This window comes from Onychostoma macrolepis, chromosome 06 (assembly GCF_012432095.1).
Source record: "Onychostoma macrolepis isolate SWU-2019 chromosome 06, ASM1243209v1, whole genome shotgun sequence".
Classification (NCBI taxonomy): domain Eukaryota; kingdom Metazoa; phylum Chordata; class Actinopteri; order Cypriniformes; family Cyprinidae; genus Onychostoma; species Onychostoma macrolepis.
The window spans coordinates 27,943,568-28,176,251 of NC_081160.1; the positions used below are offsets into that span (position 1 = coordinate 27,943,568).

At 36.4% G+C, this 232,684-nt stretch overlaps 10 protein-coding genes and 2 long non-coding RNA genes across 30 annotated transcripts; 6 read left to right on the top strand and 6 right to left on the bottom strand.

Moving 5' to 3' along the window:
• The first annotated feature begins 5,520 nt into the window (after window positions 1-5,520).
• LOC131542382 (monocarboxylate transporter 1-like) lies at window positions 5,521-44,811 on the top strand. Of its 14 annotated transcripts, none has more exons than XM_058779034.1 (32): window positions 36,503-36,648; window positions 37,169-37,295; window positions 37,408-37,489; window positions 37,586-37,629; window positions 37,796-37,960; window positions 38,050-38,117; window positions 38,207-38,280; window positions 38,403-38,461; window positions 38,567-38,633; window positions 38,724-38,797; window positions 38,974-39,082; window positions 39,166-39,260; window positions 39,366-39,550; window positions 39,683-39,750; window positions 39,839-39,900; window positions 39,982-40,098; window positions 40,190-40,294; window positions 40,412-40,515; window positions 41,973-42,090; window positions 42,176-42,231; window positions 42,325-42,406; window positions 42,495-42,557; window positions 42,656-42,718; window positions 42,870-42,986; window positions 43,091-43,201; window positions 43,299-43,391; window positions 43,674-43,799; window positions 43,886-44,023; window positions 44,137-44,196; window positions 44,274-44,375; window positions 44,499-44,582; window positions 44,671-44,811. In XM_058779034.1, exons 2-32 carry the CDS (start codon window positions 37,170-37,172, stop codon window positions 44,809-44,811), a joined length of 2,958 nt encoding a protein of 985 aa, XP_058635017.1. In that variant the 5' UTR covers window positions 36,503-36,648; window position 37,169. The 14 variants fall into 14 exon arrangements, with proteins under 14 accessions (XP_058635027.1, XP_058635026.1, XP_058635022.1 ...); XM_058779032.1 differs by lacking the exon at window positions 36,503-36,648 and adding an exon at window positions 36,812-36,855; XM_058779033.1 differs by lacking the exon at window positions 36,503-36,648 and adding an exon at window positions 36,832-36,931.
• Window positions 44,812-45,224: 413 nt separating this feature from the next.
• Window positions 45,225-47,382, bottom strand: si:ch211-105j21.9 (sialomucin core protein 24-like). Of its 2 annotated transcripts, none has more exons than XM_058779046.1 (4): window positions 47,237-47,382; window positions 46,034-46,550; window positions 45,778-45,942; window positions 45,225-45,477 (listed from the first exon to the last, which is right to left on the bottom strand). In XM_058779046.1, the coding sequence occupies exons 2-4, from the start codon at window positions 46,527-46,529 to the stop codon at window positions 45,239-45,241; spliced, it is 900 nt and encodes a 299-aa protein (XP_058635029.1). In that variant the 5' UTR covers window positions 46,530-46,550; window positions 47,237-47,382; the 3' UTR covers window positions 45,225-45,238. The 2 variants fall into 2 exon arrangements, with proteins under 2 accessions (XP_058635029.1, XP_058635030.1); XM_058779047.1 differs by having other exon boundaries at window positions 45,778-45,939; window positions 47,237-47,381.
• A 159-nt stretch (window positions 47,383-47,541) lies between these two features.
• Window positions 47,542-56,324, bottom strand: slc5a8l (solute carrier family 5 member 8, like). The gene is made up of 15 exons (XM_058780261.1): window positions 55,466-56,324; window positions 54,002-54,067; window positions 53,740-53,791; window positions 53,222-53,289; window positions 52,825-52,979; window positions 52,142-52,282; window positions 51,910-52,039; window positions 51,740-51,828; window positions 50,561-50,673; window positions 50,387-50,454; window positions 50,164-50,250; window positions 49,441-49,631; window positions 48,801-48,910; window positions 48,627-48,715; window positions 47,542-48,450 (listed from the first exon to the last, which is right to left on the bottom strand). Exons 1-15 carry the CDS (start codon window positions 55,817-55,819, stop codon window positions 48,331-48,333), a joined length of 1,833 nt encoding a protein of 610 aa, XP_058636244.1. The 5' UTR covers window positions 55,820-56,324; the 3' UTR covers window positions 47,542-48,330.
• A 4,603-nt stretch (window positions 56,325-60,927) lies between these two features.
• Window positions 60,928-62,749, top strand: tshba (thyroid stimulating hormone subunit beta a). Its single transcript, XM_058780263.1, has 3 exons — window positions 60,928-61,165; window positions 61,934-62,114; window positions 62,426-62,749. The coding sequence occupies exons 1-3, from the start codon at window positions 61,077-61,079 to the stop codon at window positions 62,717-62,719; spliced, it is 564 nt and encodes a 187-aa protein (XP_058636246.1). The 5' UTR covers window positions 60,928-61,076; the 3' UTR covers window positions 62,720-62,749.
• Window positions 62,750-64,269: 1,520 nt separating this feature from the next.
• LOC131542907 (uncharacterized) lies at window positions 64,270-66,175 on the bottom strand. Its single transcript, XR_009271824.1, has 4 exons — window positions 66,091-66,175; window positions 65,501-65,618; window positions 65,248-65,338; window positions 64,270-64,842 (listed from the first exon to the last, which is right to left on the bottom strand). It is a non-coding gene; the product is annotated as an uncharacterized LOC131542907 (long non-coding RNA).
• Window positions 66,176-69,974: 3,799 nt separating this feature from the next.
• Window positions 69,975-76,712, top strand: slc25a55a (solute carrier family 25 member 55a). The gene is made up of 10 exons (XM_058779339.1): window positions 69,975-70,089; window positions 71,306-71,418; window positions 71,688-71,813; window positions 72,164-72,219; window positions 74,368-74,458; window positions 74,549-74,667; window positions 74,854-75,046; window positions 75,147-75,301; window positions 75,404-75,479; window positions 75,602-76,712. The coding sequence occupies exons 2-10, from the start codon at window positions 71,402-71,404 to the stop codon at window positions 75,759-75,761; spliced, it is 993 nt and encodes a 330-aa protein (XP_058635322.1). The 5' UTR covers window positions 69,975-70,089; window positions 71,306-71,401; the 3' UTR covers window positions 75,762-76,712.
• On the bottom strand, window positions 76,644-99,287 carry tspan2a (tetraspanin 2a). The gene is made up of 8 exons (XM_058779340.1): window positions 99,044-99,287; window positions 93,468-93,570; window positions 83,894-83,991; window positions 83,399-83,473; window positions 83,216-83,299; window positions 83,059-83,124; window positions 78,821-78,904; window positions 76,644-78,208 (listed from the first exon to the last, which is right to left on the bottom strand). The coding sequence occupies exons 1-8, from the start codon at window positions 99,110-99,112 to the stop codon at window positions 78,143-78,145; spliced, it is 645 nt and encodes a 214-aa protein (XP_058635323.1). The 5' UTR covers window positions 99,113-99,287; the 3' UTR covers window positions 76,644-78,142.
• A 4,193-nt stretch (window positions 99,288-103,480) lies between these two features.
• On the bottom strand, window positions 103,481-131,040 carry ngfb (nerve growth factor b (beta polypeptide)). Of its 4 annotated transcripts, XM_058779344.1 has the most exons (5): window positions 130,905-131,040; window positions 129,489-129,521; window positions 123,604-123,839; window positions 105,974-106,086; window positions 103,481-104,848 (listed from the first exon to the last, which is right to left on the bottom strand). In XM_058779344.1, the coding sequence occupies exons 4-5, from the start codon at window positions 106,047-106,049 to the stop codon at window positions 104,235-104,237; spliced, it is 690 nt and encodes a 229-aa protein (XP_058635327.1). In that variant the 5' UTR covers window positions 106,050-106,086; window positions 123,604-123,839; window positions 129,489-129,521; window positions 130,905-131,040; the 3' UTR covers window positions 103,481-104,234. The 4 variants fall into 4 exon arrangements, with proteins under 4 accessions (XP_058635327.1, XP_058635328.1, XP_058635329.1 ...); XM_058779345.1 differs by lacking the exon at window positions 123,604-123,839; XM_058779346.1 differs by lacking the exons at window positions 123,604-123,839; window positions 130,905-131,040 and adding an exon at window positions 130,707-130,726.
• A 25,469-nt stretch (window positions 131,041-156,509) lies between these two features.
• On the bottom strand, window positions 156,510-159,678 carry LOC131543007 (uncharacterized). The gene is made up of 3 exons (XR_009271840.1): window positions 159,583-159,678; window positions 157,660-157,812; window positions 156,510-156,616 (listed from the first exon to the last, which is right to left on the bottom strand). It is a non-coding gene; the product is annotated as an uncharacterized LOC131543007 (long non-coding RNA).
• A 295-nt stretch (window positions 159,679-159,973) lies between these two features.
• On the top strand, window positions 159,974-167,097 carry kcna3a (potassium voltage-gated channel, shaker-related subfamily, member 3a). The gene is made up of 2 exons (XM_058780166.1): window positions 159,974-163,592; window positions 166,974-167,097. Exon 1 carries the CDS (start codon window positions 161,069-161,071, stop codon window positions 162,614-162,616), a length of 1,548 nt encoding a protein of 515 aa, XP_058636149.1. The 5' UTR covers window positions 159,974-161,068; the 3' UTR covers window positions 162,617-163,592; window positions 166,974-167,097.
• A 20,336-nt stretch (window positions 167,098-187,433) lies between these two features.
• On the top strand, window positions 187,434-193,490 carry LOC131543054 (potassium voltage-gated channel subfamily A member 2). The gene is made up of 2 exons (XM_058780268.1): window positions 187,434-187,569; window positions 188,794-193,490. The coding sequence occupies exon 2, from the start codon at window positions 188,928-188,930 to the stop codon at window positions 190,407-190,409; it is 1,482 nt and encodes a 493-aa protein (XP_058636251.1). The 5' UTR covers window positions 187,434-187,569; window positions 188,794-188,927; the 3' UTR covers window positions 190,410-193,490.
• Window positions 193,491-205,305: 11,815 nt separating this feature from the next.
• LOC131542361 (potassium voltage-gated channel subfamily A member 10) lies at window positions 205,306-214,274 on the top strand. Of its 2 annotated transcripts, XM_058778989.1 has the most exons (3): window positions 205,306-205,444; window positions 205,596-205,705; window positions 210,073-214,274. In XM_058778989.1, exon 3 carries the CDS (start codon window positions 210,251-210,253, stop codon window positions 211,955-211,957), a length of 1,707 nt encoding a protein of 568 aa, XP_058634972.1. In that variant the 5' UTR covers window positions 205,306-205,444; window positions 205,596-205,705; window positions 210,073-210,250; the 3' UTR covers window positions 211,958-214,274. The 2 variants fall into 2 exon arrangements, with proteins under 2 accessions (XP_058634972.1, XP_058634971.1); XM_058778988.1 differs by lacking the exon at window positions 205,306-205,444 and having other exon boundaries at window positions 205,573-205,705.
• The last annotated feature ends 18,410 nt before the right edge of the window (window positions 214,275-232,684 follow it).

Genomic DNA, 232,684 nt, shown 5'->3' on the forward strand with positions numbered 1-232,684 from the left:
TAGTCCTATTACATCAAAATCCACAGACATATTTGTTATAAATCTTTTGGACTGTTTTAACTTGTAAATGGTGCTTGATTTGTGCATATTTGTCACCTGATTGGAGAAACCAATATTATAAAAAGTAATTAACCATTATTTTGGGTCGGAAACAATGGTTTGAAGTTAATATCTTAATAATGAATTTGTTTATTACAGACACATCTTGTCATCATGTGGATAAACCTGTGGATTATTGTGATGTTTTAATCAGCTGTTTGCTCTCATTCTGACGGCACCCATTCACTGCAGAACATCCATTAGTGAAAAAGTGATTCTAATTTACATCTTGCATGTCCTTAGAGTGAGTAAAGTTTCAGCATTTTTTCATTTTGGGGTGAGGTGTCCCTTCAAAGAGATTTTTTATTTAACCTGACTTTAACTTGCAAGATTCACATCAAACTTTTGCTCTGCCATGACAGAAGTTGATCTGAAAGAAAAAACTTTTTCAGCATGACAGAAGCTGAAGAAACGTACCATTACAAAATCTATGAAAGCTACATAAAAATAAAGGTGCTTAAAAGGTTCTTCACAGCGATGCCATAGAAGAACCATTTTTGGTTCCACAAAGAACAATTCAGTCAAAGGTTCTTTAAAGAACCATCTCTTTCTTACCTTATTATAATCTGAAGAACCTACTTTCGCCACAAAGAACCTTTTGTGAAACAGAAAGGTTCTTCAGATGTTAAAGGTTCTTTATGGAACCATTTAGATAAAAAGGTTCTTCTATGGCATTGTGAAGCACCGTTATGTTTAAGAGTATATATATATATATATATATATATATAAACACTGAGCATTATTTTTTAACTCAATATGTCACGTGTTTGGCCACAGCTCTGACAGGAGGTTAAATTTGTTGGATTTTTTGACAGGTTTTTGATTGACAGGATTTAAAACGAGTTAATAAAGTCTTTACTTGAATGACGGGCCTCGGGTTTTGATTGAACGGTTTCAGAATCCATTGCTCATGTTCTGATTTAAATACAGAAATGGGCTCCGGTAACCCCTCCTTCTCTATGTTACTATCTAATTAGGAAAGTCTGTGGGAGAGAGGAGGGGAAATCGGATATCTACTGCTTTGTACCTGTGGTATAATTAAGGATCACGCTGGCAGCAGTAGAACTGACTGGAGAGAGATAGCCTTTCTACATTTCTCTCTTTCAGTTTATCTTTTGGTCTCACAGTCTATCTCTCAGGGGCACTGGTGCAAGTAATGCTAGCTCTCTCTCCCTCTCTGGTAATGTAAAACCATTGAGGGTGAGAGGTCAGCTCTTTTCATTAGTACAGGGAGGAAATGTTGGTGCAGCTCGATCGTCCTGTAGGAAAATTCCGTCATGCTTCGCCTCTTCTCATTCTGAAGTCCACTCCCATGGTGCTCTCCACTGTGGTTAAAACCCACTGCCTGGCAGACACCTGCTAATTGATAGTTAATGAAACCCGTGTAAAGCGATCGTGTGAATTGACTCATGGATCGCATTGTAATTCATTGAAGAACAGCAAGGCATGATATTATGTTTGAGGACACTGTTTGCCTTTTCATCTTTATAATGGGAAGCCAAGAATTATAAACCCCTTCCAGCGTGGCAAATCACAAGCTCTGTTAATAAGTTTGAACAACATGTTCTCTATCTCTAAATAATTACAGGGTAGAGTTTAAATAAGTAAACATGAATCACTTAAAGCATTACAGTGTCACTGAGACAATAAAGACAAAATCCTTTTCTTTGAACAAAGTGAATGATGCATGGTTGTTTGGTGAATCGCCAAATAATTTATATATTTAAAAAATAATTAGGCTCATTTTATGACCACCAAAGATTGTTTGCATTTCGACTTTATTTTCAAGATGATTAAGTACATTTCCCTCCAATATTCTCATTACTGTAATGCATCTGGACATTTTACTTTTGATTGTTTTATAGTTTCATATTTTTCAGTCGTGACTGTCATTAAATTCTCATTACTGTTATAGACTACCAGTACCTCTGTTTCATTAAAAGAAGAATGTAATACAAATATTTTTGTTTAATTTGAATCATCAAGGCTGTACAATAAATATTACCTTGATGTTTAATATATATATATACCTGTACACACACACACACACACACACACACACACATAGTATACATTTTTATACTGCCTTTTTCTGTAACACTTTACTCATAGCCTTTATGTATAATGCATTATAAATGTTATTAAATGGTATAATGCATTATAATTATTCATAATGTGCATTGTATACTTTATATCATGTTGTAAATAATTATAACCAAATTTAAAATGCATATGCGTTATAATGTATTGCTGTGGTTACAATTATTCATGAGAATGTACAATTACAAGGTATAATTAATGCATTACAACTACTTTTATAATGCATTATAAATGAAGGCTTTAAGTAAAGTGTTACCCTTTTTTGCACAATATAATTCTTTCTTTCTTTTTTTCCCAGACATGCTGGGCTTGTTAGATTCAGTGTTATTAACACATGCTCATTGGATTATTAGACACACTACATATTACATTAACATCGAATTTACATCCAAACACAGCAAGAAAATATTACTCAATATGTAAAATAGGACCTCATTCATACTGTCACACTTATTATATGAGTGTGGGCTATGAGCCACTAATGCCATTTAAAGATCAGTATAATTGCTAAACCACTGCCTGCCAAATCAGCATATGCTGCCTGCCAAAGCTCTACATCTAAAAAAGTTATGACAATTAATTTCTAATACTGCTCTATAAACTCTTTTGACCACTGTAGCTAAAATTGTACACTTAAAAGTTATTTTTTTCAATCCCACCTCTGCTTCTTCACCCACTTTGCTCTCGTTCTTCTTCCTTCCCCAAGTGTTAATTGGCCAAGGGAGTGTGACAGTGATAGATTTTTGCTAGTGCAATTACTCAGACAAATTGCCCTTTAGAGAAGATGTAGATCGCCTCACATGGCTTCTGAGGTTTGAGCTCTAACACCCTGGTCATTAGTAAAAGAGAAGGTAGAGGCAATTTCACGTGCCATTTAGACCTGTGATGATTATAGCGTGACAGGCAGGTTTGGTGTGCATAGAGTGGATATCACTGACACATTCCGATCCTTCCTGTATATTTTAAGGACCTATTGTGGAAAACATTTTTTTTTTTTTAATAAAGAAAATGAAACCTGTTTAAAGTTTCTTAAGGTTTGTTTGCATTTTTTTTTTGTCAAATTATTCTATTATTCTTGTATATAATGTAAAAAAGTGTTTGTTTGCGTGTGTGTGTACTGTGTGTGTGTGTATATATATATATATATATATATATATTTATTTATTTTCATCAGCCATTACTTCAGTCTTCAGTGTCATATGATCCTTCAGAAATCATTGTAAAATGCTGATTTATTATCAATGTTGGAATCAGTTGTAATGCTTAATGTGTTTTGGAAACTGTGATACATATTTCAGGATTCTTTGATGAATAAAAAAGAAAAGAGCAGGATTTATTTAAAACAGAATTTTGTTAAATTCCTTAACGCATGTAAAAAATACTTTACAAAATAGAGATGATAGATCGATGATAGATAAATGATAGAAAAACTTGATAATTGCATGCATATATAACATTTATTTTATTTTCATTTGATTTCAGATTGAAAAATGAGCCAGACATGTTTCTGACCTAATCACAGGTTAACGGAGATATATTGATAAATGGCTTTAAAGCATTCAGTCAAAACAGGACCGTAAAATCTGATTGTGAAGAATAAAATGCAATGTCACTGCATACAGATGCTAAAACACTCAAGGGATGCTTTCACATTCACTCTGACTGTCAAAGCCTTGAATGGAGGCGATTATAAATGAGGCTGTGCACCTCTCAGCATTATGCACACCTCTGGTCTCCAGCATGCTTCTCAGTCCATTGCTCATTTGCCCTTGGCACACTGTATAACTGGAACCTGTTCAGTGTAAAGCGACTGGAGCCGGAACAGTCAAATTGCACCGAAAGACAGTAGGGCATTGCGTCAGAGTGACGAGGAGCAAATATCTCCTTGAATATGTCCTCGTCGTGCAAAGAGGATGAAAAGGCCTGTTTTTATTGTGTCCGTTAATCCCCTCTCCTAAATGTATTATCTCCAGGATTGAATGCACTGATGACTTATTGACTCTTTTTGGCATCCTAAAAGCACCAGGCCCCATCTGCCAAGAACTGTTTGGCATCGAATCAGCCTTAATCCCCTTTCGCTTGCAGAAATCTTAAACCCCTCCTCCATCCTTTTCTTTCTCTTTCTTTCCATCTATGGTTTTTTGAAAGCCTTTTTGTATATTGTTAAACCAAAATCACACAGCTTTCGCACCAAAGTCAAATAATAACTTTGGAAAAGACTGTTAATATTCTTGGAAGTTTTTAAAACGGATTTAGAGAGAAGATAAAACTCTCTCAAACAACCCATGCAACCTTTCAATCTCATATGCAGAAACACTCGGGCTGTTTCTATAACAATCACAAGGTATAATCCATCTGTTGTTGTCCTCTCCCTGGCTCCCCATGCGATCATCTCAGCTTGAGTTTTTCCTTTTCTTTTTAAAGCCTCAACAAAGTAACGAACAACCCCGAATTATCCCTCGTAACACATCACATCTGCAGATTAGCAACCACACACTCAGCAATCAGCCGCATGCTGTGTTTACCCACAGTTCTGTGCAGACACTCAGAGAAGCGCCACGGTTGTCATTACCAAAAAAGTAGCAAGGCACGCAGGTCTTACTGACCTCTCATCCTAAGGATCGAAGATCTGTCACAGATCTCAGCGACAAGGATCAAACTACAAATCCTTGACTTCTTAGATGCCTTTGGAGGCATTTGCTGTCAGAGATCGCACAGGATTAAATGTTCGTAGACACTGGAGAGAGAATAATGGACTACTACTGTCTGTCAAATACTATTTTATAGTTCAGTGAAACTACCAATCTAATGCGACTTTTCTTTCTTAAGTAGATATAGTTACAGATATAGTACATTTCTCCTGCCTATGTAAATTAAATTAACAGAAATCATATTAGCCTACCTCATTTGTCTAATCACTGAGAAACAATATTACTACAATGTATAATATTTTATACCAGGTTGCATAGTTTTTACTGTGTTAAATAAAATAACATACATAGGCTACCATGTAAATATAGGCCTATACATATTATTTATCACAATAAAAACTATGTAACTTTGTATAAAATACGATTTTCTAATCTAAATTTTTTGGTTTACAAGTGGTGGATTTGGTACTCTTTCTGAAGATGCACGAAACGCCTATAGATGGCGACAAGTGACTGTGTTTATGAGTGAGTCAAAATTGTTTGATTCATTCTGAACTGAATGCTGCTGCACAGCTGATACTCTGTCAGACAAAATAGATTTTTTTTATTGGAAATATATAAATATGTACATATAATAAAAATGTAATTTAATATAAAAATTGTGCTTGTGGTTATAAAAACATAAAAAGTGTGAGAGGTTACATCTAAATTAGTGTTGTTAAAATATGTAATGTTTAATATCACTAATAAATGTAGACGAATTATTTGTCAGTAATTCTTAGATAAAGTATCTGGGATTTAGTTAGTCAGACTAGTTCTTAAAACACAGCCTTGACATAATGGTTGTTTATGCAGCTGGGTCAATTCCTATGATAACAACTTTCATTATTGCTTGACAGAATCAACCAGCATATTAACTACTTTTAAATCTTCTTGCTTTAGCTAGTTAACCATTAGGCCACGCCAGCCTCTTATACGGGCTTTGCCCCCCACGGACATCCCTGTGCCCCCCTCCGGACCGAGGGGGACTGCCGGACTTTAGTTTAGCATGTATAATAGTCTAACTCATAGTGCAAAATAGTCTGATTGCTTTTAGATGGAAAAACTGCCCATAACTCCTGGTCTAGGATCTGTTTTCTTTGTAATAATAGCATAACGAGATAGATTTGGCAAACAATCCAGTGTATCTTCTGCTTTGGAAAGCGTCAGCAAAGTAGCCAATCACAGACCTGTTTGTTGATTTCTACAACGCAACGGCCAATCAGAGGTGTTTAGGTTGTAATCCACGCACTCACCGCTTTTTGTCCAGCGCCGAGTTCTATCATGCTCGTAACTTCATTAAAAAAATAAAAATAAAATAAATTTAAAGGAAGCGCACTTTGCATGCTGTATACGATAATATATTCAGAATTTAAATAAAATTTGTTTTTCATGCTTGACAAGCGACCACGTACGACACAGAGTTAGCTAACTACTACACTATATAGATCAAGATAATAATTTCAGAAGCACAAATGTGTTTTGTGATTCTGCAACCGAGCCTGGTCCAAATGCAGGATTTAGGTAAGGAAACGGTTATTAATTATTTGTATTGGCTGCCATGCCAAATCATGCCCCTGCTTGCTTCTCTGTTTAATTTAAGTGTATTATTGTAAAGTGTTACCCGAATAATGCATTTTGTGCGTTTACTTGAAACCACATTCGCCGTGCCTGCATACGGGGCACCTGCCTGTTGTGTTCTGACATTTGTTGTTGACCAGGAATTTCTAGACAAAGCACCATAACATCAAGTTACCACCACCAGAACGGCTGTCCATGCTTCGCTTTAACTGCACGCTATTACTGGAAAAGATTACATAATTGTAGCAGAGCTTATAGTTGAGACGATCAATTGCTTTCGAAAAAGGTCTTTCTGCTCTCGTACATTAGATGAAATAGTCCTCTTTCAAAACCACTCACTGTGGCTGTAATTCAGTAATAGGTCTGCAGTTATTGTAGTTACTTTGCTGCTGTTTGTCTGTTATCTCTTATGGCTCACATACACAATATAACTCTCCTATTGTCTGTAATTCTTGAGTCAGAAAAAGAAAGAAAGAAAAAAAGCTGTCTGGAAAATTGTGCGGATGATCCCATACCAGATTCCTTTGATTTTTCAGAGAGAAATATGACCAAAACAAAAAATGATGCAGGCCTTGTAGTCACAAAACAATTTGGCTTCCATATCAAAAAGGTATAATTTATCCCTCCCCCCAAAAAAGCCTCTCGCCATGTCTAAATAGTCCATATCTGGCTAAACTTCTTTGTCATTGAATTTTTTGGCCGCAATGCTATCGCGCCACAATCAGTCTCCACGTAACTCGACCTTGCTCCTACTTTATCTACATTATGCTCGTAGCAGACAGAGGCTTTCTCGTGGTGTGACAGGCGCAATATCCACTGCAGTAAAACCCTATTTTCCCAGCTTTGTTCTCAAATGCATAGGAATGGGTTAGCTGGGCCCTGGAGGCAAACTGAAGTGCTCTGATTGCGATCTAATGAAGCCATCAATTAATGTGACAAAGTTTCTGGACACCCTTCAGCCAAAGGCAAGAGCAAGCCTTTATTCCACCTTTACTTGAGTTACGCTTAAATCACAGGAAGGAATTACAGCAATGATGGTGATAACCACAGTGACTCAGGTGTTTCGTGGCTTATTGTTAACTCTGAGGAGTAAATCAGTGTTTTCGGTGGATGAATCAAATGTGAAATGTAGCTAGATCATTAACTGATGCATCTTACTGGAGTTTAGGAAGTGCTTGGTTGTCTTTAGAAGGTATGCAGTTGTGCAACAAAAGACATATTGTTTACTTGTAACTATCTCTTACAAAAATTCAGTTATTTTTTAAATATGTTAATATGATTATGTGCTGAAAACTTTCAGCTTTTAGTTTCAGAGGAATTTAAACAGCTTCTCTTTTAAGAAAACAAGCTAAATGTAATGCTAAATGCAAGCTATATTATAAAAAAGGTTAAAAAAGGAAGCTAAAATGCTAAATGTAAGCTATATATAAAAAGGTAAAAAAAAAAAAAAGGATTTAGTATTAAAATAATAAATCCATGTCATGACTCCTTTAAGAAAAATTTACATGTATATATTATCCTATTTATACATTTATGATTTATATTAAATATATGCATGTATAAATATACAGAGTACACACACATATTATATAAACAAACTTTTATTTTGTAATGCGATGAATCAATTTGACAGCACTAATGTAAATATAAATAAATAAACATGATACAACAAATATGATAATAGTTCAGTACCATGGTTTAAATCAAAGTACCTTGTATGAGCACAGTGCTTTTTGTTAGGCTTGTTTAACCCGCATGTGGATATATTAAAGACTGTGCTTTTCAAATGAGTTTCCCCCGTGACCTTTCTAGCCACAGGTACAGATTGAGTCTCAGTCCCTTGTCTCCCCGCTCATCCAGTACTGACCTCAGAACAGCTTTGAACATCTTTGCTAGACCGTACTCCACCGGAGAGCCTCAGAGGACCCTGACATTTAAATAAAAGATGCTGTAATCTGGGAGAAATGTCGTGCCTTACACGGGTGGCCAAAATCTGATAACATGGAATAGCTGTTAAAGCAGAATGAGGAAAGGTGGCTTCACTTAAAGACTAACCTCTCTCTTCATGTTCAGGTTTCAAGTAGGCACTGCTCTAATCAGAGATGGATGCATTGCCATACCCTGCAATTTACATGTTGTTTACCAGGTAAGCTTTCTTTCCCAGCCCTCTGAATGCATTCGTTCGCAGCAGGCCCATCAGCGCTGGCCCTCTTTCTAATTGTTAAGCCCTGTTATGAAAGCATATGCCATGGCACAGATGTGTTGAACAGAAGCAGAAATCATGTCAGGTAAAGCTCTCTCTTGGCTCGGAGCACCTCACCCAGTTTGAAAATGATACCATTCTCATGTCAGCTCATTCTTGAATGAGTATTTTATGAATATTTCACTCATTTTGCTTCTTCTCACCAGTATTCTGCCTGGATACAGATTTTTAGTATTGGTTAAGTAGAACTACTGGATTACTTTTCTGTAGTGTTACTAGTATTGCCTATATGTATGCTTTGCCAACCTGACGATTTGCAAAATGTATATTTGGCACATTGCAAGTGGCTGTGAGGAAAAATGACTAAAATCATTCTGATTTATGATGGAAATGTGCAGAATCCATCAATGTTGCACTTACTTTTAAACAAAAGAGTTTTGCTATATCAACCTCATGCTGTAAAAAAAACAGCTGTTAGAAACTTAATGAGAAAATTTAATGAGGATTATGCTCACAACAAGAGAAATAATCTACCAATGGAACAAGACAATGGCACCAAAAATGATAAAAAGCACTGTAATTAACTACTTTCATGGTGTTTTTGGGGGCTTGACAGCCAGTTTGGAGCTATTATATTCCAGGTCTTCTGAAGTCCTTCAATAACTTTATATGTTGGTAAAAGACTTTTAGTTATTATTCAAAATATACGTCTCTGCTGCAAGTCTTAACTCCTTTACAGTACATAGGACTTTTACTTAAATGTGTTGCATTATGAAAATTCATGCCAGATTTGACATCAATAATGCCAAATGACATTTAATTGAAATATACTAATGTGGACTTTTATGGTGCTTTTTTGTCATTTTTGGAGTTTTACAGCACCAACATCTTGCCTAACATCATCTTTTGTGGCCTGCAGACGAAAGAAAGTCTTCTTTTTGGAACGACATGAGGGTGAGTAAATTATATTTGCAATGACTGATATATTCTGTGAAAACCAGTCTTAAGCAGTTTTGCTTAAGTTTTCAGGATGTTTCATTATTTTTACACAAACACAAGGCAAAATATTCATTAGGAATATGATTTGTTTGCAGTGCAGATGACACTGAGGAAAAAGAACAGCTGTTCTTTTGTTGATACATCAAAATCTTGGTCATAGATCAGGCTCTTCACCCCCAGAGCTTTAGGATCAACATGCCCTGGTGTAAGTAAAGCCCCTGCTTACCATTCAACACCTGTCTCTTTATACCTGATGCAGGCCTAGTCAACAAATAATCAAAGTAAAGACCCTATGACATTAATGGTGCAGACCTCGATTATTCCACATTCTCAGTTCCATATCCATTATGCACAATATCATGTGTCTGCATTATGTGGTGACGGGTCATACAGTCCTGGAAGAGGAGTAGAAAAGACTATATGGAATAGAGTTGCAATGTACAATTCAACAGAAAAGGTGTTTTGAGATTTGAGTGGTGTAATCTTTCAATGCATCATTTGTGTGATGGTGGTTCTTAACTGGCTTTGCTTCAGGATTCAGATTTTACATTAGACGTAAAGTGGCAAACAAAACTGTTTAATGTACAAAAGGAAGCATATGTTTTGATATAAATGAAATATGCTCTGTTTAGGGCTGGACGATATTGGGAAACAAACTGACATTTTTCTGCAATATGTGACACTGGACCACAAAACCAGTAATAAGGATCCATTCAAAGGGTTCAAAAAATAAATAAGCTTTCCATTGATGTATGGTTTGTTAGGATCGGACAATATTTGGCTGGGATACAACTATTGGAAAATCTGGAATCTGAGGGTGAAAAAAAAATCAAAATATTGAGAAAATCGCCTTTAAAGATGTCTAAATGAGGTTCTTAGCAATGCATATTACTAATCAAAAATTAGGTTTTTATATATTTATGGTAGGAAATTTACAAAATATCTTCATAGAGCATGATCTTTTCTTAATATCCTAATGATTTTTGGCATAAAAGAAAAATCGAAAAATTTGACCCATTCAATGTATTTTTGGCTATTGCTACAAATATATCCGTGCTACTTAAGACTGGTTGTGTGATCCAGGGTCACACGTACTGTATACTGAGATTTGAAAAAATACAGGAATTCTCAACAGATAAATTTAATAGCTATATTTAGAAAGAGTGAATCATTCCTAGAGTTAGTGGGGTGACTTGAACTACACATGTGTAAATGCCAGGCTTGAATCCAGTAAAGTATATAGTTATTTAAATTGCAGCCTGCTTGATTTGATAATCGCACTAAGCCATATCACGGTAATGGTTTTATTTCAATTAGTGTTGTCACGGAACCAAAATTTCAGTATTCGGTACCGATACCAGTGAAAATCCATGGTTCTCGGTACCAATTTCAGTACCACATGCTAATTAAAAAAACACACTATTTTTTTATAATAAAGTCAAACAAAAATAAAATGTACAAAAATCAATGCCATTCTTTATACTTATTTAAATTGTGTTTCAAGTTTTTCCGCAAGTAATAAAAGTATGAAAAACAGTAAACAAGTTTCACCCAAATTTGATTTGTCTTTTAATTAATTAAATTTAAACACATTTTATTTTTTTGGTAAATAAAGGGGATTTACTATTAAAATTAAAATGTGGAAGAAATATTGTGTGATTTCTTTAAAAAAAAAAAAAAAAAAAAAAATGGTTTTACTCAAATGAAACGGTAAAATGCTCGTGAAGTGACTCTCAGAGCAATTCTGTAGATGTTGTTTATGTATTTATGTCTTCATTGAGACGGCAGATGCTGAAATCACCGCGAGCGTGATTCATATTTAAATCGACTTTTGCGGCTTAATATTTACAGATAGGCTACTAGTCCGTGTCGCGATTTGATTTAAGTGTAATGACCTACTTTTGATTAATTCATCCAAACTTTGACAAATTCTGTGACATTCCGTGCTAAACTGTGAATTCGCTTTTATAACTGGATTCCGAGATTCCGTCCGCGTTTTCTACATCGCGGAAATCATAGGGCCGTACGCGTCAAGAACCGGGTTGACCGGGTACTCGGTACCACCGGTACTTAAAAAAACCTGGTACCGTGACGTTTTCATTTTTTTAGTACCGACTTGGTACCGAAGTACCGGGTCTTTTGACAACACTAATTTCAATATATCATGCAGCTGTGATTCTGGTTAATATTTTTTACACTAAATTTGTGCTGATATAAGCTGAAGTTTGATTGAATGTCTGGCCTTTGACGTCAAAAACACAAAAAAAAATGTAAATCTTATTTATTTTGCTTATTATATTTATTAAAGATTTTGTTTGTAATTTGAACAGTTTTTTACTGCTATGATCAGAACTGAACTGAGATCCATTTCTGGTTCTCAACCCAACAGTTGAGAACCAGTTCTCTTACACAGCATCTCTTCTTCCTAAAAACGGCACAATATATTAGATCATTGCTTTCTTCCCAGGGGTTTAAACCACCTCCCTCCCTACGGGGAGATATATGGCAGCATTAGTAAAATGGAAAATGAAGTGAAGGAGCATGGAAGTGAGAACTTGCTCACTCTTCCCCTCCACCAGTCTTCAGCAGAATTCTGCCCCTACGACCCCACTCAAAGTGGCATTACTATTAGAGCTCTCGGGGCATTTGACCTTCCTGGAAAAAACCCTGTCACAAATCCGCCCCAGGGACTTAGTCCTGATGGCTCTTTACAACTAGGAAGGATCTGTTGTTATTGTTGTTGCAGCTCGAGCTTTCTTTTTTTTTTTTTCTGCACCTTACAAATCCTGAGGCTAGAAATCCGCCCCATGTATCATGCACATTGAATTTTACATGGCTTTCAGGTTGACCAGCCAGCTAGAGCAGTGTCTAATGTAATCTGAAATGTGTAGGGTAAATTACCCAGCCAGCCCCTAACCACTAATAAAATAAATAAATAAACGTACAAAGAAAGGAAGTAGATTAAATAAATCACCCAACAGGAGTTTTTCCGGTGTCATAAAAATGCACTCTTGTGACAAAACACCTCGATAGGGGACCTGAATATGAAGACGGGCCCCCAGGCGGCAAAATAACAAATTATTGGTCTCCGTCAAGAAAGCAGATGTTGGAAATGCAAATGATTATTGCTCTGCCCTCTTCATTTTGTTTGGTTGTGAATGCAGCCCTTTGTCCCCAGGGTGAACTGCTTTATTCTTTTATGAGAAGGTGAAAAGAGACACAGGTAAAGTGGGAATGGTGGAGATTAGGAGTCTTGAGAAGATTAATTCATTTCTTTAGGCGTTATCTGTTCAAATAATATCTAGGCTTATGATTTATTATATGGTATATACTGTCATAAGATACCAGACTCAAATAAATCATCTGTGGTTTTGAAATAAGCAAATGCAAAATATCTGCACTTAAAAATGTTGTCCATAAATATATGAGAAAGTATATGGAAGTTTTAAAGTGTGTGTCAGGTCTAAATGGATGGATTTGAATAATTTAACCTTCTAATGTATTAATTATTTATTATATTATGCAAATGTATTGCATTTATTTGCATGTAGCCTACCTTAACAAATGTTTGCTTGATAACCACACTTACTGCTCCGGGTGTGTGTTCACGGTGTGTGTGTGTTCACGGTGTGTGTGTGTTCACTGCTGTGTGTGTGCACGTTGGATGGGTTAAATGCAGAGCACAAATTCCGAGTATGGGTCACCATACTTGGCCGTATGTCACTTCACTTTTTACTAAGGCCACCACTGTAAGGGATTTTGCAATAATAATCGGCTGACTGTATTTTAGCGTCAAGGATAATTGGCAAATATTTACTTACCCTCAAACCTGTGTGAAGCTCTTTCTTCTGTTGAGCACAAAAGAAGATATTTTGAAGAATGTTAGTAATCAAACAAATCTTATATGTGAATAAAAGCCTATATTAAATCTGTTCATCATATAAAGAGATCGAGTCTCTTCAGGAAATTTGGACTAAATCACTCAATTCACATGGATTAGTTTTAAGACCTTTTATTAACTTGTTGAAGCATCAAAATGGTAGACTGTCACAATAGACTGTCAATGGAGGGACAGAAATCTCTGATTTTATCTTCATTTGTGTTCTGAAGATGAATGAAAGTCTTGTGGATTTTGAACGATATGAGGGTGAGTAAATGATAACAGAATTTTTATTTTTGAGTGAGCTGTCCCGTTAATAATAATGCAGAATACTGCAATCAGAATCAAGTATTCGAGAGAGTCGTCTAATAAGTTATAACCAACAATTAAACATACCTTCTGTAATGAGACTAGTGTTTAGGAATCACTTGTCATCATGTCATCTATTTTCAGGTTACTGTTGTTACTCACTTTATTAACTACTATATTTTAGGAAAACTCTTGCTTCTGTGGTTATTTTCTGTATGAGTTAGTGCCTCAGGGTCACGTTACATGTTTTGACAGTGGTTCCCAGCAGTTTTGACACCAGATTCATCACATACTCAACAAACGCAGACTGACTGCTGCACAATAAGCTCATATTAGCATAAACGTTGTGGCATATCACACGGTGTGTTTGCATGTGTGTGACAGAGGGAAGCAAACGGCGGGGCGAATGGCAGCGTGCCGTTCATTTGCATCAGAGATACTTCTGTGTCTTTGCCGAGGGTTGACAATCACTGCAATGTTAACACTGAGGCTACACCTGCGTCCCGCTTTGATGACCCGAGACATTCCTATTTATGTTAATGTAAAAGTAAACCCACTTTGCATGGAAACATCGCTGAGTCAATTTTCCAGGCCTCACCATGTGGAAAATAGAAGGAATACAAAATATGAGACACGTGAGCCTCAGATATTGCTTCGTGCACATATTCTGAGATAATGTGTGTAGGATGTGATTTAAGGGTTTTAGCTGTAAATCAGATCATATAACAGTTGCCTCTTTACCGGTCATATGTATCAGGTCAAAATGGATGGATTCAGAAATGAGACTCCTAATGTTAAAAGCTTCAGTAGGGACCCTTGAGACAGACATGGCAATCAATCAGTGATCATATGGGAGGCTTTTGATTTGAGTACCTGCAAAATCCTGCACTTATGTGGTACTTAAAAATCCACAGACGCAAGTCACGTGACGTGCTCATGAACCTAGAGTTCACTTGAGTAGAGTTCCGTACGTTTGGCCCCTTTTTGCAAATTTTTTTTTTGTTTTATTTTAAGTTTTATTCATTAATAATATCTGCGTCTGGTCGGACTGCCTGAAGGTTCCGAAAAGGATGACCCTATGGACTTTTTGAAAAGATCGCTCCCGTCTCTGGCGGGCAAAGAGATTGAAGTGGAGCGAGCACATTGCACGTACACAAGGCTGTCCTCAGATCGCACTAAACCACGGGTTTTCATCTTTAAACTGTTGCGGTACACGGACAGGGAGCTCATTTTGCGAGCCACCAGACTTCATGCCCCGGTGAATACACCCTTTGAGGTCCGACGGTAAAGTGCCCTTGCGGTCCGGTGCCCCTAGTCTGCGATTTCTGCCGAGGGTAGGGGTGTTCGATATGACGATTTTTGATCTAAAAAGCCCATCAAACAGCGCCTGATTACTGAACTAAGTTATGTTTTGTGCTAATACTGTCAAAACACACCAGGTTTATGTATAGACTCAGTTGGTTATGTCTAAAATGAAGGTAAACAGCTGAGAGAAACGCATGCGTGCCTGTATATTAGATGCGTGCATGTCTTAAAGGGACAGTACTAAACATGCTACCGACTGTAATTAAAGGGATAGTTCACCCTAAAATTGTAATTCTGTCATTATTTACTCAGTCACATGTTGTCCCAAACCTGTATTAATTTCTTTCTTGTGCTGAACACAAAAGAAGATATTTTGAAGAATGTGGCTAACCAAACAGTTGCTGGTTCACAATGACTTTAACAGTAGGAAAAAAAAAATACTATGGAAGTCACTGTAGACCAGCAAGTGTTTGGTTTTCCACATTTTTCAAAATATCATTTATTTTCAGCAGAAGAAACTCGTTCAGGTTTAAAAGGTATAAAAATCAAACACTAGCCTATTTTAATTTGGGGGTGAATTATTCCTTTAATGTTAATAAAACACCAAACACAAAGAGAAAAATCACTCACTACTCTTGACTGAAAAACCTTAATACAGTTGCTTTAATAGGAATCAATCTATATAGTGTTTTATTTTTATATTTGTTCATTCAATTTCTTGAATGCTCCTGCTAAATACATCTATTGTAGACTACCTGAAAATAAAACACTGTTTATTTTATTTGTATATTATGTGTATTTGTAATGTGTCTTTGCTCTCATTTTTTAATAACAAAGATAAAATAATGACAACGATTTTTATCTTCACCCACTTTGGCCTAAATATCCGCCATACTTTTTTATATTTTGTTACCTTGAAAGGCTTTGTCTTTATAATATGGAAATTAGTCTGCTGTACTGCTCAAACAGCAAAATAGAAAATTCAACATGACAAAGAATTGTGATAATATTGTGAATCGTGATATTTAAAAAAAAAAAAATCGTGATATTTTTGCCATATTGTCCACCCTTAGCTGAGGGGGACCAAACCCATACAACATCCCCCCCCCCCCAACAGACACATCCATTTTTTTTTTCTCTGAAACTTACAGAACATTTTCACACCTTAAAAGTCACACATGACTCAAATGCCAGGGCAGTCTCACAAGGGAGATGTTGCTGTAGAAACTTTTATACAGTACTTACTGCACCACCAAAATGTTTCTCTTGTGACATTTTCACCCCAGTTGTATCAAAGCCTCAGCATATATATATATATATATATATATATATATATATATGTATATATATATATAATGTATATATGTATATATATAATGTATATATGTGTGTGTGTGATGGCAAAGCTGAATTTCCAGCATCATTACTCCAGTCTTCAGTGTCACATGATCCTTCAGAAAGCAAAATAATATGATTAATATTATTACATAATAATAAGATTTGCTCAAGAAATATTTTATTATTATTATCAATGTTGAAAACAGTTGTGCTGCTTAATATTTTTGTGCAAACTGGGATATTGTTTTTCAGCATTCTTTGATTAAATAGGAAGTTCAAAAGAATTATAAATGCCTTTACTGTTACTTAATCAATTTAATGCATCCTTGCTGAATACAAGTATCCATTTCTTTGAAGAAAAAATACCGAGCCCTAGATTTTGGACTGTGGTATATACAGTATATAGTGTATGTAGACTGTTGTTGATTTTATTTAGTAACTTGTCTTGTGATGTCAGGTTGCGTAATCAGTTAAAGTAATGAGCTAGATGATTGTTACCCTTTTGAGATCTGTGTGTGGTCAATTGTGGTATTTTCTGATTAATGTTTGTGATGTCATTAGACATGCCCATGACATGTACATCATAAAATAAGAACATATTGAATAATTTTTATTTAAATTAAGAAAACAATTTATCCTATGTAATCTAAATAGGTAATTGTTATAATGATGGCAGTCATGGCATTCTGACATTTTAAAATCACTCAAGACATTTACTTTAATTAATTCAACTTAAAAGCCATGCAAATTATCAACTTATTTTTGGGGGTTCTACGAACACCTAATTTTTTACAGAGTGATGTTTTGTTTAAAAGTTGCTAGAGAGACGTTGCCTAATGAGGGTGTGTTGCAAATGCTCTTTCCTTGTGATTAATGTCAATAGGCTGCTAAATATCGCATAATAGATTTCTCACTTTGTGCTTGTTTTGGGTCAAAGAAGCTCAGGATCATATCAAAACTGTGTCTGTCACCCTATTTAAACCTGATCCTTTAGACCTTGGCCTGAACTTAAATGCCAGTCATGCATAAATTCATTCAGGAATTACAAATTTCCAATATTTAGGAATTAGTCAGGGTTTCTGGGCCATGGTACAGAATCGGTCCCAATAGAGAGGAGCAGTGCAGTGGTTAAATGAGTTCTCCGGAGTATTTTTTAAATGCCCTGACCCTGGGGTGAATACTTATCCCCGAACAGAGGCACGATTTGAGACTGGCAGTGGAGAGCGGGTGGAAAAGATGGACTGGTAATTGCCATGCCAAGGCAGGGGTATATTAGAATGCCTGAATACATGAATAAGTATGTTGCAGATGCCGTGGAAACTCGAGGTTAGGAATAGAGTTGGGGGGCAGATGCAGTCTGAATAGCTTCTTTCCTCAACTGCAGCATCTATTAACTATATTTTTGCATTTTATGAAGAAAATGTGACCTGTGCTTACCCATGCAAAATTTAAAGCCACAGTAGAGGGTTGTGGGTGGTTGCCAGGGCATTGCTAAGGTATTCTGAGGTGGATGTCTAGATCCCTTTTGCTATGGGATTTTTCTGTTTTAATTTCTGCCAGTAAAATTGTAAGTCTGACCCTTTATAAAAGCAATAATATGCTTCTTTTTAATTAGCTGGACAATTGGTATAATGCATGTGTGAGTAAGGGACCGTTTACATACCATTCCATTGCGCTACTTTTCAATGTTTTTCTGCGCTATTGTTTACAGTCTCAAGTTTGCATGACAACTTTTTTAATTTCTAAAACCATTCCTGAGTGCTGCATCTCACATTTTGAGACATAAAGATGCATTCTGTACGAACGTCCCCTTAAACTGTGGGTCTTTAAATGTCTTAAATTCAGTTTGATTAAATTTAAGGTTATGAAAATATCTTAAATGGTATAACAAAAGTTTTAACTATAATTTAGAGACGAATTGTTGAATAAATGTCGTTATTTTTATTTTCTTTGCGTACACAAAGTATTCTCGTCGCTTCATAAAATTCAGATTGAACCACTGATGGCAGATGGACTATTTTGGCGATGTGTTTTATACTTTTCTGTGCCTTGCCAGTGTAATTTACTTGGCAGTCAATGGGACAGTCACAAACCTCCCGGTTTTCATCCAAAATATCTTAAATTGTGTTCCGAGGACGAACGAAGCTTTTACGGGTTTGGAACGACATGGGGGTAAGTGATTAATGACAAAATTTTCATTTTGGGGTGGAGTATCCCTTTAAGCCTTGTCTGTGAAACCGGGAGATGAGATCTTACTTTTATTTGGTACATTTTGCTCTCCAGATGTCCTGGTATGTTTCAAATTCAAGGAAGATTCAGGCTGATTCCTTCCATAGCACTGCAGCTATTCAGATTGTCCATTGTTTTTGTAGGAAGTTTTATGGTTACACGGTTTTCTCAGCACTCGTTGGCTTTGTTAAAAATTAATATAGTCTGCTTGTTTACACCCGTTTGGATGTCTACGTGGAAAAACAACATCAGTTAAATTGTGGCGCAATGCATTAATCTTTAAATATGACCTGCAAGGATTGTAATTTAGTCTTGCTCTTTCAAGTAAGCCCACAGGGCGTGATACAAAGTTTCATGCGGTTTAATAGACAAACACTGCCAATCACAGGTTTTAATCCATAGTCTCTCTAAGGCATATTTTATTGAGTACAAACAGTGAAATCTGTTGTCATGTGCCTATATTTGAGGTAAGGATTTGATTACTTTCTTTTAGGTAACCTTAAAGGTTATTTGTTGAAATCAACAGCAGACATCTACAGTTATGCAAATTAACCTTATAAAGTCATAGAGTACCATCTTAGCCATTTCCACCAGGTGGCGCTGTAATGTCATTCTAAGTAGTTTAGAACAACTAAAAAGCCACAAGAGGCTGTGGTGATGCCTAGTAGCGTTGATGTGTTCCTAGATCAACATGTTTCATTGGTACTGGAACAGCATTCTTGTCAAAACAACATAAAATGGAATAGACTGATAAAATGTTGTCAGGTTCTGACTTCTGCTCTAACCTTTAACCCTAAACCTAAGTTTACAAACTAATTGGTTGATAAGAATGTGGATCTAGCAACACATCCTACTTAGAAAAATCCCAGTCACTATTCTGGTATATTTTTTTTGGATGGAATATGGACTACTGTTTGAAAGTTTGGGGTTAGTTTTTTTATATATTTTAATACTTTCATTCACCAAGCTCACATTAAATTGACCAAAAGTGACAATTAAGATATTTGTAATGTTACAAATTTTAAATAAATGCTGTTCTTTTGAACTTTGTTCATCAAAGAGTTGCATATATATATATATATATATATATATATATATACACACACACACACACACACACTGATAATAATAAGACATTTTTCTGGAGTAGTGGCTGCTGAAAATTCGGCTTTGTATCACAGCAATAAATTACATTTTAAAATATATTCAAATAGAAAGCAGTTATTTAAAATTGTTATAATATTTCACAGTATTACTGATTTTACTGTATTTTTTTTAATCATATAAATGCAGCCTTGATGAGTATAAGACACTTCAAACACATAACTTACTGTCCTCAAACTTTTGAATGGTAGTGTATATAGATAATTTGATATACTGTTGTGAATATGCAATAATATATTACACATTTCGGTGTTTGATTTTAAGCACTTTTTCATTTTGTTCAGATTTTAGGAATGCAACTTGATGCCCAGTGGGAAGTCTGAAGCATAACCAGTTGAAAAGAATTAAGTATATTGACAAAGCTGGATTATAAAAATTCAAAGTTCATCTACAGGGCCAACACCAGAGGCCTCACGGTGGTGACGCATCACTTGTCTCACAGATTGTACCCACTCAGCAGGCCGGCCATCTGGCTTGTCTTTACAACAAGGACAGAAATACAAATCATACCTAGCCACAGATATCGCAGAGGTTACACATTAGCAAAAAAGAAAAAAAACGAAAGTTCTGACGTAAACTCACTAGAGCGCTGCAGCTCCTAGCCATATGGGGACTTAAATGGATCCTAGAATTGTTCAGTCTATCTGCTGAGCGCAGGTTTTGAGCTACACAGAGGCAGGCCTCATCCAGCGTAACGCAGGGGAATGTACTCGGTGCCATGTTGACACAATGAGGGCACTATATGGAAGTTTAGGAGCATCAGTTTTGTGTCTTTTCAAAGGGCCATGGGCCTTTTGTGTGTTAAGGAATATTGAACATCAGACGATGCAGCTGCCAGTGACTGTGTTTTGTCAATATAAATCATAAGTGTTGTCATGTGTGGATTCATTGAAGCAGTATTAATTGCTCAGTGTAATTTGTTTGCTTTTAGTTATTTTCCAATTGATTTAAATCATCTCTGAATTTCTTTGATGGTTGGCATGTCTACTACTTTATTTATTTTTTTACAGTGATTAAAAAGATTAAATGGAGCATAAATAGAGACTTCCACAGCCTATTTTACTATTTTACTGTTTTCCATCAGGAATTTATTGGATTGTATAAAGTGTCTGTTCCATACTAGAATGGAGCCAGAATGTAAGTTTGCAGTGAATTGTGAAGGACTTTGAAGTTCACCCTTGAGAGAATCTTGTGGTATCCCAATGCATACACTTACTTTACACATTCAAGTATTACTGGATGTTTTTGCCATCACATTTTTAGTAAAGCTGCCATGAAATTGCTGCATTAACTGTTGGCAAGATTTCAGAAAGGCTGCATTACTTAAATGCCTAAATTGCCGTTTGGCTGTTTTTAATGTTTACTGATAGCCTGAACGGCCTAAGTTATGTCAACCATAAAGGAAAGTTGTTCCAGAGGCAAAACAAGTAGTTATTTTGTTTAAATATTAGGCTAAGAGATATTTTTTGGTTAACATGCACTGATGGATTATGCCAGGTTTGATTTTGTGTAGATATTTTAACTGGAAGCAGTGGTTTGAAGTTAAAAACATCTTAATGGTGGATTTGTTTATTACGAACAAGCAGCTTTTTGCTTCAAAAGGCATTGTTTGATGAACTGGAGTCATTTGAATTACTTGTTGATTGTAGTAATGTTTTTATCAGCTGTTTGGACTTTCATTCTAACAGCACCCATTCACTGCAGTAGATCCTTTGAGCAAGTGATGGAATGCTAAATTTCTCCAAATCTATTCCATTTTCATTTTTGGATGAACTATTCCTATAAGAAATTTTAAAACTCGCTTCTTCAGCTATAGAAAAAAAACTCTGCAAAATAATGTTTTTTTATAGTTACACTTACGGTTTTACATGATATAACCAGATTGTAGCTGGACGTTTGTATGAAAGCACAAGAGCACTTTCTAAGGCATAAGATGAAGTGTGCAATGAGTAAATAGAGGTAATGCCACAGATCCACTGTGAGAGCCATTAGCAGTGACATTACTGCCTGCTAGAGCGAAGCAGGATGGGCACGCAGGTCCAAAGCACTGCTGCACTTTATAAGTAAGAGTATTGCAAAAATACATTTCAGAAGATCTGCCTGCCCATTAATGTAACTGCCCTACTCCAAATAATACAATGTTATCTAAAACCATCCAAACTGTTAACCCCATCCAAAATGCAAAAAAGAAAGATGGCATCATGCATCAGAATTCCCTAATGTAACATCTATTTCCTCAGCTCATTGGTGTTTAATTATTGCATGTAGCTTGTGTGTGAATATACAGATTGCATCAGCATGTATGCAATCTGTTTGTGGATGAATGTGCAATTATCCCAGTGCATTGCATTTAGTTGTACAATAAGCAATCTTAGCTCTGCAATCAAACATTTATGTGCATGTGCATTCAGTTCTGTGCGGTTCATTTCCTTCTGCTTTATTTCTCATTCTGTGTAAATACAAAGCTGGGCTGCATGGAGACTTGAGCAGACAGACATTAGCCGTGTGGCATATGTCCTGAACCGCTGTGATCTATGTCCACGTGGCCAGAATTGACCCCCAGTGGATTAAGAGATCCAAATTGGCTGTTTGATATATGGCAGTCCTTGTTAACAGTGTTCCCTCCTGTCAATTCTCTCCATTGCTTTCAAGGTCAGCCGCCCTTTTCTGCCGGACAAATCAGAGAGCTTACTATTGTCGGTGATCGCGCTTACACACGCGTGTAAGTGCGATCACCGACAATAGTAAGCTCTATTGACTTTAAAACAAAATAAAAAATTTTTTCAAATATTTGATTATATGTGTTCTAACAAGACTTTCTCTACTTTATCCTACCGGAAATGTATATAGGAAATGTTTTGAAATTGATTCCTGTTCTGCCCTAATCATGGCCTTACATTAAAAGTAAGAAGGAAATTCAAACCAAATAGTTTTAGTTTCAGATTCTCCTATACCATTACACTCTTATATACATATAAATATTTATATTTAGCCTGTGTGTTGCACTGACCAGTTTTTTTTTTTTTTTTTTTTTGTATCTACTGTATTCTAAGTGCTCTTTTACCTTTTTTTTTTTTTTTTTGCTTTTAAATCTTAGCTTATGTCTGTGATCCTATTTTCATTTCTTCTTTAGAGCTTGCAAAAAAAATACATTTCATTGCCTGCAATTACTGATGCATGCTTAAATGACTCTGAAACGGATCAATACCAGACCCCACATCTCAGATCAAGACTTGATGATTTACAAACTAAAGGAAATTATTGCAGCCTTCACTTCAAATAGTGGCATGCTGAACAAGTTTTCGCCTTGTTATACTACAACTTAAAAAAAAAAAAAAATTCAAATCAGTTAAACAACATTTAGAAATAATCTGAAATGCACACTCTCACATCGCTTTTGTAGTGGAAACACTAATCTGTCCTAATGCAACACAGAAGAGCCGCCTACTCACATGTCATTCAACCACTGAACAAAAAACATTTACTGGTTACTACTTTGAAAGAAAATCCAAAATACAAGCATGCACCAAATGTGTTTCTTAGACCTTAAATTAACATGGAGTAGCACACATTTCAAGTTTAATACTGGCACTCAACTAAAATAACAAAAAGCTTTCTGCTGGAATTTTCATGTTTGCCACAAAATTACAATATGTAAATATAGTATAAATCAGTATTATACATTGTCTTATATGCAGTGGCATATTGATAGTAAGTGATATAGGTAGTCACACAATCAGAATGACAAGTAGTAACAGGAGATGCATGTCTTGTAAATACCAGTTGTAAATGCCAATCTGTTTCTGACACCATTTGATTGGTTCTCTCTAGATGTTTATAGCAGGTGTTCAGGTGTAAACAATGTGAAAGATATCAGGAGTTGTAAAGACGTAGCAGATTGGGAACTGTAAGCCAAGACCTAGACCAAGATGCCAAGGCCAAAAGACTCCAACTCCAACTCAAAATCCTTAATGCTTCTTAAATTGCCACTATTTTAGTCTAATGTGTTTCTCAAGTGTGGTGACAATTAACCTCGGTGTGCACCAAAGCTAATTAGAAGCTGTGAAAGTCATAGTCTCCCCTACTTTATCTTAGCCTTTAGCTATGAAATGTCACACTTGACGGTCACAGCAGCAGAAATCTGTGACATGTAGAAAATAGATTGAAAGAGACAATCAGACTGGTGGTCTTTTGAACCTCCTTTTTTCTATAAGCTCCATATATGACCCCATTAGGAGTGTCACACAGCACTTCCTTTCACATTAAACCTCTATGTGTTGAACAATAGAGACCTCAACGGGAGAGCACTGCTTCATCCATTCTTTCCTGCTTTTTTTGTGGCATGTTTATTGTGACAGCTGTTTTTCCCCACACAACATGCATGTTTCACCATGAATGTATGGCCATCAGATCTTGTGTTGTTTGGGTGTAGGGCTGCAAACACCTCAAAAAAAGGCCACAATTGCTCCTCCTGCAGTTGGCCTGGGTGCAAAGCTTCCTGAGAGGAAGAAAAAAATCTATTGATGTCAGTTTTGTGGAGGTTTTACTACGCAAAGCAGAGAGAGTAAATATTTTGGCTTGGTGTCACGTCCAGGACACAGTCGCTCTGAAATGAAAGAGTGACTAGGCCTTTGAAAGTCACAGAAGGGAATTGGGAAGAACGTGTTTTACGGTTGACTCTGCTGATGCGTGGAGCTGAGCATTTTCTAGTTTCATAAAAAAAAAAAAAAAGAACAAAAAAAGTGCAGTTTATTCTCGCTTGGGAAATATTGCTTAAAACATTGTCACCTTGGTTCTTTGATCCAATGAAGGCACTGCAACTTAATGTTGATTAATTAGTTCTGTATGGTTACAATTTAGATGTTTCAGTTGGAATTGGTGAGCATGAAGACACTGTGGGGTTCCAAACATTCCAAACTGAGCTTAGAATTCCTCTTAAATTGCAATTAATTATTGAATTTAATTAGAATTAGAATTTAAGGAAGTGGATTTGATAGATAGATAGACAGACAGACAAGTGGCTACAGGATTGAACTTGTATTGTATTGAAGTATATACAAAAAGAATATGTATCAGATCAGTGTAACTCCTGTAACCGATTTATTTGATTTGGTTGGTTGTTGCGTCTAACATGTCTTTATAGTATATATAGTATATAAGTGATAGAAATTGCATCTAATTCTGACATTAGCCCTTGCACTGCAGTTATTTCTCTTGAACCACATGGCAAAACAAGAAAAACCTCTTGTTCTGAGCATTTTATGCAATCTTGCTCAGGGATGTCAAAGAGATTACCGATTGTAAACAATTGCTGTGCTCAGAGGAAAGGATTTGACCCTTAGGAAACCATGTGTGTGTGTGTGTGTGTGTGCGCGCGTGTGTGTGCGTGATGGCTTTTGTACGTGTCACATCTCATGCGTAGCTGCAAACGCTCATCCTTATTGTCAGTCATAGTTTTTTGTTCCTTGACCTGATTGAAATACAAGCAACGTGAATCAGAGCTAATTATAAATTAGCATACACGCTGCAGGAAGTATAACAACGTCAGTGCCTTTTACTATATAATGGGTGTTTGTTGACATTGGATGAATTTACACAATCTAAAAGCAATGTACATGCTATCTCAAAGACCCCATATTGAAACCTGTATCCTTCAAAGGAGACCTCAACAGTGTCCTGAATGGGTGGCTTAGACAAAGAACAAGGAGGAGGAGAGCAGGGACACAAGTGGGCATGGTGGCAGACATCAAGGAGCCAATAGAAACCTATCTTGAATTCTCTGTAGATATTGGGGGCCAATAAGAGCTGCCCTGAACTCAGTTAAACACAGTTTGACAAGGCTGACCATATCACAGGCCTGCAGAAGTTTCAGTAGTTCTTTTTTTATTTTATTTTTACAGGCAGACCTATGTGTTTTTCCTCGGGATTATTCACATAACTAGAGACTTGCCTTGACCCAGACCGGTCCCTTAAAATGCTGCTCGCCATCACTGTGGAATAGAAGAGTACTTTGGACTATTTTATGCAGAGAATTTATAGTGTGCCAGAAAGGTAGGAGCGCTTCTGTGTGGAATGTGTGATTCTAAGCTTGAATGCGCTAAAACGTCTAGCTTGACGCTGTGTCAAGGACCCGTTTTACCTGTAAAGTGATTCATTTCATTCTCACTTCTTTTTAAACCATACAGCACTTGAGTTGAAAGGAATGATATGCTCTGCCAACATGATCAAACTGTCAGATGGTCCAAATTCAAAGTGAACAGCCCAGTGATGCAATAATGGCTAAATCAGAATATGAAGAGTTTGCAAAAACAAATAACTTTCAAAACAAAATTGTCAAAAATTGTGTTTTTTTTATATTATGTTATCATGTTTTTATTGTTTTATTGTGTTAGTTAGCAGTTTTTTTAAGTGATTTTTTTAACATAGTCAAGATTAATTGGAATGCACAATGAAAAAACATGATAAAAATGGAGTTACCTGTTTTTGCAAATGAACTCTTCATATATCTTTAATACAAAATTGTTTCCATGACATGATAAGAGAGCTTGTATGAATTCAGTTAATTCTGTTGCATTTGAAACTGTTTGACAATACGTTAAAAATACTATGCGCCATTCTGGAATGTTCGATTCTGATTAAATGCAGTTAAATATTTTTGTATAATTGTATCAGGTAACCAATCACTCCACGGATTCATTGTTGTCAGCTTGGGGGTTAGAAAGAAATTAATACTTTTGTTTAGCAAAGAATACATTAGATTGAGCAAAGGTGAGACATTTATAATGTTACAAAAGATTTATAATTCAAATAAAGGCTGTTCTTTTGAACTTTCTTTTCATTTTAAAATCCTGGGGGAAAAAAATCAACAAAAATGTTAAGCAGCACAACAATTTCTGATAATTGTAAAAAAAATGTTTCTTGAGCATCAAATCAGCATATTAGACTGGAATAATGATGCTAAAAATTCAGCTTTGCATCACAGGAATAAATTAGTTTTTTTAACTAGAAAACAATTATTTTACATTGTAATATTTCACAATATTACGTTTTTTACTGTATTTTTGATCAAATAAATGCAGCCTTGGTGAGCATACAGTAAGAGTAAACATTTTACATAACCAAAACTTTTTAACAGTAGTATATTAAAATGATTTCATGTCCGTTTATTCATTTGTTTGGTTGTTGCTGTGTAATATGGATAAGCGAGAACATACAGGCAGCCAGTCATTATCACTAAATAAACCTCTTCGGGGTGATGCAAGACCCTCTTTGTGTTGGTGTCCTGATCGCCTTGTCTGAATTAGTTTTGTGATAATGACTGCACATTGTTTTTTTAATGAGAAAGTTGTTCTTAAAAAACGATTTAGCAGCTAATGGCAAGGCGCCCTGATGCCTCAAGATCATGCTGTCTGGGCTGGCAAAACAAATCCAAGAGCACATGTAGAGAGGCTTAAATGCCAGTGGGGGGAATAACCTGATATTGGTATAAGGTGCCTCTCTCTGACATAAACCTCTGATCCTCCTGAAATAATGTAAGTCACATTTCCATTTTGGAGGGCATGTCACTTTAAAAGCCTCCTGCTGTGGCTTTACAAATACTCGATGCGCTCAGTTCGGCTGTGAGGCTTTAATATGTAAAGGCACATGACTCTTTATGTACCATCTACGTTTCCTTTGAACACTTTTCTGCCACATGTATTCACAATGATTTTTTGCAGCTGTTGGATATGATTCATGTTTATTGATGTGTGATGCTTTGAAGTTTAAGGTTTACCTTTAGAGGACTAGTTGTGCAGAAAATCTTGTATTTCCTGGCCATGAATCGAGGCATTAGAGATGCTAGCATCACTATTACTATTGCTCATACTTAGTGATAGGGATTTGAACAAACCCTTGGTATTAAATTTCAGCGCGTAACTCATCCCACACCACTTGTGCTTCAGACATGAATGTTGCCTCAAATGATGCGGTCGAGGAGATTTTCTGACTTTAGACATTTCTCACCTGTTAATGGACAAGAATATCCTATAGAATTACACTGAATGAGTGACATGGGCTATATCTAGAGACCAGAGTATTGTAAAGAGTGAGCAAACAAATAGCAACACTCTGAAAACAACTAAGAACACTATAGCTTCATAGCTACATTTTCACCAGCAAACACTATTAATAAATATGAAAGTTGAACTGAAAGATCATTAAAGTTGTGTTTTTTAAAAAACACTGTTCAAAAGTTTGGGGCCAGTAAGACATTTCTATTATTATTATTATTCAGCAAGGATGAGTTAAATTGATCAAAAATGACAGTAAAGCATTTACAAAAGATTTCTGTTTCATATAAACGGTATTCTTTTAAACAAATTTCACAGTTTCCACAAAAATATTAAGCAACTAAACTGTTTTCAACACTGATAATAATAAGAAATGTTTTCCAAGCACCAAATCAGCATATTAGAATGATTTCTGAATGACCAGCCTGGAGTAATGATGCTGAAAATTAAGCTTTTCCAGCAAGAATAAATTACATTTAAAAAAAAAAAAAAATGTAAATAGAAAACAGTCATTTTTACAAATCTTTCCGACCCCAAACTTTTGAACGCTAATGTATGTTTCCTGTATGTTTTCTATTTTGAAGTTCTTTACAGTTTATATTAGGTGACATCATTCAAATATGCAGTCAACAATGTTTTTATAAGGAGCCTTGGAGGTGTTTAGATTTTGATGTCAAAACATTTGACCTTTTTCTATTTTTTTCCACTCCATTTTCCCTGTTTCTTTACAGAGAGAGCTTTGTAAGCACCTGGAGCCATGGCACCTGCTGTTGGAGGTCCTGTGGGATACACCCCTCCTGAAGGTGGCTGGGGTTGGGCCATAGTGTTTGGTGCCTTCATTTCTATTGGTTTCTCCTACGCCTTCCCAAAGTCCATAACTGTGTTCTTCAAGGAAATTGAAGTGATCTTCCATGCCACCAGCAGTCAAGTGTCCTGGATCTCTTCCATCATGCTTGCTGTCATGTATGGAGGAGGTAAGCAGTGTGTTCCTGCATGCTCCTCTTTCTCCTCCCCTTAAACCTCTCAAGCTCTCTATACATGTATTATAAAAAGTTCTTTCTGAATTCATAATGGCTTAATCTCATACTAGATGTTTGCATTGATTCATATTCTGTCATATTCAAATTCTGTCCTCGGGTAACTTTTAAATCAAGCTGTTTTGTCATCCATTCAAGCCAGTGGTGAGATCATGGCGCAGGTAATGAAGATCCCGACGCAGTTTATCAATAGATGTGGTGCGAGTGAAAGGCCCTTATTCATTTGAATTGTAGAAACGAGAAGCATGCTAGACAAGGCTTAGACATCACCCACCGGCTGCTTTGCTGAGAGATTGAGCTCTGAATGGGCAACTCTATCTCCCTCTGGAGTCTTTCTTCTCTGTCAGCTCTTTATTCTGCAAGTGTCAGATGTTTTCCTTGGAGAGAGATGAGGAGATGAGACGCCTAACTCAGGAGTCACACAGACTTGTGATGACTAGCGTCAATAGCAAACTTGTCTCAGGAAGTGGAGCACCACCAAATGATGTCAGCACACTCAGACTAAATTGCACATTCGCCTTCTCACGCTACTGAGCAAATCAAATGCGAGATAAAAAATATAAACCATTACGGATATAAAAAATCAAGGTTCTGACAGTATGGTGTTACTTTTTGGTTACAATGCAAAAGCCAATTAGTGTTCAGTATGGTTTGCTTGTGTGCTTATACATATCCTTTAAAACAGGCAAAAAATAAACCACCCTGCAATTTGAGTTAAAGATTTAGTTTAAAAAAAAAAATATATATATATATATATATATATATATATAACTCTTACTCTTAAACCTTTTTTTTTTCATTATCCTCATGTCATTATCCTTATCCCAAACCTGTGCGACTTTCTGTCATCCATGGAACACAAAAAATACATTTTGTAGAACGTTAATTATTTTCCAAGAATACAGTGACTTGTGTTTGTAAAGCTCCAAAAAAGACAAAAAAGTTTCAGAATATGGATGAACTCTTTGACTTTTATTCGGTTTTCCACATGCTCTAAGGGAGAAATGGTAAAAATAATGCTTAAATGGTTAGTTCACCCAAAAATAAAAATTGTCATCAATTACTCACCCTCATGTCGATACAAACCCGTAAGATATTTTTGATGAAATCTGAGAACTTTTTGACCCTGCATAGGGTCAGACAGCAACTGACAAGATCAAGGCCCAGAAAGGACATGGTTAAAATAGTCCGTGTGACATCAGTGGTTCAAATGTAATTTTATGAAGCTACGAGAATAAAGAAATTGTTGAATAAAGTCATTATTGTTGTTATTCTATTTTCATAGATTTGTGTTCCGAAGATGAACGAAGGTCTTACAGGTTTGGAACGACATGAGGGTGTATAATAAATTACAGGATTTTCATTTTTGAATGAAACTTTATTGTCTTTTGTGATGTACAATTAATGAAGTACATCAGTATTGTAGACAATGACCCAAAAAATCAACTGATAAAATCAAAAAATTAACATTGTGGGACCAAATGGGTGGGTAATCTGGGTATATCGTGTGGCATTTATTTTTGTCCTAAATATTGATTTATTCAAAAATATATTTGAAAATGCAATTCATATGTACAATGACTTGACTACACATATTTACTGATGAGTACTTTTCATTGTCGATAATAGGAGTAAAAGGAGTTTTATTTTTGTTAGTTCAGGTTTTCTTTTTTACTTCTGTCAAACTTGAGTTTTTACCCTTACATTTGTCATGAAAAAGAACAAGACGCTCGATCAGGATGTTTCTGAAAGATAGACCTTTCAGTTTATGCCGTTGGGGTTGACATTATGGCCATGAGAACGCATGGCATGTGAGAGGCACATGACTTTACATTTGACCTCATACTCCTACATGCCCCTTCTGGCCCAGCAGAGCTAATTCCCTACTGTAATGCAGGGGGCAATACATAGCACATGACCCAGATGATCACAGAACCAACCACGCGTGGAAAAAATCCAGCAATTTGTTCTGACGACAATGATAAACAGAATCACATTATGTAGTGCTACTGGTTTGTACTAACATATTTGCAGGCAAGACATAATTGTGTGAATATTTTATGCTTACTTATGCACATCAGATGTCTGTGTGGCAATATATTCCATATTCATAATAATTCACAGTATGCTCACAAGTAAATCAGAATGCCATTGTTTTAGCATGTAGTTTGATGCTGGCCTTGACAGACATGTGTTGTGGTTCCCCTTTTGCTCTCATTTCCCTGAATACAGCCACTGTCTCAACCACAGTTTGCAGAGAAGTCTGAATGCCCTCTAAGCTAAATACTGTCAGAAGGTGTTCGTTTCTTTTCCAGGGATGTGTTGTTTTGGCATTCTAGGCCAAGACATCTTCCTACATAGACCTCTAGTGCATTTAAGCTTGTTGTCGGTGACCCAGGGAACTCAGAGTAGTTTGCCTGGAGCAAGAGAGGTCCAGATATGAGGATATTTACATGAATTTGGACTGATCTGATATGTCAGGAGTGAGTTTTTGTTTAATGTCACCCAAGGGCTTAGTCTAATTCTTGATTATTCTTGTGCCACATTTACAGTCACATTAATTCTATTTACTTTAGGTTTAATACAAAACTGCACAAAATGTAGTGATGTTTCTAAATTACCCTGGAATTTAAATAGTTAAGGCTTACTATTAGGCTTTCTGCATCACTATGTTGTCACATAATGACTGTTTTCATACAAGTTAACTGAGTACTCCACTCATCTGCCATTGGTTGCGTAAACAGATAGCCTTAGCCCTAGCCTGACACCATTGGTTGCGACAGTGTTTGCCATATTTATCTGGTATTCAAGCTGATTTGTAAGGAGCGTTTATTTACATGTATCTATGGCTGATGATTTAATGTTTGAAAATGAAGAAATTAAGACCAAAATAAGCTATAAATATTAGTATTGTAATTTTACAGTTGTAATGTAAAGTAAATTATCATGTTATTATATTCTTTTTCTTAAATACTCAAATTTTTATTTTTACAGTGACATATTACAAAAGTAAAACTTGTTTTTATTTAGTAATGTTTATATGGACTCTAATAGCAACACTCTTATCAGCCAATCAGATTTGAGGACCATAAAGAACTGTTATATAATATTATTTTTATTTTTTTTTTTATTTTTTTTACTGATATAATCAAAACATTTTGGCAAAATTTTGTAGCCCTACAAATAGCGAATCCGGATTTTATTTTATTTTTTATTATTTTTTAAATCAGAAAAATCACAGATTTTTTCCCTTAAATGTAACTACTATGCCATTTTATATAGAGCCTGAAAGCTCAACTCTGGTGAAAGTACTGGTATTAGTAGTTGTTGTGACGTAAACTAGGGCTTGTATGTGATGCTAATGAATTTCTGCATTTATAAATGTGTTAATATGTTCTTTCGTACATGTTCGCAAAGACTCGCTCTCCCGCTGTACGAGGTGGATTAGAGAGGCAAACAAGGCAGCCTATTGTACTGGGAGGCTGAAGACGTGCTGGCGCTCGCCATCACTCCCCTGTTTTTCACATGATTAGCAGGCTTCCTTCCTACATTCATGATAGGATTTGGACTCAATACACGGAAGCCTTAAAAACACGCATCTAACTGGAAATACCTTTGGGATCCTTGTGTTTACTACTGTAGGGTGGTATCACAACACATTAGTTTGGTTTGTTAGGCCTAAAGTTTGCCATAGGGCGAAACGTATCTAAATTATGATTTAGTAGAGCACTTTAAGATTGGTCTTTCAGCTTCTGCATTTCACAGGTAACATCTTTTGCTCAGTTAGCTGGATGATGGTGGGAAACAGCAAAATCTGCAGTTTGATGATTACTGCAGTAATATGCCATGTCAAATTCTATTGTTCTTCCCCACAGAGCTGCAATGCCCTCTAGTGGTCTGAACAGAGACTATCACCTTACGTCATGAAAAATCTAAATTTACCCTGCTTATTGTTTTAGTATACATCTCTAGTGTTATTGTGAACAGTTCATGTGTGCATGTTATTTAAGATAGATGTTTGTCTTCGTAATCTTTTATCATAATGTAATAACATACTGCCCCTCTGAAACAGTGATCCTGTGATAGGCCAGACCATCTTTTTTCAACACCACTGTTTTCAATCTCATCAATTCCCAATGGATAAAATCAAGTCCTGTATTAAACTTCCTGATAACTTGGAATTGGGTGTTGCTTGAACCATTGTTCTCTTTTACTATTACCTTGATTTTTCTTCACACGCCACATATCTTGTACTTAATCTCAAGCATGCTTTTCAACAACACTGTTATCTTCTTTAGATAAAGTCATAATTTATTATATATTTATATATATATATATATATATATATATATATATATATATATATATATATATGTGTGTGTGTGTGTGTGTGTATACATAATTCATTTTGTGGTTTATGATTATATCACACTTCTTTATGAGTAACATAATATTTTTATGATGGATTTTCATATTTTAAGATTTAAAATCTGGATTTGATCAAAAATTCAGTAATATCAAAGTAACGGTTTTACTTTATTAAGATGCATAATGAAGAATAGGTTAGGGCATTGTGCATTTCTTTCTTTTTTTCTTTATATATAGATTTTTCTGTTTTAAAAGCATTTTAAATGCTATTTCTGAAGTTACAACCTGATACTTAAATAGGTTAATCATTTTATATATATTAACCTATATATATAAAACCTATTTAAGTATCAGGTTGTAACTTCAGAAATAGCATTTAAAATGCTTTTAAAACTGAAAAAATTTGGCTTCAGATTACAGAAATAAATACATTTTCCTCCGCTTTGTGCAAATTCTGACAGATTTTTTTTATTTTTTATGTCTCTCATTCCCAGGTCCTGTCAGCAGTATCCTGGTCAATAAGTATGGAAGTCGACCTATTATGATTTTAGGAGGCTGCCTCTCAGGAGCAGGGCTCATCGCTGCCTCTTTTTGCAATACCGTCGAAGGCTTGTACTTCTGTGTCGGTGTAGTGGGAGGTATAATTAAAAACAAATAAGAATTTTTAAACATACACCATTGCTCTTATCCCGTGCAATTTACAGTAATAGCACTCCTAGAGATGTTACACTCTTTTGACATGTTTTAATATCACCCAGGGGACCTGTTTTCATTTCGAACTGTGTGTTATGATGTTTTCCAGGTCTGGGACTGGCATTCAATCTCAACCCAGCTCTCACAATGATTGGCCAATATTTCTACAAGAAGCGCCCAATAGCTAATGGTATCGCTATGGCTGGTAGCCCAGTCTTTTTGTCTACTCTGGCTCCCCTGAACACCTGGTTCTTTGACCATTTCGGCTGGAGAGGGAGCTTCTTGATCCTAGGTGGACTTCTGCTGAATTGTTGTGTAGCTGGATCACTGATGAGGCCCATTGGGCCAAAACCCCAACCCGCTGTTAAAGCTGCTAACAGTAATAGCGAAGCCAGAGAGCAAAAGAGTGTGATGCAGATCATCAATGGTTTTATCGATCTGACACTCTTCAAGCATCGTGGCTTCTTGCTTTACCTTCTGGGTAACGTGGTCATGTTCTTCGGCCTCTTCTCTCCTCTTGTGTTCCTCAGTAATTACGCCAAGAGTAAGGAAATTCCCAAGGAGAAGGCAGCTTTTCTGCTCTCTATCCTGGCCTTTGTGGATATGGTTGCACGACCTTCAATGGGAATAATCGCCGGCACGAAATGGGTGAGACCAAGGGTGCAACATTTCTTCGCCGCATCCATTCTCCTTAACGGTGTGTGCCACCTGCTTGCCCCTCTGTCCACAGACTACACAGGGTTTGTGATTTACGCCATCTTCTTTGGGTTTGCCTTTGGCTGGCTGAGCTCTGTGCTGTTTGAGACCCTCATGGATCTTGTGGGATCTCAACGTTTCTCCAGTGCTGTGGGACTGGTGACGATTGTAGAATGTGGGCCAGTGTTACTGGGGCCTCCTTTATTAGGTGAGTAGTTTTAGCATACTAAATAACAAAAGGTATTTATCTGAAACAAGTAAAGGTAAAATGTAGTTAAAAAGTTTTGTTTTTGTTTTTTTGATCAAAAATGACCAGTCACATGATTTAAAATAAATTTTCCTTCATGCATTCAGATAAATTTTAATCTAAAAAAAACAAAAAACCTCCCTGAAAACACATTAACCATGCAGTCCCAGAAGAAAAGACTTCTGCATGCCTTTGCAAAATTAAGATGCATAATGAGGAATAGATTAGGGCATTGTGCATTATTATCTTGCAAAAGTTTTGTGAGTGAAAGCAAAAGCATGACCTACATTTGAATCACTTTTTGTTGAAAATGCATTGATGGATTCCACTTGGATCACTGATTTTTATTTATATATATATATATATATATATATATATATATATATATATAACAATTATTTGCACTCACAGGGAAGTTCAATGACATCTACAATGACTACAAATATACATACATGGGCTGTGGAATTGTCCTGCTGGCTGGCAGTTTGTTTCTTTTCATCGGAATGGGCATCAACTACAAGCTACTGGATAAAGAAGCAAAAGAAGAATCCAAGAGAGCCAATCTGCAGGAGGAACCTGGCAAAGAGGTTGTACAAGCACTGAAAGTACCTGATGACAATACTGCAGAGGATGCTGTGTGACAATAGCTGATCCTGGTTTTATTCTGGGTGATTCTTACATTTCTGCACTCTCTACATTGAGGATCTGATTACAGACATCCATCTTGGTCTATTCGGGTCACTGAGGCAGTGATGCAAACATTTCAGTGCCTTGCATGAGCACATGGTCGTGCAATTGATATTTTTATTTTTAGAATTTAACTTTAGTTTAAAACGTATGCATTTACTGTAGGACAAGAACTGTGGCCATTATTTTGGGGCATTTTATGTACGCTGAGAGTGGGAGAAAGATTAAATCAGTGAATATATGAAGAATTAATCTGCAAGAAACAAATGTTGCCTTCTAACAAAAAAGATACTGGAGCAATGTGAAAGCAGTAGATGTGCAAATACTGTCTCATTGAATATATGCACAAATTAAGCATAATTTGGTAAATATTTTCCAAGTTAAAACAATTAATGCATTGTTTTGTCAGTATCCATGGTCAGCGTCTGTTATTTTGTATATTCTTATGCATGTGTGTCTATGTGTGTAGTCTAGCAATTTAGTGATAAAAGATTATTTACTTGTTTCAAACTGTGTAAACACAAAAGCAATTTGTGTACATAGAGTAATGGGAAATTGTTTGTTAAATGCCAAATAAGTTACTATCAGAATAGATTTAAATGTTTGTCATTTTTATGTTGCAAAATGGTTCAAATAAAAATTATTCTCATTTTAATAAAAGTTTCACATCTCCTTTCAAGTGTTGGGGGTTAACCCTGGTGTTCTTTTGAGAATTGCAAATTGGTGTAAGTACCTCTTCTTTTGCAAAATGTTCATCTGACCTCCAACCCATTTGATATTACTGAAGCTTTAACCTAGTTGAATGCACCTTTCAGAAATGTGACAGGCATGTTAAACCATGATTTAGGAAATAACTGAATAAAAGAAGACACACAACTGGCAGGAATGTATTTTTATACCAGTCTGAAAATACCATCAGGTGAAATTTCAACGCCTTTATGTTGCATTGGGCCTCTGCGGCGCCGAATTAATGTAAGTAATGTACTTTTGAAACATGCTAAAGAGGTTAATGCGTATAGCATTCTTCATATTTAAAAAAATAATATTAATAATAATTTAAAAAGGTAAATAAAAAAATTCGGGAGTTCCAACTGATATGGGGTGAATAGCCGTCATTTAATTTGAATCAGCCGCGCAAACCGTTTCAAATCTGGTTCGCGTGAGTCAAACTGAAGTCAGGTAAAAACCGTTGGTCAGCGAAATCGTAATAAATATTAAAAAAATTCCAGAAAGTGCTAGAGTGATTTGCTTAAAGGTAATGAAATGTTTCTAAAATTAGGTTTAATTACATACACGTAGTTTATAAAAGAGGAAAAGTAACGGAAATCAAATCATTTTAACGTTACCACCTTTGCTCAACTGGCTCAACTTTCGACTTGACGTTTCTCGGCTAGCTAACGTTAGTGTCTCAAAAGGGAAAAACTCAACAATAAAACTATTCGGTATACAGTTGAGTATTTTTTTAAGTTATATATTTCGTTTTACTCCACAGCATGCAAAAACCTTTCAACTTCAAACTGCTGGTGCCCCCAAGAGCTCATTTGAATCAAGTTTCTGCAGTGAAGCCTCAGGAAACAGGCTCGTTTGAAGAAAACTCAGTTTTTTCTCCTTCAAACCAGGTTGGCAAACTTGTAAATTCTGTTTGTGCTATAATGTTGCTATTTGACCTCTGGCTGCTAAACTGCTGTGTGAACATTTAAATGTAGGATGATATGTGTATTTTGTTTGTAGAGTTATAACAAGTGTTCACATATGGAGACAAGCCTGCCATTTCCATCCAAAATGGTGCTTCCTACGAAGACATCAAGAACTGGTAACATTTATAATCTAAATGGAAAGGTGTACTGTAATGAATATGTTTTAATGAAGTAACGTTAAGTCCATTAATCCTGATACTTTGTTCTTTCAGAGGGCATGAAGAAAGCTGCAGTCATGCCAATGGAAAAGGAGGAGGTCAGGTTAAATGCTTATTTCATTTTGTATTGTAGTTTACTGCTTAAATGATTATTCTTTCTTTTTTTTATAATCTATAATGGTTTAAGGTCTACATTATGAATTCAGTGAAATGCACATTGTCAGTAAATCTAAGCAGTTTAGCTGTTTTGCTTTTGCATTACAGACATCATTAAGATCCAGCCAGCTGTACTCCAGATTGATTGATGAAGCTGAGAAAATCAAACTCTGGAAGTTCAAAATAGATTCTGAGATTTCACAAAAAGACAGGAAGCTTCAGGAAAACAGAAAAACCATTGAGACGCAGCGTAAAGCTATTCAAGAGCTTCAGGTAAATCAGATTTGCAGGTAGTAGATTTATTTTCATTATTTTTTTGTCTGCTTCACTAAAGACAGAATTATGACTTATGTCCTTTGCAGTTTGCAAATGAAAGTCTGAGCATGAAATTAGAGGATCAACTGAATGAGAATGAAGATCTTAGAAATAAGTATGTACATCATGGGTAATTTTTATATAAGTACAAATATTATATTATGTTATATTATATTATAATTTATTATGTTCTTTATTATGCAGAAGCAATGCAACCAGAAATTTGTGTAACATACTAAAGGACACATTTGAGAGATCTGCTGAGAAAATGAATCTGTGTAAGTCTGAGAGCATATTATTGTATAATATGTCGTATACTGTAGCTTAACACTAAATATGTTAATTCATTGACAGTTATTAGAGGACAATAATGTGTTTTTTTTTTATTTTGCCTGAATAGTTGAGGCTGAACGGGAAGAAACTCATGATCTGTTCTTACAGAACAATGAGAATATTCAGGTAACTACTTCATTTATTTATTGAAGATGGATGCAGAGTTGACAATAGGCCGAACCCTAAATTAGGACAATCCTTTTCATGACATTGTAATTTGTTCATTTGCAGAGGATGGTGGCAGCATTTGAAGCTCTTCGGAAGCAAGCAGAAGCTGATCAGCAGGATATGTTGAAATGTGATCATTTTTAACTAATTAAGTGAATTCATTTGAAGCATATAGTGTATTTGACACAATGGAATGAAACATTTTGTTAACATCCTACAGTAAGAGAATGCCTTACACAGTTTGAGGATCTTAAAGTGCAGTTGGAGAGTGAATGCCATGTGAAGGAGGAGGAGGTTAGTGCCTTTGCTCATGAGCCTTACAATTAACTCATTCAGCCTGAAGGGGGCAGCACTTGCTTGAATAATCTTGATTTTGAAAGACCTTGCAAACAATAACACTCACCTGTCTGTGTTCTTGTTGTGACTAAAACACATGTGTATTTTGTGTTGCTTGACTTTGAATTGTTGAGGTTGCAATGCTTCAAGAAAAACTCCAAGTAAAAGAAAACAATCTCAAAGATGTTTCACTAAAACTGAAAGAGGCACAGCAAAGCTGCAGTGTAACAGAGGAGTCAGCAAGTAAGGATGCATGAAACATTTGCGTCAGTATTTTCTTGATTAATTTTCAAAAAGTCATTTACTTTCACTCTTGTTGATTTTAGGGAAACATCAGAAATTACTTCAAAGCGTTACACAGGACCGGGAGGCACTTGAGGAGAAACTCAGGTTGACAGAGCAACTCAAATGGGAGATGGAGGTTTGTCCTTTTCCAAGGTCTTAATACAAATGTATTTACTTACTTTTAAGGATAGTACATAAATAATAAAATAATTCATGTTATGCATTGTATTGCTATTCATAGGAAAACCAGAGAGTCCTAAATTGCAAACTGGAACAAAGCAAGGAGATCCATGAGAAAGTTCTTCAGAAGAAAGACGATGAACTACAGGAACTAAACAACATCAAAGAGCAACAGTCAAACCAGCTTTCAGAGATGGAGCTGACAGTGAATTCTTTGCAGTCCTCACTAACTTCTGAGATACAGAGGTATGTTAAAGAGGTTATATCAGTACAAGACCTAGCATAATGTTTTGTAAATCTCAAACCTTTATCACAGAAAAAAATAATAAAATTAAATATTCAATCAACTTTTATTAAATGCTTTCTTTGTTTTCACAGGGCACAAGACCTTGAGACAAAGATAAGTTCCTTGGTGAATGAACTCAGTGACAAAAACACAGAGTTAGGTGTGTTAAAACTGTATGGTAACGAATAATGATATTTTTGCATGCTTAGTATCATTCTAAAATCATTGGTTACACTATCTTCATGCAGACGTTATCAAGGGGCAGAAAGAGGACCATAGCAAGCAAATACAGATACTCAGAGATGAGCTGGTTTGTATTTTCTTCTGCTTTGAGCATTCGCATTCTTTGAATTCCAATTATGAAACCAAGCTCATAGTGTTTCTGTAACAGGATAAGAAGTCAAACTCCCTCTCGTCTATAAAGGAGGAATTAAAGACAAGGGAGGTTCAGGTGTTCCAGCTTATTGCCTCACTTGAAGAGAAACAAAGTGAAGCAAATAATTTGAAGGTGAGGAAAAGGTCATTAAGCATTCATTGACATAGCAACATAGTAATTTAAGTGCTACATGTGCTTCATATCTAACAATCACTCCTCTCAGGATGAAATGGAGAGTGTCAGCACAGAAAATAAAAACATGAAGGAAGCCCTGACAAAAGCTAGACTTGACAATGAAGATCTGCAAGAAGTTGTAGTTTTGAAAGAGGTCAATAAGTTTATATTTTCGTTATATTACAAACCATGTGTATTTATTTGAGTTTTATGATGAAACATGGTCGAATAACTTAAATAATCACACTGAATCTGTACATTTTTCATCCAGGCTAAATTAAAAGAGGTGGAGGAACAATTGTCAGGTGCTTTGGAGAGCAGTTCTAAATCATCAGAAGAGGTAGAAAGATTGGAGAGGGACATAAAGCTGCAGAAGTAAGAGCATCCATGACCTGTTTGGTTTTATATCATTAATCTTTATATCTCGGACTGAGCCACTCATGTTAAAAAGTATAAATGTAAATTTGTTTAGCTATTTGCTCCTCTAATTTATTGTTAAGTTATTATATGTGCAAACAAGAATGTACACAAAATTTTGCTAAAACTTTAGATTGGGACCAATTCTCATTATTGACTAGTTACTTATTAGCATGAATATTACTAACTTTATAGTGGTTTATTAGTACCTATAAAGCACTAGCGTAGCCAGAAATGTTTAAGTGGGTGGGCCTACATAAAACTGAGTAGGCCAGGTGTGTAGCATATGAAAACTGCACGTTAAAATGCCAACAAAAAATACAGCACCAAGGTTCTTTACACAGTACTTCTAAAACATGCATTAACATTAGTAATTTGTCTTGTTAATGTTCATTTCAAAATTTACTAATAGGACATTATTATTCAAATTAAAAGTTAACATTGTTAACATTTGCCTAAGCTGGTTAACAAAGGTGAATAAACACAGTAACAAATGTATTGCTAATGTTAGTTAATGCATTAACTAACGTTAACTAAAGGAAGTTTATTAAAAAGCATTACCTCAGAGTGAAACAACGGGGCTTCGCTGATGATTTCATAATCAAACGTCTCTGTCAGTTCACGCATATCGAGGACCGCAGAAATGTGCGCAGCTGCAAATTATGCAGTTCGTTGTGGCGACCAGGATCTGTGTTTCTTTCCACAAAGGAGGCATCTGTTTAGCAGATCAAACACTGTACCTATGCTAAATGTTGGTTCAGAAGTTTCCGATCGATAAATCCAGCACCCTCAGGTGGTCTGTCGGGTTTCATTTGTAGATGGTCCAGATCTATTGCTAAGACTTTTACTTTTTAAAGAATTGATCTTATTTATGTTTGCTTCACTAGGCTATTTTCAAATTTAACTTCACAAACGTGCGCATTTTACTATTATATCCTTACGTCGTAAACATAGGTCGTAAACATAACATTGTGGGTGGGACTAACAAATGAACGAATCATCAGCGTATGATGATATGCACCTGTAGGAAGAGGGAAAACTAAGAAACGACCTGTAATTGACCATGAAAACAAGCGTTTAATATTTTGAATAAATAAAGTTACAGTGAAATAAGACGTTTATTAGTATCATTTAATAAATTACATCCATTTGTAAAATTACAAACTTCTCATTGGGTGGGCCACAGATGAAAGTGGATGGGCCCGGGCCCACCCGTAGCTACGCGACTGCTATAAAGTATATATTAATGCCTTATTCTGAATGACCATATTGTGACCTAAATTTCATATTAGCAAATAAGCTATAAAAACATTGTAATGTTCATTTAAATCTCATAAAATGAAGTATTTTGGCCATTTTGCTATTGTACCATTCAATATTTTAGGGAAATCTCTCCTCTTTTTTTTTTCTTAAAGGGAGAAGTATGCGGAGCTGATATTGAAGTTTAATGACCTGCAGATACAGAAGGACACCATTCAACAACAGGTTGATAGTGGTGCTTTAGAGAACAAAGTCCTTCAGTCTCACCTCATGGTTTGTAAATTAAATCAAGTCTCTGCATGTTGTAAATATGACAAAGATCCTCAAATGCTGTATGCTGTTGTTTATTTCTTTACAGGAAAGCAATGCAAATGCAGAAAGAGAGAAGACAGAGAGAGAGAAACAACAGCTTCAGTAAGATTAGAAGAGACTTTTGTCTTGTAACATTTCAAATTTGGTTTTATTTATTGTTCTTTTTAGTCTTACATATACAATTTCATATTCCAGGGAGCAGGTGGATATTTTATCTGCAAAAATTGCTGGGCAGGATGACGAGAGTAAGAATGTTCAGCAGCAGTTGAAGGAGAGTGTGCGTTCTCTTTTTTTATTATTTTATTGTTTTAGTTGAGTGTCATCTCATGTATCTAACCATAATTCATGTTAAATCACCCCAAAAGGGCAAAACCGCAAAGCGGGAACTTCTGTTAAAAGACAAACAAATCAAAGCACTGGAGTCAAAGGTAAAAAACCATATTGTGACATACATTACACAATTGTTCTCTGTACTCATTAAACACATTTTTAAATTGGTTTTTTGTTGTTGTTGTTTTTTTTTCAGCTAACAAACACTAAAACAAAACTAGAGACCAAAACAAAAGCTCACGAGGAATGTCTAAAAGAGGTAGATCATTTACTATTATTTTTCTGAATAATCAAACAATGTTGAAAGTCAACATGAAACAGGAAATGTCAGCCAAAATTGTTTCACTGCTTTCTCATAAATTTGAAGTAAAACAGTGGTCATGTTACAGTGTTTGACACATTTCTTGCAGATTATTAAATTGAAGGAAGATTCAGATAGTATAAAGAAACGTCACAAGGAGGAGCTTCAGAAAATAAGCTCTGACCTCGAAGAAAAATCAACATCAGAGGTTCAAGTCAACCTTGAGGTGAATTTTTTTCTTTTTCTTTTTTTTTTTTTCATCAAATGCTATAACTGAAGAATTAATTCAACTTGATACAAATAAATGATTTTTGTATTTTTTTTTTGTAGGTGCAGAAACTGAAGCAAACAGCCATGGAGGCACTGAAGAGTAAAGATGACACAGAAATCAAATGCCAGCAGAAGATATCAGACATGGTTGCTTTGATGGAGAGGCACAAGGTCATTATTATTCTTAATAAGTGGCCTCTGAAATTATACAATATTTTCAGTTTTTGAGCACTTTTTCTTCACTTAAATGTTGTTCTTTTCTTGGTAGCATGAGTATGACAAAATGGTAGAAGAAAAAGATACAGAGCTGAGTGAAAAACGGATGAGAGAGGCTGAAGTCAGCGCAAGCAAAGCATCTCTGGTAATTATTTGACCTTTTTATGGCTTAACTTGACATCTTGCAATCCAAAGTTTGAAATGAATATCATACTTAAAATAACAGTCATTAGATGCCTGAATTATAGTCCTAGGTCCAAAATATGGATTTATAAATTCATTGGAATCCTTGATGCTGAGTTACCATTGTGTCCTTGAGACAGTTAATCCAAGGTTGCTGTAGCAGCACTATTGTCATTTTAGTAGATATTGTACATTTTTTTGGATATACAAGTCTCTGCTAAAAACAAATAACCAATAAATTTAGGAACTGGAGCTGTCTCATCTGCAAGTGGAAAATGAAGAGCTTAGACAACAACTTGAAAAGCTCAAAGGAGAGAAGATGGCCTTGAGGACACCAGTCTCATCTCTTGAAAAAGACACACTTCAACAGGTGTTGTATATTGTAATTTGAGATACCGTAAGTATACATGGCAATTTAAAATGGACAGTGCAATAAATATGAAAATATTGTTTTAGGCAAATGAAATCAAGCCAAAGAAAGGAAGAAACAAGATCTCTAAAACTCAAAAAGCTAACATCACAAAGAAGGCTATGTATGAACTTTTAAATGAGAATGAAAATGAAGCATCAGGAAATGCATCTTACACTCCTGCTGTAGGTTTTTTCCCATTATCTTTGTCCATTTTGTGCATTCTTATTCTTCACATCTATCAGCATTTGTTTTGTGTGTGTTTTGTTTGTTTGTTTGTTTTTGTTATTGATGCAAGGGAACGGTGAATGAAGACCTTCATACCCCATTATGGAGCAAAACGACACCTCAAATAAAGGTATGGGGGCAACCTGAACTCTTTGATTCACCATTCATCTTGAACATTTATATGAGCCAGTTTGTTTTCCATTTCAGTCATTCAGAATTCGCACACCACCTGAGATTACAGGGTCTTGGAAGGAAAACATTCTGAAGCTGGATCCAAAATCAGACAACTCAGACAGCAATGACATACTGGTAAATTTTATCAATTTACATACCATTGGTATTGTGCTATATACAAACAGTTTTTCAGTTATCTGCATTTTTATTTGCAGTCAGTTTTATTTGGTTTGTGTTACTCTTTCTTAATTCCCTTAGAGTTTCTCTCCAAGACCTGTGAAATCAAAGAAACCTATGAAACCAAAAGAGGCAGACACAGGGAGTTTGGACATGTTCAAGAAGGTAAAAAATAACATTTGACCAGTTTTGTCCCAATTTTATGCCTTTTATGTTCTTGTTTTGACTGTCATCATGTGCAAATGATGTACAGGTGCAGAGTTCTTTTCCATGCAAGTCTCCAGGAACAGTGCTGAAACTGGCTGCAATAAAGAGAATGCGAGATGCTGGATGGACCATTGTTAGCAATTCAGATAAGAAGAAAAAAAAAGTAACAGACAAAATCTTTGCTTAAAAGTATCAAAGCATCAAACAATGTGTGATTATCTGTTTACACATAAGAGTACACATACTCTTAAGACAGTAGCTTTTGATTGCTTGCAGTTTCTACTGATGTTTGAATTTATTATCATTATTTATTATATTATTTATTCTAAGCTCTTAGTACACAGTTTCTCTATATAGTATGTTCAGTTAAAATACATTACCTTAATGTTTATCAAAAAATGCTGGTTCCTGGTATTGTTGGTTGCAGTTGTTTTACACATATTTTTATTTACATTTGTGTTTATCTGTTATGTTTACTAATTTTTTTACTTCAAAAGTTCAGTTTCAAAGTTTAAAAAATGTAACTGTTTAAAAACATAGAAGCTTTTCCCATAGAAGCTTCAAGTAAAAGTAAGATTGTTTTTCCTAATAAAAAGAGGTTTGTTGCTGAGATCTTAAGGCTCTTGGTCATGTGCATGAAATGTCTGAAAGGTGGAGGTCTCATGGTCGAATGGTCTGTCTTGATCCTCTCTCAGAAACTCCAAGCGGAACTGAGTGGGTCTGGAAGGAAATCCAGATGCGTCTGTCTGGAATTCTTCATTCTGCACTGTCATGGTGGGGTTGTAAATCTGAGGGCCATCATAGAGTCCTCCTGAAATGACCAGCGTGTCATCTGGCAGTGCAAACGGCTCACCTATGAAAGTGAATTACAGACAATATTACCAGTCAAAGTGAATATTTAATCTTTATGATTACTGTAAACTAAATGCTAGATTAAATGTGCTTGCCCATCGCCCATGACTTGACGGCATGATGTTGGAATTGGCCTGACAACTTTATCAGACTTTAACCTATTTCTAAAGTGTTATGAGTGGTTGCTAGGTCTTTTAAAAATAATATTTAAAAAATCATGGTTACCTTAGCTAACACCACCAATAAGATCATTGATCATATTACAAGGTCATATTAGTTTTAACAGATAGGTTTTCCAGACCTGTATCTTCATTCTGGAGACGGCGGTGAGTGTATTGGACACTTCTCTCTTTGCTCCTGCCGAACTTGTATGCAAAATGTCCCAGAATTACCAGAACTATTACACCAAGCAGAATGCTGAATAAAATGGTCAGAGATTTCTCTGAATGATTCAGGCCACCATCTGCTTTAAAAAAAGAGGTAAGAGTAGTTAGGCAGGGTAAACATATTTCATTATTTGGTTTACATTATTAATGCAAGGTTATGTTCAGACCTACCTTGAGATTCATTGAAGGAAGATGAGCTGTTTTGAGTTACAGCAGTAGAAGTAATCGCTGTGGATTTGGTCACTGCTGTAGTGGTTGATGTAGCACTTCCATTGCTGCTACGAGTGCTGTTGTCTGAAGAAGTGACAACTGTTGAACTGATGTTGAATGTTGAGGATGTGGCTGATTGGGTTGTCTGAGCATTATCTGTTGTGTTTGGCTGCCCTGCTGATCCTGTTACATTACTTTGGTTGGGTCCCAAAGTAGTGGTCAGGGTTGCCTGGTTTGTCAAGTTGTTTCGAGTTGTATTATTGTATGCTGAAAAGCTTGATGAATTTGAGACATTATTTTCTGTGTGGTTTCCTGTTGCATTCAGAGGTGGAGCTATTGTAGTTGTCGAGCTTGATGGTGACACATTGATCCTTTGTGCATCGGTTATATTATTCAAGACAAACAAATACAATATTAGCTGGCCACATACCAAAAGCTGAAGAGTTAACACACCCATAACTGTTCCAACTGCTTGCTCCTTAAAAAAAAAAAAAACATACTCAAAAGTCACAACAGGTCAAGAAATAAGACGTACACTTTCATGCAGCGCATGACCTCATTCAGCGAGTTTTATCTGTATGTGGTGTTGACATGTGGTTTCCTGTTAGGCGCTTGCAAAGTTTCCATTTATCTAGTACTTTTATTTCTGGTAAATAGGTAGCATCATGACTTCCTTTGTGTTTTATTATTTAAACAATGTTCTTCTTTACCAAAATACTTTTTTTTTTTTTGTACTAGACATTTGAATTATTAATACATAGATTAAAACATGAAATGCATACGTAATGTTTAAAAGAACACATACAGAAAGTTAGAAGAACATGAGGCATTATGTCTAAAAATGGCGCTGACATAAAACTGAAGACAACAAAGAGCCACATGGTTTTGCATAGGCTAAACAAACAGCCATGGGTGACCCATTTTATAAATGTCACCCATCACAGATTTACCCTAATAAAGTGGCTTCCTATAATTTAATTGTTTTGCAGACAATTCTGTTTTATTTACATCCATTATAGTTACAAGTTATAGTTAAAAGAAACCAATTCTGCTCTTATTTCTTTCTCTCATCTTGCTTTCATTCTCCTACACCCTCTCATATGTGTAATTGCTGTAGTTTTTATAAAAACAGAATTAATATCGGACAACAAGAGCAGAACTTACCTATTAGCTGAAAGAAATGGTGGTAGTGAAAGCAGGAAGTGGCTGGCAGCAGTTATTACACTCCCCCACCTGCTGCAGGCTCTGCTCTTTTTCCACTCCCTGAAGAAAACAGCTTGGCTCCACGTCAAACAAACAGGTAGAGTGGGCTGGCCCTGAATGACTGACTTCCTTTACCGGCATCGAGGAGGCAGGTGTTCAGCCATTGTGTAACCCAAATGTTTTTAACCCTTCACTCTGATGCACTTGTTTGATTTGAGTGGTTACTTCCTGAATGTTACTTTATTTCTCAGTGAGTTTGACACGTATTCATTTGTCAAATTTTATTTCAAAACAATTCATATTTATTACAAAACCTTTGGTAACACTTTATTTTGATAATCCACTTTAGACATTCTATTAACAGTAAGTAACTTTGCAACTACATTTACATTGTCATTTTGCAGACGCTTTTATCCAAAGCGACTTACAATTGGGGAATACATAAAGCGATTCATCTTGAAGAGGCAATCCGACAAACAAAGTGCTTGTAACACCAAGTCTCAGGCATTGTTTAAATAAGTACAAGCTAGCAAGGGAAGGAATAAATAAGGAGAACTACATGTCAACTAGCAGTCATTAGAGTATTAGTAGACTGTCTGTTTAATATCTTCTAACACTTTATTTTGATGGGTCTACAACATACTGACTATGAGAAACTTTGCAAGTATGTCAACTACTAACCCTAAACCTACCCTACTGAGTACACATGTAGTTGCAAATTAATGAGAATTAGTTGACGTAGTTAAAAAGTTACTTATAGTTAGTAGAATGTCTAAAGTGGGCTATCGAAATAGTGTAACCAAACCTTTTACAGTATTCAAAACTTGATCATTAAAATCACAGAATTTTGATATAGTTTGAGAAAAGCCCATATACAATATAATGTAGCCTATTGACATAAAAATAAAAATACGTTTAACATTAATTTCTTGCTTTTCTTATGGAAAGGTTTGAAAAGATTGAATGTATTATCATCACTTAACAATTTCAACATACAAAAAATACAGTCATAATTTACTATTTACAACATATCCAAAAACTGTTTGTTTTTCACATCAAAACTTAGTGATCTTCTCCTTGTAGTTTTTCTCTTTCAGTGCAATTTCATTGTCGCAGAAAACTGGACTCTCCAGCCCTTGGATATTTTTTGGATCTTTCTCAATTAAGTCTAATACCTAAAAAGAAAAGAATTAAATGCAAAGTCAGCTTACTGCATATTGTTGTTGTTATTTTATTTTTTTAACTGAAAAATGTTATTTCAGACCTAAAAAAAAACAATGTATAAAATTCAGTTTCTATGAGGGTTATTTTTTGGTATAGTGACTGTCACACTGGTAATGAAAGCTCTTACTTCTGAGCCTGAGTTTCTGCATCCAAAGCAGTTGAGATCTGATTTTCCAATAAAGAGCTCAGGTCGAGCTTTCTCCTGCTTACAGCCACCTAAAGTAAAAATAAATAAGAGTTTAGGTTCAATCTCTGACTCTCTTTGCCACACCAACAAGAAGATGAGAAAGCGTCACCTTACCTGTGATTGCACTAACTATTAGTCCCGTGACCATGGTCACTATTATGCCCACAGGGCAGAAGTACAGGTAGGACAATGAATACCAGTTGTCTGCCAAAGCTGGTCTTGGCCTGAAGAATGCCATGAGACAAGTTGCAGTTAGCTTTGATTTCCGTGTGTTGCATTAAATTGATTAAACAAAATGACAATAGAGACATTTATAATGTTACAAAAGATTTCTATTTAAAACAAAGTATTATTTTTATTTTATATATATTATATATATTAATTTTCTATTTAGCAAAGAATTCTGAAAATGTATCACATTTCCACAAAAACTATTAAGGATTACATAAATTGTTTTTCAGCATTGATAAGAAATATTTATCGAGTAGCAAATCAGCATATTAGAATGATTAAATAAGGACGTTAAAGACTGGATTAATAGCTGCTGAAAATTCAGCTTTGACATCACAGAAATAAATTACATTTTAAAATATATGAAAACAGAAAATAATTATTTTAAATTGTAAAAATATTTTTAAAATGAACTGCATCAGAGTGTTTCAATAAAATGAATGCAGGCTTGATGAGCATAAGAGACCCCGACCCCAACCTTTTGAATTGTTTTGTAAATATATACAAATATGGGATTGCTTACTGTGGAATTGTGGTTTGTAGGACTGTGCTGAATGGTGTCATAGTGGTGGTTTCATTCATGTCTGGTGCAATGCATCCTTCCACACTCAAGGAAAGCCGAAGGGTCTTCTCAGGTAAAGGAGGATACAACTGAGCTCCAATTCCCACCCATAACGTTATAGTCAGGCCGGAAATCAAGCCAACTAAACCTCCCTGAAGGAACACACAGTTAATCCGTATGAATCTGTGGTACATAAAATATAAACTCAAAGACGGGGCTTAGTTTACGCCAGGACTAGGCCTTAGTTAAATTAAGATATTTAAGCAGCTTTTATAAAAATGCCTTAGAAGAAAATGTTACATGTGTGCATCTTGAGACACAACAATGTCAGAGCAAGATATTTTCAGTTGAGACAGCTCAAACTGGCATTTTAGTCTGGGATTAGCCTTAAACCATGTCTGTGAAATCGGAGGAAAGACTAATTTTGGTTTAGTGTTAAAAGTGCATTAAGTACTTTTCTTAATATGACAGTGGTCTTGAACCCCTATTAGTGTAGATGTAGAATGATGTAAAAAGCAAACATTTTTTAGTTACTGAAGCTACTGTAGAAATACCCTGTTCACAAACAATTTCTGTGGAAAACATTACTTGGTGCACTTTTAAAACACTGGTTATTTGTTGAAAAAGATGCACAAAATGACACTTGAAATGTAGTAATGAATACATTGACATGTATGTTCTTACCGTGGAGTTCACACAGCGGAAGAACATGCCCAGCATATAAAGGCCCAAGAGAGGTCCACTGATCATACCAAATATAGACAATGCTGCCTGTTGAGGAAAGGTTTCATAGCGTGTCATTACAGTCTGTTATCAGCAGAGGGTGCCTTTGATACAGTGAAAAACTCGGGGACAGTACTACAGTATTGCATTTAAAATGTTGGCTTTGTGTATAGAATGGATTTACCTGCAGTATATTGCCCATCAAAGATGCCACACCAGCCATACCGATGCATACGCCTCCATAGAATACACCTAGAGATAAGCAGCACAGCATTAACACATCAGTCCATCATCCCCCTCCTCTACCATGTCCTGCTTCAGTTGTCAGTGTATATACAGCTGTTGCACTGAAACTCACTCATGCCCATGTTGATCCAGGACAGCTGTCTCTCTGTCAGCCAGGGCCATGCTGGCTTCATGAAGTCCTCCACTGTGACAGCCACCAGAGCGTTGATACTCGACGACACCGTACTGTTGAAACCAGACACATAAGCCATAACTAATGCTGACCTGACATCAACAAAATTCACACATTAGTGTTAGATTGTGACCTAAAATGTAGAGGTTCCCACACTTTGAGTCAGCTAAATTCTCTTTCTCTAATTTAGTGGGTGGGGTTATGGTATGGGCAGGCGTATGTTATGGACAACGAACACAGGTGCATTTTATTGATGGCATTTTGAATGCACAGAGATACCGTGACGAGATCCTGAGGCCTATTGTTGTGCCATTCATCCACGACCATCACCTCATGTTGCAGCATGATAATGCACAGCCCCATGTTGCAAGGATCTGTACACAATTCCTGGAAGCTGAAAACATCCCAGTTCTTGCATGGCCAGCATACTCACCGGCCATGTCACCCATTGAGCATGTTTGAGATGCTCTGGATCAGCGTATACGACAGCGTGTTCCAGTTCCTGCCAATATCCAGCAACTTCGCACAGCCATTGAAGAGGAGTGGACCAACATTCCACAGGTGACAATCAACAACCTGATCAACTCTATGTAAAGGAGATGTGTTGCACTGCGTGAGGCAAATGGTGGTCACACCAGATATTGACTGGTTTTCGGACCCTCCCAATACAGTAAAACTGCACATTTTAAAGTGGTCTTTTATTGTGGCCAGCCTAAGGCACACCTGTGCAATAATCATGCTGTCTAATCAGCATCTTGATATGCCACACCTGTGAGGTGGATGGAGTATCTCGGCAAAGGAGAAGTGCTCACTAACACAGATTTAGACAGATTTGTGAACAATATTTGAGAGAAATAGGCCTTTTGTGTACATAGAAAAAGTCTTAGATCTTTGAGTTCAGCTCATGAAAAATGGGGGCAAAAACAAAAGTGTTGCGTTTATAATTTTGTTCAGTGTATATGAAATGTATATCTACACTGTATATGTATTTGGCTTGGCACTACTATAACAATTGCCCTTGGTCAGAAAAACAAAATCATTCTAATGGTCCTGGTTAGAAAACCTTTCCTAAAATGATGAGGGTGGAATTACTGTATCTGACAGACATTTCTTGTTCACCTTAATGTTCCACTGTAAGCTGCAGCCACGAACAATCCAGGCAGTCCTTGGAATTCTGCTAGTATGTCCATCACCAGATAAGGAAGGAGCTGGCGAACATTAGATTTGGTCAGATTAAGTGTAAGCATTGTGAGTACAGATTAAAACGCAACTATTGGGACTTGTATTACCTGGTCTGAAGCTCCTACATCTTTGTTGGTGAAAGGATCACAGTCTTTATAGATGGAGTACATGCAGAGACCCGAGAGCATGGCCAAACTCACTGTCACCCATAATCCCACCATATTCAAATACAGAGATCTGTGTGTGCAGATGTTGACAGGACACTAGTGTTTGCACCATATTAGCTGTAGGAACACGAGTAAAGTCTCATAATATCAGGTCTTGAGTGAATATACTCACAGCTTTGCATGAGTCATTGTCTTGCAGGAGATGTAGCGCTGGACCTGTGATTGGTTGATCGAGTACATGGATGCCCACATCAGACTGCCGCCAACAACGATTGTCCAAAAACTATGACGTCTCAAAGGATCAGGATCAAAACTAAAGAAACATTTGAGAGGTTTGTTAGAATATCTTTCTGTTTGTCCATCTGAAGTAGTCTGTATTTAACTATACATTACTGTTCAGTTTGTGGTCTGTACAAATTTTTCATGTTTTTTGTTCTAGTATATGCTCACCAAAAGCTGTGTTTATTTGATCAAAAATGCAATAAAAACAGTAATATTTTGAAATATTATTAAAATTTTCAGCATCATTACTCCAGTCTTCAGTGTCACATGATCCTTCAGAAATCATTCTAATATGCTGATTTGCTGCTCAAGAAACATTTTTTTTATTATTATCAGTTTAGAAAACAATTGTGCAGCTTAATATTTTTGTAAAAACTGATACATTTCATTTTTTCGGATTCTTCAATGAGCAGAACGTTGAAAAGAACAGTGTTTGTTTGAAATAAAAATCTTTTGTTACATCATAAATGTCTTTACTGTCACTTTTGATCAATATAATGCATCCTTGCTATTTCTTAAAAAAGTGACCCCAAACTTTTGAACAGTACTGTATGTTAGTGCAGAATTCTTTACCTGAACGTTTCCAAACGTCCTCCATGGTAGCTGTCATTCCAGATCTTTTCAAATCCCCCCTGCAGCACAGCTCCACGAGCGATGACTGCCACAAACCCACTCAGCATGATGATCATCTGGAACACATCTGTCCATATCACTGCCTTCAGCCCTCCCTGTTAACAAAAGCATGTTCAGGTAAAACACACAAATGGATGAACATTTTGTCCTTTTGTGCAAATCATAGTTTAGATGAGCACCTGAAGGCTGAGAATAATATATAAAAGACAGCAATGTTTCTTGATTTCGAGCCTATACTGATTTCATTTTTCATGGAACTTTATGCAAAAGTAGAAAACAGGCAGGAGTGTATGGGACATTGTGTGAAATTGCGATTAAACTGAATTACATTACTGACCAGGGTACAGTAGACGATGCAGACAGCCCCTGTTGCCACTAGCACTCCCCACAGATTCAGACCGGTGACTGCAACACAACAGCTTATTTATAGATATTTATGTATGTATTTGCTAAAATCATCCTTTGGGACAGAAAACTGCCTTTATGCGTTTACATGTAAGCTTTATTTGATTTGATGTACAATACCGGAATTCGGAATAATAAGATGTTTTAATGTTGTTGAAAGAAGTCTCTTATACTCACCAAGGCTGCATTTATTTGATGATAAATGCCCTAATATTATGAAATATTATTATAATTTAAAAGAACTGTTTTCTATTTGAATATATTTTAAAATATAATTTATTCCTATTAATCAAAGAATCCTGAAAAATCATGGTTTCCATAAAAATGTTAAGCAGTACTGTTTTCAACATTGATAATAATAAGAAATGTTTGCATTTTTACTCTGCCTTGATGAGCATAAGAGACTTCTTTTATTCAAACATTAATAAATGCAAATGATTCTTTACTTACTCTGATTAAGTGCGAGTGCAGGTGCATAGATAACCATGCCTGTGTATAAAATCTACGAGAGAGAACAATACCCATTAGATAATTGGACAAAAATCTCTTTTGCCTTAAATTCTTCAATATATTCAACACTTATGCAACATTAAGATGTGAAAGAAGCATAGACCCAACAGACATTGTTTTTCCGAAGTGAAATATGATGACGCAGTTGAAATGCGTGTTTAGTTATGTATAAAGTCATGCAAGAAGCTAAAAGCCAACTCACGGTTTGAGCAATATACATGCTGGTTCCAATCACTCGTATCAGCTTGTTGTAACGCATCTCCAAGTACTGCAAAAACAAGTGACCAATTCAATTAATTATTAGCAAACGAAACAACAAATTTGCTTTTTATAATTTACATAATTACACAAAACTCGGTTTGTACAATCAACTATTACATACTGTTAACATCTGTTGTTTTAAAGCTTAATGATAAGAATCTTGTGTTTAAATACACATCTTATTTTAACTGTACACTGTAAAAAATTACTGTGATTTTAACGTTAAAAAAAATGTGAAAATGCTACAGTAAAAACCTGTTAAATGGTTAACGGTAAGCTCCCGTAAAATGTACAGGGAAAAAACGTAAACTGACGTTCCCAGAATTCCCTGCTTTGCATTTTAAATTTTGTTTGAATTTGATGTTTTTTCTTTGAAATAACTGTTTCTTCTTAGTTTTTTCTTATCAGTTATGTTTATTAGGGTTGTATGTTACATCTAATGTTACATCTAATGTATGTTACATATTTCAGTTTAATGAGTCTCACCATGATGGTGTTTAGTGCTTGTGTGAATGACACTTTGCACCATCTATATACAGTATGTTATTATTTAAAAGCTGCTTGTGATGGGCTTTGGTTCATCATGTTCTCATCACCACCTGCATTTGGTGGTTATCAGTGTATTTCAAAGGTACAAAACAGATTTAAGTACTTCAATGGGTTGGTATATTAACATTATATCAATTAATGAAATTACGGTATGTAACTGTAAATTTAAGTTAAAACCGTAAAACCAAACATGTTGTTACCATATTTTTTACGGTAGAATTCCGGCAACCACAGCTGCCGGTTTTTTACCGTAAACTTTACGGAATTTTTTTTTACAGTGTAAATATATACCTTTTTGTTCTAATTTAGATTTATTTTACGTTTTAAAATAAATTTCTGATTGTTGTTTTTTCCACACTGCACAAAATTATGTAATCTCTTAGTCTTGGAATCACAATTTTGTATTACTTTAATTCAAAACCATTTAACCATTTTAAAAAAGTATTTTTAAAGTTAGTGTAAAATAATTTAACCTGAAATGGCTTGAACAGCCAATTTGATTATACATAAAATTTAAGGCAGCAACTGAACTTGAATTTCCAATTACTTCAACAAGTTTTTAAGTTGAAGTAATTGGAAATATTGTACTGCGTCATGGACAGTAACCAAGAACAGCTTCTGCACTTTGGATTATACAATAAAATTCTTCACTATGAAAATGTCTAGAAGCGATAAATCTATACAAATAAGCTATCCTGACATTACCTCTTTCCTTTTTATCCTTATTTCACTCTCTCTCTCTCTGGTCCTCGTTCTATTTCCATCAATTGATTAGCAAGCACAGGCACAAATGGTGTTTTCTGTCTCTGTTCTCTGTCCTCATGCAAACCCCTTGTGCCCAGTGTCGCCCTCTTACCTCGTATGTGCTGGTGATGCTCAGCCGGTAAAACAGAGGCACGAAGAGTTCAGCGCTGATGATGGACATGATGGTATAGGAGAAGATGAAGAGCCAGAATGGTGTGCCATACATATACGCTTCTGCAGGAGTGCCAATAACTGTGATACCTGACATAAAGCTAGCTGTGAGGGACAAAGCCACAGGCACTGCGGTCATCTGACGGCCGCCCAGGAGAAACTCATCACTGCTGGCCTCCTTGCGTCCACGGATGGCTTGGAACAAGCCGATGCCCGCAGCAAAAAGAATCAAGCCGGCAAACACCACATAGTCCCATACTGAGAACGTCGAAACTGGACCTCCGCTGCCTGGCATGATTTGGAAAGTGCGTTCAGAGAGACCTTCAAAAGCTATATAGCCGGTGTCACGCCAGTCAGAAGTGATGTTCAGCTGGAAATTCCTCCGAAGCTTTTGCCAACAGGAGGATGAAACTAAGTGGCTCCTGTCAGTGCCAATAACTGATAAGAAGTCAAATCTTCTGTAATCTTGGACCAAGCACAAAAAACTTGGGTTAATGATCCCTCAAGGCCAGAAGACACATCAAGTTACATTGTAAAAGGAAGTGAATTTTTTTTTATTCCTTATCTCGCAGGAACAGTTTGATCAAAGTTGCTTAATGAAATTAGGAGGACGCTTTGTGCTGATGTTAATCACGCTTAGTCAGTCAGCTCATTTGCCCTCCATTGATAAGCTAACAAGGTAAACCACAAGAAGCTCTAGGCTTTTTTCAGGACTTCCAGAACGTGACAGAACAAACGTACCATTTCATCACTTGCCCGTAGAAGGTCATGTCAAATTCTTCAGTTCCTGGTACTCTCTTGAAGTTTACTTGAAATAAGACTTTTGGTTTTAGTTTAAAATGTTTCCCATAGGTCCTGTTGAATCAGTATCTACCGACAACTCCAGGTAAATCAGAAACTGTGCAGTTTTCCATTCAGTTACAGCTTGACAGAAACATTACAGGTGATAAGATGCAGCAATTATTAACAGCATGCGAAGGGTTCTATAGGACGTTGTCAGATATGAGTACATAAGAGATAGCTGTAAAATAGCATATAGATGCTGTTCAATGGCACATGTGTACTGTGAACATGAACCTATAGTTCAATCCAGTAAATCGACATAAGTAATGGCACTGCGACGGTTTAGGAAGTTAATCTGTGACACTGTCAAAACATCTTGTCGTTGTGATGCTGTTACAGGTTCGCCAAGCTGCAAAACAATTTTTAATGGCATTCTTTCTCCTATTTGAGCGCTGAAGATGCGAAGCACTCAGCTGGAAAGAATTGCACACAGACTGTGCATGCATTTACTTTTCCATTTTCTATACTGTGAACTTTGCACACCAGATAAGACATGAAAGATTTATATGTTGAGAGCTCGGTAAATTGACTGACCTGATGGCCTGTGGCTTTATTAAAGATCAGGTGTGTGATTTGCCAAGCTAGATGACTAAATGAAACCCATTTGTTGCCATGTTTTATAATACAGCTTAATTTGTGTACATAACCGACATAGGATATATTTCAAAACTGAGTATCTAAGGAACACTAGAAAAGTATTAAATGAATCCTGTAATTATTGTAGAAAAGTGACATTATATATGTTTACCAAAGCATTCATACAGTGGCAAGACTGATTTTTGGATCAGACCCAAAAAGCTACTGTAGGAAAGGAAAATCCCAAATGAGATCTCTCTAGTATCTTAGTTGTTTTTCTTAAGCCCGGTACACACCAAGCCGACGCCGACAAACTAGTGGCGACGAAAGCAGACTGCTCGACACCCGACGGCCAAGTAGCACGTCCGTTCTGCGCCTTTCTCGCGCACTGGTTCGCCAGCTGAACAGCCAATCAGAATAATCAAATGGCCCGACTGACCGACGAGCTCCGACGCCGATTCAACATGTCGAATCGGCCGAAAAAAAGCCGACGAGGACCAACTTCAGCCGATGGCGCAGAACACACTGAGAAAACTTAGTCGGCCGACGAACAAAAACTGCCCTGACGGCCAACCGTCGGCTTGGTGTGTACCGGGCTTTAGACTTTACTAATACAGGTGCATCTCAATAAATTAGAATGTCGTGGAAAAGTTCATTTATTTCAGTAATTCAACTCAAATTGTGGAACTCGTGTATTAAATCAATTCAGTGCACACAGACTGAAGTATTTTAAGTCTTTGGTTCTTTTAATTGTGATGATTTGGGCTCACATTTAACAAAAACCCACCAATTCACTATCTCAACAAATTATAATACTTCATAAGGCCAATAAAAAAAAACATTTTTAGTGAATTGTTGGCCTTCTGGAAAGTAAGTTCATTTACTGTATATGTACTCAATACTTGGTAGGGGCTCCTTTTGCTTTAATTACTGCCTCAATTCGGCGTGGCATGGAGGTGATCAGTTTGTGGCACTGCTGAGGTGGTATGGAAGCCCAGGTTTCTTTGACAGCGGCCTTCAGCTCATCTGCATTGTTGGGTCTGGTGTCTCTCATCTTGCTCTTGACAATACCCCATAGATTTTCTATGGGGTTCAGGACTGGCGAGTTTGCTGGCCAATCAAGCACAGTAACACTATGGTCATTGAACCAGCTTTTGGTACCTTTGGCAGTGTGGGCAGGTGCCAAGTCCTGCTGGACAATGAAATCAGCATCTCCATAAAGCTTGTCAGCAGAAGGAAGCATATAAGTGCTCTAAAATTTCCTTGTGGATGGCTGCATTGACTGTTGACTTCAGAAAACACGATGGACCAACACCAGCAGATGACATGGCAGCCCAAATCATCACAGACTGTGGAAACTTCACACTGGACTTCAAGCAACATGGATTCTGTGCCTCTCCACTCTTCCTGCAGACTTTGGGACCTTGATTTCCAAATGAAATGCAAAATTTACTTTCATCTGAAAAGAGGACTTTGGACCACTGAGCAACAGTCCAGTTCTTTTTCTCCACAGCCCAGTTAAGATGCTTCTGACGTTGTGGTGTGCGTGGTGACTCTTGATGCACTGACTCCAGCTTCAGTCCACTCCTTGTGAAGCTCTCACAAGTGTTTGAATCAGCTTTGTTTGACAGTATTCTCAAGCTTGCAGTCATCCCTGTTGCTTGTGCACCTTTTCCTACCCAAATTCTTCCTTCCAGTCAACTTTGCATTTAATATGCTTTGATACAGCACTCTGTAAACAGCCACACTTTTCAGTAATGACCCTCTGTGACTTACCCTCTTTGTGGAGGGTGTCAATGTTTGTCTTCTGCATCCTTGCCAAGTCATCAGTCTTCTCCATTATTGTGGTTTCAAAGAACAAGAGATACCCTGAATTTATACTGTAGGGATGGTCATTAATTGAAACTCAAATGTAAATATTCTAATACAAACCCGATTCCAAAAAAGTTGTGACACTATACAAATTGTGAATAAAAAAGGAATGCAATAATTTACAAATCTCATAAACTTATATTTTATTCACAATAGAATATAGATAACATATCAAATTTTGAAAGTGAGACATTTTGAAATGTCATGCCAAATATTGGCTCATTTTGGATTTCATGAGAGATACACATTCCAAAAAAGTTGGGACAGGTAGCAATAAGAGGCTGGAAAAGTTAAATGTACATATAAGGAACAGCTGGAGGACCAATTTGCAACTTATTAGGTCAATTGGCAACATGATTGGGTATAAAAAGAGCCTCTCAGAGTGCCAGTGTCTCTCAGAAGTCAAGATGGGAAGAGGATCACCAATTCCCCCAATGCTGCGGCGAAAAATAGTGGAGCAATATCAGAAAGGAGTTTCTCAGAGAAAACTTGCAAAGAGTTTGAAGTTATCATCATCTACAGTGCATAATATCATCCAAAGATTCAGAGAATCTGGAACAATCTCTTTGCGTAAGGGTCAAGGCCGGAAAATCATACTGGATGCCCGTGATCTTCGGGCCCTTAGATGGCACTGCATCACATACAGGAATGCTACTGTAATGGAAATCACAACATGGGCTCAGGAATACTTCCAGAAAACATTGTTGGTGAACACAATCCACCGTGCCATTCGCCGTTGCCGGCTAAAACTCTATAGGTCAAAAAAGAAGAAATATCTAAACATGATCCAGAAGCGCAGGCGTTTTCTCTGGGCCAAGGCTCATTTAAAATGGACTGTGGTAAAGTGGAAAACTGTTCTGTGGTCAGACGAATCAAAATTTGAAGTTCTTTTTGGAAAACTGGGACACCATGTCATCCGGACTAAAGAGGACAAGGACAACCCAAGTTGTTATCAGCGCTCAGTTCAGAAGCCTGCATCTCTGATGGTATGGGGTTGCATGAGTGCGTGTGGCATGGGCAGCTTACACATCTGGAAAGGCACCATCAATGCTGAAAGGTATATCCAAGTTCTAGAACAACATATGCTCCCATCCAGACGTCGTCTCTTTCAGGGAAGACCTTGCATTTTCCAACATGACAATGCCAGACCACATACTGCATCAATTACAACATCATGGCTGCGTAGAAGAAGGATCCGGGTACTGAAATGGCCAGCCTGCAGTCCGGATCTTTCACCCATAGAAAACATTTTGCGCATCATAAAGCGGAAGATGCGACAAAGAAGACCTAAGACAGTTGAGCAACTAGAAGCCTGTATTAGACAAGAATGGGACAACATTCCTATTCCTAAACTTGAGCAACTTGTCTCCTCAGTCCCCAGATGTTTGCAGACTGTTATAAAAAGAAGAGGGGATGCCACACAGTGGTAAACATGGCCTTGTCCCAACTTTTTTGAGATGTGTTGATGCCATGAAATTTAAAATCAACTTATTTTTCCCTTAAAATGATACATTTTCTCAGTTTAAACATTTGATATGTCATCTATGTTGTATTCTGAATAAAATATTGAAATTTGAAACTTCCACATCATTGCATTCTGTTTTTATTCACAATTTGTACAGTGTCCCAACTTTTTTGGAATCGGGTTTGTATTTTGAGATACTGATTTTTGACTTTCATGAGCTGTAACCTCTAATCATCAAAATTATAACAAAAAAACTTTTGAAATGTTTTACTTTACATGCAATGAATCTAAAATATATGAAAGTTTCACTTTTTGAAATAACTTACAAGAAAAAATGAACTTTTTCACGACATTCTAATTTACTGAGATGCACCTGTAGTTGTAGATTGTCTATTCATGAAATTAACTGAGATCTCAACAATGTCTTCAACTGTCCTCAGATACAACGCCTGCAATCAAAGGTCACAGACTATACAATTCTCATAAAGTTCCTCCAAGACCAAGAGCTACTACCAAAGCCAAATATCTGTTTATTGTTTTTTTTTTATTTTGCTCATGTTTGCATCATTCATTTTTAATTCTATTTTTATTCTTTATTTTACAAGTCATTTTAAGAGAAACACTCGAGACTTAAGTTGATATTCAAATGTAACAGACCTGCATAAAAAGTAGCTGCAGCCTCTCCACTTAACTAATTTAGATACAAGGTGAATATTAAGTGGGCCCTGAAAGGTGAGCATACAGCATGTGGGTGATTTGGTTAGAAAGCGTTAGTTTTATGCATGCTGCACAATAGATGAAGATGGAGACAGATGGAGATGAGGTTCGGTGTCTGTATAAGAACAGCAGCCTTTCAACACAACCAGGCTTAACCAGATCCTCTAGGTAAGTGGTCCTTTGATTTCTTCTATAATACTGCTGTTTGACAGTCAAAAAGTTTAGAAAGACACGTGAAATGATAGCTATGACATTGGAATGGCATGGTCACATTTTTAAGATGGTGTATAAATTTAAAAGTACCTCAAGTTTTGTTTTGTTTTGTTTTCTAGTGCTGAAATAAAAAAAAATAATAATATTAATAATAATTATAAAAAAATTGCTAAACAGACTTGTGGAAGGCTCCTTCATGGATTTAAGGTGTTCACTTTCCTTTGTAACCCACCCTTCCCAAAGTGCCCTTTAAGGGTATAAAAACACCGTTTGGAATTCACCTTTACTGTGCCCTTCAAGTGGAGTCAGAAATATTGTAATTACTCAACTCTTAACGGTTAACTTTACATTTTGTTGTGATTCCATGTAAAAGTAAGTGATAGAAAGGTGTTTTCATCCTTTTGAATTCATATGTAGTTATGTGGGTTTATTGTTCACAATGTATTTCATTCATCCATGTTATGTTTCCAATTTGAATGCGTGTCATGTCGCAATAATAATAAACACCCAACTCGAAGGTACTGGAAGGTAGCATATTTAACCACATAACAATGCACTAGCAACACCCACAACAAGTGCCAGCACCACTTACATTTCTCAAAAAAAATGTCATCTCTAGTTTAAGAGGACTTTTAAATCATGTTGCCTGGTTTACTGTTTACTTTTGTGATTTTTAGTGTTTATTTATTATATTCACTGTGGTTCTCCGTATCTCTTTAATAGACATCCTGCTATACCGCCAGATATGTCTCCTGTGTATGTGGTTGGCATGCTGGGTATTTTGATGAAGGTAGCCATGCCTATGTGTGCACCCACTGAGTACACCATTTACATCGAGAGACAGGAGTGCAATTACTGTGTGGCTGTCAACACCACCATCTGCATGGGCTTCTGTTTCTCCAGGGTAAGCGAACACGGTGAGGAAAAGTGAAGATGCATAGGGATCTGGATCCAAGGAGAGATGTTCCAGCTTGCAGCACGACAAGCAGAATTGCAAATGATAATTCTCTTATTGTTTGATTGACTTATTGACTGATTTCTGTGGAACACAAACAGAGATTTCCATTGAATGCAATTTTATTTTGGGTTCCACAGAAGAACAAAGGTTGAATGAGTTTGGAAATATATGAGCATGAGTAATGCAGTTTATAGACATAGATAACTGGGATGTTGATTTAGTGTGGCTAAATCTGCATCACAATATCCGTCCTATAGGACAGTAATGTGAAGGAGTTGGTGGGTCCTCGTTTCCTGGTTCAGAGGGGCTGCACGTATCAAGAAGTCGAGTACCGGACGGCCATCTTGCCCGGCTGCCCTTCACATGCAGATCCTCACTTCACCTATCCGGTGGCACTTAGCTGCCACTGCAGCACATGTAATACCCACAGTGATGAATGTGCCCACAAAACCAGCAACGCTGGCATGAAGTGCTCCAAACCTGTCCGTCATTTGTACCCCGACCCTGAAGAGAACAACTACATCCAGGCATATTGGGAACAGTATGAGTAATGTTCGATTAGTCCTTAAATAAAACTTAAATTAAACAAAGTGTTTGTAGCAGTTGACTGTGTACAGTTGTTGTTGTTTTGGTTTAGGTAATCGTTGAGTAAACCTTGTGTCACAAAGTTACCTAACACATTATGTATGCTGTATTTTATATCAAGCGTATGATGTCTTTAATGAGGCCAAAAGTGGTTAAAAAGAAGGTGTGTTTTAATGGGGTTTAAATACTTATGCTTTTATGGATAATATCCATTCTGTAAACTTTAGTGATGTTTTAGTGTTTGATTGGCAGTGCTTCTATAAAAAAAATACAGGGTGAAAATCCTTCCATAAAAATGAGTTTTTATCATTATTGTTAGTGTTTATGGTTTAACAGGTTGTGTCTGTGTAATTATTCATACTCTATTGTGGTTTCCAGTAAACTGTAAAGACAAAGGCTTGTCGTGCAAGCAAAACGAGAGGTGAAGTCCCAGAACCGACAAACTTTCATGGCAATTTGTATTAATTTTACATTTTGGCAAATTGGTAGCTAATTCATATGAATTTGTTTGATTCCTTTCGTACATTTTCATATGATTTGCTCAAGTCCCATAATGGTTAGCTTTACGGTGGGGTGAGGGTTGTACCGTTTCCATATGAATCACATAGTACAAATTCATATGAAATCATTCATTCGTACTCTTTTATGGTTTCCAATTGGTTGTAGGACAAAGGCTAGTCAAGCATGGATTTAAAAGATTAGTTTATTTAAAAAAAATAAAAAGATATACTTTATAACTACAAATGCCCGTCTTGCACTAGCTCAATTTCACACGTAGTCATGCTAGAAAATTTATTTGCTGCTGAAGAAAGAAAGAAATGTAGATCTTAGATGACATGGGGGTGAGTAAAATATCAGGAAATTTTCATTCCGGAAGTGAACTAATACTTTAACCAAAACGAGATGAAGGGAGTAATTTCAGTCCCAGAAATATGCTCTGATGGCAATCCATATTTATTATTTTGGCAAATTGGTGTCTAATTCACAAATTTGTATATTTTCATACACTCTTAACCCGAATTAGTTGACATTACTAGAAATTCGCAAAGAAACCCGTTGCACGAAATCATTTTAGTTTTTACACAGGGTGAAACTAAACCGGTTCAGCTGTATTAACATAGAACCTTAAGTTCATGCAGTAGACAAATCATGTTTACATTAGTAGTCTTTACTCAAAATCATTAGTTCACATCATTATTTGGAGTATAGGTTGTATAAAATAGCTATTTCAGGTTACAACTACAAAAACATATATATTAGCAAATAACATTAACAAATATTTTTAAGTAATGACACATTTATGTAATGTTATGTAATTAGACATAGATTTTGATTATTCTAATTATTCTAATTGATTATTGTATTAAACATTTAGTTTAAAATAAATTGGAAAAAAAGAAAAACAGATTTCAATGCACCAATGTTTTTTTTTTTTTTTATTGTTCAAAGAAATGGTAGCACGACAATACATAAAACTTGTCAGCCACAAGACAAGTAAAAATAAGCTTTGGAGCAGCTTGTTAACAATTGTAACTATTTTGTAGAAGAAACATGAACACAGTATTCAAGAATATATGCTATATCTCTTGTGAAAGCCTGGATGTGCATTAACAACTGGGCTTAAATTAAAACAGGCAAGTCTCTGTAACTTTAAACTTGGCTGAAGAATTGTGTGAACACGCATGAACTGAGCACTAACAGCACTAATATGCAGAGACAGAATACACTTTAATGTCTCGTACGGCAGAACACAAGTGACTTCTCATGGAAGCTTCTCGCATTTCCTAACATTGTAGGACAATTTTTCAGAGTTTGCAACCTGGGTTTTAGTTCACTGTGGCCCAACATGAGAAGTACCTGTTGGATGATCTGGAATGTGTTCTTCATAGATTTAGGGTAGTTGAGATGCAGAGCGCAAGTCCATACAGAATGCACATAGCTTTTGACAAGTCTTCAATACTGTCCATCACAAAATCTCCTTCAATGAGGCTGGATTGAGACGGAGAGAGGATGAGAGCACATCACCTTCATGCTCAGTGAGGATGATTCCAATGTCCAGGTGGTGGAATGAGTAATCGTCATCATTGTCCTAACAACGAAAGAGCACAATCATGAAATTTATCATTATATAACCATAAATAATGTTAAGCAATTTGTTACAACTGCTGGAGTTAATTAAATGAAGTACACCAAAACATTTAAATGATTGTTTAAATTTTGGTAACAGAGACTTTCCTTAAACTATCCTTAAAATTGGTATTTCAAAAATTAATTCTAAAGGGTTTGTAACAACATGAGATTGAGCAAATATTGGATGAACTAACCCTTTAAACAAACAGATCACCCAAAGAGGTTAAAGGAGCTATTGTATTAAGTTAATGGTTTATGTTTTATTCTCAGAGGTTTTATAAAATACAGGAACTATCAATTAATGGTGAAATGATTATGTTTTACGTCCTGTTAGATATTCTGAGAGAAAACAGAGGTTACTTACAAAGCATACTTTGTAGAAATCTGTAGGGTTGTCGCAAAGGGCAAAAGGGAGCCCTCTGAGCACCAGAAACAGTATCAGCTGGCTCTTTAGTCTGTTGGGGAGTAAAATGAATCGATTAATAAAATGATAGAAATGATCACAAGAAAGCAGAACCAGTCAGGCACAATTTTAATTGTATTATTCAACAAATATTGTAAATTACTTAAGCTGTGAAAAACAATGCAATGCAAGTCTATAATAGATATGGACTAACCTTGATTTTTTGTGAAAGCGGTCAACAGCTGCCCAGCATTCCCTCTTTAGACTGAAATATCTCAGTTAGATGACTGCTTGAGATTCTTGCCCACAATCCTGTAGAACTCCATGAACACCTAAAACAGAGAAACAAAGTGTTGCATTTCAAGACTAACTGTAACTTTTAGCATAAATTTTTAGCATATGCACATCACTTTAAGCTCAACAACTCAGTTGCAATTATTATAAATAATAATAGTTACGAATATATACCTAAGAGACTAGCGTTAGCGTTAACAAAAAGCTAATTCATGAACACGTGCTGATATTAAACGACTGAAGCTATGGGTAATGAAATGATAACATCACAACTTAAACTGAACATGCAGAAACACACTTGCTGAACTTATCTTAACTTTGAACCAAAAGAAACACGGATTTTAATATTAGCATTATAGCTTCTGTGAACCGACAGAGGAAAAACCGTCGATCAGTAAGTTAGGCCCATAAGACTACTGTAGTCTACAGTAACGCTGTCATCGGACCGGTCTTTTGGATGATCAATTTCCCCAGAAAGATAAAGAGAAAGAAGCTAATTTACACACTCACCGTTTCATGATGTTTTCCAAATCCATCGTGTGCATCATCAACCGGTCTCGGGTCTCTTCAAACATCGCGCGCTCACGCAGACTTGTTCGAATGGGGCTCCTCCCCCTTACAGAAACTTAACACATTAAGCTATCTCTACTTAACATAATCATTGCAATTTTTCGTCTGACTACTTCAGATAACTAATTATATTTAGTAATGGCGACGTGTTTAGCAAAAACAAGAAAGAATAATTAAAGACAGCTAAAAACGTTTATTTAAAACAAAATCCGGGTTTAGAGTGTATGGTCTTATGTCCTTTTGATGGTTAGGTTTATGGGTGTAGTTAGGAGTGGAACTTCATGCTTACTTTTCTAGTAAATTCAGTATTGTACAAATTTGTGCAAAATCATTCATTCATACTCCATTGTGGTTTCCAGGTTGGTTGTAAGGACAAAGCAAAACGAGGTGAAGTAATTTCAGACCCAGAAGCATCACACTGTCATGGCAATCAATGTTTCATTTCGGTGAATTGGTGGCTATAATTCATATGAATTTGTATGATTTCTTTTGTCCAATATTCATATAATTGCTTATGTCCCACTAATGGTCCTTCATGCTATTTTTTCCAAAATGGCATGTTTCTTTATAAATCACGGCATACAAATTCATACAAAATCTGCACCTTGTAAAAATGTTACATTTTCTAATGTGATCGGGTTGGCCAGAACTGCAAAACTAATATAAAAAAATATCCACCCTGTCTGCCATTAGTCATCAAACAGATCCCACCCAAAAACGCATTCCATTGGTTGAACTAATGTCGCTAAACTGAGCATGATTGGGAGGCTGAAAGGGCCATTTAAATACTGATTCTGAAATTGTGCCACTTGGTGAAGCATTGTTTTGTGTAAATGTTGTTCATTAAAAGAACTGCTTTATATTGTATATTGTATACAGCGTCATTAACATTTAATTGTCTGAGAAGTAGCCGTCATTGCGGTGTGTTTGTGTGTAGAAAATGAGCACTCATTGCTAGATAATGCATATTTAGAGAGGCAAACAGCTGTGGGTTATTTATATTTCGAGCTCAGAGGATGGTTAACCCAAGCTTGCATTCATTGCAGTTCTTTTGTTATTGCCTTTATAGGCCATATTGTATTTTATGGGAAATTGTAACCAGCTTTACTACGTCTTTCTTTTATGGCTGTCACGCAATAATATATTCTATTTTTTTATGTGGCAGAAAATAGAGAAGAGTTATAGAAGAGTGTTGCCTAGAGGTAGGTCAAGAACCGACACCATGGTCAGATGCTTGGGGTTCATGGCAGGACAACAAATGAAATGAAATATATTAGGTCCCGCCTCTCAGTCAGTGTCCTGTCAACCAGTACAAACATGACCTACTCCTCCCTAACTATGGAAAACTACTACACATGATATAATTAAGAGAAAACATACTGTGTGTTCCTTTTGTTCCCTGTCCAAACATGTACAAATCAATACATTTTAATTTGTCATGCATGGATTATGTAATATGGAGATTGTTCTCCATCTTTTGGTTGTTATTTCATTATTTCTGCTTGTTTGTTTTCCTTTAATCATGTTCATTCACATGCAGAGACGGCCATTCCAACATGATCCCCTTCATATTATTCAAGGATTCCTGTCGGCTTGGTCACAATCTGGCCAATCAAATGAGAATGGCGCAGAGGCTTTCTTGACAATAGTGCATGAGTCTATGTTGTGATAATCCAATGCCCTGATATAATAATGCATCAAACAATAAAGCTGGTGGAATCCGGCTGCTCAGCAGTCTTTTGCAGGCTTGGTGGGACTAGCATACCTTCCCCATGTGTTCAGGATCCAGTGGAATTTTTGTGCCGCATTCCTCTTGCTAAAACTGGCTAGACTTGAAACATGAACCAAAGTTTGAGAAGCCCAAGGCTGAATTTCAATGGGCTGTTGTTGCAAGTTCAACAGTGTTGCATTCAGATTTGAGTCTTTGAGGTACATTCCAAGCGGGTCTTTTAAGATGACCTAAATAACTTTCACACAGGTTTCAACAAGTCAGTACCTGTAAAAATGTGTCTAAGAGAAGTATTTAAGATAAAATTACCAGTGTTGGGGGTAATGCATTACAAGTAACGCGAGTTACGTTATCAGATTACTTTTTTCAAGTAACTAGTAAAGTAACACATTATTTTTTAATTTACAAGAAAATATCTGAGTTACTTTTTCAAAAAAGTAAGGCCAGTTACTTTGTTTTCCCATTTATTGACTGACAAGTCTCCTGTCCTCATATTGGGAGAAATCGGAAGTACAGAGGCGTTGTGTGCACTGTGTGAACATGATGTTACTGTAGTTGTTGACTAAATGTGAATGTGCATTAATTCATCCCGCTCGCAAAAAAACAAAACAATTTAGTATTCATCAAAATGAATTAAAACAGTGAAATCCAAAATCAGAATATGACGCAAACCTGCAATAATTAAATATGTTAAATAACACAAATGTATCTAATCCCATTTTATTAACCAATGTCTTTGCTGCTGACCTTTGATGATCTAGTTCAACCATACTAATAAGCAAAAATAACTTTAGATAAACTAACAACTGTGCTTCGTTGTTTTTTTTTGTTTTTTATTGCTGAAGAGTGTTGAGCCGCCTTCTCCTGCGTTCTACTGTACAGACGTGAATTTACTTTTCCTTCAGCCTGAGGTTTATTCATTACACTTTTTGGTGTGAAAGGGCTTTTACATTTGCTATAAATAGAACTTCTTATATTAAAAACAATCAAGCCCTGCTCATATTTAAAAAGTAACACAAAAGTGACAATGCATTACTTTCCATAAAAAGTAACTAAGTAACGTAATTAGTTACTTTTTTAGGGAGTAACGCAATATTGTAATGCATTACTTTTAAAAGTAACTTTCCCCAACACTGAAAATAACTGCATGACACAAGAATATAGGCTTGTCATCTAAATTAGAGCCGATCGATAGTTCACCTGTTATGAGTCAATGAGCTAAATAAAGATGTCACTCTGAATGATAACCACCAGCTGCAGGCCTGATAGTTTTAATAGAACACCTGTACTTTCATTGTCAGTTATTTTAAGCATATCAGACAACTGTTTACTTAATTTAGAACTTTGTTACTAGAACTGTCAGCCAGAGAAACAAAGATTGGCACGTCGATCACTGATCTTTCTGGAGTTTCACTGAGAAGAAGCTTCTAGGAATTTACTTTCATCATGCTCTAGGAAGAGGGTGTCAGACATCTCTTAATCACAGTTAGGCTGCTTAGCTACACCAAACAAGTAAACATCGTGTCTCACAACACAGGTTATAATTATTGGGTTTCAGGGGGAAAGTGTGGAAAAAGCTTGTTTTCGTGTTGGGCTTTTCCCAGTGTTTACCTTTTCTACATAAGCATTGTAATGTTAATTAGGGCGAACAAAGAATTATTGTCTGTGATTGCTGGAGAACACATCCACTATCTGTGTGTGCTCTTTTTTTAACAGAGAATTGGAAAGTTTTAAAATTACAGAAGATATGCCAAAGCAAAAGTAAATATTTAAAAAAATAAATAAATAATAGTACTTAATATTTTATGGTAGGCCTAATGTGTTTGTTATCTGGTTCTTAATATATTATGAAAAATAATATAAATCATTGCCATAAATAAATAATTGATTTTCTTTTATTATTCATACACATTGTGTTTAGAACAAACTGAGCTATTATTCTGGAAAAGTCACAGAACTAAAATACCTGTTCTTTCCATATGGCCGCTGTAATTTGACACTGTCTGTCACCCCTCGCCTTTGACTCATAGGAGGAGGTCCTTGGAACTGACTGGCAAATGATTGTCAGTCCGGAACGAATGCCCCGCCTCCTATTTTAAAGCTGAGAGGAATTTTCCATTCAAACATTCATTCAAAGTTCCTCGTCGCGGAAGTTTCTAGAAAACGGAATCTCCTTAAAATATTTGAACGATATCTGCTCATTTTCTGAGGTAAGTTTTTATTTTGAGGGGAAAAAACGTAAAGCAGATTTATTTTCTAGTACTAATATAGAAGTAAAATAGTAGAAATATAGCAGAAAGCTCTTCACCGCCAAAACGTTTAACGTTACGTTACCGTTAATATACTCATAAACATGTTATATATTCGGTGTTGGAGGTATGTTCTTTGAATTGTTTTAATTTATTTAAACCGGTTTTAGTTTGCCGTGTAACTAACCTGCAGTTTAGACCGTTAGGAGAAACCGGGTAATTCATTTCCGCTTTTTTAGACATGCTGACTGAATTTCCGTAACTGCATTCAAAGCGTTGCTTTTGAGATTTGTTTTATAAAGGTTTATTTAATTATTTATTTTTCATTGCATTATGAACTCTCGTTAATACTGTATTATCTGTATCATTATTTTTTAATGTAACAGCCACAAAAATGTTGGGAATTAGGAACGATCTTTGTGAAAATAGTTATAAAATTGCCGAAGAAATAACATGCCGAGACTTAAGCTTGTTTGCAAGCCTGGACGTGGGTAAGAGGAATGTCACTAAACATGTCAGGTCTTGAGTTATCTTGTTATATTCACTTCACAGGAATAAGCGGTTTCCAATTCGTGAATGAATCATTCTTTTGGGTCGACTCTTTATAAAGAACACGTTGAGCTGGTTCACAAAACCAGTTTGAAAGATTCGTTCACGAATTCACTTAAACATTCCTTGCAATTAGCGAGTCATCAAGTAACACCCTTATTAATAAATTGCATATTGTATCATATATATATATATATATATATATATATATATATATATATATGGCTTTACCGTAACATTTAATCCGTGGGATGCCAGAGACCACGTGATTGCGTAATTACGTCAGTACGTAAAAGAACTGCCCGCGCTTTGAAACAAACTGTTCGAAAAAGTCGACATTCGCGGAAATGACTCGTACAGTAATCTCTACTCAGCAGACCAGAGATCTAATTACACGCCACAAAGCCAAACCCCCTGACTGAACACATACGTACATTCCACATTAGCCGGAAGTGAGTCAGTCTCATTTGACCTTATGGCTCAGTGTTTTGTCCGGTGGATTAAAACCTCCTGCGATGCGTCGGAAGAGCTTAATGACAGCGAGGAGAAAGTTGTTTATTCCGGTTGTAGAGTACGTGTAGACAGGCTTATTTCAGTCAGTTAACACCGATCACTGTCTTTACTCCAGGTCTCTGCTCTCGAGGTCTGAAATCCTTTACCGATCACTGCAAGAAACTCTCATCAAACTCGGTCTTCATCTCATTCCTGAATTCCTCACTTCACAATGTCTCAGCAAATCAGGTACAGGAGATTATAAATCATATATATTTGAATTAGGTTGTTTTTGGGTGATGTATTTTATTTTTGAATGCTTCTTCTGTTGAATGTCCTTGTAAATGTGACCTTTCTGTATGTAGTTAAGTTTTCAAAAAAAGTATACTGTGTACTCACACACACTTTTAGGAATTTAAAGGTCCTTTTGATATATGTGTGTGTCTATGTGAATGTATTTCTTTATTTTATTTTATTTATAACTTGTTTAATTTTTTACTTTTCCCCCTCACCTCTAGCCTCCCTGCCAAACTGATTAATGGTGGCGTTGCTGGCATCGTTGGGGTCACTTGCGTGTTTCCCATCGATTTGGCCAAGACCAGACTCCAGAACCAGAGACCAGGCCAGCAAGTCTACAAGAACATGTAAGGGCTCTCGACTACTTTTCCTTTTCCTATTCTATTTTAATTCACACACACACACTATTATTAGAAACTGTTGCTTGTTTCATGGCTGTGGCATTCCTCACTTTGATTTGATTAGCCATGCATTGGTAGTTAATCCTAGTGGAATGTGTGATGCATGGTCAGGCATTAGTTTCCGCCTGACATGATGGTTCAGCCACTGTGGTCACTGCAAAGCCTTATAAGGATTGAGGCCAGACCGTGTCTCATGCTTGATGTAAACACATACTGAACATACCACACGTTGTTAATACAGGTTAATTTGTTGAAGCAGATTGGCTGACCCATGTTAACAACTGTTTGTCTTTTAGGATTGACTGCCTCATCAAAACAGTGCGATCTGAGGGATACTTTGGCATGTATAGAGGTAAGATTCACTCTTTTATTTATTCATAAGTGACTTAATGTATAATTATACTCTACTTAGATTAGTATAGCCTCTTATATGGCATGATGGGTACACCTGAATAGACTTGAGGAATCCAGTCCATATGACTTTGGAGAATGAACTAGAATAGCTTGGCTGGTGGTAGTTAAATTAAAACGAATACAGTGTTTGTTTTTTTTTGTTTGTTTTTTTTTGCTATTTATAGCACTGAAATAGCAATATTTAAGCACTTTCCCAACATTTCCCAATTTAAAAAAAAAAAACTGTTCAGAGTACACTTTGGTTGGTAACTTAACTTAAATGCCCATAATAACAGCCTAGAGTGTACATAACCCTTTATTTTTAACCCTCTGATGCATGGCGTGCACTTATAGTGGCATTTAAACCATTCATGTCCAAACCACCTTGGGGTGAATTTTTTTATTATTTTTTAATTTGGCCCTCAGCCATGACTATGCTTTATTCCTGACCGCACATCTTGTATAAGTAGCTGTAATATTTACAATTGTCTTATAATGTTAATGGATCTCTCAAAATACATTTTATTTTAAATTCAAGAAAATAATGCACTCAAAAAAGTAGGACATGGTTTTATGGTGTTTTAAAGTATGAAGAAACGTTACTTTCTTGAGATTTAATAATTAATGCATCAGAGGGTTAATTTTAAATGAAGCAAATCAAACATGTTGTAATGATTACGTTTGGTCGATCAGTTGTTTGGCTTCAGTTATTCAGTAGACCAGTATAAGTTTCCTTGAAGAGTGTTATCTGTAGAGTTTGGAGGAGATTGGAGTCGGTGTTTTGTGCCGGGTCTCCATTTCTGTGAGGAATGCTGTTGTCTGCATCTGTGTTTTTCATGTTACAGACATGGGTCCCCGCTGGGATAGTGAAGGCTAGCCGATAAGGCGCAGCCACGCTGGAGGCAAATCATTTATCATGGTTCTTACTCCCTCTGCTCTATTACAATTAGGCACCAGTTTTTGATTTATTTATACACAATTATTGAATTGATATTTACTTTTTTTGCTTCTTCCTCCTGTGTAGTTTTTTTTTTTTTTTTTTCTCCTCCTCCACTTTCTTCACTGTCCTTGCTCTATTCTCATTCGGTACTAACCCATCTTGCCATGTTCTGTTAACATCTAGAATGTTTTGTTGGATATTCATCATCATCACTTACACTCATTATCTGCTTTGTCTTTTTTAAGGTCTTTTTATTTGATCATGTGAACAACTGCTGTGTTTTGTCTTTAAAGACAGTGGCATCTTAAAATAACATGGTTTCAATTAGGGCTGGGCAGTATGACCGAATTCTATATATTTTTGCATAAATTCAACCCAAAATGTTTTATTTTACACTGTTATACTTTTTTCAATAACATAATGAATAATTCACAAATTAAAGTTACTTAGTCTTTTCTTTTATTATGGATTATTTTCTTTAGTATGTGAATTAACATACTAAAGAAATGCACAACAAATCCATACGTCTGTAAAACATTTCACTTCATTGAAAAACAAGAGTCAATACAGTACATTATAAATATAATGTAGACAGTACATTCTAAATAATATTTGAAGCTAGCTCACATCAGATGACTAATATTAATACTACAGTTAACACGTGCAACACATCAAAACTACACAAAGCAGTATTCAATGCAAGTGTTTGGAGAATAGGCTGTGTTTCTCTTTGTTGTTTGCAGATTAATCACTGCATGAACTGCACAGCAAAATCTACCTGCTGACACGTTTCTCTTCTCTTATATACTGTGATACTGCACAACCCTAATGTCGGTCTCTTTCTGGAATGTGCCTGCATTCATTTTTGTTTCACTACATTTTATCTGAATATTCTGTCCTATTTTTCTGTCCACTCTGTTTGTTTATGTACTAGTACATTTTTGGTTTTGTTCACATTATGTAAAATCCCCCTCCATCATCAGCTCACAGTTCTCTCATAAGCTTTGCTTATATTCTTACAGTCTTGGTAGCATTTTTATCTGTTTGAATGGTATTTGATAAGGTCATGTTGTAGATTTATCTCTGGTTTGATGGTGGTGGGGAATGTGTTTGCTGATCTGTGGTCAGTTGTGGTGTAGTTTAACCCTCTGTTTGTTTGTCTTTTAGGTGCTGGGGTTAATCTTACACTGGTCACTCCTGAGAAGGCCATAAAACTGGCTGCCAATGACTTCTTCCGGTGCCACCTTTCCAAAGATGGGTATGTTTACAACTGCTGCACTTCTTAGTGCTTGTTCAGATGCAGTTCTTTTAAAATGTACATCTATAATCATTGCCTTGTTTGTTACAGGAGAGGGCTGACTGTATTTAGAGAGATGTTGGCTGGATGTGGTGCAGGCATGTGCCAGGTTATCGTCACTACTCCAATGGAGATGCTGAAAATTCAACTACAGGATGCTGGGAGATTAGGTAGGTTTCCTTTTTGTGCTTAATGAAGCAAAGAAATCTAGCCTATTGAGCATTCTTGATTCTATTGGTCTGTTGTGTCATTTGGCCTCAATATTTGTTGGGGGTTATTTTGCAATGAGTACAGTGTAGTTGTATTTCTCACTCAGTCATTTAGCTGTAGTAACGACTTTCCGATCATCTTCACAGCCGCTCAGCAGAGAAAACCAGGCATCATTCCAGCCAACAGACTGGCGACCACAAACGCAGTGTTGAGTCGCTCCTACAACGTGGTACCCAACACCTCATCCAGGGCTGTATCTGCCACCCAGATCGCAAGAGAGTTACTGCACACTCAAGGCATTCAGGGGCTCTACAAAGGCCTTGGTGCAACTCTGTTAAGGTAATGCGTCATAAAATCTGTACTGTAACAACACTAAATGCAAACATTCACAGTAACGAGACTATAAATGCCCTGTGTTTTTTCTTTTTCTCTTATTTAGAGATGTACCTTTCTCGATTGTCTACTTTCCTCTCTTTGCACATTTGAACAAGCTGGGTAAGCCCTCGCCTGATGAGGCTGCACCATTTTATTGGTCGTTCATCTCTGGATGTGCCGCAGGCTCCACAGCTGCTATTGCTGTTAACCCATGTGATGGTAAGAGTTGTTTTGGGTCCTCTTCAGTCCTTTTTCATTGGCACAGCTTTTTTTTTAAAATGTATATGCTCACTTTTTTTTTTTTTAAATCCTATTTGGCAGTGGTTAAGACCAGGCTGCAGTCTCTAAGCAAAGGAGCCAACGAGGAAACCTACAGCGGCATAATTGACTGTTTCAGGTGATGCATCAGTCCTTTAACTTGTTTTAAATGTTACGATTTAACTGATTTGTAATTCTGGAATGTGAGTATATCATCTACAGTGTGTGACCTTTGCTTGTTTTTTTTTTTCATTCTTACAGCAAGATCATGAAGCGAGAAGGGCCGTCGGCATTCCTGAAGGGAGCGGGCTGCAGGGCTCTAGTCATCGCGCCACTGTTCGGTATTGTACAGGTCATGTACTTCCTCGGCGTGGGAGAGTTTATCATGAGCCAGTCCTCCCTAAAGCTAATCTCTGACTGAACAGACCCCAGTATCTCTGACTGTGGCAGCTACACAACCAACTGTACATTTACAAGAGAAGATAAACAGTAATCAAGATGGTAGAGTTGTTGAAAGAATGACAACTTCTACTCTGGTTAAGTTCCTGTGAGTTTTTTCCAGCCTTACCACACTTCCTCTTTGGTTTACAGGCTTATTTGATGGGCTGTGGCCAGTGTTTTGCACTTGTTGGTAAGGATATGTCTGGAAGAGAGCGCTTGACGTGCTTACGTTTTCTTGAAGCATATGTGAATGTTTCCCCTCAATGAGGGAGACTGGTGTCACTGTAATGACACTGTTTTCTGACTCCCCATCTATCTACAATTCTTTTGTCTCTTTTCCTACTCAAAATTCACTTATTTCTGTTCCTGTCACTGTTTTCAGTGTCTAAACAATTGGGTTACTTAATGCTTTTGAAGCTTTCAGACTTTGTAACTCTAAATTGTTCATCGTTTTAGGGAATGTCATTGACTTTCATTCCGTTTCGTTCCATCAGATGCACATCGTGGTCCATTTCAATTTCTGAGCTGATTTTGGTAAAGATGCAGTCTAAAATGAAGTATGCAATGACTACTGAAAACAGCCTAACATTTGATGCATATCGTATTTATGCAATATTTAAGACGTGCATTTATTTTTATTTTCCGTTACATGGACCAGCATGTGTTACTGTAGCTTCCAGGGATTTCTGATCCCATAACGTAGGTCATTATTTTCAGGTCATGTGTTTGCCTTAAATTAACATGCAAGACAAACTCTTCAAAGTTTGAGGGACCTGGCCTTGAGCAAAAGGCTGCATGTTTAAGTGCTGTGATGTTTGATGACAGTATTAACATCTTCCTACAATGACACCTCAATGCAACATGTATTAATTTCTGTTTAATGCAATGGTCTACTTCAACATTACAAAAATGAATAAAAAATCAAATGTTTTATTTGTGTGAGCGCTGTTTTAATGTTGCTCAGGCTTTCATGCCCGGTGACCATAGTTTCTTATTTCAAAGCCATTTACATGCAACACGATGCTATGAAACAGTAAAAAAAAAAAACTACTTCACGTTAAGAGCAACTACATTGCTCTTATTGTAATTGCAAACATGTTTATGATGCAGCTTTGTCTGTTATAAAGGCACATAGAACAAAACTAGTGGGTCACATTCCTGAACGGACCTGCCAAAGCAAAAGTTAGAAAAAAGAGGAAATGGTTTAAAAATTACTTCAGATGTTTTTGCAATTTTACAGTGGTATTGCAAATGACATTTGTTGATCTCCCTAAAAACTGGGGTTTGAACTTTACAGATTCAAAATCAGCCAAGTAAGGAAAGTAATCTGCATTAACCAGATTCAAAAAATAAAAACAAGATTAAACCAGTGACACTTAGAAAAAGTCAACATGAATCAAACAATTTTAAGGTTTTTATTGTCTGGAAAATGGAGGTCGAAAGTTGAGCTTCCTCTCAGCAGTAACAGTTTTTCAACTCTATTTGCTATTATTGCTGTAATTGTTATTACTATTAATCAACATTAAGATACTACTGGCAATATTTAAAAAAAATCTGGCCTATGATAGTAGCCTTAACAGTGGTGGGTTTTTTTTGGTTAACATTAACCGATAGCACATAGGTGCGAGGTCAAAAAGTTGTTTCAAAGAAAGAGCAAGTTAAGTTTTGATAAAATTATGAAGCTCATTGTTTCGTTTGGAAAACCATGCACTGATGAACCTTGAAATGTTATGAAATTAAATTGATTTTGAGTTTGTGTTGACTTTGTTGACTCAATCCACTTATCAGCTTCATTCAGTATCTTTATGATGTGGCAAAAGTCCAATAACCAAATACTAATAACCAGCAAAACACAATAAACATGACCCATTATCAATTAGCACAAAAACCTGGTCTAGTTCACACAATAAATAGCATTAAAAAAAAAAACATGAAAAGTAGTTTTTTTTTAAATCAGTGAGGCAGCAGAGAGCTTATTTACATCAGCAAGTAAATGTCCAGTTCACTGTGAAAGTCTGAACTGAAGACTCTATTAGAGGAGATCAAGTTTGAATAAAAGCAAGATGTACACTGTGAAGTTTCCCCTTGTGATGGTGATTCAGTAATAAATAATTAAAGACAAAATAAATGTAAAGGTTAATGCGGTTACAGTAGCAGTCCATGCAGTGGAGGTCATCATCAAACAACGCAAGTAACAAAAGACAGAAACAATCGCTGTTCACGAAACAGTACCACAAGACCCACACTGCCTCATGGGAGCTCCTCCACCCGCTTCCCGAGCCTGAATGTGATGGTCTGATGAGGTCAAAGATGGCGGGCTTTGAAACAGTCCAACTGAGTGAGAGTGGAACCGCGAAGATCCTAAATAACTTCTCTGCTGTTCCGAATGGCGCAGCATAGAACCATGCTGAAGATCATGCCAATTATCTGCCAAAACAGAGGGAATGTTCATATGTTAAACATGACAAATACAAGCTACAGTTTTCCCAAAAAGCATTTGAACACTTAAGCCACATGTACCGCGTGGCCTACGATAGTAGCCTAAACAGTGCAACACTGCTGGAAGGTCACTGCATTACAAAATTTCAAACCAAGTCTCATTAATATTAAAGATAACATATGCACATTTTGTATATACTTTTCTATACTATAAAGCAAATCTCAGCTGCCTAATCTTTTAATTCATTGCACACTGTAACTGTATTACCATCTAGCTCTTGCTATTAAATTTTAAAAAATATATAAAAATTGGATATTTAAGTATTCTCATACATGGACTATACTAACGTAGGACCATATACGTAGGATATAACATATCTTGTTACAAAATGCAAACTAAATTATCGCTCGGCTCTAATCAAGGCACACACACACACGCGTGTGCATGCACATGCACACACACACACAAGATACAAAGATATAATAACCGTTAACATAATTTTCTGTAAAAAAATGTACTGTGAAAATCACTATACAAATAAATTTGACTACATTTTTGAAGCACATTTCACAAAAAGAAGTTTGTTAAAATTTTGTTACCATAATTCCAGCAATGCCGATGCCAACATATCCGATTATGAAGAGTTTTTCGTTGAAGAACTCTTCTATAGCTGTGTTACAATCCTTGAAAATATTTCAAAAGAAAGTTGAGTGTGGATGTTGTGATAAAGATAAAACAACAGCATACATACACAACATGGGTTCAGTTCTACTGACTGTAAAGTGAATAGCTCTGGCTCTGAAATCTGATTGGATGAACCACTATCAAAGTTATAAAATAACAGAGATATGCATGTTTTATCACCAACAATTGTAATTGCTTAATAAAATGTACAAATCATTGTTATGCACAACTGTGTTTCCTACCAACTTATGCAGATTTGGGCAATGACTATTTATTTTATGATTGTTTAAATTACTTATTATACAAAACTATGATCAGACAGTCTTTTCTTTTCGCTTTTTTGACGTCATCGTTCATTTACCAATGTTCATTCATTAAAAGCTTACGTACTCCATTTCAATATACAACAACTTGCATTTAAATACCACACGCATTATCATAACCACCATTGCATTACAATATACCTCTTATTCAAACATAAATTACCTCGGAATTACCTCTTGTATACACTAACAGTTCAAATAAACCATCAGCAGTCTTTACTTTTAACAATGGAAAATTCAATGATTATTATATTATTATTATAACTTATTTTCACACTGAATGCTTGAGATCTACTCCACAAAATATTACATATTGATTTGACCAATTATAATTCATTAAAGGAAAACAGAACGATCCAACTCCTCATTCATGCCACTTGAAGTAAGTGATTTAAGTTTATCGATCCAAAATGCTTCTCGTTTGAATAATTCTTCATTTATATTACCTCCTCTGCGTGATCCAATAACTTCCTCTATACCTACAGTATACATTCCAATTGTTTGATGTCATGTCCCAGTTCATTCAAATGTCTGGCTACTGAAGAAGTTATGTCTTGTCGTATACTTGACTTATGTTCATTGATTCGTAATTTCAACTGACGCAATGATTTACCTATATATATTTTTTGACAAGGACATTTTAACATATAGATCACATTACGAGTTGAACAGGTAATACAAGATGTAATTTTAAAGCATTTTTGTGTTATTGGACATATAAACTCTCTACACTTTACCAAATTTCTGCACGGGAAACAACCTTGTATAAAAGCAGCATATCTGGTTGATCAGCATATCTGAAAGGTTACGCAATCTCTTAAAGGTAAACAATGGGTGATACTGAAACTTGTGGTGCAAAGATGTATCAGATGATAATATGTGCCAATCTTTATAAATGACTGATTTTTATCATATTACTGTGCTCACTGTATGTCAATGAACAATTTACTGAAATTGTTAATTGTTAATTTTTAATGGGTTTATCTATTTTCAAAACATCACGTCTATTCACTTTGTTTACTTTATGTAATGCATTATTTAACCAGCATTGTGGATATCCTTTAGAACGAAAACATTGAAATAATGATCGTTTAAATTAAAAGAAAAAAGAAAATGATGAGCGATTTGACTGCAAACCAAATAACACCTCGTTTTTAAGTTCAAGTTTTTACAAGCAGTCATTGAGTCTTTTACATTGCTACAAAAGATTTTGGTTTCAAATAAATGCTGTTCTTTTAAAATTTCCACTCATCAAATAATCCTGAAAAAATGTATTAAGGTCTCCATAAAAATATTAAGCACCACCACTGTTTTCAATATTTCTTAAGCAGCAAATCAGTATATTAGAATGATTTCTGAAAACTCATGTGACACTGAAGACTGGAGTAATGATGCTGAAAATTCAGCTTTGCATCATAAGAATAAATTACATTTTAAGATAGAAAGCACGTATTTTAAATAGTAAAACTATTTCACAATATTGCTATATTTTATATTATACACACACAGAGGGCTACAGCTAATAGTTGTGGTGCACAAAATATATTTTAATAGTTAATTTCTATGCTCTTTAGCCACTGTAAACAGTATGTAAGCATGCTGTTGTGGTTTGGTTTTCTCTAATGTGCTTTGCTGATTGGGATCAGCTGACAGTATGAACTTGACAACTGAAGCACAATGTGACATCATGTTTCTCAGGCGATCAATGTGTCTTCCCGCCTGTTATAAATAAAAAAAACTGGCGCCTTTGTGCCCCTGTGGGCTTATCGGATCAAGTGACTCATGGGACATCTTGCCACTGTCTGCTTCATTTTCCTCTCTAAGCCCCTCTTACCTCCTCACTCCACTGGTCTGTGTCCCGCACCCCTCCCTCCCTCCCTTATACACCGTACAGAACAACATGGCTGCCATCTAAGGGTCTGTGTCAGAACTACCCATCACTTGAGTCTGAAACATGTCCTGCTTGTGAGTCAAAAGAGCACTAACAAGCTCTGATGTTAAGGGACACATAATAAAGTAAAATAAAGGCAAAAAAAAGTCATATGTGATTAAGAATTGGCTGTGCTAAGTAAATAAAATGCAATGTGAATTCCTGACCAATCTTAACATGTGCGACAGTTTGTGATATGGCATCACTGCAGCACTCTATACCCCCAAAATATAAACGTGATCGACAAAATGGAGTGTCACTCATTGTGGTCATGCTGCTGGTTAGAACAAGCACTTTTTTTAATCTCTTTGTGCCTGGCTGACACACAATGGCTTGTGCTGCAAATATACACTGGGTACAATGGCTAAAATGCTCTTTCTCTGGACAAAAAAATGCATATAGATTTTTTAAATAAAATAATGCAATGCAATACAGCTACATGGCCTATAAAGACATAATCATGGATGTCGCTAACAATTATTTTGGTAATCGAGTAATCTGATCATTTTTATAATACATATATAATAGAAATGAGGCAATAATAATTGGACCAAATAAGATACCAAGATATAAGATATAAGCATATCAAAAGCAAGTAATCATGTAGTTTTATTGAATAAAACAGTTAAATACAAAACATAATGAGACATTAAAACTATATCTTATGTACATTATGTATTATATCAAATGCCTGCAGGGGGCGCCAACAGCCTCACAAATTAGGGCGCGATCTAATCTTTGTTTGATATTGACCAAACAACATATAATTCCGATGTCCACTCAATCTTTAATATTTGGTCGCTTCTTTATTATAGAAATGCGTTTCTTGAACAAGAATGTGGACATCAAAACATGCAAACTCAGAGCGAGGGTTTAAACTTTTATTTTAAAATTGCGATGAACAGTTAGCATATTGAGAAAGATGTTGGCATAGGTTTATAAATGATTTACCTCATAAATCTGATAGAACGCTGCACATTGTTCCCAGATGAACATTATAACCAAAAGTCGCAGCATTAGCAGAGATGGAGTTTGAGATGCTTTACGTATGTAAATAATACCTGTTTGTGTGGAGCAGCATTTACTGTGAGCCGCTCTGAGATGCACGTAACCTACACGCATATAAATAAAGCGCATATTAAACCACAGTATGTACTGTAACGTTATGAAGCTACGAGAATACTTTTTGTATGCACAGAAATAAAAAATAACGACTTTATTCTACAATTCGTCTCTGTAGTGGCATTTTGGAGAGTGTGGTGTGGTGCGGCTGACACAGAACAGCGTACGCAGTTGCGTCCAGCGGATATTCTCAGAAATGGTGCTACGGAGACAAATTGTTGAATAAAGTTGTTATTTTTGTTTTCTTCGCGTACAAAAAGTTGCTTTTTGTCTGCTGATGGCAGATGGACTATTTTGACGATGTCTTTCATACTTTTCTGGGCCTTGACAGTGGTATTTACTTGGCAGTCAATGGGACAGTCACAAGCCTCCGGATTTTCATGCAAAATATCTTAAATTGTGTTCCGAAGACGAACAAAGCTTTTACGGGTTTGGAACGACATGGGGGTAAGTGATTAATGACAAAATTTTCATTTTGGGGTGGAGTAACCCTTTAATATTTCATGCAGCCTTATAAAATGGTCTAATAATGCTTTTCATGGATTCTCGTCTGTGGAATACGCCACTTCCGATATTTTACTGGTTAAACGACAAAAATTGAAATCGAAGAATCGTGACAGCCATAGACATAATTATGGATGAAAAATCTTCTCAGATGACCTGCCTTTAGATCATGTGTCATAAAGTTAATTTAAGGCTCTGACTCCTTTCATCTAACTCAAGCGATTCCTTCAGATCTGTGTTCAAATACATATTTCAAAAACAGATTTGAACATACCATGACAGGACCTTCAGCAGTGCACAGTCCAGAAGAGGGAGAGGACTCAGACCCGCAGCATTCAAGCTGTGAAAGATGCCAGAAGATGATGACGATACTGCCACTATAGGCACACATCATTTACTAACAGTGTCTGTAAAACAAAAGCTCGACTTACCACATTGTGATACATGGTTACAATAGCAGTCCCATTGTCATTTTTCATAGAAGACTGGTAATAGTTTTGGACATCTTGAATGATCTAGAAACACATGTGAGAGTATCTGATCATATCACATCATTAGATGACAGATGTTCATATTTTCATTCAATAAAATGATTGATACAGTGCATGACATACCTTATCCTTATTTAGAAAACCAAAGACTCCAGCAGCAACCTCTGCGCCAAAAATTACAAGAAGGCAAGCGAAGAACTAGACAACAAAGAGATTTCACTTCAGTTTGCCAATACTAATCAAATGCAAATCAACAGTATCATATCACAGGATATCAAGAAGGTTATTACTTATTTTATCTAATTTTTTAATAATGTTAACTAATTTAAGACCAATTATAAATGAAAAGGAGTCCAGTAACTAAACTGATCCCAGTTAAAAAAAAATACAAATATAAAATAATACAATTAAAATAAATCTCTTCGTATAAACAAACCAAGGCTTAGCCTGTGCTCTTTCCATTAAAAACTAGAAGAGCTTAAGGTCAGTTTTATTCTTGAAGAAATCACAAAAGTGGTGCTTTAAAAACAGTCACTGTTATTCAGTGTGCATGTAGGCTGTAGATGGGGATGGTGGAACAGTGTTTTGTTCATTTACTGTTGCGTAGTTCTTACCCACCGATCCCAGAAGACACTGTGACTCCCTCACGGCCCCAAAGCAGCCGAAGAATCCCACCAACATCATGACGCCTCCCGCTCCGATCAGGATGTACACCGCTGAGGAGAAGCCAAGAGTACAGTGTAATGTTTAGAGTTAGTCTATTGAAAGTTTAACTTCAATTCACAAACATCCCAGCATGCAGTTCACTGTATGACCAGATGATGGCAGAAATGAATAGACCTGTGTAATGAAATCATCTGTTCATTTTCAAGAAACTTGTAAAATGTGGATATGTGGATGTAAAAAGTGGCTACAGTGATTTTCGTCCGAAGGGGAAATAAATGAAAATAATATTTTCTAGTTATGTTAAACTCTAGTTATGTTATAGCATATGCTATATTCTCTATGCACAATGGATATTTTTCAGCTTTTCGGCTGGATTCATGTTCTTTGTATTGTCCCTATCTATCTGAATAAATAAATATTTTATTTTCATGTAAAAATTATATTTTTGATTAAAAATAATTACAGCGTTATTTTAGTATTATTTATACTACAATAATAGTTTTCTATTCATATTTTGAATTAGTATTTATTTCCAGATTTCAATTGAAATTAAATTTTTAGTAAGTATTTGTTATGTACTTTTGTCATTTTTTTCTGGGCTTTTAAATATTACTAATTAGGTTTAGGCCTAATTTATTTTTATTTCAGTTTTATCAATTTACAGTTATTACAGCACTTCAACACAAAGGCTACTTTTTTAGTTTTTCATCTAATATTTATATTTTATTTCAGCCTCATTTCAATTAACAACAACAACAACAAAAAGTAAAGGACACATGAACAAACCTTTATTATTAAACTTCGATGTGCAATCTAGTTCTCTCTGTTACTTTACAGTGTTCTAGGATCACTGATGTAAAACCAGTCTATCTCAGCATTCTCACTTCATGGTGGTTTATGAATGTGGACCCAGGTGTAATTTAAGATGATTGAGAATGAAAGCAACTGATTCTAATTTTATAAAGGTTCTTTGGGCATTTCCTGACAGATGGTCAAAATCAAAATCACTCTTATGTGTTACGGTACTTTCCCACGCAATGCAAACTACACTCCCATGCAAAAAAGCACAAGGCATAAAAGCGCACTGCAGTTCTTGTGTTTTGCATCTTGTATGCAGGGAAGTTTGAGACTGTGTGAAATGTGTCTCCTCACGTATCTCCAACAAGCAGAGTGTCAACGGCCTCAGCTCAACAGAAACAAACAGTCTTTGTGTACACAACACACACAGACACCACAAGCTCAATCAGTGCCCTGAGACCATAATCGTATTTACCGGCGAGATTGTTTCCCCCAAACCAGTGAAGCAAAAATTTCATTGGCCAAGTAACTGGTTTATGTTATGTTAAAAAAATAAATAAATAAATTATCATCATTGATATTTTTAAACAATTTTGCATAAATATAATGGTAAGAATATATTATTGTTATTTATGCAGTTATTATATTTCTATATATATATATATATATATATATATATATATATATATATATATATATATATAATGCACATTATGTTTTATTACAGATCATTTAGTCAAAAGCAAACAAAATAATATAACAGCAGTGCTCTGGGACCATTTACATCAAAAACAAGTTTACATAAATATAATGATATAAATAATAATTGTATATTTAAGTACATTTTGCAATTCCTTTTGCAAAATAATAAAATGTATTGATTAAATTGTTGGTTGCAAAAATTTAATTATATCTGTGTTAAACTTAGCACAAATATAATGTATTAATAATAGTAATAATGATGATGATGAAGATAATCCTCATGACTGTCATCATCATTATAAGTATTCCATTATATTTATGCAAAGTTGTTGTATAGGCTAATAGTTAAAAATTCAAATTCGTTTTTGTTTTGGGCTTTGCTACACATTTTTCACTTGAGAATGAATGGCTGTTTAAAAAGTTCATTAACTATACAAAATAAAACATTATAGAAGTTACTTCATTGAGAATATCACTGCTGGGTGCTTTTCTTTAGAGACCCACCAAATGTGTCATATATATTTAGACCTGAAAACAACAAACCACCACCTAAAAACTCCTTAGCCATGCCCTAGAACAACACTTTAGCATTGTGTCAACGCCACTCTAATTTTCTTCAGAAAATGTAATGCTGTAGTTAAAGACATAACATTTCAGACCTATTCTGGACATTCATGATTACAGGATCTTCATGATCTTGTTGTCATTCTCCTCATCTTGCCAATTAACTCACCATAGCAACAATTCAGTCACCCCAGACGCAGGACGCAAACACGTCTGTGTGCCACAGTCACTCGAGACGCTGTCGCTAGGATGGCGCAATCTCCCTCGCGAGCAACTGCTTTCCCTAGCCGCCAACTCAGAGCCACTTTAGACAAGCTAGGGCCAAACTAATTAATGGAAAAAGATAAACTAGAGCAAAATCAGAGGGCCTAAATATACCGTACTACAATCCCTGTTGTTTAACAGGCAACAGTATGTAGCGTTTCAAACATGTTTCCACCCTTAAACACAGGTTTACATTTCAGATATGACATTTCCACCCTCCAAGGAGTCAAAAAGACCAAAAGGCTTGCCAAAAAGCACGGCACTGAAGCTTTGCTGAGGTTTTATTAAGGCTCAAGGAAGACAATCGTCACGACACACAATAATTGATCCCCGAGGGAGAAAATAATGTTGTTTTTGAGGACAGGACAAAGGAGATTTGACACGAGTCCTCTGTGAGTTCAGCAAGCTAAAAACACCAAGCCCTCAGTACTCTTGACTTCCTAATTGCCAAATGGATGGAAAACATGCTGGCATTTCATATAAACAGCCCTCCTGCCCTTCTTATAATATAAACACTGAACATCTCTAAATGGGCAGAGAGATCTCTCCTAAACATGCCGGGACTCAGGCAATTCAGTGGCTCATGACTTGAGAGCACGGAAAATGGGCAATTGTTGTTTACCAATGACGCCAGAACAAGAAAAGCAAAAAGATGAGCACATGGAAAGCTTTGACTCATCTGCAAAGATGTTTACTGGAAGATCACAGGCTGTCAGCTTTCAACTGTTATTGTAAAATAGATTGTTCCAGTCATTGCTGCTAAAATGCACAATATAGCAATAGATACAGTATGATGCAATGCTGTTATATGCAAAAAAAAACAAAAAAAAAACACAACACAACACAGAGGCAAAATATTAACCTTACAGCAGAAGGAAGAAACTTATTAGCTTAATATTATAACGTCTGCGACTTATAGGTTAAATAGAATTAGACCGACATTTTCTTGGGTCTGACTTCACTTACATTATTAACTCTTTCCCCGTCATTGACGACATATCTCGTCAATTAAGAGACAACGCTTCCCCGCCAAAGACCAGAAATCCATGTTCTAGGTACATTACGTTAAGGAAAGACCTAGCGCATGTCCTGAATGAGTTACGGCATTTCCAGGTCTTCCGGGTGCGAATACAAGATGATCGGCATAAATGGAAGGATCAGAGAAAATGTAGATCATATATGTAGATCATGTTTTGACCATTTTGAATCTGATCGGACGAAGTAGTCAGTGAGGGAGTGTATGTGTGTGTGTGTGTGTGTGTATATGTGTGTGCGTGATAGGTATATATAGATACTGTATATATACAGGTCTTTGGTTCTTTTAATTGTGATGATTTTGGCTCACATTTAACAAAAACCCACCAATTCAACAAATTAGAATACTTCATAAGACCAATAAAAAAAACATAGTGAATTGTTGGCCTTCTGGAAAGTACGTTCATTTACTGTATATGTACTCAATACTTGGTAGGGGCTCCTTTTGCTTTAATTACTGCCTCAATTCGGCGTGGCATGGAGGTGATCAGTTTGTGGCACTGCTGAGGTGGTATGGAAGCCCAGGTTTCTTTGACAGTGGCCTTCAGCTCATCTGCATTTTTTGGTCTCTTGTTTCTCATTTTCCTCTTGACAATACTCCATAGATTCTCTATGGGGTTCAGGTCTGGTGAGTTTGCTGGCCAGTCAAGCACACCAACACCATGGTCATTTAACCAACCTTTGGTGCTTTTGGCAGTGTGGGCAGGTGCCAAATCCTGCTGGAAAATGAAATCAGCATCTTTAAAAAGCTGGTCAGCAGAAGGAAGCATGAAGTGCTCCAAAACTTCTTGGTAAACGGGTGTAGTGACTTTCAAAAAACACAATGTACCAACACCAGCAGATGACATTGCACCCCAAATCATCACAGACTGTGGAAACTTAACACTGGACTTCAAGCAACTTGGGCTATGAGCTTCTCCATCCTTCCTCCAGACTCTAGGACCTTGGTTTCCAAATGAAATACAAAACTTGCTCTCATCTGAAAAGAGGGCTTTGGACCACTTGGCAACAGTCCAGTTCTTCTTCTCCTTAGCCCAGGTAAGACGCCTCTGACGTTGTCTGTGGTTCAGGAGTGGCGTAAAAAGAGGAATATGACAACTGTAGCCAAATTCCTTGACATGTCTGTGTGTGGTGGCTCTTGATGCCTTGACCCCAGCCTCAGTCCATTCCTTGTGAAGTTCACCCAAATTCTTGAATCTATTTTGCTTGACAATCCTCATAAGGCTGCGGTTCTCTCGGTTGGTTTTGCATCTTTTTCTTTTACACTTTTTCCTTCCACTCAACTTTCTGTTAACATGCTTGGATACAGCACTCAATGTCAATGATTGTCTTCTGGACAACTGTCAGATCAGCAGTCTTCCCCATGATTGTGTAGCCTAGTGAACCAAACTGAGAGACCATTTTAAAGGCTCAGGAAACCTTTGCAGGTGTTTTGAGTTGATTAGCTGATTGGCATGTCACCATATTCTAATTTGTTGAGATAGTAAATTGGTGTTTTTTTTTTTTTTTAAATGTGAGCCAAAATCATCACAATTAAAAGAACCAAAGACAAACTACTTCAGTCTGTGTGCGTTTTACAATTTGAGTTGAATTACTGAAATATATGAACTTTTCCACGACATTCTAATTTATTGAGATGCACCTATATATATATATATATATATATATATATATGAGTGTATGTGTGTGTATATACAGTATATCTATGTAGTCTATATGTGTGTGTGTGTGTGTGTGTGTGTGTATACATATGTATGTGTGTGTTATTTACAGGTGAAAGAATATGACATAACTTTTTTTTTAAACGCTGGCGGGGAAAGAGTTAAAAAGTAATAAAAGTAAAATACAAAATGTCAAAATTTACAGACATATGTGCCTAAATATTGATTATTAAATATTCAATATAGCATTAAATATTCAAATATTCACATAAAAATAGTAATGTATAAATAATGTTTTAAAAATAATATGTATAATTTAAAAAGCAGACACACACATACATATATTATTTTATCCATCTTGCTTCCTGTTTTTGTCTCTACGCATCTGTTCCATTAGCTTCACAGCACATAGTTGTTTGCCAAGTGATATATCTTCCGTTTCTGGGTAGAAACTGTTTGTTCCAAGTATAGGTGTATTGCCAAGAAATGCTTGTTATCTTGTGTATCAGTGATGAATCCACAGAGCTTCTTTCTTTCTTTATTTATAAAGCACTTTCACACAACTACCAGTTGATCCAAAGTGCTGTACAATACAGATAAAATAAAACAGATAAGAGACAACAGAACATCAAAACACAGCATAACAATACAATTGACATGGCTAGACAAAAGCTATTGACAGAAGATGTTTTTTCAGCCAGCATTTAAATGCAGGCAAAGAGGGCGCAGCTCTGATAGAAGCTGGTAATTTGTTCCATAGACTAGGACCAGCAACAGCGAAAGCTCAATCACCTCTGCAATGGAACCTAGATCTAGGAACAGAGAGGAGGCCAAGATTACTTGATCTTAGGGACCTATTTGGTTTATAATTAGAGATTGCCTCTGAGAGATATGATGGAGCTTGGTTTTGCAATAAGAAATAAGAATGGGTGAGATGTGGTCGAACCTTCGTCTGCCTGTAATCAATCTTGCAGCAGCATTTTGGACCATCTGCAAACGCATTATAGAAGACTGACTTATACCATAGTATAGTGAGTTACAGTAATCTAAACGAGATAGAACAAACAAGTGGATAATCTGTTCAAACTGTTTTACAGAAAGTAAAGATTTGATTTTTGATAAACGCCGTAAGTGAAAGAAACTTGATTTGATCACTGCACTAATTTGTTTCTCAAAACCCAGGTTGCAATCAAAAAGAACACCAAGATTTTTAGCACAGGGTGTAAAGTAGGAAGAGAGATGACCAAATTGAAGAGCATAGTCTTCATATGACTTTGAACCAAACAAAATGATTTCGGTTTTGCTCTCGTTTAACACTAAAAGATTCTGCTTTAACCATATTTGTAATTCGTTTAGACAATTTAACAGAGGTCCTAAGCATTCTTTACTTTTATGCTGCAAGGGAAAGTACAGCTGAGTATCATCCGCATAAAGATGGAAGGACACTCCATATTTCTCAAAGATAGCACCCATTGGCAGCATGAATACAGAGAATAAAACTGGAGCAAGAATTGAGCCCTGTGGCACCCCACAAGCAAGTGGGTGTGAGGACGAACTATGTTGGCCAATAGAAACACTAAAGCTTCTGTTAGATAAAAAAGATTGAAACCATTTCAATACCTTTCCCTGTAACCCAACACAGCTCTCCTGCCTGGAAATCAAGATATTGTGGTCAACCATATCGAATGCAGAGCTTAAGTCTAGAAGCACCAAAGCCACGGCATTCCCTTTATCTGTTTCTAGTAAAATATCATTTACAACTTTTAAAAGAGCAGTTTCTGTGCTGTGTTGAGACTTAAAACCTGATTGGAATTTTTCAAGAATATTATTTGACATCAAATGGGACTGCAGCTGGGTCAACACAATTTTCTCAAGAATCTTAGAAAGAAATGGCAAGTTTGATATAGGCCTAAAATTAATGAAATTTGAAGAATCAAGATTGGGCCTCTTTAATAATGGAGTTACTATAGCTGTTTTTAGGCAGTCAGGAACAACCCCAGTAATTAGACTAGTGTTAAAAACAGTTAAAAGATCATGTCCAACGGTATTGAAAATCTGTTTTAGAAATCTAGATGGAATGATATCTTGAGAAGATGAAGTCGATCTTAGACGTTCAACAATGCCTTTACAGGATTCAAAGGAAACAGGCTGAAAATCGTTCCACAGCATTGGACCACTTGATCTATCAGGTTGAACAGAGTTCCACAAGGGCAGGTTAGATCTTAATTGAACGGTTTTCTCATTAAAAAATTTTTCACACAGTAATACGGAAGCATCAGGAAAAATGTTGACAGGGGGACTGAGCACAGAATCAATAACAGAGAAAAGGGTTTTAGGTCTGTGTAAATTGTCACCAATAAACTCAGATAGATATTTGGACTTGGCGGCCTGGACAGCTCTCTGATACATATATAGGGAGTCTCTCCACATTTCATATGAGACCTGTAACTTATCCTTACACCATTTTCTCTCTGCTCTTCTGCAAGCCTTTCTGAGCAAACGAGTTGAATCATTAAGCCATGGCTGGGGTTTAGTAACAATACGTTTGGGTTTTAACGAGCAATAAGATTCAGAGTAGACAAACATTTTTGATTGAAGAAATCAAAAGTCTGTTCACATCCTGCACAGGAGAGGACAGTTCAGGCACAGGTGGATCAGTTATTGCATAAGAGGCCGCAAATCTCTCACATGACTGAGTGGAGAAATAACGATTCAAACGAGTCGCTGAAGGTGTAGCAACTACTGGATCGGGAAAATGAGAGGAAAAAAGTACCAGTTTGTGGTCAGAAAAACAAGTTTCACTGATCTCAATGTCTGATAATTTGAATCCATGTGAAAGAACCAAGTCCAACGTGTGACCATGAGCATGAGTAGGCTCTTGCACCCACTGCACAAAATCAAATGAATCAATAAGATTTTTAAATTCAGTTACCAGGGGTTTAGTGGGGCAACATAAATGGATATTAAAATCACCCAACACTAAGATGTAATCAAACCGTGGAATCAGTTCTCCTAGTAAGTTAGAGAATTCAATTAGAAACTCATTGTTAATACGCGGTGGGCGATAGATATTAACACAGAGAACTGGACGTACCAAGTCAATTTGAAGAAGTTGTACCTCAAAGCTCGAGTAGACACCAGTCGGAATGGTACGTGTAATAAACTTTCGTTTGAAAACAGCTGCAAGCAAATAACCATCCTTAAACACCATTCTACAACTAGTGACCCCTAACCTTTTGAAATAAACAAATTACTGCTTCAGTCCTCTACAAGACCAATGAGGTATATGGAGAGACCAGCTTTACAACCAACGGTAGTTTACCAACTGCCTGCTCTGGGGACTAAACCAGAGTTTAAGGAGAAATAACGTTTTTATAATTCGCCGACACCAGTTAAACAGCCTCTCCTATGAAAAATCAGCTTTAGCCATTAGCAAGAACTATCAGCATCCCTGCTCATTCATCACACCTAAAACCAATATCAGATACGCCATTACAGAGGCCATTTGGGCTCCATGACGCAGATGGGAAATTTCAGCCTGAAATTGCCATTGAAGCCCCATACTTTGTTAATAGTGTGTTGGTGTTGAGCTTGTATGAATGAAACTGCAATGTACGGGTTTCCTTATGACGGTTTCTGTGCTTTTTGATTGATAATATAGCGTACCACAGTAGAACTAATAAATGCCACACGATCATTACAGCATGTAGTGCATAATGGCAAATTTAGCATGTTCAAGCGCAAAAAAGGGAAGTATTTAATGATTATTCAGCGTCTGTCTGATATACTGCACAAAAAAATATATATTGTGAGCTCTTGGCTGGCTTTATGCAACATCCAGAAGGCAGGGTACAAAGTTTACATCTTTACAAAGTATATTGTTCTGTTTTTCAGTTGTTATTAACTGTAACTATATAAAATCATTTTTGGTATTTGAAAAAATAAAATAAAATATGAATATTACATGAAAAAGTTAAACTTACAATGAGAATTAAAAATGTTGTCTTGGCATCTAACTCGAAGTGTAAGGTTAAATAAGTTTAAGTACTAAAATGACTAAAACAGAAACTGAAATAAAAATAGAAAAAGTAGCTATAATAATAAAAACGACAAATGCACATACATAGCAAAATTACTGAAATAGTAAATAATCATGGCCAACATTACTGTGCAATTATTTTCCTTGCATGTTTTTTTTTTTCCTCTCTGTCAGTCTACTATTGTGGTATAAACCGATATAAATAAACCCATTCCTAAAAGATGAAGAAAAAGAAAGGAAACTTTGGTTGGTCATTTTATATGTTGGTCACATGGCCTTTTTTTTTTTTTTACAGTTTCTCTCATTCACAGATATCCACATGGCCCGTTTCCTCTCCTAATAACTCCTGAAAGTCTGCATTCCTGACACTATAATATGGCTTAGGTTTATACAGGTTTATGAAACCTACAAAACCTGTTATGTAAACATTTGACGTGAGCTTTAACGTTCTTTACCAACTCACCAATGAAGAAGTGCTCAGGGGCATCATTTTCAGCTAAGAGGTTGGCCGTGTCTGGGTCAAACCTCAACCATAATCCTACAGCCAACACCAGTGAGCCCGACAGCTGCAAACAAGAGTGAAACAAATCAGAAACATGTACAGAAAAATCACCACTTCACTAGATCAGTGTTAACAAGTGCAAAAAACTGTTTGTGTGACATTTGCTGGTTTACTCCATGTCATTGGTTTCACATTCTGCACAGGTCTATTTAGGTACAAACACACGAATGCTGGGTTTCACTTTGAGAACAGAATACTTTGTATTTTGCCCATCACCGTAACTTGAGGGATAACCTTGACTAAAATAGAGAATTGACTGAAATTCTGTAAGATGAACACCAGAAAGTCTTTTTGCCATCTAGTTATAAAGTGAAGCATACTAGACATTTACATTCACAAATATTTATCCTTTCGAGTGAGTCTACATGTTTGCTCAGTTAAATCAGTCTCAATCTGCAAGGTTAAATAATGTCATAATTATGATAAAAACTTGAAATTATGACAAAAACAAAATGATGAGATAAAAAGGATGTCATAATTATGACATTAAAAATCATTTTATTTTACATTTTATGTCATAATTGCTTTTATATCATAATTGTAACTTTTGATGTCAAAATTATGAGATAAAAAGTTAAAATAAAAAATTAAATAAAAAATTAAAAGTCAAAATTATATATATATAAAAAAAAATAATACAATTAAAAAAAATTAAAAATAAAATATAAAAACAGAGTCTACATTTTATGTAAATCATTTTTATTTGCGTTAACGCAAATTCACTTTAACGGCACTAATTTTATTAACACATGATTAACGCAGCACGCATTATCTGTTCGACCCGTGGCCTCGCCTGTAGTTAGAGAAATGGAGATGCACTGTGTTGCCAACTTTAGTGACTTTTTTCCACCCTCTTCAAAAAAGCGCCTAGCGACAAATCTTTAGGGTTTGCCCAAACCTTATTTAGTTTCTGAGACTCGCTGGTCCCAGCACGCGCACACACCTCTTTCTCTCTCTCTCTCTGTGCGTCTGCATTGTTCAGCGAGCGGCGGAGAGGAGCAGAGCTTTCAGTTAAACACAGATATTATGTTGCTTCTCTAATTTTACATGCAAGTAAAGCCGAAATCACAGCACAGCTATTGTCATTATGTTATGTGTATTTGATTTTATCAGGATTTTTGTGCAGATTAATATCTTGGAAAGTAGAGCTGGTTACCTAGTCTTAATGGGTCGCGTTTCAGTCACTATTTCATATTCATACCGTTGTCTGACAACAGAAACAGTAAAATATACAAATGAAAACCTGGAATTTCTTTTTTCATGTCTAATAGACATGAACAAGTTCTTTGAAAAACATCTATGACCTTTGAAATATGTCTACTCTTCATGCTCCATGTTGACTATGGTTTCAATAATAATAAACATACATTTGCATAAAGCATCCATATTTGTCCATGCCCATGTTGATTAGAGTATTAAAAACTTGAAAAGCACTAATTTAAGGTACATTTAGAACAAATAAAAATGTGCGATTAAGTTGCGATTAATCACGAGTTACCTCATGACAATCATGCGATTAATCACAATTTTTTTTTTTAAGTAATCGATTGACAGCCCTAGTAAAAATACAAAGTTATAATTATGATATAAGGTTGCAATTATGACAAAAATGTAAAATTATGAAATAAAAGACTACAGATTGTTATAATTAACCTCTCAATTTTGACATTAAAAAATTCAAATGAAAAAAGTCATGATCTTTAATGTCATAACTGACTTTTTATGACATAATTCTGCATTTTTGTTATAATTTTGTCTTTTTATGTCAATTTTGTTATGCCATATGACTTTTTATGTTAGAATTTGGAGTTTTATCTCATAATGACTTAATATATCAATTTCGACTTTTTATGTCATAATTACGATTTTACAAAGCATCCTTTTTCCTTATTCGGTGGAAATGAGATTCCATGGACCAGGTAATTATTGTAAAGGCAATTCAGAAAAGTTTTTTGAGAAAAGGTCAAGCATCAAGCATGTTATTTTAGTGTAATTTGAGCATCTAAATAGTTTTAGGGCCACTGTAGGTCTACTATGATCAACAGGCAGGCTGTGCCAGTCTGACAGGCTTGCCCTGCTGGCATCCACATCCCCCGGTGCCATCCCCTGCCCCCTCATGCCCACCCGACGCAACACCAGGACATAAAACTGCACAGGACAACGACCCACTTCTTTTTTTGCCTGCCCTCTCAAAGACAAAGGCCTTGCTGTCCAGAGCAGTGAGACCACTCTACAGATAACCAATGACTGACGCCACTGTCCTACATTACATCTTACACTAACCGTTTAAGCCAATCTAATGTGACCATTAGCGCAGTAACAAAATCACAGTGTGATTAGGAGTAGGAGGAGTTGCATGTGTTCTTTGAACGGTTCCTATAACTTTTGTGCGAATTCAAACAACCAAGACTGAAGACTGAAGAGAGATTTTAAAATAACTTCTTTCACATCAGCTTCAAATGGAAAATAAAATGCAGGAAATTATGCTTTATCTGATGCAGTGTTGTTGTAAACTAAAACTAAAAGAGAAATGAAGCTATGATAAAAACTTTTAAAAAATATAATAAAATTAATAATAAAATTAAAGAAAAGTGAAAGAAATTAAAGAAATGCTGCCTGGGCAACTAACTGAAATAAAATAAGTTGAAGTACTAAAATGACTGAAATGAAAAATTAAACAAAATAAAATTTAAATAGAAATTTAAAAAACAAGAAAAAATAAAAATAAAAATGGCAAAAGCACATGACAGAATTACTACAACTTTAAAAAACTGAAAATGTAACTAAAAAAACAAGAAAAAATATTAATAAATACTACAACAGTGCATAAATACTAAAATAACATTGATCCAATCTAATTAAAAGATCTGCTGGCTTTTGCATTAAATAAGTATACATTTAGACAACATTATAATTTTAATAATTTTATCATCAATTATTTACATGACATTTTATCCACCAATAATAATGCATATGTATCCAAATAATGCATTCCTGTAGCTCAAAGAGGGCACTAGCAACACCAAAGTCATGGGTTTGATTCTCAGGGAATGCAAGAACTGATCAAATATAAACCTTCAATGCAAAGTAAGTCAAATGTACTATTTCTTTACCATAAAACACAAAAGCACAGTGTGTCTATGCTACATTTTTTTCATGCAACAAAACAGAATGGTGATTTTTACTGCCAAGCTACAAAAAGGATAAAACGCACCAATAAAATATAAAAACAGTCGTCATTTTAAGTATTGTTCACTAATAGACTTTGAGTGTACATAACTTGAGGCATCACAACTAGTCACATGATACATGAAAACCAGTGACTTTTACTTCAGTGACGTGATGCACTAATAATGGAACGGAAGGCACAATTTTTTTTATTAGGACTCAAATTAGGACGTGATGATTGAATAATGGCTTTGAGTCTGTCTTTCACACAAAGCTATCATTTGACTTCAGTAAGTGTCAAATCATAGTGATCAATATGGGGTCAGAATAACATATGGATGAGTTTTTGTTTCTCGGTGAACTATCTCTTTAAGAAGGAGCAGCACAGCAGGGAAAACCAGGATACCTTTCATTTAGACAGTGATGGATTTATGTGTTTATAGCACTAGGATTGTACTTTTATAAAACAAATGATAAAAGTGAGTGTTCAAAGCAACCGAGACCATAAAATAATAAAAATACAACCTTAGTTCCACCTCATGGGACATGCTGTAACAGTACATGAATGATCTTTCCGCTTTTCAAGCATGTGATAAACAAAGTGATCGCCAATGTGGCATCGTCTTTGAAGAAATGATAACGCTATTATCCAGAGTTCAATGCACCCTTCAGGATTCACTGCGGTTCAGTGAATAAAGGAGTGCTGAATACAGCACAAAAGGGTGGTACTTTCAATAACTTTCCACAGTAACCCGATCCTTTCCTGACTGAAGACTAGCTTTGAAGGTTTGCTCATTCAGTGTGTGCAGCTTGAATCTTAAAAACAGTTCAACACAGCCACAGAGGAATTTCAAAGCCACTTATGTTGGAATACGTATGTTGTCTGCTTCTTGCTATAAACATCCTGTTAGTAAATGATCACATTCATGTGGAAGTACAATTAACAAACTTACATAATCAGCTTCAGACATTTCCACAAATTTTCTAAAACTTGCCCGAAGGAAATCACATCACAATCTCAAATGATTCCTGAATAAATTTGAGTAATTCTGTATATCTGGCCGTGCCTGAGTTATGTAAAAAATGTCAAAACAAACTGACAGTCTGTTAAATGTTTGTCACTCTCAGCTGGTGGGGAGTACTAGAAAATGGAGCCAAATAAAACACACTGGGAGACTATCCAACATACAAGTCAATTAACAGATGGCTAAAAAATGATAATTTTATGATACGGAATGGTTATAGTTAACCGTTTGAGGCTCCAGAATACAGGACTCAGGAGAGGCTGGGCCTTGTTTTGTATGGTTTCAAACACCCAGCAACATTTGCATTTATGCATTTAGCAAACACTTTTATCTAAAGTGATTTACATTGCATTCAAGAAACATATTTTATCAGTAACTGCTATCCGTGGGAATCGAACCAGTGATCTTGCTCTTGATCACGGCATGAATTTCTCAGCAACAGGAAGGCTAAAACTGTCCTAAATAAAACTGTCCTAAACTAGAACCATTTTGTAAATTATATGCTACAAATTAAAACGTCAATTATTGTGTAATAGCTTAGTGAACACAATAAAACCGCACTAGTGTCCATTCAATCAAGAGTAAACTAATGAAGGATTATTTTTATATTAATTGAGATTTAACTTTGTTACTACTATCACATACAGTTTGTACAATATAAAAACCATTACGCCTATGGGATGTCCCCACTTTTGACAAAAACAAACGTGTGTGTGTTGTTGTTGTTGTTTTTAACAAGGTGTTGTTTTTCTATTTTAAACTTCCCATTGTGCCAAGCCACTGTCTCAAATCCACGCTAAAAATATTGACTCCAGAAAAAAAGCGTGACAACCAGCCCCATTCGCCCCTATAATAAACAATGGAAAGTATACTAATAAAAATGCCGACTTTCTCTAAAACAAAGGTACAAGGTGGCTGTCTAGCTAGTAGACATTGAGCATAAGGGGCGCTTGATGCACGTACGATGCTCAAAATGTCTGCACGTGACTATGATGCTCAGACGTGTTGTCCAGGTAGGAAGCTCACTAGGATTTGAGACACGGCCGACATCTGTCACCTACTTGTGCTTTACAAAATCATCTGCGTCCCAAATGTAGTGCTATTGTTGTTGCTAGCGTCCACAGAAAGCTGCACAATGCCACATTTTCGTGTTAAAATAGAAAGAGCATCATTCAGATGTTGAGCAACTCCAGGACAAACAGGTGACAGCAAATGCACGTACATTTGCTTTCGTGCATTTCACTATAAATCAAAGCATGCATGCGTGACATCATCAGCACTTACCCAGAATATGAAGTTGAAGACCAACAGCAGGTATTTGACACATTTCATGCCGCCCTGGACTTTGCTCATCCTGCCTGCCGTTTCGTTCCGCGCGCTCGCTGTTTCGACCAAAATGTTTGCGCAGATGTGCAGGCCTGTCTCAGAGATGTAGGTCAGGAATATTATTCAAGCAGAATCCACTCACGGACCGTCAACACTAGCGCCGCACTTCGCCTGTGTGTGTGTGTGTGTGTGTGTGTGTGAGAGAGAGAGAGCGGAGCGCGCGCGCGGATCAGCACCGCCCATTGGTCCAGCAGGACATTGGGGGGCGTTTGCAATTTCCCGCGTTTTCCTTAGACCTCAATGTCTGCAATAACAATTATTAGATGATAGATACAAAAATAGTAACACAATTGTCCCTAATTAGATTTAGACAGACAGACAGACAGACAGACAGACAGACAGACAGACAGATAGATAGATAGATAGATAGATAGATAGATAGATAGATAGATAGATAGATAGATAGATAGATAGATAGATAGATAGATAGATAGATAGATAGATAGATAGATGGATGGATGGATGGATTTAAAAAAAGAAAGAAATAAAATGTGACCCTGGACCACAAAACCAGTCTTAAGTCGCTGGGTATATTTGTAGCAATAGCCAAAAATACACTCTATAGGTCAAAATTATATTTTTTTCTTTTATGCCAAAAATCATTAGGATATTAAGTAAAGATCATGTTCCATTACGATATTTTGTAAATTTCTTACCGTAAATGTATAAAAACTTCATTTTTGATTAGTAATATGCATTGCTAAGAACTTGATTTGGACAACTTTAAATGCGATTTTTTCAATATTTTGATTTTTTTGCACCCTCAGATTTCCTAACAAACCATACATCAATGGAAAGCTTATTTATTCAGCTTTCAGATGATGTATACATCTCAATTGCGAAGAATTGACACTTAAGACTGGTTTTGTGGTCCAGGGTCACAAATGACCAGATTTAATTAGAAAATAAATTACAATTATTAGGATTTTTAAAATAGGCCTATCGATATATATATATATATATATATATATATATATATATATAGTCCTGTTTTTAAATCCTATCATATATTATAATTATAATATAAACTTTTAATATTTTAACATGAAAACACATATAATAATAATATTTAAAACTATTAAAAAGTTTATATTAAAGTATAAAAAAGTTTGTATTAAATATAAAGGTTACATTAAATTATAAAAAGTTTTATGTTAGTAGTAAAAGTATTTATGTAAAAATTTTAAAAAGTTTTTTTTTTTTTTTTTAGAAAAAAAAAAGAGATCTGCACATGCACACACAAAATACATTGTTTTGCAGTTTCAGGCATTATGTTGAACCTACGGTGTAATTTACAACGCCTTCATGATGTGTTCAGACATTCAGGGGTATTCATTATTGAGTCTCTTTCATAAGGTTTGTCTCACTACACAATACATCATTCACAATCACTGTCATCTCATTGGTGAGAGGATGCCATTGTCTGCCGGTTTGAGGTCAAACTCAGGACACACTGAGATAATCTTGAGATAATCTTTCTCACATTTTCAGGAGAGACTGTCATTTTACTATATTTATTCAAACCCACGAGTGTTTGTGTATTTTTACATGTAAAACCCAGCCTCTATATTATACATAATTTATATGGTTCAACTATATTTACTTTGGTAGTAGTTTTGACCGTCCCTGTTTTTGTATAAACTTTAAAATGTTTTAATACAATGATGTCAAAACACAAGTTGCGCCAAACAAAGAAGAGATCAACCTATCTCTCAAAGTACAATGACCAGCTAGGTTTATAAAACATAAGTTTGAGTAACCCTACAGGCTTTGAACATCATCAGAGTTCAGGATTATACAGCCAGCAAAATCTGAATATGGTTTTCACATACATACAGGACACAGTGTAGACTTATTTAGGATTTAGACACTGATATTAATCTAAAAAGAACAATAATAAATATTTAAAAAATTACACAGGCATAGTAGTACTGTTTTATATTTCTTTGTTTTATATATTTCTTTATTTTAAAATTGTTTATTTTTACTAAGGGAATTATTGTGGTCCTCTCTGATTAATTTCAAAGTGGAAATGCTGCTATTTAAAAAAAAAAAGTAAATTATCTCAGATTTAGTCAAGAAAATGTTTTCATATGAATCAAGTAAACCATTGAACGAACGGCCTTCTATAAAGCTGCAATAAAATCAGGACATGTGATATTTAATATATTTAATATATTTAGTATATGAACAATTAATTAGGCCTATGTTACTTTAATTTAAATATCATAGAGTAAGATTATAAGAGCAGTGCGCCCTCTAGTGCTAAAATATGTATACTACAAACACGTGCACTGTCAATATTGTACAACAACAAGCCAAATGGCAAGTAAAATTGAGTGACATAACATCTGGAATCTGGAAGGGGAAAGAAAATCAAATAAAAAAAGCACTCATTCATACTATTACAGAAGAGAATGGCAACATTAAACAGGCCTAATGCCCTCATCCACTGTAGATATGAGAAGGAACCACTAGAGGGCGACTGTTGTTTATTTTTGAATTGGTTCGTCCGTCCACGCTATTACTGTATATTACTGTACACCTTATCGCTTTAGATAACGTAATTCACTGTTATCTCTCGATTAAGACTTTGAGACTTTTATGTGAATGTAATTAGGTAATCTTCAGCCTTTCTGAAGACGATCAGTCCTATTGTAGGCCGTGGCCTTGTTTGAAATCTCCACGGTGTGTCAGTACCATCCACAGTTCATTAATCTAGTTAATATTCTTTGTGAATTAAACAAAAGGGTCTCTCTTGAATTTGTCACAGCAGACTCTCTCCATAGGGAGCTGTCCTACAAACAATTAGAGACACGCTTGTTTGTTCCATTAACATGAGCGTGAGGAAAACTCTCTCTCATTCTTCATCTGAGTACACAGAGCTGTTTGAAATAACTGTTGACCACAAAACATCCTCTTCTAATGAGAGCAAATGGTTGTGTGAAAGTGACTTTGTTTGAAACGGTGACCCTTTTACTTGACCCGCACTATATCGCTAAACAAACACGTGCTGATGAAGGACCTCATGGGTGATGTGACATAAACCTAACAATCCTGTTGATTATTCCACCCGAACTTTGACGTCTGACCTTGCAGACCTGTGGCTTTTAGGCTTCCAGACATGACCTCATCATTTGGCCATGCACCTGACCTTTGGCATGTGGTCTCCCTCTGTTTATACAATCAAACCTGAGGTGGGTCTCACAGGCCGCGATCCATCTGTTTTTTAAGACTTCCACATGCTGCCTAAACAAATGTATTCAAAGTCTGATTGGAGTGACACACCTGTTTGTGGTTGTTAGAATGTCTTTTTTCACGATTTTCACGATTTTCACTCTCAAGGCCAGTTCTCTAGGCATCACGTGGAAGCCTCTGGAAGGAGAACATCTAATGCATTCCAGCGTTGGTCTGTTTCCATGTGTGTGAGGCACATCTGTTGAGACGTGAGGCCAATCCCACCAACAGTTTCAACAAACTTTCCGGCTTACTTAAAGTGCCTGACAAAATTTGCCCTAACCGTTTAGTTTTTCTGCCACATGGCTGGAGGTCATGTCTGAGTCACGGCTTTTTTTAACATCAAAACCAGAAAAAAAAACTACTAATTCCCGAAAGCTTAAACTGAGGCTGTTCTGTAAAGTTCAATGTTTTTTTTGGGGCTTACAGCACAATGGAAAATAAAGGAATATTCTTGATTTGGCTCTGTCAACAGTATGGCATGTTGTCGATGACCACAGAAAATAATCTGGACAATGTGAAATATTTATAGTAATGCAATTACCTTGGACGCCTAGTAGGACAGCATTTAAACGCAAAAAAATAAAGGTCACTTATTTGACTTGTAAAACTGATCTAGTTTTCTAGGTCGATAAACCTCTGGTTTTCTGGTTTCCTTCCATGTTTTTAACTGGTATTCTTGAGCAAATAAAAAGTGAAGGTAACTTTTTTTAGTTGGTTGATAAACAATTCTATTAAACCATTTAGTGTTTCATGTTAACATGTGACATTTTCCCCTTCCAGGTCACACAGCATTAGAAAAAATCCAGTGTAAATAAATAATGACTGAATTTTCATTTTTGGGTGAACTATCCTTTTAAGTATTTATTCATATTACTGCATATGTAAGTGCACTGTGGGAAAAAAATAAAAAAATTCATATTTATTTTTCATGTCAAATGTTTTCATGTTATTTTCTGTGGTACCCAACAGCACAAATGCTGTCGAAAGAGCTTAGGTGAACATGAAACAGATTTGTTTTACCATTTCCAAACCATTTTAATTTGATAAGATGATATATTTCAGAGTCAAGATATTTAACAAGAACATGTAGGCCAGTAGACGTCTGTAAGAAGTCCCTAAGGTTAAGAAAACCCTTGACAATACACTTCTTGCAACTGGGCCCAAGACTTTTTAAACCATTGGTGACTGACTGACAAGCTGTCTGTGGAAATTTGTTGACAAGTGGTTGGAGGGGCACTCCACATGGACATCAGCCAAAAATAAAAGTCGTTTGTTTTCTTTGGAATAATGTGCACCAATAATACCAGGAACACGTTTTAGTTAGTAAATTAGGTTACTTTTAAAGTCACATTGACAATAAGTTCATCCAAAAGTTAAATTTGTCATCATTTACTCGCTCTCATGTCGTTCCAAACCTGTATGACTTTATTTCTTCTACAGAACCAAAAAGATGACAAAAGGTCAGTGCAATTATAATGAACAGAGACTGAGGTTTTCAAGTACGAGTAAATGATGACAGACTTTTAATTTTAAGTTGTATTTAACTCAAAATGTTTCATGACCTCATTTCCTAATATGCACAAAATAAACTAGACAATAATGATGCGGTTTAATAAATAACAATTACCACACACAACAATGTACATGTTCTCGTACTGCTGCAAAAGAAAACAATTATCTTAACAAGATAGAAATGCATAAAAAAGAAATGACAAAAAAACACATCGTATTTATCCTCCTTAGATGGTCTGTTTTATGTCAGAAGTTGTCATTAATGGTTTGCACAAGGAAAATGTCCACCATCACACGGAGGAATATGAGTTTGGCGTGTGGAAAAGCAGCCAGTTTGTTACTGTCTCCAAGACTTTCGGCTCAGCACACACACACAAGCTACATTGATTCTTATGAGTCTCCACGCCACCAGGTTCTTGAATGAAGTCAACGCTCGCACAAACGTGTGTGAATTGGTACAGTACGAGTTCCAATGGCGTGCATCAATTCCCAAACACCCGGATCCTCCGGTCCGCCCGCTGCTGCACGTCGTCTCAAAAAAGTACTGCTTTTTCTTGGAGTTGTTGATGATTACGTCGGGCAAGACGGTGACCTCGTTGCCCGAGATGTCTGTAGCTTTGGTTTTATTTCCCTCCCAAGTGCTAATGCTCTCGCAGACGGAGTAAACTCCGCGATGTTGAGGTGCTCCTGCTTTTCTCTTTGTCCTGCTCCTCGTCTGTTGCCCAGCGGGCTCTGAGTCGGGGGGCTGTTCGCTGAACAGAACACGGGGTGAGCGGTACCGTCTCTTGTTGAAGAGTTTAGGATCCACGGTCGGCACAGGGTTGGCCGTGACATCATGCTGTCCGTGGTCAGTGTTTTGTGGACAGATGTCACCTGGGCGCTGGGCAAACATCTGGCTGCAGGACAAGAGCAGCAGGGCTAGCATGGACCACCGCATGGGCTCAATGTGACCTGAGTACGGCACAGATTAATGTTAGCTTTCATCACACAGAATAACATACAAACAAATATGATGCCAGATTTCTTTATATTTTCTTCTGCACAGTGATGCACAGACACTTTGGCTAATAAAGGTATACATCCAAAGAATGGTCGATAAACAATACGACGGTTGAAATCTGTAGATTTACACAATTAAAAAAAAAAAGAAGCTCAATAAAGCTCCAAACTTTTTTCTTTTTTTTTCATTTCTTTTTCTTTTGAAGTGGTGTAATCAGGCATCAAAACATTATAATATACAACAGATTAACTGTTGGTATTTTTTCTAACTGCATAGTCAAAAGTTTACTGTTTCATTCTGTAAAACAAGAGTTATCTACTTGTAATACTAGCTGATTCATATATTTAAAATAATCATATTTATATTAAATTATATTATATTAGACCAACAGATATATTTTATTGATGGTTATATACATAGATACATAAAAATATTAAAATATTTTATATAATTATATTAAAATGATGTTCACACACACACACACACACACACATATATATATATATATATATATAGTATTTTTAATATAAATATTAAATATAAAATATTTTCAGATACCAATGGTCATAGTCACACCTAATCTACTTTCTGATAACATTATTAATGATACATTATAGTGGATATATAAAACCTAGTTAAACTGTTTTAAGAAACGATTATCTAATATAATAAATATTTTAACAAAAATACTCAACAAGAGAATGTTTTATAGTCTCTTCAACTGGATATTTTGACATTATTGTAGTACAGTGATATCAGATTGGTACCGAATGATTACCATATCTATAAACTATACATATTTCACTGCAATTCTTTAGCATTAGCTGTACACTCCAAAACTATGGTAGTACTATGGTACCGTATCAATTTACTGTCCAATTAACTTTTTGTTGAATCTGGGAGCCAGAACTATATACTATAATTGACAGCTATTCAAGCAGTAAAATCCCTCGTATCAGCACAACCTGAACCTCCGCAAACTAGCATAGCACAGCTTTGACTTTTTAAAAATAGGTTTATATCTGTACTTTACAAAGGTAATCATGGGCTAAAGAGGAAAAAAAGAGTATGTTTACCTGTGAAATGTGTCCAGGTGAACTGTTTTCTCCCGTCTATCTTTAGCGTAGCTCTCCTGTGCTCCTCATGGTACATGTATCGACCAGCGTGGCATCTTCTGCTTCCAGCTCCTCTGCAGAGAGGTACAGAAAAGTATGAAGCAAGCTGTAATTTGACATAATTACCATTTACCGCACGTGTATCACTCATGCAGCGTTGGATTCTAGTGAATCGATTCATTCAGACAGATTTACAAAATATGATTCACCAGACCCAGGAGGGGAGATATGTTAGATTAGGCCTTTTTTCTAAAGACAAACATTTAAAATTGACATCTCGCTGCCGTCAAGGAAAAACATTTGTCATATTAAAAAGATCTCCTATTTCTTTCCTACAGGGAGAAACACCTCATCCGTCCAAATACATTCCTTCCATTGGTGAAATGCTGGGAGAAAAATGCACATTTCAGACCATGTTTCAGCGGATAAATAACATCTTCTATGAGTGATGTAGTAATCACTGTCAAATTACTGCTCGAGCGTGACACACGCAGACAAACAAGACAGACCAAAGCCCAAATGTGGCACACATCAGCTTACACCCCACACCCAAACCATCCGACTGCCACAACATACACAAACCTCCAGTAAACTGCTTTGGATCACAGCCTTTCTGTGTGGCTTGCGGAGGTGGTCTAAGAAATCCTCAGCCACTGACCTCTAACTCATTAGCTGTGATAGAGACAATTTAACACGTTCCGTCTGGCATAGCCGGTGTTATCGCGCTGACACAAAGAGCCGAACCAGGCGGTGCTCTCCTTTCAAAACAGTCTGCTTTCATATGGTAACAGTTCCTGGGTGGCAAGGGTTTCAGTGTGTAACGTGAGCCCTTCCAAAGCACACATACGCACGGCCTTATCTGCAGGCTCCACAGGGCTATAGATTCCAGCGCCTGGAGGGCAGCTTTCTCTAAGCACTCATGTGTGGCAGAGCTCAGGAATGAAGCGTGGCTTTGTGCTGGCCCTGCGGACTAGTAGTCCGTGCACAGGCAGCATCCCCTTTAGTGCACTCTGAAAACTTGTGTTACAGTCTACATAGCTTCATTAGAAGCTGTCACATGGCTTTACGTAAAATGAGTATCATCGCCATTTAGGATGAGGTGAAACGGCAGGCATGTTTGGACTTTCCTGCCAAAAAGAAGCTAGTCAAATGAAACTTATCTTCAAAATATGAAAAATACCTAGATGAAAAAGCATCAAGCATGAGTTCAAATCACAGTGGCAAACAAATATAATCAACCTAACTGTATATGAATGACAGTGAAGATGTGTTATTTTTTAGCAGTTTTCCTCATATTGTAATACATATTTTACACACACACACACACACACACACACACACAAGATAGTATATAGTGTGTGTGTGTGTGTGTGTGTGTGTGTGTGCACGTGTCCTAGGACCACAAAACCAGCCATAAGGGTAAATGTTTTGGAATTGAGATTTCCGTCGATGTATGGTTTGTTATGATAGAACAATATATGGCCGAGATACAACTATTTGAAAATTTGGAATCTGAGGGTGCAAAAAAATTTAAATATTGAGAAAATCACCTTTAAAGTTGTCCAAATGAAGTCCTTAGAAATGCATATTACTAATCAAAAATTAAGTTTTGATATATTTATAGTAGTATTTATAGTATTTGTACATTTACAAAATATCTTCATGGAACATGATCTTTACCTAATATCTTAATGATTCTTGGCATAAAAGAAAAATCACTAATTTTGACCCACACAACATAATGTTGGCTATTGCTACAAATATGCCAGGGTCTCACACACACACACACACACACACACACACACATATTAGTTATACACATATACACCCATATTAGTTTTACAATTTCATTTTTTTTTCTACAAATGATTCCACAAATTCTTTAAAAAATAGAAAATGAATGACTGAATATAATAAATTGTAATAAATTGTATTATATATTTTTACAATTATATATATATATATATATTAGGGGTTGCACCAACTAATCGACTAGTCGACTTTAATGCTCTGCCATGACGCTTTAAGCTTGACGTTGACTAGTCGCTGGTCCTAGAGGGCGCAACAATATAAGAAATCTCTGAAGGACTTCCACACTTAAGCTCCGTTTCCAAACAATTAAAATGACAAATAAATGCATACTCTGAAAGCGCTCCACAAGACATGTGTGATTATATTACTGGATGCTCGAAACTGAACGGGAGAATGCACGTTTTAAACAGCTTATAGTACAGGTCAGTTAATCTCTATTCTAATATAGTGTGCTGCTGCTCTGTAACGCACACACATAGACTTCAGACAGTAGCGCGTACATCACGCGCAGATCGCGCGCGCACAGAATCGTTCAGCGCGGAAATATATTGTCAACACTGTTCTGCGATTTATCAATAAAATAGCTTAGAAACTGAAACGTTCAAGCATATATTTCTTATTAACTAAATCCCACAGCTTCATTACTAGTAGAGAGTAGCTGCCAGGTAGAATTAATTCACACACGCAATCGCTCTCACTAATGCATTCATATGAATGTAATCTTTACTGTGCAACTTTATCTGTATGTGATTTAGAACGAGCAGAAATGTGTGAGAAATATAACTAATATAAAGACAAAAGAACTGATAAAAATGAGCTGTTATAGGAGCAATAGCCATGTGGGCGGCACTGTGTCATATGCCATAGCTGTGCACAAGGTGTTTGTCACAGCTCCAGACTTATTTGTTCATTAATGACGTCATCAGCGACTAGTCGACTTCGAATCGACTTTCTTCACATAAAAGTCGACTTTAAAAAATCAGAAGTTGTTCAACCCCTAATATATATATATATATATATATATATATATATTTGTGTGTGTGTGTGTGTATAAAATTAAAATGAATATATAAATTATTCATTTTATATCTTATTTTTATATACATTTCATTTTATATATTTTATTTACAATTTTACACACACACACTCTCTCTCTCTCTCACACACACACACACACATATATATATATATATTTAAAAATATATATAATACAATTTATTACAATTACAATTGCAATCTCACACACACACACACACACACACACACACACACACACACACATATATATATATATATATATATATGCACCAAGTAGCTTTGTAAAAATAGCCCTAGTCTCTATTATTTTATAGCTCCGACTCTTTCTTCCATGTAAGTCTACAACATTTACCACTTGTTTGATCATCTGCCAGGAGAAAATCATAAATCATATATATTACAGTATTAGTATGAGTTATATAATTACAGAAGGAAACTTGTTAGGATATTAAGAACATTTGTTTAGGCAGCTTGGCCACAATGACAAAGCTGGCTGGACAGCAATTAAAACTAATGACTTAAGTATTTAAATGCCACAAATATAGTTTATCAATGTTTTCCTGACAAATTTATGATTGTTAATACAACCAACCAAGGACATAATGCACACAAGCACACTCACATACACACATCCAGATGGCTGGCTGTATGAGGTCTGTTATGAAATGGTGTGAAAGACTTATTGCTGGTGTTATTGACAACAGATGATGATGAATCCAGATGGGGCCATATAATCAGCTCTGGATATAGAACTGGACATTATTGTACCATCACATAAACACCCTGTTAGCAATTATACAAAGATTTCCATATCTCCACTAGACATAAACATACATGTATGACTTACATGTGAAACATGATCAAACCCCTGACCATAAGTTTTAAACTTTAGTGAGTAACACCATTTGTGCTACAGACATAACAGATATCATGCAGCTCACTGACGAGGTGCGCTATTACTATTCTAATGAAAAAAATCCAGGCTTAAAATCCATGCCCAAGTTAGTGTTAGGTTTATCAGAAAGTGAGTTTGTTTATTCATTGGAACAGATTCGGTGGAATGTAGCATTATATCACTTGCTCACAAATTGATCCTCTGCAGTGAATGGGTGCCGTCAGAACGAGAGTCCAAACACCTGATATAAATATCACAATAATCCACAAGTAATCCACACCACTCCTGTCTATCAATTAACATCTTTTAAAATGAAGAGCTGCATGTTTGTAAGAAACAAATTCATCATTAAGACGTTTTATCTCAAACCGTCACTTCTGGCCTGTTGTCCTCTCACATCAAAATCCACCAATATATTCATTTAGAACTGTTATGGACTGTTTTTACTTGCAAGCAGTACTTGAGCAGTATGACTTTTTCACTGGAGAAAGCAATGTTATGGATAGAGAACTCGTATTTTAGCCGGAAGTGATGGTTTGAAGTAAAAAAAAAATTTCATTTGTTCAAAGCACAGAGCTTTTCACTTCATAAGACATTAATTGATGGGCTGGAGTGGTGTGGATTATTGTGATGTTTTTATCAGCTGTTTTGACTCTCATTCTGACGGCACCCATTCACTGCAGAGGATCCATTGCTGAGCAAGCGATGTAATGCTTAATTCTCCAAATTTGTTCAGATGAAGAAACAAACTCTTCTACATCTTGGATGGTCTGAGGGTGAGTAAAAAATTTTTGCGTGAACTTTACCTTTATATATGATATACTTGAGTATAAAACCCCTAAATTAACAGTGAAATAACCTTGAATATGTGTCAAAAGGATTAAAATATTATGCAATGTAAAAACTGAATAACATACTATGTGTACAAGCTTTTATTCAGTTAAAAAGTCCTACAGTTGAATGCACACACCAGTGCATCTGTTCTGCCAACAGCCACCCAGCAGGTCAACATGATCAAGATGAAGTACCTGCTCTTCCTGTGAGGATGGGTCATCACAGCGGAATGCACACACATCACTTCCTCTGTCAGAGTGAGTAGCCAGAGGCTGTATGTGTGTGCTACACAGTGTAAGGCTCAGGCTATTGTATCAGACAGGTGCTCAGGCCTCTCCCAGGACCGCCTACAATGGTTACATATTGTCTCTTTGCAGTGATGAACAGATATGACAGTTAAAGTTTAGTCAAGTCAAAGTCTATTTATCAATTTATACAAGCTCCAGAGAATAACATAAAGAGAGAGAATCAAAAGAAGTAGGGCTCATCAATGAATATATTTTTTTGTTCACTGACACAGTTAGGTAGTTAGTTCAGATTGTTGCGTGCCCTAACAATCCTATAAGTCTGTATGATTTATTTTTGTATTATTTTTATTTTTTGGAAGAAATTAATACTTTTATTCAGCAATCAGGTGGATGAAAGACATTTATAATGTTACAAGACATTTCTCTTTCTATGTTTTGAGCTTTCTGTTCATCAAAGATAATAAGAAATGCTTCTTGATCACCAAATTAGCATAGAATGATTTCTGAAGGATCATGTGACACTGAAGACAAGTAATGATGCTGAAAATTCAGCTTTGCATTACAGATATAAACTGCACTTTAAAATTGTAATTACATTTGAACAGTTATTTTAAATAATAATTATTAAATTATTATTAATAACTAATTTAATAATTAGCATAAGATACTTTTGAAAATCTAAAAAAAATCTTACAGGTCCAAACTTTTGAATGGTGGTGTAATTATGAATGTTTATATATATATATATATATATATATATATATATATATATATATATATATATATATATATATATATATATATATATATATATATATATTCTATATAAAATATATTTATAAAAATATATGTATGTTTTTCATTGAATATTAACAGAAACTATTTACAACTAAGAATTTATTAAAATATTTATTGGAATTTACTTTATAATAATGAAAACTATTGCAACATTAGCTGTAATGTAACTCCATCGCAGCTGTAAATTTCTAAATGCATTTTTGCCTGGAAAATGAGGACATACATTCCAAAACATTACTCATTTGTTTATAACTTTTGACCAATGCTAAATGATGCTTCCAAGACTATCACAAATCATTTAGACAGAACCTAATCCAAATCAGCCAACCAGATAACGTTACTGTGGAGATGTTGTAAATTCACAACAACACTATTCAATACATCACAGTAAACCAAATGTGTATGTTTGCATAAAACACAACCAGTGATTTAAAAAAAAAAAAGATATTTCCTTAAGCCCTAAAACACATCATAATGCAGATAATGCAGTGCATAATTCAAAATGTGTGTAAAACACCCTGTGAAAAATCAATAAGGCGATTTCCTTCATATTAACACAATACATTGTGCCCTATTTTTACAGACTTAGAGAGAAGATACACAGTCCTGGCCTGATAGGGCGTCTACTGACCCGAAACTCTCTCAAGATATCCATCTCGTTAATACCCTATATGACTTAAAGTTAAAAATTAAACTAAGAGCAGTTCCAAAGAAAAATACAATATAAAAGTACAAACAATGTCAAAGCAATAAAAACAGACATTCAGTAGCAAATGGCATCTATAAAAATGTCGGTCACTCATTAACGGCTGTTGGATTGGTAGATATGTTTTCAGTGCATAAAATGAACCTGTGGGTGAACAGCAAACATTTAAAACGCATCAATGGTCTCATGATGAGCATCTTCTGTTTCCTTTCCAAAAACACAGCTGAGACTGTCTTTTGTTTTCAGAGTAATGAAAACAGGTTGACTTTTCCCACAAGAGAAAGACTGAGTGCTGAAATGTGAAGACATCAATGTAAAATATTATGCACATCTCCCAAGCGTAAATCCAGATCTCCTCTGCACTTCTCCAAATCACCAGCTGTGTAATTGAACTATTTCAACAAATTCCCTCAATGAGAAACAGAAGTTACATCATTTACTTGGACAACAATGAGAGCGCTGGCGCTTGGGACAGCCCTGTGCGGAGGCCCCCTCGCTGTGTTATGACTTATGGCTAAATTTGCTGATTTTTACTCTGTGTAGAAGCCACATCTAAGCAACAAAGACTGCAGGACAGAGAGGCAGACTAAATGCATTCACAAAAAACTACAACTATGCTCTAATGTTGATTCACATGCACAACAGGCAGACAACAAGATGTTCTTGTCAAGCTTGCCAGATTTGCACTTTCTAAATTAAAAAAACCTGAAAAGATGATCCAAAACCATTTCAGTAGATAAAAGTATGAGAATGTATTTTTTTTTAAATGCCAAAAATAACATCACTGACTGAAATCATATCATGTAAGAGTAGAGGCTACATTTGATCAACTTTGAGACCATTAAAAAAGTTACATTATAAAGTATAATCATTTATATTATGAATGTTTATTTTTTTCTTTCGTACACCTGAATTCATTTAGTAACTCACTTGTGCCGCCCACTTTGATCTGATTTGTCTAGATGTAATACATGTTTTGAACTGAGCTTGAAAGCAGCGGTGAGTTCACAAATATAAAGGAAGTTAAAGGGCTTTTATTCACAAAATTATTTTTGTTATTTGGATTTCCAATAGCTCAGCATTCAAATTTGTTTCTATCAGATACTTAACTTGAGACTACATGATAATCTTGTTTATTAATTTATTATTATTATTAATAATAGAAAACATCTTCAGAAAAGGATATATTTTGAACTTAATATGATTATTTTTTCCATATAAGAATCAATTTACAAATCCATCAGAAATACAAAGTGTCTAAAAATATTTCTATTTTTCATTTTCATTTACGGTAATTTTCTGTAACATATAAGAAACACTTTACATCACACACAATTATTACACCGGAGACAAATTCTCATGCATGAGAGCCCTACATGTTTATTAATATTTTTTAAAAAACAGTTTTTTAAAAAATGAAAAAGGTTTCAGAAAAAATAATTTAAAATTATAATTTTTACCATATAAGAAACAATTTAAAATGGTAAAATAGTCTAAATCTTTACATCTTATTACTTAAAACCTTATTTAAAATTATATAACATTTAAAAATGTTATGGTTATATTATTACTATTTTTATTAATATATATATATATATATATATATATATATATATATATATATATATATATATATATATATATATATATATATATATATTATTTAACATTATAAACTGTTACCATAAAAGAAACCAATTAAAATGGTAAAATATTTAAAATTCATGATTTATTGTTTACAAAACTCCATGATAATATTGTATTGTATTATTTTGATGAATTATTTGCAAAAATATATTTTATAAAAAATATATTAATATTTAAAAACATTATTATTTACATTATTTCAATTCCATCAGATACTATTTCATGCCTGAGACCTGCTTATTATGTATGTCACTTCGTATGGGCGTGGCCTAATCAAATAGTTTGTAGGACCTGCAAAAAACATGGAGTAGAACAAGGATTTAACTCATAAGGAAAACAAATGCTTTTGTGTGGGAATCCATTCAAATACTTCACCAATGCCTCAAGTCTTACAAATCATGTTGTTTTTGTAAATTTGCTTGCACTAACTGACAGTCAGCTATCTAACCGACCACTATAATTGAGAGAAAAAAATCCATTCATGCTGAGTTGATCAAAGGTATCACTGCACTGCATTGGTGCTCCTGGCCAAGCGAATGCTTCTGTAGGATTGTATGCTGTTGGCTAGTTCCGGCTTGCTTGGAATCCAGAGCCTGCATGAGATTTTCTCTTGTTTGCCCTCTGGCCGTTATTTTGGAGAAGCTGTCCTAAAAAGCATAATAGCAGGCAATTTAGACCAACTGTCAACTGTCCAATTTTCTCGACACCCTTCCTGTTTCTCTGTGTAGAGGTGTAAGCTTGCCAATTAAAGAATTACTGCTATTGAGTAACTGTGGGGAAATCGCAGGCATGAAGGCAAAGATACCTAAATCTGACCGCTTCTGTCAGGCTATTTCAATCTAAAACAGATGTGCTGGATCTTCTGACCAGAATCAGGAGGTCTTGGTAGGTGTAGGAACAAGCTGAAATATTTCCCTTTGAGTAGCGTGAATTAGAGACTAAAAAAGCTCTGCACATCATTTCAAGGCCTTATTTTTTCTATTTGTCAACATATACAAGATTTAAGTAGGTTATAATTTACTAATCCAAGCTGCTAATGTATTAATGCACTCCGTTCTTGTTGGTATAATACAGATCACAAATTTCAGGAATAGTTCACCCCAAAACGAAAATGTTGTCATCATTTTCTCACCTTTATGTCGCTCCAAACCTGTACAGTATGAGTTTCTTTCTTATGTTGATCATAAAATTAGATATTTTGAAGAATGCTGGTAATCAAACAGTTGATGACTTCCATAGTATTTTTATTGCCCATGAAAAGAATTTTAATCTCACAATTCTTACTTTTTTCTCAGAATTCTGAATTTATATCTCACAATTCTTTTTTGTTTCCACCATGGAATAAAAAAATAACAGTTTTTATCTCACAATTCTGAACTTTTTCTTGCAATTCTGAGAAGAAAAGTCTGAATTGTAAAATATCAACTTGCAACTGTGAGCAAAAAAGGCAGAATTGTGAGATAAAAAGTCACAATTGCTTTTTTTCCCTCCGTGGTTGAAACAAAAACAAATTGTGACATGTTAAATCAGGATTCTGAGAAAAAAGTCAGAAATCCAAGATTCCAGAATTGCGAGACGTAAACTCAGAATTCTGAGGAAAAAAAATCTAAATTCTGAAAAGCAAACTAAAAATTCTGGGGAAAAAAAGTCTGAATTTTGAGATGTAAACTTTGAATTCTAAGAAAAAAAGTCAGAACTGTGAGATGTAAACTAAGAATTCTGAGGGGGAAAAAAATCTAAATTCTGAGATGTAAACTAAGAATTCTTAGAAAAAAAATAAACTCAGAATTGTGATATAAAAAGTCAGAATTGTGATTATAATTTTTTTGTATTTTTTATTTTTATTTCCATAGGATTCCATATTTATCCAAAACAACTTGCAATTGAATGCAAAAATACACGTGAACAATGATTGCATTTTCTGAATCTGAATGTTTTAGCCCAAATAGTACAGTGTCTCGTCTCTGAAAGCACTGCCAGGACAAAAGACATACAGTATTTACATTGTTTCAACACTTTTGGCAAGTGAGGAGCGACTTTACAAGCAAGCAAGGTTCTGGATGCCAGTAAAAGAGCGAAATGACATCAGGAACAGTTAAGTATGAATTGTTAACGGTCCTGAAATAAACACTTGGACATTCTAACCCTTGCAGTCACGAAAACAGCTCTCTCCATGGCTGGAGAACACAGACACGAACGGTATTTAAAGAAACTGCTGTAGCACACGGGTTTCACCTGGACAGTCTCATCACTCGCTTTAAACCATGTTTGGTATCTGCTGTGACAGGGTACAGACGGACTGATGCTTCTTTAGACTAATTATCATGGGTGGAGAACAGCAACTGTTTTGGAATGCAGACTTGATACCTCTGGTCTTAGGGATTTGGCCTCAGACTTGTTTATGGCTACACTCGAAATATACCTTAGAAACAGACAAAGTTACCGTCTCGGCAGCCAATTCCACTGCACGTGAACTAAACGACTTTTCTGTATTATCTCTAAGCTGTCAAATTGTTTAAGACCACATCATTTGGTCTGTGTGAAAATCTATATACAGTATGTTTTGCCCATATTTTATTAAGGGCTTTTAATTTTAATTAAGTTTACTGTCATTTTAAAATATAATAATAATGATGTAATTATAAAAATGGCAAAACATCTAGATTTTTTTTTTTATTGTATAAGAACAAAAAAATTGTAATAAAATTGTAAATTAGTAATACAAAAATAGTAAAACAATTGTCCTTAATTAGATTTAGATAGATAGATAGATATTTATAAATAATATAAATTATATGAATATACATATATGCGTGTAAATACATGTAAGTATTTTAAAAATATATACATGCATGTGTGTGTATTTATATATGCATAATAAATATACACAGTACGTACACATATATTATGCAAACAAAAACTTTTATTTTGAATGCGATTAATCGCGATTAATCGTTTGACAGCACTGTTTAAAATGTACTACAGCGTTTTAGAGCCACGTAAAAAAAAAAAAGTAAAATTACGAGAATAAAGTCGAAATATTTCGAGAATAAAGTCGAAATTACGAGAATAAAGTTGAAATATTACAAGAATAAAGTCGAAATGTTTCGAGAATAAAGTCGAAATGTTTCCAGAATAAAGATTATAGTTATAATATTTTGGGATAGCCCATTCTAGCCCTTTGCGCATGCAAATGGCCCGGATAGGGAGCACCGGGAGATATTCCAAATCTCAGTTTTCAAAATCTGTCAGTTTTATAGCGAAATACAAACAATATGTAGGCTATATTGCAATAATGTGTTTGTCAAGCGGCATGTGAGTCAGTCATCTTTCCGATTACAATAATGAACGAAGAGACATTATTTTCATTATAAATTAGGCTAAACTGTTGTTTTTTTTCATGCCTTATGATGTTCCTTCACTTTATATCTTGCTATAAACTTGAAATAAAGAGCAAAAACACATTTATAATTTGTATTTCGTTATGAAACTGACAGAATATGAAAGTTGAGCTGTGTGTAAAAGCAACAAAGCACAAAATTGTTGTGATTACTGGTTGGCTGGCGCGCTACAAATAATGAATGGAAGACATTAAATATTATGTCCTCATTTACAGTATACCATGAATAAAACAGTTTGTGAATAGACACTTAAAATTTACAGCAGAAAAGACAAAAATATAACGTATGTTAACAAATTTGAGTCCACTTCAACCTTTAGAACATTTTATTGCTGTTTGATTAAACAGGTTTCCTCCATTTTTTTAAGTTAAGTCAACTTTCACTTTTTACAGTGTAAAAAAAGTGATAGTAAAGGCTTATATATTTAGAAAAGATCAAAATCAATTAGATAAGAAAAATTATATATACTTATATGCTGCCTTTGACGTCAAAGTGAAGTTTCTTCACCCCTGACAACAGAGTGAATAGTAAAGTTATATCATCTATCAACAAGTCATGCGTGAAAACTCATTTGGAAAAAAATAAGGGCCGAGGATGTTGTGAACCTGTCGTGATCAAACAGCCCGGCTTTGCTTTGCGGTGCACAAACCCTGAGCCTGAGGCTGCGTGGTGAAGTTAGTGATCCTCTGGCCAATCCCTGCTCGAGCTGTTTTCTTCACAGCCCAGTTCCTCCCAGATGTTCTGATTTACACTGGGCTTCATGGTGGATGTATACAACTGTCTTCAGCCGCTCTAAATATTGAAATTTGTTCCAATGTTAGGATGGTGAAAATAAATCCTTGTCACATTGGAAAAGATCATTCTTCCACAAGTAAAATAAACAGGGCTTAAAAGGTGCTGTAAGTGATTTCAGCTGTCTTGCTAACTTCCGTCATCTTGCGAACTTCAACCACGTTCCCTCTCTCCAAAGACATGTCAGCAAACTAAATGAAAGGTGGTCTGTAATACATGGAGAAAGCTATTTGTTAGCAATCCTATTCATTTGAATGGCTCGGCTGCTGCATGCCTGTCTGGAATTTGCCATCTTTACTCATGGGCTAAATGCCATGTGGCTAATCACTCTGGAGCCACAGGAAATGAAGGCAGGCAATGTTGATTGGTTGATGGCAAGAACACGCACCGACTTCATCACTAAGACAAATGTGATTTCTCAGATAAAAGGGTCACGTTCTTCCTAGTGTTCCAAGAAAGTCACTTACAGTATCTAAAGTTAAAGCAGGAAATGATAGACCTGTTCATAGGAACTGAAAAACCCCAATGTAAAAGCATTTTATGACAGAAGTGTGTGAGAGGTTGTAAAACACTGTCTTCCTGCAATAAACAACATACTTATCTTGTTATAAAGTGGTATCATTGTTAAATCACAAAAGAATTACTGATTTACAGCCATTAAACAGCCACCTGCCAAGAGGAGTCTGATCAAATTACTGTATTTGCCTTCAAAATTGGCTCTTAAAGTGGCAGTGACGATTGGGCGGTGTGACGCTATACACTTCTGATTGTAAAAATGTTGATATAGATACTGTAGGTAAGTGGCAAAAAACAATTAAAAAATTTGAGTGAACCTTTATTCCATAAATGAATAAAAATGTTATTATATTCTCTAGTATGGTTCAAGAATGTTCATCTTTTGCTTCAGTGGAAGCAATAACATCTAACTTCATGTGCAAAGAGTCGCATGATCATTGTCTCAGATTTGTGCTGACTAAATTGAAATTGATCTGAGTGAAACAGAAATTTTTCGTCTTGATTTTTATTTATACTTATGACTTTGTTTCATACAGTTTATAAATGTTATGTCAAAACTTTGTTGTGTACAGTTTACAATGCTATTATTATATCAGAAATAAAATCTTTGGAGTGCACTGACTGTAACATGGCTCATCCAATTGTCAATTGTAAAACCGAAAATAAATCAAATAATAATTTTTTTTTTTTTTTAGAATAACTGATTTTTTAAGAAGTCTCTTATTCTTACCAAGGGTGCATTTAATTGATAAAAAAAAAATACAGTAAAACAGTAAATATTCTGAAATATTACTGCAGTTTAAAATAACATGTTTTCTATTTGAATATATTTTAAAATGCAATTTATATATGTGATGCAAAGCTGAATTTTCAGCATCATTACTCCAGTCACATGATCCTTCAGAAATCATTCTAATAAGCCGATTTGCTGCTCTTATTACCATTAATGTTGAAAACAGTTGTGCTGCTAACTATATTTGTGGAAACTGACATCATTTTATTAGGATTCTTTGATAAACAGAAGGTTTTTTTGTAACAATGTAAATGTAGGATATCTGCTGTCATGTTCAATCAATTTAATTCATCCTTGCTGAATAAAATAAATAACTTTTAACTTTTAAACAGCATGTATGCATACATTTTCAAAAGTAAATATACCATTTTTGTTTGTGAATTTCTAGCTAAAGAATCACTATAATTTGATATATATTATTACTGTGATTTTAAAAAAGTAGTCATTTGATCGTACCGCCCACCACTACCAGGAGTGAATGGTTTGTCTTCCTCAGATATAATGGTCCATTTAATTCTTTCCCTACAGGTGCATTCCACTGACATCATTACCACCGAACAAGACATGACACCGCAATTACAGCAACTACAGTACGAGCTTGTTATGTCAGGTTTGAGAGCTAAACTGCAGGGGAATTAGAAGTTCAAGTCCTTAAACACACAGCTCCCTGAAGCCACAGACTCCACCAGGTTGAAAAGAGTGAGCGAGGCTGGCAGCGATCCAAGCCTGAGATAAAGGCCTCCAACACGTTCCAATAGTTTACAGAGCGCGGCATAAAAGGATGTGTCAGAGAATATTTCACGGGCAAACACCTGCATCTCTGGAAACTATTTGGAGGAGAAATGGTAAATATGCTAGATAGTTTACATCAAAAATCTGATTTAGAATGGTATGGGAACTGACGGCATACATTTAGAGCGCTATTTATTGGAGTGCCTTTGAATTGAAACCACGTGTTAGGACACTTTAAAGCTCTGTCTCTGTGTTCTTCAAAGGGAAAAGAGACAGAAATTACCCTTGCCTGTTACACTCTTCTTCGCTGATAACTCCCAAGAACACACATGAGTCCCATTTAGCACATGCTTGAAATTTATCATACGGTAAACAAAGTTTTTTCCTTCTGTACCCCTTCAGTTCTCATTTCAAACACCTCTTGAAACCATTTTGACGTTGCAAATCCAGCTGTTAATTTCTATTTAGTCTGAGCCTTGATAATCACCTCTCAGTTCCCCTTCACCTCTCACTCTCGGGGTATTTGCTTTCACAGATTTTCTCGCCCATTTCTCTTGTTATTCTTCAGGTAATCCCTGGCTCAAAGGAGGAAGGCCCAGGGTCATCACCAATAACCCCCTCAAGGCTGACACCATAAACCCCTCTGAAAAGCCTCGGATGGTTGTGGGAAAGGGGGCAGGTGGACTAAAATCCCAAAGAGAGTGATGTCTTGTGAGGGTCTGTGGCAAGACGGCAAGTCAAGTTTTCCCCCTTTGTTCAGTTCTTGAATTTCAGGCCAAATAGATTTTTTTTCCTTTTGTGAGAACGCGTTGGCAGATGTTGAAATTTGAAAGTTACAGCTAGTTTTAAAGTACCTGACGGGTCTCAATAAACATTTCAAAGCATACGGACAGAAGTTGGGAAGCAGCTTTTAAATATTTTTTAAAATAAAATATGAAAAATTGTGAAAAGATTTTACACAAAATAAATATCTTGGCAAATACAAATGCATGACAAATGCATAAATAAACCAGGTTTGATAAAAATTGCAGCACAATATTACACATTACTGTTCAAAGGTTTGCGGTCGGTGAGATTTTATAATGTTTCTGGTAGAAGGTTGCATTGATTTGATCAAAAATACAATCAAAAACTGTTATTTTGTGAAATATTACTACAATTGAAAATAATTGTTTTCTATTTTGAACTGTAATTTATTTCTGTGATACAAAGCTGAATATTACTCCAGTCTTCAGTGTCACATGATCCTTCAGAAATCATTCTAATATGCTGATTTGCTGCTCAAGAAACATTTCTTATTATTAATCAATGATGAAAACAGTTGTGCTGCTTCACATTTTTTAAGAAACAGAGAAAATCTTTAATGAAAGTTCAAAACAACAGCATTTTTTTTTTTACTGTCAATTTTGATTAAGTCAATGCATCCTTGATGAATAAAAGCATTAATTTCTTAGAATAAATATTACTTACCCCAAACTTTTGAACAGTAGTGTCTCTTAATACTGCTTCAAAAATAGTTAACAACCAACATTTTAAATATTTGGCATCCATGTTTCTTGTTTACAACTTAGAAACACAAAGCTGTTTCTATGGTAATCACTATGTCAACCATCTCAGATTCAAGATGCAACACCTGTATTTTGTACACACACACAGAACAATAATACATTTTTAATTGCATTTAAATGCTGTTCTCACTCCCAAAGCATGTGTGTATGTGGCCTGGTAGCCCTAAAACGCTTGTTGAGTAGGCCAATAGTACAGATCACTTGGCTGTGAGAGGATCAGCTTCTCCTACCCAAACACTGTCCTTTGTAAAAGAGAAATGGCACAAGAACTTGGCTCATCATTAAAGGGCAGAAGACAACCTGTTGTGTTCAAAATATGAAGCTGAAAGTGTGTCAGGTGTCTGGAGAACATCATGGTGTATGAACTTGGCTTTCTATTATTCTATTAGACCCGAATAAACATCTGGCTAAACAGCATGAAATGTAAGTTAGTTTAGAGACTTACAGTAAATACTTAAAGGGATAGTTCACTCAAAAATGATATTATGTTGTTCCAAACTCTGTGGAACACAAAAGGTGAATATTTGAAGAATATCCAGGTCACTCTATTCAATATAATGAAAGTGAGGACCTGTCAAGCTCCAAAATGAAAAAAAAAAAAAAAGAACAATACAAGTAGTCCATACTATATGACTAGTGCACTACACTAAAAAGTCTTCTGAAGTTATACGATCGTTTTGTGTGAAGAACAGACAGAAATTTCAAATCATTCACTTAATAGCTAAATAAACGTTAGTCTGTTTTTCACAAAAAGCTTTCAAAAGGCTTTAAATATAACACACAAGTCATATGAACTACTTTTATGGTATTTTTATGATACTTTTCCTTTTAGAAGCTCACAAACCCCAGTTCTCATTCATTATAATAGCATTTATAAGTACCTTTTGTGTTCCATGGAAGAAGGAAAAGTTATAAAGAGCTTGGAATGATGTGAGGGCGAATAAATGAAGACAGAATTTGTGTGAACTAGTCTTTAAAAAAAACTTGATAATTTTATACTTTCAAATAATTTAGCATTTTTATGACATTCTTATTTTATGGCATGTATACAAGCTGCACCATCCTTACAAAGTCAAAGAGTGCCTCACAAGAATGCTAATGTTTCATGGCTTCCATGTGTATGCTGTACCACACATATTATGCCTTGTAATGACTGGTACTCATGAATCAGTAATGAGTGATGTAGGTAACTGAGATGGCTACAGTCACGTCTGCCTTACAATGATGATAAAAAAAAACATACTTAAAAAACTATGGAAGGTATGTCTGACCTGATGCTACATCCTCAGCAGTGTATGACTGGAGGTAATATGAGTCATGTGTGAGTAGAGGTTTGTGCATGTGTGCTGCAGCTGAAAGCACTGCTATGGCCCGTATCGCAATGGTAACCTGATGATTCTGAAGTTTGAAGGGAGGGGAGACCCTTTAAGCCCCCCAAAGATGGGACAAATGGGATTGTTGGTTGCCCTTGGAGACTGTGAATTAAGTTACTCCTATAGGTATTGTCATAAACTCTCCCACATACAATTACATGCATAAACTCTGGCTCTAAAACTTGCACTTTTTTTCTATATAAAGTATAGAGAGGGATAGAAATTTTTATTTTAAAAAAAGAGAAGATTACGCAAAGAATCCCCCAAAAACCCCAGTCCAGGTTAGGGTTTAAGTCTAAAACTTTAAAGTGGACCAAGGTTCAACTAAAAATCTAATTCGTTTTAGCATTTTTATGGGCACAAAGTACTTTAGAATTTATGGACACAACTTCTCTTGTAAAGTATTAAATGCATGCATGTGTTGTCAAACTGTCCTACCTCTCTCCTCCTCTTCTTCACTCTCTATCACTTCAGAAAGTTTATCAGATGATGCCTTATATTTATGTTTCAATATTCCACTTTTGTTCCGATGCTTAATCCTGAATGGGGAAAAAGAATGCTCTTGTCACCCAGTCCGAAGCAGCTCCTGTTGTTGAGATATTGATTGCTGTGGTAGTTAGAGCCAGAAGTCCCCTGTCTTAGTGCCTCCTCTGTGGACAGGGAAGCCACAGGTCCTAAAACCCGACAGGTTCAAGCTTTTAGTTTACAATGGGAAGAAAGTCATTTTCACTTCTGGAGCCCATTTCTGCTTCAAAATAAACAAATAAAAAGGTAAATGCAACTTTTTATCTCTGAATTCTGACTTTGTCTCACAGTTCTGCGAATTGTATCACTGAATTGCGAGATATAAATTCAGAATGGCGAGATACAAACTTCTGAGAAAAAAGTCAGAATTTTTTATTCTGTAGTGGAAACAAAAAAGGAATTGCAAGATGTAAATGCAGAATTCAGACAAAATAAGAATTTTGAGATTTAAACTGGTAATTCTGAGAAAAAAGTCAGAATTGTGTAGAGATCTCACAATTCTAAATTGATATCTCGTAATTCTGACTTTTTTCTTATAATTGCAAGAAACAATGTCCATTACCTCAGATATAAACTCAAAATTGTAAAAAAAAAAAAAAAAAAGTCTGAATTGTGACATTACAAATATGCAATAACCAAAAAAACTAGTGCTTTCTAAAATTGGTTTTAAAAATTGGTATGCTCTTCAGTTGCACGCACAAATATGATGGCGCTTGCTGTAGCCTGTATCATTTCATATTAAAGCGCGAGTGAAATTATACGAGCACACGTGTCAGATCTGCGTCAAGTTCAGCAATGGCAGCTCTTAAAGTAATAGCATCCAAATAACCTAATAACCAGCTGCTGTGATGTCTGTTAATGATATAATAAACGAAGAAAGAGGAAATCAATAACTTTTGTAGCTTTAACGATTCATCTATATTTAATTTAGTTTTTGACAACTTTATTCAATTTCTGTATATTTCCTACTTGCTGAAGGGCACAGATAAATATGACATTTATTATAAAGGGTTTATGTGAAGACTGTTTTAAGTTCACTTAAATTAGAAATTGTTGGTGTTTTAAAGTCTAATAAATTTTCAAATTGATGGCTCTCAATTATACTGTAATGTCGAATTGCTATAGTCAATAGTTAGGCTAAATATTAGGAATAAAAAGAACAATTTTCTAGAGACATCAGCAGTATTGATATCAGTGATACCTTCAGTCTCACTCGTGTTGAAGTTAGTATTATTTTATAGAAAGGTGTCAGTAACAAATAGAATTTAACTCAAGCACATAAAACAATTTAAAGTATGAAAATTCATAGTGTTTATATGTCTTCACAGCACACAGCAGACAATTCAGCTAGTGACTAAGGCTTAAAACTTCCAGACAATCTCATACTGTGGACTTTAGAGTCTGCATCAGGCTGAGTTAAGAGTGACTCAACTAGTCATAACTCTTTGATTTGTGTTTGTTGAAGGATTGTAAAGAGTGCATATGCCAAATAGCAATATTAAAATAGCAAGCAGAAGACCAAAACATCGCAAAGACACAACAGCAATCACTGGAATTTCACACGTGACAAATCCAGTGAAAGACCGCATGACCTCAGAGACGTCACCTCAACATCACTACTAGCATAAAACAAAAAGAAAAATCTATTTATAACTTCAATCCCAATCTTAATCCACTTTCCATATAATTTAACAGATCTTCACATCTGAATCATTCAAGTTCCTTGTCTCTGAATAAATAACAATATAGTTCAATAGGTAAAATTCCATTTATATGGCTTACCGTATTGTAACTGAACTATTTTTTGTTGGTGGAAAAAATGCTAAATAGAAAAAGTAGCACACAAAATAGCATATGGTTGATATTATTTTGTTGTTTACAGAACAGTTGTACAAACGTAACTCCTGCAATATTGCTTAAATTAAAACTGCTCTTGTGACGTGCAGATTCAGAGAGGATTTCCGAAGTCTTTGCTACATCCTGAGGTAATTCCAAAAATGAAACATAATTATAATGGGATTTCTATAACAAATGCACCTTAGACGAAGCATTCGGACCTTGTTAGTTCAATGCCATTTTGCAATATCCAGATTCGTCAAGGCTCATTTGCACAGCGATGAAGCTGCCCAGCAACACACATTTGTTTACATTTTGGGGCCAATCAAAGACTTATAAACATGTGATTTTCCATCTGATGACTGAATTGCAACACTCTCTACAACATTGCATTTCAAGGCAATAGAAATGGAGGTACAGAAAACAATTTGCCAGTTAAACAACTTTGTCAGTTAACAACATGTTTCACAATTATTCATCAGAAATAATAATAATGCTTGTCTTGGCAAGTACCACACTAATAGACAGAAGAGATTCTCAAAGAACAGAGCTTCCTGCAGCAGATATTCAGCTCAATTCCTCAATATAATAGCAGCACGGTCTATTTTTTCAAACTGCCTGGATCGGTTTTACACTGGAGGGTGGAGGTCACTGTCAGCTTGCTGTTTGTGTTTGTCAAACAAATACATAACACTTTCACTCCGTTTTTCCTTCAGGCTATTATATAAATGTCTCACTTTTCACTGGTGGAGATGGAGTAATGGATTCTCGCAACCGCACAGATGTGCAAGGTCAAATGAGGTGATGTATAATGATGTAAAAATCAAAGCACATCACAATATATAAAAATTTCCTCCAAGGGTGATGATGTTGCTTGAAGCATAAAAAGATTTATTTACCATATACGTAATAGGAAATTGTCATGTTTGCAAACAGACAATCGAGTAAAAGACTTGAGGCCATATGTAACAGTGTAAAAGTGATTTTGAGGTTTGCAGGCCGTGGCATTCCAAACAGTATTGTTTCTTGTTGGTATTGGCATGGGCTCAGGACTCTTGTTTCTCTGTTGTTTTCAACAAAAACAGCAGGGAAAGAAAACTAAGAGTCTGGAAGAAGGTCTTGAGTGATCGGCATAGTTTCAGTAAGCATGACTACAGACACTGGTACAAAAACATGGGCTGACTAATAGAACACAACTGAAGTGACCACTCTCAAGGAAATTGTGTCAAGGTTTTAACATCTAATCATATTAATCCTGAACTAGTCTTTCTGGTAACATCTGGTTGACCTAGAAGCTCATTCTGGCCAAGAACCATCTAAAAGACCATCTGACCAACATACTGGTTTGCTGGTCTAAGCTGAAGCAAAATCCTTCTAAAACTTGCCAAAAGACCAGTCTTACCAGATGAAGGTGAGTAAACGATGACAGGATTTTCATTTTTGGGTAAATCCAAATCCCTGCTTATTTTGCGGGGATGTTAAACCCTGCCAAACCTGAGTCAAGGTGCATTCATCTTTTCTAATATCCTGTTCAGGCCAGGAACAAACTATTCCTTTCTTCATAATTAAATGGGACTATAACAAACACATGTAAACAAACCTGAGGAATAGATGGGTGGAGCTAAATATATATTATTGCCATTTAAATTGGTTGCAGGCTCCTCTTCATATCAGTGATCAAGACTGTTGTACACTTTATTGTGTTCAACAAATTTTCATGTTTTGTGTCAGACCCATCTATTAATTCCTGATACTGCCATGTGATCTGTAAATATCTTTGAGGAGTGTGAAATAAGTAATTGGATAGGAACATACTGAACATATCTCTAACAAAGACAAATCACCTTGCGTCTTGTATTCGGATCTCAATAGCCACATCTCTGTTTTGTGCATGTATTATGTGATATGTAGGCAGCGGCTCAACTTTCACAGTTTTGAGGAATAAGTGCAAACAGACCGAACGCAATCTGTTCGCATTTATCATCCACCTCTGACTCGCAGTCAGATGAAAAGAATTACAAGATCATTTCCTATTAATTTCCCTCTCAAAAATACACCCAGAGTGGATGAAAAATAAAGTCCTTGGTTGTTTGAAATTCTTTCATGAAAATAATCAGTAAGGATTTTGAAATCAAGCATGAAAAGGAGGATTAATATCTTCAAAAGACATCAAAGGCAGTACAGTAGCACACGACAAAGAAAAAAGGGGGAAGGAGTGAAATAATGTAAAAACGCTGGCGTGAACAGTGCAGACTGCAAGGTGGATGAGAGAACCACTTAAACCGGGATTTAAATTCAAGTCTTAACAAACACAGTCTACAAATATAAGCTCCAGGAAAACCTGGAAATAAGAGGGATTTTTTCTAGATTTCCAAACATGGAAAAATCATGGAAATTAATAAAATCTTAAAAAGCCACGGAAATTTCTATATTTATTCTACATTTATACTGTCAATATTATATGCTTTTCTAATTTTGCTATTTTTTTTATCTTCATTTAACATTTTCTTTTTAGCTAGAAATATTATTTTGTGATATATAGTTATATCTTTTTGTGATCTATCTATCTATCTATCTATCTACAGTATCCACTGTAAAAATGATAAGTTGACTTAACTTAAAAAAATTTAGGAAACCTATTGGCTTAATATTTTTAAGTAAATAATAATTTTAAAAAACAGTTAAGTGAACTTGACAATTCACTTAACTTATTTTTTTAATTATCATTTACTATTCATCATTTAAGTAAAGTCAGCATATCTTTTTACAGTGACCATGCCCAGGTTTTTCACATTACCTTGATCTTGCTTTACGTGTAAACACATGTTTTCTATCAGCTTATTCGATGTCTACAATTTTGACATCAAAACTGGAGATAAAACAATGATTTCAAAGTCTCATGTAAATACATTTCATATGGCTGTCGGCTTTCTGCTATACAGTACATGCAAATGCACTCACTTTGACAACACAGAAAAGGGATCCATAATTGGAAAATCACACAGATGTACTGCAGCAGCATACTGATCTCAACAATACCATTTATGTAACTCAAACACACAGCAGTGTGAACAATAATGAACTTATGCACTCGAAAGCTGAACTTATGCACTCCCCCCATTCTGCACTTGAGATGAAGAGTGGCTAGGAAAAGTCATTTCCTCTGAACGCGAGCATGAGCCAAGTGTTGTTCATAAGATGAGAAGAACGTCTCCTCAGCTCTGCAGATTCTCAAGACTCTGCCATACAGTCAGAATGAAGGAATTCAGACTCCGAAGACCAAGAATCTGCTGCCAAAAGACCCTTTGACCTTCTCCTTGAGCCATCAGAACGGACATCATTTAGCTCCTGACACACGGAAAGACAGTATCTGTGTTGTGTCAGATGTAAAGGTCGATTTCCATGCTGGATTTCAATTTCCTGACAACAACATGGACAGAAACTCCCGCCATTTTGTGTTCTTTGGAACAGACAACCGCTTCCTTGAAAATATTGACTTTGAACGTGTTCGGTTGATTACGTCAATGAGAAACAGAGCTTTAGCACAGTGATTGTGTTAATGACTGGAAATCCATGTGAACTACTTGGTGGGAAGAAAACTCTTCATGCTGACATATATTATTAAAAGACCTCAAAAGAGAGCATACTTATTTGATCCATCAAACATTTTTTGTTCAAATGCTACCAACATTTTTACCTTAAACACTGTTAATAGCCTTTTAATAACCATATAATCTTTTGAAGAATGTTGAAGAAAAGGAATCTTTTAATTAATCTCAGCATTTACAGTCTGACATTACAGTATTAAAGCTGAAGTGTGTCATTTTTCATTGCTCTTTTTGTTTGAGGCCAACATACTTTGTCAAGCAATGGAAACCAGATGAGTGTTTATAGTGTTTACACACTTCAACTTCAAAGGGACAGTTCATTAAAAAATGAAAAATTTGTCATCACTTACTCACCCTCATGTTGCTCCAAAACCGACTTTCCTTCTGCTGTGGAACACAAAAGAAAATATTTAGAAAACATATTGCACTATTTCATATAGACAACTGATTCTGTTTTGTCACGGCTGTTAGAAATGGATGTTCTCTTTATTATGACAAATACACACTTTAAAATGCATTTTTCACCACATTAAGTGCTCAATGACCTTTAATATGAATAGTGCCTTTAATATGAACAAAACGGGCAGCTATACTGTTGCTCTATGTGAATATGTGGCATAGTTTGAGGTTTGAACAAAATTTGCATTTTTATCCTGAGGGGGAACAGTATTTTTATGCCACAATAATAGAAGTGTTAATTCACACTCTCGCTGTCTGCACATGGCGCCCCTTTGTTCATTTTCTTCAATGTAGGCATTATTCCTGTCGAGTTCAGTGCTTCACATTCTCAGACAGAAATTTCGCTATCTTTCGTATGAATGCCTTACAAACCCATGAGAGTTTTTAAAAGAATTGAATATAATCGCTTGTATTTCAGTTTATGGCATTACATAGGTCATGCTATATCCTTTATTATACAGCATCTGAAAGACATTTTAACAAGTGCTAGTTAAGTGTTGATGATTGTTTTATCTTCTCCTTTGTCCCATTTTTTTTTTTTAACTAGAATAAAATGAGACTTAAATGAGGGTTATTATCCGGTCTGTGTTTTCTGTGTTCAAAAAAATGAAAAAACAAGAAATCGCCTTGATTTGCCGTTTTTACATTCAGGGTTAGGAAATGGATAAACAGCTTGAATGTTCGATTTCCACGTGTGGGTGGAAATGAAACGCCCCTTTCCACTGATTGGTCAAGCAAGGATCAAATGGTGCCGTCACCGTGTCGTCTTCAGTTTTGTGCAACAGAATAAAAGCGTTTATTGCAACTCCTGCGTTCATCGCCCACTCATCAAACAACCAGACTAACAAATGGCATGACGTGTTACACATGTATATAATGCACAGAGGTGGGTAGTAACGAGTTACATTTACTTCGTTACATTTACTTGAGTAAATTTTTTTGGGTAACTAATACTTTTAGAGTATATTTAAAAATGGGTACTTTTACTCTTACTCAAGTAAATTTTTAGTGAAAAAACGGTACTTTTACTTCGTTACTGTGGGCGACGCTCCTCTCGTTACTTTATCTTAACGCAGTACAAGTTAAAAATCCTTCAATTTATTCCAAACGCACCGTCTACTTTTTTTCTGGGCATTGAGCGATGCCCGTTCGCGAATGATTCATTCTTTTGAGTCAATTCTGTTCGAAGGCTTGATCAGACCAGTTGGCAGACCAGTGAATCGGTTCGCGAATCAGTTCGGTTCGTCTGAAGCGGTTCTCACTCAGAGTTGTAACATCAGGGGTGTATTCCAGAAAGCATGGTTAACTTACCGTCAGATAAACCCTGAACTTTCGGTTGATTAACCCCAAACCTTGCTTACTCGAGGTATGTGGTTCCAAAAACACGTCCGGGAGTAAGTTCATTCAACTCGGAGTATGTTCCTGATTAAGACTCAAGACATTCTCAACAGAGCGACGAATCTACGAGTCACTATGGAAACAGACTCTAAGAATAAGCGCGCCATAATGCTTCTTTCTTCTTCTTTTGTTCAAAGGTCATGTAGGCCTAAATGCTTAGTGCATATCGCCACCTAATTGATGGTTTTGCAATCATTTTTATTTTTTTTCCGTTTAATCTTTAATCCTTGAGAATAAGAATTATATTGTTTGTTTGATGCTAATTATATATTAAGTCATATCAGATATGTATTTTTATTATAGAAATACATTATAGAAAATGCCGATCCATGTGTGAGATGATAATATAAAATGTAGTAAATATATGTATAGGCTAATATAATAAATTAAACATTACATTTTCATAATAGTGTTTTATAATTTATACAGATAACTGTTATATATGCCAATAAAATATAATAACCATATTAGAGCAATATATAGGCTAACCTTATTTATTACTTATTTAAGCGCTTTATCATTAAAATAGCATACAACTATATATATATATATACATATATATATATATATATATATATATATATATATATATATATATATGTATAGTAGGCTATATACATAACTGTATTGTAATAATATATAATATTGTGCGCTATCTGTCACACCCACTGAAGGCTCGTCAGTAGATCATACATGCTCTGATAGCGCTGAAGTGAACTAACCCTGGAACATAACCTGCTCCTGAGCAGGTTATCTTCAGAGAGCAAGTTGCTATGGTTACTTACATACCCTGAAAGTAACCTCCGATTTTGGAACCGAAAGCTGAGGTTATCCGCTCGCTTAGCCTCAAACATACCCAGCTATGTCACATAACCTGCTTTCTGGAATACACCCCAGGAGCGCTGAAGACGTGGCTTTGTATCTACAGTCAGTTGAGAGCAAATCTGCAAAGGCTATGGTTTGCTAGGTATGAAGATCTTTATTAGACGAACACCGCGTTCCACAGGTATAGATTCGATTACAATACACGATACCACTATGACATTACCAGTTTGTTGTACATGTACCTAAATACAATGTATAATTGATTCATTAAATAAGCTGTCACAGAGTATGAAATGAACACCCGTCAAACCCGCGTTAGTTCCAGGAGGAATGCCTTGCCTAGACACAATTAATATTGATATTTTCACAATATTTACGCTTGCAGAAATAAAGGCTACATTTGTTTACATTTTGCAGAACAGACGGAAGAAGATCCGTCAATGTGCGTTTGTTTCGTTATGTTCAGATGTTCTGTAGCGGTCATCATGTGAGGAGTTTTCACTCTTCTCTGTGTCAGAGGTTATATACATATATACATTTATACATTTATAATACATAATTAATATACTTTAAAATATAATTTAATTCAGTGATGCAAATCAGAATTTTTATCAGCTGTTACTCCAGTTTTCAGAGTTGTATGATCCTTCAGAAATCATTCAAATATATTGATTTATTACCAGTGTTGTTCCCGGTCAGTCTATGCTTATGTAGCCGATGGATTGAGACATATAAAAAATAAAAATAAATTAACTCGGATATGTAAGGAGAAATGTTCTATAAATGAGTTAACTTCAGCAAAACTTGCATTTAATGTTCTATTTTCAATGGTTCCAATTGGGAATTCCTATCAATTGTTGTAGGTGGGGCCTTAATTAGTGGGACACCGAAGGAAAATATATCACTTCTCCTTTAAGCGTTTGCGCTCAGACCAGAGAGAGACAGAGTTGCGACAACGGAAGTTCGGAACGCTCGATCGTCACGTGATTCACGTAGACCTCAAATAGTTCCAGGAAGTTCATAGCGGGAAATTGGAATACATTGAGTTAGTGACTATAGTGAGACAGAACTGCGATTTTTGGTTATTAGTAGAATATAAAGTAATTTATTTACATTATTTATATAAATAATATATAAATGTATGCGTAGTATACACATGTAGTTGTTTCACTGTTGTTTTTAAAAGATAAAACCCACTAGTATTTGAGGATTAATGTGGTCAGATATCCTTACCTTCCATGTTAACATATTTTAGGTTGATGTTACCATGGTAAAAGTCCATGTTTACTATATAAACGACATCGTGGTCTTTTACCAAGTAACTTCAGCCTCTCTGTATAAATATAATTATGTGTGTGTGTTCTAACAACTTGCATGTTAGTCAAGTGCAATCACATTTTAATATTCATTGTCGTTTTATTAATCTCATGGTAAATGTTAAGTTTGTTGTCTTTGAAAATTCATTCCAAATAATTTAAGATATTTTATGATTAAGTGGAAATTAACCTTGTTTAATTTTTTTGATTCTTGTTCACCCCTCAATTATTAATTTAAATTAACTTAAAACATTTTTACACATTTAATCATATATTTTATGTTGACTTTTGTTATGCGCTTATTTACATACTATAAAGCATGTTGTCCTTGAACAGTCTCCATATAGTTTGCTGTGCTGCATGAAAGTGCTCACTCACAGAAAAGAGTGTGAATGTATGGTTTCCCTACTGACACGGAGAGGAGAAAAACTGATGCATCAAGTTTTGTTCAATTCACATTTATTTGTATAGCACTTTTTATTATACACATTGTTTCAAAGCAGCTTTACAGAAAATGAATGTTTCTACATTACAAATAAGAATTCTGTTAACAGGTGTAACTGTGTCATATGTTCATATGGCAGAAATGTTCTAAAATTAGGCTATACAAATCATGCAGTTAAGTAATGTCATGTATTCAGAAGCAACGGACAAATTAAAGCAATGGTTACATGACTTGATCATGTTGATTACAATGCAAAGAAAATTGATCAGTTTTGTATGTTTATTCAGAGTCAGAGTCAGCTTCATCTGAAGTCCTCTCAAGGGCTGGCGTCATCTCTTCACAGGTGCTGGTCATCTGAAGTCTTCATAAGAGGCTGGATATAGTCAGCAGGAGCAATCTATAGATTACACCAACAAAATGTGATGTAATCATACTTGCAAACTGGCACTTTTTCACAAAGAACAGGTAAAGACTTGCCAAACCAGTGAAGAGACTCATTGTGAGGGTGATATCTCATTACAGGGAGTCTTCAGGTGGTTCTTGTTCTGAGAAACATAGAGAAGGAGAAAAACACAGGAGAAATGGTTAAGTGAAGCTCCGTCACATTTCAGTCCTGTGGCATCTGCTCCTTCGACACAGTGCTTCTATAGTAGCTAAGACATTTAAGTATAAAATACAGTAATACAGTACAGGTTTATTGTGATTACATCTATAGTAGTGGTATATAATACATTTTTGGAAATTTAGCCTAACATGATTCTGAAATGAAAACTACGTCTATTTTAAACTTTTTTTTCTCACTCAGGTCCATCAGCATCCTTTGCAATAAATATAAATCTATTAAATAACTTTCCAGCAGCAGAAATCACGTTTAAAAGCCTTAATTACACAACAACGAATGAAACTGCCTGAAGAGAATGAATAACATCCCGTAAATCTACTAATTAAGTGAGGAATAATCTAATAATAATGTGTTTTAAAGCACAAGGTAATTTGATTAGCTGTGCTGATAATATACAATTTTGTTCTATAAATGTCTTACCTTTTAAAAGTTCATCACAGCGGTCTCTTCTGCTGCATCTCTATGGCGCTGATAGTATGAGCGCTAACTTCCGGGAACTATTGAGCGGGCCATGATCCGCCATTGCTGTAGAAAACGGTCCATTGGAATCAACGGAGCTGTCGCAACTTTCTCTCTCTGTGGCTCTGGCTCAGACGCATAACGTATGCGAACGGAGAAGCAGAGGTAGTTTTACTCTCTCATGTTTATCTTGCATTTACTGTCTCTTTGTAATCGTAATCGCTGCATTTATGATGTTAAAGCACTGTTAAGAGGTTCTGTCATAACGTGTATCAGTGTGATTAGCGTATTTTCATTGAAACTAGCGCTTTTAACCGTGTTACATTTTAGTGCTTCTTTCGCACGTGTATTTCTCCATGCAGAGATGTGAGAGTAGGCCTTCTGATGTCCGTGTATACTAATCTTGCCTCACTACTCTGTTTAAGGAATAAATTCAGTGAATCCATCATCCCACTAATGGTGTAGTCGTGTTTCTGTGGTGTCCAGAGGTTACCATTTGAAGTCTGCTACACTTAATGGGCGGGGTCTTGTTCGGAGCGCTGATTGGCTCACTGAATGGGTGCTGAGACTGATGCGTCAACTTCGGCTTGTATTAAAGGAAACTAAGACACATAAATATGTTCCTAATAGTGGCCTTTTTTACACCATCTTTGCACTGTGACACAGAAGCTGCATCTTAAGTTAATGTATTTACACAATTAATGCTGCTCAAACAGCAGTAAATGCATTAACACAGCAATTTCATTATGGAATGAGATTAATGTTTTAAACAAAAATATTTTAAATAGCTTACAGAAATATGAAATGAGTGACAAAATGAAACAAGATACTTGAATTATGAAGGTTACATCGCCAGTAGGTGGCGGCAAGTCATTGTGTTGATGAATGAGTCATAGAGTCATCAATTCAACCGATTCGTTCAAAAAGCAAATGGGTCATTGAACCACTCACTCAAACGATTCATTCAAAGACTCTGATTCATTCAAGAATGAAACTGTGTTTTAAGTCAAATAAAACAGACTGTTTTGTGTCTAAAATGAAATCGTTGAGTTATGCATATAACTACTGGTCCCAGAAGGAGGGAAACGAGGTACAACACATGACTATGGGATATCGCGCTCTTGCACCATCTGCTGAAGACACCTCTAATCACGCCTGAAAGGCCAATGATGCATGACGATGTGGGCGGGGCTACCTGGCCTGCATCCTTCCCTTTGTTCAGTCCAGCTCTTTACCGAGCCTCTGACTGCGCGGGGCCCAGAGGTGTTGTACCTCGTTTCCCTCCTTCTGGGAACAGTAGTTATATGCATAACTCAACGTTCCCATTCAGTCGGTTCACTCGGTACAACACATGACTATGGGACATGTATACACGTCCCGCAAAGTCGCCGAACTAAACGTAAGATAGTAGCACCGTCACATACACCTCGCTTCTTACGGGAGTGATGGCCCCTGGCTTGAGACTGCTGCGGTGAGCACAGACCGAGCCACTGTCGCTGCAGTGACATCTAGCCGGTAAAAACGAACAAACGTGTGCGGGGACGCAACACCACTCTCGACCCATCCAGCGCAAACTGGACGCAGGTGGGGTGTACCTGATGCCAGCGCCATCAGCAAAGCTGTTTTATACGACAACATCCTCAGGTCCAAGGCCCTCTAATGGCTCAAAAGGAGGCTCACACATGGCCTCTAGAACCAGCACCAGGTCCCATGACGGCACCATCGATTTCGTTACGGGCCTTAACCGTCGCGCCACTTTAAAAAAACGAACGGCAAGTGGGTGCACGCTTGGCGCAGCACCATGTATGCCCTCGTGACATGCAGAGATGGCCACCAGATAAAGTGTGGAATGGGCGTGACCGTCCTCCATCAACTCTTGCAGAAAAGTCAAAATCCCCGCAATCGAGCACCGATACGGTGACAATGCTTTCTGCCCACACCATTCTTCGAATATGCGCCATTTAAACGCATAAAGCCCCCTCGTAGACGGCGCCCTTGCGCTCTGAATTGTGGCTACTACATCTGCAGGGAGCCCTGCTGCCATCAGCCTCTCCCTTTCAGCGGGTAAGCCCACAGCGACCACAGTTCCGGCCGAGGATGCCGAATCTGCCCCCCTGCCTGGGACAGCAGATTGTTGCACAGAGGAAGACACCACGGCATCCCCGACAGCAACGCTATAATGCCCGTATACCATGTCTTCGCTGGCCAGCACAGGGCCACCAGAATTAGTGACAGACCCTCCTGACGCACCCGGTCTAGGGTGGGCTGTATCAGGTCCACTGGTGGAAAAGCATACAGCAGGGTCTTGGGCCATGCATTCGACAGAGCGTCCACCCCCAGCGGGGGCGATCCCGTCTGTGATTGAAAAAAACAGCGGACAGTGTGTGTTCTCTGCCGATGCATAAAGATCCACCTCGGCTCTGCCAAAGCGATCCCAGATCTGCGCCACTATCCGCAGGTGCAAGCGCCACTCCCTGGCCCGTGGTAGCTCGTAATTACAAATAATTTGTGCCGCTGTGTCAGCGTCGCTGACCACTCCCCTCTTACAGAGTTCCCTTGGCACAGCGCTCCCCATCCATGTAGTGATGTATCTGTCGACACTACTATACGTGACATAACCCTGCCCAGGGGAACCCCTTCTGACCACAGAGCGGGGTTTTCCCACGGAATCAGAGCTCGAACACACGATGGCGTAATCGTCACTTGTCTGTTCAAATGCCGCACGGCGTGCAGCCCCGTGCACAACGCCCATCTCTGGAACGCACGCATAAAGAGGAGACCCAGTCGAACGACCGCTATCATCGAGGCCATGAGCCCCAGCAGCCTCAGAACCAAGCGAAAACGAACCCGCTTGCCCAGCTGAAACTGAGCCAGACAGCTGCGAAAATTATTGGCCCTCCGTGCCGACAGCATAGCTGTGTTCCATACGGAATCTATCTCTAAACCGAGATACGAAATCCGTTGACTTGGAACCAAGGCACTCTTCTCGAGATTTATCAAGAATCCCAGAGCCCGTAGATGTGAAACAAGCACTTGCGTCTGCGACGCCGCCTGCTCTCTGCTGTCCGCGGCCAGGAGTAGGTCGTCTAAATAGGCGAACACTCTTATGCCCCGACGCCGTAACGGGGCCAACGCTGCCTCTGCGCACTTCGGAAAAATACGTGGCGCTAGGGATAGGCTGAACGGAAGGACTTGAAACTCATATGCAGTCCCCTCGAAGGAGAACCTCAGAAATTTTCTGTGCCTCGGGTGGATTGTAATATAAAAATATGCATCGGTCAAGTTCACTGACACAAACCAATCCTGGGGGCGCAGGGCGCACAACAGGTGGTGTACCGTAAGCATCCTGAACTTGAAACATCCAAGGTGCCTGTTCAGCCATCGTAAATCCAGGATAGGCCGTAAGCCCCCACTCTTTTTTGGGAGGAGGAAGTAACGGCTGTAAAACCCCTCTTCCATATTTTCTCGTGGCACCACTCGCACTGCCCCTTTGCCGAAGAGAGCCCGGATTTCCCTTCTCAGTATCGGGGAATTCCCTTCTGACACCACGGTTGCAATTACCCCGCTGAAACAGGGGGGGGCGTGACAGAAACTGCAGCTGATAACCCCACTGAATCGAGCGAAGAACCCATGGTGTTGGTGCGCATGCGCGCCACTGCTTGCCGCAGGCAGCAAGGATCCCCATCATCCCCCGGGGAATCCTTTCCCCGCCCGCACATGCTGGATATGACATATCACTGCATCCTTTTCCCCCGTCGGCATATGGCCAAACTGTGAGGGTAGCGGTTGTGAAACATTCTGATTTTCTTGACCAATCAACACATGAGGCATTGTATGCTGAACACAAAATTTCTTTATTGAAATCAAACTTAAAGTTGGGCCTGCCCTCTTGCAGGACCCTTTCTGCACTGCGGGAAGAACGTGGCTGCCTCTGTGCCAACATTCCATCCTCTTTCGCGGGCTAGGGACCGGACGGCCCTTTCCTTCCCGAAGAGAAACCTCCCCTTTCGTCCTCGAACCGTGCCTGAAATGCACCGAGGCCTTCCCCGAAGAGCCCGGAAGGAGAGGTCGGAGCACAGAGAAAAGCGTTCCGATCACGCTCAGGCAGGTTCGCTAGAGTTAGCCATAGATGACGCTGCGCCACCACAGTACTGGCCATCGCATGACCAAGCGACACCAGCGCCCCACGAGTTACACGCAAAATGTAGTCAGCCGTAACCCGTACTTCCCCCATGAGCGCGTCACACGGCCTTCCTCCCAACACAGCCTCGCTCGGTTCCCCCAAACAAACGGCCTGATAAGTCTGCAGCAGGAACATAGAGCTTAACGCCCTGGCAGTGCAGGCTTGATCGCTGTAGATCCTGCCGAGCTGTTTAAACGAGAATCGACAAGGACTCGTCGGGAGGGTGGGGGTACCCACTTGCCCTGTGTGAAAATTGTCATCGGAGAACTCCTCACTCGCATCCAGCGAGACTGAGTCATCATCTCGACACTCCATCTCCTGATTAAACTCGGGGACCAACAGGGGAATACCTCCGGCCTCCTCAGCTTCCACACGATCACCCCAGCCTCCTCCCATTTCTGTAATAAGCACCTAATAATTGCCATAGAGAATCTATGCCTACACAGAAGTAAACCCCGTTCATTTGTTAGTCTGGTTGTTTGATGAGAGAGAGATGACATGCAGAAGTTGCAATAAACGCTTTAACAGCGAGGACTCTTATTCTGTTACACAGTACTGAAGACGACATCATGACAGCACCGTTTCATTTTTGGCTTGACCAATCAATGAAAAGGGGAGTTTAATTCCCTCCCACACGTGGAAATCGAACATTCAAGCTGTTTATCCATTTTCTACCCCTGAATGTAAAAACGGAAAATCAAGGCGTTTTTTCTTTTCTTTTTTTTTTTTTTTTTGAAAAACGAAAATGAAAATGGTGCCGTTTTCTCATGTTTCTGTTTTCAATGTTTAATCAAAAAAAATGAATGAACGCAACATACACATTATCTCTCAATAAACTGTTTTCTGAAGCTGTTGTTCCTGTTTATTGAAAGGGAAGGTCGCATCATATGAAGTGTTTATATGAGTCATATCACCATATACTAAAGCATTTTACACAGAATGCATGCATGGCAGCAAAAACACGCTTCTTAAAAGTTGAAATTTTCAACTGTTGAAATACAATGTAAAAAAGCCTAGATTCCAACGCAACTGATAAATATGTCCATCTACCCTAATAAAAAAAACACTATGCCATCATTTATTTAAAATACATTTATTTCATACTAAGTATACTTTTAAATCGATGAACATATTATTGAAATACCACTTAAAACCTACTGATATAAAATTATAATTAAACTTTATTTGGAATATTTCTTAACATTTCTTAACATTATGCCTAAATGTGTTTTAATATCACTATTAATAAGGATTGTATGATCTGTGTATATTATCAGCCTTTGAATGCAAGATATTCACCTAAAGTATACTTGCAACAGTTCCACTTTAGTACAATCAAATATACTTCAGTATATCTTTAGTTAGAGAAGATTAGTTGTTCCAATTTAGCGGACTTCAAGTATACCAGTTTAGTATACTAAAAGTATAACTATAGGATATTTTTATTAAGCACATAAACATGTAAATGTATTTGTAGTATACTTAGCACAAAATAAATGTATTTCAGAAACATTTTAGTATTTTTTTTTTCACTTGGGTAAATGCAAGTGTACAAAAGAAGAACAGTGCAGTGGAATGCAACAATGCATTCTGTGTCAACAGTTTTGGTTGCAAGCATGAATATAGCACTTTTTATATCAATTGACGTCTGAGAGAAGGGTTCTGAGAAGACATTGGAGTAACAGGTGCTATTTGTGTGATACTGCCTTTCTATCAATAAACAAAAGGTTAATTGGAAAACAAGGAAAACAGAAACAGAACAAAGCAGAACACTCAGTAGTGAAATTTCATTCCTAAATGATTCAGTGTTTACGAACAAATCGGTTGAACAAATGATTCAACGACTCATTCAAAAAGACAATCAACCGTGTCATTCCTGAATGTATTAGCTCTTTTGAACCGATTATCTAAATCATTCAATGACTCGCTTATAAAGGCAGTCATGTGTTTCGCTCCTGAATGAATCAATGCTTTTGAATGATTCAGCTGAACGATTCAATGACTCGCTCATACAGTGTAGTGTCTCCTGCAGACCCACTGATATTTAGCCTCAAAGTTAAAGAAATGGTAAATTAACATGATTCCCCTCTGGATGCTTGGAGAAATTTGAGAAAGAAAACAAGTGGGAAAAGTCTTGTATGGGAGATGTTTCTAGGAATAAAAGATCATATCTCCACCTGTTTTGTCAGTTCAGATAATTGTCTTTTTCCAGATGTTCTAGAGATTTCCGGTGACCTCCGTAACACAGCCACATTACAAACATCTGCCCACACACATCATCTGCTTGTACAGGAAACACTTTGATGAGGCCTGTCTGTCTGCATCACAAGCTTATATTGCTCAGTATTTAAGAGTTGTCAACACGACGTGATAAGTGAAACACGATGGAAGGGCATGAAGCAAACTGGATTTGAACAGCGGCGAACAATTCTCTCTGTTTTAAGCACCGCTGCCGATGAAGTAACAGTTTAGAAAAGGAAAAGAAACAGAAAACATTTGTGTACAATTTCACCAACACTCAAAATAAACTGTACATCATTGGCTCTGAACTCTGACAAAAAATACTATCTAACTTACAGTCTAGTTTACTTTGATCTAAACTAAACCACACTCTAGGTATTGATTCATGATTTTAATTATCAAGGATTTGACCTCTTTACTTCTATTAAAAATTTGTTAAAATATTTGGATCCAAAATAATCTCTCATATGGGTCAGGCCTTCAGTAAATATCAATGGGAATGTGCACGGAATAAACAAGCATCACAGCAATGCACATAATGACCTCTCCAATCAGACTGACTAATGTCTAATGTCAACTAGTGTTCTAGAATTCTCCGGCAACTTAAAAACACACCGATTTGTCTAAAGCTTATCATTTGGAAACCAGCTGAAAGTCCAAGTTGCAAGATGAATTACCAGTTAGAGGATTAGGTTTGCCAAGGTACTATTCCCACCCACAGCATGTGTGTGAACACACACACACACACTATACAGAGATCACTATAAAAGAGCTCCTAAGCTATTGCATGTCACGAAGCCCCTCCTAATAAGCACCAGCAGATCAGGTGACCCCTCTCACCTTTGAAATCCAAGAAGCGATCCAAAAAGCTTCCATCTTTTAAGGAATTAGCACAAAGACCCTCTCCGTATGAACGTGCATGGCTCCCAAAGAATACAATGACCCCCAGGCACTACCTCGATTGATTTAGCTGATAATGTTCTGACTGAATGAGTCAAAAATAACAGGCTACTAAAAATGAATAAATAATTGTTATTTTCTTCACAACAAATCAATTGTTTGTCCATGTACTTTGGGTTCTGTATAGACAATGGGAAATCCAGCAGGTTTCTTTTGCACGTGTGGTGACCCATCTCATCTCTTGGGTTTACCTCCCACTGTCATCTACACTCCTCTCAAATCTGTCCATCCAGCCCTCTCTGTTCATTGTTCTCACTGGGGAGAAAAGGAAGGGAAAATTCCTTTGTAATTAATCTTACAACACGAGTCAGGGATTTTGGAGTAAAACTACTGCCGCTTGGCCGGATAAATGAAACGATAGTTTTTGTCTTTTGCTCTAATACTCTCTCAATCATACGATCAAATGATTTCCAGATTATAAGACTTAAGCATTGTTAGTCTCGGCATTTGGTTTCAGAAGTCAGATGTTGAAATGCATTTATGGACAGTAGCTTCAAAAATTCCAAATATATGCTCTTTTAGTGTCAGGGTTATTATAGTTAACTAACACCATTAAAAAATATATTATTAACAATAAAATAAAAAATACAAATAAAAAAAAATTCAGCTAGTTTCCAAAGCAACATTTCTCATTTTCTTTTAGTTAATGTACTAAACTTAATGTATTAAAATAACTAAAACTGAAATAAAAATGAACATACTTATTAAAAAATTACCAAAAAAAAAAACTAAAAAAAAATCCTAAAACCTTAAGTAAAATTAAAAGAGATATATATATTTCTATATATATATTAGTGCTGTCAATCGATTAAAAAATGTAATCGCATTAATCACAGTCATGGGCTGTGATTAATCATGATTAATCGCAAATTTAAAATACTAGGATTTACCTGTAAATGTGTTGAAAAAGAAATGCATGACAAACTAGTTTAAGGAAACAGAACCTTTCACACTTCCGCCAGGTATGAGACATAATCCTTATTATTCTTTTATCATTATTCTTTTGTTTTTATTCAGCCATTATCAGCCTTTAAACTGGCAATAAAACATTTACCAAGCCACATCGCTTCAATCCCAGTATACATTTTCCCAACTATTATCAAAAGTATTTCTAAATAAATACAACAAAACATTTCTTGCGACCTTACGTGAAGTATTATGACAAAATGCATTATGAAGAAGAATTGGACCTGTTCTGCAGCTGCATTAGAGCTAATATTAGCATCATGCTTCATAAGACAATTTATGAGATTAATAGTACACTTTTACTCAGAACTCACTTCAAACCACCATCGAGTGTTTGTAATAACTTCCTTTTGCGATCATATGTGGAATTTGGTCGTTTACTGTTGTTAAAATATGCTATTTATAGCCTTTTATATCGCTGCACAAATTAGCATTTCAGATGTACACATTCAATCTCAAGAAAATCACATACAGCCCATATCTATCATAATCGTGTGTTTATTATCTTATATAATCTATAGTGGCTGTTGTCATGTTTATTTTGGCTGTGTAAAAGCCAGTTGCCAGGGATACATTCCAAGTAGGCCTATGATACACATTAGTAAAAGGATCTATTTTTATTTTTATTTGTCTATATACACTTTGAGCGGCCGCGGTACATTAAAAAAGTAGCCCAAAAAACCCGCAACCCACGGCTCTGTAATTTTTTCCCGCGTCTGTATTTTCAAAATAGCCCACTTGTGCACAACACTGGTGCTGTACCCTCATCACACAATGATAGATAACCTTCCGCGCTGCGATGACGGGAAGAAGTTGGGGTCCAACCTTATCAAACGATTAATCTGCGTTAAAAAATCTTAACGCGTTAAATTTTTTGATTAATCGCATGCGTTGACACCTAATATATATATATATATATATATATATATATCATAATAAAATAACACCGTTCGGTGTTAATGAGTAAATTTAAGTTATATAATGTTATGTGAAATGCTGCAAATTCAACACTTTGCAAATATTATGGGAATGTTTTGAAAGTTCTCTGAACATTCTGAAATAAAATCAACATTTAAAATTGTTCCAATTAAACTGTTTCAGGGGGACAAAAACAACATTCTATGAATGATGTATAAACAATGATTTTCAGAACATTATTAAAGACCAGATAACTTTGACCAATCATTCTAATAACATTACTGGAAGAGTGTTTGTTCATAACTTTATTCATAACCAGTATGTAAGCCAAAGTTCTGAGAATGTTCCTTGATCAGTTACATCAAAATTTATTAGGTTAATATACTCTGAGATTAAATTATCAGAACTTTAGAGTTTCTTGTACACACATTGATTGCTCTTTATTGAGAAATACTGAGTAAGCTAACTCAATATTGTATGTGGTTGCCAAATTGGTATGCGGTTGCTAAATTGTTCTGAGAGGTTGTTCGCATGTAGCTATGGCATTGGTGGTTGTTGGATGGATTGTTCAAACCCAAACAAATGATTATTGATGCTCGCTTTGGCAAGCACCACTAATTAACTACAACCAACGCAGAGAGCACTGATGGATGGCAAACTCTGCACAGAAGCATCAGATCGGTGATACACATTTGCTGCCTCCTTGTGGTGTCCGTCAAACATTCTGTTGTGTCTAAAACTCTGCAACAAATGTTCTTGTGGAAATACACTACAGGGTGGTGTAAAGATGTTTATACAAGAACAACTGTTATCTCCAAACCTCCCAGCTGGAGTGTTTCATATTCAATAAAAGTCAATAACCTAATAGTTGTGCTGCAGCCAATCCTCCCTAATCATTTATAATCACTGCAGGCTCCATTCTCAACCACAAGAGGGCGCTTTTTAGACACTGGACTGTCCCCATTTCAGTGTTTACCAGGGCAGCAATGCATAAATTAGAGAATGCTGTGAATGCAACTAGCCTGATGCACATTTCATTTTAACCGATGACTCTATTTCTAAACAAACTTCGCAAAGAGTAATTATGCATGTATCTTGTTTTTGAAGTCCTCTGAAGGGAGCAGATTTGACCCACCAATGGCTTGTTAGCAGAGAGACTGAATTAATTCTCACCGGAGACGCTCGGCAGACGATTGCAACAACAGATGCTGCAACCAGCAGCTGGAAGTTTCAATTAATTAGTTAATTAAGCTTGACTTCCACTTGCAGCCCATCTACAGGTCAGTGTATGTGATATGGTAAACCCATGTCCACTTTGCAGCAAACATGCTGTGACGGTCTCAGTTATGAGAGAAAATATGCTTTCATGAACATGTTGCTCTAGATCAAATGTATTAGACTGAAACCTTCTAATATCTAAACCAAAGAGGAGAAGCAAAAAGTTATTTCATAAACACAATTTTATGTTCCAAAACCAAGTGAGCTATCAAGCAAATAAACAATTTCCAAGCAAACAGGGAATGTTCTTAGAACTTTGGTTAACATTCTGACAAGGTTTTCTAAAAGATATGAACAGACATTCTTCCAGTAACAGTAACAGAATGCTTGTTAAAATTTATCTATAATAATGTTGGCACAAAACCATTATTTATACGTAATTTATAGAACATGTTTCTGGAACATTCAAAAGTGGATTTTTTCATAACATAATGGGAACACAACATGATAACGTTAAAGTCAGCATGAAAAGGAAACTGTGATCATCTTTTGTTCCCTATTGTAAAATATAAACAGTTTATCGAAAATGTAGGGCAGGACATGATTTTGTCCATCAAGGATTAACTGGATTTTAGGATTGTTTGCTAATTGTTGCGATCTCATGTGAGTGACAGGTTTCTACCCAGCTTACAGGGAACATTCTCACAACTTTCACTAACATTTACATAATTGCTGGAGCAAGATATTCTTAAAGTAATGTTTATGGAATGTTCTTCAACTTTATTAATATCTGATAAACGTTCCAATAGCATTGAGAGAAAACATTAACAACATTCTCAAAACGTAACTAATGTTCAAGTAACATATTTTGGGTCAAAATTTAGTACAATGTTGTTAGAAACATTTTTGTAACCTTTAAATAACGTTCTAATCACAACAGGAAAACAGGACATTTAAGGCTTGTAGAATTTTAAAAATAAACATTCAAATAACATATTTTGGGTAAAAAAATAATAATAATAATGTTGTTGTAGAGACGTTTTTGTAACCTGGACATTCTATGTTTTAGAAACATTTCAAAACAAAGTTCCCACAAAACCTAAATTTGTTACCTGGGTAGAAGTCAGGGATTATTGTCCTGCCCTCAAAATGGTAAAGTTTATGTTTCTGATTAAAGATTATGAGGACACATTAATTAAAAAATGAATGATGTGCATAGATAAATTATTCATAATAAACACTTCAATATTCTATAAAGAAATAAAAAAGTGTCAGTTTTAATATCATGGTGACTTTGAACTAATTTAGAAGGGGTAACTGCCTGTGAGGAGTGTCCCACTTTAGTTTTGGTGCTGCATACACAATGCATTCTAGCGTTACCATCTGTCCTATTTTTTAATTGTTGGGCTATGTAAACAAGCAGTAGACGGACAGTGTGTCATGTCATGCCAAGTTAAAAATAGCTCACCTTTTGACCCAAATCAGCATCAGTTGTAAAAAAAATGGAAAAATCTGATAAATCTGGATATGGGATAGCTGTATTTATAATATGGAGTGATAGCAACAGTGTACACTGCATATATTTGTATTTGTTTGTGTGTGTGTGTGTGTGTGTGTGTGTGTGGGGGGTATTAATATCCACTAATATTGACACCCTGAATAAATTCACAAATTTCTAACCTATTATTGAAGAAAAACGATTGAAAGTGGGGAGAAAATCTCATGATTAAATAAATGTTTTTCTCCATGCATGTTGACCACAATTATTGGCACCCCTAGAAATTCTTTAGTATATTTTAGTAAATATTTCTAAAGTATATTCCCATTCATATTTATATTTTTTAGCACACCAGGGTGACTAGGAGCATGAAATTGTCCAGCCATGACTTCCTGTTCCACAGGATTATAAATACAAGGAACACAAAGGCCAAATTCCCTTAATCATCCATCACAAGGAGTAAAACCTAAGAATATAGTTCTGATGTACAGAACAAGATGGTTTGAACTTCACAAAACAGAAGGTGGCTGTAAGAAAAGAGCTAAAGCATTGAAAATTCCCATTTCCACCATCAGGGTAATAATTAAGAGTTTCCAATCAACTAAAGATGTTACAAAACTTCGTGGCTTGTCGCAAGCAATTTTTTATTTTATTTTTTTTTTGTCCAAAAATCCTCTATTGTGTGGTGTCATTACGATTATTTATCTGTTCCCGATAGAGACTCAAATCGTAAATATCAAACATGTTTGATATTTAGGACTCTTCTTCGGGCTGCCTCTGACGTGATACCCGCGATAGCCAATGAGAGTGAGCAAGCGCCACCTACTGGATGTTGCTGCTTCTACAGCTGAAATTTGGCAGCCACAAACATGCCGTGAAAGCAGAGAATATCATCCATATTCTTTTCTATACATTGTTTTTCACTGTGAAACAGAACGCGCGCCAGACAACGTCGATTGTCCTCTAATAGTTTTTCTTCTCTAGTCACGTTTGATCTCGCGAGTGTCAGTGAGATCTTGTGTGACTGTGAAATCGTTCCTACAATCTTCAAGTGTGTGGTCTCGCGGTCTGCTCGAATCATCTAGTGTGTGCGTTCAGAGGATTATAAGGCCAAAAATAGGTTGAACTGTCTTCATGTCCGTGGTCTCCCATGGTTCTGAAAATCGTCTAGTGTGTAGCCAGAGAATTTGAGAGCCAAAGACTTTCCAAGGATCACAGCTGGAGAATTGTAGAGATTAGTTGAGTCTTGGAGACAGAAAGCCTAAAAAAATATCAAACAGCACCTACATCACCACATGTTGTTTGGGAGGGTTTCAAAAAAATTTCTCCTCGCTCATCCAAAAACAAACTCCAGCAAATTCAGTTGTCAGACACATCTGGAACTTCAAATGGCACTGGCTTCTATGATCACATGAAATTGAAAAAAGAGCTTTTTGGAAGCAAACTCACCAGATGGGTTTAGTACAAATGGATAAGAAGTACCCCATGTCCACGGTTAAATATACTGCTGGATCTTTGATGTTGTGGGCCTGTTTTCCTACCGGAGGTCCTGGACATCTTGTTCAGATATATGGCATCATGGTTTCTATCAAATATCAACAGATAAAAAATAAAAACCTGACTGCCTCTGTTAGAAATCTTATAATGGGCCATGGTCTTCCATCAGAACAATAATCCAAAACAAACATCGAAATCAACACAAAAATAGGTCACTGAGCACAAAATGAAGCTTCTGCCATGGCTGTCCCAGTCCTCTGACCTGAACCCTACAGAAAATGAGTGAGGTGAACTAAAGAGAAGAAACACCAATAGAACTGTGAATCTGAAGGATCTGGAGAGATTCTGTATGAAGGAATGGTCTCTGATCTATTATCAGGCATTATAGGAGAAAACTCAGTGCTGTTATTTTGGGAAAAGGACGTTTCCGCCTTTGCTCATATTTACCAAGGGTGCCAATATTAGAGGAGGAATATATTAAAGTAATAATAATCAAAAAGTTAAATAAAGCAAAGATTATAATTACTAAGAAAATAGTATTTCAGTTTTTATATTTCAAAATGTCATTGTTAATTCAGTGTGTTACTCATGTTTTTATAATTGTTTGTGCAATTTCTAAGTAAAAATTGTTTCTACACCCATTTTCTTCAGTGAATGTTAAGTTTAAATGCATATAAATACAGATGCTAGAGACAGCAAACTATCTATTTAGATAATGAAATATAAAGACGATATACTGTAGATTGAAATATGTAATTAAAGCCAAAGACGTGTGTTGTTTTTTATTGATTTTTATGGCACCGACTGTTCATACACAATGGAAAAAAAATGGGATATGTTACGGATGTGTTTTTCAATTAGAGATGATCAAACAGAATCACTAACAAAGACCCAATTCGCACTACAGAGGGCCAGCGGTGCTTTCAACTAGCGCTTTTCTCTCAGAAAACAATCCCACTGTCAATATTCTAACGGTGAAGGTGACAATAACAATACCCAGGTTACGCTAGAGAATAGGACACAGGTGTGACCGTGAGCGGTTCCGCGTAATTTGCTTTCTTTGTATCCGTAACACGCAACCACGTCTGATCTCACGGGTTAATGGCACTAGAAGATATACCGTCTATTACGGAGGGACCTCGGGGGCAGCTGAATACATGATCAGGAATATTTATACCTCTTTCTAACCTCTCAATCCCATCTGCACAGAGATTTTTCCTCCTTTTCATAAATCACTGGGTTGAGGCAATTGCACACAGGCACACTGGAATGGGATTTTACTGCTGGGAGGGGGATTGCATTGGGGGATGGAGCAGAAATGAGAGCACTCATTTGTTTCTCAAAAAGGAACATGTTGAGATGCAAGAAAATTTAGGTTTGAGACTTGACACATTTAGCCACGTGCGTTTAAAAACATCCCAGATTTGCAGCGCTCGGCTGTGTCGTCTCACAGCAACAGAATGTGCAGATTTGGTTTACAGAGCAACAGACTACATTTTTAAAGACAGTCATTTATGCCTCCAATGTTAATGCCTCCTTCAGTAATTTGGATAACTGCATCTTGCAGCATGCTGTGAGCTTCTAGAGCTTCTTCCTACTTGTATGTAAAGAGTCATTTGTCAGAGTCGTTTAGATGAGATTTGTGGGCAATTTTCCCTTCTGTTTCGGTGATGAACTCTGATGGCGTGCTGTGATGTCAGGCATTTATACATGTCTGTGTCACAATCAATAAAGTCTTTAGGATTCCCTGACCGGGCTTTTCTACCTTCCTCTCCTCAATTCTTCAGGCTGCTCTCTTCACTCTCAGAAATAAAGGTACAAAAGCTGTCACGGGCGGTACCTTTTCAAATGGTACATGTTTGTACCTAAAGGGTCCATTTTGGTACCTTAAAGGTACATATTAGTACTTAAAGTGTACATATTTGAACCTAATAGGTACAAAAGTGTACCTTTTGAAAAGGTACCGCCCAGTGACAGCTTTTGTACCTTTATTTCTGAGAGTGTTGAGAATATAAGAATGCAATTCCAGACCCTCAAATCAAGCAGCTTAACACCAGTGAGCATGTAACCTGAAAAACAGAAAAGAAGCAAAGCATCACAAGCAATTATCTTATTGGGTCAATGACAAATAAGGAAATGCGTGTCTGCTTTTTTACCTATTTACCTTTTAAGTTTTTGACTTAATAATTACATAAATGTCAAGCTTGGAAACCACTAATTACAAATTTATAGCATGAATCACTTTCATATATATAATCATAAGGAAGATTAATTCCAAAATTGTATTTTATTTATTTATTTGTAAATGTATTATTATTGTTGTTGTTGTTTTAACAAATTTCATGAATATGATTTTTTGGAGTACCATTTGATGTCTTGAATATTTTGTACTCTAAATAATAAATAATTGTAAAATATTTTACAAAATAAACAGTCATTTTATTTCAAACTTTTGAGGTAGTTTTCTTCATTACAGTTTAAGGATATTGAAATTTATACCTCAGAAATAATATCATAATAAAATTTTAATGCAGAAATTGAAGACATTATAGAAGAGGTGGATTTAAATTTTTTTTTTTTTTTGGAAATTGAAATTCTTGTTTTTATATATCAAAAGATTCATACACAAAAAAATAAGACCACTTAAACTGTGCTTTTGATGAGAATAGAATGCTGTAGAATTTTTCCACACAGACTTTTACAATTATTTCATGTTTCCTTTCCTGTGGGATGTGAGCTGTTCAAAAATTTTGAATGGCATTCTAGATCCCATTCCGTTACATCCCATCCATTTTTATGTTAATGACATTTCTGTGGCATTTAACAGACGGACAGAGCTGACCTTTCGGTGCCTGATGACTCCAGGTGTTAGATGATGGCTCTGCTCTAACATTTAAATCTTCCTATGCTGCGTATTGGCTGCAGAAACAATATAGTAAATGGAACACATCCCAAAAATCAACTGTCCTCATCCAACCCCAAGCCCACTGGCCTCTAATTAGTTAGCTCACCCTTTAGCTGTATCTCAAGTATGGGCAGAAAGTGAGACGACTGCAATAATTACCAAGTAGTCTGTGGTTTCTGTAAGTCGAATGGAGAATATGATAGAAAAATCCAACTTTTCCCAAACAAAACCATGTTCACTTCAATGTTTCGGGTTAACGATAACATGCACTGACCTCAAAAGCACTAAACTAAGCATTTGTGTCACTGTTCCCAAGCTGTCAGTTACTGTTAGTTTATTTTTCAGTGTTTTCCTCTTTGAATTTCTAGTTAAACTTCAGAAGTGATTGTTGTATTTGTTTGGTGCTTTAAGGACGCAGCAGTAACTTGACAAGTCCAGCTGTTCTACAATAATTAATGCTGACGTGGTTAAGAAATTAAACATGTTTATGTAATAATTTGATGGTGTTTATATCTTTAGAATGGAAAAGACAAGTCATGTCTACTGGTACTACTTTCTATTTATATTACATTTTGATGACATGACGCATGCATTTGTAATGTACTTCAAAGCCTACATAAAAGTTAAAACTGATGCAACACAATGTGATATAGATCCTCATAGTGCTGCAGGTTTGTAAAACCCTTTGTTGCAAACTATTTATGATGCACCTCACATTGGAGGGAATGCATCATTCTATATAGATTTTCTGCTGCTGCCTTGTGTCTGGGTTTTAGTGCATGGCAACATTTCTTGATGCATTATACAGACACATTTCCATTGTAAATTAAATAACAAAGCTGGAATTATTTAAATGCCATGCATTTTCAAAAGCTTCATGCTGGTTTTGTCATTTTTAGTGCAGAACTTCATTAAATCATGGTTTTATTTCCACCGGAAGATAAACATCTCACAAGACTCATATGCCAGAAAAAGATCCATTTTGCTTTTAGAACATGGAGTCGACTCATGAGATCTAACCCACTTTTTCCTCCACTTGAGAGAGATGCTGATGTGAACTGGATTAAAATCATTAAGATGGAATCAAAATCACTTGCGGTGCTTGTATCAATTGTGCCGTTCTTGCAAGATGAAAAAGATGGATTTGTATTCCTTTTGGAGAAGGATTATGCCTTTCACTACAGTCAATTCAAAGAATTTGAGTTTTTATGGGTTGGACAATGACTACACATAATCTCTCATATCATTATAATTGTCTCATTCTTCATGCCCCTAAACCACCAAATCCAAAAGCCTCCTTTATAGTTGATGCAGTTTCTGAAGTATCCTGTGGTGTGACATGCTATAAGTCACTAAAACTGCTCTTAAACAGAATTTCTTCTATAATTAATTTACATGCAGTGTTATGACCTTATACTAATTGAGGTTACATGGAATAGTTGGTCATACCACAAGACCATTTAAAATGAAGTAATGAAGGCACAAAGGCGATGAAATGTTGTGAATTTCTGCTGCTAAAATGTTATTTATTTTAGCGATGACAGCTGAATTTTCAGCATCATTACTCCAGTCTTCAGTGTCACATGATCCTTCAGAAATCATTCTGATATGCTGATCTGCAACTCAAAAAACATTTCTAATTATTAATCTTGAAAACGGATGTTTTTGTAGACACCTGTAGATGTTTTTTTAGGATTCTGTGATGAAAAGACAACATTTATTTAAAATAGACAATTATTGTAACAATTTAAATGTCTTTACTGTCACTTTTGATCAATTTAATGCATCCTTGCTGAATGAAAAAAAATTGTTTGTTTTTCTCATAAAAAATACCGTAAAATAAAGTAAAAAATGAAGGTTTGATAGTTTTACAACATCTAGATTACAGGTCTCATAACTTGGGCTTTAATGCAGTAAATCAGGAAACACAACAGCATCGATACACATCACCCACAGACACAAATAGAAATGGTGAACATATGTCTACATTTGATGTCATCTGCCTGACCTAGTTAGGATATGAAAGCTTGGATCATTTAAATGATAATTCTTACCTTCCTTTCAAAGGCAATTTGGTTCCTCCCACTGCTATTAATATCATGAACTGATTGACTTCAGTGTAATCAGAAAATCAGGTGAATCTACTTTAACATGAGCCAGTGATAACAGCATGTAAGTTTAAAGCTCTTATTCAAACATCACTTTGAAATTCATGTACACACAGACCTCCATAGACGAAGATATGAAGAGAAATTTGATCAATATAATATACACATAGCTGCTATGAATTATGCAATAGAATCTCTGTTAGTCAATGCAATTTGATATGTTACAGCAATCCAAGTTGCACAACATATCTCAAGTTCGTCATTATATTACCAGAAACCTGAAGACTGACTAGAGATTGTTTTTTAAGTACTTTAGTTCAGGAACAGAAGCTAGTGGGAGTCCTTATATTCTCCATGCAATCACTTCCTGATGGAGAAAGTCAATTCTGATAACATTTCACACAGCTCACCTCAATTACCAATTTTAACACGTTACCTAACTGATGCCAGGTGTGAGCGCTCTTGATTCATTAGTTCATAACCACTTTTTTGGCTACCAGGATGCAGTATGGTCGTTATTGTAGCTTATTCTGAACACAGTCCGCCCACTCAGACAGGAAGAGACCGTCTGGTTCACATGTAAAGCTTTTGGCGGCGTGTTTATCAGAAGGGGATGATATCATGAATCTGTAAAGTAGCATTTTGCATGCACAAACCAGAATGTTTGCTGGGTATAAGGAGATATTTCATGCATTTTTCACTCTAGCTCGCTGCTTAGCTTCCTATATGATAAACCCATCCTGCTCTTTTTGCATAATTCATTGTTATATACCATAACTGTTGTATAGGGTACGTGTTCTTGTTATGGCAGTCCCTACATTGTGTAACCAAGTATTGACGTTGAGCTGAAAGTGGTGGATTTTGCAGGAAATTGTTTATTGGTTAAGGTAATAACCTCACACATACAGTACGCATATAAACAGTGCATGTATTTGTTATGTTGTGGCTTAAAGCCTGTAGAGAGTGTCCAAGGTAATCTCGGTCCACATAATGAATACGAGCACGTGGTCTGGCTCTGCGAGGCGCTCAGCTGCCAGTGTTTCCTAGCTCTGAGGTGCAGGAAGTGAGAGGTAAGAGGAAGTGGGGGCTGGGAAGCGTGAGCTCTTTAATTCTGCACCAGGGGAAAACCCTTCTCAATTTCTGTGTGGGTGGATTATGGGTTATAAGTGTGCGAGTGTGCGCGCATGTATTATGCAGGAGCGTGCATGCGTGTGTGCATGGCTTTTTTTGCACTCAAATGGATGTTGGAGTATGTATGTCAACTACGAATAGCCATGAGTGTTTGTTTTTCCATAGGCTTGCACTGTATGTTTGGAGGGCAAGTTGTCTACTTGTGCATCTATGTGTTTGTGTGTGTGTGTGTGTGTGTGTGTGTTTTGGATGCCTGGTGTGGTAAATGAGACACAGAGGTAGGGGATCCTTTCCCCCCCGTGTGGAGCAGATTGCTTGTGTGTCTAGGCTTGCCGGTCTTTGACAGCTCCTATAGGACGCATTGGGGTATTGGGGGAGGGGACTGAAGCATTCAGCACATTGATTAAAGCAGTTTAGGTGCTTTTACACCAGGAAACAGGTTTGATTGTTGGCATTATATCTACTTTATACTGCTGTTTATGTCATATGTTCAAAATATAATATAGTTTTAAAGGAACAGTTATTAAAATTATTATTAAAATTTTTAATTCTGTCATTTACTCACCCTCGTGTCGTTCCAAACCTGTATGACCTTCTTTTTTTTGGTGGAACATAGTAGACGATATTTCACAGAATGTTCAGGGTGCTCTTGTTGATGATGGTGACTGGAGCTGTAGAGATACAAAAATTACACATCATAAAACTCTATTGTATTCTACTGATTGTGCACTGTAAAAAGTGATAAGTTGACTTAACTTAAAAAAATTGAGGAGACCCGTTGCCTTAATTTTTAAGTAAATGATAATTAAAAAAAATAAGTTAAGTGAATTGTCAAGTTCACTTAACTTTAAAAAAAAAAAAAAATTATTTACTTAATCATTTTAAGGCAACAGGTTTCCTCAGTTTTTTAAGTTAAGTCAACTTATCACTTTTTACAGTGTGCATTTTCATTGTTTTCCTAAGCCCCACTTTTATTTTTAATTTTTATTTTTTATTATTTTATCTGTCTGTCTGTTGTATTATTAAGTTGATCTTGTCTTTTGTTCTGCTTTGTTTTCTTCTTTTGTCCTAAAAAAAAAGTTTTACAAAAAGACATCGTAAAAGTAGTCCATACAACTTCTGCACTATATTGCAAATATTCTGAAGCCATACAATGGCTTCTTCTCTGTGAAGGCTACGTTCCACATCTAATTCAAATTTATGTCAATGATAATACACACGAACCACTGACATTTGACCTCCAACCTGGGATATCTTTTTACTGTCTTCTGGATATTTTTAGATTTTACCAGCCCTAGTCCTCATTACACTACCAAAAGTATGTAATCGATGCACAAATGTTTTCAAAACATTGATCATAATCAGAATTTTTTTTTGAGCAGCAAATCAGTATATTAGAATGATTTCTGAAGGATCATGTGACACTGAAGACTGGAGTAATGATGCTAAAAATTCAGCTTTGTATCACAGGAATAAATTACATTTTAAACAAATAAGATAGAACACAGGTATTTTAAATTATAATGATCTCTCACAATATTACTGTTTTGATGTACGTCTGATCAAATAAATCCAGCCTTGGTGAGCATAAGAGGCTTCATTCAAAAACAAAAATCTTACCAAACTGGTAGCATAAATGTGTCAAATCAAATGAAGCACTAAAATCTACTGTATATGCAAGATTTGTTCAAACAAATTCTGCCATTTGATATGCCAAACAGCACAGAAAGCCTTCATTTGGTTCTGCTGTAGAAATTGTACTATGTATTAGCACTTAATTGGTATGTTTATTACACAGCAGTCAAAATGTTACTCAACTGATTCTTTCGTTTACTGCTGGAAGTGAAAGTCCGTGTCAGTCATGATGAGTCACTACAAAGCATCTCTCTGGGAAACAGCAGCAAATGAATATTTATTTGAGCCACAGAATAAAGGAAATGTCACCCTTCTGTTTGTTTTCATACTACTAACCGCAGAAAGATTCTCATTGACATGCCTAATGCCAGACGTTCAAATGCATCTCATCTGCATCGCCCTGTGTTCCCTGTGTGTTCAGTATGTTGACTGATGTGAACTCCACGTCAAGCTTTCTTCGAAGCCGTCTACAGCTGATGAATTGAAACAGTTGATGTCCTCTGGCAGCAGCAGCATGTAGAGAACTCTCACTGATGGAAGAATGGATGAACATGCAGACAGTCTGTGGAGTGTCTCACACAGCACCCTGCTGACAGGATGACGTTACGGGAGGTGCATTCATGTCACATACAGGATATAGCCTAATAGCCAGGAGGGGGATTAACCAATCTCAGTCCATTCATTACACTGACAGAGCCCTAAAGAGGAGAGGTGAAGAGAGAGAAATAAAGAGAGGTGAGTTACAGCCACTAATCTCCAGTGCTTCTCTTTCCCCCGACCTTCATCTCCAAACGGGGTCATGTGTGTATATATACTCATGTTTTTGAAAGAAGTCTCTTATGCTCACAAAGACTGCATTTATTTGCTCAAAAATACTTTTAAATGTGAAATAATATTACAATTTAAAAGAACTGTTTTCTATTTGAATATATTTTAAAATGTAATTCATTTCTGTGAAACAAAGCTGAATTTTTAGCATTACTACTTCAGTCTTCAGGGTCACATGACCCTTCAGAAATCATTCTAATATGCTGATTTGCTGCTCAAGAACCACTTCCTATTATAGTCAATGCTGAAAACAGGTGTGCTGCTTAATATTTAGAAACCATGAACATTTTTTTTTTCAAGATGAATAGAACAACAACATTTGGTTGAAACAGAAATGTTTTTATAACATTATAAATATCTTTACTGACACTTTTAAATCAATTTAATGCATATTTCCTAAACAAAAGTATCATTTTATTTTTATTTTATTATAGTTTTTTTAAAAAGTCTATATCGTTTTTATTAATTTTATTTCAGGTTTAGTTTTAGTATAAGTACATTTAAAAAACTAAATGAGAAATGCTGCCTTGGCTAGCTGAAATAAAATGATGCAAAAAGATATATATATATATATATATATATATATATATATATATATATCTTTTTGCATTTAACCTCTAAATTTTCCACTGAAATCTTGTCATGATCCTACTGTGACAACTTATAAATGGCAATAAACCCGACAATTGGCTATTGATTGAAGTGCTTATACAAATCACTGCCAGACTGATGGTGTGTAAAAGTTTTTGTTTTGCTTTTCCCACAGATAAAAATGAATGCCACTAATTTTGCTTGTTCATTCTCTCCTAATTGCAGTATTTATTCATGAGAAGTTACAACCTTTTTAAAGCAACTGTGTGTTTGTCTGTGTGTGCACATGCTTGATATGTACATATGTGGGAGTGTACTGTACCTGTGTGTATGTCATATTTCCCCATGGTTGAAATGGTTGGCAGGGTTGAGGAGGTGTCAGCGATTACTCCCATGGAAATAGGTGTACAAGTCAGTGCTGTGTGTTTGTTTTTTTGATTACCATGGCAGCAGCTGTTCTGATTGGTAGCACTGCCTAATTAGCAGGGGTAAGAAAAGAAGATGCTCAAGATGCCATGCATTTAATAATATCACCAAAACAAGTGGCTTTATTCTATATAAAAAGAGAAGATGGGTTTGGAATGAGTTTTCAAATTGAGGTATTGATGCTCTTAAAAATTGACTCTCTTAAAATAATTTTTTCATCAAAACTCAGGGGAAAAAAGTGAAAAATGTTTACATCTGCTTAAAGAAAATAAAGTGTATTTTTAAGATAATTAAGCTTCCATTGTGTTTCCATTGTGACATTTCCATTAGGTCATTATCATTATATCATTAACGTCCATTCTTCAAGCAACTGTATGTAAGCTTTTACCTTGAAATATGCGCGTGCTTGTTTATGTGACACTGAGGACACAAATTGATATATTGACATGGGTTTGACAAAGGTTTTACAACGTGAAGGTGATTTACGAGGACACTTTCGTTATCCCCGTAATTCAAAAGGCTTAAAAACATACTAAATGGTGGGTTTTTTTTGTTTTTTTTCTATTTATTTTATTTATTTTTAGAAAATCTAAAAATGCAGAAAGTTTCCTGTGAGGGGTAGGTTTAGGTGTAGGATTGGTGTAGGGTGATAGAAAATACAGTTTGTAAAATAAAGATCCAAAAATAGGCGGCTTCTCATAATTTCTTAATTTTTGTCTTTTGATTTTTGGGGGTGATATGTGACCCCTAGACATGTTTCTGCAAGATTCACCAATACAAACATAGTATGCTAGTCTTTGACCAAAAATAATTACATAAAAGGCAGAGACAAAATCCGAGACAATATGTCACAGAGCCTGGCATTAGCCTCTTTTTGGAATTTTCATTACACACAGTAGCCTAGATGATAGCTGACCAGCCACTGAGCATCACAATCATAATGCAGTACTTTCCAAAAACAGACATTCAACAGATATCAATTTCACACAGATCAATTGCCATTCTTTTGTTAGCACTAGGCAAGGCTGGATAGGAAATATTTCTACTGTCCTGCACTGACCTTGACCAATGTGAACATGTAATGATCTCCAGCTTACGCGTTCACTGGCGGTAGCTTCCTGATCAGTGACCCCAAACCCCCATCGATTTCTGCTTTTGCTCTCTAGCGAGTAGTAAATTAGTGGCACTGAGGCCTTGCAGTCACCAAGCTAATATTTGCTGGACTGTCTAGACACTGTGTGTCAAAGTACTTAATCTGTATTTTATTTCCCTCACAGTTGTGGTCCATCATATTTTCAGCTGCACTTAGAGTACAAGAATTCATCACCAAAGCCTGCCATTGAAAGAATAGTTTCACTTAATTTAAATTCTGATTAATAATGCAATACTATTTGCAGGCTCATACAGAGGGCATGACCAAAAATGCTCATGAATATTTAATTACCCTGAGCTCTTCTTTTACAAAGATGAATCACCCCTGTGCTCTCTTGACAGCTGCTGCTGTGCAAATAACCTGCTTAATCTGTGGCTAGCCAATCCCCGCTTGTGCAATCATGACAGACATCAGCTACAGATCACAGTGGAGAACCCCATTCCATTATCAGAAAGAGGGACTGCTTAACATGAGCTCAAGAATGAGGACACCATACACAAACATAATTACTGACACAAGTCCCCTCTCGAGTCGAGGACCGGTACGTGCTTGAATGAGATGGAGAGAGAGAGCGAGATTGGTGTAGGAGAGAGCTGCCATCTTAACAGCTTTGTGATGATGACGATGGTGGAGGCTGAATATGAAGAGAGTATCTATACTACTCACCCTCTCATCCCTGTGTGTCAAAGCACTCCTTTATTGAAGATAAGATTGAGTGCAAGGGACACATCAAGGCTCACAACATCGCTCTTTTCAAATCTGGGGGGAAAAAAGCAATTCTAGTAGTGTTTGAAGGATTTATCTGTGTCCTTGCAAAAAGATTTTTCATAACTGTATATAAATGTGCCTTTATTGCCTCTGTAGTGGCTAAGGTTCTTCTTTTGAACACCATAAGAAGCAGAAATGAAAAGCCTTTGGAGAAAGTTTAGATTTTGGTTATATTTACACTGTATTATTCATACTACACCGTGATTTCATTGCGCAAATATTTTTTTGTTTCTTTGTTAGTGGTTTAACGCCTATCTTTCATTAATAAAAAAGACTCTGGTTGTGGGTGTTGGGGGGATACTTTTAATCACCCCCAGAATGAGTGCGCTCATAATTTGACAAAACATCCAGGTACAAACGGCTAATTGCGAAGATGTGATTCTGTTCAGCAGATACAGGTCAGTCTCATGTTTTCCTCCCTCCGCGCTCGCTCAAGCGCGCCACCGCTTCAGTACCATGGAGAGCTCCGTTTTCTTCATAGGAACGTTCATCCAATCAACGCTTTTCTCAGACAAAGCCACAAGAAAATAATTCATGCCTTAAGCAACAACCAGTATGTTGTATAAAAACTGGAGGCAATTGTTTACGCCGTGCTATCTTTGCAAAAATGACAAAACAAAGACCTTGAGTATAGTTTAAGCAAATATGGCATCATTTGTACTTCTTCCTTCTATAAACAATACAGTGCATGGCATTTCTGTCATTAAGGATCTGCTGAGTTTCTAACGAGACACAATTGGCTTAGCCAAAAGTCTTTTTAAAGTTTTTCTGTATTGCATTTGTCATATGCAAGTGATAATGACAGTTTTGTCAGTTTGCAGTCTGTTAAGAATATGAAAACTACCATATCGTAAATAGACGCGGGACGTCGTGTTTGCCTGAGGAGGTAACCATAGCAACAGTATGCTTTCCATTCAGTATTGAAGTGAAAAACGAGGTTTATATATCAATATAATCACCAAAAAGGGTGACAGATGACTGTTAAATAACTGCCATAGAGGTTTAAAAAGACTATTTTGGTTGCACAAAAAAGAACCCCATAGAACCTCTCCAACACCGCGTGAGAGAGCGCGTCTTTGGAACTGTTGCCATTGTTTAATCTCGAGTCGCGTTTTGGACACTTTGTGAATGATTTGCGTCGTACGCGCAAGGCAAAACACAGAATCGATGCTCTTGTCTTGTTGGGCTCCGATTGGGCGAGTGGTGGAAATGTGTCAGGCATATGCTCGCCGTGGGCGGGAGTAGACATGTGTTTATAAAGCTCCGTGGGGCGGCGACAGTGTGTTAAAAAGCAAACGAGAGCGCAGGACAGAGAAGCCCTCGGTTCACCCGATGTTAGGTAGGGGAGGCGGGTCGCCCTCTGCCGCTCCGTCTCCTCACCTGTATGGATGACCACTACAACCTTATCGACTCGCCCTCAGCCAGCCACAGAGGGACCAACGCAGACAACCACGGCTACGCGGAGACGGAGAAGGACATCATGACAGTTGTGGCGTGCGATAACATGCTGGAGGAGACCGCGGCGCTGCCCAGTCACCTGTCGCTGGATCGATACGAGCCGGACCACGAGTGCTGCGAGCGAGTGGTCATCAACATCTCGGGGCTGCGCTTCGAGACCCAGCTGAAAACTTTTAACCAGTTCCCGGACACGCTGCTCGGAGACCCGAAGAAAAGGATGCGCTACTTTGACCCGCTCAGAAACGAGTATTTCTTTGACAGGAACCGACCCAGCTTCGATGCCATCCTCTACTACTATCAATCCGGGGGGCGCATTCGGAGACCCGTCAACGTTCCCATTGACATCTTCTCGGAGGAAATTCGCTTTTATCAACTTGGCGAGGAAGCCATGGAGAAATTCCGCGAGGATGAGGGCTTTATCAAAGAAGAGGAGCGACCACTGCCAAACCACGAATTTCAGAGACAGGTTTGGCTTTTGTTTGAGTACCCAGAGAGCTCTGGTCCTGCCAGAGGCATTGCTATTGTGTCTGTCTTGGTCATTTTGATTTCCATTGTTATTTTCTGCTTGGAAACCCTGCCTGAGTTTAGGGACGACAAGGACCCGACTCCTGTCTCGCCAATTGCGAATGCCACTGGCCCTTTCGTGTCCAGCACTTTCACAGACCCTTTCTTTGTGATCGAGACCCTTTGCATCATCTGGTTCTCTTTTGAACTGCTCGTGCGATTCTTCGCGTGCCCCAGCAAGGCTACTTTTTCCAAAAACATCATGAATATCATTGATATCGTGGCTATTATTCCTTACTTCATCACTCTGGGGACGGAGCTGGCTGAGAGGCAGGGCAACGGCCAGCAAGCCATGTCTCTGGCCATCCTCCGCGTGATCCGTCTGGTGAGGGTATTTCGTATCTTCAAGCTCTCGCGCCACTCCAAAGGCCTCCAGATTCTCGGCCAGACCCTCAAAGCCAGCATGCGGGAGCTGGGACTCCTCATCTTCTTCCTCTTCATCGGGGTCATCTTGTTTTCCAGCGCCGTCTACTTCGCCGAGGCCGATGACCCTACCTCCAGTTTCAGCAGCATCCCTGATGCTTTCTGGTGGGCTGTGGTTACCATGACTACGGTCGGCTACGGAGACATGCATCCAGTAACCATCGGGGGCAAAATCGTGGGATCTCTGTGCGCCATCGCTGGCGTGTTGACCATTGCGCTGCCCGTACCTGTCATCGTGTCCAATTTCAATTACTTTTATCACCGGGAGACTGACGGGGAGGAGCACGCGCAATACCTCCACGTTGGCAGCTGTCAGCATCTCAACTCCACAGAAGATCTGAAACGGACACAGAGCACATCCTCCCTCAGTAAATCGGAATATATGGTCATAGAGGAAGGAATAAATAGCGCTTTCAAACAGCCAAACTACTCCAACCAGAACAATCAAAACTGCGTGAATATTAAAAAGATTTTCACAGACGTGTAAATCATGTACAGTGCCAGACAGTCTTACAATAATCACCATGATGGCACTGGTGCGAATGCGAGGTGCTGCTACGTTATTAGGGTACAACGGGGCTAAAAGCCCCCGTTTGAGGGAAAAAGTGAATTTTTTTTTTTTTTTTTTCTTGGTTGGGTCCCAAAGTATATGAGACAGTTGAAAAAAGATTTATTTTTACTGAATATAGATGGAGATACATATATATACTTTGAATAAAGTAAATGCTACAAGTAGTTTGTTTTGCTTAAATAAAATATATAAAGGCAGCTAGAGGGAAGAATTTGTCACCATATGCAAATACTTTTGATATAGCAAGATATTTTAGAGTAATATTTAAATGCATACTTCAGCAAATGGTGTAGCTATTTTCAGCTTATTTACTCGCTTTTGGCATTTCATGGAGCTATAGTGTAATTGCAGTCAGATTTCATATTGTAACTATAGGAGTTAATATAAATCCACCATATGTAACAAAATGATTCCCTCTCAGTTACAAAATACAATTAGTTGCACTACAGGTAATCTGCATTATCATCCTTTACCAACTTATCTGAGTTTTTGGCTATTCAACAGGTACTGAAAACTAAAGTCTTGAGATATATAAATTATTGTAATGATTTCTATTAGCTACATCAATTAAAAAAAAAAAAGTCTTTTGTCATTGCACACCTAATGAATCAGGACACTTGGGGACAGTTTTGGAAGGTACTTTGGTAGTTTTTGTTGCTGTTTAGTGTTTTGAGAGTATGTAAATCACAAGGGCCTTTTACCCCGGGGGGCCTTTAGATCCGTTGTACCCTACATCTTATGGACAAGCCAGCATATAAAGTAAAGCAGGGCGCTTTTTTGGTAGAAAGGTGCCAAACTCCGATTCACATGTTGCATTTGTCTACAGCACAAAGGATAAGGTTCAGGTCAGGGACTAAAAAGAAGTAGCACCCATACTGCAAATATTGTGCTCGTAAGTCTGCGTTTGTTATCAGTGTTAACATATAATCATCATAATACGTTAGTATTTGCAATATCTTGCGTTTTGTGGCAAAGTGAAACAACCGAATATGTGTCGCTGTTAATGTGAGCAAACTGAAGATAATGCTGTGTTGATCATATGTATTTTGTTGAATATATGGGTGATTCTTCAATTAGGGTAACTAGATGGAAAAAAATTAAAATAATAGATTTTAATATGTCTCTTTAATTGTTTTTTTTCCCTAATTGTAAGAGTGCTGAAATGCTAAATTTGCCAGAATTGTCTTATACCCAGACTTTTTTAACTTCTCTTCTGAAGTAATTTATAAAATGCATTTAAATCAGGGAAATTTTACAAGGAATTTAAAAAAAGAAAAAAAAAAAGTATTTTTTTTAATTAAATTGCTATTTATGTGTAAAATTTGCAAATATTTTATAACAAAAAATTACATGTCCCCAATACTACTGCCAATTTTTTTTTTTTTTTTACTTTTTTCAAGAAAATATTTATTAGTTTTAAAGATGCATGACAGAATATCGTTAATTTTAGGAATTAAGAAGAAATCATGACCTTAGAGTAGATTTATATTAGGTGTCACAACCAAACATTATTATATGTCAATTTTAATTCTGAAACAATTTTTTTTGTATTTTTATTAATTATGGTAATTGGCTCTGACTTAAAACTTTTTTTTCTCAAGGCCATCTGATCTGTATTCCCCGATAATTAATACAAATTAACAGATTTCAAAAAGTACCCTAATTGAAGAATCACCAAAGCATCTCAGTGCAGACTTCATTTAAACGCAATGAATGTGGGGGAAAAAAACAATACGTTTTGTTAATAATGTAATCAAAACTTTGTGTGTCTATTGAATCTGACTTACTTGTACCAAATGAATTGGTTAATACTGAATGAAAGCAAATATATCTTTATTTTGTGATCAAGTTGTGCGAAAACGTAGTCATCTCCAGATTATGTAAAACTCAAATCACGTCTAGCCTAAAAATAGAGAGTTCGCGATTTCCCTCAAAGTGAGACGTCACAGCGCTTCTAGATTCTGGAGGAGGAGGAGGAAGCATCTGAAAAGGTGGCTCGGATCGGGGGGGAAAAGCACGTCGGACTCTTCGCCTCCACGGCATGGGAGACTACCAGATCAGAGACTGAAAGACTGAGAGATCACGCCTTGAGTCCGCCTTGTGATGCAGTCTCCATGGCGACTACAGTTTCCTGGGTAACCCCCGTTAATGTTACCATGACATCCTCCCCCGTTGTCAGAGCAACGCTCCAGATGGTTCACAAAGCCTGACTGGCAAAATAGAGCGCGAGAATTGCCATCAGAAAGGATCTCGATCCTTTATTGGATGTATCTCTAACATTTTACAGCCTTGTTCTAGCATTTAAAAATTTGGATTTGGATAACCCTGGGTTTGAACCATCCAGAGCCGATGCACTACCACGTTTCCCTTTTTTTAATCTTTTACAAACGACTGAATGTGTTGCATGTGCAAAATGATTGATATTGACAAAACAGACCGAAAAGCATGCTGTGCATGCAAAATACATTCATGGCTTCGGTGCATGAAGTGGATTGTTATTGTCGCTTGTGGCTCGGGTGCTTTCTCTTTGTAGCTGTCAAAGCGTAATTGTGTATAGGTTATGGGCTCACTCAGGCGTTCCCTATTTGGTTCTCCCGTGGAGAAGACAGGACGAGAGGTGCAGCGTGAGCTGATTACCGGAGGTTTCACGCTGACACTCCCGTTGACGGGTGTTCGAGTCCACGCGGCAGTCCGCCAGACACTTTCCAAGCGCTCAGTCAGAGACAATCATTCTCAACCTGTAGACCTGTGCGCTTCACTCACATTCATCTGCGCTCTCCGCCCTAGTCGTCATTTCACACTACCTAGAAATGAGCAGCAACAGAAGACAAGCATGGCTGTTATTAAATTCATTCATAAAGAAAACAAGTACAAACAAATGATTTTTAAATCAAAACAAATCTACATGTAATTTATTGCTCAAACGAATCAAATTACATGTACACTTTCATAACCCCAGATATGTGATGCTTATTTGACTGGTATGAATCAAATAGGTGCTTGGTTACTTATTGCTCCGTGCTGCCACCAAGTGACGCTTTCATGCAACAGAACAATCACTGCTCTGTTGACAAAGTATTCCTGTGCAAAGCTGGGAAAGCCAAGTTTAACTTTTCCATCTAGACCCTAGAAAGAACATAAATTCATTTAACATGAAATATCTGGCAACAATGCTATTTAGATGCACTAAATGCTTTTATTTCTCTAATGCAGGGGTTTTCGATGTTTTAGATGCCATGGACCCCCAAATGTGATGAAATTTAAAAGGCATCTATATAGTTTTCTTTTTGTATAGAGAGCCTATTTCTATTGTGAAAAATGAACATTATTAATAGTTCTACACTGTAAATAATTTTCACCTATTTCAATTTAACTTATTTCAACCTATAACCTAAACTTAAGCTCAGTTGCTCCAAGTCTAAACAACTTGGTCGTACAAGTAATTAGAACGTAAATTACTTTAAGCCGTTATTTTTCCAGAATAAAATAATATTAGGAAAATTTTTAACTTCTATTAAGCTACATTATTATATTGTATTTCTATTAATAACTGAACTGTCTGCACTGTTAATTTACTATTAACTAGTTCATTTACTTATTTATTTTTTCTGTATTTCTTAGAATCTCTTTTATTTATTTATTTTGTTTTAATATTTTATATTATATTACTTATATGTTTTTTATTTTTACATTTTATTTATGTTTTTTATTTTTACATACTATATTATTTATAATATATATTTTTACATATTATATTATTATTATATAAATACATTAAAATATTTATGTATTTACTTCATTTTTAATTTTTTTTTTTAATTTTTACCATGTTTTTCTCTTAAACCCCCTAACAGTCCCTTGTGGCCCCCTCGTCTAATGGATGTGGAAAAATCTACCAAACTACATTCAGCTCAGTTTATAGTTCCCTCCATCCTCAGATCCATAAACTGTTTTTCCGTCTCTCTGAAACATTCAAGCATTCCTGTGACCAGGAAGGGCTCGTCTGTGATCAGCTGTGAAGGATGATTTCTTATTATAGTGTATGTGTGTTCGTTTGGCGCCTGCGCTGACTCTCACATTTGCTTGCTGTTATATCCGAGGTGTTAACACAGAGAGCTTGCTGTCTGAGGTGTTGTGGCTTGCATGACACCTCTCAAAATTCAGTTTGACATCTTCATCCTATAGACTCACGAGTCCATTAACGCTTTCCTAAAGGGTGCTTGTAACTGTGCCTTCTTCGACAAAGTTAACTGCCTTTTGTGTTTCTTTCAAGGAAACAACCTGGATGTCTGTTTACTGGAATTCTGGATTTTGCCGACAACGGATATTAGGCTAATATGACAAACTGAAACATGCATGTGACGTACTCCAAAACAATAAAGACAAAAGGATTTAAAAGGTAAACTTCTTGTACTTTTTCTGGATATTGTTTTGCTGTCCAACATTATTGATATGCACCAAAATGCAGATGATTCTTAGAATAACTGTTTAAGTAAACCTAACTGTTCACAAACAGTATGCTGTTAAAACAATAAAAGTTAAAACCTTTAACTTTAATTTAATGCATTTATATAAAATACACTAGAATTCAAAGTCTCTTTATTTGATCAAAAATACAGTAAGAAATGTTATATTTTGAAAAAAAAAATTACAATTTAAAATAACTGTTTTGCTATGTGGTAATATATGTTAAAAATAAATGTATTCCTGTGATCAAAGCTGAATTTTCAGCATCATTACTCCAGTCTTAAGTGTCACATGATCCTTCAGAAATCAATCTAATTCACTGATTTGCTGCTCAAGAAACATTTCTTATAATTATCAGTGTTGAAAACAATTCTGCAACGCTTCATATTTTTGTGGAAACTGTGATGTGATATATATATATATATATATATATATATACTGTACATACATACATATATATTATTTGATGAATTGAATGTTAAAAAGAACAGCACTTATTTTAAATAGAAAAATAAAATTAAAAAAAATAATTTAACTTTTGATCAATTTTAAGCATCCTTTCTGAATAAAATTGTGAATTTCTTTTTACATAATAGGAGTTAATAAAAAGCATAAAATACATAGGTCTTATAGCTGTTGTTTTATTCCGTCCAGATGGATGCTGTTGTATTGGCATTTCTGTTGTGGAAGATAAATGAGTTACTTGGCATGAGATTGTATTGTGGTGAATGAAATGTATTTATGCATGGTATTGATTTGCAGATGAAATGCCCTTTAACCTCTAATCTAACCTAATTCACATTATATTAATATACAGTCGTTTCAGGGAAACACATCTCAGATGGTGCAGAAAAAAAAGTGCTGTTATACAAACCTGATCCATCAGAGCTTTGGCCGATTCCAGTTTGAATCCAAATTTCATCCTTTTAGTCCCATTTCAGATTATCTGGCTCCTCTTTACAATACTATGAATAAAACAAAACAAAATATAGGCTATATTGTTACATGTTTTTTTCCCCACAAAAGTATTAAGCAACACAACTGTTTTCAATACTGATAATAATAAGAAATGCTTCTTGAGCAGCAAATCAGCATATTAGAATAATTTCTGAAGGATCATGTGACACTGAAGACCAGAGCAATGTCTGCTGAAATTCAGCTTTGTCATCACTTAAATAAATTACATTTTAAAATATATTCAACTACAAAACAGTTATTTTAAAATATAATACTATATCACAATATTTTTCCTGTTTTCGGATCAGAAATGCAGCATGAGAGACTCTTTTTAATGTCAAAAATATTAATGTAAAAAAAAAAAAAAAGTTCTTACCTGCCCAAACTTTTGAACAGTAGTGTGTGCCATGAAAAGATGTACAAACTACATGATTAACAAAACATTTCTACTTTACATTTTGTATTAATGATATATTATTGACAACAAACATAAATATTTATAGCGTTTATGAATCCTGCACAGGTCATATGCTAAAAGCCTTTCAAACAAATCCACTCAAACACGCGTCAGATCAAATTTCGGAGGTGCCGGATTCATATCCGAACTGTTCTGGCACAAATGACGCCCTTCAGGTGTACGATTTCAAGACCTTTTTCCTTTGATAATATGAAACCAAATATAAATTGATGCCATATAAATCTTTTACAGATGATTATGCATACACAAAAGTTTTTGTTTACTTAACCTAGAGGGCTCCAGTAAATAGAGCAGATTCTTTTCGTTTATGCTTGTAATTCTGCCTTGATTCTTAAAGCTCTTGGCGTTGTTGTGTTACTGGAGCAATTTACCACCGTATTTGTTTTAGGTGTGAGTATTTGCACTCACAGCGTGTTAATAATCTCCTCTAGTCATCTCGCACTCGCTCTTGAGTGATATAACTGTTCTATCATTGTCACCGGAGGTGCCGCGTCTGCTTCAGTTCATTAATTAGCCAGAGACAGAGGTCGACTGAAAGGGAGAGTGAGATAACCGTGACAGAGACACATTATAATGCAGAGCTGCGCTCAAGTAGGCGGTATAATATATAAAAGTCTTTCAGCCTGAAAGATGTGTTTCCCTCTCACTTGAGCGTGTGAGTAAACTGCTTTATTTCATCTGTCACATTCCAGCAGCGTAATACATCTGCGTGTGTCTGTTTCTGCAGGCTTCGGGGGAGATCCACGCAGTGCCTAGGACTGACGACCAATAGAAACGGAGGCCGTTAACCTTTCCGCTACCAAAACAGAACTGAACTCACCTTCAAACGACACAGAAGATGCCCGCATATCTCTACTGCCAATTTCCATTCACGTCTGGCTGAATCACCGTGAACTGCAACGCTCCAGAAGTGGCCTTTTTTTTGGGTAAATTCTACAGGTTCACATTTAATACGAAGAAAGCAATATGAAGAGAACTGAACTGTTGGATCATCTACGAGACCACTGCCAGATATTAATCAAGCTGTTTTCTGGTGTCCATCATGTATTTACAGTTTAGCTGTTGTTGTGCCAGATGTGAGAACTATGTGGAAACTAAATCTTTCTTGCTCTTTGACCATATAAATAGTCGGAAAGATATTTTGTCTCATATTGCGTTTATAATAGAATGATGGAATCACCATTCTGAAGTACTTAATTGCATATACTCTCTAGAAAGGTATTTAAGACACTTAAGAAACTTAAAAATGTGGGAATGTCACTGCATCAGAAAAAAATATCAAACTATGCACACTCTTCAAGCAAAACATGTCGCAAAAAGATGTTTCTTAGGTTCTAAATGAAAACAGTCCAAGAGCGCACATCAATTAGGCCAAAAGCTCAATGTGGGTGCTCCACCACACAAAAATAAGAACGAAAACATCAAAGTAGACACACCACAGCTCCAGAGATAGAGAAGTATTTAATTATGTTCTCACCACAGGTGACGTGTTCAGCTTAAACGCTCTTCATCAGACAATGAACATACATGACAACGCCCTTATATACACAACACTAAATCACATGATTGCCCACATGCAAAAAAATTGTATTTTGGTATTTTCTTTGGTGTCATTTTGAATATTTTGCAGTCAGGTATTTAGTGAAATGTATTTGTGCTTGTAATTTACTGTTGCTCTCACCTTCATGTGATCTGCTTTTTGCCCTTTTCTTACATGATTTGTTGATTGCCCTGCCTTTTTTTTTATTTTATTAAATTTTTTTTTTGTGGTCATGTGGGCAGTCATGTGATTTAGTGTTGTGTATATAAGTGTGTTGTCATGTATGTTCATTGTCTGATGAAGAGCGTTTAAGCTCAAAACATCACCTGTGGTGAGAACATAATTAAATACTTCTCTATCTCTGGAGCTGTGGTGTGCCTACTTTGATGTTTTCGTTCTTAGGTTTTAAATAATAAAATAATAGATGAACTGTTCAAAACTCAGTTTTCAACTACAAATGGAAAACTTTGTGTTTTGGCTGTTCATTTACATGACAGTAGCATTTCGGGGGCCTGAAAACACACACAAAAAATGCACATTTTTGAAAACAATACTTACAAAAAAACATGAATTTGTAAAATTGGTGACGTCATGTGCATGCACACGTGTTCAGTCTATATGTGACCCTGGACCACAAAACCAGTCTTAAGTCGCATGGGTATATTTGTAGCAATAGCCAAGAATACATTGTATGGGTCAAAATGATCTTTTTTTTTTTTTTTTTTTTTATGCCAAAAATCATATTTTGTAAATTTATAAAAACTTTATTTTTAATTAGTAATATGCATTGCTAAGGACTTAATTTGGAAAATTTTAAAGGCGATTTTCTCAATATTTAGATTTTTTTTGCACCCTCAGATTCCAGATTTTCAAATATTGTCCTATCCTAACAAACCATGCATCAATGGAAAGCTATGATAGTGCATAGTGTTTCTTCACAAAGTGACGTCGCCAACTACTGGCTTGGCATGCATAATTCAGCCTTTTTAGTCATTTTCGCTGTTACGTGTGAAGGGGCATCATTTTGACAACGTTGTCATCTGTACACAAGACAAAGGAAAACTTTTCACATTTTAGTACATGTTGTGTACTGTATACATACTCAAAAAGTACTGGAAACTTTCTGGTTATCCAATATTAATTAATCATTGTTGTAGACCTTTTGTAGCTCTGCTCCTTTTCAGCACTACACTCGTTGTCCTGTCTTCCGTTTGCAGCATGAAGGTAAGGTCATATGAAATTATAAATGAGCCGCTCATTTCAAAATCTTCCTGGTTTACTGACATTTGATATCCGCTTCAAACATTACAATGCACGTGATAACTTTTGTTAACTCTACAATAGGTAAATTCAACTCACCAGCTAATTACTCTACAACAGCGATACTATAGCTCTACCGCAAAACCCGAAGTTCAAAGACAACATTCTAAAGATGGCTGTGTATTTGTTTCTCTAATGCATAAGGTCTAAAGTTGGCCTTAATGTGATGATCTACACCTGTTGTTACTCCACTAGGCCTGTGTGAACTTAAGGAGAAGTGACTTCATACAGCCACTAAAAATCACAACACCTGTTGACTAAACATTGTGCAAAAATGGCTTGTTATGATTAAACTGAAACTAATATTATATATAGGTACACACAAATATATATATATATTGTCACGGGGTGAGGAATCACACGACAAGGATTGCAATGTAGTGGCCCGAAGGGTGGATTTATTGTGAGGAAGGGTAGTGCAACAAGGGAAACAGTCTACGTGGGTGCTCCGGTGCGGTGAGTGCCTTCTTCCTCTTTCCGGTGTAGCAAATCCGTGGGGTGCTCTCATGAGGGGCCGGTCGGTCATACGCTGCTGTCTGTAGGCAAAGAGAGGGCAAGTTAGTGCTCAGTCTCCTGGAGAAGTCTCTCTGTGGCAGGGCTTGCGTGGCTTATATAGCCGGCCTGTGATGAGCCGCAGCTGTGACCGATCAGCCAGTGATGAGGACGGACAGGTGTTCCTCACTTGTTTATGTATTTACTTCATTTTTAATTTTTTTTTAATTTTTACCATGTTTTCTCTTAAACCCCTAACAGTCCCTTGTGGCCCCTCGTCTAATGGATGTGGAAAATCTACCAAACTACATTCAGCTCAGTTTATAGTTCCCTCCATCCTCAGATCCATAAACTGTTTTTCCGTCTCTCTGAAACATTCAAGCATTCCTGTGACCAGGAAGGGCTCGTCTGTGATCAGCTGTGAAGGATGATTTCTTATTATAGTGTATGTGTGTTCGTTTGGCGCCTGCGCTGACTCTCACATTTGCTTGCTGTTATATCCGAGGTGTTAACACAGAGAGCTTGCTGTCTGAGGTGTTGTGGCTTGCATGACACCTCTCAAAATTCAGTTTGACATCTTCATCCTATAGACTCACGAGTCCATTAACGCTTTCCTAAAGGGTGCTTGTAACTGTGCCTTCTTCGACAAAGTTAACTGCCTTTTGTGTTTCTTTCAAGGAAACAACCTGGATGTCTGTTTACTGGAATTCTGGATTTTGCCGACAACGGATATTAGGCTAATATGACAAACTGAAACATGCATGTGACGTACTCCAAAACAATAAAGACAAAAGGATTTAAAAGGTAAACTTCTTGTACTTTTTCTGGATATTGTTTTGCTGTCCAACATTATTGATATGCACCAAAATGCAGATGATTCTTAGAATAACTGTTTAAGTAAACCTAACTGTTCACAAACAGTATGCTGTTAAAACAATAAAAGTTAAAACCTTTAACTTTAATTTAATGCATTTATATAAAATACACTAGAATTCAAAGTCTCTTTATTTGATCAAAAATACAGTAAGAAATGTTATATTTTGAAAAAAAATTACAATTTAAAATAACTGTTTTGCTATGTGGTAATATATGTTAAAATAAATGTATTCCTGTGATCAAAGCTGAATTTTCAGCATCATTACTCCAGTCTTAAGTGTCACATGATCCTTCAGAAATCAATCTAATTCACTGATTTGCTGCTCAAGAAACATTTCTTATAATTATCAGTGTTGAAAACAATTCTGCAACGCTTCATATTTTTGTGGAAACTGTGATGTGATATATATATATATATATATATACTGTACATACATACATATATATTATTTGATGAATTGAATGTTAAAAGAACAGCACTTATTTTAAATAGAAAATAAAATTAAAAAATAATTTAACTTTTGATCAATTTTAAGCATCCTTTCTGAATAAAATTGTGAATTTCTTTTACATAATAGGAGTTAATAAAAAGCATAAAATACATAGGTCTTATAGCTGTTGTTTTATTCCGTCCAGATGGATGCTGTTGTATTGGCATTTCTGTTGTGGAAGATAAATGAGTTACTTGGCATGAGATTGTATTGTGGTGAATGAAATGTATTTATGCATGGTATTGATTTGCAGATGAAATGCCCTTTAACCTCTAATCTAACCTAATTCACATTATATTAATATACAGTCGTTTCAGGAAACACATCTCAGATGGTGCAGAAAAAAGTGCTGTTATACAAACCTGATCCATCAGAGCTTTGGCCGATTCCAGTTTGAATCCAAATTTCATCCTTTTAGTCCCATTTCAGATTATCTGGCTCCTCTTTACAATACTATGAATAAAACAAAACAAAATATAGGCTATATTGTTACATGTTTTTTTCCCCACAAAAGTATTAAGCAACACAACTGTTTTCAATACTGATAATAATAAGAAATGCTTCTTGAGCAGCAAATCAGCATATTAGAATAATTTCTGAAGGATCATGTGACACTGAAGACCAGAGCAATGTCTGCTGAAATTCAGCTTTGTCATCACTTAAATAAATTACATTTTAAAATATATTCAACTACAAAACAGTTATTTTAAAATATAATACTATATCACAATATTTTTCCTGTTTTCGGATCAGAAATGCAGCATGAGAGACTCTTTTAATGTCAAAATATTAATGTAAAAAAAAAAAAAGTTCTTACCTGCCCAAACTTTTGAACAGTAGTGTGTGCCATGAAAAGATGTACAAACTACATGATTAACAAAACATTTCTACTTTACATTTTGTATTAATGATATATTATTGACAACAAACATAAATATTTATAGCGTTTATGAATCCTGCACAGGTCATATGCTAAAAGCCTTTCAAACAAATCCACTCAAACACGTCAGATCAAATTTCGGAGGTGCCGGATTCATATCCGAACTGTTCTGGCACAAATGACGCCCTTCAGGTGTACGATTTCAAGACCTTTTTCCTTTGATAATATGAAACCAAATATAAATTGATGCCATATAAATCTTTTACAGATGATTATGCATACACAAAAGTTTTTGTTTACTTAACCTAGAGGGCTCCAGTAAATAGAGCAGATTCTTTTCGTTTATGCTTGTAATTCTGCCTTGATTCTTAAAGCTCTTGGCGTTGTTGTGTTACTGGAGCAATTTACCACCGTATTTGTTTTAGGTGTGAGTATTTGCACTCACAGCGTGTTAATAATCTCCTCTAGTCATCTCGCACTCGCTCTTGAGTGATATAACTGTTCTATCATTGTCACCGGAGGTGCCGTCTGCTTCAGTTCATTAATTAGCCAGAGACAGAGGTCGACTGAAAGGGAGAGTGAGATAACCGTGACAGAGACACATTATAATGCAGAGCTGCGCTCAAGTAGGCGGTATAATATATAAAAGTCTTTCAGCCTGAAAGATGTGTTTCCCTCTCACTTGAGCGTGTGAGTAAACTGCTTTATTTCATCTGTCACATTCCAGCAGCGTAATACATCTGCGTGTGTCTGTTTCTGCAGGCTTCGGGGGAGATCCACGCAGTGCCTAGGACTGACGACCAATAGAAACGGAGGCCGTTAACCTTTCCGCTACCAAAACAGAACTGAACTCACCTTCAAACGACACAGAAGATGCCCGCATATCTCTACTGCCAATTTCCATTCACGTCTGGCTGAATCACCGTGAACTGCAACGCTCCAGAAGTGGCCTTTTTTTTGGGTAAATTCTACAGGTTCACATTTAATACGAAGAAAGCAATATGAAGAGAACTGAACTGTTGGATCATCTACGAGACCACTGCCAGATATTAATCAAGCTGTTTTCTGGTGTCCATCATGTATTTACAGTTTAGCTGTTGTTGTGCCAGATGTGAGAACTATGTGGAAACTAAATCTTTCTTGCTCTTTGACCATATAAATAGTCGGAAAGATATTTTGTCTCATATTGCGTTTATAATAGAATGATGGAATCACCATTCTGAAGTACTTAATTGCATATACTCTCTAGAAAGGTATTTAAGACACTTAAGAAACTTAAAAATGTGGGAATGTCACTGCATCAGAAAAAAATATCAAACTATGCACACTCTTCAAGCAAAACATGTCGCAAAAAGATGTTTCTTAGGTTCTAAATGAAAAACAGTCCAAGAGCGCACATCAATTAGGCCAAAAAAGCTCAATGTGGGTGCTCCACCACACAAAAATAAGAACGAAAACATCAAAGTAGACACACCACAGCTCCAGAGATAGAGAAGTATTTAATTATGTTCTCACCACAGGTGATGTTTTGAGCTTAAACGCTCTTCATCAGACAATGAACATACATGACAACGCTCTTATATACACAACACTAAATCACATGATTGCCCACATGCAAAAAAATTGTATTTTGGTATTTTCTTTGGTGTCATTTTGAATATTTTGCAGTCAGGTATTTAGTGAAATGTATTTGTGCTTGTAATTTACTGTTGCTCTCACCTTCATGTGATCTGCTTTTTGCCCTTTTCTTACATGATTTGTTGATTGCCCTGCCTTTTTTTTAATTAATTTTTTTTTTTTTTTTGTGGTCATGTGGGCAGTCATGTGATTTAGTGTTGTGTATATAAGTGTGTTGTCATGTATGTTCATTGTCTGATGAAGAGCGTTTAAGCTCAAAACATCACCTGTGGTGAGAACATAATTAAATACTTCTCTATCTCTGGAGCTGTGGTGTGCCTACTTTGATGTTTTCGTTCTTAGGTTTTAAATAATAAAATAATAGATGAACTGTTCAAAACTCAGTTTTCAACTAAAAATGGAAAACTTTGTGTTTTGGCTGTTCATTTACATGACAGTAGCATTTCGGGGGCCTGAAAACACACACAAAAAATGCACATTTTGAAAACAATACTTACAAAAACATGAATTTGTAAAATTGGTGACGCCATGTGCATGCACACGTGTTCAGTCTATATGTGACCCTGGACCACAAAACCAGTCTTAAGTCGCATGGGTATATTTGTAGCAATAGCCAAGAATACAATGTATGGGTCAAAATGATCTTTTTTTTTTTTTTTTTTTTTTATGCCAAAAATCATATTTTGTAAATTTATAAAAACTTTATTTTTAATTAGTAATATGCATTGCTAAGGACTTAATTTGGAAAATTTTAAAGGCGATTTTCTCAATATTTAGATTTTTTTTGCACCCTCAGATTCCAGATTTTCAAATATTGTCCTATCCTAACAAACCATGCATCAATGGAAAGCTATGATAGTGCATAGTGTTTCTTCACAAAGTGACGTCGCCAACTACTGGCTTGGCATGCATAATTCAGCCTTTTTAGTCATTTTCGCTGTTACGTGTGAAGGGGCATCATTTTGACAACGTTGTCATCTGTACACAAGACAAAGGAAAACTTTTCACATTTTAGTACATGTTGTGTACTGTATACATACTCAAAAAGTACTGGAAACTTTCTGGTTATCCAATATTAATTAATCATTGTTGTAGACCTTTTGTAGCTCTGCTCCTTTTCAGCACTACACTCGTTGTCCTGTCTTCCGCTTGCAGCATGAAGGTAAGGTCATATGAAATTATAAATGAGCCGCTCATTTCAAAATCTTCCTGGTTTACTGACATTTGATATCCGCTTCAAACATTACAATGCACGTGATAACTTTTGTTAACTCTACAATAGGTAAATTCAACTCACCAGCTAATTACTCTACAACAGCGATACTATAGCTCTACCGCAAAACCCGAAGTTCAAAGACAACATTCTAAAGATGGCTGTGTATTTGTTTCTCTAATGCATAAGGTCTAAAGTTGGCCTTAATGTGATGATCTACACCTGTTGTTACTCCACTAGGCCTGTGTGAACTTAAGGAGAAGTGACTTCATACATCCACTAAAAATCACAACACCTGTTGACTAAACATTGTGCAAAAATGGCTTGTTATGATTAAACTGAAACTAATATTATATATATATAGATAGGTACACACACAAATATATATATATATATATATATATATATGAAATCACAAACCTGACACCTGGTTGTGCCTTTACAAAAGTGCTGAACTTTAAAGTCACACAGTTCTATTCTCTTCTATTACAGACAGAACACCAAACAATCTTTTCACATCCCTCATAAACAATATTTGAACATCTAAGCTCAAATGTGGAAGACTAAATATTTGTTTTATCAAGCACCAGAGTACAACTGAGTAGCATTTGGCCCCTAAAGAGTCATTGAGTGAGTCTGCTAGTTTCAGATCTACAGCGGTCCCATATGGTTGAGATTTAGCCAAAACAACCCACAGAGCCTCAGAACTGCATGATTTCACATGAAACAGAGAACATATTTTGCTGTACACAACATTACCACTTTATGCTGCATCATTTCGTGAATTAATCTGAAAAATATATAAACTATAGGCAGAATCGCTTAATGGCTTAATGCAGAAACCGATGTCTTCAACTAAGCTAAACTTCCTAGTTGAACTTGAGAAGGTAAAAGAAAAATGGATTTATAAAACAGCATTTATGTAAAAATCCAAGCACAACAACATATCGACCACTCAGAACACCCTAGCTACCACATACCATAGCAACACCTTAGCAACCACCTAGACACAACCTTATGATGACCAAGAACACTCTAGCAACCATATTCTATAGCAAAATACAAACATCCATACAGAACATCCTAGTCACCAACAAATACACCCTAGCAACCACATATGGTAGAAACAGCTCAGCGACCTCCTAGAACACCCTAGTAAACACATACTTTAGCAACAAACTAGTGATCCCAGAACACCCAAATGAACACCCTAACAACCACATACCAAACCAACCACCTAGCTACACCATAACGACCACCCAAAACACCCTAGCAACCACCTAGTAAGACTCTAGTAACACCCAGAACACCCTTACAACCATTTATTGTAGCAACATCAAAGCAACCACCCAGAACACCCTAACAACCACATAACAAAGCAACACCCAAAGCAACTACCTTGCAAAACCATAATGACCACCCAAAACAACCTAGCAACCACCTAGTAAGACTTTAGTAACACCCAGAACACCCTTGCAACCACATACTGTACTTTAGCAACAACCTAACAAACACCCAGAACACCCTAGCAAACATACAGTATACCATAGCAACAAAGCAACCACCTAGCAACCAATCACAACACCCAAGCAACCACATACTAAAGCAACACCCAAAACAGCCACCTAGTAACACCTTATCAACCACCTAGTAAGACTCAAACAAACACCCAGAACACCCTAGCAACCATTTATCATAGCAACATCCAAGCAACCACCTAGCAACCAACCAGAACACCCTAGCAACCACATACCAAAGCAACACCCAAATCAACCACCTAGCAACACAATAACAACCACCCAAAAAAACCTAGCAACCACCTAGTAAGACTCTAGTAACAACCAGAACACTCTTGCGCATACTTTAACAACAACCTAACAAACACCCAGAACATCCTAGCAACCACATACCAAAGCAACACCCAAATCATCCACCTAGCAACACCATAACAAAAACCCAGTGACCTCCCAGAACACCCCTGCAAACACACAACTTAGTAACAACCTAGCAACCACATACCAAAGCACCCACCTAGCAACACCATAACAACCACCCAAAACACCCTAGAAACCACCCAGTAAGACTTTAGTAACAACCAGAACACCCTTGCGACCACATAATGTACATAAAGCAACAACCTTACCAACACTCAGAACACCCTAGCAACCATTTATCATAGCAACATACAAGCAACCACCTAGCAACCAACCAGAACACCCTAGCAACCACCTAGCAACACCATAATGACCACCCAGTGCATCCTAACAACCACATACCATAGAACCACTTAGTAACAACCTAGTGACCAAACAGAACATTCTAGCATGGTGGTATTGAGTTTTGCAAGAACCTCACACATTTGTTTTTTTTAGAAAACATACCCACCTTTATATTCTTGATGCTGATCACTGTCTAAAATTGTGTAAAAATAAGGAACCAGAACATATTTCTGTGCGTGTATTAAACCTTTTTTACAGTAGAGAAATAGGTATCCTCTAACAGTAAAGGACATGAGGATGTTGTTGAGTGTACAGAGGCCTCAGCAGGTGTATTCCCAGTAGTTATGTGTATATGTGATAATAAGATCTTCCTTCACTGCTTGAACAAAACAGCTGAGCCCCAGCACTCTCACCAGGGGGCCAGATGAGGCATGTTACATGTGTGTTTGTGCACACAAGCATACGTGTCCTTCACAAAGCCTGGGGTCTTCCCCATCTTCCTCTCTCTCTCTTTTCCGCTCCACCATTCACATCCCAGAAGAGTGTCATTCTAGCACTGCAGTAACTCTCTCCGACAGGCTATTAAACCGCTGGAGATTGGACCGTACGATAACCACTTTAAGAATAAAAGCTCTGAGAGTTTAAAACCCCCTCTGGCTGTATATAAAAGTTGTGTGCTTATCACATTCAGTCAAAACAGCCATTTGATCTGTTATCTAATTTTATGCCATCTTGTTATCATTATGTTGCGTAGCAGCAAACAGTGGTGGTTAATCTCCCTCCAACGTTAGCGAGTGAATCTCTTCACGTTTCACTCCATAATTAAAGACATTTTACATTACAAAATATTGTACTTATTAAACTTGAGTCTATTTTAGGATAATTAATTCTCATTACTGTACTTCAGGTTTTTTGTTCCATTATTTTCAATGGTTATGATTCATTAGATTGCAACGAATTTTATTCTTTGGGATAAATCCCTTGAGATGCATCATCTCGTTTTCAAGGGGGTCCTATTTTACTATATTAAAAAATAATATTAGATTATTATTTAAAAAAAATTACTGTAACAATTTTTATCAGCATAGATTAAAAACAGTACTAGTAATACTTATATAATTTGGTTTAATTCTTATTGAATTAAATGTTTGTAAAATGTGGCTAATTATGATGCAAAAATAATATCATAATGCAAAATCATATCATAATGGTGTGATTTACTCTACTAATATTGGCCTTGTCGTTGAACTTTCAGTTGCAAGTTAATATTAACTTTAAGACAGTTCCTTATTATGGAGCTACATCAAAAAGATATTTCTTTTGTTAACATGGAATTTCATTTTCCAGGGTGTCACAGACAGTGGTGTTTATGGCTGTCGGCTCAGCAGGAAATGGAGTGTGAAATTGAAGGGAGACTCCAGGAGAACATTACAGGGTTTGCCCTTGATGATACTGTACACTGAGAGAACAGAGCAAAGACTTTATGATCCATGAGATCCGAAGTTAACAGAAGAAGAAAAAAACTTTACTTTAAGGTTGTGGTCCTATAATAAACCACAGGAACAGAAGGTCAATACTGACCAGTACGATAAAAGATAAACAGGAAAATAGCTTCAACACTGAGAAAAGTGAAGGTCAGATAAAGGAAACTCTTCAAAATGGTTTCATAAGGAGGCATTACTCACTTCTGTCTGTCAGAGGTGAACCATTATCAAGAATACAGAAGATATTGAACAAAAATGGCTAAAAAGTTTTAAATATTTGATATTTGACATAATTTCACACACACACACACACACACACATTATACTTTAAATAAATCTTCATTTAAATTATATTATGAATTTATGAATATTTAAATTATTTACTACAATAAACAATCTATAAAGCTTTACAATAAGGTTCTATTTGTTAACTGCATTAGTTTAAATGAACTAACAATGAAAAATACTTCAAAAGCATTTATTAATGTTAGTTAATGTTAATTTCAACATTTACAAATACATTATTAAAATCAAAAGTTGTATTTGTAAATATTATTTAAAGGACCTCAGTGAACATGAACTAACAGTATTTTTTAATGTTAATTTTTTAAGGTTGATAAACACTATAAGAAATATATTGCTCTTTGTTAGTTAATGCATTAAATAGAGTTCACTAAAAGGACTTTATTTTAACATGTTACCACATGTTAAATGTTTACATTATGCATAAAATAGAAATGAACTTGATGTGGTTGCTAGGGTAAGCTGAGTGGTTGCTAGGGTGTTTTAGTTGACTGCTAAACAGTGGCCCAAAATAAAAGAACCAACCTCTAAGTCTTTGATGTTGTGGTCCGTAGATACAGTTTGGGTCTCCTCTTCAATGATTTTGTTTCAGCAATTTTATTATCTGGCAATCAAAAATAAATACAAGTGAAAGTACATCTGATTGCTGATTGGAAAAGGTATTATTATCGTACGTAGTACGTAGTATTATTATTGTACGTATAGTATGAGGTACTATCATGTTGTTGGCAAAAACTGGATGATTATGTGCCAAAGCTTAATACTTAAAGGGATAGTTCACCCAAAAATGAAAATTCTGTCATCATTTACTCACCCTCAAGTAGTTCCAAACCTGTATTATTATCTTTGTTCTGCTGAACACAAAGGAATATATTTTGAAGAAAGTTTGCAACCAGGCTGTTTTGGGGCACCATTGACTTCCATAGTAGGAAAACAAATACTATGGAAGTCAATGGTGCCCCAGAAATGCTCTGTTTCCCACATTCTTCAGAATATCTTCCTTTGTGTTCAGCAGAACAAAGAAATCCATACAGGTTTGGAACTACTTGAGGGTGAGTAAATGATGACAGAATTTTCATTTTTGGGTGAACTATCCCTTTAAGGCTCGGGGTTTGTTCGAATCACTAACCCTAAGAATGAGCAGTTATAACAGGGATGCTTAGAAAGCACAGCTAATCACTGGTTATTAAGTACAATGGTCTTACTTCATGAGGATGTCCATTAAATGCTGAGTCATGCCTTTCTTTCCACCTCAGTTGTGGATCACTTAAAAGAGCCTCCAGGCATGACATCACATCTGTGGCCCAACGCCAGTGATTCCTCAGTCTGTGTGATGTCATCACAGCTCTCATCTCCTCCTATCTGCCTGCGGAGGGGCTCTAGGTGCCTGTCGCCATAGTAACAAGAGGAGCACCATCCAGCGATGGCAGAATGTAACAGTATATGTTGGGCATATTTCACAGTCTAGTTTTATTCACAAAACAGTGTCTCGACAGTAGCATGAATGTGATTTTAAGGTGACTGGACACTGGATATCATCAGGTATATTTTATGGGGTTAAATCAAATATTCTATTATTTACAGGAGATTTGTTTCTTATTTCTATTACATGCAATCAGACGAGTCATAATGCCATTATCCTCACCGGTGTGTGTGTGTGTGTGTGTGTTACTGCAGGTTGAGATGGATCTGCTGCAGTGACCTTGAGCTGCTTCAGGCTCTTGGCTTCCTGCCACTCTCTACTACCTCCTGCAGAAAAAGCAGAATCATTTAGACTTCAGAAGATTTATGATTTACATATCTAACATATTTATATTACATTTTAGCTAAATATGTTAGATATGCAATTCTGGACCTTTTTTTAAATTTGGAAACAAGCATAAAACCTGCTGCATAAGAATCAATCAATATGATCACTGTACTTCTCACAAATCAGTAGCTCAGTTCCAGTCCCTTTTTTATTATTTGGATATTACTTTAAAAAATATTGGATTGAACCATCAAGATTAGAAACATCCAAAGTGTACATAAAAACCTTATATGCCCACTTGAGGTGGATATTTTTTATTCAGTAAAAATAAGCGTGCATAAATTAAGATGGAAACACATTTACTGAATAAATTCCTATATGCATGGGGGCTTTTAAGTTTTTTGAATTATTCACATTTGTGTACTGATTTATTCAGTGATAATTCTACTGATTACATGTCATTACATCAAGGTAGACTTTTATCTGTTATGCAAGTTTTATACCTATGTGTCAATGAATTTTGTTAAAAACACTGCATCATTTGCTCCTAAAACGAGCCTTGTATGCTCTATTAAAATGAATGTTGACAGATCCACTTAGAGAATTAAAAATGAACAAAACAGCTCTTGTCCTCCATTGTGTGAACTGACTGACATGATGTGACTGAACAGTCTAAGATGATTGGCTGCTATAATATTTAGCATGCTAGCAAATAGTCCATCTAAACTTCATTTTAAACTTTTTTTTTTTTTTTTTGCATGAATTGAAGTCAATCTTAATGGAAACATAGCCACACTGTTTTAAAAAATCAAAGTGGAAAATACTATTTCAGTCTTTTTACTTCAAATTTCTGAGTGAAATTTTTTTTACACAATTTTTTCAGTGTGATAGCAATGGATTTGGATACACATGTGAAAATACAATTTTACTGTATGCTTTCCAGTGTTTATCACATCCAACACAGACCATATTCTGATCTTTTAAACAAATAACCTTAAAACATTTATTTCATTTCTTTCTTTTTTTAAAGCCTCACTAGCATCTGCACTGACAAAATCTGTTTTTCTCTGCATCACTCTATTAAACCAATAACTTGTAAAGATAAAGACAGTGAATCTGTCTTCACTCCTGGTCCTGCTCTACAACACAAAACACAACACAACACAGACAGGACATGACTAGGACATTCTTTTTAATAGCCTTAAAAACATTTCCTTACCACTCTTCTTAACTACATTGACCAGATTGTCCCTTGTGACTGAACTTGAATATTTGTGTGACCGTGAGTGTACCTCCAGAGTGACCCAAGATCAATAGGGTTTGGCTCACGCTTGCATTTTCTCTCTTTGGCTAGTCTTAAACACATCTCACCCAAGCACAGAATTACACTGACCTCTCAGTTTTAATTAAAGAGTGTGAGCTAATGCAAGTCGAAGTGCGTGAACACTCTTTTGTATTGGCTTCTCTCATGAATAACGGCTGAGCTGTCAGAGAGATTTCCTGTACATGTGTGTGTGCATGATTGACATTCAAGCTCTGGCTATAAAACAAACAGCCTGTCACAAAGCCCTCAGAACAATTTGTATTCAAAATCATCCCTTGAAAGCACACAGAACTCCACCAGTGAAATTAAACAAATAATTAATTTACATAAAGCTTAATCATTTGTACATCAAATGTTAAATGCAACAAATTTATATTAACTAATCAAATTTCCCAGTGAAATGCATAAGCTGAAAGCTGACACTATGGTGTAGTAAAGGTGCAGCAAATGGCCAAATCTGTTGCTTTTGTTAGAAGGAAGACAATTAATCTGTTTTGTTTTCTGTCTTTGATTTTCATGCCTCAACCTTCAGATCCAATCCGTGTAAAAATGCCACAGATTCATGGACAGAAAGAAAGGTCAAAAATTTACTTTACAGCTTTTGGGAATACTACAGTTTGTGCAGTATACAGTATAAATATTGTGCATAGTTTTAGATTTGCAGCATGCATGGAATACACACATAACCTAGGCTATATCACACTGGTGCATCATTGCATACTAATTCCACAATTGGATCAGTATAGTGTGTAGTATGCAGTAAACAGTACACTAGCAGTGTTTCATTGGAATAGTACATACAATGCAAATAAATATTTATTTGCAATAAAAACTTACCCAGAAAAAAAAAAAAAGATCACATTTTAAGAAAAAATAACAGGATTAGCCTGAAGACATAGCAGTGACACACAAAACAGTAAAATAACGCTAACAAAAATCAGAGGTATCAGACTCTGAGCTACAATCTAAGGAAGTGTAATGATTCACACAGGAAATGGGAATGCTTTAATATATATTTAGAGAGAGAGAGAGAGAATTTTAACATTGTACTGGTATACTGCCTTATTAAATATTATATAGTTAATATTTTTATTTCTAAAAGCAGTTTTACATAATTTTACACTAAAATTAAATGTACTGTCTTGTAGATATTGTGTGTTTTGTACCATGTGTGTTAAGGTAACTTACAGTTTACATTTAACATGTTTTACTCGTTCTTTTTTGTTATCACATTAGGCTATAATAACCTTCAGGCAGGCCTTGTTCTACAAGGTGCTATAAGCACACTCGAAATACAGCAAGAGAACCACAGTTGAAGCTGTAATAAAATCATTGGTGAAATTTGGCAAACAATACAGTAGCCTATGTATTTGTGGTGGCGTCAGATGTTTCTATTTAAAACATGTTTCCGACTTGGCTATTTTAGCTGTACAAAACAGCTCGTTTTGCTGCTTGATATTGCAAACTGGTGTTTCTTATCATATTATTTTAATGTGTCTTAATTTTAAACACTCTGGTTTGTAGCATAAACAATTTTACAGTTTTCTGAGCTTATTCTTCTCCTTATTTCCTTATTTTATTAAGTCTCGTACATTCACAGAAAACAGCTTACTTCCACCTTACTTCCGCGTTGAAAAATAAGGTAGTTAAAACTTGTTTTTCTGGCACAAACACGCTGTAAAGTTTCGGGAATATTCATCCGGGATTCACTCTCAGAATAGCAGTGATTGACATAGCTCTAAACATAGCAACGGACAGGATCAAAATAAATGTGAAAATAGATGTGCATTAAGTCTGGAGAACCCTCCACTCATTTCAGAAGCACCCTCAGTGATTTAATTCTGGAAACATCACCCGTGACGCGTCCCCTTTAAACTGCCCACTCTGCGGATAAAGTGAGGAGTGGTAGCGCGGACGGAGCGCGCGTGTCTGTAATCCAGAAGTCTTTTGGTATGCACAGCAACGATTGACTGCAGATTCCATTTAATGCTTTAACTAACTGACTATAATGGCTTGTTGCGTGAACATAATGCAACAACTACTGAGACGTCGGCAAGCGAGGTAGACAGACAGGTAGGAAGAGATTCGAGACGTCTGTCGCTGCAGACTTCTTATGTATGATCTTCTGCATCTGTTCCCATGTCAACATGACATCTTGATAGAATTTGCGTTTATACCGTATCACTGTAGAAAGTGGTAAGGTGCAGCTGTCACATAAAGGATCCTTTTCTTGATTCCTTCCTTTTGACTGATTCAGTCAAATTAAATAACATTTTTGGGGAATAAAACATTAATATACAACTTTAGCTTCTTCAGTGATGCATTTAATAGTGGCAATGTTATCACTTAGCCTATCATTAAGGGGACACGTCTTTGCAATATAGCTACAGTATATATGTATTCATACAGTTCATACAGACAATTACTTCAATACTTCAACTAATTAAATGTCATCTGGATATTTTTTGTGGGGTTTAAAGAATAAATGTCTTGGTGGTGTAACTGTCCAGAGAAAAAAAAGTGACAAAAAGTCTAATTAAAAGGCTGAAATTCTTACAATATTTGTATATTCTTTAATTATTATGTATTTTGTTTTATAATAAAAAAAAATAATACAAAAAAAAATTTAAATGTCAGCCATTTTGTCGTCATGTGACCAAAATATATAAATAACATATTGATCACATCAAATGGAAAATTTATTGACTATTCATACATTTACAAAAAAAAAAAAATCATATTCATAAAAATATGTAGTTTTGACTTGAAAAATGTTTGAAACTTTAAAAAAATTCTGATGTGATCAATATGCAAAAAAATAATTTTATACCTCTGACATTGTCATTGACCCTCACACATTACACAATTATTAGTAGCTTTATCAGTCACTTAAAAGAGTGTTTCCATTAATGTAACAAACTGACTGTCCACTTAATTGATGTGATCCCTGAAAGACTAATACTTAATGGTCAAGCCTGATGCTGTGCCTACTGCAGATGTATCACATTCATCTCTACTGTCAGTTGTTGCAACCTTTCTAGCAAAGGATGTGGCGACCTGTATGGATTGCTTAATGCCTCTTTAAATGTGGAATAAAGAGACCCTCCTTCCTTTGCATCATACGCTTTTTTTCCTGTTCTTTCCTCCTTGACCTTCTCAAACAACCTGCTGTAAGGAAGATTTGGGGTAGACGAGGACACACCCGTATACTGTACCTCTCTGCCCCTCCTCCCTGCCTGCCCCGCTATGCACAATACGCCGGTGCACCGAGAGCTACGGCAGACAGTGGCAGCCGGGATTTAAGGAATCAGATGTGTGTTTGTCCTTTTCATCGCAGCCACACAGACGCCGGAGTGCTATCCACACTTCGAGAAGGCTGTCGTGACTTCTGGGAACCTGAGGAACCACAGGGGTGATTTAGAAGTTTATCCTAGCAGGTATAATGTCTCAGTTCTGATTATGCATGGATGCTTTATTCGTTTATTTGGTATTTGTGTTGTGCATTCTATTATATACAGTTATGCATCACGTATAATATAATGTGGAGGGATCTAAAGAGTAAAAAGAGAGAGACCACCAAGTCTTTTTAAGCCTAAAATGTATTTTCCTGCAGTTTAATATTTCATAGGCTGCTTCTGCTGAATATTTTAGAGCATGCTGGCACCGTTTGGGACAAGAAACATTCCATTGAAATGCGTCCAACAAATATATATGAACAGCATGCCATATGTGGTTCTTTGAACGTTCAGGTATTTCATGGAAAAGGATAGGAAGAAAGGGATAGGGAACGCACTGAAAGGATACAGCATGGTTATGTAGCATGTGCATGTCTCATAGAGAAGGGCCTCTTTCACAGGACTGCACTGTGAGAGATGCAGATTTATGTGAAGTGATATTTGTCCATTGCAGCACACCAGAAAGAACTGACAGGGCTTGACGAAGAGCTTCATTTTGTGGTGCTTTCTATAAGAAGACCAAGGAACTGCTTTGCATGTGAATGCATAACTAAATATGCTGTTTTATATAAATTGTGCTATGTTTTATGATCTAGTTTCTGCCTAAGCTTTGCTGTTTTGTACTGCATGTGTGGTCCCTCTCCTGAATGTTATACTAGGTACATACTTAAATTATAATAAACATTATTCATAAATAATACAGAAGATTTACTTATTTTCTTAGTTCTTTTTTGCCTTAGAGTGACAAGCAAAGTAGAACACTGAAGTTTTACGTAATATTTATTTTTTTCCCTCTATATAGTATATTGAAGATTTTTAAAAATAAGTTTATTTATTTATTTTTTTATTGAAATGTACTGATCGATAGGCTAAGTCATTGGCATCATATCTTTAAACAACGCCAATGACACATTATCAGAAAGTGTCCTGCTTTACCTGCGTTCACCCTACTTTTGTTACATAAAGCCTTTAGACCAGGGGTGTCAAATTCAGTTCCTGGAGAGCCAAATCCAATCCGAAACAGCTAATCAAGGTCTTCAGATTCACTAGAAACTTCCAGGCAGGCGTTTTGTTCCTGGTTGGAGCTACGCTCTGATGGACAGTGGCTCTTCAGGACCAGAGTTTGACACGTGCTTTAGACCCTCTGTAGACACAATATTTAAGTTCTCTGCATGCTGTTTTCAAACATCTTTTTTTGTCTTTCAGTTGACCCACCCGGTAGCACACTGTGGCCCTTAGTGCTCTACGGTGTCAAGGCCCCTTCTGTGAGGATTCCTTGCATTTTCCCACCCTGTGGTGCCCTGCCTCCGTGAAAAGTGCAGGCCACACCCTCCTGCATAATGACTGTGGCCACGGGCGACCCCTCAGATGAGGCGGCAGCACACCCTGGTCTACCTCAGGACTATGACCCCGGAACGGAGCAGGAGTGCTGTGAGCGAGTGGTCATCAACATCTCGGGTCTGCGGTTCGAGACGCAGCTCAAGACCCTCTCGCAGTTCCCCGAAACATTGCTCGGGGACCCCAAGAAGCGCATGAGGTACTTTGACCCGCTAAGGAATGAGTATTTTTTTGACAGAAACCGCCCCAGCTTTGACGCCATCCTCTATTACTATCAATCGGGTGGAAGGTTGCGGCGTCCCGTCAATGTCACTTTGGACATTTTTTCAGAGGAGATCCGCTTTTACGAGCTCGGTGAGGAAGCAATTGAGATGTTTCGGGAGGACGAGGGTTTTATCAAGGAGGAGGAGAGGCCGTTGCCTGACAATGAGTTTCAGAAGCAGGTCTGGTTGTTGTTCGAGTATCCAGAAAGTTCTGGGCCAGCCAGGATTATAGCGATCATATCCGTCATGGTCATCCTCATCTCCATCGTCAGCTTCTGCCTGGAAACCTTGCCCATCTTCCGCAGCGATGAGGAGGAGATGCACAAAGACCCACTTTCCGTCACTAACTCAACAACCACTTACACATCCACCTACTTCACAGACCCTTTCTTCATTCTAGAGACGCTATGCATCATCTGGTTCTCGTTCGAGTTCTTGGTGCGCTTCTTTGCCTGTCCTAGTAAAGCCAGTTTCTTTGTGAACATAATGAACATGATTGATGTGGTGGCCATCATTCCATACTTCATCACGCTGGGAACGGAGCTGGCGGAGAAAGCAGAGGATGGGCAGCAAGGGCAACAAGCCATGTCTCTCGCAATTCTGAGGGTCATCAGACTTGTACGAGTCTTCAGGATCTTCAAACTCTCTCGTCACTCAAAGGGACTTCAGATTCTTGGCCAGACCCTCAAAGCCAGCATGAGAGAGTTAGGTCTACTCATCTTCTTCCTTTTCATCGGAGTTATCCTCTTTTCCAGCGCAGTCTACTTCGCAGAAGCTGATGAACCCGAGTCACAGTTCTACAGCATCCCGGATGCCTTCTGGTGGGCTGTGGTTTCAATGACGACCGTTGGCTATGGAGATATGGTGCCTACAACCATTGGAGGAAAGATTGTCGGATCCCTCTGTGCCATCGCTGGCGTCTTGACCATCGCCCTTCCCGTGCCTGTCATCGTCTCCAACTTCAACTACTTCTACCATCGAGAAACAGAAGGTGAGGAGCAGGCGCAGTATCTCCAAGTTAATGTCCCTAAAGCCGATTCACAAGAAGAGCTGAAGGGAAGTCGAAGTGGATCCACCATCAGCAAGTCGGACTACATGGAAATCCAAGAAGGGGTCAACAACAGCAACGAGGACTTCCAGGAAGAGAACCTCAAGACAGCCAATTGCACTTTAGCTAATACAAATTATGTTAATATCAAAAAAATGCTGACAGATGTCTAGTAATTCAAGGAGCAGGTACGGATTGAATTATTAAAGGACTAGTAAGCCATGTTCGAAGGAGGACTGTAAGGTTGAACGCCTCAGTTATTGTCATGAGATTTCCAATCTCCAGTTCCTCATTAAAAGTCCAAGCCTACATCCAGGTCCGTCCACAATCAAAATAATCATCAAATCAATCATCAGTGTTTGCATGGAGTCGTCTATATCATCCAACACCTTATCTGGATCAGGAGCCAAGTATTTATTCGAAACTGTGGAACACAAATAAAAAGCACATGAGTGTCAGTATATTTCCATCAACATCTTACTCTCAAAGCCAAGCTTCGCCAAAGAAACGTCATTTGTGTGCTTCATCTGCTGTTAAAAAGGTTTGCGGTCACATGCAGTACATGTATACGATGCAAAGAATATTCACAGAAGCTTCGTCCTCCCTCCTGCTGCTTGTTAAAGAACACCAATATTCACGTCGATTCAAGACTGTTGTCTGTCATTTTAGCGATATTGTAGTGATCAGGCTGGGAATGTCATTGAAAACTGCCTGCTTTTGTGTCGATATCTGTGTGGGGACCCAAAATACGTATGGACAACACTTGTATCTATTCCTTCACGATTATCCTGCTGCAAAGCTTTTGAAGACGAGATGAATGTCTCTACATCTCATATTTTATGTTATTTATAGTCTACGGTGTCTGTGTCCATTGTCATTCAATGGCTTTTCTTTTATCATTTCATATCAGGTTTTTTTTTTTTTTTTTACAGCTCTTCAGGATAAGGAACATAAAAAACACGTTAAATGAAAAATAAGCAAAATAACACCCTAGTGCCACAGAAAAAAAAATGCTTGATGTATTTTGTGTAAGAGCATACTGTTCAGTGTATATTCCCATTGTTTCTGCTGCAAGCTGCAGAGATAGTTCAAAATGTAGTTGATATTCAAATTACTTTGTCACTTAATGAGCCATATTGTAGTTCACACTTAAATGTCCCCTAGCAAATTTGTAGCAATGATGTCAGATTGTTTTTAATCACTGGCTTGTCTATCATCCTGAAATCATTTTCAGATGTTAGAAAAACCTTGATAGAGCTTGTTAGACGTTTTGTCTTTTTTACTGCCTTTGATCGAGAAAAACACCGGTATTATAGTGCATGGCCTCAAAACCAATCCTAATGGCATGGATTTTAAGCTCAAGAGAAAGTGATATAAAGAAACTAGTTAGCTAGAATATTACAAAAATATGTATCTTGCTCTGTATATATATACATATATACATCTATTTTTATCTGCAAAGTTTTATTGTGACCCAAAGGTGCTGTTTTCAGTTTTTGTTTTGCGATTGAAAGAATGAAAAGACACTCTGCAATGCATTTGGATGGACAGTGCAGCATTAGGGCATTGATTGCTGGGACTCTGATTGTCTTAGCTTCAGGTGACCTTGAAATCTAGACTTACAGGCTTACATGCATCTCCTTTGATGAAAAGACTGTATAATGCCAAGCAACAATGAATCAACAGAAAGAAGCTATGGAAGTCAATATTGGCTTCTTTTGATAGACTTTCTACAAATGCTTAGGCTCCAACCACAGTTGTTGCATCCTTTCCTTAAAAGCATAGCAGAAAATCTCATTGTTTTCATTCTATTGAGTTTTTAGATGAAAAATCCTGAGACTGTCTATGGATGGATTGATGATTATTTGATGTGACTGTGTACCAATAGAAGGTTTCTCACCCACATCTATTCCAGTATCTCACCTGGCCTGCAGGTGCCTTTGTCTTTGCCTCTCTAATATTTTTAAGCAAACTTTATGTGCTGATGCTGCTAATTTAGAAGCAGATACTGCTTTCACAGCTGCTGCTAATTATGTTTTCTTTTTTTAAATTCAGAATATAGACATCACTGTAACACGCACAATTCGGGTAGGTTTAACAAAGTGTAAAAGCCTGAATGTTAAACCAATCTATCCAAACTGACGCCCCACAGTGCATAGCCAGTGCCTAAGAAATGTACTAAACTTATGTTTGGATGCTTTAAAGCTGAAGTGTCTTTTTTGATGTAAAAAAAAAAAAGAAAAAAAAAGTTCTGCCAGTAATCCTTTTGTGGGTTAATTTCCCCCCAAAATATAAAAACAAATCATTGTTCTGATGTGTAAGCCGCAAAACACAGCAACATTGGCTCAACCGATGGTGTGATTTCAGGGCAAAATAGTGGCAGACGGGGAGTGTTTGGAAGATAATAATGAAAACTATACATTTTTGTAATTCCACTAGTGGAACAGAAATGACACACATCACCTCTAAAGCAGGCAAACAGCAGGTTTTCTATGCATGACATTAGACAGTATGCTGTTGGTGAATCACATGTATCATCCTAATCCACATAAAACTAAATCCGACATAAACATTGTCACTGTAACTTTATATTTAATGTGTGACCATAACATATGTTATGCTTTTGGTGCTAGACCTGGCAGTGTTAAATGTCAGGGCTATAACAGTACCTCTTTGAAGCCTTCTTTTTTTCCTCGTTGGACAGGCACGTCTGTGAAACATTGAAAAACACAGTCATTGCTTTGCTTGCAGCTGCACCAGTTTCTCGTATCACGTTTGGATTGTGCGTTGATTTGAAATGCTAAATGACAGCACTGAATGTCACAACATCATATTTGTTAGCATCTTATAACCAGTCCACTGCCATGGTTTAGAAGGATGTGCATCAACTTATGCAATCAATTTTTATTTATTTTTTTGTCTTCACAAAAAAGTTTTTGTTTAAAAAAAATGACTGGGAGAGAAAAGGCTTAAAGGCCAAATTCAATCAAAACCATATAACCATTAAATCTCCTTCCAGTAGAGCTATATTTCAATTATTAATTCAATTTATCACAGATTTAGAGCAGTAATATTTTTTAAATTAAATTCAATTCAATTTTACATTAAACTACTACTTTTTCTCCGATTCAATGAGGAAAAAATGAAGGCAAACACTTGATTTTTTCTTTGACAAATCATAAACCATTAATCCAGGAACATTATTAAGTAAATATTTAGATTTCATGTTGAATTAAAGGATAAACTTACTGTTGTGAGATTCTGATACAAGTCTTAAAATACAGTGAAGTTGCAAGAACTGTTGTACCATGCTTTGATTGCCTTTGGCCTTGAGGACATGAGTAGGCTGTGGTGATTGAAACGAGCCCTGCATCTGTCCATCCCATGTTGTTGAGCCTGCAAAGAAAGAAAGAAAGTCTCTCCTATTGCTTAGTTATGCAATACAGTGTTATATATGTGTGTGTTTGGGCATGTGTATATCCATAACGCACTTCAGACCCTATAGCCTGTGCTCAACAGCCAGAACGAGGGATGTCTAGACTTATACAAACACTTCAATTGGCAGAGAGTTGAATTGAGTCTATTTCAACCCATTCTGGCTGTAAAGGACAAGCACCAAGACACTGAACGTTTTACACTCCTGTTAGTGTGATCCAGTCTGTAATATTCACTCTTCAATGCAGCCATGTTTTTTAGGATGTAAGCACTGAAAAACAGAATGTCTTCAGTGTTACTGGATGTAAAAAAAAAAAAAAGAAAAAAAAAAAGCACTTTACAAGCTCCACCAGTGGACAGTCTATGGACCAAGACATGCATATATCCCTTCCAAATGATCAATACTGCAAATACAACAAAGATGATATATGAAACCCGAAAGCTGTGTTGCTTGTTCCTTTCAAATGTTGTCGTGCATTGTCTAAATGTCACAGAGATGCTCAGAGCTAGTATTTGGCAGATAATTTTAGAAAAGGAAATAATGACGGCATTGCACGGTTTCAGAACACCGGGAGCTTTTTGATGTCGATATTATTAGCTCATCCAGAGGAAAAGGTTGGTAGCTTCAAACCATTCAGGGAGAGGTGCCTGTTGGCATCTTTGATTTTACTCCACTTTAAGTGCTCAGCGTATAGTCCTCTGCACTTTCCACAGAGAGGAGGCTGTGCTAAAAATAGCCATTTCTTTGGGAGCAAAATAGATGGGGAACTGTATGTGTGTCTGAGAGGAGGATATAGACAAGGCTGGTGCAGAAAGACTGTCAATGTATATCGGCATAAGCTCTGGAGAGTTAGAGGAGTGCGAAGCGAGAAAGAGAATATGTGTGTGTGTGTGTGTGTGTGTGTGTGTGTGTGTGTGTGTCTAAGTGACAATAGGAGGAGGACAGAATGTTCAGAAGAGACGAGAATAGATGACAGGGAGCGGGAGGTGTGGGATCAAATATGACACCTTTGTGAAATATTTAGGGATAGGTGAAAGATTTCCAGCAGCAAATGCCTCCAAATCTATCCTATATTCATAGAGTATTGATTATTTTTGGACACTGAGTAATGATGATTCCTTTCTAATGCATTTTCTTTGTGCTGTTTAGAAATCTGAACTGGTTTTATCATTTATATAAATGAGGACTGACACTCATTTGGAGGTCAGGAAGGTACAGGCTCTATTTGCATAGGCTATAAAAAGACATTCTAGCAGTGCTAGTTTCAATATGTAATGCTGTAAGGGTACAAATACAGATTCAAATTCCGGAAAATTCTACAAGCTTGTTTCATCTCAGTCCTACCATGTGCTGGTGCTGCCCGAGGTAATGTTTCATTGAAAAGGAGAGCATAGATGCCCTCTAAAGGCAGTGCCCTGAAATATAATGCACATATATTTTCACTGTCTAACAAGAGCATATTTTTGGTTGTATGGATGAATCTCACAAGGAAATGTCTGGGTCATATTCCATTCCACAATCAAGGAAAAAAGAAAGACGAAAATTATGTTTTACATTAGAAAATGAAGTCAATTTATGATAATGTTTTTTAATATTTATTTTATTTTATTTTATTAATGACAATTAAGCACAATAATAAAAATCATTTGGTCCATATATATATATATATATATATATATATATATATATATATTTTTTTTTTTTTTTATTTTATTTTTTTTTATTAAATTACATTTTTAAATTAAACTTAGGACAACAGATATTACCATGATGTATACTTACTATTGTACTTGACTGATTTACTAAACAATTAAAATTTATTGTGCTTAATTGTTATCAAAATAAATTCCCCATGCAAAATAAATAAATCCTAAAATTACCTTAAGTTCCATTATGCAAAAATATAATAATAATAATATATTATTTTATATTGTACATAATGTATTATAATATTTGTTTATTTTATATAATAAATGTTCGATTTGATTCTTTTGATTTAGTGGTGAAATTTGACCTGGCCATTTCAGACTGCATCAAAGCATTGCTTAGCAGTTTTGAAAACCACTTTGACAAGCTACATAATATTTTTTGCTTATTAGTATTTGCAAAACATATACTCTGACAATTTTTTCAGTGGATACTGTGTAATTATATCCTAACCTGGAAGTAGCATACTGCTAGCCACTTGTAACCATAGATTAGAAAACACCTATTTTATTGTATAATGCAGTGCACCAGTGGCATTAGTATTCAGCCTTCAAATCACCTTTCTGCTCCCAAGTGTTCAGTTGCCATATGGCCTGGACTCAGATCCAAGAACACGGGCTCCTGAGCCACACCCTCCACCCTGAGAGATGGAAAACCGGTGGATCAGAGGGAGGTCGGGGCACACTTCGCTCACACTGCCCAAACCGGCTGTGTTTGTTTACCACAGATATGCCACATACTGTTGGAATTAGCAGCTTCTGTCAGTTATTCTATTAGAAAAATCAGGGATGTGTAAATGTCAAGATGAGTATGTCATATTAACAAATACAACAACAAATAAATGAGCTGATAAGGTTAGCAAAATATGTTGTAAAGAATTGAGGGCTTTCCCAGACTCCAACTGAGTCAATATGACACATTGGGCAGAAACCAGGTTTAATATCATGCACTTATACAAGCCTCTCGTAAACCTATAAAGCTGAATTCCTTATCAGGTTTTCTTTCATTCTGTGAACATGAAAATCCTCATAAATCTGTATGAACGTGTCTCCTGCTGAGTCTACTGATGTAAGCTGTATCGATGTGAGGTGCAGCGTGATTCTCGTAACTTACCAGAGATATGAGAAGTCTTAAAATACCCATCATGAGTTAATATTTCATCACCAACTGCAAGCTCAGCACCGCATCTCTCCAACGGGGAATCTTTCCCTGTGTATGGAAACCAACAGAAATGTCACAGATATTAATTCAGTTCAGTTAGCATACTAACCCGAATATAAATAAATACAAAAAGACTCGTCATAGGCAGAGATTATATAGTTTACATTCTTAAAAACAAAGGTTCCAAAAGGGGGTTTTCACAGTGATGCCATAGATGAAGCAGTGCCTTTCATTGAACAGTTCTTAAAAGAATCATTCTTATTTTTCTTAGCGTTAAGAACATTTTAATAATCTAAAGAAACTTTTTCCAGTATAAAGAACCTTTTGTGCAATGGAAAGGTTCCGTTGATGTTAAAATTTCTTTGGATGGCAATAAAGAACCTTTTTTTTTTTAGTAAATATTAAAGAGATTATTCAAATAATAATAAAACAATTTCTGTCACCAGCTATGCATTTGTCTCGCATTTAAATGTGATATACAAGCATACAGTACAGCAGTGGCTTGTCCAAAACACTGCAAGCAGACGATTTTGCTCTTGTCCACTAGAGGCAGTGTGCAACAACACAAGTGCTCCTTAGATCAAGTTTCAGCACCACACACAGTATCTGTACAAGCAGCATGTCTACTACAGAGGGAACGTAACTAGAGAGAAAAGGACAGAAATACTAATGTATCAAAAACTCTTAAAAATAAAAGTTCCAAAAGGTGGTTGTTTTCACAGTGATACCATAGAACATTGGTCACAAACTCAATACCTGGAGGGCCACAGCTCTGCACAGTTTTGCTCCAACCCTAATCAAACACACCTGATCCAGCTAATCAAGGTCCATTACTCTTCCCTTGAGCGAGATGCTTAACCTCAGGTTATTCTCAAGGAGTTGCTCTCTAACAAGACGTACAGTAAGTATCTGTTAAACAGAGAATAATAAAGTAATATAACAAACACTGCCCTCCAACAAGCAGGAGTTTCAATGCCGTTAAATTTACCGTCTGAACCATTTTCATAACCAGCCAGTAAACAAACTAGTATTTAAAGAATCAATGCGAGTAAAACTAAAGACTCAAGAGGTGTAAATGTTAAAACCCATTTGTTTATAGAAGGCATCATCTCGTTGTAAGTGAATTGGACTGCATAAAATCAATGGAGCCATTCCATTACTCTGAGCCCTATTGATCGCATACAGCAGAGAAGAGCAGGCTGGTCTGTGTCAAACAGAGAGTTCCTAAGTCTATGAGAGTCTGTGAGAGTGTTGCTAAGGTGATAGACAGTCTGCCTCAATGTGGGCAGGTCTGTGAAATACTATAGACAAACTGTAGACCTTAATAGGCCAAGTCTCATTTCACATGTAAGACTAGACAGGTGAGAGACAGTTAACCCTTGACACGCCACAGCATAGCCATATTACAGTGGCTGCAAACAGTATTTGGACATTTAAACCACACTTAAAAAATGTATGAATGCCAATAATTATCCTGCCTAATGAACTAAAGAAATTTAATATTTTATATTTAGCCTAATGAACTTATTTCTGAGAAATGCTTGTTCATACTGTACAGTATATACAGTATACAGATCATTCAAATGTTTGGGGTAAGTAAGATTACTTGAAGAAAGTTTCTTATGTTAGGCTGTGTTTATTTGAGTAAAAATTCAGTAAAAACAGTAAAGGCCATTGCACTCTGAGACCAAAATTTTCATATGCGTTTTTCCGGGGGGGTTTTGTATTCGTCATCCTTTCCAATCAAAATGTTTGTTACAGATGCGAAAACGCAGAAAATCGAACCTGATCCGAATTTTTTTATGACGGACGAAAGTTTCAGAGGCAGTGTATAACCGTGATTGACACAACATGAGGTCATATTTATTTTTCAACGTGCGAACATTTCGGACTCGGTGTGCAATGACCTTTAAACTGTAAAATATGATTACAATTTAAATTAACTTTTCTATTTGAATATATTTTAAAATGTAGTTTATTCCTGTGATGCAAAGCAAAATTGCTGCTCAAGAAATTATTAGCAATGTTTAAAACAGTTGTTCTGCTTCATATTTTCATGGGAACTGATACTTTTCATGATTTTTTGATGAACATAACATTAAAAAGAACTGTACTTGAAATAGAAATCTTTTGCAACAGTATAAATGTATTTACTGTCTTATTTGATTAAATTAATGCATCTTTGCTGAATAAAAGTATTCATTTCTTTCAAAAGAATTAATCATACTGATCCCAAGTATTTGAATGGTACTGAATATGACACTTTCTGATTGTCCAGTTGGAAGGTCTACCATTATTTGCCATTGCATTACATTTAGTTTATATTTATGCACAATGAAATTCATATATGTGACCCTGGACCACAAAACCAGTCTTAAGTCGCTGGAGTATATTTGTAGCAATAGCCAAAAATACACTGTATGGGTTAAAAATGATTGATTTTTCTTTTATGCCAAAACTCATTAGGACATTAAGTAAAGATCATGTTTCATGAAGATACTTTGTAAATTGCCTACTGTAAATATATCAAAACTTAATTTTTTATTAGTAATATGCATTGCCAAGAACTTCATTTGGACAATTTTAAGGCGATTTTCTCAATATTTTTTTTTTTTTTTTGCACCCTCAGATTCCAGATTTTCAAATAGTTATATCTCGGCCAAATATTGTCCTATCATAACAAACCATACATCAATGGAAAGCTTATTTATTCAGAAAAATTGAAAAATTGACCTTTATGACTGGTTTTCTGGCCAAGGGACACATATTTGTAAATGTACAACTACTTTTTGGGGCCACTGTTTAAAAAAAGCCAAAAGAATTTAATAACTCCTTGCGCACACAGTGACTCCAAGGACAGAATGAGTACACACATATAAATGTTAAAAGTTTATAGATGGAAAAAAAGTCAGAAAGAATACTGCAATACATGCAAGTTAGTGTGAAACAGCTTGTTCTGGGAAATGTGCCCTAAAAATATCAGCCCAAGCTTTCCAGCTATAAATAATCAAACAGGAGGGGCATGGCTACCTTCAGGCCCCATTAGTTTCAGATGTAACTCAGTTTAAACCTTGATTCTCTAATACGCTTTTTTGCATGCCAGATTGCTTCTGCTTAACCAACGCAAACAACACCGGTGTTGTGGGGCAACTCTGCTGCTGTACAATAGGCTGGCCAGATGGCTCCACAGTGTGAGACTGATATAAGTGTAAACGACTCCGGAGAGCTGGCGCACACCTGTGAGAGCCGTTGCGGAACTAATTAAGAGGGGTGGCTGCACTAACAGGCTGCTTCCAAAACTGGCAGGTACAGAGAGATTGCTTCCAAAATAGGTGGGAATCTTAGGTGGATATGGTCTGTTTTATTGGAAAATCTTTAGCTGAGGGAATGACACTACTGTAACAGGCGAGTGTCTCTCAAATAAATTAGAAGTCCCACAGTCCCACAATCGCTACATAAAAAGATTCTCTCTCTATTTATAGGGGCTTTTGCTAATTTATACTGTCTGAGTGATGCTCTGGACTACATCCAGAACCCTTTATAGGCTCGATCCCTCTGGGCGAGTGGATCATTTCTGGCCTCATCGAGAACCCGCTGCTCAATCCTTTAATGGGTGTGATGCAGCAATGCAAGCGAAGCAACTGTAGCCAGATCCTCATTACTTAAGGCAATTAAAAAGAAAAAGGGGTGTCTTGCATTAGAACAAAAAGAAAAAAAAAAAAACATTTACACATTTTAAACTGAAAAAAGGCCTATGTATATGTATATATATACATACATACACACAAATTGTCTTATACTCACCAAGGCTGCATTTATTTGTTTAAAAACTGTAAAACCAGTAATATTTTGACATTTAACATTTTTTTTTACATTAAAAAATGTAAAAGGCCTGTTATATATATATATATATATATATATGAATATTTTACTGAATTTGAATGAATATATAAAAGAGCTGTACAATCCTCTAGAGTGGTTTATCACAAGAATATATTCATATATATTTTATGTTATTGCATATGATTGAATATAACTGGATATATATATATTTATGCACTCATAATAGTTTATGTACATTCATATTATATTACATTATATATAATAATAATTATAATTAAAATCCTTTACATATCATCTCAAGACAGGAAACATCAAAATACTATCTAACACTCACAAAACATCAGTCCACCACCCTTTCCATTATGATTGTCATCAAAAAAATTCACTTTTGACTGTAGGAGTTTCCCCCATTTACTGTTTCTGTCTGGCAAGATTGCAGTAGATTTACGGTTACATTCTTTCTCGTTTTTATCTCTTTCTGTCTCCCGTCTCAAATTCATGGCTGGCCGTTCATTCTGTTAATCTGGCGAACCCTCGCCTGCTGGCACCGGTTCTGCTTAAGTTGGCAAGGACGTCAAGAATGAATTACAGTCAGCCTTCCGGCGCAGGAAACTTGGGATGTAGAATGAGGGATTCTGCTCTTATATGGAATATGACACTGCACTAATTGCCCCTCACAGTCCTCTATATGCCATTACCATATGCATAGACAAGCTCAAATGAATTCTCAGTAGCTACTTTAGTTGACATAAAAACTGCCAACTGTGTTTGAATCAGCTTAGACGAAATGTGATTCATGACTGTTTTTCCCAGGTGTGGTTATTGTGCAGCAAACAAAACTCATGTGTTGTTCTTAAGCACATATTTTTGAGAACGACAACAAGAATTGGAAACCTCAGCTTTACAGTGAATGGCACTCTTTTCTGTACATAGTGAAGGAGAACAAGGCTACTGAATCAATTCTGGTGTTATGTAACAAAATGAGTGCCGGCAGAAGGATCAGTTCTCTATAGCGCTTTGTGTACACAGGCCTGGGTGGTCTATTAAATGCAGTGGGCAACAAATAGGATATTTTCTAAATAATATTGACTGTAATTTTGACAATATTATCTTTCCCCAAAGTCTGAGGAACGTAGTTTTGCATAGAGAGACTTTTGTAAATTGTGGTCCAAAACAACCCAAACACACAGGAAGAGTCCAAGAGTCCAACAGAATGGATTTTAAAAGTTTAAAAATTTTGAACTGCCCATGCCTTCTTAAAAATGCAAAAATCATGCCATAAAACATGCATTGGAACACTCAACCAACTCAGCCCAACTAGCGAAAGATACAGAATGAGAAGAAGAGGAGAATGTTGCCACATGAAACTTACTTACATTACTTTGAAAACAAAGCTGAACTGTGCTGGATCCTATTTATTTCAGAGTAAGTGCCCCAAATAAAACTCTCTTAAAGATGCCACTTCAAAGATGCAAACTTCCAAAAGTGCTTGTTGTATCAGAGATATGCAAAACAACACACTACAGTTTGGGGCCAGCATGATTTTTTGATAGAAGCCTCTTAAAATCACCAAGGCTACTTTTATTTAATCAAAAATACAGTAAAAAATTGTAATGTTGTGAAATATTATTATAATTAAAAATTAATTTTTGTGGCAACTGATTTTTTTTTAATGAAAAAAATTCATAAGAACAGCATTTATTTCAAATATAAATTTTTCAAATATAAGATTTATATTCTCTGCTAAAGAAAAAAAATTCTGAATGTTTTGTGAACTTTATAAAATGTTTTAGTTTTTAGTTTTTTTTATTGGTTATGAGAATGTTAAGGGAAGATTCCATTATATCATTTTGCAAACATCATGAGAATGTTACTTTTTTGTGTTCTCTGAACATGAGAAACAAGTATAAACTTTAAAAAAAAAGGTCTAACTAAAGCATTACAAGAACAAAACGCTCAATGAATGATGTATAGACGATTTCAACGGCGACATACAACAACGTTACTGCGCATGCGCGCTTTTGTGGCCCTAACTTAACTTCCGGTAGACATCCAAATACAATCAGTAACAACAGCTAAATCCCTCTAGAGTAGATTATGTTTTGATAACAAGCAAAATATGTTTGCTGCGTAAATCAGACGGACTGAGATGCAGCGATAACTATTTGGACAGATTTATTAAAAATGCAAATTCATTCTCTGCCAGCAGGAGGCGCTTTAAAGCGGGAGAACTAGAGGTTTCCCCGGAAACGGCTGTTGGGCTGTACGTTACACAAAGCAGCGCTGAGCTCACAAACGCTGCTTTATCAGGCATATAACATGCAAGATGAAATGAAAATTTGAATGAAAATCGTTTTGATTTTTAAACGTGCATTACGTGCTCGTTTATTCAACGAAACAAGAAAATCGGTCAGTATTGATATCGTGGCGGGTCGCCACAAATAAATAAATGTATGTGAAACACATCCCACAGCACAACAACTTGAGCCCAACTTCATTACTCATCACTTTAACTTTAACTGTGTTTGTAGCGGCGCCACTAACAAGACCGATAAACAAAAACAGACCGGAAGTTAACCGGTCCAGGCGCGTGCGCCCGATGAAACAAATCTATAAATAATGTTTTTATGTTATCATTTTGAGAACATTCTAAAGTACCATGGAATATTGAACAAACATTCTATTAATGTTACTGGAAGAGCATTTCATAACTTTGAAAGAACCTAGCCAGAACAAAGTTCAGAGAACTTTCCCTGTTAGCCTGTTACGTACCTTTGTAAACATAAGATGACGTTAACAACCTGTGCACGAACTCTCACACAGTGTGAAAAGCCAGCCTTTGTCACGTGCAACATGCATCAGGCGGTCCATAAACGATCCGTTGATGTGTCGTCCCTGAAACTAAAGCATGACATGAATTCACATTGTCCAATGTATGATGGGTTAACACATACACTATCAACTAATACAGCGAACACTTAAGCCACCAATGACTCGTGGTCCTCCGTCAATCAATAATTGGGTGACATTCAGCTTCTCCTCACCTTTTGTTTGAGTTCCACAGTGGATCATTCAGCACTTTTGCGACCTACTCAAAACCCTTACTCAGGCCCTGCTGAACATTTATAGAGACACGCAGATTGTCTGGAACCAAATCAGTGTTCTGCAGCACTTAGATACATTCTTACCTTTTTGTATGTCTCATTTGCAGTTGCCAGACATCAGCAAGAGGCTAAAAGAAGACTTGATGGATGGCCCCTTTCACTTCTGCCTCTGGACCCTAAACAGAATTGCACTGGATCTCCTGTATAAGCAGTTTAAAGTTCTGGACTGTGCCGTGTAGCTGAATCGCTGCTGAGCACTGCTGCAGATGTTTGTGTGCGTATGTGTGCGATAGCGTGCGTGCTTGTGTGTGTTTGACAGTGATACTGGGTGCCGAGTCAGGTCCCCTGAGCTGATGGAGGGAAGGAGCCCGAGATCTATGTGATGTGATTTGTGTGTGTTTCTATGCAAGTTAAAGTGTGTGTAAATGTGTGTGCTTATGTGTTTGACAGTGATGCCAATTCAGGTCCCATGAGCTGATATGATGGAAAAAGGCTGGAACATATGTGATGTGTGCATTATACAAAAAGTGTGGCAATGTTCAGAATAGAATATAGCTTACTACTTACAGAACACTATATACCGTATACTACTTGTTATAAGCGGGGGAAAAAATGCTTTATTTCATAATAATTGTATCAAACAGTAGTGTCACATGACCTCATACATTTATGTTAAATTCAGTGAGTGGCTTTGGAATTTTTTGCATTTTTAGTCTGATTATACATTACCATTCAAAACTCTGGGGTCATTAAAAAATAAAAGAGATTAATACTCAATTAAGCTGTTCTTTTGAGCTATATATTTATCAAATAATACGGCGGAAAAAAAAGAAAAGTATCATGGTTATTTCTTGCGGTGCATTTAGGTAAAGAATTCTGGTCTAGAAAACTAGATCACATATAGTACTGTGATCTAGTGATAAACCATAAAAATTCTGTTTCAAATAAATGCTCTTTTGAACTTTCCATTTATCAAAGAATCCTAAAATAAAACAAAAATATTAAGCAGCAGAAATGTTTTCATTGATAATAATAAGAAATGTTTCTTGAGCAGCAAATCAGCATATTAGAATGACTTCTAAAGAATCGTGTGAAGACTGGAGTAAAGATGCTGAAAATTCAGCTTTGCATCACAGGAATAAATTACATTTTAAAATATAATAAGATAGAAAACAGATATTTAAAATTATAATAATATTTCACAATTTTACCATTATTACTGTATTTTTAATCAAATAAATGCAGCCTTGGTGAGCATAAGAGACTACTTTCAAAAACATTTTTAAAAGTCATAGAAATTTAAAATAATTATGACTTTTAAAAGTCGTAGTACATTGCATTGAGGAATACAATATTCTACACAATAATGGTAAATTCCACAGATGGTATAATCCTACTTGATATCTCTACAAATAACTCATTAACACAATTTATTTGCTTTCAAGTCAATAACTTGTCCATCTCTCTCAATGCCAGCATGAATTCGACACTGAGTGTTGTTCCATAGCGCTTTTCTATGTATAAAGTTGAAAAGTTTGTCTTGCAAGTTTAAAGAACATCAGCACATGCAATACATATACTATAATAGCATAAATAGTATGCTACTCCAAACACAGATTTAGTGTCTGTGTATCTGTATATATGTCTATGCAACTTGCGTGTGTATGTGAGTGAGAGTAATTGTAAGTCTGCGAGTGCGTGTATGTGTGTGTGCTCTCGCGCCCTGGAGATGTTGCTCTGTTTGCTTACTCGGCAGGAGCTCCGGTCCTGCCGTCCTTTACTCAGCGCTGTTTGCCCCGCAGAGCTCTTGCTGGCTCTGGCACCGTGGGGTCCTCCTCTGACACCCCACCACTTCAGCACAGACAAAAGCAAAGCAGAGACAGACAAAAAGCAAGAGAGATGCACACAGAAAGGAGAACCCAGTCTAAGGTTTAAAAAGCCAAGCCAGATGCGAAAGGTAAGGTGTGTGTGTGTGCGTGTGTGTGTGAGTGCATGCGTCTCCCTGATGGCAGCCGTGGGTCTCAAGTTACTCAGGAGGCATAAGATTACTGAAAGAGAGAGAGCTTAAACAGAACACAAGGGTGTGCAGAAATCTGATTGTAATGCAGGCTGAGAAGAGGAGCAAGGCTAGAGAGGGACAGGGGCGAAAAAAGGAGCCCCACTCTTCCTGGATCACAGTGCTCACAGAAGGACCGTCCTGCCCCAGAGGTTTTCCCTGGTGGGTAATTCATTGAGCGTTTGTCCGTGTTTGGTTTTATCGATGGGCTTAAGCATGTGATTTCGGTCTTTTGGATGCTGGTTTAAAAAGGACAGAAGTACGACTTTGGATCAAAGTAAGACTTTGGATCAAATTTGGATCTAAATTAATTTACTGGACATGAATGGAGCTCTTACAGAAGTTTAGAAAGATAAAATATGTTGTTGTTAGTTGTGCTCTCCGGCAAACCACATTGTTCTGAAAGACTGTGTTTAGTTTTAGCTGTATTTAGCTTTAAGAACTAAGGAGTGAGATAAATATTAGAAATAGTTTGTTTGATATGCTGATTTTTGGAATAGAATAGAATAGAGTTTGTGACTAGTACATGCATGTGGGCATTTGTGCAGTTTTAGATATCTGTGTTAGTACATCTTTGAATTATGTGATTCATTATAATCACTATATTCTCAATTTCAATTTCTTCAAATATTTTAAAGGGATAGTGATCCTTTATCGGATAGACATTCTACCTGAATCGTAGTAGCACAGAAGTAATACATTTTCAATTTAAAGGGATAATTAACAATGAAAAAAAATAAATAAATAAAAATTCTGTCATAATTTATTCACCCTCATGTCTTTACAACTTGCATGACTTATTATTTCGTGGAACATAAAAGATATTTTGAAGAATGTTTTTGTGACCATTGACTTCCATTGTATGCACAAAAAAACAGACATTTCTCAAAATATTTTCTTTTGTTTTCCACAGAAGAAAGAATGCCGTACAGGTTTGGAATGACGTGAGATTAAATAAGCGATGACAGAGTTTTTATTTTTGGGTTAGCTGTCACTTTCAATCAGACTTGGAAACTGAGACAGCTATAGCATATTGTCTAATAATATTTCTGCGATTCAAGCCAGAGGAATGATTTGTGCTGATTCGGATATATGAAACCGCATTTTCACAGAATTATGCACACAATCTAGCACATACAGTACAAAACTTATATAATGTGCCTTTAAACGTGCACATGGTAGTGTTCTTGCCCCTGAGGTGCTTGATAAAAAACACTGGCTTTGTACCTGTGATGCATGCGGGGAAACTTTCCCACACGTTGGTGATCGATCTTCTAGACACACGCGAACACACACACACACACAGCTGAAGGATATAGATGTCATCTCTGTCCGTGGTGCATTTTCACATCTTCAGCATTTTCCCCAGACGAAGCACTGCAGGATAAGGACGGAAGCTTCTGTCACTTGTAACCTTTGTCCATCCTGCCCTCGCAACATACCTGTACCCTCATATGTGGCTCTGTAAACCCTGCAGTTGTGCTCATAACACACAGAAAAAAATTGGTGTAGAAACAATTTTCATTCAGAAATTGCTAGTAAAAAAAAAAAAAAGCATGCAACACGTTAAATGTGAAATTTTGAAGTAGAAAAACTTTTACATTTACGACTATTTTTTAGGTGTAGAGTATATAGTTAATACTTAGCATATATACTGTATCAGATACGTCAAGCTTCTTACTGTCATTGAACAGGTATAATGAGGTTAGTTTCCTTTTCTTTCACAAGGTCGTTGCAGTTACAGTTGAATAATGTAGGAAATAAATAAATATAAAGAAGTTCAATAAATAATAAATAAACAAAAGGTGCAGAGTGCATGGGATACAGTTAACAAAGATAGTGCAAAATATTACAATTGTGTAACATAAGTAATTCTAAGAGTATACTTAAAATAGAGGCAGCAGAACCATGTAAGATGCAGAATTGGTAAAAAAGCTGTTTTTAAATAGAATATATGTAAAGGGATAGTTCAAAAAAATGGAAATTCTGATTATCTGATTCACCTTCAAGTTGGCCAAAACCCTTTATTTTTCTTTTGTGGGACACAAAAGAATATATTTTGAAGAAAGTTGGGCTCTAAAAAACATTAGAATAAATCAAAATATCTTCATTGTATTACACAGAAGGAAGAAATGCATACAGGTATGGAAAAATACAAGGATGAATCAATTATTTTTGGGTTAACTATCCAACTGTCCCTTAAAGTTATGTAGATATTGTACAGAATCATACTGTATGTGACCAGTACAGCTGGATACATAACAATTTAAGCAGTACGATGCGATTATTCTTCCTTGGGCACTGGTCAACTTTTCCTTAAAAACTTACCATATAAACATCTTGCCAGTGCTGTAAAAAATGTGGCCACATGAAACAGAATGCCCGTGTAACCCACCCATCCAACAATTCTCCTCTGACAATGGAAAAGATAGGCCCTGCTGTATACTAATAGGGTCAATGGAATATAACGCGGAGCGAAGGTGAGAGGTGTGCGTTACCTTCCAGTGTAGCCACACAAGCTGTCATGGAGCCAGAAGCTTTTCTCTTTGGCGGCTATGGGTTCTATGGTGTCAAGTGGTACGAGGGTAGCTGTTTTAAATCCTCTGTTCAGGTTATGGTTACCTGTCTCCATTAAACTCTCTGGAAAATAGAACGCTGTAGATAAGAGGCCCGAACTGGACCTTTGACCCCGAGAGGAACGGCAATGGAATCCAAAAGCTGCTTTAGTTGGATTTGGAATAAAGTGCGTTGAAAGTGTATTTTAAAGGAACTTAAACTGTCACAGATGCTGTTGATTAATGCAGAAACTAACAACTAACCCATCAGATTGTTCAAACAAATTCAAAATACTTTTACCGTAATACCATAGGGCACTGTTGCAAAGAATATTACTCTTTTCCAATTGTTATAAATAACATAAGCATAGTAAGTGTGCATAAATTAAACTCTAACACATATTAATGGAAATTAATAGAGCATTGCAATAGAATAATTTCTAAATAAGTATAGCACAAGATTAGTGTAATCACTTACTAACATTATTTATGCAAATTATACCAAAACATATTTTGTGAACATGTAAAGCTCATAAACAGAGTAGCATTTACTCCATGTGTGCAAGGATAAAAGAACAGGAAGTGATGTAACAATGTGTTGCTTAACTGAAACTCCACCTAAAGGAATTACAACGGTAACAGATAACCAGACGTTAACCTTGAAGAGCATAGTTCCACAGATAAAAGGACAATTTAACCAATTTTACAACTCAAATATTACATTTTGGAAACAATTGAATTAATCTGTGACTTTTGTTAAATAATAATATTAATAATAAATAAACAAACAAATACATTTTTGTTTGTTTGTAAAATTGAATAATGAGTCAAAATCACTCTCTGTAGGAATTGATGTCACAGATGCTGCCAAAACGAGTTCAATTTATATTACACCTTGAACATTACGTTTGTGATTCTGGAGGATTTCATCTTTTGATATTTCCTGAGTCTCTCCCAAAACTCATGCTAAATGTGTCTGTAATCAATTTCTGGACCCTTTTGTTAAGCATTATTGAGTCCATATGCAATGCAACAGTGTGAGTACAGCTCTATTGCTGTAAATGCTTGTACTACAATACAAAAGATGTGAATTAAAATGTGTGTGTGTCGCTACAAGAGGGCATAAGGGAGAATTGATGATAAAGTGCCGTTCTCAGCTCTCAAGCCCACTTGGCAGTAGACAGGAAAACATGTTCAGTTTGAATGCATTATTTATGTTTGCTTATAGGCACATTCAAGGAGTTTTCAAGGAGAGACTAAATGCAATCTGCTAGTTGTAATGTATATCCTTACAGGATATTGGCCATGCCAAACATGTGTAACTTAATAAGCACCATTAAAATATCATAAATGTTGTTAATTCAAGTTATTATTCACTGAAAATTATTGCATGACAATTCATGAGAAAAGTTGATTCATTTGGTAGAGGAGCTGAATTGATTTTCATCTCTGTTGAATTGTTCTTTTGGGTAAATATTTTCAGTGAATTGGTTGATTTAGCTAGCAAGACAGGTTTGAATGATTTGTTTAGATGATTTGTTTGTTTAGACCATTAGACAGATCTGATGAGCGTTAGATTCACTGTTATTTCAGTGTGTTCTTTATACAAAGCTTTATCATACAGCATCAGAAGACTTGGAATATAGCACATCTTTCATTATATTTTAATAGTATTTTTGAAAGCCTTGAAAATGAGGCCATACAGGTTTGAAACAACAAAAGGGTAAATAAATAATGACACACTTAATTTTGCTTAATTTTAAATGGACTGTAATTGTGGGCATCATGTTAACCTACATTTTATTCTTTGAATAAAATAATTCAGCTTAAAAATAAAATCTCTGTTCCTTTTTCATTGTCTTCTTGTAGAGTTTATATTACTTTAGATTGCTTTAATTGTTTCCTAGCCTAAGGTGCAACCTTACCTTCCATGCAGTAACACAACTGTTTTGTTCCCTTTGTTTTTATCTCCAGATCAGGTGACAGTATCTTGGGATTCGGCTCTCTGCTGCAGAACCAGCCTGAATCTTCTCTGATCTCTTCACACTTTGCGGTGCAGAGTGGGCTGGCCGGCCTGTGCTTTTGGTTGCCCGTCTGTCATTTCATCCTGGGTTAGGAGCCTGAGCTCAGCCCCAGGGAGGGGAGGGAGGCCATGGAGGTTCCTCTAGTCAACTTTGAGAACCTGGACGACATCGGAATCAACCTGGGAGACCCGAGTGACTCAGGATATCCGACCTCACCCACCTCAGATGCCCCTGAACCAAACCAGGGGACCCGTGGCATAAACTCACCCACACACTCGCCTCAGAGAGGAAGACAGCCGAGGCACTCGCTGGCCTCTCCACCAACTCTCAGCAAGAAAGGAACATCAAGCTGCAACAGCCTGATCTCCAACTGGAAGGTTCTGATGAGCAGCGAGGGCAGTCCCAATGAGGCACTCCTAGGAAAAGTAGCCAAGGATTGTTGCGAGGACTACTTTGCAGAAAAGGAAAAATTCGAGGAGGGCGAACAAAAAGTGGTTATCAATGTCTCAGGGATGATGTACGAGACAACACTTAAAACTTTGAATCAGTTCCCAGATACCTTGCTGGGAGACCCCATGAGAAGGATTGACTACTTTGACCCCATGAGGAATGAGTATTTCTTTGATCGCAACCGCCCCAGCTTCGATGGAATCTTGTATTTCTATCAGTCCGGAGGTAAGATTCGGAGGCCAGCGAATGTGCCATTGGATGTGTTTGCAGATGAGATAGTGTTCTATCGACTGGGGCATGAGGTCATGGAACAGTTCAGGGAGGATGAAGGTTTCATTAAAGACCCTGAGCCTCAACTCCCAACCAGTGAGCTTCACCGTCAATTTTGGCTGCTCTTCGAGTACCCAGAGAGCTCCAGTGCTGCCAGGTCAGTGGCCTTAGTGTCTGTTTTTGTCATCACTATATCTATTTGTATCTTCTGCCTGGAGACTCTCCCTGAATTCCGTGATGAGCGTGAATTTATTCCTGCGTTCGTCAACTTAACCCGTGACGCCAACGGCACGCTTCTCTCCCCTACTCCTCATCCTAAGGCCATGCTCTCTGTCTTTACTGACCCTTTCTTTGTGGTGGAGACCATCTGCATCATTTGGTTCTGTTTTGAGCTTGGAGTACGTTTCATAGTGTGCCCCAGCAAGAGCGAGTTTTTCGGCAATATCATGAATGTCATTGACATTGTGTCCATTATGCCCTACTTCATTACTGTCATAACGGAACTGATGGCCACCCATGATGAAGACCCCACCGCCGGTCAGAACATGTCTCTGGCCACGCTACGTGTCATCCGATTAGTGCGCGTCTTCAGGATTTTCAAGCTGTCCCGCCATTCCAAGGGCCTCCAGATCCTAGGCCAAACCCTGAAGGCCAGCATGAGGGAGCTGGGCTTGCTTATTTTCTTCCTCTTCATAGGCGTCATCCTCTTCTCCAGTGCCATTTACTTTGCTGAGGTTGACGAACCTGATACTCAGTTCGTGAGCATCCCGGAAGGATTCTGGTGGGCTGTGGTCACAATGACGACGGTCGGCTACGGCGACATGTGCCCTATCACTTTGGGGGGAAAGATGGTTGGGATCCTCTGTGCCATCGCTGGCGTGCTGACCATTGCACTTCCTGTTCCTGTCATCGTCTCCAACTTCAACTACTTCTACCATCGTGAAACGGAGCAGGCGGAGAAACAAATGATTGACGCTGCTGCTGAGGCTGCTGCAAATCAGAAAAGCAGTTCTGAAGAGAAGTATGAAAGCAATTACTCGCTGGACAAGAGCAATGGGAATTGGCAGACAGGGAAAACGGCATTCCATAAGGATTGGTATATTTCGCATGACTAGCAATAATGACTGTACAACAATGCACTTAGAAACTCTCGGTTTTATGGTTTGACAACTGCTTAATTAAGAGTTCTACATATGTACCTAATGCTATGCATATACCAACAGTACCTTTGCAGAACGTGCTGTTTCAAAGGGAGACCTCAAACAGGACGCTGTTTTAGCCAAAGGCTGCTAAAAACACCTTTGATGGATGACTATAAAACCTCAGAAGCACTATCTACTAAAAGGAAGCAAAAAATATTGTAAGGAACATCCCTTTAAGGCTTTACAGTAATACAAACTGAAATGCACTAAACCGAAAAAGGAATATGAAACTCAGAAGACAAAAAAAGTACTCATGTCATCATTTGCGAGGCAAACGGCTGCGTTTGACTGAGGTCAAAACAAGCATTTAATTAATCGCGATTAAGTGCCTGTGTTGCCGAGTCCCTCAAATTAATGCCGAGGAATCATGAATCTGCACTCTGAGCATCCACCCAGCACCACCTTTTGCTGATGTTGTCGTTCCTTTAGAGTTTTGCACTGACATCACCTTTTGTCCCTGCTGCTTGTGAGAGAAAAAGCTTATGCCAAACTGTTATCCATCTTTCAATGTCACTGAATGTCTCCTCTAACAGCCCTGGTAGTTGTCATACATAATCAGGCCTGTTTGGAATTTAAATACAGTATCCTACGCATGCAAGTATGTTATATTTGGATGACCTGCCGTGCTGTGGCAGCATCTGCTTGCTGCTCGTCCCACATTTTCTTCTGGTGTTTCTATTCTTGTCAACATACACACAGAATGAGACTCTAGAACTCTATCTTTAGGGTGAGATTTTTTTTATTCGTCTTTCTATGCCGAGTGAGTTCAAGTTTTGGTACACACCTTTGCTTGGCAATATCATTCAATTAGTTTTACATCATATCTTGTCTCTTGTTTGACCGAATGTATATAAAAAGCCTTGACGATAGCTAGTAGGATACACAGCACTTACTTCTTTACCTACAGGCTTCATTGGCCTACTAGCAGCCTTACTCGTAATGCACATGGATATGTATGGCTGGAAAACGCACAAGAATTTAAGCATGGATTTATACAAGTTAGCCTCTTAAAACAATACTTGTCGGTCAAATGGAGCACAGATAAAAAAAAATTTAATTTGGGTTGGTTCTGTTGGTGGAGGGAATAAGTGTTATTTTTCCATATATCACACTAATTTATGCTGACATGACAAGCCAATGAAGGCAGAGAGCATGATCGCACAGTGCATGTACTGTTTAGTGAAACCAATTAATGATCAACCACTGCAAAAGATGGAAAAGATTGCAGCAAATATATAATCTAATCCAGCCTAACGACTTACTTGTAATTGTTTGCAACATCATGATGTTTCTTGTGGATTTATCTTAGAAACAGAACAGGAAGAATCATTATCTTACAAGCATATTAGTAACATTCATAAGCATATGAAAGGAATTACATAATGTTTTTGTCATGCAATTGTGCACACATGTCTGTCTTTGCCCATGATTGTAATAGATTATATGTTTTGTTTCACTTATGAGATATTTCCGAGGAATACAATTTCTCTCTTTGGAATAAGAGTAATATGTGTTATGCTCGTCATAAGACATCATTTTTTAATTTTCTGTGATTTCACTATGCTTACAGTAATCTGTGTTTCCATAACTTGAGGTTTCTTTATTGCAGGAATTCCCTTTTATGAGAGAATATTTCATGCTTTATTTGCATTAAAAATATTGCACATTTGCATGTTTTTGTAAAAAGCAAAGTTGAGAAAAATATAGAGAACAAATGTTTCCAAAGCAAGTTTTGATTGTAGCATTTCAGCACTGACTAAAGCAAAGCAATACAGCACTTTTCAGGGAAGCTAAAATAAGTTTTCCAATAAGCTTGAAAATGAACTTATGCCAGCAGGTAACATTGCATTTTTCAGACACTTAACGTATAACTGCAATATAGATCTTAAAATGCTTTTTATCATGCTGTTGTAAATTTTAAAAGATGCATGAAAACACTGAGATTAAAGAATTTGATAAAATTACCATGCTTTGACTAGAGGTAGAAAAATAATATTTAAACCATCCCTCCATTGCGTCAATGGAAAAATCTAAAGTATATTCCCTTGTGCATGCATTTTATGTCATAGTATGGTGTAATATCAATAGTAATGCTGAAAGTATTGAGAGTTCTATTTTGATTTTTTACAATTATCCCACCGACGAAGGTGATAATGCCAGTGTTATGTGGTCATTATGGCATTTAGCATCTCATGAATGTATGCTATGGCTGTATGATATATTTTGATTGTTTAAGCACTATATTTTATCCATGATATTCTGAGTGCCTTTTATTAAATATATATTAAATTTATTGGCTCCAGCTTTGTGTGATTTGACAAGGACAAATACATTCTTATTGTATGATTATGTGGCGACTCAACACAAAATAAAATATGATTATTGTGTGATTAAAAATATGATTAAAAAAACAAAAAACAAAACAAAGACAGAAAAATTGGTGCGCTGAAAACATTAACTCCTGTTTTTAATTAATCGCACTTTTGCTATACATACATATATACACATACATATACACACACACACGTTTGTTTTGTGAAAAGTGGGGACATCCCATAGGCGTAATGGTTTTATACTGTACAAACTGTATGTGCTATTGCCCTACACCAATCCTACCCCTTACAGGAAACTTTGTGCTGTTTTAGATTTTCAATACACTCCATTCTGTGCAATTTGTAAGCTTTTTGAAAGTGGGGACATGGGTTAATGTCCTGAAAAGTCACCTTCTCCTTGTAATTCCTATGTCATACCCTTGTCATTATACAACACACACACACACACACACACACACACACACACATTATATATACATACATTATATATATACACATATACACATATATACATACATATATATATATATATATATATATATATATATACATATATATATATATATATATATAGAATGATGTAACTTATTAAGCCAATAAAAGACCACCCAAAAACATTGCAGTCAGCACAAACTACATTTAATATACATTCAATGTAGCTTGGGTCAATTTTTTTTTTTAAATTTTTCCCAGAAAAAGACCAGCTGTCATTACAAGCTATTCTTCTCATCTGTGGTTTCGCAGTATTATTATTCATAAATCATGATATCAGCTCTTAGTATTTGAGAGGGTGGTGGTGTGTGGTTCGTTAGATTTTAATACAGTATTAGAGAGGTTAAAAAGTTTGTCTCAGATCACCGAGACAGGTGAGAGAGCAACCATGATTTGTTGGCGCGACCTGTGGAGTTTTTCGGGGACGGAGACTAAACAGTGCAAGATCCACAATGAGAGCACATTAATCTTTAAGGCCATTTTGTTTGTGTATGTGTGCACACATTAATGTTTCAGAGCTCACCGTCTATGTGGACCAGGTTGTTATAGTGTAAAGTATGCAGATGCAGCAGGCATTTTAAGTTGGTCATTCCTCAATAATCTCAATGTCTTTCCTCGCTTTCATCAACTGCTCTGAATTACCATCTTAAAATCAAGTTTTTTGGCTTGAATATTTGGTTTGATCTTCACTAAGCCCATACCAAATACTTTTGCCCCAATACCAATTTTTCCATATTCATCTGTTTATTCAGTTGAGCTGTGATTTAAAACATACACTGAAAAAATGAAACAATTCTCACTCTGAAAAATTGCTAGTAAAATTCACAATGAAATAATTAGAAAGAAATTGCAAGTTACACATTGAATTAAATGTCAATTTTTTAAAGTAAAAGGACTGTAAGACTAAGAGTATTTCCTTGTAAAACATACTCTAATAATACCTGTTCTGTTTAAAAGTTTAGTTCACCCAAAAATGAAATTTAGCCCATGTTTTACTCACCCTCAAGGCATCCTAGGTGTATATGACTTTCTTCTTTCAGATGAATCCAATCGGAGTTATAGCCTATTAAAAATGAGGGGTGAATAAAGGACTCCTGTAGTAAATTGATGCATTTTTGTAAGAAACATATCCATATGTACAACACTATAAACACTTTTCTACGGTGGCCGGGAAGTGCAAAACAACATTACAAAGTGTGAAACACTTTTCTGAAGCTCGAGACAAATTTACATTTTGGAAAACATTTTTAACTATCATAAAACACAATTACATGGGAAAAACACTTTTACCAAGGAGGAAACAAATTTACATTTTAGAAAACAAATTAACAAGACGCAAAACACTTTTACCAGTCCCGAAACAAATTTACAATGACAGATTCTTCACGGAAAGGGAATGTACCACACACGGAAGTGACGCGGTGAAAGGTGGTGTTGTTGGTGAGCGCGGTAAATTCGTGTTGTGGTTGTGGAGTAAATGCCGTAAATAAAGTTTATGGTGACCGAACATGGACTGCGACCGAGGGATGTTTTGCCCGTTTTGTGGCAAACACATGAGCAGCTTAAGGCGGTTTTGCTGTACGTGTGGTCGGTGTTTGGAGTTTCTAAAGGACGCGAACCAGACGGAAACACAGGGGACGTCTCGACAGCCGGACAGTGTTAAGCTGCTCATGTGTTTGCCACAAAACGGTAGTGATGTGACGTTCGACACCGAGGCTTCGAAGCTTGTATCAAAAAAACGAAGCATCTGGCAGTGAAGCACTGTACCGGAGCTTGATTCATTTTGCCAAAACCACATGATCTGTGACGTCCGAAGCTTCGTTTTCGCACACAACCACGTGGCTGCTTCGTATTCTGTTTCAAATCAGAATTTCAAATCTGCTTCCCCTCAACTGTATCGTAAAAAGGTTCATTACTCGAAGTTTTTCAAAACGATGCACACTAACGACATCTTGTGGTCAAAAGGTGGAAATAGCTGCCTTTGTGTCCCAGACGACCCAGCCATTTTTGGATTGTTTCAGATAATAAATCAGTTTGTGCTATGAAAATAAAACAAAGAAAGTATTAACGCTATATAAATTAATCTTTTACATGTCAGTCATTGTTTTACACAATATATGAATAAATGAGTGAATAAATTTGTGGAAAAAATAGGCAAGAATATATGATATGCATAAATGATCAAAATAAAAGAAGATTATCAGAATAGTCAGCTGAAGTGATTGTGAAGCGGGAATTAATACAAAATGAACATGCACAAAACTACACATGCATATATTTATTCGTATATTGATTAATTCTTATCAAAGAAGTGAGTGACACTTCAAACTGCGCAAGCGGATCGTGTTATTTGAAACAGAATACGAAGCAGCCACGTGGTTGTGTGCGAAAACGAAGCTTCGGACGTCACAGATCATGTGGTTTTGGCAAAATGAATCAAGCTCCGGTACAGTGCTTCACTGCCAGATGCTTCGTTTTTTTGATACAAGCTTCGAAGCCTCGGTGTCGAACGTCACATCACTACCGTTTTGTGGCAAACACATGAGCAGCTTAACACTGTCCGGCTGTCGAGACGTCCCTGTGTTTCCGTCTGGTGACCAGCTTTTTAAAGATGCTGATTTCATTTTCCAGCAGGATTTGGCACCTACCCACACTGCCAAAAGCACCAAAAGTTGGTTAAATGACCATGGTGTTGGTGTGCTTGACTGGCCAGCAAACTCACCAGACCTGAACCCCATAGAGAATCTATGGAGTATTGACAAGAGGAAAATGAGAAACAAGAGACCCAACAATGCAGATGAGCTGAAGGCCACTGTCAAAGAAACCTGGGCTTCCATACCACCTCAGCAGTGCCACAAACTGATCACCTCCATGCGACGCTGAATTGAGGCAGTAATGAAAGCAAAAGGAGCCCCTACCAAGTATTGAGTACATATACAGTAAATGAGCATACTTTCCAGAAGGCCAACAATTCACTAAAAATGTTTTTTTTATTGGTCTTATGAAGTATTCTAATTTGTTGAGATAGTGAATTGGTGGGTTTTTGTTAAATGTGAAAATCATCACAATTAAAAGAACCAAAGACTTAAACTACTTCAGTCTGTGTGCATTGAATTTATATAATACACGAGTTTCACAATTTGAGCTGAATTACGGAAATAAATGAACTTTTCCACGACATTCTAATTTATTGAGATGCACCTGTATGTCTAGTGCAACAACAACAAATAAAATGCAGCACAGCACAACACAGGAAATAAAAAATACAGGGAAAGGGATTAAAAGGAAACTCCATCCTTTCCACCCTCATACCAGGGGCGGATTGGCCATCTGGCAATTCTGGCAAATGCCAGAGGGGCTGGACCATTTTGTTTAATGTGGGCCGGTCAGATTTTTTAAAATATATAAATAAAATTGTTTTTACGGGCCAACAACGCATAGGACGGGTTTTTATCGTTTGCACAATTTCACTATGGTTAATAATAATATTAATAATTATAAATGTTAAGCATTTGGCCCAGTCGGCAATTGCCGGCTGCCTGGTCCCGAGATGGGCCAACCCAACCCGAACGAGACGTTCAAGCACATCATCAGAGAGAGTGCAACATGAGCTAATTTTCAGTAAAAGCTAGATAATGGACCGTGAAAAAAGTCTGACGCTGCTAAATGCGTAAAATTAACCGAACTCTTTTCAAAAGGTTTAAATTAGGCTGCTGCAGTGGAGTACAGTACACTGTTAAAAAAAAAAAAAAACATGGCAACTACCAATGAAAAACCAAATAGTGACCCACTGCCTTGTACAACTGGATGCCACATTCTTGAAACCAGCAGCAAGCCAACTTTTAACAATGACCCTATAGTGATTTTATCACTGTAAGTGTGAATGGGGCATTAGTTACCATTTATCTATGACATGTAGAATTATAAGTACACATACTCTATCTATGCGTACTTATAATCCTACATGTCAGAGATAAGTCTACAGTGATGCATGGCCATGTGTGTTTAGAGGTGAGACAACCATGATCTTTACTGCAGGAGCTCTCTCTTGAATTCAGATTAATGTATAAAGTGGAATGATTTTATTTTTATCTTTTTAAAGCTGCAGTCCGTAAGTTTTGCTTCTTTGTCACCATCTCTGTTTGAAAACCCGGAATTGCAAGCTGCTTGCGGAATTATCTCGCTTGCGTGGGTTGTGAGTTGGCACGGCTTCAGAGCAGAAAAATCTAATGTTTTGAGGTGAATGTGTGGCTGTCAGTCACCGCACCGGTGTGGATACCGTACTTATCACAGATTGCCATCTGAACAAGTAAGTAACAAGTCTGCCATGTTTGTTCTGACCAGCTGAAATCGCGCTACCAATGGTGATTTAGTCTAAAGATCAGTTAGCTCATATCACATCAAACCGTGCAAAGTATTATTATTGTTATACTTTATTCTCAAATTACTAATGTTAACAACATCAGCATTGCGTGATTATGAGTAGGGCTGCAACAACGAATCGATTAAATCGATAAAAATCGATTACTAAAAGCGTTGGCAACGAATTTCATAATCGATTCGTTGTGTCGCGCGACGCGGAGACGTTTGATTATTAAAAAAAAAAAAAACTTTAGTTGAGCGCGGAGCGGAGTGAACACACTCGGTCTCTCTCGCGCACGGATGGTAGCAGAGTTTGGCGCCTCATAAATAAAAAAAAAAAGTAAAAAAAAAAAAAAAAACGAGCGGAGGTAGAGGAAAGATACATGGCGGAGGCAGAGAAATCCGTGCGACCCAAGTCATCCAAGGTGTGGGAGCAGGGGCGGCGTTTGCGTATGGCAGAGTATGGCAGTTGCCATACCCTAGCCCAGTCAGGTGCTGTGAAAATTATTACTTGAGTCGCTTATAATTCGTTTTATTATTTTAAATCAGAGAGTTTTAAAAATAGTAAACCAATGATAAGCATTAAAATAACTTGTCAGTAAAACTTCGTAACGCCATTGGATCATCGAGCTCTCAGCGAGACCTCGTAACTTCACCCCGCCTCCGTTCAGATTGACGCGCCGCGCACAGCCTGGAGAAGATGAGATCTCTGCTTTTTCGCAATGCAAGGGTGAATAAATAATTGGTGTTTGAATAGTACAGCGTTTTCTTTACTCAAACACTATGTCAGTAAAGGATAATGTTTTTGTGTGTTTGAAGAGTGGAGAAGAATTAGTTATTTGCTGTCTATATACGTTTTAAATATCCTGTGCATTATGTGCATAAGCGCTTAATTTGAGATTTTGGCCAAGTGTATTAAACAACAAGAAAAAACTAAGCGCCCATATAGCTACAATCAAAGTTATATAACCTGTAAAAGTTGATGAAAGCATAATGCACTTAATGCACTTATGCACTGCATAACAGCCGTTCTAACGACAGACAAAACACTCCATCTCCGTCATTCTCTGGTCAAAACATTATTAACTCCATTTGAGCTTGATTTTCATATAATGTTAAGTGCAGGTGTCTGATACAATACCAACGCTAACGACGCAGTGTTGTTAAATTATTTAATTTTTGCACTCCCAAAAAGTCTATATATTTGGCAGATGTAAAGCATACATGTGTATGTTTTTGTGTTAGTCCATTTTATTTTATTTTATTATTATTATAACAGCTCAGGGATGTTCAAGGAGCAACATGTTTGTGCACTTTCTAAAGATTTTAGTTCTGTTTTTGAATAAAGGGTTGGAAATGAATGCTTTTTTTTTTTTTATTCCGATTCATCGATTAATCGAAAAAATAATCGACAGATTAATCGATTATTAAAATAATCGTTAGTTGCAGCCCTAATTATGAGTATGAGTGTGTTTTAGCGTGTAGATTTCAATTTCTGTACAGTCTAATCTAATTGTCATACCATTCAAATTTCATATTAAGAAATTCTTTTAACCCAAAAAGCTAATTATTCTCCCTTCGAACTGGTTTTCTTTAAAATACAAATCTTGTGTAATCCCAGGCTATCTGTAATCAGAAGCACATTTAAAACTGAATTATAATTTAATTTCATTCACATGTGTTTTATAAACACATAATCCTTTCTGGATTACAATCTGCCATCAAAATGATACATTTAATTATTCTAGCTGCTGTGAGAAAAGGCTATAAATGATCCGCCACCTGCAGGATCCTCACATGCCATAGCCTACTAGCTGGGAAAACTTCTTTATGTTTACAGACGTGACGTAATGATACAGTGCCATGCTTGAATTTCCTGGGAAAAAAAGATACTTTATCTTTTTAACCAAAAAAAGTTACGGACTGCAGCTTTAAATGAGAAATCAAATTTGATCTTTAAATGTCCAATTTATGAGTAATATATATGTGAATTTATTGTAACTAGTTTGATTTCGGTATGGAGGACAGTTTCAGCTCATTGGCAATATACAGGGAAAATAATCAGATGAGAGGAAGTGTTGCCTCCACATCACTTGGTTGAACACCCTGTCAACCGGCCACCTTTCATATTCAGTGAGTAATCACACAGTAAATAACATAGGCTACTCACACAGATATCACTATTTCAGTCATGTCTGACTCATTATAAAGTTTATAATCAAAATGACTCGACAAAAAGAGTCATCATCATAAAACCTGATTACAGAAAATTGAATCACTAATAATGGCCTAAGCAGGTGGTGACTAAGCCTAACAACAATTAGTATTAACAAATAAAAGTTTCACACAACATGTTTGTTAATGTCTTATTGTACTTAGCCATTATAAATATTATATATGCAGGCTGCACACAAACACAGACAAACAATACCAGTAAAGTCTGATTCACAAACTATGAGATGGTTCATTTAATGTACTGTTCAAAATGACTCATAGACTCCATTAACTATTTGAATCAGTCTGTGGTAACTGAATCAACACTTGATTCACTTTCTTAACTGCAATTAGATGTCCATTATAAATTAAAGCAAGGTTTGTGTACAAAGCTTTGTAAAAATCTTTTTAAGATACCAATACACATTTCCGTAATAAATGACATTTTGCAGTTTGCATCTGTAATTATCAATTGTTTTTGCATGAAGGCTATAACCTATATGTGACGGGTTTAGTTTCTCCCGCAATGGTTGGGTATATCCCCAGTGGTAGGACACACCCACCGGCGTTGTAGCGTAGTGTCATTGAGCACACCTGCGTGGCTCCGTGATTAAAGTGTATTGATTCACACGGCTTTAAAAGGTCCCGGGTAAAGCATGGTGTGTGACTTCTCTACCGTGTCTCCATACCTGTACTACAGTATAGACGTCCTCGCCGTCGGTCCCCGGTTTCCTGGTGAGTTGTCTGCCTGTGATTAGTCTTTTTGTAAGATGTTACCGTCTACGGATGTGTTTGCCGTTAGGAGAGTGTGAGTGTGAGTGTGAGTGTGAGTGGTGAGCACAGTTCGTGTAGTCTGCTGTAGCTTATGAACTTCATCCCGGAGGTAAGAAGTTTATTGTGGGTTTTAAAGGGGAAGTTTATTGAAGTTAAACTTATGTTTTTATTTGTATTTTAGGTGCGGCCTGAGAACGCTAGCTGCTGTTTCTTATCCCTGTATTTTTGGCCGTTTGTTGTACCGGTGTCATTTAATGCTGTTTGTAGCGGTTTTACTCCCTTCATACAGCTGTTGTATATTGTTAGATTCTATTTTGCATATACAGCTGGTTGCGTGGTGGGCACGGTGCTATACCGATGCTCCATTGAGGATCCGTACGACTTGTCTGACTGATCCGTATTGTAATTTTATGAAGAGTTTGGACATTTTTTATCTTGTGCAAGTGTATTAAAATTAACCTGTGTTCGCTTGACTTTTAAATATTAAGTGTGCTAGTATCCACAGGTGGCTGCTGGATGAGCCTAATCCTGAAGTTTAACAGAAGGGGAGTGTGGATTTGCTTTGTCTCTTTTATTAGTTTCTTTCTTTTTGGTTTGTCACTGGCTTTAAGAATTTTATGGATGCACTGATTTGCTGTGGGGTTTAACCCTTCTGTTAGAATAGGATTTTATGGTCTTTGTAACCTGTGGGTAAGTGGTAAACTGTTAATGAGACCTATAGTATAATATTTTAGAATTTGATTCATTCTGTAATACAGCCTTTCGCTGCTAGTGTCACCTGCAGTTCAGTCACAAACTCAAGTTTATGTGGCGTCCAGGAGGGTATAAAGTGTCTCATGAGTCATGAAACCCCACAAATGAGTCAGTATTAGCACGAATTCTGCTTTAACGCATACGCTGCCTCAGGCAAAACTCAAAGTCATTCCGACAAATACCTCTTCCACATGTATACAACTCGTATGCGCATGCGCAACGCATTTGTCAAAGCCACACCCATTCTACTCCAATTAGCCGTCTTCTGCTTCTTCCTTTGACATTTAAGGCGGTTTGCATCCAACTTCAATCATGCATTACCATCACCTACTGGAGTGTGAACCGGAGCTAGACTGAGATAAACCATAGACATAATATACGTAGACGCCTCATAGACTGACGCTGCCTCTTTTTTTACAGTCTATGCGCTGCCTATTGGAGCGGACGTATCAGCGCGGCCGCCATCTTGGATAGGTCCCCGATGCGCGCCCCCCCCCTCCGGCATTTATTTCTACTGAGGAAGGTGTATCCCCAACTACAATAATCATAACTCCCCGGATTTTCACACTGTTTGGTTTGTTACAAACTTCAGATATTTAGTTATGATACAGGATGCTGTCACACATTGAAAAATATGGGGGGGGGGTTGGTAAATTTACACTTATGAATGTGAAATTTGGTCAATAGAATAAGTTAAGTAAAAGTACTGTTCCTCTTGGTCAGGGTAGTCAGTAAAGCCAAAAAGTACATTTTCCCATAAGAGTGAAGAAGGTTTTAAACACTGAATATTTTCACTAATACATTTTTGGATCTTACACCACAGTGTAACTGTACAGTGCCAAAATAAGTGCAAGGCAGTTTCCTCATATTCACTACAAAAAGTACAATTTATATTTATTCCTTTTTTAAATTTTTGTAAATAATGATTTGCTGGGTAAAATCTGTGAATAAGCTTATAAGAAATTTCTTTAATCTTATTTCTAAGATGATATTTCTATGGTAACAACCACACTTTTATCCAGCAAATCAGTTTTCCATTCAATGAGGAGACTCAGTGAGACAAAATATAAGGTACAGTAACAATTTCCCTTTGGAAAAGAGTACGAATAACTCTATTACTCTTGGGGTGTGATGAAAAACAAATTTTACCAACATAAGATTTAGTAACGTCAAAATACATATTTACATATTTTGAGAGCTGATGATATAATGTGAAACCTATGAAAGTCATTTTAAAAAATCATGTGGCGCCATTGTTTCATCACTTTGCAGTGTCGCAAACATTATTTTAACACATACTATTATTTCACACTCAGTATTTTAACTTAAGCGCTGCAAGCCATATACAGTGCCTGACAAGACAGATTTTCTGATACACAAAACAGGTACTTTAAAGGAATACCTTAGCTTACTGCCGTTACCCTTGTCAAAAAATCCTATAGGATTCTAATTGGAATTTCTATCGTATTTTGGAACCGTATAGGATTTTTTAAAAATATTCTAAAGGTGCAGTTTTCCACTGTATTTGTAGTACTTGCACTGTACTTGCAGTTTGCTTAAATTCACCCTGATGTAGAATGTAATGTAAAAATTCTAATGCACTGATAATTGATTGTCACACACACACACATACAGTATTGCAGTTCTAGACTCTAAAAGAATTGGGGAGGAAGATATGAAGCTTATACCAGGAGACCAGAAGTTGAATATAAAAAATAACACTTTACTGCAACAACAACAATAACAATAATAGCAAATACAATCACAACACAGAGCAATAAAACATCAAACAGTAAGTAGAATTTGATATCGTAAATCAGTTTAATTTCCCTTTGAGGTGTATAATACTGTTCATTTCATGCGATAAATGTAATAAAGTTCAGTTTGTGTTTAATGTAAAAAGAGAGAGAGAGAAAAAAAGACATCCAATTCAGTTAAGGGAAAACCAGGGAAAAGTATGAAAAATACCGTATCCAATATATTTCAAAGCAATCACTAATGCTCTGTCAATTGACCAAATGCACGATTACTTCCTGGTTTTAGTTGAGCCAGCTCAGTCATTTCCAGTCAATTGTACTGTGCTGTAAGAGGCGCACCCTTTGCTTAGTTTCTGTACAAAATCCACTAAAAATTTGAAGAAAATTGTTTATCCAAGAGGACCAAACGTCCACGTATACCATTTCAGGAATGACAAACGTGGGTGTTAAATATTACGCGGGTAAATCTGCTAAATTGCTTAGGGACTCATTGCTATGATTGACATTGATAATGGAAGACAAGCCAATGTCAAAATATACCTGTGCATTAAGTGATTCATACTAAATTTAGAGTAGCAAAACTACAACAGTAACAAGTCTGTGTTGACTGAATATATTTAGCAGCTTTTACAGTTAAAGATAAAACTTAAAAAATGTAGTTACTAAATTAAATCTAAAAATGTTTCAAAATATTTAATGCATTATTTAATTGTTATACCATTAATAATGAACTTATTTCATTTGTAGTTAACTAGTTTAAACAACTCTCCCTTATATGCTGTTGGTGTCGGGGCATATTTATTTATTTATAAAATGACATGAGACTTTGTGATTCCTGCACTTGCTATACTTTATACTTCAGTACAATAAAAGCACACAAATTTGGAGTTGAAATGGCAGCTGAACTAATGAGTGATCCTCTGCTGCCATCTACTAGTTATAATGCAACCTGTCCTCCAACCAATACGCCCGTATAGGTCGTTTGTCCAAATCCCTGAAATACGACCCATCAGAGCATATGCTACAATTGCGCCCCTATCGGCAACAGGACATTTTCATATTAATGTTTTGTACTCTTTTATCTGCGTCATCATAGTTCGGGTTTCGTGTAGCTCGGTTGGTAGAGCATTGCATTATATGACGATATGTAATTATGTGATCATGGGTTCGATCCCAGAGAACGCACACGCTCATAAAATGTGCACTAAAAATCATGATTTTGCATGATTCCTGTAAGGGGTAGGTTTAGGGGTAGGGTTAGGTGTGGTCATTCGCATTTAATTAGCCACCTAGTAAAATATGTACGAATACTGTGAGATCGGTGTAAAAAGTCCACATATTGCATTTAAATAAACACGCATTTTGATTGGTAATGACAGTCATACGTCATTTCATGACGACAGACGCAACACGAGACTGTCATTATTTTTACGCGCGCTAGAGGGCGCTTAACTTTAAAACGTAAATATAGGTCGTAATAAGGGCTTGCACAGACGACCTATAGGGTCGTTTTTGTTGGAGGACAGGCTCTTATAATGATAATTTAATAACATTTTCATCTTAAAAGTCTTTGTTTTTCGCTAGGGGTGTCCCCGAATAGTCGACGATTCGATGCTTCGATTCGAGGAGCCTGATTCAACTCCAAATCTCACAGTCGAATATTCACGGGGTGTTATGATCATGCCATTTTGGCTATACAGGGGTGCTCAGTGTCTGATTTCACATAGAACTACCAGGTTTCTCCCAATAAGTTAATATACAGCCTATTATGATAATGCTGTAAATAAGAATCTTAAAAGAAAGAACTTTTAAATAAATATTAACGTGCGTGAATAAATCCAATTTCCCCTGTAGATTAAAGTTTCGCTTTCTAATCCGTCACCGACAGAGGACCATTTTGGCGACAGGGATTTAAATCTTTAACAAGACTGAAATTGACACAGGCAGAGTGGAAGACTTCATTTTTTTCCCGATCAGGTAGGGTACAACAAGTGATTTCAAAACGTTTCAGTCGGTTTATTTATATTGTGTATATTATTTATCTCGTATATGATGCATTTGGTTGTTACACTACAGTAAAGCGCTTCATTGTAGTACTATACGGTGATTATCTCTTCAGCGCTCGGTGCGAGCAGAACAATGCAGAATATTAATAACTATGACTGGCACTGCCATATACATACCATTATAATGAGAACTCTATTATAATAAAACGCTGTGATATATATATTTTTTTTTAGTGTTTAGTTGTGTTTCTGCATGTTATTGCGTGAAGAACGCGTCCACAAAAGGAGTTCATTCAGAGCCGCGCAGACGCGTTCATGTGCATTCGGGGCATTTTGTGCAGACAGCCTATAAGTCGTAATATTAACGTTATGTCGTTATCAGTCGACTATCGGCATGATTCGAAAATTCCGATTCGACTATGAAAATCCTTAGTCGGGGACACCCCTATTTTTCGCTAGGAGACACATTTCTTTCATGTCATCTTCATGAATGAAAAGTATATCTATAAAGTGAATTTTACTGCACAGCCACAGAGTTGAGAAGGCAAATATTATAAGTTTTTAAAATGTGTTCATGACTATGAAGGTAAGTTATTGATTATCAATAATACCATTATGATGTCATTTGGGAGATAGCATCTCTAGCTACCTAAAGTTAAAGGCATCATCTATCATTGTTATGCTATCATTATTTACCATGTTGCAATTATTATAATTTTTTTCTCGATTTCTGACAAGCACGAGGCAGGAGAGGTTTATAAGGGTCTCAAGAGTCTCTACCTATATAAACCACAACATTAAATCAGCTTTACCGGAAGTTTACGAGCTGGCTTGTTATAAAAGATGTATAAAGGATCATTTTAAATGCAATAATTTATATTGTCTTTTTTAATTTATTTTATGTACCATATGGGTTGTTTTTTTGAGTACATTATTTATGGGTTTTATTATTTATTTTTTCGACATATGTTGTAATTAATTACAACATAAATTAATTACTGTAATCAAAGTTTTTCTTTTAGTTTTATAAGTCTTAAGTTTTTGTTTCGTTTTTTCATTGTTTAGGTGGAGGCTCTAAATAAGCCCTTTGGGTTTTCTGCCTCTCCCTGCACAGTATATGGCTTGTGTGTGTGTGTATGTGTGTGTGTGTGTGTGTATATATATATATATTTTACTCTTGTGCAAGAATAAACTAAAACTATGCGGAAGTTCTAAAGAGCGGTCTGTGCATGTGTATGAAGGTAAAATGACGTCAAAAAGATTTGCATGCGCAGGGTAAGATTTGTGAAAGTATACATAAGATAGCAAGCGTAAATTAAATTTTGCATGCGCAAGAAAAGATTTGTTAAAGTGTAAATTGCGTTTCAAGCGTAAGAAAAAAAGATTTGCAGCATTTTATTGTTTTTTGTAAGTGTAATTCATGTATTATGAAACTGCAACTTCATGCTAAGGCAAAATAAATATGATCTGTATTCTTCTGACTTCCATTTTTCCGCGCTTACACTTTTGGCACTGTTTCGCCCAAATACAGCCAAAAGTATTGCAAGCCTGTGCACAGCGTTTTGCAAGCGAAAACAACCGTATCAAGAACTGCAAAACAGATTGACTGCGTAAAACCAATATGTGTGTAGAAAAAATAAATCGTTGCAACTGTCTAAATGACTTCTTGCCTGCATAGAGCAAATTGTTCCCCAAATAACCCGCTATGTACGTCTGCGTCTTTGTGCTTGTAGTTTTGGCACAATTCTCTCACTGATATCAGATTTGCAAGTGCGTGTGGAAGGCGGGACCTTCTTCTTTCAGCCAATCAAATGAGGCTCTTGCTGACTCTCGATTTACTCTTATCTGATTGGTTCAATAAACATTCCAGACCTGAGAACACATCCTTATCTTAATTTGACTCTGCGTCATTCTTATTATGGGGTATGGTATTTTTAATGCATAGATAAAAAAAAAAATCTATTAATAATTAATAATACAATAAAATAAAATAATAAAACAAATAAGCATGATCCTTTATAAGCTGTGTAGGCTACCATTAGGCTGACTACCATGTGTTCATTCTGAATTTCGAGCTAATATTAGGAAATGACATTTCTATGTATTCACTCTATTTATCCTAATCATCCTCCTCTTCAGCAGACCATATGATATTAGTATGTAATCTTGATGCTACTGAAAGTATCTGCACTACTATGCATAATTTCACGTCTCCTGATCAGGGTTGATGCCAGATTTTCTTTTTTTTTTCCTTTAACAAGTAATTTCCTTTAAAAGCAGATTTTACTGTACTAAATATTTACCCCTAAATTATGCCTTTACCATCTGTAATGCCATGTGAAACCACTAGATGGATGTATAACCAAATAAAAATATCAACATTACTGTGCATTTCATGGTTTCTGGGAATATTTGATTCAGACATAGTTACTTAGCATTTGGTTTTTCATTTAGATGCAGATATTTAGACATTATTAAAGACTATATTTTGTCAAAGTAGTTGTAGTTTTTTAAATGTTGATTTGGTTTGAAGTGTCAGTGTTTGCATTACAGTCAAATCTGGAGACAAATTGCTATTAAACATTTTGATTGTAAAGTTTAACATCATTTCAGTGGTGTACACTGTTAGACATTTCTGTAATTTCCACAGTTATTTACTGTATATCACCCAGTGTAATACTGCAAATTCCTTTTACAGTAAATAACTGTAATACCCTTTGCATCATGGGAATTTTCTGTGACGTCAGACCCCACATACAGAGACTTACTATTTTTTTTAAATTGCTGTATACTACTGTAACGGTCTCTTTGGCGCCATTATACTGAGGTCGTTTTATTTTCCTCATTTCTTACATTTGGATTGACACAATTTGCCCTACACCGTGTCTACAACGGTGCAACAGCTTGGGACTGACTACACTGGACGTGTTACATCGCTTCTAATGATTGGAAAATCCGTTTGTACTTCGTGTCAGAAACAGCACGAGCGCTTGGAGTACATCTGTACATCAGAAATATACCGGGGCATCATATTGCTGTCCGCATCCACTGTAGATATAATGGGTTCTGGTTCTATATTGTTTTTTTATCGAGTCGTGCCTCGCCGGGGATGAACCCGTGAGAGTGGAAGAGCTCCGGAGAACATCTACGCTGTGTGTCAATGTACCTTACGAGAGAATAAGACCAGCAAGCAAGGTAAAAATATATGTACATTTGTCTGTGTGTTTGTGTCAGATTTTTGCACACCAGTTTACCTAACATTAGTAACATTTACTCGTCAACATGGCGGTTACAGAACTTTACCATGGTAAACTGCGCTGTCGTTTCAAACGACTTTTGTCAGCTTATTGAATTAAGTTACCGAATTAATATAGGTTTTAACGGAATTTAAAGGAACACTCCACTTTTTTTTTGGAAATAGGCTCATTCTCCAACTCCCCCAGAGTTAATAAGTTGAGTTTTACCGTTTTGGAATCTATTCAGCCAATCTTCGGGTCTGGCGATAGCACTTTTAGCATAGCTTAGCATAGATCATTGAATCCGATTAGACCAGTAGCATCGTGTTCCAAAGCATCGAGTTTCGATATTTGTCCTATTTAAAACTTGACTCTTCTGTAGTTATATCGTGTACTTAGACCGGCAGAAAATGAAAAGTTGCGATTTTCTAGGCCGATTTGGCTAGGAACTATACTCTCATTCTGGCATAATAATCAAGGAACTTTGCTGCCGTACCATGGCCGCAGCAGGCGCAGTGATATTAAGTTGCGCCTGAAAGTAGTCCCCAGCTATATTATAACTAGGTACCTAGCTGGGGACTACTTTACTTTACGGTACGGCAGCAAAGTTCCTTGATTATTACGCCGGAATGAGAGTATAGTTCTTAATCATATCAGCCTAGAAAATCGCAACTTTTCATTTTCCGCCAGTCTTAGTACACAATATAACTACAGAAGAGTCAAGTTTTAAATAGGACATATATCGAAACTCTTTGGTCATTTTTGAACGTGATGCTAGTGGTCTAATCGGATTCAATGATCTATGCTAAGCTATGCTAAAAGTGCTATCGCCAGATCCAGAGATCAGCTGAATGGATTCAAAAACGGTAAAACTCAACTTATTAACTCTGGGGGAGTTGGAGAATGAGCCTATTTCCAAACAAAGTGGAGTGTTCCTTTAAGATTTACTGCATTTTTTTTGTATTTGTGTTTTAAAGGCAACTGCAATGAAGCATCAAGCAAGACATGAGCAGGCCAGCCACCCTGATTCATGGTAAGAGAACAACTATGGTTTTGAGAGATTTGTGTATTCTATATGAGGTTTTCCTTTTAAAAGTATTTTATTTCTTCTACTTGTTTTTCAGAGAAGACATTTCTGTCAAAGTGGAGGGTGAGTAAAGATGGTGGCCACGTTTTGGAGCAGCACCTGGGTTTTGCAGACGGCTATGTATTCTTTGGCTGCTTGTCTTTTTTTCCCTATTATGTTTCTGTTGCCTAAAGATTCTTTGTGAGGATGAATCCAGAGGCACTGCAAAACATCCTAAGACAGGAGAAATGGAGAAGATGCACTGTTCCAGCATTGGAAGTCTGTATTTTTAAGTGTTATACATGCAATGTTTTAAATAAAGAATTTGATATTTTGTAATTATTGTGTCTGTTTTAATTGAATGCCAGTAGTACCTATGTAGAGTAAAAATAAAATGAATTCTATATAAAAATTATAAAATCTAATGAAATCTATATTAAAATGAATGAATTACAGTAGTATACTGATCAATCAAATACAGTTTGCTACTGTAAATCTTAATTACAGTAACTTAGTTACTGTAAAAACCCTTTGAAATGTCTAACAGTGTAGGCAGATTATCTAAAATCTTAAATTTCAATGCAATGTCGAACCAATCCAATAACGTTCACTCTAGATTGAAAATCAGTATATGAGCACATGGTAGTCAGCCTAATGGTACACAGCTTCTAAGGATCATGCTTTTTGTTTTATTATTTTATTTTATTTTTTTTTTTTTTAATATATATGTGTGCATTAAAAATACCATCCCCACAATAAGAATGACGCTGAGTCAAATTAAGATAAAGATGTGTTCTCACGTCTGGAGTGTTTATTGAACCAATCAGATAAGAGTAAATCGAAATTCAGCTAAAGCCTCATTTGATTGGCTGCAAGAAGAAGGTCCCGCCTTCCACACGCGCTTGCAAATCTGAAATCAGTGAGAGAATCTTGCCGAAACTGCAAGCGCAAAGAGGTACATAGCGGGCTATTTGGGGAACATTTTGCTCTATGCACACAAGAAGTCATTTAGACAGTTGCAACGACTTTTTTCTTTTCTACACACATATTGGTTTTACGCAGTCAATCCGTTTTGCAGTTCTTGATACGGTTGTTTTCGCTTGCAAAACGCTGTGCACAGGCTTGCAATACTTTTGGCTGTATTTGGGCGAAACAACAAAGCCAAAAGCGCGGAAGTCAGAAGAATATAGATCATATTTATTTTGCCTTAGCATGAAGTTGCAGTTTCACAATACATGAATTACACTTACAAAAAACAATAAAATACTGCAAATCTTTTTTTCTTACGCTTGAAAGGCAATTTACACTTTAACTAATCTTTTCTTGCGCATGCAAAATTAATTTACGCTTGCTATCTTATGTATACGTTCACAAATCTTACCCTGCGCATGCAAATCTTTTTGACGTCATTATACCTTCATACATATGGTCAATTGGTTACCAGGCAACGCAGCAGGTCCTCTCCCTGACACCGGCTTGTCATGCACGTCTTCTCCATGTACGCACACATATCACGGGAGAATCGTTGTCCAATGTCAAACTTTTTAACTGGAACATAAAACCTGACCTGGAAAACAGGCCATAAGAACATCTTATTAATCCATCAATGCAAATAATTAAAATAGCGCTATACAAAACCGTAAAGCA

Bases quoted from the DNA above. Each gene is read 5' to 3' on its own strand.
- tspan2a (XM_058779340.1), bottom strand. From the start codon at position 99,112: ATGAGCAAAGTCCAGGGCGGCATGAAATGTGTCAAATACCTGCTGTTG. The intron at 93,571-99,043 runs GTAAGTGCTGAT...TCTTGTTTGCAG, and splicing joins TCTTCAACTTCATATTCTGG to CTGTCGGGCTCACTGGTGTT. The intron at 78,209-78,820 runs GTAACAAAATTT...CTGTTTTGGCAG, and splicing joins TCGGCATTGCTGGAATTATG to ATAATTGGCATGATCTTCAG.
- slc5a8l (XM_058780261.1), bottom strand. From the start codon at position 55,819: ATGCCAGGCAGCGGAGGTCCAGTTTCGACGTTCTCAGTATGGGACTAT. The intron at 53,792-54,001 runs GTGAGTTGGCTT...TCTCTCTCGTAG, and splicing joins GCATGTATATTGCTCAAACC to ATTTTATACACAGGCATGGT. The intron at 48,911-49,440 runs GTAAGCAATCCC...GGCATTCTTCAG, and splicing joins CTACAAACCACAATTCCACA to GCCAAGACCAGCTTTGGCAG.
- LOC131542361 (XM_058778989.1), top strand. From the start codon at position 210,251: ATGGAGGTTCCTCTAGTCAACTTTGAGAACCTGGACGACATCGGAATC.
- kcna3a (XM_058780166.1), top strand. From the start codon at position 161,069: ATGGATGACCACTACAACCTTATCGACTCGCCCTCAGCCAGCCACAGA.
- tshba (XM_058780263.1), top strand. From the start codon at position 61,077: ATGAAGATGGAGACAGATGGAGATGAGGTTCGGTGTCTGTATAAGAAC. The intron at 61,166-61,933 runs GTAAGTGGTCCT...TCTCTTTAATAG, and splicing joins GGCTTAACCAGATCCTCTAG to ACATCCTGCTATACCGCCAG. The intron at 62,115-62,425 runs GTAAGCGAACAC...TCCGTCCTATAG, and splicing joins TGGGCTTCTGTTTCTCCAGG to GACAGTAATGTGAAGGAGTT.
- LOC131543054 (XM_058780268.1), top strand. From the start codon at position 188,928: ATGACTGTGGCCACGGGCGACCCCTCAGATGAGGCGGCAGCACACCCT.
- si:ch211-105j21.9 (XM_058779046.1), bottom strand. From the start codon at position 46,529: ATGGGTGTGTTAACTCTTCAGCTTTTGGTATGTGGCCAGCTAATATTG. The intron at 45,943-46,033 runs GTAGGTCTGAAC...CTTTTTTTAAAG, and splicing joins TTCCTTCAATGAATCTCAAG to CAGATGGTGGCCTGAATCAT. The intron at 45,478-45,777 runs GTCTGGAAAACC...TCACTTTCATAG, and splicing joins TCTCCAGAATGAAGATACAG to GTGAGCCGTTTGCACTGCCA.
- ngfb (XM_058779345.1), bottom strand. From the start codon at position 106,049: ATGTACCATGAGGAGCACAGGAGAGCTACGCTAAAGATAGACGGGAGA. The intron at 104,849-105,973 runs GTAAACATACTC...TGCCGTACTCAG, and splicing joins CACCTGGACACATTTCACAG to GTCACATTGAGCCCATGCGG.
- slc25a55a (XM_058779339.1), top strand. The intron at 74,459-74,548 runs GTATGTTTACAA...TGTTTGTTACAG, and splicing joins TGCCACCTTTCCAAAGATGG to GAGAGGGCTGACTGTATTTA. The intron at 75,480-75,601 runs GTGATGCATCAG...TCATTCTTACAG, and splicing joins GGCATAATTGACTGTTTCAG to CAAGATCATGAAGCGAGAAG.
- LOC131542382 (XM_058779034.1), top strand. From the start codon at position 37,170: ATGCAAAAACCTTTCAACTTCAAACTGCTGGTGCCCCCAAGAGCTCAT. The intron at 37,296-37,407 runs GTTGGCAAACTT...TTTTGTTTGTAG, and splicing joins TTTTTTCTCCTTCAAACCAG to AGTTATAACAAGTGTTCACA. The intron at 42,091-42,175 runs GTTTGTAAATTA...ATTTCTTTACAG, and splicing joins TCCTTCAGTCTCACCTCATG to GAAAGCAATGCAAATGCAGA.